At 45.4% G+C, this 270432-nt stretch overlaps 3 protein-coding genes and 1 long non-coding RNA gene across 16 annotated transcripts; 3 read left to right on the plus strand and 1 right to left on the minus strand.

The window, feature by feature from the left end:
• Positions 1-48501: 48501 nt before the first annotated feature.
• Positions 48502-164206, plus strand: FLI1 (Fli-1 proto-oncogene, ETS transcription factor). 6 transcript variants are annotated; one of them, XM_048827406.2, is made up of 10 exons: positions 48502-48790; positions 50861-50969; positions 109596-109807; positions 120112-120266; positions 123575-123778; positions 134177-134245; positions 157058-157123; positions 158413-158475; positions 160117-160164; positions 161565-164206. In XM_048827406.2, exons 2-10 carry the CDS (start codon positions 50904-50906, stop codon positions 162092-162094), a joined length of 1413 nt encoding a protein of 470 aa, XP_048683363.1. In that variant the 5' UTR covers positions 48502-48790; positions 50861-50903; the 3' UTR covers positions 162095-164206. The 6 variants fall into 6 exon arrangements, with proteins under 6 accessions (XP_048683363.1, XP_048683365.1, XP_048683364.1 ...); XM_048827408.2 differs by having other exon boundaries at positions 50861-50942; XM_048827407.2 differs by lacking the exon at positions 48502-48790 and adding an exon at positions 49635-50118.
• KCNJ1 (potassium inwardly rectifying channel subfamily J member 1) lies at positions 140081-202084 on the minus strand. Of its 8 annotated transcripts, none has more exons than XR_012665795.1 (3): positions 201641-202084; positions 148020-148386; positions 140081-144309 (listed from the first exon to the last, which is right to left on the minus strand). XR_012665795.1 is itself a non-coding variant. In XM_048827412.2 (3 exons), the coding sequence occupies exons 2-3, from the start codon at positions 186187-186189 to the stop codon at positions 178052-178054; spliced, it is 1263 nt and encodes a 420-aa protein (XP_048683369.1). In that variant the 5' UTR covers positions 186190-186980; positions 201641-202066; the 3' UTR covers positions 175542-178051. The 8 variants fall into 8 exon arrangements, 6 of the variants coding, with proteins under 6 accessions (XP_048683369.1, XP_048683370.1, XP_074978381.1 ...); XR_012665796.1 differs by lacking the exon at positions 201641-202084 and adding an exon at positions 195760-196587; XM_048827412.2 differs by lacking the exons at positions 140081-144309; positions 148020-148386 and adding exons at positions 175542-179191; positions 186067-186980 and having other exon boundaries at positions 201641-202066.
• On the plus strand, positions 168076-226137 carry LOC142069815 (uncharacterized). Its single transcript, XR_012665797.1, has 3 exons — positions 168076-168240; positions 190503-190634; positions 225957-226137. It is a non-coding gene; the product is annotated as an uncharacterized LOC142069815 (long non-coding RNA).
• Positions 226138-230186: 4049 nt separating this feature from the next.
• Positions 230187-262017, plus strand: KCNJ5 (potassium inwardly rectifying channel subfamily J member 5). The gene is made up of 3 exons (XM_048827575.2): positions 230187-230628; positions 240358-241304; positions 261038-262017. The coding sequence occupies exons 2-3, from the start codon at positions 240365-240367 to the stop codon at positions 261382-261384; spliced, it is 1287 nt and encodes a 428-aa protein (XP_048683532.1). The 5' UTR covers positions 230187-230628; positions 240358-240364; the 3' UTR covers positions 261385-262017.
• Positions 262018-270432: the final 8415 nt, after the last annotated feature.

Raw genomic sequence — 270432 nt, forward strand, 5'->3', positions numbered from 1 at the left:
AAACCTCTGCCTCATCTATGCCAACACAAACCCTGAATCTGAGGAAGCATTAAGCTAAATATAGATCCACCAGAAAAACCCAAGTGTGTTCCTTTTTTTTTTTTTTTTTTGCGTTTCATACTGTAAAACATCTGCTGAACAGTTTCCTATAACTGTTTTTGGCCCTTAAATCAAAGAAAAGAGAAACAATGTCCCATTTTTGTAGTGAGAGGGGAGAGGGAAATAATAGACCTTCCTCTCAAAGCAGGATGACAATAAGGATGGAAATAGAAAGGGGAATGTGTTGAAACATCTTGAGACCAGACTAGAAGTAGGGGTGGAGGCAGGGCCAGGTATTTCAGCTTTGCCTGGCCATTTCCCATTGTAAGAGAGAATGGCAAGTCCATCAGGAATGGGAGGGAGCAATGCAAAGCACCACGGGAGCTTTTGCCATGCAAATCAGTTTTGAATTCATCTGATTGGGCTGAATGGATTGCTGGTGGGTGGAGGGTAGTGTATGGGTAGGTTTGAAAGTGTTAGATTTTTATCAGTACATGTTGGTAAGTGTTGATTTCACCAGACACACACAAACCTATGAAAAAACTACAGTCGAAATGTACAGCTAGGTAAAGCAAGAAAATACGGCTTGAGAACTTATTAGAATTGGATTTGACTTTGTATATTTTGACATGTGATGTTGACAATTTGTGCGTGAACAGTTATGAACCTTTAATTTCTTCAAAGTCAGCATCTACTGTCATTAAATAATTATTGTCTGACACACACACCCTAATTTCCTGCAACTGTGACAATGTAAATTGATAAAAATCAGGGGAAAATGCTTAAAAAACATTGATATTATCTGTCAAAACGATTACAAAAATAAAAACCAAATTCTTCCAAGCCTCTGTCTGGAGAAGGTGTGTAAGGAGAGGCGGAGCCAGGGGTTTGGGGAAGTGGGGAATGGCAGAGGTAGAAAGCCAATGCTTTGCTTTTTCCCTGAGGGGAAAAGTCAAACTTGTTGCGGTGATTAACAAAATAATAATAATCATAATATGAAGGAAAATAAATGGGGGTGGTGCAAATGTAATGACCTTCTAACATGGATTCCATCCAAGACCTTCACAACCAAAGCACAGACCTCTGCCATTTGCACTAAAGGAGCAACTCCATTAGCTGGTAGTAGCAGTAGGCTCTTTTCCTGTAGCTGAGGGATCACCGTCACAGAACCTCAAGCTTGGCCCCAGCACATCTGGACTGGTGAATATCTATGCAGTGGCCTGCCACCTATATATGCAAGGCATGCACTGGATGCCCAACCAATTGTATACTGTCCAACTGGCAGCCCACAGGCCAGATCCAGCCCACGGGATGATTCAGTCTGGCCCCCATGGAGGACGCCATTTTGAAGAACAAACATCTACAAAATGGCATCCTCCACACAGCATAGCCTCGTACACCCTGTACATGCGAGTCCACGTTGCATGGAGCACACCATTTTGGACTGCCTGAGGAAGGCAAGTCAGTGGTTTCATGCCTTAGTAAAACTGTCCCGGCATGCCACTGCATCTGTGAGACCCCAGGGCTGGCCCCAACACACGTGGATTTGCCAGTGTTCCAAGAATGGCCCCAGCACCTCTGGTATTGTCCCTTGACTAATTTAAAGGTACCCACACTCAAGAGCAGCCGCACTTGTCTGGCTTCAAATGCTTTGGTCATTAGGCTCCTGCTCTCCCCACAGCCGGTGCCGTCACACCTCTTTGGCTTCTTGGCCACAGTGCCTCCCCAAAGTCTTTCCTGCCAAGACACAGGATGCGATGACGGCGTGGCTGGGAAAACTTCAGAACAGCAAAAACAATCAAAGATTGTCTGTGGAGCATGCTCTAAAAATGGCTCTTTGGATTAGCACCAGGTTCATCCCTGGGGCCTTCGTCAGAAGAGCTCAGCTTGGAACGTATGACGGAGAATGATCTAATCTTGCTTCCTATCTGTAACAGGGATTAAATTTTTCCCAACCTTCATGACCTTTCGCAGCCCAGTGGCAGAGTCTCTGCTGTTCAGTGCCAAACCAAGTCCCACGGAGCTGTGGGTCCTAAGGGCCAAGTCCTAAGGAGTCTTAGTCTAAGTGAAAGTCAATGAGACTGCGGCTGCTCAACACCTAATAATGGGATTTTCAAAAGCTCTTAACTCCACAGGAGTAATAAATAATAATAGATGCCCAGGTCCATAGGTGTTAGGCACCTAGTAACTTTTGACATTCCTGCTACAAGTGCCTAATGCCAAGATTTTCTAAGATCTGGGCCTAAGTGACTTTTGAAAATAGAACATAAGCTCCCAAATCCCTTAGGCATTTTTGAAAATGTTTCCCCAGAACAGTAATCCCACCCCTAAATAGTCAACCCAGAAGTGTCATCAAGCTCTTTTTGGCCGAACAAACTCTGGGAGTTTAATGCAGGGTGGAAATGAAAGTGTTGCTAACTTTCAGAATTTCATCGTGATTTGTGATATTTGGTCTTTTTTTTGTAAAGCACCAGCTCCCAGAGTCAGGTGATTATGTGAGACTCTCAGCTTTTATTGTTGTTTTAAGTATGTGTCTAACCATTATGGTTGCAGAGAAAAGCTTGAAAATGTGACGTGAGTGAGCTCTGATGGCTCAGAAACCAGAAGGGAAAAAAGAAGGACCCAACATTTGTTCTTCTTTATAAAATCTTATAATGTTTAATCCAGTCTTATTATTTTTGAGGGCCTGACTCATGATTTTTGAACACAGGTGTTGGCAATACTAGAATTGGCAGAGCCAGATCAAGACATACGCACTAGGGGCCCATGTCTCGGGCACTAGCTCCTAGAGCCTCATGATGATATCCGAATTGCAGCTTTTATTTATAATAAAAGGAAGCTTCTAGTCCTTGTGGTTATGAACAAAAGCTTGAAAATGTGACCTGACCACAACTGGCATGGTGACATCTGCCTGAGTCTACAGATGCCAGCCATCAGCGCTACTCCATGAATCTCAATGGGGAGTCAACTCCACGATCCACTGGCCCAGCAGAGGACTCTGTGTATAGCAGAAGGAGAAAAGTACAGTGGGTCTGGCCAGCCTACCCACCCACACAGGTACATCCCAGTGTAGGGGTAAGTACTGCAGAATCCCACCTACTGTCTCTGCCCCTTTGAGGGGGAGAGGGGCATTTGTTTTCCTCTGGTAGGAAGAAGGGGGCCCTCGATGCTACTGCGCCTACCTCTTTGGGAGGAGTGAGACACCTCTCCCCAATGCTGGCATTCCAAATAGAGGATGAGGCCACAGCATGGGAGGGGCCACAACACAAAGAGGCTATGGGGATGAGGCCATGGGGTTCCCCATGGCATGGTGTATCTTGGGCCCTGATTTGCCTCATTGGGCTTTTCTCGAGTTCTCATCCCTGTGTGACACAGAGGCACTTCTCCGGCCCCATCAGCAGCAAGGGGATAATGATTGCCTGCTCTCTAGGGGCAGATTGTGAGGCTCACAGAGTTGATCCCAGTCCAGTGCTTTGAGATCCTTGGCTTGAAGCCGCTCTAGAAGGGCGTGGAACCTGGGCTGACATGGTCACTGGGAACCTACGACCCCCACAGCCCCTCCCTGGGGACCATGCTGCACTCAGCCATGTCGTGCAGCAGAGATTAATCCACTGCCCCTTTGCCCTCTCTGAAAGGGGAAAAATCAACCAGCCCTACCTCCTCAGTGGGAGTTTGACAGGACAAAGAAGAGCAGAACGAAAGCCAGGAGGGCGGAAGTGGCAGGCGTGGGGCTGTATCGAATCAGCCTGATCCGTGGCAAAGAGGCAATAATTAAAACAAGCTTTGAGCACGTGCCAGGGGAAGGGATGAGCCTGGGGAGAGCCAGCTCCCAGCCTCCCCACCCCACCCCTCTTTGAACAGGAGGGATTAATCAGCTGCCCATCTCCCTGAGCTGGGTCGGGGGACAGAGAGAGAAGCAGGAGAATCAGAGGGGTGGAGGGGTCTGGAGAGAGAGGAGGTGACATAGGGGTCCCAGGAAGGGGTCAGTGCAGCTTCTACTTATTATTTAGTATTTGTATTGCTGGAGCATTCAGAAGCAGGACCCCACTGTTCTAGGCACTGTACAAACCCAGAACCACAAGACCCAAAGAGCTCACAGTCTAAGTGAGGACCAGATGAGCCTTCACCCGCACAACATAACATCCCACCAGGACCCCCTGGGAGGAAGTGCGCACTGTCCTTTAAAACCAGCAGCTGGAAGCCGGCCAAGAGGCACCCGGGGAAGGTTTGAGGTAGAATCTCTCCAGTGAGGCAGAGAAAGATGGGCCCTGGTTCCCTGTTCCCCTGCGGGGCAGAGTGGGTGTAAACCACGACCGTTCTGACTCTCTAGCATCATGTCCCCTCTTTGTGTTTGCTTCGGAAGTGGCCAGAGGTGCAGGGCAGCAGGCCCGCAGAGACACTTACTGGGGGGCAGTTCCTGGAGTGGGATGGAACGGGGTTGTGTTGGAAAATGGGGGTTTTGACAACATGAAATTTGGGGGGGGGGGCGGGGAGTGTCTGCTTTCTTTGCAGCTTGGGAGTTTGCATCAAAAAAATAAACCCCAGAAACCAAAGAGTTATGGATTTGGGTGAAAACCCACGTTTTTAGGCTGAAAACCAATAACTTCTGCCCCTCATCCAAAAAATATCTGATTTTTCAATTAAAAGTTGATTTTTTTCCATGTTGGGGTGTGGGGGGAAGGCATTTTCCAACTAGCTCTAGTCAGAACAATGGTCCCTTATTCGAACATAGCCCCTTCTTCGGTGTTAGAAGAAAACAAGGCTCTCTGGAATTCGTCCCCATTGTCACACACAAGAGAAAGAAGGGGTGAGGCAGGGGGAGAAATAGAAGGAGAGAGGGAGATGGAGGAAGGAAAGATAACAAGAGCGAGAGCAAGGTGAGGCAGGAGGAAACAGAGGGGCTGGGATTTGACACAGCTGATTAACGACCCCACGTCTCTCACTCCCAGTCACGACTCTCTTGACGAAACAGAAAGCTTGACTTAAACTAGGTTTGGTTTTGATTCTTCCTTGCAGTGATTTCTCTTCCCCCTGGCCTGCCCTGCTCACCCCATGCCCCCAACCTCGGAGACTTTTATCTCCTCACCCGTCTCCCTCATGGGGTTACAGCGACGTGCGGGAGAATGCACTAGAATCATAGAAGATTAGGGTTGGAAGAGACCTCAGGAGTTCATCTAGTCCAATCCCCTGCTCAAAGCAGGACCAACACCCACTAAATCATCCCAGCCAGGGCTTTGTCAAGCCGGGCCTTAAAAACCTCTGAGGATGGAGATTCCACCACCTCCCTCGGTAACCCATTCCAGTGCTTCACCACCCTCCTAGTGAAATAGTGTTTCCTAATATCCAACCTAGACTTCCCCCACTGCAACTTGAGTCCATTGCTCCTTGTTCTGTCATCTGCCAGCACTGAGAACAGCCGAGCTCCATCCTCTTTGGAACCCCTTTCAGGTAGTTGAAGGCTGCTATCAAATCTCCCCTAACTCTTTTCTTCTGCAGACTAAATAACCCCAGTTCCCTCAGCCTCTCCTCATAAGTCTTGTGCCCCAGCCCCCTAATCATTTTCGTTGCCCTCTGCTGGACTCTCTCCAATTTGTCCACATCCCTTCTGTAGTGGGGGGACCAAAACAATACTCCAGGTGTGGCCTCACCAGTGCCGAATCACTTCCCTCAATCTGCTGGCAATGCTCCTACTAATACAGCCCAATATCCCATTGGTCTTCTTCACAACAAGGGCACACTGTTGACTCATATCCAGCTTCTTGTCCACTGTAATCTCCAAGTCCTTTATTGCAGAACTGCTGCTCAACCAGTCAGTCCTCAGCCTGTAGCGGTGCATGGGATTCTTCCTTCCTAAGGAGGAAGTTACAGCTAGGAGTGAGAACTTTGTCCCCCTCCCCTCCTTCGCTCTTTCTGCTCCTAAGGTCCTGCTCATTCACTTCTGCAAGCACACAGCCGACATGACAACCGTTATGTTCACAGCATCCACCCAGAGAAGTTTGATGAAAACATCCAGACTGTGGCTGGAAGGCTGCAATGTAACACTGTTTATTTTGTAGAATTCAGAACAACAACACATGGAGAGAGACAAAGCAGGCTGCACCCTAAGAGAGGGAGGTACAACTCACCCTACTGTACTCTAATTGGTCTCTTTGCAGATTGACGCTTGAAGTCCCAGATTGCACACTTCCCTACAGAGCCCCCTCGCCTGCAAGCAGGGCCAGGAACACCTCCTCGCCTTTTCCCCCCACACATACACTTCTAAAGTTATAGCTTGCAAATCCAGCACAATCCTCAATACGCCCTGGGAACCTTCTGGGCCACTGTCCTCCCCAATGGGAGCCAGGAAAGAAATAGCCCCAGAGACAAAGCTTTAAGGGCTGCTCTAACCACAGCCCCTGCTTCCTTGTAAGCAGTTTAAGTACTGTGCACCCTTTGGACTGATCCTCTGAGACCAGGGTGGGGGGACAAACTACCTGTCAGCAAATGCCCTGTCTGCACCCACTTCTTAATAAACCAGAGGAGATCCACGGGGTACTGCCTCAGTGCCACATGGAGAGAGAAGGGCAGGTCTCAGAGTCAATGCCCAAGCATTAAGAGTCAATTCCTATACCCCAATTCAGCAACTCACTTCCCCCTTGGGACTGACGAGCCACGAGACATGCTGCAAGGCCCCTCTCTGGCTATGCAGGGAGTGAGTGGGATCCAAAGTGGTCAGCTGAGGGGTCACATAGGTGGTAAGTGCTTTCGGATAGGGACTATCTTTTTATTCTGTGTTTGTAAAGTCCGTAGCACAACGGGGGCCTGGTCCATAACTTGGACTCCTAGGCTCTACCCAATCAAATAATGAATAATAATTATATGGTGAGTCTTTAAGTGTCCAAGTGTCCTTTAGAGATAGGAACAGGCTATATCAGGAGGCGTCCTAGTGTGGTGAAGTCTTTTGTCTGTCAGGGAATGTATTCTTGTGTGTGTGCGTGTTTGAGATCTGTGCAGGTGCCTGGGGCTTACAGAGGGGAAAGGCAATAACAAACATGTACATTGTTTTTGAGAAGAATGAATAAAGAATGATCGAGGAACAACAATTCCGCTTGGCGTGTTTTCCCAAGGCTGCTCTGCAGGTGTGATGGCTACCGTCTCGGCCAACCGTGGGGATTGAACTAGGACCCTCTAGAACATAAACTTGAATTGCAACAACTTGAGCTAAAAAAACAGCTTCTGTAGGGATGCACTGTAAAAAATTCACATCATTTGTGGCTTGGCCCCAGAAGGGGATGTATAACATATGGCTCAGTGGGTCCAATTGTGCATGCATGTGCGTGTGTGCATGAGCATGTATGCTACCTGTACACAAGTATGCATGCTGGCTTGGTGTGTGTGGGGGGGGGGATGCACATTTGTAAGCATATACGTGTGTGTTGTCATTTCCCTCCCCTCTGTGGTTCATCATTTACTGCAGACTAGGTGGGGTCAGTGACTCTGCATAGCTCAAAGGGAGCAGATCCTGCCAGACCCACAATTATCCGGGGCCAGATTCTAATATGTACACAACCACAAAAGCGGTCGTGCCTGCACCATGGGTATTTGCACATACACAACAGGGAATCAAATGAACAAGGAAGAATTTATACAGCAGAGTTATCTGCAATGGCAGAGGATGGACTTGACCCACAAGGCCCTTTCTAGTCCTATATGCCTATGATTTGTGCTTGCACAATTATGTATTTGCAAGGGTATCATTTGCAGGCAAAAGTTTAGTGCCTGAAAATTTTAAAAATTATATCCAGGCTCCCTCTCTCATGTTTTCATTCATGCTTCCTCTCTCTTCTCCCTAGTGCATTTCTTGCTCACACACTCATTCATGCTCGCTCTCATTCTCATTTTCCTGGCTGTATTTTTAGCTCCCTTGCTGTTCTGAGGATGTGAACATTATCCCTGAGTCATGACTTTGTGAGGAAACAGGCAGACAGAGCTCTCATTACAACTAGTAAGGGCTCTTATCAGCTGCAAGGCAGGCCTGCTGGTGGGGTGGGGTGGGGGCAGCTTTATCTCCAAGTTCCTCTTCTCTTCCTTTTTCTCCAGCTGCTGTGTCCACAGAACCTTCGCTGGGGCCATCATTTTTCTGCCTTTCCTTGCAGCACCCGATGAGTTATTTTGAAATTGATGGCAGGGGGTAGAAGCCAAGGCCTGGGGCGTGGGAAAACCATGCTGAGTAGAACCCCAGTATTGGGGTAATTATTGTGAGTCGCTAGCCTAACAGAGAATAAAAAGGGAATTATGTGGTGTTCAACGCTGAATTTTACTGAGGTAATTCACAACCCACACCAAGCAAATGTGATGGAATGGGATCTGGAGGCTTAGTCTCGGACCTTGCTCCAGATTCTGATGGCCCAAAGCCTACAAACATTTGGACTGGGATTTCAGTTCAGCACTATGTCTGCTGGGAAAAAGGGCTTTTCACCACAGTGGATCTGTTCCTACGAATGGACGAACTGGTGCCTCTAAAATAAGAACCATCCCAAACTGGTAGAGCTGATCTGATTTTTTGTTTTTTTAATTTGGGTTAAATTTTGAACTTTTGGGGGAGGGGAGATCAGCAAAATGTCCGCTTTGATGTCAACCAATTATAAAACTGGTCTCATTTTTTTCAAAATTATTATTAATAATGGGAGAAATGCCAAAATTTTTCCCCTTGTTTTTTTCTGACCAGATCTAGCATCAATTCTTGACCTGCTGTCTCCAAATACTTTACAGGATTATATGATCTAGATCTAGTGTTTAAAGCAAAAGGGAGAAAGAAAGGGACCAGCCTGGCCAAGGAGAAAAGATGTTTTGAAAAGACTTGGAGAGTTTCAGGGAAGCTATTCCAGGTGTCAGAAGCTGCTGAGGAGAAGGCTCTCTCGTTAGCAGGGTCAGACTGAGGGGAAGGAACAGAAAGTAGCCAAGTGTTAGATGAACAGAGTCAGCACAGAGGAGGGACAAGAGAGGCAAAGTTTGGGAGATTATGTAATGCCAACAGCATGCTACGTGACAGCGTGAAGAACTGCAAAATGTCTGTGGAAGGATTTAGATTCAATTTTTGACCTGGCTCCTAAAATGAAAGGACAGCCACTGTGATAACTGCCCAACAGATTGCTTTAGGCCCAGGGCCGGATTTCCAGTTAGGCACAGTAGGCATGTGCCTAGGGGCGCCAGCGTTCTGGGCCTGGGCACTAAAAGTTAAAAGTGGGTTAAAAGTTTCATTTTTTATGGAAAGCATGAAGGTCAGCTGTAGGCGAGAAAGGGCGGGGGGGGGGGACTGAAGATGCTGTGCCTAAGAGCAGGTAAGGTGTAAATCTGGTCCTGTTTGGGGCAAGGGTGTCTATTACAAAATGTTTGTGAGCTACTTCCAGTAGGCTCCTGGTAAGTCTAAATGGCACAAGCAAAAGCCCTGACACTACAGAGGATTTTAAAAACGGATCCTGAGAAATAAGTTTGAAATCGGCAACAAATGCACGTTTCAAATATGTTTGAATTTGAGGACAAAACCATTCTCTGGATTGGATGGTCAGTCTAACTAGGCACTTTATATGATCCTCATCACCAAGGTACAGTGTGTGAACATCACTTTCTGCCTTCCTAGTTGCTAATGGGTCCCGTATATATTTATTTTGCCCATGTGTCCTGTATTAATCTTGAGGTTCAGATCACAGTAGATTCACCTTTTCATGACTTTCAAGCTGCTTTCGGCTCATTTCCTGAGATTTTCCTCTCTAACCTTTATGTTATCTGTTTAATATTCTTTCCCTTTTCCACCCAACTGCTTATTTTAGCTTCTTCCTGCCTCTTTCATGGCTTCTGTATACGTCTCCCCTTCCCCCACCGCCCCATACTCCATACATCCATCCCCTCTTCTACCCACTAATTACACTCCTCTCTCCTCATCAGTAGGTAATCTTGCAGTCAGCCCTTCAGTGCCCTTTCAGTTCAGATAGCACCTATTCTGCTTAAACCTAAGTATTCTGGCTCCACCACACTTCCTAAAATTCACAGTTTTTGTTTTCTAGCAAGTCCTCTCTTTATTTCCGGCATGGTGGAGATACTGCTGTGCCGTGATTGAAAGACACAAACATTATGCCATCCCAGCATTGAGACAGGGTTATTTATTGTATCCTGCAGAACAAGCAGAAATAGCTGCTCTTACAAACTGCCCTACAAGTCCTGATTTACAACCTGACAGACACACTTTATGCACGTCACTGCAAGCACTAACTTTGTTGGCTTTCATGGGAGGCTAATCTCTCTCCCCCTGGTCCCACTGACCTTGCATTAGAGAGTTGATGTGACTCAAAGGTTCATTTGACAGGCCCTTGGTAACTTCTTCATCTTAATGTGGCATTTTCATTTGTTAACGTGAGTCTCTGCTTGTGTTAGTAGGGTTGGGAGGGTGCAGAAGTTGAGAGACACCAGTAACAGTCACTCATCACTGATATGCTGAGAACTGGACAGCTCAGGACATTGGTAACAGGACTCAGGACAGAAACAACATCTGTATGGTGGCACCATTTGAAATGGGTCTGTGGCCATTCTCTTGTGTCCGGCTCATTGTAAACATTATACCCATTGGCACTAATTAGCAAACAGATCCCAGTATGATAGGTACCAGAGATACATAACCAGCCAGCTTATTGGCCATCTCAGCAGAGAGACCAAGGACTGAGTAGCTGATCTAGTGTCTTCCCATGGGGAACATCTCCTTAGCAGGGGACAGTGTATGGGGGAAAACTTGCTCTGCTCCTGGCTGATGTGTGCCTATTACATGGGGCAAGAGAGGCCCCTGGTTCCCAAGGCTGCCACTCCAGCTTCTCTCACCAGCATTAGATTTGCTATCAAATAAAATTAGCCCGGTCCATTTTGGGGGAGAGGGGTGGGGGAAACACAGGCTCCTAATTATTGTGTTTGTCCAAGAAATCAGTCAGTTTACAATTCCAGAGTCAAAATACTCGAGGAGTGGAAGCCAGGGTTTCCTGGGCTGAACCCAGTTGCTAAATAAAAGACAAAGGAAAGAGTAATTAGATGTCATTAATTGTTGTTAAGAGCATTTTTGTTGGCTGCCAATGCTTCTCTCCAGGGGATGCAGCACCGGCATGGCTGCAATAACACTCATGTGTGGATTGTGTTTATTTTAAGCAGAGCCCCCCCTCATTCTCACAGCCCAGCTCCTGCCAACCCTCTGGGCTCCTTTGTCTTCCCTGATTGCCTTAGCTCTCCTATTCATGATGAGGCCACTCAGCACTCTAGTTTGCCCTGGTAGAGCAGGGCCAGCATTTAGGGTGGGTGCGGGATGGAATCTCAGCTCACCCTAACTGGCCTGATACCCAAACCTTGTGAGTTCTGTGGGCACCTCTCAAACATTCACAGCTGAATCTTGTATTGTCACCACATGCCATCGAGGTGCCCACGCCAGCTGGCCCAGAAGAGCCCTGCGGCCATCCCTACAGGGTGGCAACTGTTGCGGCTCTGGCTCTGTGAAACTACAGGCAAGAGCAGACCATAAATCGGAATCCGAATTTCTCCTGCTGCTCCCAGCCTGGATGCAGAGTCTTCACTTTGTAACGCGAGTGAGATCCAGCAGCAGCCTTGAGACATTTCCAAACCAGTGAAACGAGCACAAGAACAACCTGGGGGGACTGGAAGGTGCAGGTGTGCTATGGGTACCCGCATGGCCCCACAATATGCCAACATGTTTATGGCGGACTTGGAACAACGCTTCCTCAGCTCTCGTCCCCTAACGCCCCTACTCTACTTGCGCTATATTGATGACATCTTCATCATCTGGACCCATGGAAAAGAAGCCCTTGAGGAATTCCACCATGATTTCAACAATTTCCATCCCACCACCAACCTCAGCCTGGTCCAGTCCACACAAGAGATCCGCTTCGTGGACACTACAGTGCTAATAAACGATGGTCACATAAACACCACCCTATACCGGAAACGTACTGACCGCTATTCCTACCTACATGCTTCCAGCTTTCACCCTGACCACACCACATGATCCATCGTCTACAGCCAAGCTCTGCGATACAACCGCATTTGCTCCAACCCCTCAGACAGAAACAAACACCTACAAGATCTCTATCAAGCATTCCTACAACTACAATACCCACCTGTGGAAGTGAAGAAACAGATTGATAGAGCCAGAAGAGTTCCCAGAAGTTACCTACTACAGGACAGGCCTAACAAAGAAAATAACAGAATGCCACTAGCCGTCACCTTCAGCCCCCAACTAAAACCCCTCCAACGCATTATCAAGGATCTACAACCTATCCTGAAGGATGACCCAACACTCTCACAAATCTTGGAAGACAGGCCAGTCCTTGCCTACAAACAGCCCCCCAACCTGAAGCGAATATTCACCAGCAATCACATACCACACAACAGAACCACTAACCCAGGAACCTATCCTTGCAACAAAGCCCGTTGCCAACTGTGCCCACATATCTATTCCGGGGACACCATCACAGGGCCTAATAACATCAGCCACACGATCAGAGGCTCGTTCACCTGCACATCAACCAGTGTGATAACCCTAACCCTGCCAGTACATTGGTCAAACTGGACAGTCTCTACGTAAAAGAATAAATGGACACAAATCAGATGTCAAGAATTACAACATTCATAAACCAATCAAAGACCACTTCAATTTCTTTGGTCACGCGATTACAGACATGAAAGTTGAGATATTACAACAGAAAAACTTCAAATCCAGACTCCAGCGAGAGACTGCTGAATTGGAATTCATTTGCAAATTGGATACAATTAATTTAGGCTTGAATAGAGACTGGGAGTGGCTAAGTCATTATACAAGGTAACCTATTTCCCCTTGTTTTTTCCTACCCTCCCCTAGAAGTTCTTGTTAAACCCTGGATTTGTTCTGGAAATGGCCCACCTTGATTATCATACACATTGTAAGGAGAAAAGGAGTACTTGTGGCACCTTAGAGACTAACCAATTTATTTGAGCATAAGCTTTCGTGAGCTACAGCTCACTTCATCAGATGCATACCGTGGAAACTGCAAACAGGGAAAGATTAAAAATGAGCTCTCAAAACCTGTCATTATGCAAGGCACTGCATTTAGCCGTATGGAGTGGAAATCTATCAACTGCATGAAAAAACTTGTACAGATACAGACAGACATCATCTTCCTTTCCAAATGCAAACAGATGGACATCATACCAAAAGGACTGAAGGTAAAAAATCCATTACAATCTACATACCACACAGACTATGCTGACAGCTTGTGCCACACGCTCTCAAAGAAACTGCGGAATCACCTGATCAAGATCCTCTACAGCAAACAGGGAAAGATTAAAAATGAGCTCTCAAGGCAGTTTCCACGGTATGCATCTGATGAAGTGAGCTGTAGCTCACGAAAGCTCATGCTCAAATAAATTGGTTAGTCTCTAAGGTGCCACAAGTACTCCTTTTCTTTTTGCGAATACAGACTAACACGGCTGTTACTCTGAAACCTGTCATTGTAAGGAGAGTCATCACTTTAGATAAGCTATTACCAACAGGAGAGTGGGTTTGTGTGTGTGTTTGGGGGGGCGGGGGGGGAAAACCTGGATTTGTGCTGGAATTGGCCCACCTTGATTATCATACCCATTGTAAGGAGAGGTTTCAGAGGAACAGCCGTGTTAGTCTGTATTCGCAAAAAGAAAAGGAGTACTTGTGGCACCTTAGAGACTAACCATGAGCTCATGCTCAAATAAATTGGTTAGTCTCTAAGGTGCCACAAGAACTCCTTTTCTTATTGTAAGGAGAGTGATCACTTTACATAAGCTATTACCAGCAGGAGAGTGGGGTGGGGGGAGAGAAAACCTTTTGTAGTGATAATCACCCATTTTTTCATGGTTTGTGTTTATAAAAACGTCTTCGGTACTTTCCACAGTATGCATCCAATGAAGTGAACTGTAGCTCACGAAAGCTCATGCTCAAATAAATTGTTTAGTCTCTAGGGTGCCACAAGTACTCCTTTTCTTTTTGCAAATACAGACTAACATGGCTGTTACTCTGAAACCTGTCAAAGGTTACCATAGTGATTTCAGGGGGCCTGACCAGAGACTCTTTTAATAGTATGTCTACACTGCAGTGGGGAGCAACCTCCCAGCCTGGGCAGACAGACTCACCCCAGCTGGCCTTGACCGAGCAGGCTGAAAGTAGCTGTGTAGATGTTGCAGCCGTCCCTCAGCTTCAAAGCCCAAGCCCCAGCCCCCGCCGCGAGGTCTACACCTCTAGTTTTTAGTGCTGTATCAGGAGCCCCACCAGCCTGCCAAGCCAGACTCGTGGGCTGCCGCTCACTGTGTAGACTCACCTTCTACAGTGTCCCAAATTAGGCACCCAAAAATCACAAGCCACATTTGAAAATTCCAGCCCCCATATTTGCTACTCACCCTTTCCAGCACTCGTAAATTAGGCAAAACTTCCATACCCTCTCCATGCAGGATAGGGCCCCAAATGACTATACACGAGACAATGAGAAATAGATTCTTGAAGGGAAAGAGCAAAGTGTGTAGATGACTGGAAAAATCGGTTCAGACACAACGATCAATGGGATGTCTGTGAAACACATGTGGGTTATTTTGTCCTTTAAAATAACTGAAAGATGCTCTAGCTTCTTCAGTCACTGTACCGAGGCTTTGAGTTCTTATTTCCCCATTAGAGGTGAATTATTATAGCTATTGTTTTATTGTATGGTAATTAATATAGCACTTTCCACCAACTTTGTAGCACAGTCTAGAAATTATAACCAATTTAATAACCACGTGCCAAACACTTGAGTCCTTAATTTCATTTTTACTCAGTCTTTGCTGGCTCAAAACTCCATTAGCTTAAATCAAGAGTATCGCCAAGGAAGCAGTGAGTTAAAGCAGAGTAAGAGAGCTCAGGATTTATCCCTTATTATTGTGGCTATCAACCAGACGTAGAAATGTTGAACAAGAGCGCTGGGCAACAATTTTCTGCCAAAACTTTGACTTTTTGATTCAAAATTTTCAGTTTTGGTGACCCCAAATGATTTCTTTTTTACTTTTCAACATTGCCAATGAACCAAACAAAAATCCACTGTTCGCCCAGCTCTAACAGTCTTGTGAAGGAAGGAAGTATTATTATACCCATCTTATAGCTGGGGAACGCGGACGCACAAAGGGAAAGTGACTTGACAAGCTCCCGACAGAGGCTGTATCAGATCCAGATTTAGAACTCAGGAATTCCTAGTTCCCACTACCTCAGTTCAGTTTACAATGATTCACTCCCTGAAGTGGTCACTGTACCCATTAAGGAAATGCAGCCATCTCTGGAGTAGAATGTAGCAGCAGGGTTTAACAATGTCCAGCCCTACAGTTTGCGAGAGAAAATGAGGAAGACTGCTGTGTCCATTGGAAACTGAAGGAGAGATTTATGTAGGTGGTCAGCTCAAACCGCGCAGAGAATGTTCCTCTTTTGCGGTTTGTAATGTCATGAGTTCTGGCAGGTGAAGCAAATTCTAGAGCTTTGGCCTGGACTGTGGAGCACATACCTAATCTGAGGCCTCAACCAAAACCAGACCCCCACTGTGCCGAGCCCTGTACAGACGCCTAGTGAGAGACAGTGTCTGTCCAGAAGAGTTTATAATCTAAATAGACAAAACCAACAAATGCCTGATCTACACTTAAACTCTTTACTGGTATAGCAATGGCAGTTAGGAGTGTAGAGAAAGAGTCACACCCCTAACCAACAATGCTGCACCAGCAAAAGCCCTAGTGTACACACAGTTAAACTAGCACCAAAAAAAAAAAAAAAAAAAAAAAGTCCATTTGCTGGCATAGCTTATTGTGTTCAGGGAATTGACGTGTGCTAGACCAACACAAGCGCTCTTTTGCTGGCATAAGCTGCGTCTCCGTGAGGAGGGTTTGCCGATATAGCGGTATAGCTACTCTGAAAAACCTTCGTGGGGTAGATAATGTGGGAAGTAGGGAGGTGAAATAGAGGCACCCGGAGGGAAACTGGCTTGCCCACGGTCATAGCAAGACACTGGCAGATCCAACAGTAGAATCCAATTCTTCTTGAACACCCTGTCCATTGGAGCACACTGCCTTTTAGGGTGGAAATTCCCCTGCTTAATGTTAAGCGCGTGCTTAAGTACCTTACTGAATCAAGGCCACTGTGCATCAATCCACTTTAGCCTGGCTGCAGATCAGACCTCTGCACTGAGGAAAGAATAGAGCCGTTGGGTCTTTGTTATGTTTAAGTCAACAGCTATAGTCTGCTCCTGACCTGGGAGTCTAGAAGTTGTTTTTGTGTTTTCAAAAATGCCAAACCTTTGTAGTTCACCTTTAAAGCATTTTTTTTTCACAGTTGTGGCAAGCAGCGATTTCCCAGAAAGCTCCATCTCCTGCAGCGAAGCCTCTGTGTTTTCAAGAGACGTTTTGCTACAAACAGGAGGGATTTCTTCTCTAGTTTGAATTTCATTGTTAGAGGCTGGCGGTGGTTTCTTTTCACATCTCGTTCCTTCTAGGGACGCTGGCTGCTAATAAAGCTCAACGGTGCCCCCTAAAGGTGGGTTTATGCCACAATGCCCTGTCAGATCAAGTGGCATGGCATGCTGCAGCTGAGGTGAAGGGTTCAATGGCCAGGCTGGGAGCCAGCAGAAGAGGTTTAATCAGCCTGTGCTGTGATAACAAAAACTGCAGCAAGGGCAATGGGCCTTGTCCTCTGTTCACAAGAAGCCCTGGCCATGAATCCAGATCTGGCAGAGAAAAGCTGGACTGTTTCCCAGATTAGCTTGGGAGGCTTTTCTTTCTGTTACCCCTTTCCAGCGTGGGCTGCTCCAGAAACACTGCAGACCCCGGAGTGTTGGCAATGTGGCTCCAGCTGAGCAATTGCCTATGGACCGGAGCCACGTCAGCCAATCGGAATCTACTTCCAAGGTGTGTTAAGTGAGGAGCAAGTGGTGACTCAGGGCAGTTGGGGGAATCCCTATTTTCACTGCTGGAAACAAAAAAAATCACAGTGCTACGGATTAGTGGAAAAGGAAACCACTTGAGCCCTTAAGAACGTGACTGGAGGCTCCCACAGATAGGGAAACAGTCACTTAATAATGGGAAAAGAAGGCCCATTTTTCCCTGAAAGTGAAGGGCGGCCATTCTGTAACCCAGCACATTGTTTCATTGGTCAATGAGTCTATTCTGCAAAGGATCAGATCACTCCTTTCTTGACCCAAACTAGCTCACTCCTCTCCAGCTGTTCAGATAGGCAGGTGCTTGCTGGGAAAGTGCCTCTCAGGACTCTGCCTGTTATTGATGCAAACTGGAATTCTTGTTCTTTATAGTGCAGCAGTGCCTAGAAAGCTAGGCCTCATCCTGGCGCAGGTCCTCAAAGGCATTCAGGTGCCCAACGCCCATTGATCCCAATGAGAGTTAGGTGCCTAACTACCTTTGGAGGATCTGCGCCTATACAAACATGTAGTAAATGACAGCCCCTGCTGCAAAGAGCTTAAAATCAAAAAGACCAAGGGTAGAGAGATGTTCTAAAAGGAAAGAGGATTTTTACTTTAGCATTGCTATGGAGAAGAGAGGAAAGCCACCCCCCACCTATCTATTTAAGGTAATGGCACAGCCCCCAATCACCGTGGGATCTAAGCACCTCCCAATGTTAAGGTGTTTATCCTCCCAGCACACTTGTGAGGTAAGGAAGTATTAGGATCCCATTTTTTTAAAAAAAAGATGGGAAACTGTGGCCCAGAGAGAGGCTCAGTAACTTGCCTAGACAGCATCTGGTGGAGCAAGAATTTGAAGCTAGGTCTCCCAGAACCCAGGCTAACACCCTGGCCACTGACCCATGATATCCCCACTGATATAACAGCTGAACACACCTCCAGTATGTCTATGTTAAACCTCAGCCCACTCCTGAGAGACAAAAAATTAGTATTATCCCTATTGCACAGAGAGATTCAGTGACCTGACAAAGATTGCATGGGACATTCATGACAGAGCTGGGAACTCAACCCTGATCTTCTGTGTTCCAGGGGGCAGTGCCCTACCCACAATAGTGATACAGGTTTTCATGGGTTGATCACAAAGCACTTTATAAAGGAGGCAAATTCCATTATTCTCATTTCACAGATGGGGAAACCAAGGTACAGAAAGGTGAAGTGACTTGTCCTAGGTCACCCAGCAGGTTAATGGCAGAACTGAGAACAACACCCAGGTCTCCTGAGTCACAGTCATTATCCACTAGGCCACAAGAGCAAACTTCCTCCTCCAACCAGGTTAATACACTTCTAGCATATTCCAGTCAACCAAGAAATGCACTTTTTCCCCCATGTGGATATTTTTTTATTTACTTTCTTATTTTAACTGAGTTAAAAGTACAATGTCAAATTCAAAGTACTAAATTAAAAATCCTCACCCGTGTTACAAATAATACCTTAGATCAGGGGTGGCCAACCTGAGCCTGAGAAGGAGCCAGAATTTACCAATGTACATTGCCAGAGCCACATTAATAGGTCAGCAGCCCCCCATCAGCTCCCACCCCCTGCTCCCAGCACCTCCCACCCACCAGCAGCACTGCCAGTCAGTGCCTCTCCCTTCCTCCTGCACCTCCCAATCAGCTGTTTCGTGGCATGCAGGAGGCTCTGGGGCCGGGGAGGCAGAGGAGCGAGGGCACGGCAGGCTCAGAGGAGGGGGCGGGAAGGGATGGAGTGGGGGCAGGGCTTGTTGCAGAAGCCAGGGGTTGAGCAGTGAGCACCCCCTGGCACATTGGAAAGTTGGCACCTGTAGCTCCAGCCCCAGAGTCGGTGCCTAGACAAGAAGCCGCGTATTAACTTCTGAAGAGCCAGCCACATGTGGCTCCGGAGCCCCAGGTTGGCCACCCCTGCCTTAGATGATTAGAACTGAAAGAATTCTTAAAAGCTAATTTACTTTGTTTATGTTAGATTTTTTTTTTTTAATTTTCTCTCCGCTTGGTCAATGAAAGAAAATATTCTAATCAGTTTCATTTCCCTTTAGAGTCAGTTTCGAATCCATTTCACTCTCAGGTTCTCATGCATTAGCACAAGGCTGCAGGGTTTGGACTGCAAACATTGTGGGAGAATGTTAGGGGTTTTTGGGGGGTTTTAATATTTCTACTGGAATTAAAAATGCATGCAAATCATAGAAACATGTCTATAGGTGTTAGGTTTCCCAGAAGCTTTTTTTTTTTTAACAATATATATATATATATTCACAAAACTGAAATTTTGAGCCAGATTTGACTAACCAGATTCCCTTTAAGAGCATTTCTAAACCCTCAACTGGACCATTCTATTGGAAGATGCAGCTCACTACTGGATAAATTTATAAAGCAATGTCTGAGTGGATTGATAAAAAAAACACAGCATTAGCATTTTGCATTGAAGGGCGAGCAGCTGTCACAGCTGAGCACCTGCATGCATTCAGAGTTACTCCCATTGTGTTTCTGTGTCTGTAGCACGAAGCATATATGCACGCACACACACGAAATTTTGCTTTTCTATTAACTGATCTGGTTGACTTACGAGTTTCTTCTGCAAGGAGGCGGTTTGCTTCAATTCCCTGTGCGCGGTGCTGCATCATAGGGAGACCCCTGCTGTCCAGACTCTGCAACTGCAACCCCTTGGCTGTGGGGAAAAGAGCTAAATTAGAGCTGAAGAGAGCTCAGCTAAAGTTGAGCGATTCTCAGCGAAGTGTAGTAAAAATATTCCCTCCTCTTCGTTACAGATCACGAGATCTGGCAGGTGCAGACAGACTTCTAGCTGAAGAAAGGGTCTCCTATTATCTTCACCCCTTTCTTTTCAGTCTCCTCCCCTTGAGTGATTTGACGGTAGCTTCATTTTAAAGACTCAGAGGGGTCGCCGGGTTAGTCTGGATCTGTAAAAGCGGCAAAGAGTCCTGTGGCACCTTACAGACTAACAGGCAGATTGGAGCATGAGCTTTTGTGGGTGAATCCCCACTTCATATAAGGTGCCACTGGACTCTTTGCCTCATTTTAAAGAGGGGCTTTCACATTGGAGCAAGTCATGTACATATATGTATTCACGACAGTGTTTTAGCTACACTGCACTGCCCTGCCCTGCATTTCTTGACATTATTTGATCTAGAAGCCAGACACCTCACTGGCTTTTTTAACAGAGGGTTGACTCGGAGAAGTCTTTTCATTGTGACGTTTTGTCCCCCTGTCTGAGGGACCTGATTTTCTGGCCTGCTTTCTACAGCCGCCTCCCCAGGACAGGAAAGAAGAGCAGGGAATGCAATGTCTCGAATTCACCGACTTTGGCAAGACGGCTCACGGGGCTAGGAAATCGGCACTGTCCTGTCCTGCATCTAGAATGATCTGGGGGCGGGGGAGGGGAGTTAGACTTGAGCCAGTGGACCTTTCTAGCGAGATGACTGCAGACACCTGGGCACCTAAGGCAAGTGGCTTAGAAGGTGAATAACGAGACGTGGCCCTTTTCACCTCTCGGCCGCTGCCTTGAATCTGCCTCCAAGCAAACGACACGACCCTCTGTGGGCCTGGTGAGATGAATGTGGTGAGTTCTCAGTCCATTTCCTAGCAGGCATCTCAGGCTGCACCCCCAGGCTGGCCGCCTTAGCAAAGGTCTGACAGGGCCATAGAGACTGAACTCCCCTCTTACCACAGAGATAATCTCTCCAGTTCAGCAGGGCGAGGGAGCATGCACTTCTGCCTCTGCCACTCATCCTTCAAGGGGCCCAGAGAGAGGAATGAGGCAGGAAAAGCAGCTAACAGAGAGACATAGGGATGTGTGAGGCAAACCAGGCCACTCCCTTCCTATAACTTACAGGTGTGAAAGTGACAACAGCTTATGGTCCCTTGCCCACCTGTAGGTGGGCCTGTAGAAGTCTAGCTTACACTAGCTCACTCCTGAACTTCGAACCTGTGTGTCAAGCCTGGCTCTTTGATTGGTGAGGCCTTCGTTTACTTTATTCCTATAGTCTCCCATTTCTCCTCAGAGGGAGAAAATAACACCCCAGATTGGGGGGAGGGGGAGGAGGGAGGTCTCCTTCTCAGCGAGACACAGAGCGCAAGAGAAGTCAAGTCTGACGTGCGTCGGTGCTCATGTCTTAGACACACAAGGCTTTCCTGTCTCCCCCTCCCAAGATTATTTACCTCTGAAGGCAGCAAATCTGAACACTTCTCAAAGGGACAGCTAACCTTAGCTCTCTAGAGCAACTGTGCCCAAGTTACTGACTGCTCCTTATTTGCTCAGTACCAGCACACAGACAAATTCAAGCCAGCCCTGACGCTGAAGGGAGTTGCACTTGCTTGTGCCAGGGCTGAAGTCAGTTCTTAGCGCTCATGCTAAATATCCTGTACGTAGCACCTTTCCTCCCAATGCATCCCAACGCTCATCACTTTGACAACTGAGGCTATATTGGGTATATAGCATAGTCATTTTGTCCGTCACTGAAAGGCAGCCACTTCTGAAATAAACCAGACACCTCGTTCTCCTTTGTCCTTCTGACTCACAATGCCAGCAATGGTAGAAATGTTTGCCCCAGGTGAGCCAGGCCCCAGCTGTTCAATGCTGCAGAGGACTTTACACAACAGCTTAGTGCAGGAGTGAGTATTATTATATCCCTATTTGAAACCACAGGTGGAGTTTAGAGGCAGAATGTACTTACCCGAGTTGGAATTTGGACACAACATGCAATACCTGGCAGGCTTCTGCAGAAAACACCATGGAATCTTCAATGACCACAAAAGATCAAGGCCCTGGTTCTCTGTTCATCTAAAAGACAAGCCCTCCAGCAGACCCTAACTCAACAGGTAAGAGCACAACATGCCGGATCACCAGCATTGCTTCCTGCAGTATGCACCAAGTTTCCCCTAGAGACCTCCCGTTGATCCTTTCTTCACAGACCAGTTCTAGCGGAGAATGGGTTCAGCTGGAAATGTCATAGTTCCGGGTACCGAAGAAAACACCCACAAACCAGCATCATTGCAATCTCTCTCGATGCCTGATTCACACCCCAGGGGGACTTTGTTTTAAGATGGGCAAACACAAAATACATGAGATGCATCTCACACGTAGTTCAAACCGAGCTGTGGAACCATTCATAGAAATAAAGATTTTAAGGCCGGAAGGAATGGTTTAGATCATCTAGTCTCGCCTCCTGCACATCACAGATCGTAGCATTTCATCCACTTACTCCTGTATTGAGACCAACAACCTGTGTTTTACTAAAGTATGTCTTCCAGAAAGGCCAGACTTTTCTGACTGGATCTGAAGCCATCAAGAGATGGAGAATCCACCACACCCCTGGAAATCTGTTCTAATGGTTAATCACTCTCGCTGTTAAAATACTGAGCCCTATTTCTAAAATGGAGGATATTGAGAGCCAGGATTACAGGTCAGGACCATTTCTATGTAAAGAAACACTCAGAGTGTCTCTCCAACTAGAGGAAAAACGAAAAAAAGCTACAGGGAAAGTGTAAACAGCACAACAAGCCAACACATTCCTTATCAACTGGTTGTACTTCCATAAGCAACTCAGGATATTTCACAAGACACTCCCTGTAAGCAGCTTGCCCCAAGATTATTAGCAGTCACTGGTTGATCCCAACCAGCTCCTTTACCTCTGACTTGCTACCAGAGTCAGTTTACTCATCATGCTGGGGAAGATGAGGGAGAATCAAATCAAAGGCATGTCAGGGAGGTGGGGGAATAACAAACCAATGTATTTTGGGTTCTCACCTCTTGTTTCTATTGGCTCTGGAAAGATGAGAGTCCAAGGCAGGCAGAGGTGGAAAGGACAATGTGAAACTCAAGAAGGGGGATGATCACTTGACAAGAGATAAGAACTTTAGTTTTTGGGACTATGGCTGCACATTGAGCAAACAGAATGTTAGGAACCATTAGGAAAGGGATAAATAATAAGACCAAAAATATCATAATGCCACTACATAAATCCATGCTACTCCCACACCTTGAATACTGCATACAGTTCTGGTCACCCCATCTCAAAAAAGATATTAGAATTGGACGAGGTACAGAAAAGGGCAACAAAAATGATGAGGGGTATGGAACAGCTCCCATCTGAGGAGAGATGAAAAAGACTGACTTGTGCAGCTTGGAAAAGAGACAACTAAGGGGGGGAATAGAATAGAGATCCATAAAATCATGAATGGTGTAGAGAAAGTGAATAGGAAACTATTATTGACCCCTTCACATTACACAAGAACCAGGGGGTCACCCAATGAAATTAATAGGCAGCGGGTTTCCTACAACATAAGGATGTACTTGTTCACACAACACACAGTCAATCGTGGAACTCATTGCCAGGGGATGTTAGGAAAGGCCAAAAGTATAACTGGGTTCAAAAAAATAATTAGAAAAGTTCATGAAGGATAGGTCCATCAAGGGCTATTGCCAAGATGGTCAGGAACACAACCCCATGCTCTGGGTGTCCCTTAGCCTCTGACTACCAAATGCTGGGACTGGACCAAGGGGACAGATAGCTCAATAACTGCCCTGTTCTGTTCATTCCTCTAAAGTATGTGGCACTAGCCGCTGTCAGAAGACAGGGTACTGGGCTAGATGAACCATTGGTTTGCCCCAGTCTGGCTGCTCTTATGTTCTTAAGTCTGCGTCTCTTCTGCTTACTCCAAGGCTCTTTGCTTTCCCAGTGTCTGGCTGAGATAGGGTCCTGGCTGAATGCCAGCTGGCTGACGCTCAACCCAGACAGGACACAGTCAATGTTGGTAGGCAGAAGGAAGCATTTGGAGGAGCTGATGACAAGTCTGACTCCTGCATAGATTGGGGGCATATGCCCACCCATGCCACTAGCCTTGGAGTCGTCCCCGCTCCTGGATTGCCCAGGGACAGCAAAGGCCCAAAGTGCCTTTGATCGCTGACTAGCCTGGAGGCTGTGACCTGGTGGATCTTGCCACATTTTTACTCACCTTGGTCACCTCCAGGTCAGGCCGCCGCAATACTCTCTGACTCTGTTGGAATCTTCCAGATGGCAGGGGGTGGGCATGGAGTTTTTGCAGTTTCCATCTTTTCCCCAGGCCATTGGGCAAACGAGGTCTGAGAGCTCAAGCCATAGGTGCCGACTCCATAGGTGCTCAGCACCCACCAGCCACAGCGGTTTGGGGGGAGAGGGGGGAAGGCACCGATCAGCTGTTTGGAGGCTGGCAGGAGGTGCTTGGGGGAGGGCGGAGAGCAGCAAGCAGGGGGTTTTGGGGGGAGGGGCGGAATGGGGGACAGGAAGAGGTGGGGCGAGGATGGGGCCTCAGGGAAGGGGCAGAGTGGGGGTGTGGCCTTGGGGCAGAGCAGGGGTGGAGCAGCCATCTGGAAAAATAAAAGGCAGCCCCTGTGGCTCACACCACAGTGGAAAGGCAGGAAGTAATGCCGCCACTTGCAGCAGCCTAGAACCAAACAAACAAGACTCAGGCCAAAAAGCACCTACAAATCCCCGGACACCTTCCCTGTGAGCCTGGAAGCTCTCTGGGGCAGAGAGCCGCAGGTGGTGGGGTGGAGCAGCAGTCCCTGACAGTTGGAGCATAGGGATGTACTTTCAGCTTTCTGACACACCCCCTTTGGGCCACGCTTTCCTCTGAAGATCTCCAGGAGCGAGGAGCTGAGGGTGGAAGAGGAAGTCCTTTTTGGAACCTCAGAGTCCCTTCTCGTCCTACATAGAGATTGGATGTCTTGACAGCATCGTTCTCCTAACACTCCAGCAGCGTGTAGAACTGTGTGAAACCAGATGTCCCTTGTAGCCAACTTTTACTGAGTTATTTATATCCATATAATATTTGACATTTTCTATTAAAGGGCTCCAGGTCCCTGACACATTTTAAAAGGATTCAGATACTACAGGATGGGGTCCATATAAGTACCTGGGTAGAGAGGAAAGTGCCTGTGTTTTATGAGTCAACTTTGCCTCCTGGGAACATGGATCTCAAAGCACCAGAGTAGGGAAGGAAGTCAGTCTGGTAAATGGATGCACTGAGAAGACAATATTTTGCATTTCTATAGCACTCTTCATGCAAGACTGTCAAACTAGTACTGAATACCCAGGGACCCTGGTGAAGGGGTGTGGATTCATCTTTGTGCTTATTTGCACCAACCTTTAACTCTGCACCTTTGGCTTAAGGAACCCAAAGTCCACTAGATCACAATTCACAGTGTTGTGATTGGGTTCAGCAGACTCCATTTTGGGCATTAATAAAATGGATGGAAGTAGGTGTAAGGCAGGCTAGTTCGTGTTAGTATCTGTACTTCCCACGCAGCACTGCTGGCTATTGGAGATGGAACCCCAGCCAAGCCCTGAATCTGAACACTCCCAAACTTCAGGGATCCAAACTTAAATATGCCTCCGAATTTCTGAGTTGCTCCCTGTTTCTATAAGTGGTTGAACCAAAATCCCAGCTCAGATACCACAGTGATAGGCTAAGTAGCAAAACTTTAAGGGGCAAAATGTGATGGAGTGGGAGATTGTTCGAAATCCAGAATGGAACTTTGTAACTAGAGATGGCACACATTTCCCAATGGCGTTTGCAGGACAGACATTAAGAGTTAAGACTGATGACACTTATTATTCAGAACATGGTATCCCCTCTAGTTTCCTACAATCTAATGCCCAGAAATCAGAAAATATCCCTGATCGATCTCTGTTTAGCAAAATTTCTTCCACTTTGGAGCATATTGCAAATAATAATTTTAAAAAATAGAAGTTGACTAGAATTGTCTTAAATTAAACAATGTTATGTTTCTGAACTGCCACAAGGTGGAAGTATTTCAGAACATTACTGTTCCACTTAACCAGCAGCTGGTAGATCTAAACTTGGGTGGAGGATCTGCAATGTTTGTGAACCCATCTTTCTTTTTCCCCCATTCCAGTTAGCTCCAGTCCATCCTGAAACCCTGGAGGTACCACTGAACACCTCCACCTCACTATAGAGTAGTCTTGTTTACGGGTGTAGTGAGGAGGGGAGAAGGAAGTGTAATTGGAGGCTACAGTTTGTTGAGCTAAGAACACGCAGGGACCAATTTGCTTAGGGTCTACATGAGCCACATTGCAGAATTCGGTTAATCGTGAACCCACTTGTGAACCAAACCCCCTAGAGTTAAACAGCAGATTTTTTGACTCCACCTGGACAGAGAAAGGGATGTGGTTCGGCAAAAAGAGGTGTGGCTAAGGAGCATTGCCAACTCCTACAATTTTATCATGTGTTTCATAGTATCTGAGATTTTTTGTGTGAAGTTCGAGCAGCTGGAGTCAAGCGATTACAAGAGCATCTCAGTTTTTATTTAAAAATAAAGTAAATTTTTAGCCCTCCCGGTTGCAGAGCAAAGTTTGAAAACATGATCCCTAATGGCTTACCAGAGGGCTATTAATTTATTATATATTTTAATTCATTCACAATTTGCTTAAATCCATGAGGTAATTTAATTCAGCATTCATTGTCTATTTTAAAACCTCATGATATTAAGCTGCTCTTGTGGTTTTTGGGGGGCCTGTCTCAAGATTTTTGTTTGGGATTGGGCATGTGGCTTGGTAAGAGGGGCTAGGAGCTGTTGTTTGTGCATGTTCAAGAAGTGCCTGGCCTGCCTCCACTTCTGGCTGCATCCAGAGGTCTAACACCAGAGACAAAGTTTATACACATTCAAAGCCTGGATCGCCTGAAATTGGACCTCTGGACATCAGCGCCACCATGCATTGCAGAGATTGCCCATTGTCTCTGACTGAAGAGGACTGTGGGGGAGGGGGAGGTGCTGGGTTCAATTTCTTATGAGCATCACCTGGCTTAATTGAAACATACCATTTGTAACCGAACCCACTCATCGCAAGGCACCTCCTCATAGCCTGCCATGCATAGCGGCTCCCTCACCGGGCTAGCGCCCCCTGCCACTGATTGCTCTTCCCATGACTCAGCACGGGGCTGGCCTTAGGGAAAATGGCGCCCTGGGCCGCTGCTGCCTTCCCGCACTCCCCCCTTCACCCTCAGGCCCCGCTGCCTCCCTCCCCCCATTTCCTCAAGCTCCCTTCTGCGGCCTCACAGCCCAGGCCCAGCCCACTCCTGGCTTCTTGACCCCGTCACCCACCTGTAAGGACGGCCCTGACTCACCCCTCCAGCCGGGTCATCCTCTTAACTCCACCCCTTCTAGGGTCACAATTATCCAAACTAAAAGTCCCAAAGCCACAAACAAAATCTTTCCTCCTCTGGGGGGCTCCTTCTCAGCCTGTAAACCCCCCTCCTCCCCCAAGGCTTGGTAACCCTTGGTGGGGGGCTTGGGGTCAGTAGGGAAACCCAGTCCCCCCCTATACTCTGGGTTCCGCCCCAGCTAGGTACCTGTGCTACAGTTTTGCCTAGGCCACTTCCTATCCAGCCTCTTAAGCTCTCGTTTGGGTCTCTGTCACACGGCTGCTTAATCAGGGTCTCCCTCCGGCCTCCCTGTCTGAAGAACTGTCCTTACTCTCAGAGCTTTCTGGGTGGCTCTCTCCCTAGCCTTGTCCCCAGCTAGGCTTTATCTTAAGCCTGGCTGTTATTCCCAGTACTGCAGCCTCCTTCTGCTCTTGATGGGGAATGTGCCTGATTCCCCTCAGGTGCGGCTTGTTCTGTTATCAGGGGGCTTAGCCCCAAACTCTCCAACACCCCCACCACCACCACCCTCAGCAAGCCACACTGTTACATTAACAGACGGCATGGTTGGATGCTCACACATCCCTGGCTCTGCCATGGACCCGCTGTGTGATTGGGTACACCACGTCCCCTCTTTTTACCTCAGTTTCCCCTGTGGGAAATCAGTAACCTACCTCGCAGAATGGTTGTGAGGATTGACTTTGTTCATGTTTATGGATCCTCGACTGCAAGGTGCTATGATAGAGCTTAATTTGAAGGATCAGAGAAGCAGTTCAGATAAAATGAGAACCTACCTGAATCATCTCTGAAATCCCAAATGGAACCAAATGTGCAGTTTTATTGCCGTCCAAAGAAGCTTGGTTAACGTGTGTCTGTGCACCTCTGGATTGGATCAGACCTAGGAATGGAAATACCACAAGAAAGGTGAGTGATCAAGCATTTGTGACCCAGCTGAAACAAAAAGGGCTAGAGACCTTCTGAAATGGATTCATTCTTCTCATGACCTTTCCAGTGTGGCTCCCAGCTCAGAATGCTTCAGAGAAACCTTCAAAGGGCAGTTGTTGACTTTCTTCCAACTAGTTAATTCTCTTCCTCTCCTGAAGGAAGGTACAAGAGTACAATTACCCTACCAGGCTGATATCCATCTGACCCCCTGCTGGCTCTTTGCCTGCCCCACTTAGGAAGAACAAGCCCTTCATAATTCCTCTAAGTGTTGTTACATCCCTGATCTTCAGATAGGAACTAAAAGAGTCCATCCACTCAGCAAGGAGCTGAGTCAGTGGGAGTGCCACCTGGGGTGTAGCAATTTGCAACTGCAGCTTAAACCCTTGATCATTCCAGATCTCCCCCTTAACCCTTTAAAGGCTTAGCCACAGTAGCAGGTGAGTTCCAAGGTATCTTGTTAACTGGGTCCCAGCTGGGAGCAAGACAGCTTGTGATCAGTGCAGCATGGCTGTTGTAATGCTACCTTGCATTCAGAAGCTTCTTTCCCTCTGTGGATCTCAACTTGGTTACAGGTTTCAGAGTAACAGCCGTGTTAGTCTGTATTCGCAAAAAGAAAAGGAGTACTTGTGGCACCTTAGAGACTAACCAATTTATTTGAGCATGAGCTTTCGTGAGCTACAGCTCACTTCATCGGATGCATCCGATGAAGTGAGCTGTAGCTCACGAAAGCTCATGCTCAAATAAATTAGTTAGTCTCTAAGGTGCCACAAGTACTCCTTTTCAACTTGCTTACAAACTCTCTATCCCCATTTTATGGATGAGAAAACTGAGGCACAGAGGGGTCAAATGACATTCCTGCCGGTTCTAGAATAAGACCCAGGAGTCATGAATCTCCACCCCTTTCTGTAATCGCTTGACTAGCCTACCTCCCCTGCAGCCATAGAGATGTGATGTTCATCCCATGATGAGTGGACACGCCTGAGTCAAATCTGCAGGGGATTTGTTGAGATAGGTATAGAACCCAAATTTCACCATTCTCGTATCGGTGCCTGACCCTCCTCTCTTTGTGACTTAGTGCAGATAAATGGTGAATCCTACTGGGTCAGAGTTAGGTGCACCCATACTAAGACTATGGAGATGTAGTATATTATGAAATCCTGTGGATAACTAGCTGAGTGATCTGATTATCTGGAGATGTCTGTTGCAATGGAACTTCAATCCAATGGACCGTTCCATTCTCAGTGCTGGAGGTAGGTTTTCAGCTCAATAACATCATTTCAATAGAATGGCATCTGTTTCCTTCACGATCCTTCTGGTCTCACCCAAACAGGTTTGATTCACATATGAAGAAAGATACTGTTTGAACCAGATTGATCTTCATGTTCCTGGAAATATTTCTGACCACAGGTAAGATGGAGCCGTTTGCCAGTTTGGACTGACAGAGGTACGGTCCAGTTGCCATTATAGACTGCATTTACTATCATTTACTCTCTCATACAGTAAGAGAGTATAATTTATCCTAGGCTCTCGAGCCCTTTGCAAATATTGAGCCAGATGCTGAGCTCGTGTATATTGGCACACCAGCTGAGGATCAAGTCAATTATTTCCATATTTCTGAATATTATTTTCTACATCACACAGTTTTTCAGTTAGTCTGCTTTTGCACAATGCCCCAGTAAGGTAGGGGATATATTATTCCCACTTGACAAGTGGGTGAAACTGAGGCACAGACTCGCCCGTGGTCACACAGTGAGTCAGCAGCGGGCCTGGGAATAAAACTTTGTTGCCCTGTCTCCTAGCCCCTGGTCTAGGCAACATTGCTTCCTCACTAAAAGAAGAGTTGTGAAGATTGTCCTGGGGAGTCTTTCCACTCCTGGCTCACCACCGGCCTTGCAGCTCAGTACAATGTCTGGGGATCTGACAAAGTGCTGAAGGTTTCTTTTCAAGCAGATTGGTGATGCTCACATATACAGCTGGGGAATAATGGAGTATTTTCCACTGATAATTTAGACTTTTTTCATTGGGGGGGAAAAAAACTTGAACATTTTTGGCTAAAATCCAAAACTTTTTGGTCAAAAACTGCCAACAATTGGAAGGAAAAAAAATGTTGACGAAAAGCTCCCAAACCCTCAACATATTGGGATTTGGGGACTCTGGGTTTCTGGTGCAATACTGAAAGGTTTTGAGGAAAGCAGACACTTTGTGTGAAGTTGTCCATTTAGTCAAAACCCCAGTTTTCCATCAAAACTCTTTTTCAGCAGAAAATTTTCAACCAGCGTTACTCCCATCTGTACCTCGCACTAAGATGGAGCAGCACTTTCCATCCGAGGATCTCAAAGTGCTTTGTAATGACAGGCAGGTATTTAACAGAGAGAGAAACTGGCTCGCCCAGGGTTGCAAATGAGAGTAGGGTCAAAGCCAAACCTGTGCCACAATCTACTGTCCTATGTATTGGACCAAACTGCCGTACTTTGGGGGTTGCCTAGGTTTACCAACATGGGAAGAAAGCCAGTGGGTTTGTACTCTGCTGTTAGCTGCCAACAAGCTGCAGGGTGGCACTCGGCACTAGCTGACTAACAGAAAAGACCCTGGAACATATGGATACTGTGGTAAAAGATGCGACACCACTGCCATGCTGCTAACACAACACAGCAGAGCTTAAAAAACAAACATGCCGTCACCAGATGTTTATAACATCTGGTGAGACCAGTAAAACAAAAACAACCAAAAAAAAAAAAAACCTGTTTGAAAAAAAGAAAAGAGAGCCTGCAGGTTAAATCTTTTAGCTGAGATGGAACGTTCCACCAAAGCACGACAACATCTGCATTACCAGTGTGCAACCAACATACCTGCTCCCAGAGACAAGTTACCTTTAACTTACTAATATACCAGGCTCATGAATTTCAATGGACACCTGATGTCCTTAAGTCTGTAGTGTTATTGTTGCATGGGTATCTACCTAAGGTACTTATATGTGCCCCTATCCACACACACCTCACAACCTTAAACATATTCACCCCTGCGAGGTAGGGAAATACTGTCATCATCGTTGTACAGCATGGACTTGAGAGAATAAGTGAGTAGCATAAGGTCATACAGCAAGTCTGTGGTGGAGCAGGGAATTAAACCCACATCGCCAGCTAGCACTCTAACCACTGGACCATCCTGCCTCCAGCCATCATTGCTATGTGAACTAAATGTAAGCCAACGCAGTGATGTCTCCTTGAGTCGGCAGACCGCCTGAAACCAAAGCTGAGCGAGAGAGAACAACGCTCCGCTTCAGTGAACTCAGGAGTGTGCTCAGTGAAATAGCAGCATAGGGAACTACAGTGAGGCTGCTCAAAGCGTGCAAGGAAGAAGAGGGACCATCAGTATTGCCATCCTTAAGAGATCAGAAACTATGAGTCAGACCCCCAAAACCATGAGATGGGACCCAAAAACCATGACGTTCTTTTTAAAATAATAATAATGATATTGTAGTTTTGGTGTGTCACTTGATTGTTGACTCCCCCAGCCCATCCCCAGTGCGTGGGTGATGGGCAGGGTTGTCCATTCTCCCAAATGTATTGGGTAAGAGGATTTTTGGCTCCAGCTGCAGGAGCTTGTCTCACCCCCACCTCTGCCTGTCCCCAGCCCAGCAATATTAATACTGCCCCCACCCCAACCTCCAAATCAATCCTGTCCCTGCGTCAGTTCTTCCAATCCCACCTGTGCATCTGCCCAGCCCTCACCCTCCCATCATTACAGCCCCTTCCCCCAGTCTCTCCTCTGCTCCTTCTGGGGTTCTGCACACCCCTCTCAGACTTGAGGGGCTCACCTCTGCTCTTTCAAGGGATCCTCCCACCCCACTTCCCAGGCCAGGTGCTGCTGGGAGAGAGGAGGAGGAGGAAGGATCTGTCTGGACCCCTTGTTCATGGGAAGGGATGGGGAGTAGAGCTGCCCTGAGGCTCTGGGTCCTTTAGTTTCTTCTTCCCACATCCCCTCTTGCCAGCATGGCTTAGGGTTGCTGAGAGAGAGAGCACACGCTCTCCTGCAGCAGCTTTGAGCAGCTGCTCAACCCCAAGAGATGGGCTGGTGGGGCAGACAGTCCGTCAGAAGGGGACTTCCGCCTGGCAGGGCTCCAACTCGCAACAGGGCTGAGACAGGCTCCAGCTGTGGCTGAAAGTCTGCCCCTGCAAGAACACTGTGAGCATTAGCAACTCCAGGCCATGGGCTTGTGAATGGAATCTCATTCTGTAGTGGGTGGAGTTTGGATTGTGGGTGGAGCTTGGCAGAGAACCCCAGGATGACCTCTTCTCCTGTAAATGGGTGGCCTGGGCCCAGCTAGTCCTTACTAAGCAGCCACAGCTGAGCGGGGATCAGCCGATTCCCATATAAAGGGCAGCAGGAAGGTGCAGAGATGGAGTCCCCAGGCAGGCCAGCAAGGGGATGGAGAGAGATGGCACAAGCTGCAGGCAGTGAGTAGGCTCCAGCACAGGAACCTGGGACTTGGGGAGTGAGATGACAGGCAGGAAAGGCCTGGCAGCGACCTGATAGGAGGTGCAAATGGATGGATTTGAGAACTTCATCTTGAATATTCGTTAGTGTACTAAATCAAACCCCAAGAAGGGATCTGAATGGGCGTAAGGATTTGTCAGTTCCTGAAGAAGTCCCTTGCAGGGGGAAACTGAGGCAGGGAGGGTGCACGGGAGGCAGCCACCCAATGACATATACACACAAACTTTCACAGGGTTAGTTAAACCAACTTTGTTAAAATGTCCTTCCCCCCCAGCCAGTAGACATTCCGATTTCACTTGAAGAGCAGCTTCTTTCGGGTTACCTTAAATCTGTTTTGATCGAGGTAAGCTAAAATAAACAAGCCTGGTTTAAAATGAAATACAGGGGTCCACCCTGCACCAATTTAACCACTTTGGGGTAAAATCACACCTTCAGGTAAATAGGCATAACTCCAAATGTAGACAACCCTTACTTTTTTTCCCAGCCTGCATCAAGCTGACCCCACAAATCACTGACTGGCCAAATGGAAACAAGAGTCCCACGCTTTGCAATGCTCAGGGCTGCACCGGTAACTTGCTGGGAATGTGCCACTGTGCTTTTCACGTACATTTGCATAATTGCTTTAAAAAGTCCAATGCTCCCTTATTTGCTTGTGCTTGGATCACTCTGGGTGGATGAGTGCCAGTTGTTCAAATCGGCTCATCCTTGTGCTCATGGTGCTGTTACGGGAGAGGGCAGCTACTGCTGGATGTTGTGATTTGGAAGGCTATGTTTGGCCCTGCTGATGAGCACAGGACAGTGCTGTGAGAGTTTCTGTGTCAGCGTGGCTGTAATAATACCTGGCACTTGAATCCTGCTGAGCAGCTCAAAGAATTTTAGAAAGCTGAGCAAAATTGTATGGAAGGGCAATCTAAGGCAGAGGGAGGTTTCGGGCCTAAGTATCTGTAGTTCAAGAGGAGGTGCCAGAGCTCTGGTCCTCTGAAAAATCAGGTCCTTACTGACCTGTCCAACCCTTGCTTCAAAATAACAACAGAAGTGGGACTAAAACCCAGGTCTCCTGACGCCTGTGCCCCCGCTCAAACGACCAGACCATGCTACCTCCCACCAAGCACATGCTCCCTGCCAGTTTCTCCTGGCCAGAGTGGGAGGCTTGATTGGGAGCCCGGCCAGGGAACATTTTGCCACAAGAGGGCACTTTTGCCTCCCAGACGCCGCTGCGGTAGGTTATTTTTAATTGAAAGGCTGAGGCCAGGATGAATCAATCATCTGGGCAGAGCCGGGGCTCTCGTCTGGTGACATGCGCTGGCTTGTGAGCAGGTCTCCCGGTGAGACTGGGAACGGACGGCCCAAATAAAAGCAACCGTTAACGGGGGTGTATGGAGAGGATCAAACATGAGGCGGTTCAGGTGGTGCATTCCAGCAGCCGGGGAGCCAAGAGTATGACGGCCCTTCAGCAGGCCTGCAGGAATGACCTCAGTCGGCAACAGAAAGGCTTTACAAGTGGTGCTTTCCAAGTTAAATAAAGACAGATATTCCACTTGATGCTTTCCACCGCCTCTTCTCGCGCCTGTATAAACTCATTCCTCTTCAGCCATTTAAAGAGGAAGCAGAGCAGAAATGCGAGAGTTTTCTCCCTGCCAGCCAACCTAGCTCACCAGCTCTACCAATCACAACCCAACATGGCATTTAGTACCCCAGGAGCATGGGGGGAAGGTGTGTATAGATAGATATGGAAAAGAAAAGCTGTGAATCCCAGGGAGTGGAAACTGGCAGCATCTTGACTGGTTTCTTCCTATAAAAATGATTTTTGTCTCCTGGTTTCTCTGGGCAGTGCTGTTCTCTTTCCAGCCAGCAGGGACTGCTCTGGCATGACAAATTTGTCTCTCTCAGCCCCCGGGTGGTCAAGCCATGTGTGCATCGGACCTGGCACATCCTGCAGAGCCATTGGGTCAAATGGAAAAACATGATTCACATCTTTCCTTGGCAATTTTGAGACACATCTGCCAGAGAGTAGCCTGCGGCCTAGGATGCTGGGACAAGCAGGAATCTGACTGCATGCAGCGAAATGAGGAGAAAGACTAAAAAGAGGATTCTTCATAAAAATTAATTAATATCAGGATTTGTTTTTTTAATGAAGACACTTGCCCAGGTTTGGATCCCATCCATGTGCTATTGAGTTCATGGACTTGCCTGGCTGTCTGTGGGTGTGGAGGAAAATGTGAGTAACGTTAAAATATGACTAACTGATTGTATTTCCAATGGTTGGGCTGAAGACCTTCCAAGAGTTGACAGTATCATCAGGACCAATTCCCAAGACTTTGGGGACGATAACTGATTGCAAAGAAGAGGGAGGGGGAATTTGCAAAGGCTTTTGTGAAATGTTTTGACCCCAATTATATTTGGAAATTCAAAACAATTCAAGTGATTGTAGAGTTGGTCAAAAACAGGGAGAGGTTGGGGTGGTTTTTTTTCAAATTTTTAAATGGAGAACATTTCAGCCATCTCTATTGGACCTCAGTGGGAACCATTTGTATTCTGAAGAGGGAGTTCAAGGCACCAAGAAGGAAGATGAGTTGCTATAGGGCTGTGTAATAATAGCCCAGTTGATGCTGTGTGAATCAGCCAATAATGGTACATTTGGGCTAAAATTCGCTCTCTCATTTAATAAGTACTTTTACAACATCCAGCACAACTGGTTGAGTCCTCTAGGTGCTACTTAACATAAATATTGTTAATAATAATTATAATAATATAACAATAATTAATAAATTCACTCGGGGTGGGGGACAAATCTTATGCATCGTTTAAGTGGTGCATTGGCTTTCTGCTGACACTCTGACAAGGACAAGTCTCACCCTCGATGAGCAGATGTTTTAGAGCTGGTGCTCTACAGAGCAGGATCCATCTTTCCCCAGTGTTTGGAAAACTCCCAGCACAAAGCAGGCACTGTTAGTTAAGAAATAGATAAATCATCATCTTTGATTCCATTCAGGCAACACTGTATCATTTTCACCTGGAGGCATGGCTTTTGAGGGAGAATGAACCCAGGTCCACCCATTAGAGGCAAAGTCGTCACTGCATCACTCCCTTTTTTGAGGTTAATCAGCAGTTTTCCATTGGCAAAAATGGTTCAAAATAAGAGTCAAGAAGTTAATTCCCCTCCAGCCCCACCAACCCACATAAAAACAGGGTAGGGGGGAGGAAGGTTGCATTGTTTTAAAATCTGATGGTATGAACTTCATGCTGGTGAATGGAGTACTTCATCCCAAGTGACATCATGGTCCTTTCTTTAATTATGGATCAGATATAGCATGGCCAACAACAGTATAAAGTGACTCACATTATTCTAACAGTCTCATGTTAACAGCCAGCCTCACAATAGCTCAATCTCCAGGTGGAGTCAGTCTTTGGCCTGTGACTGCCAGCAAGGGCAACCATTATGCCAAATGGAATGGTATGTTTGGTGATACCTCCACTAGGAACAGGACTATCACTGGTAGCATGGGTGACTGGTCCAAGGTGCTCAAATGGATGAAGGCTCCAGTCCCTCAAGATCTGCTCTACTTCAAACAGGAATTAATTCTGGGAAGTCTTATGGCTTGTGTTATGCAGGAGGTTGGACTAGATAACCGCACAGGTCCCTTCTGGCCTTTATATCTATAAATCTGTGACTAAAACCTGCAAAACCACATCATTTATGGCACCGAAGAGCCATCAACAGCTTCCAGTCCCTGCAGGATGAAAGGATTCATATTGCCAAATCCCTGAAATATCTAGTCCTTGGGCCAAATCCTTGTCCCAATAGCAACACTCCTGCTTTCAGTAGGACAGGGAATTGATCCAGTAACAGCCAGAGGTAAGGGAGAAATTTCTCCCATGGACCTAATTCTCTATGATAGAGTTTCTTGAACCTTCCTCTGAAGTATGAGTGCTGGCCGTGGTCACAGACAGGATACTGGTCTGAGTGGGGCATTGATGTGAGCAGGTCTGGTAGTTCTCCTGTTCCACCCGTCGTGCTCTTTGTTCCTCTCACACGGCGGGGTACTCCTCTCTCTGCCCTGTGCTGGCTTACTAGCCTTCTGCTTCTGTTTATTTGTCTTCTGTTGTGCCTTTTCCTTAAGCAGAGACATGAAAAGCAAGCCCTCTTGTGTTGCTTCACCATCTGGCAGATGGCTAATTATTACAGTAGCAAACAAAACCCAAACATTGAAAATAGCGCCAATGAAGTTCCTTTTTATGAAAAGGCTTGGGGGGAATGGGGATGGAAAAACATGCCCAAATCCCTTTTTTCTCTCTAGCTGCTGAAGAACTTTAGTCACCTGATGCCTTCAGCTGAGGATCTCAAAGGGCTTTGCAAACAGTGAGGCATCATCAACGTGCTTTGCAGGTGGGGAAACTGAGGCATGAGGACACATGGCAAGTTAGTGGCAGAGCCAGGAATAGCCCCCAGGTCTCCTGATTCCAAGTTCCTTTGCTCTAACCGCTAGATGCCACCACCAGGTAGTCATATGAGACTGAAGTTCCTCCAGCTGCTGAGCTTATTTCCTTTTTGGTGACTGAAGAAGGATTTTTCTCCTTTTGTTTTCTTCATGGAAAATCTCATTCTGTGTAGATGAAGCTTGAATAGATGGTTGGAAGAGATACGCCTTTCCCGTGCTGGGAGAAATGTTCTGTTGTCTTGAGATTGTCATAATAAAGGCAACTCCAGGAAAAGTAGGTCCCTGGAAACAAGAGATTACTGTGTTTCCTCTAATATTTAATTGTATTTAATTGAGTGTATTACAATAATACCCAGAGGGCCCACTCACGATCAGGACACACATTGTGCCAGGCACTATATGGCCACATAGTAAGGAACAGTCCCTGTCCAAAAGTTCTTACAATCCCAATAGAGAAGGCAGACAAATGAAGGATTAACATCCCCACTCCAAAGAGGGGGCACTCAGGGACAGAAAATTTAAGTAACTTGCACAGGGTCATATGGGAAGCTCTCAGCAGAGCTAACAACTGACCCTACCTTTTCTGCGTTCTAAGCTAGTCCCTTTGCCATAAGACTGGCTTTTCTCACTTGTGCCTGGTCTCAGCCCCATGGCCCGTGTTTGCTTGTCAGCCGGAGCTACATGCATTAAAATGATCCGTGACTCTTTCTGTTCTGTTTTTGCTGGGAGTTGGATACAAGGCAGATACAGATACAGCCAGTAAAGGCTACAATGTAATTTAAGTAATTTCCAGGACTATGATCATTACAAGAAGAACCAATAAAGAGGATAATCAGAGGTAAACTCAACAGTCCATAGGAAATCTATTTGCTACAGTGAATATTACACCAGCTGGTTTCGCTGTTTGTGTTCAGCCTTTTTAAAATTAGGCAGCCAAATAGCAACATGCAATCTTATTCCTATATGCAATGTCTTGGATTTCTTGGTGGTGGGGAAATATGTGGCACTTGCTTGCCTGCAGTTTATCACCCTGTTTCTCTCTGGTGCACAGACCCTCCATAGCTCATCTTGCATCTGCAAAAAGGGATGAATAATTGATTTATTTGGATCAAGGGCTGAACCCAAAAAGCCAAAAAAAAAAGTATTTCTTTTCAAACGGAAACAGATATTTTTGTTTTTTTCACACTGAAATGAAAAACTGGGGGAAAACGGTTCAGGCGGAAGAACACCTGAAATTAAGAAAACAAAACAAACTAATTTTTATTTTCAGTTTTTCCTTCCTAAAATGAAAACTGGGCAAAATTAGTTTTGAATAGAAAAACACCTGCAACAAAACAAAACAAAATGAAATGTAACTAATTGTTTCAGTTTTTTGGTTTTTGTTCAGTTTGATTCTGGGTGTTTCTCACCTTTTTTTTTTTTTTTTTTTTAATAAATATAGCTACATTTCAAAACCAAATGGCTTTTCAAAATAAAAAGCCAAATTCTTCTCTTTTGGAATGGTCAAAAACAGTTTCAACTTTTCCAGGGGGAAAAAATCCAATCTCCCCCCCACACACACACACCCCAGCTGAAATGATTTGCCGAATTCAACCCAAATTCACAAATAGTTTTGGTGTCCCCCCAAAATGCATTTTTCTGCAAATTTATTATTCACTGGAAACCTGTTGCCAGCACTAATCAAAAGCCAGATTTCAGTGGGCATGCAATGCAGCTCCCTTGCACTTATGCTGCAGACAATACAAATGTAAAGCAGAGCGAATCAAAATCATTGCATATCACTTATTGAGCAAATCCCCCCTCCCTGCACCAACAAGGGGAGGAGAGGGAATTTGCACTGGCAGTCAGTATTTCAACTCCCTCAGGGGTTCATCTGTGGGGTTGGGGGCAGCTTTCCTTTCCACTTGGTGATCAGTAGGTGAATTTTATGGAAATACACTGGATTAGATCCACTACAGTCTCTTCACCCTCTGTATGAACGGAGGGTGAATTTAACCCATTGTGTCACAAAGCTCTGCCTTCTGGCAAAGCCACACGGACTCCTGTTGATAGCCTACATCTTCTTAAAAGGGAATCATATTTTCCTCTTGGGCCAGAGCAGTCCCAAAATTAAGTTAAATCAGACAGCGATGAGTGACTAGCCAAAGCTTCTGCAAACCCACATACCATAGGTTAACTAGTAGTCTCTGGAGTGAGAAAGAGGAGGCCATGGTGATGATGAGGAAGCTTGATCCTTAATCCTGCACTGATTTTTGCACTAAGATTGGGATCCTGGCCCCCCTCAAAGTCAATGGCCATTTTGCCCTTTACTCCAGTGGGCTCAGCGGAGTGAGAGTTGATCAGAAAGGACCGCAGTGAAAAATAGACCTTGGCTTAAATGAAGTGATCTTATCTTTGGTCCTCTTTCCTCCCCCTGAGGGGAGAGTGAATGAGTGTGGGTGCTTGGTTGGCCTCAATTTCCCTGGGTGGTCACGGGTGGCTGGGTCCTTCAAATCAAAGTGGGGTGGCAAGAGGCAGGAAATGGGGCTGGGGGGGGCTGAAATCACTCCACCATGGGGGCTGCAGAATAGGGGGCTTTCCAGAGCCTCACCTGGGCAGCTGGATGTGATGCTCCGGCAACTGAACCCTTCCATTTACTGCTCATTTCTCCAAGACAAAGCTTCCAGAATGAGAAAACAAGGGCCTACAGTTTCCCAAGTGACTAGTGATTTTAGGTGCCTCCATTTTTGGAACTTTAACTAGAGACACCTTAAAGGGGCCTAATTGTTGGCGGGAGGGCGGGGGGGGGGGGGCGTTGCTCAGCACGTTCAGAACATCACCAATTGCTCTTGACATCATAAGGACTCTTGGGGATTTTGCCTAAAGAGTCACCAGCTCCGATTCTCTGCTGCCTTGTCCTTACGTCACCTTTCTGAATCTGTGGCATTGTACAGATGTAAATGATGACAGAAAGGGGGAGAACTCGGCTCTAGGTCTTTATTTGGACTCCAGCTGAGGGAAGCCCTGTGGTATTTGTGTTTGGTCCTTAAAGGGGTACAATATTCTTTGTGTATATTCCCCTATTTTATAATAAAGCCCCTTCCACAAAGGGACAGATTTATAAAGTTAGCGAAGCGCCTAAAGAAGGGGAATTGAACCTAGCTCTGGAGAGTGCTTGGTTAGCAGCCCAACCATAAGTCCATCCTTCCTCTAACTTGTCGGCTAGAACCAGAGGTTTTTTTGATGTTGATGTATGAGGCAACACCTCCCAGAACAAGGCACTGCTTGTACATTATGATAAGAGAGGTGTTTCCCATTTTCAAGCTCCTCATTCCCACATATATGCATGCTGTTTCTCCTCCCATAGCTCCCCACCCCAATGACTCTTCTCTTCCTGGCTTCTGCCTCTAAGTTTCTCCCCATCTGTTATTTTTGATTGATTCACTCTCTAAAAGCACTGCTTGCAGCTTGCATGAAAGATGCTATACAAAATACGGACAATTCTGTACATTCCCATTGAAGCCAGTTGGAGTTTTGAGGGTATATGGAAAGAAGGATTTGACCCTAAAGTTTGACCATGTTACGTGGTTCCAACCTCCACCAAGGGACATGCTCCAGACATTGCATTTCTGTGATATCAACTTGATTGCACAAACTGGGAACTAGCTCTTTTTCACAAGGGGGTCAATAGCAAAAGTTCTGTTGACTTCAATAGCATCAGGAGGTTAATTGATAAAAATGCACAGTACTTTTCATCCACAGATCTCCAATTGCTTTAGACCACAGTTGCCTCAGGCCCTGGGTTGTTATCAGATCCATGGTAGTCTGTATATCTCCAAAATATCTTGGTTCATTAAAGATCAAAGGAAATTTGCAAGGTCCAGAGAGAAGCATTCTGGGGGTTGTTCTTGTATGTCTTTGCTTTGGGTGTGATCCTGCTCCTGTGGAAATCAATGGGAACTTTGCCATTGACTTCAGTGGGAGCAGAATTGTGGCCTTAGAGTTAGGCTTTGTCTACATTAAAAAGTTTTGCTGCTTTACATGTACCAGTATAGTTAAAGTGGCAACAACCTCCCACCACCTCCTATCCCTAGTGTGGACACAATTATACTGGTATAAAAGGTGTAGATACTCAAATGCATTTAGGTGCCTAACTCCCAGATCCACCAGGGTAGCTTATTCTTGTTCAGGAAGTGAAATCAGCTTTATACTGGTATAACTGCCTCCACTCTAAGGCTTATGCCAGTATAACTATATCAGTAAAAAAAATCACACTCACTGACTGGCATAGCATACTAGTAAAACTTTTCTAGTGTACACCAGGCCTGAGATCCTGCCTTGACTTACACCTCCTTGACTTCAGTGGGGTGCTATGGACTGTAATTCAGGGCAGAATTTGTCTCCTAATTTCTTAGAAAGATGTTCACACTGGGGTTCAGCTATGAAAAGGCCACCTCCTCTTTGAAACTGATCAACCGTGTAGGGACCTAACAGGATAACAGAAGCACATCGTTTACAAGGGCTTGTTGCAGCGGGACCTTCATCAAACTTCCTCCATCAATCTCCATTAATTCTTTTTTTCATATATCCCAGTTTGGTCTCTGAAACAACCTTCTTCCTCTTTTCTCCTCCCCTCTCCAGATCCCCCCAACACACGTTTCCTTTTCCTTGAGCAAACAATTTCAGCTTGAAAAGTGAATTCTCAGGACAGGCTGACAAAAGACAATGTGCCTCCTACTCCTTATCTCCTGCTATATGCTGCAGCCTGCATTCACAGCAAGCTGCCAGCCTAGATTGGGCTTACAGGAGATTTCAAGTGTTTATGGGTTGCAGGAGAGAGAGAGGATGGGAAATCTGCTAAGCAAGATAAGTCCAGGAAATAGAGCTAGCGACTGGAGCAGAGTCAACAAGTTGAGTTAGCAACCGGACCCCCCCTTGATACCCAAGGATGTGTGACTCAGTGTCACGACTTCAGTTCCCACCACACACAGGAGCACTTAATGGGGATTAACTTGTAATTCTGCAACAAGGTTTTGTGCATGTGGCGGGGAAGGGAGCTTGTCAGTTTACGTATTTCTATCTGTACAATTTAGGGCCAAGATTTTCAAAATTAGGAGCCCTGACTTAGTTGCCTAAATCCATATTTAGGCTCTTAAATGAGCAGCCTGATTTTCAAAAAGTGCTGAGCACTCACTGACTTCAGCGCAGGCTGCCGGGTCTGTCTACCGTCTGCGCTAGCATGTTATATTGTGTTGATTAAGATTGTAAGCACGTTTGGACTGGGGCAGTCTTCTACTCTCTCTTTGTGCAGCCCCAGGCCTGGTTAGGCCATCTAGGTGGTCCCAGGATGATGATAAAAAAATATGTTTACTAACACACTAAAAAGCCCACCTTTTATTCTGGTCTAAAGAAAGCCCCTCGTTCTAACTAGTAAGACCAGTACAAGCCCGAGGGTGGGTGCAGTTATAACAGTATAAAGATTTATACTAACATAGCTTTTTCTCCTTCTCATGTGGGAATAGCTATCCCAGCATAAATCACCTTTATACTGATGTAACTGCGGCCACATTAAAGGGATTTGTACCAGTTAAAGCCATTCAGCATTTGTGCATAGAGAAGGCCTGGGTTATAATAACTCTTAAAGGAAAAGCCCTACATTGGACTCTTTTACAATATTGCTCTGAATTTCCTTTTATTTCATGGCTCATTTAATTTGAAAAGAAACCTTCTCCATGGAGATGCAGGATGGGAAAGAAACGTCCATGTCAAACGTCTTGGAGGCAAAGCAGACTCCTGCCTTCTCCAGGTGTTCGGGTTGTTTGTTGTTGTTTTTTAATTCACCTCATTTCTCATTTTTCATCTATTTATGCTGCTCTTCAGTGGAGCTGGCTTAGTTCTATCCATTTTAGGATTTTTTACTGCCACGCATCACTGTAGTACCCTGAGCGCCTGCCATGCAAAATCAATAAAGAAAAAGCAATAGCCAGTGTTCCTAGTGGGCTTCATGGAGTCTCTGGCACTTCTCCCATCTCAGAGTAAAAACTCTGCTTGCAGGAGGGGTTTGATTTTTAGATTTTATTAATTTCCTCTGTCTTCATTGACTGTGGCTGGTTGGTGTTTATTGGGTAGAATGGGTGTCATTCTAATGATAGAAGGGCTTTTTTTTTTTTGAAGGTTTTGCAGCATTTCCTGAAGATGCTCATACTCTAGTTTCACCTTATGACTTCTAGAGGTTTGTTCCTCTGGACCGAGGATGCTTTACCCCAGCTCTAACACCCTTTGTCCTGGGCTTAGTGATCTGCCTTGTCCCAGAGGAGGACAGCTGTGATGGGGGTTCATAGATCCAAACTAGATCATTCAAGGAGCTGGGGCTCAAACCATGAATTGCTTTGAAAATTAAGACGCAAGCCTTAAACTGGCATTGGAAGCTGACCTAGAGCCAGTGAAGGGATTTGAACACAAACATGATGTGCTCACGGAGGCCCAAACCATAGAGAAGGTGGTTCACTGCATTCTATGCGAGCTGGAACCTGTGCATCAGCTTCACATTGAACTTCAGACACCAGGAATTACAAATAATCTAGCCTGGAGGTGACAAATGCATGGATCACATCCTCGTCCGAAAAGAAGGGATAAGCAAGTTGGAAGTGAAAGAAGATATTTTTGGATAGTGCTGCTACCTGGGTATCCAATAGAAATATTTATGTGTGTATTGATCTGTAATAAGTAGTAATTATGTTGGGCTTGTTTCATTATTCTTGAAGTCCTATTCGGGAGCACCAGGACACCCACTGTGTATTTGTGAAGATGATCATGAATCCCGAAAGTTTCCTAAATTTGTCTGCAAGTGATTATGGATCTGAAAAATAAATACCAGCAACTTTATTATCAGCTGTTTCTTAATTTTTCTACTCTAATTTTAAAAGATTCAGCTGTTCAATTGTTGGGGCTCATCCAAAAATAATTGTAAGTGTCTTAAGTATTAGGAAGCACTTACGGCTGGGGAACTGGGCAGTGAGCCATAAGATTGGGTTTTGCTCCTGCTTTTGCTGCTGACCTAGTGTCTGAGCTTGGTTAAGTCTGAGCAGTGTGACTTAGTTTCCCCATCTACAAATCAGGTGTGTTGACATTAACCTTCCATTGTAAATATTTCAAGGCCCATTGATTAAAATCACTGTAAATTAGCAAGCTCTGAAAATCAGAGGTAGTGTTGCTCAGCAGACCAGGCAATGAGTCCATTGTAGTCCATTGTACTGGAAGTCAAGTAACGTAGATTCTGTTCCCATCTCTGCCACTGACCTGCTACGTGACCTTGGGGAAAATCACTTGACCTTACTGTGCTTATGTTTTCCTTTCATCCACTTGTCTATTTAGATGATAAACTATTCAGGGCATTTATATGATGCCTAGCCCTCATCTTGACTGCGACCTCTAGGAGGTATTGTTATATACATAATTAATAATAATACAAAAGAACTAAATAGTATTATTTATTATTTATTTCTAAGTGACAAGTCCCACTCCAGGCTTGATGACTGGCCTTCATGAACAGAAAGACAATATTCTATCACCTGCAAATCATTCCCGCAAACTATTCTGCAAATAATGAAGACAAAGGAAGGAAATCAGGATGGTTTTATGAATGATTCATTAATAGATAAAAGAGACACTAGCTGCACAACAAATATTATTAATGAAGAATAATTTGAGAAGCTCTGCTCTTCAGTTAAATACCTTAAACCCAAGAAACAGGCAAGGATTCCTGTTTGCCTCCTTCTGTCCGTCCCCCCCCCCCCCCCAACAGATCCATTCTGCATCTGGAGGATGTATGACATTTCAACTGCATAACTAATTATTTTTTCTTAATAATAATATAAAATAAAAATAATGAATACTGTGAGAGAAATATTTTTTCAGCCACCTATCTTGGGAGACCAGTTGAAACAAAAAAAAAAACAAACTGAAATTTTCCACAGAATGGAAATTGTGAGTTTTGACCAGTTCTGCTTCTTGTTACTGTCATTTTATTATTTATTGCAGGTAGCACTTAGGAGCCGTAATTATGGACCAAGACTCCATTGTACTAAGTGCTGTGCAAATCCAGAACAAAAAGACAGTCTTTTCCCCAAAATCTCCCCATTATAGTCTCCAAGAATCTTCCAGAAGTGCACTGAGGAACCAGTCCAACATCTCTTCCCATGAGGTTCATTCTTTCTCCCTTGCTCCCCCTAGGGGAAAATTGTGTGAGAATTTTTTTTAATATAGCAGTGATAGTTACATTGTGCCCTGCTTCTAGTAGCAAAACAAGGTCGCAGGAGTATACTTTGCAGTGGAAGGTGGGATTGTGCTTCGTTCCTGGAGGAGTTCACTTTAGTCTTGGACTGGCCCCCAAGAAAACTCTCTCTCCTGCTCAGACAAACTTTACCCTTGTTTGGTGGACAATTCTATTTTGCCACAAAGGAGCTGTCAATTACCCTCCTCATTCTGGAGCTTTTGGATGATCTTTTAGGTACCCTGACCTTAGGCTGTTCTTTAAGTGCCTTGAAGATTAGGACTCAGACCTTGAAAATAATGAGAACTGGTTTTCTTCTTAGGTGTAGAAAGGATGATGTCCTGTTAACAGTGACCATGTTTTCCTCTTAGGGAAAAAACCCCGAAGAACTGAAGTGGGAGGGGGTTATTTGGCCAGTACTGGGCTCCTTTTCACTTTCCATATTCCTTTTATTTTTAATTAACATGTTGGGGAATTTTAAAACACAGTAAACGGTGACTTCTAAAATCCAGGACGCAGGGCTTGCTTATTTCAGGTTTGATGTAACCTTTTATAGCACCAGCTCCATCCTTAAACAGTTAATCTTATAGTGACCTATTAAAATAAAATGAATTGTGTTATAATTCATCCTAAAGCAACCCCAGGGTTGGTGTATCAGGTAACTCCTGCCTGTGCAGCCCTCGTGACGTTTTTAATCAAGTTCAGCTGTAATTGCTGGACTATACACATGCCTCCTTTAATACTCTTCCTACGTTTGGGACTAGCGAGTCTGTTTTCTCTTAACGTAGCTAATAAATAGAAAACATGAAAAGAGCCCATTTTGCAGGACTCTGGGCTTTTCCACCGTTCCGTTCGGTCTAGCAATTGTCCAGCAGGCTTATGAGACTCAAGCATTGGTCTGGAGGTGGTTTTTTGTTTTGTGGGTTTTTTTAATACAAATTATGTGTGGATTTTTGCTGCTTGTGTTGCTAGTACCTTGTTTAATCCGTTGGACACAGTCAGCAACAAGCTCCACAAAGGCGGTCTGTGTGTGTGATAGAGATGGAGATTTCATAGGCATCTTTAAGGGCTCACTGGCTGTGATGAATGTTGAAATGTTGTTTACGTACAAGTCACCAACAGTTGGCGGGTGAGCACTTGAAATGGCATGCTCGTGTTGAGCTATTTGTGTAAACAAAACTTCTGTAACTTTCTCTGCTTAGGGGTGAGTTTTCTTTTTGTTTCTGAGGAGCGGCCGTGTTAGGCTGTATCCGCAAAAAGAACAGGAGGACTTGTGGCACCCTAGAGACCCACAAATTTGTTCGTCTCCAGGGTGCCACAAGTCCTCCTTTTCTTTTTGTTTCTGAGGCTGCAGCTGTTTCCCATTTCCCAGCAATTTTCATCTGGACTAGTAAAGCTCCCAAGACGACTTCAGCTAGCCACATGGGTATCTGGACTCACTGCGGGGTTTGATTACAAGGACGAAAGAACAACTCTCTGTATTAGGGAATCTCTCCCCAACCAACGCCCCCCCCCCAACCCTTTGCAGCCTGACCCTTTGTTAGCTCTAGCCATTAAAATGATTTCACTGCTCCTTATTGGGTGTATGTTAGACAGGTTCGAGTCTGCATTCGGGTAGGGCTGAGGAGTTGGACACATTTGCTGAAAAGAAAAACATGGGAAAAGAAAATCGAAGCTTCAGCTACATTTAGATAATTTCTTAGCCAAATAATCATCATCATCATCATCATCATAGGAAGAGAAATATTAGCCCGTGGGTTTTCTCTTCAGTGTGTGTGTTTTATGTCAAACGTGTTGAAGACGCAGGAACAACAGTTGTGTAAAAATAATGGCTTTGAAATGGGGTCTGAGTTAATCACTGCTTTTCTTGTTTCTGTAATTATTTGTGTGTGTGAGAGAGAGAGAGAAAGAGAGATGTCTGCACACACAATCATCAGGACACTGACTAACATCCTCCCCTTAAATTCTGCTCCTTTGCATGGTTCTATAAATCCGTGTAACATAACTGAAGTACCGGTGCCTTTCTTTTTAAACCCGACCGAAAGAGTCGCTTTTCTTCTGAACAGTTTGGGAAGTAGCTTCTGTCACCTCTTTCGTATTCCTCCCAGCACCGTTATCTTTTGAGAGCTTCCTCTTGAAATCCATGGCGTTTACCTTGCATAGGAAACTGGCTCTTAATAACAAATCCAAAGAATTGCTATATTAAAAATTGACTCTTGGTAGGTGCCGTGGTAGAAGTCTGGAGGGTTGTTTTCCTTAGGAATTGTCAGGAATGCTAAACGCCTCGTCTGCCAGAGTAAATTGTACTCGCAGCTACGGGCACTGCTCCTTGGGCTGCCCTTTCACCCCGTTCACTTTATATGTTCCTCTTATTAAGGAGAAAAATGTTTCAATATGTTGGAATTTGGGGTAAAGCTGGGAAAGGGAGAAGCGGAGCCGAGTGGGGAAGGAGATTTTCCAAATACTTTTGCTAACCCCTGGAAGGGTTACATTAAAATGCGTGTCTGTCTCACTGAACTTCATATGTGTTCCTACCTCAGATCAGAGCAAATGATCTACTGATTTCATACCATTCCACCAGCAGATCCATTTGGCTCTGCAGAGTTCCTCGAAGATATGGTTTCCCTCCTTCTTTTGTTTTTGTTTTGCTGCTTGATAGACTGTTTGCAGTAAATAGCTAAGAAAATCGTGGAGATTTTGGTTGGCAAAGAGAATCAAAGTGTTCAAATTCTTGATCCTGTGCGTGGAACAGCTAGTTCAATTCCCCTTTGTGTGTGTGTGTGTGTGTGTGTGTGAATTTGGTTTGTCGTATTTTCAGATCCGTTTCAGTGGGAAATAGGGGACCTGTTTTGCAAGGTAGGCTCGGTTTGTTTATTTATTTATTTAAAACCAAGGCACGATGATTTAAAAACGGAGATTTGAAACTTCCTTGCTTAAAAAGGGGGCTTAAGGTAGTCCTTGAGCTCCACTCAGCGTTCCTTTCTGGCTTGACTCCTCAGCAATATTTTCCTTTTAAACTCGTGGAATTTTTTTTAAAAGTTCCTTAAAGTTGCTGGCAGGACAAGGGAGGGTCTTTTGCGGGGGCCGGCGCGGGGGAGGGGGGGGCTGTGACAGAAGCGAGGATGTCACATTCGGACGATTAACCAAAGACAGAGGCTGAAATATTGATAAGGGGAAAACGGAAATCAAATTTAAAGTCGCGGCGGGGAGGGGGCTGGGATAGGAGAGAAGAAGAAGAAAAGCTCTGGCTGGAGCTGAGCGCATTACAGAAGCCCCCTGAGGATATGCAGACTGTCTGGATGTACTAGGGAAATTTAACTTCAGTGCTGCTTTGGATCCAGCAGGTTTAATCTCTCTTTTGCCACACTGCTGCAGCAGGGTTACAGTACAGACCTGGTGGGGATTTTATTTTTGGTCTCAACCTGGATCTTTACAAACTGCTCTTCCACTGGTTGAGAGGAAAGGGTATAAAAGGTGAGTCCTTTGGAAACAATTAAACAAGAGCAGTTAACACAAAAGACCCTTTTAGGCTGTGGATGATGCTGGCAGGGCGAAGCTATTGGGAAATAATCCAGAGTTGCCTTTTAAGGTTGAATCTGAATATGCAGATGTGTTTATTGATTTGAAACATGCCTAATTATGCACGGGGAGCAAATGAGGGGGCTGATTCAGAGGGAGGGATAAAACGAGGGAGGGAAATTGAGTATGATGAATCCCTGACTCCAGCAAATTTAATGCCCAAGGAACATTCCCTTGTCCCCTCACCTCATGAGAGACTTGGAGGTTTCCCCCCCCCCCCTCCTTGTTGCAAGTTCAGAAGCAAAAGAAACTGGAGTGTATTAGGGAAGAAGGAGAGACAAATAAATTGTGCTTATCAGAAACACATTGTCGATTCTGTAATCAGTTGCCCTTCTCTGCCAGCTGGCCACGTAACAAATGCTTTAAAAATCAATAAAAAGGGGGTCACGTGCGGATACAGAACAATTTATTTGCCAGAGTGGGATTTTTTTTTTTCAATCAACAGATGTTTCCGAGCAGTGCAACCGCGAAGGCTGTGGGGGTTATAGGGGTGTTCTCCCGGCATTGCAAACGCGGACCGGTGAATGAAACGCTGGATGCTGCGTGATTAGCTCATTACCGTGGGGTGCTCACTGTGGGCTGGAGGTGCATGTAGCGGGGCCTTCCTTGGCGGATAGCATTGCCGCTCCACACAGCGTGGAGCAAAAACCCGGTTACGTGTCAGTCGGGTGGCATCATTTATTGTATGCGTTCTGTGTAAATACAACAGGGATCTACCCATCGCAGCTGGGCGTTCTATCCGCCGTTGTGCGTGTAAACACACCCACAATAAACGCCAGAGTTCTAGCCCGCCAGCCTTTCCTCAGCAGCCCCACCAAGGGATTTATTAGCCATTTGTAGCAAAACGACTCCTGCATACGTTGAATGTTGCCGTGTAACCTTGGTCTTGATGGGTTTTTAATCCGAATTCTGAGCAAAAATCTGCCTCTGATCAATGTTCCCTCAAGAAAACGCGAGCGTCATAATTAGCAACAGTGCGAGTGGGAAGTAAAGGGGGGCTTTTGCTTCTTTTAACGGTGGATTTATTACAGTTTCGTGGACATTTTATAGCACTGCTTGGAGGGAATAAAGAGTTTCCTCTAACCTAGGGAACGGGTGTTATGGATGTGCGGAGAGAGATTTTAATTTGATTGCAAATTTCATTTGATCACTGAAGTTTGTTGTTGTTGTCCTGAATGGAAACTCGACTTTCTCCAGCCATCACATTTCACGATCCTTCCATTGTGAGTCTCTGAATTGTGCAGTCCTGACCTTAGAAAACCTGTTCGTGATGCGATCATTATGTCACAAACCTGAGACTTCAGAGAGAGAGAGACATTCTGCTTTGGTGCAAGCTCTGAAGCTCAGCTACATTTGACAATGTTACAGCATCGTCCCAAATGGGAGAATTGCAACTGACAACCCCGTACAATTTTTGTTGCCAAAATATATTTTATTTTCGTTCTCTATTTTTAAAATTATCATTATTGTTTTGCAATACAACTTCTGGCAAACTATGATTCGTGGGAAAGGTTTCTTTCCATTGGCGCGTTAATGACCCACAGTGGTTCTAATGAGTATAGAAATACAACTGCATTTCATTCATTTAACCAAGAGAAACCCCTAGGTTCAAGTCAATAGGGTTAACTAGTCTCAACATGAAAACATGGATATTTCTGCTAGCTTTTAATTGCTGATTAAGAAATTCACTTAATCAAACGTCAAACTCTCCCTCCCCCCAGTCAAAAATGGAGAGGGTTCTTTTCTGTGAAGCCTATAGTTAAAAGATAGATATTGAGTCTTGGTTATTAGTTTACACTTCCTTGTTCTGGTAGAAGTTGTCCCATGCCCCTTCTTTTAAAAAAGGAAACATTCAAATGCTTGATCACAACATTTTAAATGTTTATTACTGGTTTTAATTTTCAAAACAAAGGTATTGTTTGTTTGCTGGTCTTCATTTTTACTTTTTTTTTTTCTTATTTTCAGGTCAATTTTAGGACCTTTTAAAATAGCTATTAAACACATAAGGATGTTTCAGACAGTACCAGACACTTCGTCTTACGTCAAGGTAAGACATGACAGCATCTTTAAACAGGTAATGTCAAAAATTACAATCCTCGAAAATTCAAGATAATTTATATCTGTTTAAGAGCCTGGTCCAGCGCTAATTGAAGTTAATGGAGAAACTACCATTGACTTCAGTGGGAGTTGGTTTACTCCTAAATGATCACACTTACACTTAGATTCATCTTTTGAGCTCTGTATATCTATCAGTGACCAATAGCATATTATGGTGGTCTCTTCTTTTATATTCTAATCAATATTATCCTGAGGTGTCCTGAATTACAGTATAGATGCTAGATGTTAACCAATATGATAGTGATGGTGTTCAAGCAATATTTTACCATAATGGTTTCTTATATTGGTTTCCAATTTTCTGCTTTCCTGGCTACTATCTAATCTTGAACCAAAACTAAATTTCATTTCAAAAAATGCCTTTACCTCTCTGCTGTGCAAACAACTGAACTCAATGTATAAAAAATGATTGTCTAGATATGGTAAGTGCTACATTTCATCAAAATGAGTTTAAAGACAAAGCAAAATGGAATTAACTGAATAATAAGCGTCTCTTTCAATTGTTGAGGTAAATAGATTGCTGGATCAGATAGTGGTGTGTAATATTGGAACTTGAGTCACATTGTTCCTGATGGTTTTCCTATACAACCTACCCAGATTATTTAGCAGGTACATAGATTCACCCGGTAACATCAGACAATGGCTAATACCACATATTGCAAATTCTTGCCCTCCAAATATGTGTCTGATTGTTAAACTGGAGAAAGCAAAGTGTGGGTCTTAGCTTGTATTGTGATGGGTTGTTATTGCCTTTTATTTCTTTTTCTACCAATCCCAAAGCAATTTCCAAGGAAAGGGTGGCAGATTCTTGTCCCTTTATAGTGCCATTGAGCGCTATATTATATTTGACATCATATAGGTTTTTTTTTTTCCACAACAGTTCCAAAGAATGTAAATAAACCGAGCCCAGGACATCTGGGTTACACGTTTAAGGCAAACCCTGCATGCCACAGCACTTAAGGAAAATCTAAAACACAAGACTCTTGTCTCCCAGACGCAAGGAATACAAGGTGGTGTTAACTAGAGCTGGGTGAATTGTTTGTAATGAAAAATTTTATTATATTAATTCTGCCTCTTTTTCTCTTTGTTAATGGTCCATGAGCAGGTTGTGATTTTCATGTGCATAAGCCATTATTTTAAACGATTCTCTGAATAATTTCTGCATGTAATCCCTAGCTTGTTGTTTGTTTTGCAAACACTTTGTTGGGAGTATTCAAAATGCCCATTTTGTGATGTGACATGTGGCATTGTTTCTGTTTCCTGGTGGGATGAGTGTAAATCGCAGGGTCAGGTTTTTAAGCAAAAACTTGCACTGGAAATATTCAGAATTCCATGTTCAGTGAATATTCTACAAAGCTCACTTAAAACTCAGTGTTTCCATGAGCACTGCTACCGGTAAATGTTGTTCATTATGTTCAGTGGGGTCTGGGCCCTAGAATGCTAGAAACTTAGTTGGAAGTGACCATAAAAGAGATGCAAATACCATCAGAGCAAAAACTCAGATGACTACTCCTGGAAATGTGTGTGCAGTCTATACCCAGCAGTAGAGTCAACTAACTTAATCTTTAGAGTTCCAGTAGGCAGGAAATAATCAGGCACATGTTCTGGTATCAATGAAGAGGTGAACCCACTTTGTTATCCCATAGAAAGGTATCCCAGCAGGTTTGCCTTTCATTGTAAGACGTGATCCTGCTGCCACTGAAATCAGCCTATGGAATAGCTAAAGCCTACTGAATTAGGTTTGAGGCCTAAATTGTTAACATTCATATGGAATGGAATTGGTCAACACAGAACTGCATCAAATTAGCTGTGATGGTGGGTATGCTTTACTCAGGCAATGCTCCCATTGACCTCAGAGGGTGCTTTTCCTGGGGGAGAGCTTTCCAACCGGGCCTATGTTCCTAGTTTCAATTGAACAGAGATAAATGATTCATAGGATGTTGAATTCACCCCGCAACATTTCATCATCATCTGCCATTTATTTTGGGGCAGGGACCCTGTCTCCTGGTATTTGTCTCCAAAACATCGTGCGCACTGATGTCATTGGGGAAATAACTTGTTTCCATACTCAAAAAATCAACAGGGTTTTGAGTGATGTCTCTTAAGAGCCTGATCCGAAGTCAGTGGGAAGATTTCTGATTGCTTTGGATCAGGCAATTAGACGTCAACGTTGCAATCACGTAAGCAGATGTTTAATTTTATTCACGAGTAGTTGCACTGAGGTCAGTGGGGCTGTTCACGTGATTAAAGTTCAGAACATGCTTACGTGTTTGCAAGCTCAGGGACTTAATCATTAAATGTAAAACAGAGAGGGTGAAATCCTGGCCCTGCTGAAGTCAATGGCAAAACTCTCATTGACTTCAATGGGGCCAGGATGACACCCATAGAATAGGTGCCTTGTAGAAAACATTCACCTGCAGTGCAGGCAGCATGACCTAGTGGCTAGAGCACTGGCCTGGGCTTTAGGAGACTTGGGCTTTGTTTCTGGCTCACTCACTGATCTCCTGGGTAGGTTTGAGCAAGTCACTTCACCTCTCTTTGCTTTGTTGTTCTTGGCTGTAAAATGGCATGGGGCACTTTGAGATCTACGGATGAAAAGTGCCATATAAGAGCCAGATATTATTATTATTAGATAGTGATCTATTGTATCCTGCTCCCTCAAACAGCCTTTTCAGGGTTGGTCTGGGGGTATGAGGAGGTTCTGAGTTTTAATTCCTTCTTCTGGGAAGCCGCGGGGCATTTTTTGCCTCTCGTTTCATCTCTCTAGAAAATGGAGATTATATTAATTTGCCTACCTCTCAGAAGAGGTTGGGAGATTTATTTTAAGAAATGGGCCAAACCCCAATTGCCCATTGGTCGCTGGGGCTACTTGCGTGCAGGAGAAAAGCAGGACTGGATTTTTTATAAAGTTCCTTGACTAACAGTGTCATATCTATAAGCATTATGTCAAGACTTTATCCCTTAACTCATGAAAGATAAATGTCCTGACTTTAACTGTCACAGCTGGAGCTCCACTGGTATGAATGAGAAGGGGCTGCTGGCAGGGTATTCTCTGAAAGGGTCCCATGGTGATGGAATTTGCTTTCCCCACCCAAATTAGCCTAAATATGATGAGCTTTCTTTGGGCTACATTGCAAAGCTCATCTTTTCCCTCAAATATTTGAAATGGGGATGGGGGAGTATTGTAAGGGTGGGGAATTGTTGGAGGGGGAAAGGCATCTCAGTTTTTAAATTGCCTGGTTCACTGATGGTGGGTTATATTGAATCATACTGCTGAATTTCGGATATTTCTGTGGTGTATTTTTAAGTTACACCTAGAGCACATGGATAGGTGCCTTTTTTCTGCATTTGCATAAATCTAGTACATAATTATAACAATTTTAGATAGTTATTTATGACTAACTATTTATATCTGAGCATGTGAACAAATCATCCTGATGAGCCATTATATGATAAAGTGGTAGGCAAACATAATTATTATAAACTAATTATAGGTCCCTATTGTTGTCTTCAACGTAATTATATGAATGTATATATATCCCTTATGCCATTACTGTACTTGCTGATCTACAAGGGCTGAATAATCTGCAGAGTACATCAGTGTGTGCTAATCTCATCTAAACATAAGTACTTGACTTTAGAGAATGAAACGTGTAATGTAAATTGGAAAATTAAATTTAAAAAGAGAGCACTGGAATGAGAACTGAGACTTAACTGTCTGGGTATGGAAAGTATTAAGGCCATAAGCAAAGCAATATGACATCTGAATACTGATTTTTCCCAGTTCTTACCATTGCACTCTGGCTTCGCTGAATCCTAGTAGCATTTACTCCCCTTCTGCAATGTCTGTGCTCGAGGCAGTGCACGAATGGTTTTTGATTGCCATATTCTGTCGTACCTCTCCTCCTCCCTCTCAATAAGGATCCAAGCCACAATTTCCCCTCTCTCTAAGGCAAGGCCTAAAGTTGGTCAGGCCACGCAGAATCACACAGGTGGCCAACAGACCCTGCAAAATTGGAGATAAGTGAGGTTGGGAGGAACAGTGACAGGGGCCTTGTTGGAAGTTCCCACTCACAGGTGCTGCCTAGATGGGCCTGATGCAGGAATCAGGAGGTGAAGTGCTGTGTTAGGAGGTCAGACCAGATGATCACAATGGTCCCTTCTGGGGTCCACTAATGTATAAGGCATTATGGGGGGGTGGGACGATAAGTACAGTTTTCCCCTTCTCCTCATCCTTCAAATTCTGATGTTTCAGAATGGCAGAAGAAATGCTGCATCTCCATGCTAGATCTCCTTCCAATATTTTGTAGGGGTTGTGTTCCCACATTTAAATGGTGAGCTCCACATTTTAGCATATTTTCTTGCTCTTTTCAGGACACAGAGGAGAAATCCACATTCCTATGATTAATAAAAATGCCTATTTCACATCTAGCACTTTTCCTCAGTAGATCTCAAAGCACTTCACAATCTTTTAATGTATTTATCCTCACAGTATCCATGGAAGGCAGGAAGCATTGTTATCCCCATTTTACAGATAGGAAACCGAGGCACAGAGAGAATAAGTGACTTGCCCAACGTCACACAGGAAGTCTGTGGCAGAGCAGGGCCTGAACCTAGGTCTCCCACAGCCTAAGTCAGTGCTCTAACCACATGCATTTCAAAGGTGGTTGTAAGCAAAACTCTTTGATCTTCTGATATTTGAACTCCTGGACGTGGTAATACTCTTGTGTTTCAGCTGGGCACAGCAAACTCTGCTCTGTTGCCCACCACTGATAGCACCTGATGAAGTCACATAGCACAGTCAAATTTCAGACCAGTCCACATCTGGCTGCCCAAGAAGTAGCTTCCACAATGTATTTGAAGGCTTTTTGTTACAAAACAATCAAGTTCCATTCTCAAACAATGATAGCTCTGGCACTTCCTTGGAGAGCACTTTAAACCTTCTCCAGCTTCGGACTGTGCAGCCACACACTGATGAAAGTTGAACAAAGCCACCATGCATATTCCACTGTAGTCATTTGCACACATAAAGGGTCTCGGATTTTAAGCAAGCCAGAAAAGGGAATTCACTCCAGTTTGAATGAGATGGAGAGGAAAGAACCATAGTTTAAGTGCAGGAGTTTGTGGGTTGTTGTTTTTTTTTTTTTTTGAATGATTTTCATACAGCCATAATGTTTGTGGTGTTATACAAAGAAGCATATTCATAGAAGCAAAATAGCCTGGGTGGATGGAAACAATATTTGGTTTGTTCTTGGTTTCACCCTGCCTGGAGGGTTTACAAGAAACCCAAAGAGAGAATTTTTGATGGCCAAAACACTGACATTTTAATTGGAGAGGAAAATATTAAGAGTATTGACAAACACTGACATTGACATGTTATCATTTCCTGCTCCACAGTAGAAGCCAAAGACTATTGCTGGAACAGGCTGCGAGACAAATAATCATTTAAAAACTTTTGCGAAGGGAAACTTTCTGGGGAAATCATGCCAAACTAACCTAGTGAGGGGACATATTGTAGTTAGTGAATTCATTGTTAAAAAAATAGAAAAGAAAAGAAAGGAAAAGAAAAATCTGGGAGGCTTGACTGACAATGGAATGTTTCCTACAGGTGTTCAGTGAGAAGAATGCTGGAACTATAATTGTGTAGAGCAAGGAGAAATTGTAGCATCTTAGGAACTGAGATAGAACCGTAGTAGCAGGGAGAGGAGAAATGCAAAGACTTTCGGAGACTGAAGTATTTCAATCCATGCAGCACTGTTCCCACTCAGTCCACTTTCTAGTCCTGAATCCATTGCTGCAGCGTTGTTGTTTTTTTTAAACTCCTGGTTTCCAACAGAAGTTGTCAATTTCCCCCAACTACACTCAGGAGGACTGGAGCAGGTATCCTCTAGGAAAGCTGGGAATTGCAAAAGATTTGTAGCCATGAATATGTTTGAACTTTGTTTAAAACATTCCAATCGGGTGCATGAACATGGGAGCTGGAAAGGAACTCCTATGTCATCCACATACTTACTATTGATTAATACAAGAGCATACCAAATCTTTCTTTTTTTTTTTCTTTCTTATGCTCATATCTTGAGCCAGCAACACGGCTAAGTGTTATACTCCAGCGGGGTCTTGATTAATGTGTTATGACAACTTAGTGCTGAAGGATTTAATTCTTGTTTGCACCTTTTATTTTATTTTAGAACATTTCGACTTTAAAAATAATCACCCCCTACCCCAGTCGTGTGAATCTTGACTTGTTCTTCAACCCTATAAAATGCAAACGATGGGTGAAAAAGATTTTACATTGTTTCTTTCGTGCTTTACCTTAAAGGTATCCTTTGAATTTAAACAGGGGAGGGGAGAAACATTGTTTATCCTGGAAGCGTAGCATACTAAGCCCCTTTTTAAAATAAAACAGGCTTTAGGGCACAGGGGACAAGCTTTTATATTCAAAGACTCCTGCTTTTCCAGACACCAGAATCCAAGTAACCAACCCCCCCGCTGTAAGTCACTACCTCGTCTGACCTTCTAAAGACTATATAAAAAAAAACCCAACCAAAAAATACCCCTTTCTCTTTCTCTGAATATGTATTTGGTATTCTAGCTCCCTCCGCATCCTCCCAACCACTGTGTCCAAAAGAAAAAAAAGTGGATGCTAAAAGGGGGGAAAATGCTTTAAATCTTTTCTTCAAATCTCCAAATATCTGAAGTCGGAGGAACAAATTCAAAGCAGGCACGGACGCCCGAAGAGAAGTTAGAAATATTCTGTTCCATTCAAGCGCATCAAGGGTCTAGCTGAAGTCTTGTTTGGCTAAGGTCAGACGAGACTGGGTTCTCCAATAAAAATAAATCTCAAATTAATTATGGCCTCAAGCGAGGGGCCAGACTCTTGGAGCTAGTGCGCTGCAGTCTGTGTTTTTGGCCTTCAGTATTTTTGTTCTTTTCGTGCTTAACTTTTCAATAATTGTGAGGTGGTTTGGTTGGCGGGGAGAGGAGGCAGGGAATGGGGACTGGATTATTGGGACATGGATCTCAAATAAAACTATCCAGGACAGTTTAACCCCCTTCCTGCACAATTGTGTGGTGGCTTCAAAGCTACCCTGTAACTTCTCCACACAATTGTCAAGACACTAGATTTTATTTAGAGGTTTATTAGCATCACACACCTTTTTTTTTTTTAGGACTTGGTTTCCAAAAAATCGTTCGTATTCAGCAAGAGCTATGGGTCCTGGGCCCCGATCCTGCACTCCACTGCTCTGTTAAGTGGGTGGAAATCTGAAGGGATTCCAAAGTAGTCAGGTTTTACCCTTGTAGCTGAGAGCAGAATTTGGCCCCTGGGTTCGAATGGGAGTCTTGCCTGGGGATCGGGCCCTAGGCTTGGCTTGCCTTCTTTGCTTTGTAAGAAAGTGGATTTTAAAACCACTTCGCCTTTTAATTCTGCAGCGAAGTTCGTGCCATATCGCGACCCAACCCTGAAATACCCATTGAAGTCGGTGGGACCTTTTTCTCTAGTTAGGACAAGCCCCACTCCCCCTTCTCCCTCCCGCCCCCTTCTGCTAATGCAGATCTATGACTTATTTTTAAGAGGAACTTTTAACACAATTTGTGGGAAATGGCCACTTTCTAGGTATAGAGTCAAAGAGGGTTGGCTGACCAGTTGCTGACCGATTTCCTTCATTTTCTACAAAATGACAAAGGAGCTCAAAATACTGCATTCCTAACCAGAACACGAGGTGATACTGGCTGATTACGACAGGCAACAAGATAGATTCATGCAAGCTAATGCCCTACACGCTTTTAAACCCGCCGCTCAGGCCCAAATATGCTGCAATCATTACTTCACCTTTGAAGAAAAAGTAGATGTAAAAGAAATATACAAAGTTTGAAGTTTGCGGCCAAAATATTTCTGCATGAATCAAAGACAAAAACACATGTCTGCGGGTATCTCCCCATGCGAAAGACTGGCATTGGACTACAACTTGCCGTTAGCTCCTTTGATGCTGGATATTTTAGGCTAAATATCATGGGCCAAATTCCAGCCTGGTGTACACCCCATTAATTTCAGTAGGGTTACACCCAGGGATGAGTATCCATCTTCTATGTGTGTGACGCCGAACTCTGTCTGATTCAATTAAAGAATAAAGAAAAAAAATGCCAGGAGATTATGAGCAACATTTAGCTCAATATTTTAGACTAGAATTTCGTTTCCTTCGTAAGTGTATTGAGAGAGAGAGAGAGTCGTTTAACCTACCTGAATGCAAACATTTGAAATCTGTTAAGGTAAAAGCTATGGTAGGTGCCAAGATCAGATAATTTCCAAGTTGTCAGTAACTTAATTAAATAAATCAGAATTGTTTTCTCTGTATAATTATGCACCAAAAAGTCGATTAAAGGTTACACACATTGACCAGAATTGTACACAAGTATTTCATTTTAAAATAACGTTTGCCTTTTTCTGGGCATTTAAAATATTAAACGTTAAGGATCTCACATCCTGTATTATTATGATTTTACTCATTATTTGGGATCTCTTTCCCCTTGCACCGATTCTATCAAACTGTTAAATCTGAGTCGGTGCACATCCATTGGGATGATCCAGAATTTGGCAAACCACATTTATGAATATTCCAGCCTTTTTCAAAAGTTTGAGATAACTTCAAGGGGGGTGTGGGTTAGAGGAAGTCAGGAAGCAAAACTTTTGTTGCATTATTATGGGAAAATAATCGTGTGTTCAACTTGTCTTGTTTAATGTTTTACAAGTTCACTTATTTTGTCTCTTGGGACTTTTCACCAAACTTTTTTTTTAAGACCAAACAGAAGGGTAATGGGGGGGGGGAGTGGATGACAAAACACTGTGTATAAATTATAGACCCACTCTATCAGGCAGCCCTAATATGCTTCAATTTGACTCATTTTCTTTAAGTCACTTCTAAGGAAATAGCTGTGATATCATATTTCAGGTTGGTTTTTTTTTTTTTTTTTTTTTTTTTTGCAGTTAAATGCTGAGGTATTGAGAACCAAAAAACATCTCCTAAGTGTGTGTGTGTGTGTGAGAGAGAGAGAGACCGATTACTGTCTATATTCTTACATTTGTGGAGAAATTGGGATCCAAAATGATTTTTAAAGTGTGCGTGCGTTTATTTGCTGCATCTTGGCATCTTGGAGATGGCGCTATGACCAGAAATCGGTATTTGTAAATTTCCGATTGTTTTTAATATATTTTGTACATTTCAGATGATTTTTTCACTGCAGTTCTTCAGAATCATCCTCTCTCTCCATTCTTTAGCCCATCCAAGAGAGGAGTCCATATTTCAGTTTAAAGACCAAAGCGCCCCTTTCTTGGTCATTGGGTGACATAGGCGCTTTTTATCGCCCTTTAGGGGGCATAAACCCTCTGTATGACCTTACCCCCACCGTTACTGTTCGAAGCTTGGCATTAATGTTGTCCAGAAAGGAAATAATTTGGGCTTTGGGAGGATGCGTTTCATTCTTCTCCTTAACCTCTTGCTTTTCTGAGGCTAGCGGCTCCCATGTGGTGATACTGAAAGGGAAGTGGAGGAAAGAGGTTTTGGTGTTTTATTTGAGGGCCTGTGGGGGGGGGGGGGGGGAGAGAAAAGAATCAAATGGGGGATGAGGGAAGCAAAGGGTTAACAGTGATTTCTTTTAATTGAACTCCAGTTCTTGTGGCCCTAGGCACAGGGGGACCTGACCTCGCTAGCTGTATCCAGATGTGCTGCTCTCAAGGGACACCACTGCAGACCCCTGGATTGTAAAGCAGACAGGAGTGGGGGTAGGAGGGGAGAGGGAAGGCGGTCGGTCGGTCCCCTCTCCAACCCCCCCCCCCCCTTTCCCCTCCTGGCTGGAGACGGCCACAGTCGCTAGCAAACAGCAAGCCAAAAAGCTCCAGGTCTGAGCACGTTCAGTCCCCCCTGCCTCTGCACTGAAAATTGTAGCTGAATTGATGAGGCTAGTTTCGCAGGGGGTTGGAGGGAGGGGCAAGAGGGATCTGCTGTGCTGCCCGCTTTGCTCTTGGAGAAATAAAGGATCAATAAGGAGCCTGGGCTGCAGCTGACTAGAAACACGAGGGTCATTTTGTTATTTTGGGGGGTGCACATTGATTTGGATAGAGGTGTGACTCCCCCCCCCCCCCCCCGGTGGTTGGATTAAAAATCAGGGGGGAAGCAAGACTGGACGCAACGGCACTGGATAAGGTAACCAACTCCATAAAGGGACGATGATGCTGAAGGGACTCACAGAAGTGTCCTATCTTGAAATGGATTTCTCGGCTCCATCTCCCTGGATTACTGTCTGTCTTTTGGCTTCTCCTTGGGCTGCAGCAACTTGCATTGCAGAAGCGGGGAATAAAAAGATGCCCACCATGTTGCATGATGTGCCCTGTTGCTAGATAGTTTTGTTTGAGGGTTGTTTTTTTTTTTTTTTTTTGGTGGGGAGGGGAGAAAGGAGCATTTGTCTCTTTTACCTTGATTGTTTTGAGAGCTTTTCAAAAGCTTGTTTTGTTGTGTTGTTGTTTGGATGGATGGACAATTTAGAAGAGGAAATAAATGGCCTTTTCTTTGGGATCAATGTTCTAGTTGGATGAAATGCTCCCTCTGTTGTCATCTACATTTTAGTCCCAGAAGAAGGACTGAGGAGAGTGTCCCCCCGGCCCCCTTTCTATGAGAGTAACACCAAATTTGCTCCAGCCGGGAGGTAGAGGGGGATTTGGGGTAGCTTGGACTTTTATTTGCTATTATTATTTCTGTCACTTTCCAGTTCGTGAACTAGTGATCCGTGGCTTTTTCGCCGGAGATAGCTGGGCAAATTGATTGGGGCCCTGATCCAAAGCCTATAGCAATGAAACGGGCACTCTCCCTTTGACTCCATGAGGCTTTGGACCAGACCCTGAGGTTCAATAAACATTTCAAATACTAAATACTGATGGGAAACAGTGAAATGGTTTTACATAGAAACATAGTCGAATAATGCAACCCAGCTTGCTGTAATGCACTATTTAAAATCTGTTCCCCCCCCCTCTTTTTTTTTTTTTTTTTTAAACACAGTGTACTTCGACGTAGTGGAAGCTTTCACAGGGCTTTTTCTTTTAAAGGGGTGAGAAAGCAACGCAAAAAAAAAGTTTTCTAAAAATAATGTTCCTTTCAAAACTTCTGCGAACTTCGAGTTCCCTTGCTTGGAAAGGCATCAAATATGGTATGTGAGTGAAAGAAGGCACTTGACATGCTTGCATTGAATGGGGTTGCCTGCCCTGAATTATACTCCCAGATATTTTCTGGTAATAGCTAGCGACTCATCTAGCCTTCCTCACTCAGGCCAAAGTCACGGGGATCCTTGCCTGAGTAAGGACTGCAGCAGGGGGGCAGGAGCGTGTTCTGAATAGACCATTTAAATCGGTAATCTTTTCCTGTGTGCTCCAGACTTTTGAATTATATTTACGGTTCTCTCCCCCCCCCCCCCCCCCCCAAAACCCCCCGCCTTAATTTTGCGTTCTACTGGAAAAAGCATTAATAAAAAAATCTGTGGGAAGAGATGGAAATTCAGACTCAGGCTACTTGGCTTCAGCCAGAAACAAAAAAACAAACAAAAAAACCCACCCCATGTTAAACTAAACTTTATGATGACACGCAGTGCGTGGTAAGGCAGCTGGGGCTGCGAAGCGGAGTGTCACTGGGCTCGCAAACAAGAGCTACCCCCAAAAGACACCACTATTGTTCTGCCCCGCTCTTATCTGAAGGGAGCAAATATCCTGGATGTAAACTACAGATCTGGTTTAATCGAGAGGGCAGGGACCAGTGGGGAGACAGAATGTTTCCTCCTCAAGTGACTTCACTTCCCAAAATTAGCAGAAAAAAAATTGTCATCCGGTTAACTGTCTCTTTTTCGCTCCGCTGCACCAACCAAAAGTAAAAAAGAGCGAGCGAGCCGAGGAAAGGAAAGTAAAAAATCATTGGAAGGAGGGGGGGGGGGGAAGAAAAGCCAGCGCGAGAGAAAGGAAGATAAGAACTTCAGGGGGCTTCGGTTCCAGGCTCAACCGGGTCAATGTGTGGAATATTGGTGGGATCGGCTGGAGATTATTCTCGATGGACGGAACTATTAAAGTAAGAGGAATATCTGGGGGTGGGGGGGATCAGAGGGGGCGGTTGTGGGGAGGAGACAGCCCCCACTCCAGGAGGCTGTGGGGGAGGGCTGCGTTTTGGAGCCGTGCGCGTTTGGGGGGAGGGACGGGGGAGTTGGAGCTTGTTCGAGCACTGATCCCGGGAAGAGTGGCCCGTTTCTCCTCCTTCAGCCAGCCTCCCCCTTTCACGCTTTCCTTGTCTTCCCCTTCCTGGGGCTGTGGGAGGTCGCGGTGGGGAGGGTATTGGCCGGCCAGCGCGCAGCGGGTGTCCCCCGGCCACATTGCGCACGGCTGGGGCGCGGCCCGGAGGCGGCGGGGTGTGTGTACGTGGGTGGGTGGGGGTGCATCTGACACGCCATCCGTCTATTTCGGGGCGTTTGCCCCAGCTGGGGAACGCGGCGACTCCCCCGGGGAGCGGAGGGGGGTGTCAGATGGCTGCAGGGAACAGCCCACGCACGCAGGAAGGGGCTGGGAGTGCGTGGACCCCGTCTAGCTGGCGATGTGGCTGGGCGCTGCGGAGCCAGCCCCGCGCTGTCGGGAGGAGGTCTCAGTCCCAGCTCGGCCTGCCCGCTCGCTGGTTGGAGAAGCCAGCCGCCCTTGCGCCGCCAGAAGCAACATGACAGTTTCTCCCCGGCTCCGCTTGCGCACGAATTGAGAAGACGCGCCCGGTCTTTGCGCGCGGTTGGATTCAGAAGCTGCTGGGAGGGGGCCAGAAAAGCGCGTCTTATTTTCAGCGCAAACTAAAAGCGCCGGGGGCTGGCGCAGGGCACCGGCTCCCAGGCTCGCCCCAGATGTTTGCCCGCCCCCCGCCATGGTTAGATCTCAGCAGGCTCCGATTTCCCCGCTTTTCGCCGGGTCTGGTTGAAACGCCGCGCCGCGAAGGTGGCCGCCTGTCTATTTCCCCAGCCGGTCTGTGCGAGGCTGGGTGGAACAGAAACTGTTCCCTCTCGGGGCAAAAAAAGCCCACCCCCAAAATCGCCGTGGGCTTTTCTAAGCCATGGCCATTGCGGTCTGCCGTGGAAGGTCCCCGGAGCGGAGCAGCTACGCTTGCGAGCAGACTTGCATCCTCTCCCCCTCAGCTCTGCTGCAAAGGGACGTGTGCGCATTTGTGATCCTCTCGCGGAGAGGGTTTTGTTGTTGGGTTTTTTTTAACTTCGCTCCGCAGCGCAGAGGCTGTTGCAGCAGACCCGACTTGAAGCGAGAGACGCTGTGGGTGTGTTTGGCTTGGAGGATTTCGAAAGATGCCTATCGCATGGGTGGGGCGTTGGTCTCTGAGGTCTGAATTTTTTGCTGACCTGGGGGGAAAAGAAGCTGCGAACTGTCAGGAACTGAAACTTCTCCATTAGGGCGCAGATTGGAACAAGTGCAAAGTTTGGAAGAGCCCCCCTGCAGCCGGGGCTCTCTGTCTTTTTCTTTCTCAGCCCCTCTCTTACCACATGCTATAAAAACTCCACCCCCGGCCTGTGACACAACAACTGTTTTCCTGCATATAGAAGCCAGGGCCGGCGTTGGGGGTAGCAAGCAGGGCAAGTACCCCGGACCCATGCCAGAGGGGGCCCCACAAAGCTAAGTTGCTCAGGCTTCGGCACCAGCCCCTGGGGGCCGGGCTCAGGGCCAGGGCTGATGCCAAAGCCGGAGCAACTAGTCATTCGCTCTCTCTGGAAGATATATATGTGGTTCCCATCGCCTCACTACCTGAGCATCTCATGGCATCCCTGTGGGGCGGAGCGGGTTATTTTTATTCCAGTTTACTGCTGTGGTAGGACACACAGTGGCTTGCTCAAGTCACCCTGGGAATCTGCATCAGAACAGGCACTTGGATGTAGGTCTCCTAAGTCCTGGGCTCTGCTCTAACCACTGGACTGGCCTCAGGGCCTTCCGTTATAACCAATGGCCTATTTCCTTCCAATCTGAAACCAGTTTAAAGAAGCCCTATTGTTTGAACAAAGATACCAGGATTCAAGAGTTCTGCCCCCAGTCATTGTCTGGCCTGCCTTCCTGTGCCTCACTTACCCAGTCTGCAAAGTGGGGATAACACTTATCCGCTTCAGCAAAGTGCCGTGAGATTTAGGGTTCAAAGTTGCTCCATTCGTACCCTGGGGGTACAGGTGAAGGGCAGCGGGAGAGGGTGTGGCTTGCTTAGGCTGCTCTAACATATTGTGCCCACAATGTCAGGCACAGAGCGACCCCAGGATCAGCTGAGTGCAAGAAGAGCTTTAAACACCACCTACTGCCCTGTCTTGTGTCTTATTATCCCAGCATCTGGCCCAATGGCTTTAATAATGCGTGTCTGGGGTGGGGGTGGGTCTTTATAAATGTTTGTCTCTTCAAAAACCCAATCCATTATTAGGGGGGGACAAACCCAAACATATGCCACATTCTCCAGGGAATCATATTAGTGTCTAACTCTGGAAAGGATTTTGGAGAGGCTGGTATGAAAGATGATATCCAGAATAACACTATGTCTTGTACTGAGTGGGCAGTCAAACATGCAAGAGGATGAAGCTGAAGTTGTGTAAATCTTTTATCTTAATTGACTTCAGTTGTGTTCGTGTTCTGTAAATGGCAATGGCAAAAGATGGCTGGGAGAAAATGAATCGGGTGTACTCTCTCCAACTTGTTCCAAATAAGTAAACCAGTTTTAAGGCACACCTTTAGTTGTTTCCACACAAATTTACATGCGCACAGTCTTATTTTGGATTAAGAGTGTCCTATTTTGATTTAACTGATGTTGATTTTTTTAATCACCTTACATTAAATGAAAATAGGAACATTTTTCTTCTGAAATGTGTCCCACACAAACTTCCAACAAAATAACTAAAGATGTGAATTAAAACCAAATGAGCTGTTTCACTTCTAGTTAGTGTGCAAACAAGACATGAGTGTGTGCTTCTGTCGTGCACAAGGGTGTACATGCACCTGGCAAAGGCCTGTTGTTACTAAAAAGCACGTTTGGGTGATTGTCGCTCCCCTGCTGCAAAAAACTCAGTTTACCACAATGTAGCAGACATAGGAAAGGCTTAGACCGTTTAAAGGGCATACAGTGAAAAGCCCACATCACTCAGATGGGCAACGACAACCATTTGCCTCTTTCTCTCGTGCGTTGGTGCTGCTGCAGCCAAGGGCGTGGTGGGGTTTCTATTGCAATCACTGTTTCTTGCCACTTGTAAACCGGAGGCGTTCATACTCTCTCTGAAACCTGGCCCACAGGGCCTCAGACCAGGAATGTGTTTCTTTTTGAGAAACTTGGTTTAAAAATCTGTCTGGCCATTTTAAAACTCCCTGGCTCTAAGCTTTTCTGGCAAGAAGACTTTTGACTCCAAGTGCAAAAGCGTTAATTTGCAGGTGGAGAAAATAGCTGACACACACACCCACATTCATCACTCAGGGTGTCTTTCTGCGTGATCATTAAAAAACAGCTTGGACTTCAAACACATGACATTTGCAAGACATATGTTCTTAGACCCCTGATCCTGCAGTCCTTATTCAGGTGAAACATCTGCTTGAACTGCATTGTGGACTTTTAATGGATGATCAAAAAAATCCCTGTTAAAAGTTATTACAGAATATTCTTAGTAGCCCCTTCCTACACAGGGATATTTTAACACTGTGACTTATTTTACTGAGTCATTTTCCCAGAGAGACCTGTACCCAGGTGCATGACTTGATCAATGGGATTTCTGCCTGACTAAGGACTGCAGGATCATGCCTCAAACCGGTGCGCTCTCCACTCCAGGTATTTAAACAAAGGGTTCGATTCTGCTCCCAAGAAAGCCAAAGGAAATTTTTGTCAATGACTTCAGTGGGTTGGGTGCAAGAGCAGATAATCAGCACCTAAAATATTCAGATTAGAAAAGTTGAGCATGTCCATTAATAAACCCTTGGGAGGGATGGTGAAGGCTACTGCAGTAAGGGTGATATTCCCCTTGGCACGCTGGCCACTCTGCATCCCCTGGGCACCAGGGAGGTGGGTCTCCATGATAACCACACTGCTCTGAAAAGGGGGCAGCGAGGAGGCTTGCAGGGGAAGGGTAGAACCAGGGTTGACAGACAGCCGGAGACTCAGGCCCCCTGCACTAGCAACTCTAGGAGTGTGCCCATGGCTGCAGCCTGTAGGCTGGCTTGCCGGGAGTGGGAGGCTGTACTGTGGCACGTTTCCCTTCCTCATTCCCAGCCTTTGACCGGTATGCAACCCAACCGCTTAGGCTTTGGGCCGGCGGGGTTTCACCCTGAGGTGCTGCACTGCTGTGGCGTTCACGCTAAGAGGAAGTGGCCACTTTGCTTGGTAACTGGCACTTTTTGAGGGTTTCATACTTTTATTTATTTATTTAAAATGTTCTGACACGCTTGCTAGGAAGAAGGAAGAGAGAGACAAGGGCTCAGAACCCTCCTGTGCAACATGCACGTTTAAGGAGCAACCCCAGAGGCGAGTCAGCAAATCATAGTAGAACTGATTCATTATAATGTTAAGGGGACCAAAAGCAAGAAGAGAAGAGCAAGGGGGAAGACTACTTTTCCTGGAGAGATTTGAAATGGCATGGCAAGCTGATGAGATACTGACCCTTGTGGCAATTAGACAGAAGGCATAATTTAATCCATTATCGTCTCCTCTTGCGATCCTTATGCAGGGCCTCCCCTGGATTTGAATTCACGTCTTCTCTGCAGGATCAGGCCCTGAGTGTGTACAATACAACTTTACGTCATGGAGCATCTTGATACAAATCTTCACTTATAATGTTAGTGGGTAAAGTAAAATACTTCTATAGCTCCGCAAGGTTGACTCGCAGTTGTAAAATAAATGTATGTCATTTTGCTCAGGCTTATGTGACCAGTTAATGAAAGACCCTATGTCCCATCTCATGTGTGCGTGAGCTGGAGAGTTAAAGGGCTCACCGGAGACTTATCCTTAGATGTCCAGACATTTGTGGTTTTGTTTGATACCTAACATTGCAGTAGCATGGTGCTAGTATTTGTGTGTGTGAGCTTGTGAATGTGAGTCTGTGGCTGCCTCTGTGAGATGGGCCTGATTTATAAATTTAGTTCCACAACCTAGATCTGAACCCAAATGTCCCACAAATGTGGAGGGCTGTTGTGATCCATAATTCTGGCTATACCTTGTGTCTGTGTGTGTACGTCTATATATGGTGGGTAAGGATAGGGATATATAACATTGGCATGAACAAAGACCTAATTTTGGGTGTGCATATTGAGTCACGATGTGCGTGCATGGGTGCTGTCTGAGGGAATTGGGTGGCAGGGGTTTCCTAGTGTGCAAAATAGTGACTGACCCAAAACTGTGGGTGCAAACGTACAGGCTGTTTTTTGAAAATATGGCTTAGAATAGCAACATGCAAATGAACCATTTCCAGAACCAGCAGAAAGTGACATTAGATTGCGGGCGTGGTTCTCTGCTACCCCGCACCTAGTGTCATTATTGACACCGGTGCAATGGGAGTGCAAAGTCCGTGTACATTTTTACCATTCTGATTGAACAGTGTTTCACACTCACTCGTGCACTAGTATAACTGACAACACGAGGTAGATGGCAATGCAGAGTCTGGCACGCAATGTTCAAAATATCAGTGCTTTTAAAATGGTGATGCAACGACAGTCTATTTTCTCTCTTCCCCTCTTTACCCGCGGCCACATAATTACTGATGTGCATCTGCCCAGCCAGTAACAGCAGTTGAAAAACCTGCCTTTTGCATGGAAGCAGCAAGGACTTAACCCCAAGAGGATTTTCCTTCAGCTCGGGCACAAGGGCTTAAACAGACAAGATATCCCTGGCGTAGGTTATTGGAGAGGCTTCCTGATTCTCTTCTTGTTTGTTAAGTGGCCACGAGCATTGTAATCAGTGGGGATGTTGATACAGTCATGAGATCAGGCCCATAAAATATCCAGTTAAATGAAACACAGTATTTGAATATACAGAGTTCAACTAGGCCAAAATGTTTAAATGCAAGGGTCTAAAGTTAGGCACCTAAGTGCACTTAAGTAAGCAGCCTGGTTTGCAAAGGTGCTGACTGAATGTCTAAGCTCCCACTGATCTCAGTGAATGCCCAGCTCCCCTGAAAATCAGGACCTTACTTAGGTGCCTGAATATGGTTTTACATGCCTAACTTCAGGCCCCCACATAGGAACAGTTTGGCTGGGATTTGCAAAGCCAGTTAGGAGACTTAGCTGCACAACTCCCAGTGAAATGAATAAGAGTGACATGGCTAAATCCACCTCATCCTCGTTTAAAATCGCAGCCTCGACCTTTCTCTCAGTAATGGTATTGAAAACACTTCAAATCACATGTCACATGGGAAGAGGGAAGGAGTTTTATTTACAGTGCAGTAAGGAAATAGCTTTTTGCCCCCCCATGGATACCAAGTTTTCTGTCCTTTCCTGCTTCATTCTTCCTAAATTTCAGTTCAGTAATCCAGCAGAACACACCGTTCTGTGGAAAACGTAATGCACAACATTAGGCCGACTGATTTACATACCCAGGCCTTGATCATGCACTGAGATCTCTCATGTGGGGAAGGGGGGCAAATTAGAGGGGGCTAAGAGGGAGGGTGTTCTTTGACCTTTGAGCAAGGTTTTCACACTTGCTCAAAGCTCAATAGGCCATGGAGCCAGGGAGGAAGCGGGGGCATGGCCCAAGCATTTTAAGTAGTAGTCCTGGGCTGCCAGAGCCATGTGGAGTATCACTCTGGCTGTGTGATCACGTTGCCTCTGAAATTTGACTTGGCTGTTCCCCCGTCCAGATGGAGGGGCAGCTGAGCCAAATGCAGTTGTGACATGGCACACGGGAAGTCTGTTCTTGTACAACAGAGCACAGAGGAGTGCATCAAAAACATGACTCTTGAAGGCACCGCTCATGCACTGAGTGGGTAAGAGAGAAGGGAGACCCCTCCTGGCTGAGGGAGACCTGGGGTCCCTGTGGGGGAGGGAGGACACAAGATGAGCAGGGCTGGAACGGGGTCTCTGCCACAGGAGCAGGACTGGAATTAGCCCCCCAAGAAATACCCAACTTGGTGCCAAGGATGTGGAGTCCAACTGACATCATGCTCAGGGCCGTAAAGAAGGGTTAGATCCCCGGTCAAATTTGAAGTTGCATCTCCAGGAATCTGATCTAAGTACAACCTGTCAATCGTGCAGTAAGAATAATGGAACAGGCAGGAGATCCTTTCGTTAGTCATTTGCTGATTTCTCATGCAGCAAAAACTGCCCTTCTTCGCCAACGCTGGTTTTGATTTGCAAAGGGAAGGAGGGAAATTAGCAAAAGTACAGTATTCTAAGCTAACTGATGAGCAAAAATAAGATACCCAAGTGGGGTATGTGGGTCTCAGTGTAAGGCGTGGTGAGAAGTGGAAACTGATTTCATTTCCATTGAAAAGAGGATTGATTCTTATTGAAGCCAGTTTCTAGTGGATTTTTTTATATATGTATAAAAAGAAGCAAAGCAAGGGGTTAACAAAAAGCGAAATGGTCAGCTTTTACAGCAAGAAACACAGTTTGGCTCTCTGGTTTCTTCTGAATAGCTCTTCTTGTTGTTCCAAGCTTGATTGACTTATAACTGCATCTGAACCTACTTCACATCAGTTCCTTTTATCAGCCCAAGTGAGACTTCCTGTGCTCCACAGTCTGGTTTCCTGATGTATTTCCTTTTTCCTTCTAACAGAACAAAGGAAACTATAACTCCTCAGCTGCTCCTGTTCCAAATCTCCTCGGGATTTCACATAACGTTAACACTGAACATTCATCTTTCTCTCTGCCTGCACTCTGAGACATCTTGCCCAGTGTGCTAGAGCCCTCTTCATATTTAATAGTGTTTTGCAACACTGACAAGAATCATTTTGCTATTGAAATGCAGCTACCTCTGGAGCGGTGGGCAGCAGCGAGGCAGACAAACCACTATAACATCAGGATGGGATATTTTGGCCAAGGACTCCTTATTTTATCAAATAGAGAGATGGGGTCTGTCCAGGAAAACCAGGCAGGCAATCAGTTGTGAAGGTGTCATAAAGAAACATGCACAAAGTAGATGATATGTAACTCAGTTTATCAATCTTGGAAGCATGAAGATATCTGTTGGTATTTTAACCTGTAGCTAGATATTTTAGCCAGGGTACCAGTTTCCAGCTGTTGGCAGAAAAGGCCCCTGAATGGCCATACACATGCTGTGTAAAGCAGCATTACTGTGTGCACATATTCTGACTGGCAATGCCTCTATTCCTAGCAGGAATGAGCTGATGTTAAAAAGTACTTTGCAAACTTAGATTTTCTCCCTTGCCTCTTATTTTGCATTCTCCTAACTTGCTGCTATTTAACTCTGTAATAATATTCCAATCCTGCAAAGCACTTAAGGATACAGTGTGTGTGTGACAGGTGTTATGCAAAGGCAAAGACATTTTGTTCTGCATGTGGCCTGCCCCTCTGTCGTCTATGGGTAAGAACTACTTTTCCCAAGATGCTGCAACTCCTTACTGCAATACGTATTGTTCTGCTGAGCTACGCTGGATATTTTGTGTTTGTGAACCTCACAAATGGGCTCTGGCATGCTGGTCCTTATAATAATCCTATCGTTCATGGCGATTTGAGCCGAACATGCCATTATAAAGAGAGACAACATGAGGCACTGCTCATCTGCAATTCTCACTGAGGTCAATATGATTTTGTGTATGCTCTGAGTCCAGTTGGATCAGGCCCTTTAGCATTCAGATACTTAGAAGAGACGTGAGAGGAAACCGTGCTGGAATGACAGCTTTCTGTTGCAGTATCAGAAAGCTCTGTGTGTGTAAGAAAGAGAAATAGAAGTAGTCAAGCAGAGACAGGCCTTTTCAAAAGCAAGGATAGTTGTGGTCAGGGCTCCATTTATTCCAACACACTAAAGTTCAGCAGGGCTTTGAAGAAAGGTCCCGCTTTCATCCTATCTCTGTCATAGAGCAAACTAGGGTGGTTTTGCTTTGGGTCTTGCGAAAGCAATCAAGCCTTCAGAAAGGGGTGGTTTAGATCCAGGGGTCATGTTATCCAAACCACCAACATTCAGAGGCCAGGAGAATGTGGAACTGGATAAAAAGGTCCTTGGTCTTGCCTCGTTTGTAATGTGCGGGTTTGTAATGTATGTGGTACACGTTTTTACATAGGAGCAATCGTAAAAATAGACTGAAACAGGAGGGAGTACTCTCACCACACCAGTTAAGGAGGAAGGAGTAGTGAGGGATAGGGTGATCAGACATCCCAATATTAGGGGCTTTGTCTTATATAGGCAACATCCCCCACCCAAAAAAAACAAGTGTCCCGATTTTTCTCACTTGCTACCTGGTGACCCTAGTGAGGGACCATTGTTCCCCCAGTCAGAGAGAGGAGGGGGAGCTGTGCTACTTTACCTGGGGAGGGGTGAATAACATTACCTGCCCTCACCCTGAACCCCAGATCAAACCTACTCAGCCCCTGCTCATTGCTAGAACCAAATATGAACCAAACCTGTTGCAGGTTCCAGAGTGTTTGGTTGAGTTTTTCTCCTATTATGTGTTATTTCATAGAAAATGATCGTTTTCTGTCTTTTTTAAAAAAAAATGTGGACCATCCAAGGTCATTTCATAAAGGTAGGTTAGCATTTCTATTACATCCTGCATATTTTTAATATAATCTCTGTAGAGCCGTATTTGCTTCTGTGAAACCCTATTGGTTGCGTTGCAGTTTAGCTTCTTGGATCTGCTTAGAACTGAAACCCAAAGTTATTAGTCTTATTAATTATTTGTATGACTATTATCGCCCCTAGAGGCCTCAACCAAGATCAGGGCCCCATTGTGCTACTCATTGTACACACAGCAAAAAAAGTCTTGGAGACTTAACGATTTAAATCGACAAGGAGGAGAAAGGGTGGGAGAGAAAACAGTCAGGAGGCAATTTGTCCCAGGTCACTGTCAAAGCTGGGAATAGAACCCAGGTGTCCTGAAACCCACACCAGTATCCCACTCATTAGAATATCACAGTAAGGTATCATCCTGTAGATTTTGAGCCAATCGTCCATTGTAGGATTAATGGTTGAAGGGCCCATGGGGGCTCCCCCAGTCCTGCAGCACCCCGTAGCACAGTTGTGAAAGGATGGCTTACCACTAGCCCACTGAAAAATCATTCGGTCAGAAATTAGAGTGAAATATGCACAGCACCGGAAAGCACCTTGATTTCTGTCTGTAAATTAGTCCTGAAAGACTGAGACTCCTCGTGAGTAGTAAAACTTTACACGGGTGCATGTGCCTTTGAGGCATGCTAAGAATCTAGCGTGAACTTTGTGTATTGTTGTGAGTCACGGTGCTACAGATTCAGAGCGCTGCAGTGAGAAGTGCTCAGATAAGTTGGGACGACATTGGGGGCTAGATCTTCTGCTCCCACTGAAGTCACTGTCAGAATTCATGCATGTGACCCTATCCTCACTGGGCTCCCTCAGGCTTAAAGTTAAGCAGGGGTTCAAGTGCTTTGCTGGATCAGGGCCAGAGTGCTCAGCATTTCATAGCAACGTGGCTCAACTACCACGGGGCAGGATCCACGAAGGTGTTAAGGCACCTAAGTCCTGTTTTTAGGAACCACTCTGGGTCACAAAATTCTCGCCGCTGAACCCTGTAGGGGCCTTAGCTCACTTGGCACATAAGTTTTTTCCTCACTGTATGTGCCCGGGTACCTGTCTCCTATCTGGGCCCATGTACTACTGCCTCATGATCAGCGTCTGGGCGTCTGTCTCCCACCTAAACCCCTGAGCGATTCACAAACAGGGAAAGACAGGTGTCTGGCTGCCTAGGTCGTGTACAGGGGCCCGATCCGGTAGGTGACCTCTGAACACGCTTACTAGATTGGGCCCCTCAGGCGAGTTCACACAAAACAGCCAGGGAGAATTTTCATTATACTATTTAGCCTTGTGGATAGGGTACTCACCCAGCAAGTGGGAGACCCTTCTGGTTTAAGTCTCCCCTCTGCCAGAGAGAGTAAAGGGATTAGAACAGGATCTGCAGCTCTGTGAGTGCTCAAACCACTAGGCTATAAAGCAGCGGTTCTCAAACTATGGGTCAGGACCCCAAAGTGGGTCGCAACCCCATTTTAATGGGGCCATCGGGGCTGGCATTAGACTTGCTCCGGCCCAGGGCTGAAGCCAAAGCCCGAGTCCCACTGCCTAAGACTGAAGCCAAAGCCTGAAGGCTTCAACCCTGGGTGGTGGGACTCAGGTTACAGTCCCCCCATTTGAGGACAAAGCCCTCAGACTTTAGTTTCAGCCTTCCACCCCTCATCCACCCCTGCTAGGTTGGCAGGACTTGGACTTGGGCTCAAGCTTTGGTCCCCCTTCTTGGGGTGGTGTAGTCATTTTTGTTGTCAGAAGGGGGTCACGATGCAATGAAGTTTGAGAACCCCTGCTACAGAATTCACATTTAAGTATCCCATTTTTTAACAGCAGAGACTGAGGGAGCCCCAGATTAGAACACCCCATAGCCTAACGGTTTAGCATGCAATGTGGATAGCCCAGCACTCATCTTCCCCTCGTTCATGGATCACTAGCAGTGCTAGGCGCCTCTCTGCAGCCTGGATTTAGGCACCTATTTCAGAGAAAGGGGCAGGGCTTAGCACACCCCTCTCTGGTCAGCATCTCCCATTGGCTATCTTAGGTGGTTCCCTGCCTAACATGCTGGCTTTGTGGATCTCAGCATAAGGTGCATATCTCTCCCCATCCATCATGTCGGGGGCCTTACTCAGGCTTTGTGGATTGAAGTGGTGTTCCTGGGATTTTTCTAGGCACCGTGGGTGCCCAGCATTGCAAGGCCTACGTCCCTTTCTGGATCCCAGCCCATATATCTGAGTGCCAGGCACATGACTGAATTTACCCTCATAACACCCCCCTGAGGAGAAGAACCATAATCCCTCTTTTACAGATGGGGAGCTGAGGCACAGAAAAATTAAGTGCCTTGTCAGTATCATACAAGAAATCTGTGTCAGAGCCAGAAATTGAACCCATGTCTCCTGAATCCCAGTATAAATCTCCCCACTGTATTTTCCACTGAATGCATCCGATGAAGTAGCTCACGAAAGCTTATGCTCAAATAAATTTGTTAGTCTCTAAGGTGCCACAAGTACTCCTTTTCTTTTAACTACCAGACAATCACGTGTGTGAATTTGTTCCCTATGTTTTAGCTCAGTGATTGTTAAACCCTCACGGTACCAAGATCATAGCTGAACTCTGAGACATCTATTGCAAATTACCTGCATTGGTATATGGCCCAAGCTTCAGCTCCCAACAGTCTAGCAGGAGATCAAGTCTGTGTGTTTGTTCTGAATTTCTATATTATATACACTATTTCGCCTGTGCCTTTGTGCTTCCCTGATCATTACATAGAGATAAATGAACATAGGGCAATATGGACAGAAATAAACTGGATGTTCTGAAGATCTGACTGATCTAACGGTTGCATCATAATCAAAACATTTTCTGCTGAGTGCAGATTCCTAGAAATGCTACATGGCTAGTTACCCACACTTGTTTTTTTCATTCCTTTGATACTTTTTATTTCTGCTAAACGACATGGTATAATTTAAAAACCAACACTGTAGCACGTTGAAATCACAATGGCTCGTGGTTCATCTTAAGCATCAAATATGGGATGAATGGAAGTCTTTCGGTTGACTTCAGTTGGCTTTGAAACAGGCCATAAATGTGGCAGTTGGAACTGAGGTCTGCATGCAGTGATGCTGCATGTTAGTTTCACAATAAGAACAGAATACCACGGGCTAATTTTATTAAAAACATGTGGCTACATCACAGGGTTTCCTTCAGAAACAATATAATTTCTAGATCATAAAATGGCCAAAATGAAGATGGCATAATAATGAAAATGAAATATTGAAAATGGATTTTTTTTAAACCAGATTTGTGTGTGTGTGTGTGCCTGTGACCTTCACCTGGTTCTGTTTGTGACTCAAAGTTGTGGTTGTCTAAGGTCTAGTTGGTGTCTGTGTTATATTTTATTTATTCTGTATTATTAATTATTATTATTATTTGTGATTATTTATTTATATATTACTGGATCAGGGCCTCATTGTGCTAGACACTTAGCAAAGGAGCAATAAAGAATTGGTGATCTTGGTTCCTAGGAGCCAGGTAATCTACCTTATAAACCCACCACCTCAGTTGTTACTAGATGCTGTCTCAGCCAAGGACTGGCCATCTGATCTTGCATGACTGAACTCAATGGGAACTTTTCCATTGGGTCCAATGAGCGCAAGGTCTGACTCTGCAAGTGCCATGGGGACTGAACTCTCCTCCCCAGAGATGAACCCCTTAAGACTGTACAGGGTTTCTCTGTTTAGGGTTTCTCTCTCTTGGGATAAAAAACATAACACCAACATAAAAATGGCAGCTCCAGGACTTTACTCCTCTGCTGGGAAGGAGCTAGCGAGTCCTCTGGATTCATTCTCGGGGGACAGGTAGTTTCTCTATGCTGAGCATCAGTATTAAAGAGGACGCTGGTCTCAGCCTGCTTTTTCAGAGCTCTGCAGGACACACTCAGTCCAGCCTAGATGTAATGGGAAATCTGTGTGTACATCCCTAGCATTTGTATAGGAATGGGGCAATATCATTAGTCACTGGGTGGAATTCTACCCTCTTATGGATACAGAGAAAATCCAGTGAAGTCCGTAAGCCTAGACTTGCTCCCACTGAAGCCAATGGAGTTGCTCTGGATTTATGCCCGGTTATCTGAGAGAAGAATTTACCTCTCTTCAATGAAGTGATGAGAGGTTACAAAACTGCTCTTCCAAGTGCTTGTGTGTGATCTTTACTTCAGGAAGGAGTTCTTGTGGTCATTTATTATTCTTGTTCTGTATTATTTGTGTTACTCTGGTATCTTGAGGCCTCAACCTAGGCCAGGGCCTGCCCGTGCTAGGCAGTGTACATACACATAGTAAAAGACAGTCCCTGCCCCAAATTGCTTACAGTCTAAATAGACAAGTTAAGGCACTAGACTGGGACTCAGGAGATCTGGCTCAATTTGTTGCTCTGTCCCATGTGGCAAATCAATTAATCTCTCTGTGCCGCAGTTCCTGTCTGAAAATTAGGATAACGCTCCCTTTTCATCTTTTGTCTTGCCTATTGCAATTGGATGTTCAGTGGGGCAGGGACTGTCTCTTGTTATGTGTATATACAGCACCTAGCACAATGGGGCCCTGCTCTCTACAAGTGTAGCTAGATTTTTCAGATTCATTGTCTTCAGCACCTTGTGCTGCCCTGCGCGGCGTGAGTCCTGCTGAGTGAGTGTATGTCAGCACCGCTGCTCAACAGATGCATCTGCAGAGTGCACCCACGGCTACAATTTCAGCTAAACCTAAATATCAGATGGGTTATTTTACACATTTTTTATACATGTAGTGGCTGCTGTTAGTTTAAAACAGTCTCTTTTCTTCAGTCAGACCCCTGCACCAATCCTCCTCTCTCTCTCCCACTGATTTCTTTACCTCTCCTCTCTTGCTTAGTTGTGAGTTATAGCTCTGTTCGTTCTTTCTTTCTTTCTTTCGTTTGTTTGTTTAATGAGCTGCTCCAGGGCTGGTAGTTTCAGAACTAGCAGCTGCAGACATACAAAAAAAGTAAAATAAACCCAAACCACAGAAACCCTGTCTTGTGCAACACACTTTGCTCCCCGAGCCCTGCTCTGTGCCAGTCTAAGAGTAACGGGCGGGGGAAAGAGGCTGGCTGACATGCCAAGCAAATATGCCCAGAGATTTGCGACTGAGGCTGGCTGTCTATGGTGGCAAAGCATTGTAACGCGTGTGTCAGAGGGATCACCGCAGCGAGACACAGAGGGAGTGGGAGGAGAGCAGGCGGGAAACCCCTCCACCTCCTACAGGGACAGGGTGGGTCCTGTGGGGAGCAGTTCATTGCACCAGCTGAGCTCTCTCCCAGCACCTCACACGCTGTCCAGACCATTCTCTACGAGCTTACTACCATGTGCTCTATCCAGGAACAGGTTAGATTTATCTTCTGCTTTCAAGCTCTGAGGCTAGCCCCCATCCTGCCTGCAACTCTCCCGGCACCTCATTTACAATTTCACTCTCCCTTCTCCCTCATTCACGCTCTGTCTCAGGGGCTTATATGACTCCCATCCCCACAGCAGCTAAGCACCGCCTAGTCTTTAAAGTATTTGTCCTCACAGCCCCCCGTGAGGCAGGGCAGCGCTATTATCCCCATTTTATAGATCGGCAACTGAACAGGGAGGCAAAGTGGCTTACTCAGAGGCACACGAGAAGTCTGCGGCCCAGCAGGAAATTCAGTTTGGGGTTCCCAGGCCCTGTGAGTGCCCTAATCAGGGCTCTTCACTCTAGCTCCCTCCTTCTCTCGTCCATCTTCCCCTTAACACCCTCCTCTATACCGCAGGCCAGAAATTCAGAGGGTGTAAATCAGCACCGCTTCATTCAAGGGCCACACCCTCAGCAACACCACTTTACACCAGCCGAGGATCTGGCCCTATCAGCTAATCCAAGAGACACGCACTCTGTAATGAAAGACCCACTCATACTCACACCCTGCTCCCCTTTGCCCCCTGTGGGTCCCCAGAGTACCACAACCCATTCCAATGCACACCTTGTGCCCCCCCATAAACACACACGTTCCTACTTCTAAACATGGACATTTCCAAACACTGTACCATCAACATCAAAGCACTACCAGCATAGCCAGCCGCATGCCCTTCTTCGCCTGACTAAGAGCCAGTGCAGCGCAGATGAACCTAACTGGTTCAAGTACACTCAGGGGACTCAGGTGGGTTATTTCCGCCTGCGGATCATCCCTGAACAGCAGGACGACCCAGCAGGGAGAGACAGCTGATTGGACCTATGATGCCCTCTCTGACAATAGATTACTTGTTTGAGGTGTCCCTCATGGAATGACATTGCTGGGAGGGGATACGCCCTGATTTAGTGAAGCACTTAACCACCTGCTTAAGCCCCATTGATTTGTGATGGGATTTACACACATGCATTAACACCTTGCTGAACTGGGATGGACTTAAGCAAGTGGTTACATTTGTGCCCCTGCTTAAGTGCTTTTCTGAATCAAGGCCATTCAGAGTACCCAAGGCTGCATGGAGTACTTGAGACAACATACAACATGGGGGTGCAGGGTATATAAAATACCTGAGGATTTATGTTCTAGCATATGGTTACAGGCAGCATCTGAGTGTTAGGGAGATCTTTGACTGTGTTATATACCCAAGGTAATACTGGACACAATACCTGGGAGTACATACCACACTTATCTATATAAAGATCAATGGATATATAACTTATGAGTAGATACAAAGTGTCTGTGAATGGACAAAGCTACTGGGGATTCCAGGAGCATGGTTCTTCAATCCTTTATTCCAGTGTAAATCAAGGGTTAAATCAATGGGGCCACACAGATGAAGGTGACAGGTAGATCAGTCCCAAGCGGTATTTGTAGGTAAAATGCCTTGTCTGACTTACACTTTTATTACGCCTCCTCTGTCACTCCATTGACTTCATCAGAGTTACTCCTGAGTCACACGTGTGTCAGAGCAGAATCAGCTCATGGCACGGCTAGACTGACGATTGCTGTTGATTTCTATAGTGCCACAGGTGTGGGTAGTGATTCAAAAGCCATTTTAGAAGCTGGGTCTTTCTTCCAAGTCACTTGCGTCCGAGTCCGCCTCCCTTAACAATAGCATTGCTATCCCAATGTGCAATATTCTGTGATTATAGGTAGAGCATGTGGCTATACAGATGATGCGTTTTAGGGTGCTTGCTTGCTGGCCAGCTCGCTCCTAGAATAGGGTCACTGTTCCAGAATAGGAATCCTGAGCCAGAGCTGCCATAAAGAAGGTGTCAGGGAGTTAGAGCCAACTGTTGGTTCTACTTTGGAGAAGACAACTCGTCTTGTGGTGAAGGCACTAAACTGGGACTTAGGAGATTCATAGAGTTTAAAGCTAGAAGGGACCATTAGATCATCTAGTCTGACCTCCTGTATAACACAGGCCCTTACATTTCACTCGGTTCCTCCTGTACTGAGCCCTGTAAGTTGTGTTTGACTAAAGTGTGCCAGTTTAGAAGACGATTGAGAGATCTGGCTTCGATTCTTGACTCGCTTCCTGCGTGACCTGGGTCAACACCCTTAATCTCTCTGTATCTCCATTCCCCATCTGTCAAATAGGGGTAATAATTCTTCTTTTGCCTTGTCTATTTAGATTGTAAGCTCTCTGGGAGTAGGGACTGTCTTTTACAGTGTGTTTTTACAGTGCCTAGCACAAAGGGAACTCTAGGCACCAGTGTAATATGAAAAGTAAAAGTAATAACTTTAGTAATAACAATGGGAGTTTTGCCTTTGACTTCAAGGGGTCCAGGAATTTGGCCCTGAATTCTGACATCTTGGCTGCTATTTTTGTGATTTGGCCAATTGTTTGGGGCTATCACAAGTAGAGCTGGTGTGTGTGTGTGTGAGAGAGAGAGAGAGAGAGAGAGAGAGAGAATTTCAGGATTTTAACATGAAACAGGATGAAATGTTCTGCCACATTTTCAGCAGAAAATATTTTTCATGCTTTTGAGCAGCTCAAATCATCAAATGGTATCATATAAATAAAGTTAAGATATAAAAGGGTGGGTAGTTTAGAAGATATTGAACCTGATATTGATACTGAATCAAGCTCACGTGTCCCTGCGTTTTGGTTGGTGGAATTTACAGCCACTGACTGTAGATTTGAAGGGAAGGGAATGTGGACTAGTGACCGGAACAGGACCCTGGGAGTAGCATCTACTGGGCTCTATTCCTGGCTCTGTCACTGACTTGCTGTGTGACCTTGGGCAAATCACTTCATCGCTCTGACCTACTTCACAGGGAGTGTTGTGAGAACTGACAAATGTTTGCAAATAGCTTGGATAAATATGCTATCCATGTTTAAAGTGTTAATATAGGAAAATCCCTCTGAATCTAAGATCAAACCAGATGGATGTAAGTGCAGGAGAATGTGGAAGGAAGTGTGAAAAGGAAGGAAATACATTTATTCTAACACCCAAAATTTGCCCGATGCTTTCAAATTACAGAGAACACGTTTCCTGCTGTGAAGAGTACATAATCTAAAATAAATTGTCTTAAGTTAGTGTCATTCTTATTTGTTTAGCACCAACCAATGTGCTCTGTGGCATGTAGCTGGGAACGGTTATGATTTCTGGAGCGCTGCTGGAGGGAAGTTGCCATTGTGTGTTCAGTGCTGTAGCCGTATGTTCTAGAAGAGACACACACTGCATGCTCTCTCATGGAGATTTGACTTTTGTTCTCTTTCTTTCTTTCTTTCTTTCTTTCTTTCTTTCTTTCTTTCTTTCTTTCTTTCTTTCCTGTTCTCTTAATGCACCATTGAGAGGTCATGCCAGCCAAGGGCTGCTGTATGGAAAAGAATAGCACTGTACAATGGTTTGTAAGGCACAACCAAGCCCCTGCTCTGATGATCTCATTGAAAGAACCTGATGTGTTTTCAATGCAGGATATGTGCAGTGCTTTGGTAGAGAGGTACCAAAGGCACATGCACCCATTCTGCCTGACTCTCACTGCTTGCTAACTGACTTGCCCTCTGAACACCATCATTGTATTATCCCAGCCTGCTGAGACAGGTGCAAATCTGCTCCCGGATCACATTTATGTACGTGGCAAGTGAATTTTCATTACAGGCTGGAAAGGCTCTTGTCTCTCAGCCCTCTATAGAACTGGGAGCCTCTTTGGCATGCACCTGACAGGCTCTGTAAGCAGGGGCAGAGAGCCCATTTTGCCAACAACAAGTAGTTTCCGGTGAGGGGGATTGCATCACCTGTTTGTCTCCTTAGACTGTCATTTAGCCACTGCCGTTTGCTGCAAACTCATTGTTAGCGCACATTTTGACTGGGTTTTCTCCCGCTCTTTGTTTTCTGTTTCCTGAGCAACCCTGGGGCCTTGCCCTGATTCACTGAACTCCAAACAGGTCGTGTCACTCACTGAAGCATGGACGCTGGAGGACCTGATCCGGCTAGGAAATGCAGGGCCCTGTCACTAGCACTAATGCTTTGCACTTCTACGGTTCCTTTTGCCCAAAGACGTCAGAGCTTTCCTGATGTTAATTCAGACGCACAGCACCCCTGGGAGCTAGGTGGGATGGGTAAATGGAGGCACTGAGAGGGAAAGGCCTGATCTTCAGACAGGTTGAGTACTCACAGCTCTTAACAAAGTCAATGGGGCACGGGTGCTCAGCACTTCTGTAAAACGGGCCTTTAAGTGACTTGGCCAAGGTCACACAGTAAGTTCGTGCTGGAGCTGAGAAATGAACCCAGGAGTCCTGAGTCCCATTTTCCTGCTCTCACCACATGGCAGGAAAGAGAAAGGTTCGAGCAGCGTGGGGGCGATTTGGAATGGGTTTTCAGAAGTGCTAAAAAATCCAAGGATTGCCATAGTGAAAGACTGAAAATAAGAGCTAGAACCTGAGCTGGTGTCATCTAACTTCAGTGCAGCGGGGCCAGTGGACCAACCTGGATTTACCCCAACAAAGGATCTGGCCCAAGGATTCTTCCTTGGGATCTTAGCTGGATAATTCTTTGTGCAGGCTGGCAGAGCAGCTGAGAGCGCTGGCCCAGTGTCAATAAGGAGGTATTGAAGCCAGCGGAAGTGCATAAAAGGCTGGGACTTGAGGAAGACTGAGCAGCAAACTGGATATTTCCAAGGAAGATAGAAGAGGAGGAAGAGGGAGGCTGAAGGCCCAGAAGGGTTATGTGCACCAAGTACAAGCTTGTGTCTTCTCTATAGGAAAAGGCACAATGGACATAAGTGGGGAAAAAACAAGCAGGTGAAATCTGCAAAAAGTGCTGGTGCAGTTTTGATCTACGTCTGCATTTATGCTCTGAGGCCAGAGGGCAGGGCTCAGAACAATCCCTCTACGTGGCTCTGATGTGAGGGCACATGGCAGATTGCATTCAGTTCCAGATACCACATGTTCAGAGAAGAGCAGCGAGCAGGACGAGGAGGGTTGGATAAATTGACTTCTGTGGAACGACTGAAAGTGGAAGAAGTGCTGAAGTGCTGCGATATTTGGTGTTTTTCTGAACCCCCTGGATTTAATTCTAACCACTAAAGAGTCTCAGGTTTCATTTTTAAAAAAGGAAGTTTCTAGTCCTCATGCTTGCTGAGGGAAGCTGGAAAACGTGCCCCCTAAAGGCCAAAAAGCCAGAAGTTAAATAAAATGAAATTTTAAATTAAAAGCATGTAAAGTACAAAGACCCCAAGATTATTATTATAAAAATCTCATGATTATTAAACTGTTCTCCTGCCATCTGGGGGTCTGATTAGTCATCTTTCAATGCTTTAGGCAGTCAGGACTGAATTAGTGACTACGGGGGCATATAAACATAGAAATATATTATAAGGGTATAAACACCAAGGATGGAGAGAAAGTGTTTCCAGTGGTAGAACTAGACCTGAGAGGCTAAAAGGAAATGAAGGGTATCCTGACATTTAGGAAGTGCAATAGTCTCCTAAAGGTAGCGGAGGGTGTCCCATCACTTAAAAACTAAACCTGACAAAGCCCAAGAAAGATTCTTGTAGAGGACAATCCTGCATTGCCTGGGGAGATGCAGTCAAATTGGTCTTTCTTCTATCTCTAAATTTCTATTCTTACTTCCCCCACACAAATGATAATTAGTGGAGGTTGGACTGCTTTATTAATTCATGCTTCAGAACGACAATAGGACACCTGGACTAGCACCTGTCAGAATATGATGCAAATAAGCCTCGCAAATCTAGGCTTGATCAATGCTACCATAATGAAGCCCTAATAGAACTGCGAAGGATTTGAATGGCATTCATACAAATGGGCCATGCTCGGATATTGACTCAATTGCATTAATTAATGCAGCACACACAAAAAAGAAAGAAAGAAAGAAAGAAAGAAAGAAACATTGCTCACATTCACAAAGATTTCCTAATGCTTTGTTGTTGCTGTTTTGTTTTTTAAATGGACAAAAAGGGAACTTATTATATTTGCAAACAAAGAAATGATGGGATGCTCTGATTTATAGATAGAAGGGGAATTCAGGACCATTGTTGGAAGCTTAAGTTACAGCAGGATTTCCTTCTGTGTGTTCAGAGAAAAGGTTAAAATTTGTTAATAACAGTCACAAGCTGTAAGCAGCTCCAGCATCATGTGATTGATTTTCTGATTGCTTTTAAATTAGGTTTACAGAAACTGCATAGCGTACATAATGATATGAACTGTTGAACAGCTTTGTAAAGACAAGGCAGAGAGGACTGAAGATAACATAAACTGGTCTGACAATGAAGTAATATCTGCTTCTTTGCTTCCTGAGTCACAGTTCTTTTTAAAAAATTATTTTATCTTTACTTCTGTATCACTGGCTGAAATTGAACTTGCCTGCGTAGGTGAGGTTTATCTGCCAGCGAGTTGGGGTTTTTATGCTGCCTGGATATTAACTTGTCATATTATCTACTTCATCTCTCCTGTGTTGTTTCTGTAATACTTTTATGCCAAGTTGGGAGATGTGCGTGGATGAGCAAAATTCTATTTCACTTTCCCATTCAGCGTAGGGATGGCAAGGATAAGCCAGCAGTAGGTAGGCAGTTTGTATTAAACACCTCACCTTGTTAACGGATTCTGGTCTTGGTGAGAAAGGGTGTAAGTGTATTCTGCTGACTCACCAAAGCAGCCGATTCATTATCTCACCCAGATATAAGAGAGATGAGAGTGGCTCTGTGAGCAGAGAGGATCCAAGATGTGGGCTGAGCAGTCCAGAGGGAGGAACTCTAGAATTTGCTATACCTAGACAGATGCCTTGAGTTGAGCTTGATTATCTTACTGATTTCTTTGTTGGCAGTGCCAAAATCTAGGAAGTGGGTGAGTTTTTGACTCTGTGCAGTGTGTGGATTTTAGAGCAGACAGGGAATGACATAGAGACCCATTTGATTTTTTTTTTGAGTGACCATTTGTAACAGATATGGGGCAGACTCTCCTTTCTCACTCAGTTCCACACCCATAAATCTGGTGTTACTTCAGACTTACACTGGTAGGGCTGAAGGAAGAAATGGCTCATCACATCTGTCTTTGGAAATCGTAAGATAAATCCTTCTAAAAGGGGGAGGGGGAAGATGGACAGGAATGTACAAACCAGCTGGGAGTACCAGGGATAAAACACATGCAAATCTCCAGCTGACACAAGCTATGTCCTCTCCCATGAAAAAGTTCATAATAATCTGTGCAGAACATCACTTCAGGATAAACACAATAATGCTATAAATACTTGTACCCATTTCCTGTTGTTTGTATTGCAGCTTGCGCAGGGCTTTGAGTCTGGATGAGGGTGTGACCGTGAGCCACATAATGATACACATACTAACCATCCACTCTACTCCTCTTGCTATTTGCAGCATGGGCTGGAATAATGGCATTTTTTTAAAAAGTGGATTCTTTGCCATTTGGATTGAGGTTCATTTGAAAAAACAGGAAATAAATCTTTAATGAACGGAGAGGTATTTATTTACTTATTTCTAATGTAACGGGTTTAGGGCAGCAATCCTGCCGGAGCTTACACAGGTAAGTAGTACCATTGACTTCAGTGGGATGACTCATGTGAGTAAAGTCACTCCTCATAAGTTATTTAGCCTCCAAATTTAGTTTTACTTTGGCCTCTAATATATAATGAAGATTGAACAAAACTTAATAGTGGGAGGTTGATTAGTTTGTTTGTTCCATTTTTTAAAAATACTGCTCTGGGAGAAAAAAGGGACCCGTTTTCCTGAGCTGTTTGCAACTGAAATTCAATGGCATCGGACATTTTTGTTGAGTGGATTTCCTTCCTTTGAGCCAGAAGTGAAAGTGACCAGAAATAATAGTGATATTGAGCAATCTAGTTTTTATCATCCAAGTTCCAGTGGAATGCAAAGAAAACAGATAGCTCTATTGCCAGAATCACAAGATTATTTTAATAATCTCATGATTTTTAACACAGTCAGTTGGGAGTTATGGTTTTTTAAAATTTAGGGTGTACTTAGATCATGTCTTCAAGCTTTTTTTCCGCAACCATGAGGTCTGGAAATTTACCTTTATTATTATTTTTAAATGAAATCTACACTCACATTATCACATGATTCCAGGAACTGAGGCTTCATGAAAAACACCAAATACCACAAAATTAATGATAAAATCATGAGAGTTAGCAGCACTCAGGTTAATCTCAAACTCTTTGATGTTAAAGATCTAAGATGTTGTTAGTAACAAAGGTCGCTTTGCAAACATGTAAGATAGCACGGTCACAGTTGCAATTTAAGACTTGATCCTGCAAAGACTTACATTTTGACTTCAGTGCAGCTACTTGCATGCCTGAAGTTAAATACATGCATTAAGTATCTGCAGGATTGACCAAAAAAAGTGTTTTGTGCTAAACATGAGAAAATTTAAGGCTGGATAATGAATATTTGCCTACTTGAAGAAAGACAGAGATTTGTAGGTCCCAGTTCAGCAAAGCAGTGAAGGTTACTTTCAGTTTTAAATGTGGAACCAATCCCGTCTCTATTCAGCAAAACAATTAAGTACATGTTTACATGCTTTGCTGAATCAGGGCCGTGAAAATCAGCTACTTCACTCTATGGGGAAAACTCTTAAATAACAGAACATTGCCAAGATAGCATGAAGCAGCTGTGTTCTGTAATCTAATTCCTATCCTATCAGTAATTATTATTGCTTCCAAATTGTGTGTGAATAGAAACTGTTCCTTCTATGAAATTAACCAACTCCTTTTAGCCGATCCATTCACTGGTATAATCTGACTATGCGTAACAGGAGTGGGTTTGGTATGTTAGTTTTGTGTGAAACTAACAAGGAGGGAGATGAGATGAGAATAACAGGCACAGACAGAAAAAACCCTGATGGATGAAAAGGAAAAGCTTCAGCTAGGGATCTGTGTTTCTGTTCCTAAGTATTCAATGTTCAATAGCATGCAATATTTATACTAAACAAGTTAATCCAGAGAGGGATTTTCAAAGGCAGTTCAGGCAGGAGTGCCTAATTCCCATTTATGCCTCCTCCAAATGCAATGCATTTGCTACAGTGTGGTCCAGTAGTTAAGACCCTCAATTGGGATTGGAGAGACATGGGCTCTAACCCCTGCCTTGCTGAATGATATTAGGCAAGCCATGAGAATGCTGTGCACTTTACTTTCCTTATCTGTAAAAACTGGGATAATGAGACTGACCTCCTTTGTAAAGGGCTTTGAGAGCTATGAGTAGAGAGCCTTATATAAATGCTAAGTATTAATATATGAAATCAAGGAAGTGAAGACTTTTGACGTACCTAGTCCACAGCAACAGTCACAATTCCTTTAACTGCATCAGAATTGGTTTCTTGGCTATGAATTCTGATGTCCCAGGTAATACATGATGGCAGCTGTGAATGACTCACATGGAATGAGGGGGTGGGTATTGAGAGCAAAGAGTCTGATATCATTAAGATATCATGATATGCAACCATGATGGGAGTGGGTACTGCACAAATGCATAGGGGCTGATCCTGCTTCCATGGAAGCTAATAGGAGATCTGCCCCTTCTGTTGAGAGAGAGAGAGAGAGATTTAAAGGTTGCTGTCATGTGGCAGAGGAGCAAAGGGCTTAAAGGATATATTTATGGGCTCATTGCATTAGGACTGTGAGAATCCGTGGATCTTGTAGATTCAGATTTGGGCTTATTACTGTTTGTTTGTGTTGCAGCAGCTCCTAAACACTCCGGTCAAGGACTGGGGGCCCCTTGTGTTAGGTGCTGTACAAACACAGCACAAAAAGAGAGCCCCTGCCCCGAAGAGCTTACAGTCTAAGCCCAAGAGTAGAGACAAGAGGTGAATACAACAAATGCATACGAGTGGGGTTGGGCACAAGAAAACAGCGCGACGAGTATCTGAGGAATGCGACGAGCAGTGCACACATATTAAACAGCTCTCGAGTTCTACTCTCTTTATGAGTATTTCATAACATTTATGTAGAGAAAATAACCTAAGGCCCAGCTCATTTGTATAGAGTGTGTTGGGGCAGAGCGGAAGGAGGGAGGGTAAAACAGTAAATAGTGCACAATAACCTGTGACCATCCGATCATGTTACCACCTTGATTTCAGCTTCAAGGAATGAAAACTTTGCATCTTTACATGAGCAAGAGCCATTGGGCTCTGGGATAATTTTTTATCCTGAATTTTGTATGTTTTGAAAACTCCCAGAGTTATGAGGTATGTAATTTAGCACTTCCTTCCTCCACCCTTTGACTGTCTTGTCTAGGTAGGTTGGGGCAGGGTCTGTCTCTTAGGCCATGTCTACACTACAAAATTGTCAACCTAACTTACACCAGCATACACCCACCACAGTAGTTACGTTGCTGTGAGTGTCTATACCTTCCTTGTGTCGGTAGTGCGTGTCCTCACCAGGAGCACTTGTATTGATTGTACTGTCAGTTTGGGGCATTATGGGATGGCTTCTGAAAGCCAGGAACAGTCAACATAAGCAACACGATGTCTACACTGATACTGCGTCAACCTAACTACATCGACCTTCACTCTACACTGCTCGTGGAGATGGTGTTATTAAGTTGGCAGAGCAGGGCAGGTAGGTCGGTGGGAATGAAATTTAAGTGTAGACACTTCCACAGTTAGGTTGAAGTAAGCTGCCTTGCATCAACCTAACTCTGTAGTGTAGACAGGCCTTCCTATGTGTTTGCACAGGGCCTAACACAATGGGGCCCTGAACTCAGTAGAACCTCTAGGTGCTGCAGTAATATAGAATTAGCCTTCCCTGTCTTCTTGGGTGGATCGACAGTAGAGTTCATTTTCCAGTATCTTCTCTGACTCAGGGCTGTATTCTGGGAACTGCAGCGGCTGCTGCTATAACACCTGCTGTGAGTTCTTTGCGTCCTGTGCTGTCTTGAATAATAATAATCCCTAGCTCTTACCCAGCACTTTTCATGCATAGGTCTCAAAGCACTTTACAAAGGAGATCAGTACCATTGTCCCCATTTTACAGATGGGGAAACTGAGGCACTGGGCGATGCACATTGAAAAACATAATCCCAACTATACATATAAAATGATGGGGTCTAAATTAGCTGTTACCACTCAAGAAAGTGATCTTGGAGTCTTTGTGGAGAGTTCTCTGACAACAGCCGCTCAGTGTGCAGCGGCAGACAAAAAAGCGAACAGAATGTTGGGAACTATTAGGAAAGGGATAGATAATAAGACGGAAAATATTATAATGCCACTGTATAAATCCATGGTACGCCCACACCTTGAGTAATGCATGGAGTGCTGGTTATCCATCTTAAAAAAGATATATTAGAACTGGAAAAGATACAGAGAAGGGCAACAAAAAATAAATAAGTGTATGGAACAGCTTCCGTATAAGAAGAGATTAAAAAGACAGGGACTTTTCAGCTTGGAAAAGAGATGAGGGGATATAATAGGATCCTCTATAATATAATAGAGGTCTATAAAATTGTGACTGGTGGGGAGAAAGTGAATTAGGATGTATTGTTTATTCTTTCTCATAACACAAAAACTCAGGGTCACCCAATGAAATGAATAAGCAGCAGGCTTAAAACAAACAAAAGGAAGTACTTCTTCACACAGCGCATGGTCAACCTGTGGAACTCCTTGCCAGGGGATGTTGTGAAGGCCAAAACAATGACAGGGTTCAAAAAAGAACTAAATAATTCCATGGAGGATAGGTCCATCAGTGGCTATTAGCCTGGATGGGCAGGGATGCAAAACCATGCTATGGGTGTCCCTAGCCTCTCTTTGCCAGAAGCTGGGAATGGCCGACAGGGGATGGATCCCTTAATAATTGCCCTGTTCTGTTCATTCCCTCTGAAGCACCTGGCACTTGCCACTGTCAGCATACAGGATACTGGGCTAGATGGACCATTGGTGTGACCATTCTTATGTGCTTAGGAAGTGACTGACCCAAGGTCACCCAGCAGCAGACTGGGATTAGAACCCAGATCTCCTGAGTCCCAGCCCAGTGGTCTAGCCAGCCTCGATAGTAACAATAATAATTATTATAATACTCACATTCCTTACTCAGTCTCAGCAGCGTTCTTGATGCCTTGCAAACCCACAATAAACTTTCAGATGCAGACAAAACACTTGAGACACCCGGAGGCTGTTTTGAGCCAGTTCCAAAATACTGTGGGGTTGGCCACGGAAAGGTCCATTTCACGGGGATTTGGAGGACAAGGGTGGAGTGTAGGGGCTGCTGTTATTCAGGTTGGCAGGCAAATTGATGCAAGGCTGTATTGATGGCCAGCTGGCTAGACACTGATCAGCGGAATCATTTTCCTCTAATTCAGGCCAGTCTGTGACTGGTACCCAATGGAGCAGACTGCAGCCAGCTTTCTCCTCCAGGGGGTTCTCTTTGTTCTCTTGTGGGACCTGGGCAAATGCTTTGAGCAGCCCCTGAACTGCTGCTGTGTTTAAGAGCCGGTCTGCTGACTCTTCCCACTAATCAGGCAACCGAGCCGCTCAGGCAGCCTACTACAGACCAGCTGTGCTCGCTAGGTTGCCCAGAGACTGGCTCTGCTGTCGGCCTCGATTCCTGACACTCCGGTCTCTATCTGGGATTATAGCACTCTCCTACTCCCCTGGGGTGTTGAAAGCATAAATCCATTAAAGCTGGTGAGGCACTGCAACTAGGCAATGGGGGGCCCTATAAATACATAAAACAGGGAGATTATTACTAAGGAACTAATGCAGAGCACATGGCAGCCAAAAGAAAGCATCCCCTTGACTTTGATGGGCCTGGAATCAGCCTTAATTGCAACTAGTGCAAAATCGCAATTGGCCACCATGATAATGTTCACACACAAAACCAGATATTTTGGCAAAGAATTGGAACATGGGTAAAATGTCACCCTTTCCAGGAGCAACATGCGTAGTTATGCAGTGAAATTCCATCTGGCGGGAGAAAGGGGGGAGGAGTTCAGCCATTTTAAAAAAATGTGTATAATCTGGAAAGGAATCCAAGCATTTTCCCAGAAAAAACACTTCCTGGTGGCACAATTCTAGTTTTCTGATGATGACCAAACTGCCTTTTGTTATGCCCCGAAACTCTTGACAAGATGCTGTTGCTAGTTTGCGACCGTGAAAATGGTGACACTGTGTTTCCTAGAGGTGAAAGATGCTCCTAATCTCATTGGCAAATTAGAGCCCAATACTTGTAGTCCTTGCATGGGTGACGCTCCCACTTTTCTTCAAGATCCAGCTGAAACAAAAGTTCTCAGCTTAATGCAAAAATTATTGGGTGATGTTCTATGCCGGGGGTCAGACTAGATGATCACAATGGTCCCTTCTGGCCTTGGAATCTACAAATGGGAGTTGGGCAGGCACAAGGAATGCTGGATCAGAGCCATCTTCCTCTCTGATGGCCCGACCCTGCTACTGTTAAAGTCAATAGGTATTGACTGCTTAGGGAGTGGGATTGAGGCTATTTTCAAAGGTGCCTAAGAGAGTTAGGCACCCATATCAATGGGATTTAGGCACCTGATTCTTTTCTGCTGCTTTAAAATCCCAGTGAAACCAATACACATTTTCTCCAGCCTCATATGTGACTTAATAGTTACTTACAAGGAATTCCCACTTTAGCAGAGTAATGGTGAATATAGCTGCCTCTCTTTAAGGGTGGCTTGGCTCAGTCAGAATTAGGAGGGGGCCTGTTTTATTGGCCGGTAAAGCTGATTGATTTATTAGAGCAGAAATCTCTTGCTAGCTCCCAACACAGGTTATTCTCCAAGTGCAAACTCTATTTCACTGCACACACACACAACACGGCCACAGTGCCCATGTTATGAATAGGCCCCTTTGTTAGCCTGCGAATCGACAAGACAGACTGTTTAGTTCATGTCTGTGCATTAGTGAAGGAGGACGGGGGTCTGCGAGACAGATGTGCCTTTAATTGCATGGAAATATTAGAAGATCGTTAAGCCATTTTTGACAGGTTTCCCTCTTGCTGAGGGAGCAGAGCGCTGTTCCAGAAGAGGTGTGGGGAGCAGTCCTGTCCTGCCTGCCCCGTAAAAAGGACCCCATACTAGACTATCACCCTGCTATGGAATAAAACAAAGGGTTTAGCTAACAGCCTCCCTTTCCTACCAGAGCTGCAGCGCTGATGCTGCATCTGAGAAAGAAACCTCCTCAAATTGCATCTGAGAAAGGGCTTTTCAACACTGCTTGGGGGACTAGCCATGTCACAGATAACATGGAGCATAGCAGCTCTGCTGAGAACATGGAGCTGCACCGACTGGCCTGCTTCTTATTTCTATTAGCATGGTCTGAGTCCATGAACCTCCTCAGCAAATACTTGAGGAGAGGAAAACTGAGCTGCAATCACCCTCAGAAAACTTCACAAGCCACTGCTGTCAGAGACAGCCCTCCTTTCTAGAGGCAGAGCAGACATTGGTCTGAGCAGGATTCTTGGGTTCTATTTTCAGTTTTGCTACAGACCTACTGGGTGACCTTTGGGAAGACACTTTGCCAATGTGCCTCAATCCCTTCCCTCTCCCCGACCCGTGAAATAGGGATAACAATGCTTAGCCACATTTGTAAGGTGCTTTGAGATCCTCAGATGAAAGACACTATAAAAGAGCAAAGTACTGCTGACATATTTTCTTTGTTCCTCTGGATCTTAGAGACATCCTCATGAAAACAAGGATCCCGGCTGCTTACACCTTAGCAGTTATCAAGCAACAATTACCGATCCTCACCACATCCCTGGAGTTAAGTACTACACATGGGATCTTCAGCAGCTCTCAGTGTTGGCCACCTGAGTCAACAGGAGCTTTACTACTGACTTCACTGAGAGCAGCTAGGCCAACATTGAGCCCACCATCATCATCCTCATTTCATAGTTTTGTAGAGTTCAAGGGCACAAGGAACCATCTAGTTTGACCTCTATATCACAATCCATTAAACATTACCCAGATACCCCTGTATTGAGCCCAAAGGCTTTAGTTAGACCAAAGCATTTCACTCCTCCTCCTCTTCTTCTGCCTATCCTGAGACATGGAGGTTAAGTGCCTTACTGTAGGTCTTGACTGCAAGATGCAATTGTAGCAAGCTAGCTCTGCTAGCTCACATCTAGCTAGCATGGGTAGCGACACCCACAAAGACATTTCACCACATCCTAGCAACCCAAGTATCTATCCAGGATCCCTGGTAGACTTGTCCTCTGGTTGCTTGCCCAAGTACAAGTCTTTACGGCTGGGTTTTCACTACTGTCATTAGCTAGATTCAAGCTAGCACAGGTGTGCCCGTCTATCCTACGTTCACACCATCGTCTCATAGGCAAGACATACGTTAAAGCCATAAATATGAGTCAGTATCAGCAGGGGGATTTGAGCCCAAATGCTCCTGGCTCCTTGCCCTTGCCTGTGCTCGACTCTCTCATGCTTTGCCCGGAGTGAAAGGTTTGGAAGTGCTTGCCATGAGCTCATGTAAGATCCCTGATACTCAGGCCTGCATCACTGTGGATTGGAGAGCAGGGGCTGGGTTGGAAAAATCTATTGGCTATTGCTTGTGTGGAAAACAAGCCGTGAGAAAGGATTTTTTTTTTTTAATTTTTTTGAGAACGCAGCAATGAGATGCCATCTATCTGAGCCTCGAATCGGGGCTTTTCTCGGTACAGGGCCGATAAAGCCAACAGGCTCACACATATCACTGTCAACGGTCGCTGATAAGAGGGTTTTTGCAAGTCCGTTGCCCAGCACTCAACCAGAATCAAGTTTGGTTTTATCAAGCAGCCGTGCTTTGAGGATAACGCTTTGCATTTCTGTGACTGGTTTCTGCCAAGGATCTCAGAGTTCCTCACAATTGTTAAGGATCAGCACACCCTTGGGAGGAGTGCATAGCACGTACAGGGAAACTGACTCATGGAGACATTAAATGACTTGGCTAGGATGATGCAGTTCGAAATAGAACCCAGGTCTGCTGATTCCCAACCCCCCTGCTCCAACAATTGGACAGTGGGTGATAGTGGATAGCGGGGAAGAAACAGACGTGCTATATCTTGATTTTAGTGAGGCATTTAACAGTCCCACAAAACATTCTCATAGTTAAAGTAGGGAAATGTGGTCTAGATGTAATTACTAGCAGGCGGATGCAAAACTGGTTAAAAGATCATATTCAACAGTAGTTATCAATGGTTCGTTTTCAGACTGGGAGGTGGCCCATAGGGGTCAAGCTTTGGTCCAGTGCTATTCAATATTTTCCTTTATGCCTTGGCTAATGGAGTGGAGAGTACACTTAGAAAATTTGCAGATGACGCCAAGCTAGGAGGGGTTACAACCTGTTTGGAGAACAGGATTAGAATTCAAAACTACCTTGACAAATTGGAGAGTTGGTCTAAAATCAAGAAGATGAAAATTCAATAAAGACAAGTGCAAAGTACTTCACTTAGGAAGGAAAAATCAAATGCACAGCTACAAAATGGGGAATAACTGGCTAGGTGGTTGTACTGCTAAAAGGACCTGGAGGTTATAGTGGATCACAAACTGAATATGAGTCAACAGTGTGATGCAGCTGAGAAAAATGCTAATATTATTCTGGCGTGTATTAACGGCACTGTGGCATGTAAGACATAACAGGCAATTGTCCTGTTCTACTTGCCCTAGTGAGGCCTCAGCTGGAGTACTGTGTCCAGTTCTGGGTGCCACACTTTAAGGAAGATGTGGACAAATTGGAGAAAGTGCAGAGGAGAGCAAAAAAATGATAAATGGTTTAGCGAATCTGATCTATGAGGAAAGGTTAAAAAACTGGGCAAGTTTCGTCTTGAGAAAATTAGACTGAGGATGGACCTAATAGCAGTCTTTAAATATGTTAAGGGGTGTTAGAAAGAAGATGGTCGTCAGTTGTTCTCCATGTCCACTGAAGGTAGGACAAGAAGTAAGGGGCTTAATCTGCAGCGAGGAAGATTTAGGTTAGATATTAGGAAAAACTTTCAAACTAGAAGGGTAGTTAAGCTCTGGAATAGGCTTCCAAGGGAGGTTGTGGAATCCCCATCACTGGAGGTTCTTAAGAACAGTCTGAACAGACTTTTGTCAGGGATGGTCTAGGCTGACTTGATCTTGCCTCAGTGCAGGAGTCTGGACTAGATGACTTCTCGTGGTCCCTTCCAGCTCTACATTTCTAGCATATTCTTCAACTGACCTCAGAAGATTTACAGCAGAGGTGGATTTGGCCCTATATTCCCAGTCAAAGAGGTCTTGCCTATATGACAAATGTTTTGCCAGTATAACCTCCACTAGTCTATAGATAGTGCTTATGCCAACAGAAGGAGTTTTTCTGTCATCCCATTAACATCACCTCCCTGCATGACGCTATGGGCTTGTACACACCGGCGCTTACTTCAGTGTAACTTAAGTCATGCCGGGAGATGGAAAAGCCACGCCCTGAGCAACGTAAGTTACACTGGCCTAAGCGCCAGTGTGGACGGCGCTCTGTCAGTGAGAGATGCTCTCCCGCCAACACAGCTGCTGCTGCCGGGGGAGGAAGGAGAGCTCCCTCTCGTCGGCCTAGAGCATCTGCACTAGTCGTACTACAGCTGACATACCTCTTCTCTAGCACAGAGTGGCCCTCGTTCTGGCAACAGGAGCACTCTTCTGTCAGCATAGCTGCAGCTACACGGGAAGTTTTGACGCACCGCTAGAGTGTGTGTGTGTGTGTTTTCTTTTCACGCCGCTGGCTGACATAGCTTTGGAGTGTAAACCTGGCCACAGTTAAGGGCTCTAACAACACTTATGTATTATGAGCAGGTGCTCATAGATAGCGCTGGATGTTAGAAGCTGTTTTATTGACACAGTGTTTGTCAGGATATGAGGTTCTGTCCTTCCTGGAGGTGCCATGGGAATCTCTGGGCACTCACTAGGAAGTAAGTTAGTCACTTCTGTCAATCCCCTTTTGTATTGCAGTGTTGGCTTTGGGTCATAGCCCAAGACCTAGGGTGGGATTTGAACCCCTAACCTTCTGTCCTACAGAAACCATGCAGCACACTGAGCCATGCTAGTACCTGCTTGTTACTTGCAGATTAGAACAGTAATGGCTCTTTGTAGAGAAATTAGATCCATCAAAAATCCCTGGGAACGTTTAGTGGTTTAAGCCAGGTTTTCCTGTTCAAATCTCTCAATTGAGATTGACAAAGAAAATATCTTGGTATAATCCTGCCGAGCTGTTTTGCTTGGAATGCCCTGAGCAGGCTTGCTCACAAAATCGCTGCTTTTCCTATAGGCGTATGCGGAGACAAGCTCATCAGTGGAGCCACCGGGGCTGGGGCAGGCGTGCAAGGAAAACACAGATGAATGCCATCCCAGTTGGGCAGCCACTTTCAATTGCACTGCCAAGCTGGGGAGACCAGTTGAGAACTAGACAAGGAGCCAGCAGAGGCCGGGCATGCTGCAGAGGGCATCAATGCAAGGCTTTCATAAACTCCCCTGATGGGCAGCGCTGACATCAGCCCTTGCCTTCCCTCCTGGAGGAAGGAACGTCCAGCTTTGGCTGCCACGATCGTTGGGTGAGGGCTAGAAAGGGAGAGACTGGTGAAAATGCAGAGGATCCTGAAGTGTGGAAAACAGGCTCATAGGTTTTATTGTCTGTGTCACTGTCGCACCTAGAAAATGTTCAATTATCAACTGCACTGCTGGTGGAAGCGACCATTTTGGATCCTCTGTTGACTTCATGAATGGAGAGCACTGGTTCAAGTCAGAAAGGATCATTTGTCGATTGTTAAAGGCCATTAGAATTAGATACAGCAATGGAACCCTACAGCTGCTGAATAAGAGACAGCCCTGGCGCTGTGGAACTCACAGTCTAAACAGACAAGACCAACAAAGGGTGGAGGGGAGGAAGGAAAGATTGTTATCCCCATTTTACAGATGGGCAAGTGTGTCACAAAGAGATTGAGTAATTCACCCAAGGTCATACAGGAAGTCTTCGGCAGTGCTGGGAAGGGAATACAGAGCCCGGCCCAGTGCCATCAGCACAAGACCATCGTTTCTCTGAGTCTGTTCAGGAAGCCCACATTCACATTTGCAGATGGGCTATAGGGGGTGTGAAAACTAGTAATGGTGCATCTAAGTGCCCATTGGAACATCCAGTTTTAGACATCCACCTATCTATCTGAGTTACCTTAGGTACTTACCTGACCTCACCATCGTGATATCTGAGCACCTCACAGTACTTAACAGATTTATCCACACAACACCCCTGCAAGGCAGGGCCGTGCTATTGTCCCATTTTACAGACTGGGAACTGAGGCACAGAGAGGCTAAGTGATATGCTCAAGGTCACACAGGACGTCTGTGGAAGAGCAGAGACTTTTGTCAGTTATGGTCCATGTGTAAATATACATAGAGGAGCAAAAATGATAATGAACCAGAGACTACGCATGAAAGAGAAATGAGAGAAAAGAATGAAAGCAAGAATAAGAGCCAAAAAATGAGGGAGAATGAAGAAGAGCAGAGAAAAGGGCAACAAATAAAGAAGGGAGCAAGATCGTAATGAAAGCAGGGAATGCAGAATGATGGAGTGATTGAGGAAGAGCAAGTGAGAGACAGAGAAAGCAGGAGCAAAATGTTACACTAGCCAGAAAGCAGTATTTATTTAGGGGATCAATGTGACAGGCCATGGGGGTCAGGTGATGTTATCTGGGTCATGGATGAGTGAGCTCACCATTCACATGCTAGCATACACATTTGATATGTTGCTTTTGTGAGCCCTTTCCTGGCTGATCCAGTATCTTAGCTTTTTCTACACACACACTTGCACCTAGTTTAGTTAAACCGGATTAGTTTATCTGGTGCAAACCCCGGTGTGGACATCCCTAAATGGGTTTAGAAATGACTTACAGTGATTTAGCTCAAGTTGGGAGGGAGTTGTCCCACACACGTTTGTGTGTGGATAAACCCTTGCACAGGGTGCATGTGTGTGCTAACAGATATGGTGGTTGCTGCTCAGCCCTTCCCAGGCACTTCAGTTCGGCACGTCTCCAGCAGGAATAGGAAAGTAGGGCTGCCGAAGTCAGCAGATTGTGTTGCTAACTGAGCTCGTTGGCTGGCTGGTCCCTTTTCCAGCCAAGATACTTTGTCAAGGTTAAGGCTGGAACTTCAAAGTGATCCAAGAGAGTGAGGCACCCAATTCCCATCAAACATGAATGGGCACCTAACTCCCTTAAGCTCTGTTGAAAATCCCAGCCTTCGGTGTTTTCTATCCCATTGAGGAAGGGTTCCTGGACTGGTTAGAAGGCAGGTGAGGTCTGGGCAGCAAACATCATTTGAACACACACTTGCATGCATTAAGACTGCATTTCAGCTTACTGCAGCTAATGAATATATCAAGACGGATAATGTGCAGCATGGAACTAGGGGACAGCACATTCCCACAAGCCCTGAACCATCCCCACTTTCTCCTATTTCCATACTTTGCATTGCGTAGCTTGAGAATAAGCACCAGCAACCATTGTGCCAGCTTCTAGTGGTTCTTCCATTGCAGAGTCTAATGCTAACAACCGTTAACGATGGGCAGCTGATCCTTTCTGACTTAAACCACTGCTCTCCATGCGTGGAGTCAACAGATGATCCAAAATGACTGCTGTTACCAGCAATGCAGTAGATAATGGAACACTGGCAGGTGTAGCCTTTGCTGTTTGGTGCCCCTTCACTTCCCATCTCATCCAAAGAGAGACACTGGCTAGGGATGGGTCTGGATTGAAAGGCTGGATCCAAACACATGCTGAACATCACAGGTACTCAAAATCTGAACATTGATCTGCATCCAAATGTCACACATGGGCCATGCCATAACTTTAAAGGCAAAAAGCCCAAACCCTTGGATGTGTGAAATCCCAAACCAGTTCAGGCCTTGGAGCCATCTGTTGAACCTACCTTGATCTGAACAGGTCCTGGGTCTAATAGCTGTCTTCTCTAAGGCACCCTCTGCTTGCCATAAAGGGATAGGATCTGAAAATCTGATTAGTAACCTGTGCTGTATATGGCTGATTGCCATGCCTTTTCTTTCCTTTACATTTCTAAGCACTCCTCACGTAGGTAGAGGTCAGCAGTTCTCAGAGTTGCTGCCACCTGTTTCTGGAGGAGACACACACTGTGCTCTCTCCTGGAGACTTTACTTTGATTCTTTCATGCCGTTGTTTTTCCTTAGTCTGGAATAAGTCATCTGGGGCTGAACGTGCACATTTTGGTTTTTGTGGATGGAAACATAACAGCACCCGGAGAACATTTCCTGATGGGCTTCCTGCAATTGTGATGGGAACGGTGTCAGAGAACAAAACAGGATACAATCACAGTGTTTGTGAATGTAACTGGGACAATGGTATCACAGCGAAATGATGAATGGATGTGATGGGTCAGAGCTTCAGTTTGGAGAAGCCCCCTCATTTTAATGCGTCTCTGAGCTACACAAACTTCTTGGGTCTGAAAATCCCCAAGCTTGAAATCTTCTGAGAACAGACGTATTTGTCAGATCTCTGAAACTTTGACTCTTAGCAACCAAGGTGAGAGTTGTGATGTTCAGAGCTATCCAATGGCTATGATTTTGGTTTTTAACTATCGTGCCTTTAAACTTCTGCTAAGCTGGTCTGCTACAATCAGGTCTCTCCTGTCCTTTCTGATGCAGCATGTTATAGAGGGGACACACACACACATACACTGCCACTGTGCTCTCTCACGACAACTTTCCTTTCCCTCTGCTACCGTCTAAAAACACCAATTCAGACTGGAAGTATCACAGAAAACAAAATGAGAGCATGCTAGGGAATATGATAGATCGATCGATAGCCTCTGTTTCTTGTCTGGCTGAAAATATCACCAGAGATGCTTTATACTTCCAGTCCAGATAAAAATGTGGAAGCTGCCACAAAAGAATAAAATGATTAACTTGAAAGTTAACTGAATTTATATGAGCCAAAGTTTCAGTTTGCATTGAGAGGGGTAGTTTGAGGTACTTCTTAGCTTCTCCAGATGATGTTTTCCTTTCCTAGTCACTGGACAAACAGAAGTCTTAGGACTGGGAATTGATGATTATTCTGTGCTGAACGTTGGTTCATGCTGCAGGCTGCTGATCCGAATTTTGGAATGGAAAGCAAGCTCTGCTTCTAAAGAGGGCATACGGGTAGACAGGGGGTGTTTCAGGACAAAGCAGAGGTCACTTCAAGGTTTGTGTGGAGGAACATCTTACTTCAGGAGAGACCTTTAGGTTTTCTAGGAAACCATCTGGCAATCCTCTAAGAGTCTTCAGCAGAACAGCCCATAAAAATGCTAAAATAATATTTACCAAAGTGTGTGTGCGCATATTCATATCCATGAGCCTCTGTTGACTAATACAGATGCTTAAAGGAAATCATACAATTATTTCACAAGGGTAAGGAAAAAATAACCCAAAAGGAAGGTGAATGTACACCTCTAGGGTAGTGTGTGCGTGAGTTCCCAGGGACAGAGGGCCAATTCAGTGGTGATATAAGTAATGTAAATGAAATGTGTGTGTAGGTAGAGTAACTTGCAATAATTTGGCAGCATAGGTGAATCTGTCAGCACATGACAGTTCCATTTGGATTAGCCTTCAAGGGTGAATCCTGGCCCTGTTCCAGTCGATGGCAAAACTACTAATGACTTCAGTGGGGCTAGGGTTTCACCCCAAATATTCAGCATACAGTGTTTATCCCCACAACATTTTGCAGATGAATTTTACGCCAGAGCAACCCTGGATCATGGATTTAAAAGAGCCCAGGAGTATAGTAACAGCACAGACATATGGCTGTCAGTATAGCCCACTAGATGAGGTTTATGTGGGGATAGATGGATTCTATGTAGCAACTGATAATGGTTATTCAATGGTTAATAGCATATCTCGACAGATCAGAAGTTTAAGTTCTCTTAGAAGTTAGCACAGCTGTTGCAAAAGAGGCCAGTTTCCAAGTTATCAGTGTGCAGTATGGAGCCCCAATTTGAGAATTCAGGATAGTATTTAAGCATGTGCCTAACTTAAGTCCCCTAAGCATGTGTTTAAATTAAACATGTGCATAAGAGGTGTTCTGAACTGGGAGGAGCTAAGTGCATCTATGAGGGTTTGTTTGATTAAGGGCCTTAGGGGATGTGGAGCTATGATGAATCCAGACCTCCCTTCCAATGTGTCTCATCTTCGAGCTGGGGCAGGGAGGGGTGTGAAACGGTGAATTTCAAACACTGCCCGATCTAAAAAAGGAACACTTTTTTTTTTCCAAAACTGATTGTGAAAAAATGTCCCCATTATCTTACCAGCTCTAGTGTGAGCCCTAATTTCAGAATATTCTTGTTGTTAAGAATCCTCTGGACTTTGTATCAATCTTCTGTCCTCTTTGCTTTTCCTCCTTACACAAGTTACCAGGTTCACTTTTCTTTAAGCTGTAAAGAAATGAGTCTTATTTTGGGATTATCGCAGGGTAAGTACTGTCATTTCAAGAGTACCTCTCATAATGGAAACGAAAACTAAAGGCAGTGTGATCTAGTGGCTTGAGCATGAGCCTGGGTGCTGGGAATTCCTGAGCTGTATTCCTGGCTGTGTCATTGCCTAGCTATGTGACTTTGAGCAAGTCACTGAATCCCCCTGGGCCTGGTTTTCTCCATCTCTATAGTGGAGAATAATGGACCTGATCTTCAGAGGGGATCAACACCTACAAGTCTCACCTACAAGAAATCAGTGGCAGGTGGGAGCTTCAGGTGTCCTGCGCCTTTGAAAGTTGGGCCACAAAATATTTGCCTACCTCCCGAGCATTTTAAAAATATCTTATATTTTGGATGCCGTTTAATTTAAAATTACGATTGAGCTAATCTAATCTCAGTGGGCCAGGAAATCAGTTACTGCTTATATATTGTATAAGCATCTTAAACAGATCCCTCTACAAAGCCAAAGCAAACGAGCCAAGGGAAATGTCCATAAAAATAGAAACGTTCAGTTGTAGATCCCAAAGTGTTGTACAAAGGGGAGAAAGCATTATTAGCCCCCATGTGTAGATGGAGAAACTGATGCACAGAGCGCCTGAGACACTTGAGCCAGATTGCAAACTCCTCACTCTACCAGTGAGCAGTTCCTCACTGGAGAAGTGCCAGGCTTCATTGTGACTGCTCTAGTGAGTAACTTCTCCCCAGGGCAAGTATGGGGCTCGCAGTCAGGCATTTGGTAAATAGACAGTGGGCAGCAAGTCAATGGTAGAGCCAAGAATAGACCCTGTGTGCCTGATTCTCCATCGCCCTGCACTTTGTGTAGTGTGAGTGTAAAACGGGGCCAGATGGTGGCCTAGATACTATAGGGTAGGGCCTGAGCTCCTGAAGTTATGTAATAATAGCACAATGTCAGCTTTCATTTAAAAACAATGTTCCTAGCTGTCACGCGTGCAACGGAAAACTTGGAAGCATTAACCAAGCTGCCTGAGTCTGCAGAGAGCCTGAAACAATAGCTCCAAGAGGTGTGAACTGCCCCATTTGTCTCGCTTCTGAAACCTGCTGCTGTCCCCAAGGAGGCGTGGGACCAGACAATGCAGGGACAGAGCTTATGGCATGCGGGGTAGGGACTCAAATGTATCAAAAGATGTTCTTAGGGCTGTGGATTGCCTTAATTCTGCCCTCGTGTAAAGTGCTACCAAGCCAGACTGGCTTCACACCCACTTTACACGCACGGTGCAAAGCAACGGAGAATCAAACCTCCAACAACTCCCAGCTTGGGGCTCTCATTCCTGCATCACTATGGCTGCTTTCTTCTAACTGCAGTCAAGCAAAGTCTCAGCTAAATAGGCATGCCTTAAAGGGGGCTCTGAAGGCAAAAGTTAGGACTGTGGTTGTACCAATGAAACACCCATGATTGCCATTTTCCAGGAGGGCTTATGTGGGTTCCCTGCATAGCACACTCAGAGGTGGAGTAGTGTTGAGAAAGCTCAAGAAAGCCCAGTTCCAATAAGCTTCCAGCCCTTCAGTGAATCATCCAAACCTCCTGCTTCTGCCCACCTGGGCAGGAAATACTTTGTAACCTTAGGTTTGGTTTTAAAAATAGGTAAGGAGTTTTGGGGGCAGGGAAGGGGGAGGCTGGTATGATTTTGGACCCCACTAAGGCTCAGGTATTTGAGTTTTGGTTTGGTGCATTATAAAGATTGGGGCATTTGGGATCTGAAACTAAGCTTTGATCTGAGACACTGCCAATGTTCAGAGGTGTCCAGATCCTAGAGATTGCGATTTGTATTGAAGAGATCCCGTTGTGCTAGGTACATACATACACTGTGAGCGACAGCCTCTGCCCCAAAGATCTCATCATCTGAATAGACCAGACAGACAAACAGTGGGAAGGAAGACAGAGCATGGAGAGGAGGAGTGAGTGGCCAAAGGTCACACAGCAGGTCAATGGCAGAGTTGAGAATAGTATCCAGCTTTCCTGACTCCCAGCTCAGTGTCCTGTCCACTAGACCCCACTTACTCAAGTTTGACTATGGGCTCATCTCTACTGTATTTTAAACTGACCTCGGTCTCCATCCCTCATAAGCCTGATGCTATTTCACTTTCACTCGCATAAGTTATTGGCAGCAGAAATGCTGATTCATAGAACTGCAATTCCAGAAACTGTTGTTTATATTTAAGGAATAGATTTTTTTATGTTAATTACAAGTCATGTGCAAGGTCATTTGCTGTGGGCACCTCATTTTTGACTCCTTTGCATCCCACATTTGGGCCCTGGCAGGTGGAGGGGAATGGATCTGTAATATGCCCTTTGCAAAGAAGTTCAGGAGTGATCCCTAATACTGCAGAGGAAAAGAAAGCAAAACATTTGATTGCAATTTCCCTGCTCTGGAGAGCAAAGAAATCTTTCTGTGCATTGCACGGTGGTTTGTGTTCAGCATTTTTCTCTCTGATGAAGTCAGCCTTTGTGGCAGGAGGATGAACCTTTGATCATTCGCAACGCCTTTTAAATGTGGTTATGGTCAGAAAAGTGACTGTACAGAGCACAGAGTCAATATTCAGTGCAGGTGCATCACTGAGGCCTAGAGAGAGCCCTCATTGTAGACATATACAGGGGGTGAGACCACTGATTACTTTCACATCACAGTCTCTGGTTCTCATGGCAGTTGGAGCTCAGCCAAAGCCAGGAAACCCTGACCATCTTGTGAAATTTCCTTGCCATCGAGCTTTGGGTCACATTGGAAGACAAAGCTTCAGAATTTGGGGGTTTTGTCCAAGTCGAACCTCTTAAGGTTTGAGCTGATTCTGCCAAGAGCCTGTCTCAAGGTGAGCTCTTTCAGTGCAAATGGCTCATTGCGAGCCAGGCACCATCACTGCTTTGGGGGCCTCAAATACAAGGATGTGTAGTTGGATGGGTCGATCTTAGAACTTTCAGATGAGCGCCCAGTTGGGGCCTGTCTTCACTAAGAACTTAACTCACATCCTGCTTTTAGCCCCCCTCTTGTCTACACACACACAACTCTCTCTCTGAATCTGGTTTGCTTCAAACCAGGCTAGCTGGCCTGGCTGGGGGCTGACTTCAGGTGTCTCTTTCTGCTTTCACTCAGGCTGGAACCTGGCCACTTTGCAGTGAAGACACAGGCTAAATCATTTGAGTGCTGATAGCCCTCCAATGCCTTCCCCCAGTTCTCCCCATGTACCCCAAAGGACAGACAAGTTCTCCCACAATTCACTGGGAAAGAATAATACTAATTCTTGTAGCACAAAGAACTATGGGTGGTGCCCACCGAACAAAACACGTCTCCCTTTCAATGGGAGAAGCTCTCCTTTACTTCCTCTCTTACTTAGTGTCATGGGTGCACAATGTCTGCTGTGGTTCACCCCAGAAGCAGCTGCATTTCATCAGCTGAAGAATGGTTACTATTCACAACAATGCTCTGTATGAATCAGCCACCCAAGACACCAACATACATTTCTTGTCAAGGAGAGGTGGGTTGTCAAGGAGAGGTAAATTCAAGGTGGATAATATAGTATGGGTGAATTTGGGGGTATTTGAAAGAGATGGCTTAAAACAGATTGCTGCTCATTGGAGCCATCCTGTTCTCTCTGTAATCTATAAACCAGACATAGGCATGCAGCCAGATTTTCAAAAGTGGCCATTCCAAATTTTGGAAGCCCAACCGGAGACGATTTTCAGAGATGCTGAATACCAGCAGCTCCACGCACTGCAGCTGAAGTTCTGTGTGTGCCACAATTTGTAAAATCAAGCCCAGCATGTCTCCCACTGTAGACCCCCAAAATGGAAGCACCTATGTTTTTGAAAACCTTGGCCTTCATCCATAATGAACTGTTGGAGCCACAGGATCAAAGTCACAATAGGATCAAATCCTGATATTTTCACTCAGTCTCAAGCAAAACTCTCGTATAAAGTCACTAGACGTTTTGTCTGAGTAAGGACTGTGGATTTTGCCTCCTAAGAACACAAGGTAATAATCATCTGACATTTCTGCAACTCCATTCATTCTTCAGGATCCAATGGTGTTTTGCAAACTCCACACAGGACCACTTCAGGAGAAGGAGTAGCAATAGACTTTCCTCTGGGGCAGGCAGCTGTATGGCTCATGGGATGCCTTGAGAAGGCAGGGACTGGTTTTTGCAGGGAACTGAACGTGTCTGTGATGTACTCTGAGCTGCTGTAGACGGAACTGGCCGCATGATGCTGGGAATGTGATTTAAAAACTGGAAAAGCATAAGCCAGCGTATTCTCAGAGGCACTATAATGTAATGTATATGCCCAAGTAATAAACACAAGACCCCTGTCTCGGACTCAGTCTGGCCAGTCAAGGACAAAGCTCAGGAGGCGGGAGCTTGGGTCAGAATTCTAATCCGCTGCGGCTTGATTAGTTAGGTTGTGTTAGCACCCTTAACACTCCGCAGGGGTTTCCCAATTGCCCAGCTACCCCAGACTCCATGTAACTCTAGATTCCAATAGGATGCAGCATTTACTTGCTGGTGTCCATCTGAGCTGTGGATCTCTTCATTAACCAGAGCTGAAGCCAGACTCTTCTCAATCAGGTTAGGCTCCTAGGAATTGAATGTAGCCACATGTTTATAGCTAGGGAAGTCATTTAGGGACTGATCCAGAGGGAATGAGCTAAACATCAGCCTTCCTCGACCTTGGACTATAGGCTTAGATCCAGCTGGGCCAGCTGTATTCTTCCAAGGAAGTGGAATTGAGTTCCAGGTATTGGGTCTGTCAGATGAGACTTTTAAAAGATGAGTGACTGTAGTCTGTCCATGGAAGTTAAAGATCCCATGGCACTGGTCACCCCTCTGTATTTATGCTGAGTCTTAGATGCATGGAGATGCCACAGCAAGGCCTGGGGGGAGGAGGGAGACATGCCTCTTAGCTCTCCTCCTACACATCTAGCCATATTTGTTTGGTGTTTGCATGTGTAACCCAGTAGAAAACTTGTGTTACAAGTCCCCAGCTGTGTCTGAGCTACAGAGGATGGGTTTTACAGCTGCATCAAGGGAGGCTTGCATTAGCAGTTTGTGATTTTTGCTTTGGAGGTCCCTGGTTCAGTGCCCAGTCTGGCAGCCAAAATGGCAGCTGTCACATAAACCTTTGTTCTCCTCTGTGCCTTGCAACTGAGGGGAAAGTAGGGTCCTTAGGCTCCATGCATTTAATCAGTAAAGTGTCTAACATCTGGAGGAAGCTACTGTATGCATCCAAGAACATCGTTATGGATATCTGTGGTAATGAACTCTGGTTCATTACCAGCTCCCTGTACAGGAGAGTCATTTCTTCATTCACAGAATGTGCTCACTTAGGAAATAAATCTCCCCAGCTGGTATTATCTACGATGGCAGGAAATGTGGACTTGCCCCATTATTTAGTCCTATCCAAACCAACGTATCAGTCCATGCCCGAGCTGAGCTCAGCTGGACCTTTCCTTAGCCTGATGAATAGGCCTGGGCACAAATTTTCCATCAAAATGGTTTTTTCAACAGAAAATTGAGTTTCCGACCAAATGAAAATTTTCATGGGAAGTGTCTGCTTTCCTCGAATTTTCAATTTTTTTTTGCCAGAAAACTGAACCCCTCCTCCCAAACTGAACATTTTGGGGGTTTTGGCCAAAAAAAGAACCAGGTGTTTTGATGAAAAATCAAAATTTTCTGCTGAAAATTGCCAAAAAAAATTTCCCCATTTGTGTCCAAGAGGGGAAAATAATTCATTTTTCAACCAGCTCCATTGCCAAGTGTATTTGGTAACAGGGCACAGAATCCCACCAACCGAGATCCCCTTTGACTTTAGCAGCTCACATTATGGGGCTAAGCAGCTACAACCATCTTTACCCTGGGCCTTGGCACGCACGACTCTTGCCTGCAACTGAGCACTGGGTGTTCTCTTTAAGGTTCACCTCGGCCCTCCTGCTATAAAGGGAAACCCCCAGAGTTTTGTGTTGAGATGCGCCTAGGAGGCCAATGAAGGCTACTTCCTGCCTTTGTCATTTCAGAATCCCTGTCTGACACACCCTGGCTTCAGCAAAGCAGATACTAGACTAGTAACCACATCCTCGCTGCCGATGAAAAGGCCTACTCTTTGCTTTAAGAAAAAGACACTGGCAGTGTCACTGGTTTTATTAAGCCTTTGCAAGGTCTCGAGGGGACAGGAATGGGGATTTCCAGCATACGTAATGGACTAACAACGTCCACAGATGCATCTGCTTGAATCCCTAACACAAACCAGGGTTTGGGGTCGGCCAGGGCTGAATTCCCAAATCTTGCTGGGGAGATTTCTGACAAAAATCTGACCCGTCCTTGTGAAAGTATTTTGAAGGGGTATCTTCAATCCCCCAAGTGTTCTGAAATTAGTACAATCAATGAGCGAAGGGGCACCGTATGAAGATACAAACCTACCTGGTAAAGGCAGCTAGAAAATTAAGTGTGTATTTAATTTTACACAGATTCCTTTTAATTTCAGCTCAGAGAAAGCTGCCCAGTGATCATAGGTGTTGGTGCTGGGGGTGCTGCAACACCCCCTGGTTTAAAGTGGTTTCCATCATCTATAGGGTTTACAATTTGGTTCAATGACTCTCAGCACCCCCACTATACAAATTGTTCCAGCACCCCTGTCAGCGATGGCTGATCATGCTGGTGGTATTATCTCATTGTTTACTTGCACTCCCCCATTTATATATATAACCCTCTGTTGTCTCTTGTCTTATACTTAGATGGTAAGCCACTTGGGCCAGGGACTGTCTCTTTGTTCTGTGTTTGTACAGTGACTGGCCTAATGGATTTCTTGCCCAGGCTGGGGCTCTTAGGTGCTACAGAAACACAAATAATAAATAGTAATAATGGCAACAGTAGAAGCCACTTGCAAAACTATTAGGGCAAATACTTCTTGATTTCAAGGGGACTTAAAGCACATGCTTAAAGTAAAGCATGTGCTTAAGGGCCAAAAAGGCTTATCCATCTTTGCTAAGTGCTTTGAGATCTGCAGCTGGAAAAGCATTGGCTTTTAGCTTGTGCTATATAGCAGCTTATGCTTTTAGCTCTGAAGGTCCCCAGTTCAGCTGTCAGCCCAGCAAGCAGCCTTCGCACATGCACGGCTAACTTAGCTACATGAAGAGCAAGCAGACTTTGTCAGATGTGCTTTGGGTGAGGCAGGAATTTGCCACAGTCTCTCTTAGCTTGGCAGGCACCATTTATAAGGCATGTAAATGCAAGGAAATTGATGGTCAGAATCTTTTGGTCAAATTTTTGAATTTCAGCAGGGAAAAAAAGGAAAATAATTTCCTGGTTTTCAAGTGGCTCTAGAAGCGAATAGCTAGGTACATCATGAGTCCTATCTCTCCCACATAACAAACACATCATTCTCTTTGAATGTGAACTAACTTATGTTTCATCACACCACAATCACCTCCACTCTGACTCTTAATGAAAGCTACTCCTTCACCAGTGACCTCAAAATAGAAACACTGCACAAAACTTTTTAAAAAGATACATGAAAATTTATACAGACTTTCAAATGACACATTAGAGATGATCTATATTGTATGTGCTGTTCGGTTATTTCGGGAGTGAGAGCAGTTGGAGGCAGGCAGGCAGATAATTGGGAATCTGATTGAAAATGGGGTGGTAAAAGGTTCTCAAGGACAGTTTGCAGCAGGCAGTGAAGAGAGTACTGTACCCAGCTCCCTAAGTTAACTGTACCCAATTAACCTCAGCTCCTGCCCTGCTCAGACACAGAGTAACCAGAAAAAGAACCCACTGGTTTTGCATAAGGGTTCATGGACCCCAACGAATTGGATTCAATCTGCGATGCTGGCAGATGTCATTTTCAGGCAAGGCTTGGCAGCTGTGGGGCACTCGCAGCTGCCAGCCAACTCAAAGGGAGAATGTGATCGGAGTTGCTGGTTTAGTCATGACACCGGGCTCTTGTTTCTTCTCTTCAGGAGGCCCTTTCGGTGGTGAGTGACGACCAGTCCCTCTTCGATTCCACGTACGGTGCTGCCGCTCACCTCCCCAAGCCGGACATGACGGCCTCAGGGAACCCCGACTACGGCCAGCCACACAAAATCAACCCTTTACCTCCCCAGCAGGAGTGGATCAATCAGCCGGTCCGGGTCAATGTCAAGCGGGAATATGATCATATGAACGGATCCAGGTAAGGAAAGGCGTGCGTCTGCTCATCTGGTATGTTCCTATATCAGGGAAACCTTGCTCACAAAAGTGATCTCCTGTACATTACCCATATGCTTGTGTACATACAAACCCATCCCTTCACTTAGGGGCAGATCCGGTTCCCGCTGGAATCAAGGGGAGTTTTGTCATGGCCTTAAATGGGGACAGGATTGGAACCTTGCAGTTTTGCAACTTGCATCTCCATAGCTATTGTTAGGGCTGGGGTTAGAGGCCTCCAAGGACCGACCCGGTGTTGCAGGCACTGATGTAGGCGGCACACTCCAGTGCCCTCCCAGTAGGTCAGGACTGAATCCAGCACTGGTAGTGGATGCTGCACTGCCGGAGACAGCGTTGGCAATACAGTAGGAGGCGCTCTCCCCTCTGTCTCCACTCAATGTCTCAAGGGGCCATGCTGCGGCTGGAGGTGCCTCTTTCAGGTAAGATTTACTACTGAGGCTCTGGTCATATGTGACTTTCCCCCAGGTACAGTGATCAAAAGCCATAAATCCACTGTCTTGCGGAATATCACAACATTTAAGTCCCACCAGTGAAAAAGAGAGAGCCTGGGCAATAGTTGTGCCCCGTGATGATAATGATCAAGAAGTCACAGGAATGAAGTGCTGGCCGGGATGGCTATAGAACTGCATGGGCCAGCAACTCTAGGTGCCTCTGCATACTCTCCAGCCAGTCCAGTCAGAGGTGGGCGGAAAGTGGTTGTCCCGTCCCAGGAGAATTTTAAAGATATTTTGAAAAATTTTCCTGTCCCAAATTGGGATAAAACATTGAAATCTCGCAAAATGTTTACAAACTGAAAATCAGGGGGAACAATCAAATTGTGTCAATCAAAATGTTTCCTTTTGCTCATTTCGATTTAAAACCTTGGTTTCTAAGAAGAGCCTTACAATGAACTACATTTGAAACAGGAAGCCCTGCTGCCTACCACTTTTAAATCTCTGGGGACAGGCAACTGTAGCTAAAGATCTGGTACTGCCGTGTATGTGGGGTTTGCCCTGTAAGTGCAGAGTAGAGATATGTTTGCAGTGTTGTTGTAGCCATGTTGGTCTCAGGATATGAGAGAGACAAAGTAGGTGAAATAATACCTTGTATTGGACCAACTTCTGTTGGTGGAAAGGACAAGGTTTCAAGATTCAGAGAGTTTTTCTCCAGACCTGAGGAAGAGCTCTGTGAAGCTCAAAAGCTTGTCCCTTCCTGCCGATGGCGGGGTGGGGTGGGGAGAGGGTCGTCCGACCAGTTTTGCACCAATGTTTATGAATACAGAATGGGAGTCCCAAGTGCAGAGTAAAAATAGAATAGCAGGTGTGTCTGGGGAATCTCATCCTTCCAGAGGAATGGAAGCAATAGAATGGATCCGGCAAATGCAAGCAGGTTAGCATTATCTTACCACTGTAGCCTAAAATATAATTTATAATATACTGTTCCTCCTTTTGACCCAAGTGACTAGCCAAAAAATTTGAGGTCTAGTAGGTTGTTCCAGTTAGGAGGAGGAATTGGTAATAGTCAGGTATTTCTTTGATGCAGTTTTGTTTATTTACAAAGAATGTACAAAGTCCTGTTTCTCTGACTGCAGAAGGAATCATATAGCAGGAAAGAGCTTCTTTAACTTACAGCACCAAGAACATTCTTGTCAGCTTGCATACCCAACCCAAAAACCTCTCCTCAGGTTTCTTCCAGGGTCAGAAACCATGCGTTCAGCACTCTTTCAGGCTGTCTCTCTCGCTCAGTCTGTCCCAGGTTTTTGTCTGTTCTGCCTTTCCTTACACATACACCCTTGCCCAAACCAATACTCAGCAAAAGCTCCTGGGTGGGTTCACGTGCTTCTTTTGTCTTAGGTAGGGGTCATCATTACAGTGAATTGAAGCGTGAGTGTACACCCTCAATCTCAATGAGGTTTTATCTCAACCCGAAACAAGGTTCACATAGCCCATAACAAAACAGTGGCAGTATGGAGCATGCAGCTGGCATAAAAACATGTCTTCGTGTGGGATGAAGATTTGTGCACTATGCTGGACAGAAGGTTTGACTGTTTTGTCTTATGATTAGTTCACTGATAGGTTCTGAGATGGCTGAGTTGGCTTAGATGGTGACTTGGACTACATGACCCACAGGGGCATAAGGAGGGGTAGGAACCCCTTTATACCTCTCCATGGGGTACCCAAATCTTGGGCAGGGTGTGTTAAGCTGAGAGCTTACAACCACTGAGGAGATTGGAGGCCCAGTCCACTACTAGACAGAAGACCCACCTACTCACGACTGAGAGATTTGCCCTGTCCCCCAGTCTCCATCACAGCTCATTGTCATGGCTTGGGCCATTCCAGTCACCCCGCTGCTCCGCCCATCAGCTGCCTGCCAAAACTGACACACCATCTGAACAGCGAACGCCAGCCTCAATACAGATGAACTCGAACTGTGGACTGAATAATAAACCTTCCTCCCACCCCTCTGTCACTGCCTTTTTCTCTCTTGTTTTTCAAGTGCGCCCTCTTACCAGGCTCCAGCTGCCTTGTTAGAGAGAGCAGCCTTTATTCTGCGCTTCACCTGTGCTTGACGCAATAGCATTTGCTGCTTGACGGGAGAATGGCTTGTATTCTCTAGGGAGTTATTAAGCTATATGATTCCTGACAGTGGAGGGAGCTGGATGGGGGTAAGTGACCATGTCCAGCTTTCCCTTTTATTTCTTTTCTTAGCAACTAGAGACAGGCCCGACTGGTGCGGTTTAAGGAGATGAGTTGCAGGTGGGATGGGAGCAGGGGTCTCGGAAGATCAGGGATCTATGGGAAGGATCTCTGCATGTCCATCCTCCCATCAGATAGAATACAACCTCAGTGGTCCTTTTAGCCTGCAAAGACCATTGCAAGATGAACAAGCTTTTCAATGCAAGTCATATCTGCCCAGTTCATTCTGAAACAGGGGCTGGAAATGCTTCCCATACATTTGGCATCTATGTAATCGCATATATTGCACTTTCAATCAGTGGCAGCTCAAGACCTATATTCTTGGCGAGACACCGGGCTCAAAATACCACTGCAGGATTTGGGAAATGGATCCTTTGGGAAAGTTTCAAGCTAAATTTTCAAATCTGGGTGCAATTTATGCAGCCACAAAATATGTGCTTGCCGTCACACATAGCTGGCAAGTCTCCGCTGGCATAGTCATATTCTGCAGTGGTTAATATGTCTGAATGTGGAGCAGTTAAAGGCCAATGTGGAAAATGTAACATTCTTCAGCCTCTTAGACCACCTTACACATCAGGGAGGGAGGATGGACTTGTGGTTAAAGCATTGACTTGTCACTCAAGAAATGGGGGTTCCATCTCTAGTTCTTCCACAGATTTAATGCGTAAATCATTTAATTAGAACTGGTCAAAATTTTTTTTGTGAAACTGAAATGTTTCTCAGGTCCAGGACAGAATCTCGTGGCAGCGGAGAGGAAGACAGAGACCCAACCCCAAATAGTCATTAGCTCAGTGTTTAGGGTACTGGCATGGGAGAGCCATGTTCAAGTGTCTTCTCTGCCTACTTCAGAGCTTGGATTTCAATGTGGGTCTCCCACATTACATGCAAGTGCCATACCCCTGGCTAGTCTGGAAAAAAATGTCTAAAGGTCTCTGTTTCATTCTGCTGCAGAATGAAAACATGTTTGAAACCTTGATATTATTTTGCAAAACAGAATTCTTGTTTTCCAGCCAGCCCTCCATTAAACCGCTCTGTGCATTGTTCTAACATGCCTTGTTCTAGCATCAGTTCCCCCCACCTGTAACTAGGGGAGACAATCTTTCTTTTCTCCTCCTCTTTGTCTCTTTGGTCTGTTTTGATTGTAAGCAAGTTGGGAAAGAGGTGATCTCTTCCTATGTATTTGTACAGCACAAAGGACCCCAATTTCAGCTGGGGCCTTTGGGCACTGCCAGAATACAAATACAGCTGGTTAATTTTTTCCAAAATTTGGGTGTTTTTTTTTTTAACAAAAGTGTTCATGGAAATGTTGAATTTCAATGAAGGAAAACCAGGATGAGTGTTTTGCAGAAATTTTGCATGAAACGTGCATCCTGCTTTTCAATCAGCTGCTCCAAATTTCAATGGAAAAGTTTGAAGTTCAGTGAGGGGGAAAAATGGAAGGATTTGGTCACCAAAATTATCACCAAAAAAGCCCAGTTTTTCAAACTAGCTCTAAATACAAATAATAACCCATAACACAAAAATCCCAAACCTCTTGCTGTCTTTAGTGATTTATCATGAATTACATCACTGTAACCGAGAGCAGAGGGTGGCCTTTCCGACATGCGAGTTCTGAATTTCATGACAATAGTATCAATTTAATCACATAAATAAAGTGGGGTAAAATGTCCAAGTGCTTGGTATGTGCATGTGTGTGGAGGAATTTAGCTGTGTAATTCCCACTGATGTTAATGAGTTTTGCTTGGCTAATGATCAAATCAATGCTTTGAAAACATCCCCTGAAATATTAAAATATCATTAAGGTTCAGGCAGCTCATTTTATGGCATAATAAATGTTGCCACAAAATTGTCTCTAAGTAAAACAAAAGGACTCCCTGAACTTATTACACTTTTCCTGTTTTCTCTTCGCTGAAGTGTATATGAATAGCAGTTTCCCTTTAACTAGTATGTGAGCCCTCTAGGGGCGCTCACTGTGTTCTGTTTTAGAAGCCTTGCAGAGCCTTGGGTGTATATGTAACTAGTCCTTGAATGTTGGGTATGGTCAGTAAACACTGTTATCGGGACCCCGCTGTGCCCATGGGGTTTCTTCATACTACTTTGTTGTTGTTGTGTTAAAGAGCAAAAGACTTTTATATACTATTATCAGGTCCCCTTCCTCATCTGCTTGCTAAGTTAAACAATCCCAGTCTTTTCCATCTCTCTTCATATGAGCGCTTTTCCAGGCCCTTGATCATTATTGTCACCCGTTTTTGAACCCCCTTTAGTTCTGCAAATATTGCTTAAGTAGCACACCACAAGGGAACAGTCTTAGGTTCTGAGCCCGCACTACTGAAGTCAATGGGTGTTTTGTCATTGACTTTGATGCACCGTTTCTTTTCTATCGCCCATTTTCCATCTATCCTGATGCACCTTTTCCTCTGTCCCTCACACAGTGTAGGCCATTTTCCAAAAGTGAATCTCTTCTTAGGGTGTTTCAGTCCATCATATAAACCAGAGATTGGCCTGAATTCTACCACTAGATCCAAATCACAAGGAACTTTGGATCTGAACTTGATAGGTTTGACCCATCAACCATCTGATCTTGTGATATTGCTGGTATCTGCTCCCGCTTCCCTTCTTCAACTATAGGGAAATTCAAATCTAATTCTAGCTGTAAACTTTAGAGCTCAGACCAGCTCTAGTTCAAATGAGGATTTAAACACACAAGCTGCCTGTTTACATAGTGTGTTTAGGATTCTGGGGCTTTAGAGATTTGGGTTTGGTTCTCACCTGTGCCACAGACTCATTGTGTGACTTTGGCCAAGTCACTTAATCACGGTGTGACTCAGTTTCTGATCCTAGAATGAGGATAATTCTTCTGTCCTGCACAGGAGTGTTATGAGATCAAATATTCTTGAGGCTCTTGGATTCGGAGATGATATAACGAGATGTGCTCATTTGACTCACTACATTCAGGATTAGTACAATCTAAGTGAGGAACCTGTGTTTGAGAATTGGTTTGTGTTTTTCCTATCATTCTGTTTCTCTGTAAGAATGGGGGGTTTGTCAACATTCATGCACTTGTGTCTAACATCACTCTTCTTTCATCTCTGCAGTCTCCCTCTCTCTCTGGTGCCTTCTTGTTCATCCTTTGCCCTTTTTCTATACACCTTCGTATTCTGATTATTTTATTTGCATTATCGCAGTGGCCAGATACACCAATTATGATCCAGGCTCTGCTGTACAAACATAAAGAGGGTATACAAGTCCAAGAGAGAATGAGAAGGGGGCAAGGAGAGTGTAATGTAGTGGGAAGATCCCCTTCAGATTCCAGACAGAACTTTTGAACGTTGGGGAAGAGACCATAATCCCAAACATTTCCTCCAGGAGGGGAAGGAGAAGGAAAGATGAATAACAGGGAGGAGAGGGGAGAAGAGACAAAAGGACATAATGTGGGGAGAGGAATAAAAAAAAAGATGAAAGAAGTAGGAACAGGAGAGAAGGGAGAAGAGTTAAGAGGGGAGAGGAAAAGGAGAGAAAAAAGTGGAAATCTTCCAGTGAGTTTCTGAAATCACTGGAATCCCTTATGTTGCTCAAGCTCAGGGTGATTCCTAGACAGAGGCCCTGGTACAGTGGTTGCTTTGTTTCCACATATCTGAAGCTCTGGGTGAGGTTGCACAGAGTAGCTCTTTGTCAATGCCAGGGTAGCTGCTTGTCTGCTTTGGCGAGGCCAGCCTAACACTTCCCCAAACACTGAGCTCCCGATGTCCTCTTGGAAGGAGCAGAAATCGAACGTTGCTGTCGGGACGAAGGGTGTTGGGATCCGCACAGCCCCGTGCTCTTTGGGCTCCCTCCTTCCATAGTGAGTGCCCACAAAAGGACTCCTACAAATGGGCCTACCTCCACTGAACTCAGCAGACTGGTGCTGATCTACACCTGCTCAGGGCGTAGCCCAGACCGTTCATTCTGGATTGTGTAGCCACTGGAAAGCTTGAAGCCCCAGACTCCCGGTACAACCAAGGAGCAACCCAATGCCTGAAATAGAATCACATAAACAATTCTCAATTACGAACAAATTGATAAAAAATCTAAGTCTGCTCATGGGTAGTTAGTGAACGAAGGATGGGGCTGTGATCAGTGAATAAACTATTAACTGGGAATGGCTCTCCTGCTTCTCTACTGCATTCCTCTTTGTGTAGCTTGCAGCTACACCACCTTCTGCTGGGATCATGTCAAATTCCCTGTCTTAGAAAAGGCCAGGCTGGGACAATACTTGGAGGGAGACCTTCACGGGAAATCCAGGTGTTGCAAATGTGATTTGGTTGGGGAACACTGGGTTGGTCACTGAGCTAATGTCCAGCATGGTGTTCAGGGGTGCTGTGCAGCGAGTGGTGATTAAAGTAAGGTCCTGCCCACTTATAATCATTAATGAATTCATGGCATTTTTCTCAAAAGATGGGTTGTTTATGTTCTCCTGCCAAATACCAGCTTGGGTAAATGCATAGCTTCTACCAACAATGCCCCCCCAGTGCTGGACTTTTGGCTGGGGAAGAGGTCTGTGCTTGCCAGGTGCAAAATCATAATGAAAATGCTTTGGAGACATCTTACAACATTGTCATCATTATTAATGATACACTGGTATACAGCATCATTGCCATGCATGGCATGTTGCAAAGAGAATAAAGAAACCCTCCCTTCTCTATGGAGCTGATAGCATAAGTAGGAGTGTTGGTTTACTCTATTAAAAAGCACCTGGATGTGTTTATATCTAATGCAGATTAGATTCTAAGAGAGATATTCACAGGCGCAAATCTGGGAGAGAGAGATATGAACACACACACGTATATATTATTGCTCTATTATCTGCAAGAGAAAAGCTCAAGTCAGAGCTCCGCTTTGGGGGGAGGGATAGCTCAGTGGTTTGAGCATTGGCCTGCTAAACCCAGGGTTGTGAGTTCAATCCTTGAGGGGGCCATTTAGGGATCTGGGGCAAAAATTGGGGCTTGGTCCTGCTTTGAGCAGGGGGGTGGACTAGATGACCTCCTGAAGTCCCTTCCAACCCTGATATTCTATGATTCTATGAGAGGAGTGTTTTCCAAGGGAAATGCAATACAGTACTGTGGGGTTTGGGTCAGTCCATTATATGGATACTGGCCAACCAGACAGCACTGTGACAGAGGCTGTGTAAGAAGTATGGTAGATCCCAGGGGTGAAATCCTGACTCTGCTGAGATCAGTGAGAGCGAGGATTTCACCTGAAATTGAAATTTCCTCAAATCTGGGAGTGTGAGGATCTGGGGGTTTGGATGAGGCCCATCAAATGGGCCATTAAAGTCTGAGCTGAAAGGTCCAGTTGCTGAAAGATGTGGAACCCCCTCAACAACCATTGAAGCCGATGAGAGTGGAGGATGCCAGGCCCTCCTAGAGCCCATCAGCACTGTACTGGATTGGGTCCTAAAGCTCAAGCCTGGATGCTCCTCTAGTCTCCTTCAAACAGGACCGTTCTTGCTCCCAGTACATGCAACATTTAACACCCAACACCGAGTATTTCTGCAGCGAGTGGGAAGTGCTCAGACTCTCTGAAAAGCCTGACATCCCAGCATTTGCTCAGACCTTGCTCTGGCTGCCATGGGACATTAAACCTTCAGCAGTTTGCCTCTCCGAAGGTGGATTTTGGTTCTCTGCCTGGAAAAACAGTAGGCGAAATAGTAAAACCTTAAACTCAAACATGTGTAAGTTATACATCTTATTTCCATTTTCAAGCCACATTCCCCGAGCAAGACATGAGGAAAAAATTACCATCTGCCTTAGAATCTCTCAGTGGAGTATTTATCTCCCAGTCATGATCACTGAACTTCAGTAATTCCCCCACCCTCCGTTAGATTCAGAAACAAACTCATTTACTGTTCTATATTGGAAAACCCTCCCAACTGGCTCCCAGGACGAGATGAATGCACTGGCATGTTCTTTACCCTGCAGTAAGTAGCTTCCTCCCAAAGCACTTCTTTGCGTGTTTCTTTGCACTATTGGTAAAGAGGAAGGATGGTCATGTGGATAAGTCACTGGACGGGGATCCGGGTTCAATCACACACTTAAGCCCTGATTAAGCCACACTTAAGCCACACACTTAAGCCCTGATTTCTAAAGGTATTTAAGCATTTTTGTGCTCAGCATTTCAAAGCCTCGCTGATTTAGGAGCCTCTGTCTTATTTTCAATAGTGATTTTGGCACCTCCAACCCTAAAAGTCATTGATTGTTAATGAGATTTTGGCTCCGAAGTGCCTAAATCCTTTTTGAAAATGAGACTTAGGTTCATAAATCAGTTATGCACTGCAACCCTGAGAGCCACAGGGCCTAAATACCTTTAAAAATCTGGGCCTTAATCTCACTGTGCCTCAGTTCCCATCTGTAAACTAATGGCAACTCCCTCTTCTCTATTTACCTCGTGAACTCGTCGGCCAGGGACTGCCTCTGACTGCAGGTATGTGGTGGCTGCCATCCCTGACACACCAAGAATTAAACTGGGGAATCTCTACAGCATGAGCTACTGCAGTGCAGGCTTCTTAGCTAGCGGCTGTAATGGACAGATATCCTCTGCAGATCAGCACAGGAGGGGACCTGCAGCACGCATTTGCCAGTGGGTTACATGGACAGCACCCAGCGCGATGAGACCCGAATCTCTAGGCACTGCAATAATATAAATTATCATTAGCACGTTTTTATTATCTTCCTGGAGTATTCTGTAGCTCCGTGTTTCCAGTGTGAACATTCTGTGGCCTTAAATAACAAAATGGGGAGGGAGTGCTGTATTTCTTATTATTTAGCGCTTACAGGTACTAGTCAAAGATTAAAGCCTTGTGCTAGGTGCTGGAGCGACACACAGTAAAAAAAACAGCCCCCAACCAACCAAACCAACAACAGACAGTTCTTGTCTCCCACGAGCTGACCATCAAGGTTATGACACCACACAACTGGTGGGTGAGACAAACCAACTGGGGGCTTCTAACACCAAGTTGTATCTGCTTTACTGCAGACATTAACGTGATATCAAGCAATGAAGGATGTTTCCAGTAAGGGTAACGCAATGTGACATTGGCTGGAGCTCACTGCTTCATGTGAAGGGAGGAGGGGAAGACTTTCATAGGGAGGTAGCATGGCCAGTGGCTAGAGGACTTGGAATCTGGGCTATTGGGATCCCAGCTTTGCCATTGACTTACTATACGATCTCAAGCAAGGCACTTGGAGCTTGATTTTTCAGAGGTGCTAAGCACCTGCAGCTGCCATTGATGCCAGCTGGAATTTGGGGTGCTCAGCACACCTGAATACCAGGATGCTACATGCCTGAGTTTATCCTTTGGTTGAATAGATTAATAATTAACACGCTCCTGCTGTGAGGTTTCTGGTGTGTAGATTACCTGGGATTGTCACGTGACAGGTGATACAGAAGTGCAAGGTACCCTCTAGACGCTCCCCCTGTTTCTGACCTACAACTTGCTCCCCCTCCACTGCCATTTCTGTGACACCCCCACACACCCCTCCTGTCGTTTTGCTTCAGCAGGGAGGAAGGGTCAGCAACGACAATGTTGACGAGATGTCTGCTTCCTTTCCCATTTCAGGGAGTCGCCGGTAGACTGCAGCATTAACAAATGCAGCAAACTGGTGGGCACGGGGACAGAGTCCAACCCGATGAGTTACAGCACCTACATGGATGAAAAGAATGGCCCTCCCCCAAACATGACCACCAATGAGAGGAGAGTCATCGTCCCAGCAGGTACCGTCGGCATCACAATATTCGTGTTCTAATCTCTTTCCGCCACTGTCCATCTTTGATTTAACAGGGAGGGTGGGGGAGAGTTATCGGTTCTCTGCTGAGTTCTCTGTATTAATAACCGTATAAAGCTAAGCAAAAATTGGGCTTTCCATCCTGTGGGGAACTCCAGTATTTTGTTTCAGTGTCTTGAACCAATGTGATTCTCATGATGCACCACGCAGCTTGGTCAGAGGGGAAATTGTGGTGCACCATGGGTGATGTAGTCTGGCCAGGATGCCCAGCTCATAGAATTGAATGGGAACCTGAAACACTGATCTACATCTCCCATGAGGCTCAAAGCACCTTAGGCAGATGCACTTTATTGTAGAACTGACTAAAAATGAAATAGTTTGCTTTGATATTTCCAATGAAAAATCAGAAAATTTCAAAATATTTTCTATCAAAAAACAATTCTGTTGGAAAATTCCCAAGCAGCGGTGTGGCCTTATACAATATCTAACTGTACCTATCCAAATGTAACAGGGAATATGAAATCCATTCAGATGATCAGGGGTTTGGGAATCACTGCTGTGGGGAACCTGCAGAATTTATGCTTGGAAGGGGAGGGCATCTTTCCCCTGTATAGTTTGGAAACTCTCTGTGTATAAGCACTTTAGCATAGGAACTTCCCTATGAAGGAAACTGTATTAGTGAAGTTCTCACCCCATTGACGTCACTGGCAAAACTTCCATTGATTTCAGTGGGACCAGGATTCCCCCTGTGTTCTGAAGGATGCAGCTAATGAACTGTTCATAGATTCATAGATTCCAAGGCCAAAAAGGACCATTGTGATCGTCTAGACTGACCTCCTGTGTAACACAGGCCACAGGACTTTTCTGAGTTATTTCCTGTTTGAACCAGAGAAAATCCAATCTTAATTTTAAAATGGCCCGTGATGGAGAATCCACCACAATCTTTAGTAAATTGTTCAAAAGGTTAATTGTCCTCAGTGTTAAAAAAATTGCATCTTGTTTCTAATCTGAATGTGTCTCACTTCAATTTCCAGCCTCTGGATTTGTTAGACCTTTTTCTGCCAGTCTGTTCCCCATGCACGTACTGATAAACTATGATCAAGTCACCCCTTAACCTTCTCTTTGTTAAGCTAAACAGATTGAGCTGCTGGAGTCTATCATTGTAAGGCATGTTCCCCAATCCTTTAAGCATTCTCGTGGCTCTTCTCTGAATTCTTTCCAATTTATCGGCAGAAAGAGGTGTATTTGTCAAATTTAGCTCTGGTTTCGGTTCATGAACTGACCATGAACAGATGACAATTCCAGTGCATTTGTTTACCGTTTGGAATAAGGACAAGATGCTTGAACTGAATGCAGTAAGAGAGGGAAAGCCAATAAAAGATTGACCCCTGTGCTCAAGGTCCCATTTAAGCCCAGTTAAGCCTCTGTATGGGGTGAATTTTACCCTCAGAAAGGCAAATGACCTAAGCAGAATGACGGGAAAGGACATGTTTTCAGCATCAACATAGACAAACGACCCAAAGGAACTCTCTAGAATCTTCTCCCGACATTGCTAATGAACATGCCTGAGATTTAGAAAAATGTTTCCTGAATTCTGTCAGGTCACCCTGGGCCCTAAATGTAGGGATCTTACAAAACTAACTAAATAAACATTCTCCTTCAATATTTACAACCGAAAGGCCAACTTTCTCCAGAACTTGAAAGTGAAATGGCAAGAAAGTGGATGGAAACAGAAGTGCAGCTGATCAGGGTATTTTCATTGCCTAAACTCAGAGGAAATGCAGAAAGTAAATTAACAGTGAAGGATAGTAACTTACGTAGTTAATATTCAGTTTTACAGAGCTCAGGTGCTATTAAGAAGTAGGTAAGTAAATCTCACTATTTATTTTTAGTATTTTCTGGAGTGATTTTCCATTGCCATTTCACTCTGGTACGAAGCAGCCCTGAAACCCAGCAGATGCAGCTGCTAGATGATGCCCTCTGTATAAGGGGATGCTTGGGTGGCATGGGATGCCAGCCAATCCCATCCCCCAAACTGTGCTAAACACCCAGCCATGATTTGTGCCCCACATCTCTGGATATTCTAGGGCTGGAGGGACCAGAAATGGAAGTGGCAGGAAACTGTGATGCTGGATACTTCCAGTCTCATCAAAAGCAGGAATTGCCAGGCGAGGCGTGGTCATGCAATCAAGTTCTAGTCTATAGCCAAACTCCGCCAAAGTTCTTGAGCGTTTGAATAGAGTCCCTCATAGAGAGAGGTGCCAGATGTAAAGGACAGGCCCAGATCCAAAATTCCAGGGTGATAGGACCCAGAGTCTGGGCAAAGACCACTCCCTAAATTCAAGTAATTTTGCAAGAGAACCTAATTCGCGGCTCAAATTTCCAGATGAGGGAACATGAGAAAAATAGCACAGGAAGAATCTGACAGTCTCTGAAAATGATTCTGTATAAACGGTATCAAGGCTTGGCATGGTTAATTCTCTCTGGGACTTTTTGATCCAACCCATCATCTTAAAACTCAAAGGATGATTTCCTTTTGTAACTGCCGGTGCAGCAAACTCTCAACATAGTTGCTGACACGTCCAGCTGAATTCCATCCGCCTCTTCCATCTTTGCCACTAATAACAATTCCGCAACTGGACCTTAATTGACAATTGACAACGATGCACGAGACAGTATAGAATCCAGCTCACCCTCCAATAGCTATGTTGGTTTTGCAAAGCTAATGGGGTTGAAAACTTGTGTTTGTCAGCTGAGTCAGCAAACGTGACTCAGATACATGGTTAACAGAGCTGTTTAGGCAAGAATTTTTCAGCCTCCCTTTGCTGACCATAATAACCACCCTTCTCAAAGTTTAAAAGGCCATCTATTAGGAATTTGTAATGCACTCAGGACAGGCTGAGTGACTTCCATATCCCTGCTATAGCTGTGCAGCTTAAAAGGACCTGACGGTGTGATGAGTGCATCTCTTCAAAGGGATGAGCTTTTTATTCAAAGAGGTGAGTCATAAATCAGCTACTACAAAGATGGCCCGGGAGATAGTGCATCTGAGTGCAAACCTAGTGAGTTGGATGCTACTCCTGGCTCTGCTATTAATTCATTATCTCACCAGGGATGAGTCCCTTGCTGCTCTGTGCAAGAGCAGAATTAATTATACTTTCCCACCTTTGAGATGTGTAGATGAAATCTGCTCTATTGCTAACATTATTACTGGGCTAACTGACTGATAGCATGACACTCCTATGACAGGCTGTCCCTTTGGGCATGATATTTACCAGCTGTCTCTTCTTCTGCCAGATCCCACCTTGTGGACCCAGGAACACGTGCGCCAGTGGCTGGAGTGGGCTATAAAGGAGTATGGATTAATGGAGATTGACACATCCCTCTTCCAGAACATGGACGGCAAGGAACTGTGCAAAATGAACAAAGAAGGTTTCCTCCGAGCCACCTCCCTTTACAACACAGAAGTTCTGTTGTCTCACCTCAGTTACCTCAGGGAAAGTAAGTGCCCCTCTGATGCTGGTGCAATGTTTTCTTGCGGGGTGGGGGGAGGAGGGAAACAGGCAGTGGTGAGTTTTGAACATCTCACGATGCACTTGGGTGATAAATGGAGGGGAAGAGGAAGAGAGAGGAAAAAGGGAAAGAGTGGAGAAAAGAGAGATAGAGGAAGAGGAGGAACAAAAGGGAGTGAAAGATAAATCAAAACTAAACTAATGAAATATTGTTTTACACCAACCAAAATTAGCCTGTGGAACCCTCTGCCTCAAGATATCACTTAGGGGAAGAACTTAGCAGCAGTCAACAAAGATCTGCATATTTATATAGATAATAGGAACATCCATGGCTATATGATTAAAAAGAAATACAGACTCTCTTCAGTGACTAAGCCAACTACTAAGTGATGGGGTTATGGGGAGATTACTCCATAATTTTCCATTTTAGAGTACTTGCACCTTCCTCCAAAGAACTGGTGTGCACCATCATCAGAGACAGGATATTGACCTGGCTGTGAGCCAGGCTGGCAAGTCCTGTGTTCTTCTGGATCCGGCTGGGAATTTTGTTGAAGGAGGAGAAAGTACGAAAGAGACATTCACTGACTATGGCTGCTCAAAAGCCGGCATGGTGTGAATAACCCTGTGTTCAAAGGTAGCAGGATTTTGTTAAACCTCTTTGGTCCTGTCCCCTGCAGCACGGCCCTACCCCAGCAGGACCTGGGAGGGCCTGCTCTTCTTTTAATAGCCCATTTTGCTTTAGTAAGGTCCTGCAGTGGGCTACCAAACAGGGATGGGCTACTCTTTTAAAAGAGCTATAGCATTACCCAGAGAGAAAGGGTGATCCAGTGTTTAGCCCAGTAGTCTGGGACTTGGGAGACCTTGGTTCAAGTCCTTCCTCTGCCACAGATTTCCTATAGGACCCTAGGCAAATCCCTTAGCATTCTCTGCTTATAAAACAGGGATAATAACACTTCCGTATGTAAGGCTGATAGACCCCAGTTATTGGCAGGCAGGATCAAACCTGGGACCTCTGAAGCTAAATGCATGAGCTAAAAGCCATGTGGCTGTTAGCTAAGGCTGTACAGCAGACTCATTAATCTCTTTCTAAGTGGCTTTAGGGCCACTTGATGGGACACAGCACCACACCCAGGAGATGTGTGGGTTACACCTACATCCTGGAAGTGTCCTGAGGATAAATACATTATGAGGAGCTCAGATGTGATGATGAGAGGCCTGATAAGTAGATAGATCCTACATGATCCCAGCTCATCAATTTTCTTTTCTATCCACTGCATTTGCATTCCTTTCTTCCTCCCCTGATTTCAACCTTCCAGAGCTCAGAGGGTTATGACTTCGATTGGAACAGCTTTCATGGGGATGTAAAAACTGAGAAATGAAAGGTAGAAAACTGATCAGGAACAATGTGCTGCACAGCAAGGTGTGGGAGACCGACAAATGTGTATTTTCTTACAAATTGACGGTGCATAACTCGTATAATCTCCAGAGAGCTGGAGATGTCTCCTGTCTGGCCAGTGCAGCAACACAGTTAGGCAATGCAGTCAGATATTTAGGATGGAATTTTCAAAAGCATTCAGCATTAGTATAACTCTGCTCCCACTGAAAACAATGGGAATTTTACCACTGATGGGAGAGGGAGCACAGTTAGATCAGTGCAAACCTCACCCATATTTTGTAAGATGAGCTAAGATGAGCTGAATGAACTGATGGATTTGAACTCCCACCACCACCCCCACCACCACCTCCACATAGCTGGATGATCACAAAATAATCAGATTTATCCAAAGTCATTTGCAATTTTCTTCAGCAAATGGTTGTTGGTCCACATAACATTCCAAGGGTGAATGTCACAAATGAATATACAAATCACTCTGACACTTACATAAAAAATGTGCACCTATTTAACTAAAGGAAGTGATTTTTCCATATGCTCCCCCATCTGTCTGTATCCATCTGTTGTTTCATGTTTTATACTTAGATTGTAATCTCCTGAGGGCAGGGACTGTCTTTTTGTTCTGTGTTTGTACAGCGTCTAGCACAATGGTGTGCTGGTCCATGGTTAGGGCTCCTTGCCACTAGGAAAATAGAAAAATGATTATTTAAAACTGATTTACTGAAATTGGCACCATTTCTGTGTATAGACAAGGTCTGACTCAAGGGAGCAGTGTGAATTTTGCAAGCAGATAAATTATTTTCAATTCTGGTAAGGTGAATATTTGCATGAAACATTCACTTTTCTTGAGCATTGGGAAAGGTTGAGCATTCACAGAAAGTGACTGTGAAAGAGTCATGGATGCTTCTAAATCACCATTTGTTGCTGAGTTTGAGCAGATAAATAGCAAAATGTATTTCCTTTATTGCCCCAGCTCCAATCAGGAACCTTCTCCCACCTCTATCCATAGGTAAAGAGCACACATAGTAGATGGGCGAATGGAAAGCTGTAGGAATCTTTTCCATGCTCTTTTCCTGTTTACAGGCTATGCTGGGCCAAGTTAAGCCCTGTGTAAATAGGTGCAACTCTCAATTATTTTAGCAGGAGTTGCAGTCTTTTTACACCAAAGCTATATTGTAAAACAATAGTTGTGTGTATAGGGGTGCAGTACCATAAGTGTGTGCATCTAACCGCAATCCAGGTAGACTTTGCTTATTCTGGGGTTTAAACCCAAAATTTGAGCCAGATTCTAAGAGGTTTCCAAGCTTTCTGAAGAGACTGGCTGAATCAGGGCTTTTGGGTTGAAAGCAGATGTTTCATGACTGCCACCTGCTCTGTGGATAAATAGAAGGTTCCATTCCCCAGAGATAGCAGCCTGGTACCTTGCAAGGGCATGAAATTAACTTTATAATAAATATACTTGTCCCATCCTTGGTACATAGCGGGTCTTTGGGTCTAAGAAGATTGCAGGTGATAGATAGATAACTTAGATTAGATAGAAGGTATGCGTGCCCTATAATATATATATGTATGTATATGCAATCTCCTCAGACCCAAACAGTCACTGTGCAGAAAGGATGGGACAGGTATTAGACTGCAGAACAGTGTCTTTGACATTCTGTCAAAGTGTCTTGCTGTCTCATTACAACCCAAAGAGAAAACACTTTTATCAAAAAGAGAAGATGCTTCAATCAGTACTAAGAAGCAGCTGCCTTTAATGATTTTGAAAATAAAATAAAAATAATAGGGTATTCTAACTATTCTGTTATGACATGACAGCAGTAGTGATTATAGAACCATAGAATATCAGGGTTGGAAGGGACCTCAGGGGGTCATCTAGTCCAACCCCCTGCTCAAAGCAGGACCAATCCCCAACTAAATCATCCCAGCCAGGGCTTTGACAAGCCTGACCTTAAAAATATCTAAGGAAGGAGATTCCACCACCTTCCTAGGTAACGCATTCCAGTGTTTCACCACCCTCCTAGTGAAAAAGTTTTTCCTAATATCCAATCTAAACCTCCCCCACTGCAACTTGAGACCATTACTCCTCGTTCTGTCATCTGCTACCACTGAGAACAGTCTAGAGCCATCCTCTTTGGAACCCCCCTTCAGGTAGTTGAAGGCTGCTATCAAATCCCCCCTCACTCTTCTCTTCTGTGATGTGTATTACAAAACCCCCAGATATCTAACCCCAGACCCAAACACCCCAAACTAGGGAAGAGTTGGATCCATCTCTGAGCTGCACAATTAGCACCCATTTCTGTAATGGACTGAGCCATGTGATGCCCTCCTATTACAGGCACGCTATGCAAGAGTGTGAAAATAATATAAAAGTGAAAAAAAACCCCACATAAACTAAAATTCCAGACAACATTTCGGAATTCTAAACCAAACATTTTCTGAGACTGACATTTTTAGGAAATCCTGCTTCAAAGGCCATTTAAAAATATTTGTTTTCATTCCAGTTCGGGACAAAATCAAATGTTCAATTCATACCTCTACCACTAAATTTCCCATTTAGCACTGGGCAAATCAATTCATCGCTCTCGGCCTCAGTTTCCCCAACTGTAAAATGAAAATAAGATCTTTCTGCCTCCTTTGGTCTGTCTTGTCTATTTCAATTGCAGTCACTTTGGGCTAACTGTCTCTCATTAGGTGTTTTTACAGTGCCTACCACAATGGGGCTATGACCTCAGCTGCAGCCTTTAAGGTGCTAACATAATACAAATGGATAACAATCATAAAAGATAATGTCCCAGCAGAAGAATAGACTAGATGAGCTCATCCCAATTAAGCCAGTGCAAACCTGAGTGACTCTGTTGGATTCAGAGTAGTCAATAACTCCAGATTTACACTGGTGTAACTGAGAGCAGACTCTAGCCCCAAGACTCCAGTCCATCTCTGGCTTTTGCACTCATACATTTTACCCAGTTCAGACCCATTGGCTTCTTTAGCCTTAGTTGGGCAGCTCTGCCAAAGCCATACAAGCATTGACCTTAAAGCAAGCTCCTGTGTGAGCGTAGGTCAGGCAGCCTTCTGAAGAGAATTCCTTTCCATGCAGCTGTTCCCATGTCCGCCTAATGACAGTCTGGTTTCTGGATTGCTGGGTAACTCCCTGGTGGAGTAACGCCTTCGAAGGGAGTTTATTGTTTTTCCAGACTGATTTCCAGCGGATGTTTAGTGCCGAGCCTCTGAGCTCAGTGCCATGGGGAGATGGTCTTTTATTTTCCTTTTGTGGCCTTGTTTGTTTCGGAGACATCCGGTTGCATTACTGCGGGGGAGGGGCGGAGGACACATGGTGGCAACAAAGTACAGAAGGAGTTGGAAGGAGGAGGAGTTGGAAGTCTATTGGCTAAAATATATCCCCCATTTATGGGTGAAGGGGGTTATCTATCTATCACATTTATGTGGCTCCCATCACCATAGTATCTGACCCCTCACAATCTTTACTGTATTTATCCTCAAAACATGCTTGTGAGGCAGAGCAGTTCTATTATCCCCATTTTACAGATAGGACACTGAGGCATAGAGAAACTAAGTGACTTGCCCAAGGTCACACAGGAAGTCTGTGGTGAAGCAGGAAATTGAACCCAGGCCTAGGTTGTGCCCTAACCACTGGACCATCCTGCCTCTCTACAGCATTTCAGATTTTCTCCCCACCCCACAGTGACCCCGGCAGAAACGAGCCACTGCTAAGCCAAGTCCAATGGGCAAGTCCTGTCCAATCTGTCTCATCTATGGTGTCCCTCCTCGGAGGGTCCTGAAGTTGGTTTGTAGTGATGGGGGACCCCAATGTTTAGGTGTTCTGTTCAGAGAGGCAGTCAAAGCTAATCCGAAATCTCTAAACCTCTTTGGCAGAAATGGGCTGAGAGCCCTTTGTCATAAGCTTTCTGGCAAGGTTTCCTTTGGTTCCTGTTACCCTCTGGCTTGATGTGTAATGAGAGCAGCCCATGAAGCGTGGTATGTTGGCACTGCTGCTCCTAGTCCTGGACCGAACCAGAAAGCACCAAGGGGAGCAAAAAATGGAAGGAAAAATCAATCGGTAGCATTCATCAGACTTCAATGAAGGCTCCATTTGGGCCAAGCATGAAGGTTCCAATCAACTCTTAAGACAAGCTGTTCTGAACTAACCCAGATCCCAACACCTGCAAAGTAAGGGAGAGTTTGGATCCTAAAATGGATGGAATCAAACCCTTGGATCTGAACACCCCCAGATCTCTAGGAACTAACAGAGCCAGATCCCAGCTTTGCAGCGTAGGCCCATCTCCAGTTATTATAGTGGAACTGGCTCATCTATCCCTGTTTGTCTGAGCCTACCCAAACCTTCACTGCTTTTCCCAGTACATACGCCATTCGTTCCCCCGTAGAAATACTCTTTCCTTAAGCTTGCCTTGCAGCCTTTTGACTGGAAAGATAAAGATTAGGCCAAACCTATCACCATCCCCAACCCTTTTCCACTCCCCATTCTCCCCCCTTCAGTCTCCAGCCTGGACTGACCACTGTGCTGGTATCTTTCTCAAACACTGTCTGCCTGGTGAAGCCTCGGTACTCAGCCAGCCAGCTGTGGGAAGCAAGATTTGGATGTCTTTGTGCTATGTTTGGGATGAACTTCAAATGAACGGTCGCCTCCCATCCTTTCCTTCTGCAGTCACTGGGGGCAGGTTGTGTGGTGTGTGCAAAAGAAAAGAGGCTGGAAAAAACAACAACAATCAGACTGTATTTAGGGGTAGTAGCAGAGGAGAAGTTTGTGGTTTTGACCCCATATTGAAGCCAAACAAAACTCTGGCTCCAAAGACAGTAGAACCTTGATCCTCCCAAGTGATCTGGAGACACCCAGAACCTTTGTAAAATCAGGGGGTTCCATCGTTGGGGAAATGGGTACAACCCCTCTTGAATGGAGGGATGCAAAGGCATTTCAGGTTCAATTGTGTTTGAGCCAGGCTCAAGGAATGGATTTGTGGATAAAAATCTCTCTGTGTCACATTCTCTCCATCTCCCCTTATTAAAAGAATACAGCTGTAAACCCACACACACCAAATACTATGCAGTTCCTCCTGCATGATGGAGCATTTGAGGACAACCACTGTAATATCCTATGCCTTCATTGCTAAGGCTCTGTCTTGGGGGCAAACCCTGATGTCTTTACACAGTAGCAATTCTGCCCAAACTCCCGTTGACTTGGGTAGGTGTTGACAAGGGCGAAAACGGAGCTCTCGGTCACAGTGTGAGTTTTGCTCCAGGATGAATGAACCCAGGGCTGCGGGGGCTGGCCCTTTCTCTCTCCATCTGCCTGTCTCTGTCCAGATCTCTGTGTCGCTGGCTCTCTCTCTCTTTCTTCCTCCTTTATTTAAACCCCTAATAGGAACCACATTTCCTTTTCTGTGGCGTTCCCACCAGAAACCTCAGACCATTGGGCAAAGGTGAGAACTTTCAGCAATTAAACTGAGGGAGGCTCCTTCCCTTCCAGCAGTTCAGCCTGCATTTTTGAGCATCAAGTAACTGTAGGTTGCTCTTACAAGCTCACTCAGTCTCTTCCCTCCCCGCCCACCTCCTTTGCTCCGCCAGTCTGCTTGACCAGGCATTTGCAGCCTGTTTAGTCATAGGAAGCTGTGTTTCTGAATCAGCCAACACTTCCCTGTCTGGCTGAGGCAAGCTGTGTGGTGCTTTGCAGTCAGGATCCAGTTCAAATAAGCCTGCAAATGAAAGGGGTGGAGATGTCAGGCCAGTCCCTCCTGAGCGTTATGAAACAAATACTTGAACCACAAACCCACTCATATGAATATGAACAAAGTGGCCAAAGCAATTGCATGCCTTCGACAGCAGCAAGAGGCCATCGGTCTAATTTCTCTTGGTATATATACTACACCCTTCTTTATGGCATCTGGGCACCACATCGGAGGCATCTTGTTCCAAGCTGCTTCCTTCCCCTTTCCCCCACTCGTCCCAACTTGCCAAATTGTCCATCCACCGCTCTTAAAAGTTCCACTGTACTATGCTTCATCCGGCAGCACCAAGCATCAGCTCAGGATGGAGGGGACTACGTTTTACAGCTACCCCAAGGCTGCCTTTCAACACCTCCAAACTGTTTTCAGATGCTGGCTTGCACAAGGCTACAGTTTGGTCTGTGTTTGAGGTGCTGGGAATGCAGTGCTCATCTGGGCCAGCATTACTAGCGCTGCTGATGTTTGGAGCCTACATCCTACCTAGCAGGACGGCAAGACTCACGACAAATGCCAGTGGAGTAACGCTGGCAAGGGTCTGGCCAGTGTGGCTAGGAGGGAGGTAGACGCTGCTTGTGCAGAGCTTAGTATTTAGACCCTGCTCAGTCAGTGCGAGAGAGGTGCACACCAATCCCAGACCCCTGCCAGAGCGTTTGCCACACTCCAGGTACAGTCACGTTCTAAATACATAGGACCAGGTCTCCAGAGTAAGGGGGTTCAAATCATTCATGAGCAGTGGAGAGCTGGTCCATCCACAGCAGGGCAGGATTGCTCCCTGCACTAGGTCACATCATCAGCCCTCAGTGAGAGAGGTCCCACTCCCATTAAGAATGTCGCCCACACACAGACATGCATACCCTCCTGAGTAGAGGCTCCTTCAGAGAGTTGGATTGAAAAGTGACCCCAGAAGCACATGCAGGGTAAATATAATGAGATGACTGTGAAATGCACATTACACGCCCGCCTTCAAGCACTCCCACTGCGTCCATAGGAGTTCATGGGGGATGGGATCAGTGCTTAATTTGTGCCAGGTCTAGCCAGAGCTGAGCCCTGGCACCTTTGGGCTTGGCAGTTCACAGCCCTGTCACCTCCGGGCTTGCCACATCACTTATGAAAGTAAAAAAATTCCTTGATCCTCGGCACCTTTTTCATTACAAATTAAGTACTGGATGGGAAAGAGGGACATTCCCTCTGGGGATCCCACACATCTACCCAACTTGAAGCATAAATCCTTCCCTCTGTGACTTGTTCTTTACCGTGGTACTTAATGCACTTCTGTCTCAAATACATTTGCTTAGAGAAGGGACTGAGCAAAAGACCTGGGATCTGCACCAAAAACCCAGCCGCCTTGGAACACTGGGACTCAGACCTGATGGTTGTAACTGCCGATCCAAAAACCGGGATGTGAATCCTGGAAACGTTCAGATCCCACCTTCACAGTTCATGCCCATCTCCAATCTCTATGTGTGAAACAGGAAATGTTTCACAGCCAGAGACGGGGACAATCTGGTTTGGATAAAATAAGCAAAAAGAAAAGGAGGACTTGTGGCACCTTAGAGACTAACCAATTTATTTGAGCATGAGCTTTCGTGAGCTACAGCTCACTTCATCGGAAAGCTCATGCTCAAATAAATTGGTTAGTCTCTAAGGTGCCACAAGTCCTCCTTTTCTTTTTGCGAATACAGACTAACATGGCTGTTACTCTGAAACCGGATAAAATAAGAGCTCCCTTCTTCTCCTTTATGACTATTCGTGTTACAGTATCTTCTAGAAGCGCTGTTGGCCTAGGTGCTGTACAACCACATCTATAATAATATCTAACTCTTAGATGGCAGTTTTTAATCGGTGGATGGGGAAACGGAGGCATAGAGCAATGAAGCAAAGTGATTTAGCCAAGCTCATCCTGCATGCCCCTGGCAGAGCTGGGGCTAGAACCCCAGTATTTTGAGTCCCAGTTCAGTGTTCTAGCTACTAAGCAACACCACGTCTCACACTGTAAGCCAATGTGACATTTGCAGGGGCATCAGTTTCAGGGCTGTGTTTCTCCTGGAAGGAAGTGGGAGTCAAGAGCAGGGCATGGAACAGGCATTCAGGACACCACTTGACACTGACTTGCTTTGTGACCTTGAGCAGATCACTTAGACTCTCCATGCCTTCGTTTTGCCATCCACAGAACGCCTAGAATACCATTGCCGTGCACAGCAGCACTGAGAGGGTTAACTGACTGATGCATGCAAAATACTTAGCCATCCCAGCACAGCAGGTGCTGTAGGAAGTGCAAAGCAGGGATGGGTGGAACAGTCTGGAGAAAATAAAGAAGTGGCTGAACCCTCAGCTGAGACGGAGGGGACTGAAATCCTGACCCATTAGTGAGGTTACCAAACTGCCCATTCACTTTTCCACCCGTTACTCTTGCCTACCAGCTCCAGCCAGGTCCGGTAACAGCAACACCAGAGAGATGCTGCTACTGAGCCATCCCTAGACACTATCTCTAGTTTACAGAGTGGGGCGACTTACCCCAGGTCACACATTAAGGCCTGGTCTACACTTCAGGTTAGGTTGACATAGCCACATTGGTCAGGACTGTAAAAAAAACCACCTCCAGGAGAGCCAGAGCTACGTGGAGGGAAGAATGCTTCTGTCTGCGTAGCTCCCTTCGCTCGGGGAGGTGGGATTCTTACACCCATGGAACCTACCCCCTCTGTCTACACGAAGGGGTCAGGCCAACAGAACTACAGCAAAGTCCAAGGTGGAGACATACCCTGAGTCCGTAGCACTGGCAGGAAGCCCAGCCTAGCAGCCTACCATTCCACCCACTAGATACAAGTCCCAAACCAGAGCTGATAAGGGACCAGACTGTTCACTGTGGACGGTGATTCAGGCTCTTTCTTAGGAATAGATTTTGTACAAGCATTCAGGGCCAGATTTTCAAGTCTCAGTGCCCGCAGCCCAGGCCAGATTTCCCAGAGAACTCACCTCCCATTGAGACACCTCACTCACGGGTCAGATCCTCAGCCTAGCTCAGCATGCAGCAGCCCTTACTGGGATGTTTATGGCCAGGTGTTCAAGGGAGCTCAGCGCCCCACGTGCAACCAACATACTGAGCTCTTTGAAAATCTGGCCCCTAGTTCCGGGTGATGACATCTTCCCATCCCTCCCACCCCCTGGCTCTCCTCTGCGCTCCCTAAAATACACTGAATTCACATCACTGTAACCCCCTTTATTTGCCTTCCAGGTAGCTCATTGCTGGTCTACAACACTCCAACCCACACAGAACCCTCCTCACGACTTGCGGCCAAAGAAGGTCAGTCTGCTTTTTTCTCTCCCACCCCCTTTCTTTTCTCTCTCTCCCACACTCTCCCCCTTCCTCTTTCTCCATCTCACCATCTCTTCGCTCCTCTCCCTCTTTTAAATCCAAAAGGGGATTCAGCTCAGAGCAGAGAGAATCTAAACAAACTGGTTGCTTATGTGCATTTTCCTGCATGGGGACTGAGATGCTCCGGGAATTGATTCCCGTAAGAATCCTTCCAGGGCACCGAGGTTTCCCTCCTTGCAGTTAGACAGTTCAGGCTTTCGCCTTCATGACTCACAGATGTCCCGAGATGCACCCTCAGGAGATATATTGCCACACAGTCTCCCACAGTGGCTGCATGTTAACCCTGTATGGAGGCATGCAGCCACCCGGGGGATATTGCTGCTGGTTGAATAACTGTCTAGACCTATGGGAAGCCTGGAGCAGGGGACAGCTGCGTTTGCAGTTCTGATCCCAGATCCTGTGTTGGGTTCGCTATAGCTGGAGGGGAAACTTACCAGCTGCTTTTCCCACAGCATGGCTTAGTCTGACTTTGCCTTATTCTACTCTCTATACTGCAGTGGTTCAGTGTAAGATTCACATTCTGCTGTAAATCCACTCCACAGAGGTGTGACACCCTCCCCACAACTCACAATCCCACATACAGGATCCCCCATCCTACATTACGCCATTCTATTTCCCCTAGAAAACACTCAATCTAAATCCCAGCTTCACCCAGCGTTTACAGGCCTAACCTCCTCCACCTACACAAAAACAAGCACAACGTGTTTCAGAACCCTGGAGCATACACCAAGAACGGCGAGTTTGGCTTCAGAAGAATCCCGTGGTTTGAGCTAATAAATAATCTGTCTTCCTCTGTTCCTGGAATATTTCTTATTGTGTTAAAAACAGAGTCTACTTTTTTATGCCCCTTGCATGAAAAGATGAGTTTCCATGCACACAGATTACTGGCAACACCTCCATTTGTAGACACACCCATGCTGAAATGCAAACTACCGCTTCGCCAGCCAGCCCCATTGCATAAAACTGTGCGATGGCTATTTTCACGTGTGTTTGTTAGTGAGTCAGTGAACTGATTACACTGTTGCTGTTCTTTACATGAACAGGTTTTAAACCTTGCTTTTTGCACGTTGCAGGCACTAGGTCAGTAGCTCTCACTCTGCCCGCTGGTGAGCTGAACTCTGGTCCCAGTGTGATGCCCAAGGTCCTGTGTTGCAATAAGCCCTAGAACCAGGATCCTAACCACCTATGATCACAGTGTTTTTCACATGAACCCTGATCAAACGTCAGTTCTGGGGTCATGAAGAAACTCGTTTGCACCTTTCTCTGAAGCAGCCGATCTTGGCTACTAGCAGGATACTGGGCTAGACAGGCCTCGAGTCTGATACATGAATTCCCTGTGCAGTATTTCAGTTACATACTGTAGCTGGGACTTAGCCAGCCTAGTTATCACACCCATCCTTTGCCTCAGTTTCTCCTTCTTGGGTTCCCTATTAACTTCACATAGGTTTTCACATGTCAAGTGATGCCTTCTTGGGGCCTGGTTTATTAACCTAAATTTCGATAGAATACACAAAATCTTCCACACAGCCTTTCTAGCTGGCTCACAACCCCAGGCGCCGTGTTCTAAGTCCTGTCCCGGCTCAGGCTTTTGTCCAGCAACCTTGCTCCCCACACAACCTTCCTGACTGCCCATTTGCACTTCTCTGCCTGAAGCTAAAGAGAATGTCTTACCAACTGATCTCAGACTGCTGTTATATTCCCCTGTCAGCCTGGGTTTCAGTCACATGCTCCCATCATATGACTCCTGGACTCCTTCTCTTCAATGAAGAAACAGGAAAGTTTGAAGCCCAACCCTCTTCGGGCTCTCATTTAAATGCCTAAATGGGAGTTGAGCTTTTCTGAAAATCTGGCCCCAACTGTGGGTGCTGAGACCTTCTGAAAATTCAGGTCTGACTGTATATCTTCCATACAAGTGACCAGGTATTAGTTAAATCTTGGTATTTAACCAAAGGATTGGAATCTGCTTATCATTTCTTTCCGTAACAGTCTTATTTCTCTGCATTGTATGTAGGGCCCTCTTTGAAACATGCAAGTAATGTTTGTCCCTTAAAGATTTCGGCCTGTTCTCACACACACAGATGCACAGTTTTCCGCAAAGCCAAAGGAATATTTTGGTTTAACAGTGTTGTACCTCCCATCCTATCAGAAGTCATTTGTATTTGTAGACATGAGCCTGGCATGCAGGTTAGCCAATGAACCAGAAAGGGGTGCTCACAGCATGGGACTCTGTTATTTACAAGCCCTCTTCTGTGGATGCATTGATGCAGAAAAGAAAAAGAGGGGGGAAAAATCCACCTCACTAGTTAGAAACTGGAGAACCCAGGTGATTAGAGTTCGGAGAGGATTTACATTTCAGGCCCGGAAACGTCTACATTGCATCTCGAGAAGTAACATTTTCAAAGACTGAAAAATGTTTGCAGTGTGTAAATAGACATGTTTGGATAAAAGAGCATCTGGGGGAGACTGGAGGACTCAGGGTAGTAGCGTTATTAATTATTTGTGCTATGGTAGCTCATAGAGGCCCCAGCCAGGTTTGGGGCCTCGTTGTGCTAGGTGCTGTACAGACATATCGTCCCTGCCTCAAGGAGCTTACGATTAAAATAGACAGGAGAAAGGGGGAAAGTCCAAGCTCACACAGCAGGGACAGGATTAGAATCCAGGGCAACTAAGTGTCCTTCTATGTAAGGTACTTATCTGTCCCCTATTACTGGGGTATCCACACACCTCTCTGTCTTCAATGTATTTATAGCCTCATGCCCCTGTGAGCTAGGGCAGGAGGTGAAGCTCAGGCTAATTGATTTGCTCCTGAGCATAGTAGGAGACAGGACCAAGCACAGAACTGAACCAGGGTTTCCTCTCTCCCAATCAAATGGCCTGATTACTGGTCCATCCTACTTCTCTAGCTAGTACCCCTGCTGCGAGACCATGCTGCAGACTATTGTAGTATTGCCAAGCCTAAGCATGCAGAAATCTTGAGATGGGGCTTAAAAACCATGAGAGTTAACAAATAATATATTTGGGGGTCTTTTTATTTGCCATCTGGTTTTTGAGCCTTTAGGATACAACCCAATCATGTTTTCAAGCTGTTCTCTGGAACTCTAAGGGCTAGAAATGTAGGTTTTTTTTAAAAAATGAAAGCAGAGTCTCATTGTGTCACTTGACTCCAAGAGCTGGGGCTTGAATAAAAATAAACAAATATTGGACAACTCAAAAAAGTTGACAACACTGGTTTTGGCAATCCATGTTTAATGATGTATATTACCCGTATCCACATGGGGGAACTGAGGCACAGAGAGGTCAAGTGACTTTCTCAAGGTCTCACAATGAGCTACTGTCTGAACTGGAAGCAGAACCCAGGAATCTTAGCTCCCTGTCCCATACTTGGTAACCATGTCACACTTCTTCCCAGGGCCCAAAAATAGAACCCAGGAGTCCTGTCTCCTTTCCTCCTACTGTAAGCGCTAGTAAGGGTGTCCTGTCTCCCAGTTCTCTGCCCTGACCACTAGGGATGTGCTGCTACCCTGGCTGCATGGCTATTGCAGTTGCATGAACTCGCTGAGAGCTAGCACATGTGTACGCAAGCAGGGGAATCACACTCCTAGCTCATCAGGCAGACGTAGCCCGAGATCACAAATTTAAAGAGCAGCAGCATGCGATGTCTGGAGATGCTCCATTTGACTAGATACGCTCTCTGAGCCAGCACTTTAGCACAGGCCTCTTTCCATGTGCACCACCATGCTGGTTTAACCTCAAACATCTGCCCTGGTCCCTAGTTTTAGAGAGAGATGGATTAATGTTGCTGATTACAGGTGCTGCTTTTGTCCCATATATAGCCATCCACTTGAGCTGCCTATTCCCTGGTGCCCCCTCCTCTTTGCTGTCTCTGTATGAGCCAGTCATCAGTTAATAAAACATGGCACATTACAGAGACAAAGCCAACCAGGCCTTTCTCCCACTCTCTTTCTACTCTAAGAGTCATCTATTTAAAAATAATAAAAGCTTGGCTCGGTCCTGTTTGAATAAGAAAACACATAAGCACCCACTTGCCCACTATCCCCCCATAAACACAAACAGACACACACACATCCAGGGTGGTGCTCTTTCTGTCTGAGGCCAGGTGGTGTTGCTAAAAATAAAAGCAAGAGAGCTTGGATTTGGTCATGTTTGTTAAAGGGAGACCCTCCATGCAAAAATCACACTTCTTTCTGACTTCTTTTTTTGCCTACTATCATTGCAAGTCACACTTAAGATCACAGAAAAGGAAGGAGATTAGAGGGGAAAATGAAGTGTGGGGTTTTCCATTTCCTCCCACCCACAATTTGAGTGCATTTGATGGAGCTACTAGTATTGTCAGTTTCACTATAGTCAGTTTCCCCTGTTATTTGTGTGGCTCTTTCAGGGAGTACCAAGGACGATAAAAACATTCTTGTTTAGTAGGAAAACGTGGCAGCAAAGCCATAGATATTAGCAGTGTTAGTACCTGACACTACTTTTATTATTGCATTACAGCTGCACCAAGAGGCCTCAGCTGAGCTTTGGGCCCCATTGCATTGGTGCTGTGCTATCTCATAATATGAAGCAGTCCCAGTCCAAACAGTGCAATCTAAACAGAGAAGTCAAGACTCTGGGAATTATTATATCTGCATTTTACAGATGGGGACCTGAGGCACTGTGAGGTTAAGTAATTGGCCCAAGGTTACACAAGAAATCTGTGGCAGAAATGAGAATTGAACCCAGTTGCCTATGCCTCAGGATGGTTCTCAAATACGAGACCTTTCTTGCTTCCTTTTAGCTCACTTTTTAAAATATACTAGATTTCAAGTTGACACTTCCTTTGACTAGGAAATGCTCAGGTTAAAAATCATCCATTTTTTTCATGAAAATGTATTTTTCCTTCTCTGTTTAACATCTCAAATGATTAAACATGAAAGGATTTTTTTAAAATCTAATTTATGCTCTACCATTTAAGCCGTTCATTTATTTTCTGTCTTTCTCTTCTCTTTGAAAATGCAACAGACTTAGTCAGTTTCTTCTAGTCACTTTCACTTTGCAGCACAAGATCACAATGAGTTGGATAGAAACCTTGCAGGGGCTTGATTATTTGGCTTTGTTCCTACTGAATTTAAGTAATAAATAATCATCATCACAGAAGAATTTTGATTGGCCTTAGTTCTTTGTAAAACTTGTTTTTACAAAATCTGAACCGGGGGCCAGTTGTGGGCTTTAATGTTGTTTCTTTGTGATTATTAAATTAAGAATGTATTTATTTGTTCAAAAGCTAGGCTGGAATGATAAATCCTGAAGGCTGCGTTGGTTTTCATTGGGTAACATCCTCATGTTGTCGAATGCGCAATCAGTGGACACATCTGCCTCCACTTTGTCTGTCTGTCCTTACTTCCTTTCTTTCAATCATTATTATAGCTGTTTGTATTCCAGTAGTGCCTAGAGACCCACACCTGCTAGGTGCAGTACAGACACATAATAAGAGACCCCAACAGACAAGACAGACAAAGGGCGGTAGCTAGAAGGGGAAACAGAAGTACAGAGAGAGATGAAGCAACACACACACAACAGGATGGTGCAGAGAACTTGGTACAGAACCAAGATTACCTGTATCCCAGCCCATTACTCGCTTCACTGGGCCACACTGCTTTTGTGTCTGTCATAGCATCATAGAAGAGTCAGAAACAGAAAAGACCCTGTTAGCTTCTCGGGTCAACCCTACTGTATTTTCCTTGTGTGCTTTCTAGGAACCCACATGGATAATGCAAAGGATCTATTTATTCAAGGTCAAATGCAAAACACATATCTGATGCATATTCTTACACAACATTATACAAAGCATATTCAATTCTTGTATCATGTGTCTGTGACCATTGCCCTGTTGACAGTTTGGGCATCCCTTTTAAGGGCTACCTATAACTAAAGCAACCCCTTTGAAGAAGAGCTTTAGCCATTAACTAGCAAACAAGAATAGTCAGTTTTCCATCAGGCTAAATGGACTGGTTGCAGGTGTCCTCTGCCTTAGATCCCTCTCCTAGAAACCACTAAAGTGTCTGTTTAAGCACAGGCTTAAAGTTAAGCGCCTTTCAGAATCAGAGTTTCACATAGCTCAACTTTATACTGTATTGTACTGTAAACTTGGAAGGCAGGTGCTCATGGCATATTCATTTTCTCCTCTGATTATTTTGGCTGTTTTTGCACGCAGCTGCAGGTAGACAGACACTGCTAGCTCTGCTCAGGCTAGCATGCTAAAAATAACAGTGTGGCCACAGTGGCATGGGCAGCAACCTGGGCTAGCCACCTGGGTACAAACCTGCCTAACCGCCTGGGTACACACTTGTGTGGCTAGCCTGAGCCTCGGCTATTTATAGCTCACTAGCTCAAGCAGAATTAACACGTGTCTGTCTGCCCAGCTGCTGCGTAGACATACCCTTAGGGTGTAAAGGACTCTGAACATTGCGTTTCTTTGCTCCTGAACCTCGTAAACTCTCAAATGTGCAGTATTTAGCATCATCGGTACAAATTGTCTTCAGCTGCCTTTGAGAAAGAAATTGCTTTAATGAGACTCATCAGGCGTTTTTGGCTGCAGAGCAATTTTCTGGTAAAGGAAATGAGGTTACTCTCCTTGCTAAATAGAAAGGTTTGGGCCCACCGAGTGCTTTTCAATGGAGGGAAAGTCTGTTTCTTTTTCCATGACTTGACTGTCTGGAGTGCTGGGTAGGATAGTGTAGATATCTGAGACACAAGAGAAGAATCTGGGAGCACATTAACTGTAAACATCCATGGAGACTCTAAACGACTTGGTAGCTCAGTAACTCACTCCTTACAATACTGTACCATTCAAATAGGGTTCTGCAGGGAAATGCAAAGTTTATGCATATATAAGTATGATTTAATCCCCAAGGGCTCAGCCCTACAAAGTGCCCAGCACTCTGGCCCCAATCCAGCAAAGCACTTTAAATGGGTGCTTAATTTTAAGCATATACATATTCCCCCTGAGACCAACGGGACTGTGCTTAAATATATGTGTGAGCCTAAGAGCTGTGCTGCACTGGGACAGAGTGCTCAGCCCCTGGCAGGACTGAGCCCTTTGTTACCACACGTGCAGAAGCACTTTGTGTGGACGTGCGAGATTCCGTGTGTGTGTGCGTGAGTAGTGTTGTCTCGTGCGCACGGGCACACATGTGTGTTAAGGTTTGCTTGTAGGAAGTAGGGTGGGTGTTTGTTGAGTACAGAGGTGATGCATGGGGGGACGTGGGGGCATGTGGCCCCCAGATTTCTGCCAGGGTTTATATGTCCTACACTGAACCCCACTGCATATCACCAGAACCTTTAAATTGTGCCCCCTTCTCCATCAACAGTTACGCATTGGTTTGCTTGTAGAGAGCTGTGGATGTGAAGGTTTGGGTGGGAGGGGCCTGTTTGTGTGTTTGCAGGGTGTGGCAGATTGTGAAACGTCTTGTGTGTGTGTTTTAAAAATCTGGAGGTCTTTCCCCTTCTCCGTCACTGTCTGTCCCATGCCAGCTTCATTCTCCCTTCCTTCCACGCTTATCCCCAACGTACAGCAAATCTGGGTGCCTAAAGTAAGGCTCCTAAATCCATCCATCCAAGTAACCATTACCCTTCATTTTCTCCGAGCAAAAAGAGCTATTATTTTTTGCACAGTGTGCAATCTTATCATCCAGATGCCACTGGAGAAGGTTAGAGGGAAAGCAGATAAGACATGAACTGAAATTTCAAAGGAGCCCTAAATAGCTTCTAGTTAGGTGCCTGAATATGGATTTAGGAACCAGCACCCAGCCTAGAAAATTAGGGCTGATGTGTCTGCTTGAGTTATGTACATCTTTGTGTTTCTATGCAGAGTAGGATTGTGCATTCGTGTGAGCATGCGTGTGCTTGCACGGCGTGCATGGTTGCATGGATGGAGTTATGAATAGGTGAGGTGGGCATGGCTGCACATGTGCAGCAAAAGGCCATTTCACTCTATCAGGTAAGAGCTAGGGCTGGATGGAAATCGGGAGACTGAAAATCCCCCAAATGTAGACATTTTGAAAACATCTTCATTTTTCAATTTTCTAAAAGAACTTGATTTCGAAAAATGTAGGGACTTCATTAACTGAGGATGTTTGGTGTCAAATTTTTCAAAATTTCAGGTTTTTTTCAGATTTGCAGCTAGAAAGTGGGGTGGAGAGGAATAAAAGAAAAAAACGGGACACTGGAAAAATAGCTTTTTTATTTTCAGTTTTCATCAAAAATTTTTTAAAAAGAAATTGAAAATTCTCTGCTGAATTTTTGTGTTCATAAACAAAGCCATTTTTGACAAAGAAAAGCTTTTCATGTGAAAAATATTAGCCAGCTCAAGCGACCAGAGGTTCTTTACTTTTTTTATTATTATTTATTTTTTGTATGTTGGTAACACTCCTTCTTTGTGTGGAAGGTTTTTGGACCACTTTGACTTTTATCCATGTCAGAGAATGTGCAGTGGTAGCTCTGTGCCCTTTTAATTGTCTCTGAGTGTGATGGTTTTTGTTGATGCTGTTTGTTCTCCTGCTGATGAAATACTCCTACTCCATTTTTAGTTCCATTGCACAGGAAAAGAGCAGGGTTAGTGGTTGGGTTTTGTTTTGGGGTTGTTGTTGTTTGCTTTTGTTGTTGTTAGAGAGAGAGAGAGAGAGAGAGAGAGTGTGTGTGTATGCGCGTGCTTATTATGATGATTCTGTGGCCAAATGGGGATTTAGGATTCCAGGAGAGACGGTAGCTAGCGCTCTTGGTTTCTTTTCTTTTTTAAAAAATTGTTTTCCTTTGAAATTCCAGAGTTAGTGTTTTGTCTCCGTTCTCCCTGACCCTCTTCGGAGGCAGCCGTGTGTTTTTTCACCAAAAATACTTGAAACAAAGAATCGTTGTCTGTAAACCGTAGCAGGCAGGAAACCCAACTCACAGGGGATCGCTCTGAGCCAGCGCTGTCCCAGAGCTAGACTCCAGTTCTCTGAATTCAACCTGACAGCTTGTCTGGAGCACTTTCTAAGTAACCATTATCCTTCCTTTTCTCCCAGCAAAAAGAGCTATTATTATTTTTGCCTTGGGTGCGCTGTGTGCAACGTTATCGCACATATGTGTGCGGGTTACACATTTGCTGGGATGCGGTCACAAAAGTGCTTGGAATCGCTCAGGCTGTTTCCCAAGACAAGAGTAAATTTGTTTCTTGATAATGAGGCGAATGGGCAAATGCTGTAAAAGCAGCAGCAGCGTGTGTGTGTGTGTGTGAGTATGTGTGTGTGTGTGTCTGTCTGTCTGTCCCCGCCTTCCTTTTCTCTTCCGTGAGTGTCTGTCTGCTTTCTCTGTGGAGGTGTTTGTGCGTGTCTTTGCAGAATACATATTTGTGGGTGTCTCTATTTCTGTGTGTGTTTCTTTGCATTTTTGATTGTGTATGTTTGGGGCAGTGTGTCTGTATCTGTGCATACACCTGTACGAGTGCGTGCATGTGAGCGCTGGTCTGTGTGTCTGTGGTAGATGTGTATATGGGGGTGTGGGGGTGTTTGTGTGCACACACACATCTATATGTCTTGTGTGTACATACAAACTTACAAAGGCAGTTTTTCTTACAAACCTGAGTTTGGGAGAGATTGTGTTGATAGATATTTTTGCTTCCACTCTGCTCTGTGCACTGGGGGTTCTTTGGCTGATGTCCAAGCAACAAGCAAAACATTTCTCTGTGCTTGCTCCTTTTCTTTGTAATGTGTCATCCTACGCTGTGTGTAGGGTGGCGGCAAATCCAGACAGGAATCAAGAAGTTCCACTGCTCTAAGGCTCTGGGATGTTTTTCTAGGCAAGCTCTCACAACAGGGGGCTGTCGCCAATGGCCCCCAAAAAACCCAGAGCAATTCCGATTCCTGCAGGCAGGGCCATTGCTCTGAGGAAGGGAGCGAAACCCAGGCTCTAGGTTTCCTAGCTCAGAGAGGTTTTAGTTACACGCCCAGTGGAATCAGGTCCTGCAAGGGAAGAGATCAGAGATGAATACAAAGGAGCGACCCACTTCAGAAGAAATCAGAACTGCCCCCAAGCATTTGCCCATTGCTAGAACCTAAACAGAACCTTGCTGAAGGTGTTGAACTGTGTTTTCATTCCAGGCACCTCCTGCTTCCTGGTTCTGGTTGGTTCCAGAAACTGGAAATGGGCTTCAGCTACAATGTTCGAATCCAGAACTAGATCTGGATTAGGATCCAGACTGTGAACACCCAAAGTTTTGGTCTGGGTCACCACCGACACAATGCTGGCTCTTACCTACAGATCCATATGTACCTCTCTGCTAGCCTCATCCACTCATAGAATCATAGAAGATTAGAGTTGGAAGAGACCTCAGGAGGTCATCTAGTCCAACCCCCTGCTCAAAGCAGGACCAACCCCAACTAAATCATCCCAGCCAGGGCTTTGTCAAGCTGGGCCTTAAAAACCTCTAAGGATGGAGATTCCACCACCGCTCTAAGTAACCCATTCTAGTGCTTCACTACCCTCTTGGTGAAATAGTTTTCCCTAATATCTAACCTAGACCTCCCCCACTGCAACTTGAGATCATTGCTTCTTGTTCTGTCATCTGCCACCACTGAGAACAGCCAAGCTCTATCCTCTTTGGAACCCCTTTCAGGTAGTTGAAGGCTGCTATCAAATCCCCCTTCACTCTTCTCTTCTGCAGATTAAATAAGTCCAGTTCCCTCAGCCTCTCCTCATAAGTCATATGCCCCAGCCCCCTAATCATTTTCGTGGCCCTTCGCTGGACTCTCTCCAATTTGTCCACATCCCTTCTGTAGTGGGGGGACCAAAACTGGATGCAATACTCCAGGTGTGGCCTCACCAGTGCCAAATAGAGGGAAATAATCACTTCCCTCGACCTGCTGGCAATGCTCCTACTAATGCAGCCCCATATGCCGTTATCCTTCTTGACAACAGCAGCACACTGTTGACTCATATCCAACTTCTCGTCCACTGGAAACCCCAGGTCCTTTTCTGCAGACCTGCTACTTACCCAGTTGGTCCCCAGCCTGTAGCGGTGCATGGGATTCTTCTGTCCTAAGTGCAGACTTTGCACTTGTCCATGTTGAACCCCCTCAGATTTCTTTTGGCCCAATCCTCCAATTTGTCTAGGTCACTCCAGACCCTATCCCTACTCTCCAGCATATCTACCTCTCCCCTCAGCTTTGTGTCATCTGTGAACTTGCTGAGGGTGCAATGCATCCCATCATCCAGATCATTAATGAAGATGTTGAACAAAACCAGCCCCAGGACCAATCCCTTGAGCACTCCACGTGATACTGGCTGCCAGCTAGACATGGAGCCGTTGATCACTACCCATTGAGCCCAATGATCTACACAGCTTTCTATCCACCTTCTAGTCCATTCATCCAATCCATACTTCTTTAACTTGCTGGCAAGAATACTGTGGGAGACCATATCAAACGCTTTGCTAAAGTCAAGGTATATCATGTCCATTGCTTTCCTCGCATCCACAGAGCCAGTTATCTCATCATAGAAGGCAATCAGGTTGATCAGGCATGACTTGCCCTTGATGAATCCATGTTGACTATTCCTGATCAGCTTCCTCTCTTCCAAGTGCTTCAAAATGAATTCCTTGAGGACCTGCTCCATGATTTTTCCACGGACTGAGGGGAGGCTGGCGGGTCTGTAGTTGCCCGGATTTTCCTTCTTCCCTTTTTAAAAGATGGGCACTATATTTGCCTTTTTCCAATCATCTGGGATCTCCCCCGATTGCTATGAGTTTTCAAAGATAATGGCCAATGGCTCTGCAAGCACATCAACCAACTCTCTCAGCACCCTTGGAGGCATTAGATCTGGACCCAGGGACTTGTGCATGTCCAGCTTTTCTAAATAGTCCTTAACCTGTTCTTTCACCACTGAGGGCTTCTAACCTCCTCCCCATACAGTGCAGTCTGGGAGCTGCATTAGATCCGGACCCAGGGACTTGTGCATGTCCAGCTTTTCTAAATAGTCCTTAACCTGTTCTTTCACCACTGAGGGCTTCTAACCTCCTCCCCATACAGTGCAGTCTGGGAGCTGCATTAGATCCGGACCCAGGGACTTGTGCATGTCCAGCTTTTCTAAATAGTCCTTAACCTGTTCTTTCACCACTGAGGGCTTCTAACCTCCTCCCCATACAGTGCAGTCTGGGAGCTGACCTTGTCTGTAAAGACTGAGGCAAAAAAAGCATTGAATACTTCAGCTTTTTCCACATCGTCTGTCACTAGGTTGCCTCCCCCATTCAGTAAGGGTCCCACACTTTCCCTGACCACCTTCTTGTTGCTAACATACCTGTAGAAACCGTTCTTGTTACCTTTCACATCTCTTGCTAGCTGCAACTCCAAATTGTGCTTTGGCCTTGCTGATTACACCTCTGAATGCTTGAGCAATATCTTTATACTCCTCCCTAGTCATGTGTTCAAGTTTCCACTTCTTGTAAGCTTCCTTTTTGTGTTTAAGCTCACTGAAGATTTCTCTGTTAAGCCAAGCTGGTCGCCTTTCATATTTGCTATTCTTTCTGCACATCAGGATGGTTTATTCCTGTGCCCTCAATAAAACTTCTTTAAAATACAGCCAGCTCTCCTGGACTCCTTTCCCCCTCATATTAGCCTTCCAGGGGATCCTGCCCATTAGTTCCCTGAGGGAGCCAAAGTCTGCTTTTCTGAAGTTCAGGGTCAGTATTCTGCTGCTCTCCTTTCTTCCTTTTGTCAGGATCCTGAACTCGACCATCACATGGTCACTGCTGCCCAGGTTGCCACCCACTTCTACTTCCCCTACCAATTCTTCCCTGTTTGTGAGCAGCGGGTCAAGAGGAGCACAGCCCCAAGTTGGTTGTTCCAGCACTTGCACCAAGAAGTTGTCACCAACACTCTCCAAAATCTTCCTGGATTGTCTGGGCACTGCTGTATTGCTCTCCCAGCAGATGTCAGGATGTTTGAAGTCCCCCATGAGAACCACAGCCTGTGATCTGGAAACTTCTGTTAGTTGTCTGAAGAAAGCCTCATCCACCACATCCTCCTGGTCTAGTGGTCTATAGAAAATGTCCACCACAACACCACTCTTGTTGCTCTCACGGCTAAACTTAATCCAAAGACTTTCAACAGGCTTTTCTCCAGTTTCATGCCGGAGCTCTGAGCAATCATACCTCTCTCTTACATACAGTGCAACTCCTCCACCTTTTCTGCCCTGCCTCTCCTTCCTAAACAGTTTATATCCATCCATGACAGTGCTCCAGTCATGTGAGTTACCCCACGAAGTCTCTGTTATTGCAATCACATCATAGTTCCTTGACTGTGTCAGGACTTCCAGTTCTCCCTGCTTGTTTCCCAGGCATCTTCCGTTCGTGTACAGGCACCTAAGATAACTAGCCGACTGTCCTACTTTCTCAGTATGAATCAGGAGGCCCCCCCCCCGTTACACCCTCCTCCTTGTGTTTCCTCCTGGGATCCCACTTCCCCACTTACCACTGGGCTTAGGTCACCATCCCCCGGCGAACCTAATTGAAAGCCCTCCTCACTAGGTTAACAAGCCTGCCTGCGAAGATGCTCTTTCCTCTCTTCATTAGGTGCATCCCATCTCTTCCTAGCAATCCTTCTTCCTGGAACAACGTCCCATGGTCGAAGAATCCAAAGCCCTCTCTCCAACCCCACCTGCGCAACCACGCATTTACCTCCACAATTCGATGGTCCCGACCTGGGCCTTTTCCTTCAACAGGGAGGATGGACGAGAACATGACTTGCGCCTCAAACTCCTTTATCCTTCTTCCCAAAGCCACATAGTCTGCAGTGACCCGCTCAAGGTCATTCTTGGCAGTATCTTCGGCGCCCAGGTGGAGAAGTAGGAAGGGGTAGCAGTCTGAAAGCTTGATCAGTCTCCCCTAGTTGTACTGAGATGCTAAGCAGAGAGGCAGGATGGCCCAGTGGTTAGCGTGGTAGCCTTGGACTCAGTAGATTGGCATCCTGTGTGTTCTTGGGCAATCTGCTCTGTGCCTCAGTTCCTCATCTGTACAATGGGGATACTAGCACTTACGGTGTTCTCTGAGGATAAATATGTTAAAAGATAGTCAGTGGCTCAGAAACTATTATAACAGGGCCACACAAGTACCTAAAATAGACAGGTTATAGAATTATTTTTAGTGAACTAGCTGCTGCCCCTACTGGATAGAATCAGAATTACTCAACTGTGTGCCTGAGCCCCTATACTGCTCAGTGATTCTCCTTTAGAACAAGTGGTAAGGGGCTGTGCTTTTGAAGCAGGGAGCTCTGCGTTCTGTCCCGGTTGCCACAGTGAAGAGTTCTGTGTGGCCTGGATGGGATAGTGACAGAGGATGTGGGTTGGATACAGCATAAGAGCTAGGTATTTATTATTACTGTTGTTGATGATGATGATGATAATGCCATTATAAGGTGCTGTTAATTTAAATGTAAAGCATGCAGGTGTTTAGGGACAGGCATTACTATAAACAAAATGTTTAACAGAAAGTCATAGTGCAGTGATTAGTTATTGAAAATATAACACCATTAAATAATACATAATAATACAGCTAGAAAATTATAAGGGTTACAGACATTAAGTGCCAGATTTCTAAAGTTTTAGCACCCATGATTGGGACGCCCATGTGGCTCCCATCTAGGCACCTAAATAAAGGCCGGATTTGCAAATGAGTCCACCAGTCAATGTGCGCTCAGCATGCTGAACTCTTTTGAATACAGAGCTCTCTTTAATTCAGCGGCAGAGTAGAAAAGGAGAGAAATAAAGGGGAGTAGGTGGGGCCCAACAGCATGTTTTCAGCAGAGATTGCAAATGAGCTGGAGCGACACGAGGAGAGTGTTCAAGATACCGGGCACTGCGGAGGAGAAGGCTCTTGCACCAGTACTGGGGTGGTAAGGAAGTGAGGAGGCAGAAATGCCTAACTCTCTGCTAAGGGATTGCTCCCAAGTATTGGCAGAGTGGATCAAAGAGAATGTTGGGATTCCATGGGGAGAACCTCACCTGTAGACTAGAAGCTCTCCACGCCCTCCCCTACAAGCATGATCTAAGCATGTGAGTCGAAGGGGAGCTCAGCATGGTGCTACTTTAACCCCTGGAGATGGCAGCATAGGTTTTGTGTGGCATGGGTTGAGAGCCTGTGGCACGCAGCCTTACGGACATGCAGTGCTTGGGCAGAGTCCACAACCAGTTACATTTACTGCCATCGTTTAACATGGTGCATCTAACATTTCAGGGTGGGGGTTGAGGTGCTTTTGGTTTCCCCTGCCGCTCCAGAAACCTACTGTCTACGATTCCTCATGCAAAAGGGTTGCAAAAATACACACACATGCCCTGGGTGTAAACACCAGGGTATTACATGCCACAGAGTGTCAGGGCTGGGAACTCCAGGGCTTGGCCTGCAGTTCCCTGCAACTCTAGATTTTCCTTGCTCCCATGTGCATCCTCTGCTCCAAGGTACCAGAATCATGCCAGCTCCAGACGCCCCTCTTTCATTAGGAGGGAAGCAGTGAGGTCTTGTGCTCTCTGCTCTCTCTTTCAGCTTCTTTTCAGTGGTCATTCAGATGAATCACAAGCCTGCATCCTGCAAAGGATGCCTGGCCCAGCTTTTCCATTTAGAGCCAATAATCTAAATTCCAGCTACCCAGCCAGGATCTGTCTTCCTACTGAGGCCAAAGGACCCACTGCAAAAACCAGTGTGTGTTCCACACGAAGAATCCCACAGGCTGTTTCAGGTTCTCAGCCCTCTTCTCCTTCCGTTGATTTGCATCAGAGGGGTTTGTAAGGCTGGATACGGGCCAGGCTTGGGTTCTCCAGGACCCAGTTGAAAGTCAGATGTACAAGGTCCACCCCATTGTGGCCTGCTCTGAGGGCAGGTTGGGTGAGAGTGTAGGGGGAATGCTGGATTCCTAGTGCCTTAGATGCCTCAGTTTCCCCCTCTGTAAAATGGAGATAATTTCACTGACCTGCTTTGTAAAGCTCCACAGATAAAAAGATCTGTGTAAGAGTGAGGTGTTGCTATGCTGTAGCTGTATAAATAGGATAGACTAAGCCAAAGGCCACCAATAGACAGGGCTGGTAATGGAGGCAGTGTCATCTAGTGGCTAGGACAATGGGCTAGGACTCAGGAGACATGCGCTCTAGCCCTGGCTCTGACCCTGCCCAAGTGGCTTTACCTCTGTTTCTGCTTCTAGCCTTTGTCTGTCTGGTTTGTTTAAATTGTGAGTTCTTTGGGGCTGGGATTGTCTGTTACTGGGTGTTTGTACAGAACCTGGTACATAGGGGCCCTTCAGTGCTACTGTAATTACATGCTGAGCGGGTGTTCCTTGGGAACACGCTGAGTGGGAAGGAGCCCTGTCTCAGAAGCTAGCGGCTGCCAGTGATAAATGGGGTGTGGTTCTGCTGTTTAACGGGGCTCATGCAAGTGCCATGACTCCAGGGACTCAGCCTGGCGATGCTAACCCACCAAGAAGCAGATTGCAAGGTTGTGCAAAGTGGCTTGATCCTGCAAGGTGCTGCGTACCTCCTGGGAGGTTCTGAGCACCCTCAACACTCACGGAAAGGCCCACAACTGCAGGATGGTGGGAGACATTCTGGTGCCTCCTGGGGCTGTTCCTTTAATCTCCTCCAAATGCTCCATGCACAGCGAGGGAAGGTTAGCAAAAGAGGCATGTTGGGAATGGGATTAGCTGTTTGGACACCGCAGCATTAAACAATACTTTGAAATCCCAGGACCCTGAACCACTTGGGCACCCAGGGCAGAGCCCCACTGATCCGTACATTAATCCAGTCCTGATACTGCCAACTCATTTGGCATCAGAAGGCCATGGTTCAGACCCATTATTTCACAATCGAGGCTTCTTGCCTAGCATCCCCAATCCAGAATGTAAAGCAGTTGGGCTGTGCTTGGCTGGGAGACCTCCGGCCCTGCCGCAGGTGGGGTCATGGACTGGTAGGTGGCGCTCTCCTCTGCTGAGTCAGTACTGCCCCAGAAGACACACAGACAGATATTTTCTGGAGTGTCTTGGCACCTCTCTCCTGTGGATTTCACTGGGAGTTAGGCACCTAGGTGCCCTGTAAACAAAACCCTGGCACCTATCTGCATCTTTAGGCACCTAAATCCCTTTAAAAACCTGACCTCAAGTCCCCTGGGATCCAGCTGGAGGGAAGGTGCCCTAGAAAGATGAGATTGTTATCACAAGCCACTGCAAATGTGACCCAGCCAGCGCCGTGTCCAGCGAAATCAAAAGGCCTTGCCGAAAGAGGCCCACTGCCCGTGCTTCCCCCCGAGTGTTTGTGAGGGCGACGCTGACTAACAAGTCTGCTCCCCTGACTCTGGTTTGATGGAGTAAGCTTCTAAGGAGGCAGCGGGATACAGGAGCTGTCAGCACTCACTGAGCAGCTGGGGAAGCCAAGGGACTGTGAGCTCCATTGTTCAGTGGGAACACCGGCCCCCAACGGCACCCTCAGCCTTTCAGATTCGAAAAACATCGCTTTTTCCTTTTTAAAGCTTTCTTTTTTTTTTTCTGGGGGATTTATTATCCAATCTTTAATATCCTGAACAGGGCCTTCCTGATACCACGTTCTCTCAGCTGGCGTGCAGACTTCAGAGGCTGGTGGGAGTACAGGAAGGGATCCCGAGCTGTGCACATTTGATCAGGGATTTTTTTACTCAGGGGAGGGAAAGGAGCATCTGTGAACCCCACCCCTGTGCCAGAAGCCCCGCACAGGATAACTCTGCTGAGCACTAAGGGCATGACCTTGCACCAGTGAAGCCGGTTGGAAGTTTGTTGTTGACTTCGGCGTGTGCAGGATCTGAAGCTCTGAGATCTGGGTGGGGAGAAGGGTCAGAGGAGGTGGGCACAAGGTCCTGCTTCAACTGTGCTCTCATCCTAGAAACCACTACCAGAGCTCACCTCCCTGGCACAGCAGGGCAGTAGACTTAGGGCCTCCTTGACTTCAACGAGAGGATGAGCCAGGCCTTCCCACTGCTTATTGCAAGCCTTAAGGGCTTGATTCGCCACCGCGTTATTTCAGTTTTACATCAGTGTAGCTCCATGGAAATTGCTGGTCTTCAGCCTGAAGTAACCCAGCAGGGAATCAGGAATTCCATCAGGGGCCCTATCCTACCAAGTCCTACGTGCTATTGGCTTTCACTACAGTCAGGAGGAGGTCGATGGGGAGGGATTTAGGGTGAAAGGTTGTAGCAGAGGGCTCAGAACCACTTTCAGGATTCTGATTCTACCACTGTGTGACTTTGGGTAAGTCAGGTCACCCCATGCCTCAGTTTACCCCACCCATATAATAGCACCTGGAGAGGTGCATTTATAAATGTGAATAAATAAAATGACACTAATGATTCCTCACCTCCTTCCAAAGCATGTCGCAAGCATGAACGTTTGCAAAGCTGTTAGATCCTCAGTTGAAAGGTACTATGAAAGTGCAAAGTGTTATTAATATCCCATACCTTGCCTCTAATAGAGTCTGCATTCATTCTGGGGAATTTCTGGATATAAACCAGACAGCTGCAGAATGACATTTCTTGAAAACATCTATGATTTATTTTGTGCTCTTTAATTCCATTTTGTATTGAATACACGTTTGTCACAGGGCCGCTGTTCAAATGGGCCTTTTAAGTCTAAAACAGACCTAGGGCAGGCGTAATTTACTTCAGCTGGCGTAAACCTGCCTTGCTTAGTTGAAGTCAGTTGCTGATTTACACCAGAAGGGGACCTGGCCTCATATTTTTAAATTGAAACTCTGTAACTTGGAGCGTTTGAGTGTGAAAATTGAGCCACTTTACGACAGATAACGACTCTCTGCATAACTAACCGTCTGGCCAGAGTTCTGTAGAATCTCTTTGAGCCACTGGGCGTCAGATCCTGGGAACAATATTGTTTTTGCAGAAACCCGAGTCTCTGGATGGATTCCCTGGCTCTGCCTTTTCCATTTTGTTTTGAACACGTTCAGCTTTAGAGTCTGGGACTAGAAGCTGGCCGGGCTGCTGTGGTTCGTTCACGTTGCACAACTTTTTGTGAAGAAGAAAAAAAAAAAAAAAAACGTTGGCAGATTTGATTGTTTTGTTTTTTGAGAGAGGTGGAAACTTGCACTGCTTGAGAGAGAGCACGAGTGAGCTGTTTTCCACAGCAAAACGTGCATGACTGGCTGCTGTTCTTAATCCTTCTCACCCGTTGTGCCATACAATGGAGGAACTATTTATTAACCTTATTCAGCCCCCTTCCCAAAAGTACTGAAGGGGCTTATGAAGTATTAATCCTCACAACCCACCTCAAGAGGTAGAGAAGTATCTTATACCCATCTTGTAGATGGGGAACTGAGACAAAGGGAAACTAAGTAACTTACCCAAAGTCACACAGGAGGAGAGGGGGGGAATTGAACTGGGTTTTCTGACTGCTACTGTAAACATAATACTGCTCTTGCACTCCCAAGTCAGCTGCCTTGAAAGAAGGGTGCAAAGAAACCAGCGCAGGGAGCTTTAAAATGATTAATGACTTTAATGTCATTTTGGGCAATCTCCACCCAAGGGCAGATCCTCAGCAGGTGTAAATCAGCCGCATTCGGTTGAAGTCAATGCAGCTATGCCGATTTACACCTGCTGAGAATCTGGCCCTCTGTGTCTTGATCCAGTATTTTTGATCACAAGAGTGAGCACTGATTTGCAGTTAAAGCACCGGAATGGCAAGCAGGAGATGTGGGCTACACTCTGGCTCTACATGACCCTGGGTAAGTCACATTGCTGCTCCATGCCTCAGTTTCCCCCTCTGTAAAATGTGGCTAATTATTCAGACCACCGCTATGGAATGCCTGCGATCTTTAGATGCAAAATGTTCTACTGTTATCTTTTCTTTTTTGTTGTGTTGATTCATTGTGGGTCAGCCAGTCATGTCATGTGCATTGGCAAGGTTCTGCTTTCTGCCCCTAACCCAATCTAGAAATGATGCCATCGCTCACGGGATCTGAAGGTGGCAAGTTGTGAGTTGAATCAGAAAAATTGAAAGAAACTTAAAACTTCTCTGGTCGCATCTCAGAAACAACCCCCTTCCTTCTTTAACCGGAGCTGGGTCCACCCACTGCAGTGCCACTCTGCCGTCTTCCTGTCGCAGTTTTAGTGGGGCTCCCGGGCCTTAGCTTGTTGGCAAATGATGCCAAAAGCGTAGAATTAATATGCAGTTTTATGTACCTGCCAAGGATTATCAAAGGGGAGGAATGAAAGTGACTGGCTGGCTGCCAAGGATGGGGAAGAAGAAGCCATTTGGTTACAAGGGGAATGGGCTACAATTTAAGCCTTGTCTATTGTGCTCTGATTTCAACCACTACCATAGTGACACTGGTGCAAGCCCCAAGTGTAGACAGCACAAGACGCAATTTCCACCAATGGTTTCAAGCAGGGGAAAACTCCACTGGTGCATATATAGCAGCCTTGCTTCTTTACACCAACGGCTCTTAGCCGGGCAGAAAGGTTCACTTAGCAAAACGAGTCCCCAGCCCTGCCGCTGGACGAGCAAGAAACCCAGACTGGCCTCTGCCATTGAGAGATGTCTTGTCGGATTCTTAATACACAGTGGGTTGTTTTTAAGTCTGACCTATTTGCAGCAGGGATTGTGGTTTCTATTACAAACAACAGTAAAATAAAAATAAAAACGGACAAGTTAAATGAGCTCCTTTCCCCCCTTTTCTCTCTCTTCCCTTCCTCTCCCACACCCCCCCCCACGCTCCCTCTTTCTTTTTTTCGTTTCATGCCAATAACTAATTTAAAAAACTGAAGAGGCTTTTGCAGAGCCAGATGGACTGGGCGAGTGCACATGGATTTTTCCACAAGGAGATTCGCTCTAGTCTCCTTGCTCGTCTCCAGCCCCAAACCATGAGAATGGACAAGGGCATCAGCAGCGCCATCTCCTGGCTCTTATTTTCTCCAGGGGTCATGGAAGGAGTTTGGGGGCAGCAGTTCGTTTGCTGAGGTGCTTTCTGATGAGGGTGGTTGTTATTTTGAACGTTGGGTGTTAGCCTGGTTTTTATGGTTTCTTTGCGATCCACGAGGAGACTTTGGAATCCTTTTTGGTTTAAAGCCCTGGCTTGGTTCATGTTGAATAACCTACTGGCTCATCCCTTCACTACCTCTCAGTCTGGTCCTTGCGTGGTTTTTCTGTCCAGCCTCTCCAGGATGAGAGTGAGAAGACGGGCTGGGGAAAACGTGGATTGTGAACTGTTCAGCAATAAACAATAAAAAAACTAGGGATTTAAAATGCAGGATTCTGATGACACATCTTTGCCCAAAGCCAATCCTCACTCACCATTGTTGCTTTCTGGGAAATCAGAGCCCATTGTTTCCCCCACTTTCTCTAACACAGTGCTTTTCTGCATCCCTCCAGGGCCCCTTCAATGTCCTTGGAAGGTTTCCTGCAGCTTCCAAATCAATCATGGGCCAGCTCCTCACTTGATGTCAATCGGCATGGAGCTTCGCTGATTGACACCTGCTGGGGATCTGGACCCATAACTCAAGGCTGCCCATGATCCGCAGAGGTCAGAGACAGAAGAGACTTGCTGTGGTCACCAGTCAGTGTTTAGCAAGGTTCTTTCTTCTAAGTGTGAGGAAATCACTGTGGCATCGCAGATACTCCATGCAGTAATAAGTGCTGGGAAATGTTGACTCTTTAATGGCAGTGACTCTACCAAGTCATCTAGTACATCTCCCTGCAGAGACCTAGATTTTCCGAAGCTTTACCCAGGCCAGCTGTTAAAGTGCATGGGCTTCCACCCTTCCCCTTAGGAGCCCAGTACATCTCCCCATCAGGATGTTTTTCATGATCTCCATTGTGAACTTTCCTTTCTATCCAGTCTCTCCTAGACCATGAACAGTTCCTCTGTTTCCTGGATATTTACCAGCTCTTAAGGCAGGCTCCTTGGGATCCATACCCCACAATCACAGGGGGGCCAGAAGAAGCAGCGAGGCAGAGAAGCAGGTGGTTGTGCAAGGCACACCTGATTGCTGCCTCGCAATGGGCCAGGAGGATGAGCAAGGGCTCTGAAGTGGAAAGAAGGCACAGATATTTGGGAGGGTGGGGGGCAGCTGAGAGGCAGATTTTGACTAGATGGGAACTCAAATTTTGTTGGGTTCAGTTTACATTTAGCCTCAGTCCACCCCATCTATTCCCATGGGACCAGATGGTGCCTGACAGTAGATGGGTGTACAAAACAGGGTGGAGGGCACTAAGCGTTCTTGTTTTCCTCCCTGCCTTCCATCACCAACTTGTGCCCCATGCAGGAGTCAAGCACAGGCCCAGTCTATGCTACCACCACCTGTGCAGGGAGGAGATGGAGGCCCAAGCCTTACCCCTGCTCCCACCCTCTGCCAGCCACTCCCTGAACAAAGTCTCCCAAAGCTCCACTTGTCCCATGCCATGTCTTATTTTTTAACATTCATATTTTGGCAGTGCCTACAGATCAGACAGGTCAGAGTCCCATTGTGCCAGGCACTGTACAGACAGATCAAAAAATGACAGGCCCTGCCCCAAGGCCCTTGCACTATAATGTACAATACATAACAGATGGCTGAAACGCATATATAACTCAGGGCATGGAGACAAAGTAACTATAGCGTGTGTGAAATTTCTTAAGCAATAATCACAACTAGCCACCTCTCTAGCCTTCCTTGGACAGTCTGGACTCACCTCCTCCTTCCCTCTTGTCGTTTGTCATTAGATCCCTCCTACGATGCGGTCAGGAGAGCCGGATGGGGCAATAACATGAACTCCAGCCTCACCAAAAGTAAGTAGCCATGTTGGGGGTGGCAAATTCTGAGGCAGAGGATCAAAACATGGTCATGAGTTGGGCTAGGTTTGGTTTGCTTGTTGTGCAGGCATCAGAATGACTGAGGATCCAGGCCTTATTAACTTCCAGTCTCTTGTGAGACTTAATTCATTAGAGCCATCCTTACCTTGGGCCAGATTCTGATACCATTAATCATGATGAATAACGCCGTACTCCAATCCCTTACTACTGTTCAAAGGAGAAAGGTGCCACTCAGCATGAGAAAGCATAGCAGATTCTGGCCCTTAATATTTGTAAAGCACATTGAAGTCATCATATTGAAAATCCTATAGATATGCAAATTATTCTAGTTGTTAATTATTTTCATAATGCAGATAATTTTGCAATACTATGGGGTGGGGCCAGATTTCCTGCTGCCCCCAAATGGTAGGTTTATGCCCTGAAGGAGGAGGATTGCTAGCTCATGGAATTTTTATCTCAGCTAGTATAACTGGCTGTCACTGGGGCATATTCTGTTCTTCTTTCACTGGTGTCACATGTCCTGGGGTCACAAGTTGTCCGTGAGCAAGATACGACTCAGCTGGGGTAAGGCTGGCAGCATTTGGCTCTAAATCAGTACTTTCTGTTTAGGAGCTTTATGGAAAATGCTCAGTCCGAATGGGAAGGCCATCCTTTGGTTTATAGCATTCTCTCTGTTATCAGTGATAATCTGAATGGATGGAGCAGATGCTAGGGCTAAGGTTGAACTGATTTGTAGTGCTGGCCGGGAATTTTTTGACCAAAACCATTTTTTTAAATCAGAAAATGTTGATTTGCCAAAACCAAAATTGTTGATGGGAAAGACTCATCTAGCAAATTTCCTGTTTCAAAAAACATTCCAGAAAAAAGTTGAGAAATTGTTGACATCCTGTTTTGCCCTTTTCGAAACAAAAAATTCCATTTTTCAATTTGAAGCAAATGTTTGTTTCGAAATTTAGGTTAACTGAGAGTAAAAAAGAATTTCAAAAAGTCAAAATGATCAAAATGAAGCATTTAGTTTGACCTGATTCAAAATTCTTTAAAATTTTTCCATTGATGAAAATTGTGATTTTGACTTTTCATTCCTGTTCAGGGTAATAAATATGTAGGAAAACTCAGTAATTCCCATATGACCACAAAACTGTTTCCTGCCCATCTCCACTCGCTTGGCCATGTTAATGTATACATTGCATCCATCTTGTTCCCTAAATTGTTCCCTCTCGTCTGCTTGCAGTACATCTACGATCTCACTTTTCCTGTTATTACAGGTCCCCCGGTTGCAGGGACTCAAACTGTGAATAAGAATACAGAACAGCAACGGCCGCAACCAGGTAAATGTGTCCAGTGTGTGCTCGGCTGCATCCCATAAATAACTGAATTTCCCAACCTGTTATTGTAACGTTTCAGGCTGGGACAGTCTTAGGCTCAAGTTAAGTGGGCTCAAACACTTATAATACTTGGTCAGCTCTGTTCATCCAACAAGGCTTATCCAAAACTACTTTCTTCTGGCTGCTTATGGATCCTCCTACCCCCATTTAAAAGAGATATCCCTGTATCAGCTTTGTCATGTGCAGGGTCCAAAATCCTTAGTGTCAGCTGCTTTGGTGTCTCCTTTGACATCCCACAGCAGGCAGTGTAAAGGATTCTGAAGCAACTAGTCAATGGAGCTGCTTCTGCCAAAATGGTGAAGGGTCTATGGGCTGGATTCTAACCTCCCTTACACCCAGTGGTGAGCTGGAGCCGGTTCGCACTGGTTCGCGCAAACCAGTTGTTAAATTTTGAAGCCAGTTTAGAGCTGGTTGTTAAAGGGGTGGGCAAACTGTGGCCCATGGGACTGTCCTTTCCATCCCACCTGAGCTCTGAGCTGGGGAAGTTCCCCTGAGAATTTTTACTCACCCAGCGGTACTCCGGGCCTTCGGCGGTACTTCGGCAGCAGGTCCTTCAGTGCCACCGAAGACCCGGGAGCGACTGAAGGACGTGCTGCCAAAGCGCCGCCGAAGACCCGGAGCGACTGCAGGAACCGGTTCTTCAGCTTCTGGCAGCTCATCACTGCTTACACCAATATAAAATGGGAGCATCTCCAACAAAGTTGACAGAGGTACACCACTATCAAAGCACCATAAATAAGAGAATCAAGTCCTGTCAGGCTCCAAGCAGTGATACTTCTTGCTTGGGTTTCCCAATGGGTTGGGTTTCCCAACTAAATGATGCCTTCTCAGTGTTCTGCACAAATGCTTTGTAGCTTTCTTTGTTAAGGTATAAATTCAGCCATGAGCCAACACCAAAATCCAAGGGACAATGAAAGGAAGTAGAGAGATTACAACAGTGGGGCCCCTGGAAAAGGGAGGAGATTCATTCCTAATAAATGCATGATGGAATTTCTAAAAAGCATTCAGCATGAGCCTCATTCTGCTTCCGTTAGCATCAGCAGTAAAACACCCATTGACTTTAGTCAGAGCTGAGTTGGACCAATCTTCCATTGACTTCATTGGGAGCAGATCTGAGCCAACAGGGAGTGTTTTTGAAAAATCCCACCTGCACACAAGAGGAAATAATCAGCCCGACTAGAAAATGAGGCAGACTTAAGCAAGTGGCCCAACTGCTCACATTAAAGCAAATGTATTTGCTCAGATCCCATCGTGTTGTGCTGGCCTGACGTTATGTTTTCAAGCAGCCAACTGCTGTGGCTGGTGCTGTGGCACGTGTCCAGTGGGGATTTTGATCTTAAAAAGTGGGACACTCTATGAAAAGAGTGCAGCAGCCCCTACGTTATTTAATCCTCCCTAAATAATGTGCGTCTGTTCATTAAACAACATAAGAGGCCAATGGGACTGATTTGTAGGAGGGGAGTGGCAATGTAAAAAAGGAAGGAAAATGGACATCTGGATCATTCTGGTTAAGAAAAATAGAGAAGTACTTTGTTTCTTTTTGTGCAGTAGAGTAAAAAATAGATTTCTTGTCTCTTTGTTTAGATCCCTATCAAATTCTGGGACCCACCAGCAGCCGCCTAGCCAACCCAGGTGAGTTCAGTTGGGGACACCAGACCACGATCTTAAAGGCAAATTCCAGCTCCTGTTTAAAGGGCCAACTCTCTCATGAGCCACTGCTCCAGACTGGGCTGGAATCGTAGCTTTTGTCCCTCTGCTGCTTGTGTAGAGTATATGGGCCATTGGACTGCATAGGAGTGGATCCCACATCTGCCCTTACCACTTCCCTCTGTGCTGGTCATGGCAGCTGGTGTGGAGAATTTCTTCCTGATCCTCCACATGGCTGTTCTATTGGTAGCTTCCATGTGCAGCCCCCATCATGGGTCTTAAATAGTAAGAAGGCTCTTGAGCTGACTGTCTTCCCCAGGAGTGACGTTTCACTATTATAAGGCAAGGGTGGGCAAATGATATAGTACAAGGACTATGCAAGAGTAAAACTAGGTGGATAGCTCCAAATAGTCTTTGTTTGAATACAAACAATGAAGTCACTTCTTCGGTATTGGTCACCGCATGAACTTGCTCACCACAAGCATTTTACCCCTCCCCCTCAAAGCAGCTAACCAGATTTGAACCCATAAACTTTACTACTACACCACAGAGTAGAAGACCTAAATCGCTTAAAGCTCTTAGCTAGCCTCTGGTGACACCCTTTGCAGGCTTGCTATGTTTACACAATGACCCCCTGATCAAGTCATCTACAGACCTCTGGTAATAAGAGCAAGAGCATGAGCATCTCTTGCTTGAGCTAACGGACAAGGTCGATTAGCATCGAGGCTGTTGCAATCTTGTAACCTCTTTACATGGCCCAGCCACAAGAGGGGGACAAAGACCCACCTTGGCATTAATGTGGGTTACATTTGCACAAGCACGTGTTCTGTTCGCAGAGGGATAAGGTGTTGAATGCTCATGCAAAAATGGATTCTCATGAGCCTCCTTACAGGAAGTGTTAGTACGGCCATCTTGAAAGAGTCTAGGAGTTCTCCAGTTTGAGAGAAGAAATCATATTGTGATTTAGGTGATCAGCCACAAGGCCGCACATGGCAAATTATGAACTGCAGGTATTTTCAGCAATAGTTATGAAAATAGTTAGTGAGCAAAGCGAGGTTGAAATATGTTTATGTCAGCCATTCAGTGAATAATTCTGAATAATGACCATGTTCATAAAAAGCCCATTTATGAATGCTTTGTAGATTTGTCGATTTTAATGCCAGAGGGGACCACTCTGATCAGCTATTCTGACCTCAAACGGAAGAAGAGACTGAGTGACTTGCTTTCTGGGAATAGGTGGGCCAGCCCTCCACAAGAGTTTGTAAGGCTTGAAGGAAACTTTCCCATCAAAGATTGAGATAGTCCCTCTGTTTCCTGGCTTTGTCTTTTCATTTAAGCAGGAAATGGAATGTCATTTCCTTTTCTCTTTGGCTCACTTCATGCAGGGAGCGGGCAGATCCAGCTGTGGCAGTTCCTCCTTGAATTGCTCTCGGACAGTTCCAATGCCAACTGCATCACGTGGGAGGGGACCAATGGGGAGTTCAAGATGACAGACCCCGACGAGGTGGCCAGGCGCTGGGGAGAGCGCAAGAGCAAGCCCAACATGAATTATGACAAGCTGAGCCGAGCCCTCCGATACTACTATGATAAGAACATTATGACCAAAGTGCATGGCAAAAGGTATGCCTACAAATTTGACTTTCATGGCATTGCCCAGGCTCTCCAGCCTCATCCAACTGAGTCTTCAATGTACAAGTATCCATCAGATCTTTCCTATATGCCTTCTTACCATGCCCACCAACAGAAGGTGAACTTTGTGCCCCCCCATGCTTCCTCCATGCCTGTCACATCATCCAGTTTCTTCGGAGCAGCAGCATCCTATTGGACCTCCCCTACGGGCAGCATCTACCCAAACCCCAATGTCCCACGTCATCCCAACACTCATGTACCATCGCACTTGGGCAGCTACTACTAGATGTTTTGTACCTTCAGTGGCCTTTATCAATCTGGTTGGATGCTCTCTTTACTTCTGGGATTTTCTGGACCATTTTTGGGTATTTTGTGGCCATTGTTGGGTGGGGGGAATTAAAAACTGGATATTAGTTATTCTTGGATCAAACCTTCTCTTTTTTTTTTTTTTTGTAATTTTGCCTCTTCTATCTTGAACTCAGAGATGGATACCTCTGCAGGCCAGTACTCTGTGTTTTTATTTTGGTTCTAAGACTTATGTCCTCTGTAGAAATTGTCCGTGAAGATTGCTCACCACAACCTGGAATGATTATCAGCATTTGAATTTTTACAAGACAAGAGAAAAAAATTTTTAGCAGTCCGAAGACTCTTAACAAGACATAGATCCAGCCGTGGGTCTTAGAAGAATGCTATGTTTGTTTAACGGGGACTTAGGATGACATGTGTGTTTTTGGTGGGAGGGTTTCCGGTTTCGGGGAGGGGATGGAAGAGTCAGATATTATGTTGTGAGGACCTGGGGCTGCAGAGGATGGCAACTGGAATTTTAGCTTTAATTAAGGCCAATGAGGTTTTTCACCCAACTGGAAATTTTATATATATAAAGAAGTAAAGGGCATTGAAGGAACCTTTCTAGAGTGTGCAACTTGTGTTGGACTGTATATTAACTCCAGAAACATCTGAGACCAGAACAAAAGAAAGTAACCTAACATCAAGCACAGACATTCCTTGAGAGCAAAGATGAAATAAACGACAGCAGATCCTGGAGAGCTCTGCCAAAGCTTTCGGGATCGCTAAGCGCTACCGATTCACGAACGCTGTGCGTTTGTCAGACCGTCATTCTAAGGGTCAGCTAATCAGAAGGCTACTTACTGTATAAGTTATGCAGAGTTATTTTTCCCTATATCTCACAATATTAAAAGAAAGATGAAATAAAACGAGTTGACCTCAGTCACAAATGCAGGTTATTTTTACTATCAGATCAGTTGTTCGTGGGTTTTTATGTTGTTGTTTGTCTTGTTTTTTTGTTTGGTTTTTTTTAAATGTAATTTGTACATCTTTTCAATCTGTACATTTGGGCTGTAGCTTTGTACTTTTTGCTAAAAAAATTAAAATGAAAAAAAGATACATGTAACGTATCTGGTGGGAATAGAGCCCTGATCCCACAACTGGATCCTGGCAGATTTCTTTCCTATACTAGTGTGGAACACATCGGAGCTCACTGGGAGTGTCTAAAGCACAGGGTTTGTGCTCCTGTTTTCGCTTGAATTCGTTGATTCCTAATTAACTCAAAAGTCAGCCAACATGTTTGTATTCAAGCTAGTTGAAAAAATGCATCAACGTTTTCCAAATTTTTCACAACAATTTTCCATCAAAATGGAGTTTTTCAAACATTTTTATAATTCTATCAAGCTGGATGGAAATCAGCAAACATTCCTCCCCCACACAAAAAAATGTGTGAAAAGCTTTTGCAGAACATTTTCATCACCATTTCAAACATTTCAAAATTTTCATCTACCTCTAATTTGCGAAGCTAGACTTGATGATCCAGGAATGTTCATTTAAGGACAGAAACATGAAGGTCTTGGAACAAATGTTTATAGAGGTCTTAGACTGGTATTTGCAAGCTTATTAGCTAATTTGGAATTAACTGGCAATCATTTAACAGGAGCAAAAATATCTAGTGTAGACATAACCTCTGAATGTCTGTGTCAGTGCAAGGTTTAGTCCACGTGTATTTGCTTGCAGAATTGGGACCTTAAAACAGAACATTATAGTTTGGTCGTAACTTTAAACAGAAGCACTGATGCCATTATTTAACAAAAGGGGAAAAAGAGATCAAGCTAACCAGTTTAGGTATTAGTGCTTTTGGAATGTTATAGGTAACATTACTGCAATAATCGCAAAAAAATTAAAAATTATTAAAAAAATTTCCCCATGGAAATGGGCTTTTGCTACTATATATATGCAATGTATTTTGGATATTAAAATATATATAATTTTGCAAGTAATCTTTGTGTGTTTTTTAAAAAATTTGTATTAAATGTTATGCTGACAACTGTTGTATGAGGATTATGATGTAAAAAAATTTGAGAAAATAAATGGGTGTTTTCTTCTCTAAGACATTATATTGTTACACTTTTTTCCCCAAGCTCACAGCAAAACCATAAACTTTCAGTCTAAACTATATTTATTTTCAATTCAGAGAAAGAAACTAAGAGCAAACTAAATAATACTTACACTTTGTATACCACTATTCATCAATAGATTTCAAAGTGCTTGACAAAAGAGGCAAGTATCATTCATTATCACCATCTTACAAATAGGGAGACTGAGGTACAGGAAAGTGCAGTGACTTGCCCAATGTTACCCAGCAGGCCAGCAGAAGAACTCAGGTGTCCTGAGTTCAAGTCCAGTGCTTCCATCACTAGAACACACTTCTCTAATGGCTTCCCTATTGGTTTAGTCTATGCTGGTTCCCTGCGTTACAGTCGTAATTGAGGGTATAGACTTACCTCTGATTATCCAACCTTTGGGGGGTTTTAACAAATTATTAATGGAGAATCTCAATGTATTTCCCCCCTCCACACACAACCCGTCGCAAGCAAGTCTCCTGTCCAATAATCTTAACGTGCTTGATTAATGAAGCTTCACTCTGAACAGTGACTCTAAAAATGGCACCTTCTTACCCAACAGATCTGTTCCCTGGGTGTATTCCACTGGACCTGCTGATTTTAGTTACAAACGTAAGTGTTTCCTTGTTTAACTGTTTGTTAAACACAGCTATGGTAGAGCGAGCTATGGTCTATTCTGGCTGTGCCCCACCAATGAATTGCTAAGTTGTTTCCAGAGGCATTCGTGTGCTTTCACAGGTGTCAGTGTTGGCAAAATGTGAAGACCACGAGTTTGCACACATGTAATTTGGGGCATAATCGCAGAGCAGTAAGGGTATACAGGTGCCACCGAGAGCAAAATTTGCCCTGCAGAATCCTTGGCCAAGATGTTCAAAAGTGAGTCGTGACTTGGGGAACGTCAGTTTTCATCTTAAACCTTCTGAAATGGAGGTGTCTCAAGTTGGCCACTGCAAAATGGAACCACTTCAGATCATTGGTCAGGTTCCAAAATCTTGGAATTGATAACTAGAGATGCCGTACAAGTCACTAGCGGCTCACCTTGACCCCCAGGCTGAGTTTGCAGGATTGAAGTTCTGAGGGAAACCCATTTTTTTAATGGGTAAACAGAGCACATTTGCACTAGGAGGGATTGAGAGAATATAAACATGGAGTCTAATGGCACTAATTCTACACAGTTGCTTTTCTGAGGAGAAAAGAGCAGATGGGAGCTGAGGTATAACAGGCTTATGTCAGAAAGTTTTATAAAAAGGATGGTTTACAACTCGTGAATGAGAGTTTTTTGTGTGGACAGGGCAGCAGGGAAATGATTTGCTCTGCATTAATGTTCAGAATTCAAAGCTAATTGGTGAAATCCCGTCTACACTGAGGCCCATGGGAGTTTTGCCATTGACTGAAACAGAGCCAAGATTTTTACCCACTGGGTCTATACCAAAAATAGCTAGGCTCAAATAGTGTTAAGAGTCTGACTTCAGTGGACGTATGAAGCCCTGTACCCTGAAGCCACAGGGAAAAAAGTGCTCACTAGTGACACTTGTTGGTGACTACAGAAAAGAGCAGCCCTGAGCTGCTTGAGAATACCAGAGGGGCAGAGGGTCCCTTGGGGATGGAGCTCTCTGCTGACAGCTGTTGGTGAGCAAGGGATTGAGTGGGCCAGGCCTCATTTGCATTTCAGTTATGTGACAATTTGGGACCTTTTGGCATGTAGAGTTTGGAGTCAATAAAATACTCTTGTCCCAGTTGGGAAATGAAGGAGAAAAGATCTGCACCATATAGGCCGGGGGCGAAGGGTCACCTAGTAATGAGGCACAGTTGAGTAAGGAAGCTTAGGCAGCCCTGGGGAGAGATGGATGACCTTCCAGTTTTTGTGAGGAGTGTATTTCTGCTGGGAAGGACTTTGTCCAGGGTCCCATATCCTGCTGATGACTCATTAAACGGCTGCATTATGAGAGTTTCAAGGCAGTGGGCTGATGCAATTTTGTGGCAGGCTGAGGTGGGTGGGGCGGAACTCCCAGAGAGCTCCCTTTACCTCAGGTCTCCGCTGGGGGCCTCCCTACTCAGCAATCAGAGCCCAAATCACTTCAGCTGGGTCAGAAGGCGGAGTCCCTGGAACAGCCCGGAGCACCAAACTGCCAGGGTCCTTGGACCCCAGCAACCCCGGACAGCAGACGGTGAGTGGGGAGGTGGGGCCAAAGGCAGTGGCCGGAGCGCGGTAGCCACTCACAATGGCAAGAGGAGGGCTAGGTTGGGATTATCGCTAAGACACCCTAGAGGAGAGGGAGTTTTACCTCATAGAAAGTGTCAATTGATTAATTGCTGGCTTTCCCAAGTGCATTCTGTCATCCCTTCTAATAAGTTCTCTTTGTTGTAAACCCCAGGACTCAGTGCTTACGAGCGGGGAAGTATTGCCGATCAAGGGTGCCCAGGGTGGTACACATAGTGACCCAGCTTTCTGGGCCGGGGATCGAGCTGCTATTGTTTACACTTTCCGAAGGAACCCCTTGAAAATTGAACCTGGCCTCTTTTGCTGCTGACAGCCCCTGGCAGAAGGGTTACATACAAGACCTGGAAAGTGACTTTTTACCTCCCCCTTTTTGCCTAGGATTAAGACATGTAAGACAGTGGTTCACAACCAGGGGTACGTTGCAGGGGTCTTCCAGGGCGTACATCAACATTTCTAGATATTTGCCTAGTCTTACAGCAGGCTACATAAAAAGCACTAGTGAAGTCAGTACAAACTAAAATTTCCTACAGACAATGACTTGTTTATATGCTCTATATACTATACCCTGAAATGTAAGTACAATATTTATATTCCAATTGATTTATTTTATAATTATGTGGTAAAAATGAGAAAGGAAGCAATTTGTCAGTAATAGTGTGCTGGGACACTTTTGTATTTTTATGTCTGATTTTGTAAGCAAGTAGATTTTAAGTGAGGTGAAACGTGGGGGTACGCAAGACAAATCAGACTCCTGAAAGGGGTACAGTAGTCTGGAAAGGTTGAAAACCATTGATATAAGAGATGCAGGATCAGCCATTATTACATGGGGCTGGGGTCATTACGAGGGCTGCCTTAATTTTCATTTGAGATGTACCTGAGTATTTTGGAGCCAAATCTTGAGGTGAAAGACACCACATTTCAGGTGTCTAGGTGTACACCTATCTCTGATCCTCAGGCTTCAAAACATAAACAGATTAGCAGATGTGGAAAGGAAGAAACCTGCTTTGGTAGCGTGTTCTCTGTGTAGGTCTGTGAATGGCACACAATCCTCTGGAGTCTACAACATTGACCACCACTGGAGATTGGATGCTAGACCTAGTGTCAAATCTTTATGGGCTTAAGAGATCCATTTCAGCCATGACATTGAATTTTCTGACAGCTGTGACAGACTTTTAATCTTATTTAAATGCAGAGGAATTTTCCTGTCTTAACACCTTTTTGTTTTTACATTAATAAGGACTAGAAGGGAAAGGAAATAATAAATGTCTATCATACTCTTGACTAGCAAAGGGCTCTGAGACTCCTTCAGGCTTGATGCCATCTCAGTGGAACACTAACTACTGGAAATATGCAATTCTGAGTTCCTTTTTTGCAAACTTTTACCCTGAAGCTGGACCATTATCTGATTAAACTTCCCATAAATTTTTATATTCAAGTGGGGCTGTTGCTGTGGCCATATCATGGTTTGCACCAAAACCACGGATGCAGCCTTCTGCTGTTGACCAGAAGAGCAGAGTCGTCAGTCTAGGAAGATCACCTAAAGGAGCTGGGGTATTATTTGTGGCATTATTATCGTAGGGTTGCTTGTGAGCCGTGGGCTGTGCGTGCCGATTTGTTGCAATGAAATAGCATTTTTAATAGTGCTGGTTGGGAATTTTTCAACCAAACATTTTTCTGTTTGAAAATGTTTCGTCGAAGCAGAAACTTTTTGTGAAAACAAATCTGCTTTGAATACACAGGATGCACTTTCCAGTCAAAAGTGGAGTAAGACCTGGCCTAGTGGTTTGGATCATTCATCTGGTAAGTGCCCTGGCCACTGGCCTCTTTCTCTGCTTTTTCACAATTTTTTTGGAAAGGTCTCTGTTTTGAAACCTTGTCATAATTTTTCCCAAAATGGAATTCTGGTTTCTAGCCAGCCCTAATTGTGAATGGCCTACATGGAATGAATTTGGTAGGCCTCAACCCAGTTCCTAGCACAGAGGTGGGCAAACTACAGCCTGCGGGCCACATCCAGCCCGCAGGACCATCCTGCCTGGCCCCTGAGCTCCCGGCCGGGGAGGCTGCCCCCAGCCCCTCCCCTGCTGTCCCCTTCTCCCCTCTCCTCCTCCTCCTGTGGGGCAGGGCGGGCGGCATGGCTGGCTCTGGCATGGTAAGGGGGTGGGGAGTGGAGGGTTCCAAGGGGCAGACGGGGAGCAGGGGGCAGTTGGATGGGGCAGAGGTATGGGGGGGCCGTCAGGGGAGGGGGAATGGGGGTGGAGGGTTGGATAGGTGTGGGAGTCCCGGGGGGCCTGTCAGGGATCAGGGGTGTGGATAGGGGTCGGGGCAGTCAGGGGACAGGGAGAAGGGGAGGTTGGATGGGGGGGTGGGGTCCTGGGGGGACAGTAAGGGGCAGGAAGTGGGAGGGGTCAGATAGAGGGCAGGGGCCAGGCTGTTTGGGGAGGCACAGTCTTCCCTACCTGGCCCTCCAGACAGTTTTGCAACCCCAATCTGGCCCTTGGGCCAAAAAGTTTGCCCACCCCTGTCCTAGCAGGTGAGCACCTACATCACATGAGGCATTACCACATTTGACATTAATTGGAACCATAACGGCTGTTCGGATAAATCCAGGGCTGTCAAGCTGGCACCTTTAACTAGCACTAAACCCACTAGAGAAAAATCAAATAGAAATGACCTTCTCTTCACTGATTTCCCCTTGTTACTTCACCTCCCACTCTCTGTTCATGCTGTGCCCTTCCATGCCTTCCTACCCGCTGTTTGTCTCCGCCTCAAGCCTAGTGACCTGGCTGCATTTAAACATCCTTGACAAGGCGCTACATGGCTGGCCTGCAGAACAGTAGATTATAGGTGGTGTTGATGCCGACCAGGTGTGTTTGAGACAGGGCGTCCGCTTGAAAGCAATGTAAATATTTGCCAGCACAAAGGAGGAGCCGAGTCTCTTATTGGATGGGGTTGGTGGGAGTGAAGGGAGGTTTCTAAGCCCTGCTTTATGCCTCTGCACATTATCTGCATGGGAAGAAGACAGGAGGTTAGGAGACAGGCATAACAGAGACCGCTAAGCTGACGGGGAGGCAGAGCACAATGGATGGAGCCCTGTGTTTCTTAAATTAAAATGCAGACGCTGGGAGAGGAGGAACACGCTCAGGCAGTTGAGGTGCAAAGCCATATTGCCCCAGGGGGCTGCGGCTGCTTCCCCAGGAGCTGCTGCAGATTTGTTATTTTCTTTGGCTTTTTTATTAACTTTCTACCCCTACCATTCCCCCCAGAACTGCAGAATCCCGTGCTGGCCCCCCTTTCAGTCTTCCTGCTGCTGCAGAGAACTGCATGCAGGACAGCAGAGCCTCTTCTGCTGCAGTAAGTGTCTAGCCTTTCTGGTTGTGGAGCAAAAATTAGAAAAGGCAAACCCTAAAGGCTCAAACCCCAGCAGGCAAATAGACAGACGCATCCTCTCACCCCTACCCCACACACATTTGTTATTTGATAGAATATCATGACTTTGGCGGGGGCTGAACGTGATGTTTAAATGTTTGAGGTTGGCAATACTAGAGCTGGCTGTGTGCACGGGGCCACATTCTGATCTGAGCAGTGTTGGTGTAAAGCTGGAATAATGCTCTCAAAGCCAGCCGTGCAACACCAGAGGAAATGGCACTGCCTTTGGCCCTAAGAGTCTGCCCTGCATCCACAATGGGTTTACAGCTACCTGTCGACTTATTTGGTCCCCATCACTCTGGTATCTAAAGTGGCTACAGCAGAGATCGTCATAACAACCTCTGGTGAGCTTTAAATGTCATATCTAGATTAACCATCCTCTACTGGGGTAGGGCGTCGTACTTCACAGGGCCGGGGGGGGTCAGCAGCCTCTCCCCAGCTAGCATGCCAGGTAAATGCAGGACTTAGTTTCCTGGTGCCCTATGTACGAGCCCAGCCATGCTTCCAGTTGCCTGGCACCTCAAGTGGCACGCGTGTGTTCAGTCACTCCCTGGTACCCATGCCCACTTCTCGCCTGGGCTGCGGGGCTGAGCCTGGAGCTGCTCCTCTCTCCTCTCAGCCATGGGGGGATGATGCAAGTACCTTTTGTGCCAGACACCAGGTAGCTTGCCCGCTACGCTGGATCCTGGCTGGGGAAGAGCAGGGGCAGCAGCAGCGCTGGGAATAAAAACGAGAGAGGCCCAATGTGAGCCTCACAAGCCCCCCCCCCCTCACTGGCTGGGCATCCCCACCCACAGAAATACCCCAGCTGGCAGCTCCTGGCCAGACACCCCCAGCTGCTTCCTACCCTCAGCTCCCCCTTACACAGCTCCCCAGTGAGCTACCTCCCAATGAGCACCCTGTAGCACCCACCCACCCCTCATATCCCAGCACCCTCTAGCACCCACCCCAGATATCCCAGCACCCTCCCATCTCCCCTGGATACCCCAGCACCCTCTAGCATCCACCCGTCTACCCCAGATATCCCAGATACCCTAGCACTCTCTAGCACTCACTTACTCACTTCTGTGCTGACCATCAGCTGAAGTATATGGTTACATGCAAATTCTCTGCAAACAAGCTCCTTAACTAATGCACATAGCATGTCACACATGGCACTGCACTTCTGGGCAGCTGCAATGCCGAGCAGCGCGGGGTCAGTTTGCAATGCCGGGTTATCTACTATATTCTCTTTCTTCTGTAGAAATGTGGGGAACCTGTGGGCCTGAGTCTGCTCTCACTTGCACTGGTGTAATTCAGGAGTAAACCCAGGTCGGGGGATGAGATTATAATGGCTCACAAATGTTGTGTATTTTTGTGTCAGCTTCCGCAGCTACTCCGCACACCAGATACAGGCTGGACTGTGCATCAAATCCATGCTAGTACTATGGGGGCCTCAATTTGTCTGAAGCGTCTGGGCACTACTGCAATATCAATACATGGCAATAATAACACCTAGTTGTTGTTTGGCGCTTTTCTTCAATCTATCTCTGAGTGCTTTACAAAGGCAGTCAGTATCAGCTGGGGAAACTGAGGTACCGAGTGGCATATAGTGTTTTTCATCCATAGATATCAATGCTCTTTACAAGGTGAGTAAGCAGCTTTATTGCTCTTCTACAGCTGGGGAAACTGAGGCATGGATGGTATCATCTAGTATCAGCTGGGGAAACTGAGGCACAGGTTTGGGACTTGCCCAAGGCCACAAAACAATTCATCAGAGGAGCTGGGAACAGATCAGAGGCTTCCCCACACCCAGTGCAGTGCTCTAGGCACTAAACTGCCCTGCCAGTTTGAAACTCCCTGAAGGCTGCTTAGAGGCAGTTGCAGATATGTGGTTAGCAGCGCCCCACTTACACGGCACCTCTGCATTCATCTCAATGATTTAAGCCGCAATGCCTCTGTGAAGGAGCGAAATATATCCAGCCTGCCTGGCTTGTGTCAGAAAAGAGTCACTAAATGCATTCAACTTTATGTAATAAAATAAGGAGCAGTCCCAATAAATTCTTGCTTGACGCTTTACGCACTGCTGTGTCCATGCTGCTAGGTTTTTCTGAGTTTAGGGCTACTATCCACTTAGCAACTGGCTTTGTTATGTGGAGGTGACGGGTGCCACCTCCTGGCCGCTGGGAATACAACACAATTGAACAGATCCCTTCATTCCATTAGCATCGCTGTGCCTCACAGGCCCCCTGCCTGTCTCATGCAGTAGGATGTAACAACAGAATAATGCAGTCGATTTGCCTGTGAAATGCAGAGCATGTGTGGGATGCATGGACCCAGAAAAGCAGGAGCTTGAGTGGGCTGTTGAACTTTGTGAGGGGAGGTTTGAGACAGGAAGTCAAAATGTTTCATTTCCAGCCTCTCCTGATTTGCCCTGCTTGGCTCCATTGAAAGGGGAGGGTTCTCTGCTCTCTCCCGTGCTGCAGAGAACTTATTCCAAATGTAAACTTCCCTGGGGAAGATGCCTCCACCTCAGCAGTGATAGCTTGGCCCCTAAGAGTCTTGCTACAACATTCTCACTCTTGGCACAGCATTGTCCAGTGAAATCTCCACATTGTTAGGAGCAACTCAGTGCCAGCGGCTGTCCTGGCATTGAGGGTCCCTAGAGGGAAGTAGCAGGAGGCATAAAGTGGAGACTTGTCACCTCAGGACTGAGGAGGAACATTTGCAGAGGAGGCGAGGGGTGTATAGAAGAGGGAAACCGTCAGGGCACCTGGTCAGAAGTAGCCAGCCAAGGCCTGCTAGTGCGAGGAGGTGGAGGAAGGAGGAGATGGCAAATGGTCAGAGACCATCACAGCCAAACAGTGGAGCTAAAGCTCTGCTAGCAACGGCAAGAAAATGTTGGCAAAGTAGTAAGTCCAATAGCCTCACTGTGCTTCAGTTTTCTCCTCTGTGGAATGGGAATAATGCTTTTTCCCTGTCTCACTGGTGGGGAGAAGGGGTGTTGTGAAGATCCATTTATGTCTGTAAAGGGTTTTAGAGGAGCGTATGGACCACAGCAACAAAAGCACTGACTGAAAAGAGACAGAGCTTTGTTTTCCAGCATTGGGTCAGGGGGCTCCATCTGGCTCTGCGAGATTACATTTATTTTTGTCCTCCAAACTGAACTTTCTTTTAATGGCAATGGAGTGACAGGCCCTGAAATAGATTTCCTATGGACTCCCTCCCAAGTGGCATTGTACCCAGCGTGTCTCCCGATAACCTTTCTTCCCTGCCCTGGGACTTTATCTGCCGCGTGACAAACACCCTCACTGGACAGAAAGAGGAAATTCCACTCATTGTTCTGCCGCTACTGGGGTCTGACTAACACACTCTATCTTCTGCCTGCTGCACCACTGTCAGGCTGGGATTGGCAGGCGTTTCCTGCGGTGACAGTCAGCAGGGGCTTTGTGGGAGGAATATGTTTCATTCCAAGACTCCCAGTTAGGTCCCAGCATAAGCCAACTTAAAGGAACAGGTTTGCCATTCCATTTTGGCCATGTTGTCATTGACCCAAGGATTATCCCCCTCCGATTCTCTTCTCTGTTGTCCCAGCTCATGGGCTCTAGGGTTCATGTGGTGGAGAGGTATGGTTCAAGAGACCCTTTCCCATGTTGTCAAGTGGGAGAGGAATCCTCACTAGATGAGCAGGGCTCCTGGTGATGGAAAAGGTTGAGAACTATTGTCCTAGCTATTTAATGTATACTAGCATTATTACTTCCCATGGTATAGCAGGGCCATCTTGGAGCCATATAGGTAAGAGCTAATGAGCTAATAAAAATAATCTTATGGACACCCATACCACCCAAATAGTGAGGTGTAGGGAATCAGGCACCAGACTGGCAGTCAGAAAACCTGGGTACTGTTCTTGGCTCTGGCCATGACCCTGGCCAAGTGGCTTTGCCCCAGTTTCCCCATCTGTAAAATGGTGGTTGAGCCTCCTTTCATGAAGTACTTTGAGATCTGCAGCTGCAAGGTGCTGGGTAGCATTTCTTCCGTCTGAGGCTCTTGAAGCACTCTGCAAATTGGCCAGCCTCATGTGCCGTATGAGTTAGGGCATGTGAGCCCCATTGTTCAGAGGAGAAAAGTGAGGCACAGGAAGGTGAAGTGTCTCGCCCTATGTCAAGGCCAGGAACGAGCCCAGATCTCTTGCCTGCCAATCCAGTGCTCTAACCACTGCAGAAGGCTTCCTCTCATGCATCTCTAAGCAGGTTAAGGATGATTAAGTAGGAAAGTGGTAAAAAGAAAAGGTAAAATGCCTCACAATGGGCTAAATTCTGGTTTATCCTTGGTGAGTGCTCTGGCGGATTGGGAGGGGCAGGGACATGTTCTCACACCCAGCGCATCTGCGCAGAACTTAGGAAGAGCTCCGTGAACCCAAGAGGAGGTGGCTAGTGGGCCTTTAACTTGTCTTCTCTTGTCCACTTCGTTCCCTTTTTCTGTCGGTTTCTTTTCTCTCTACTCGGTTGGGTTTTTTTTCAAGACAACTTTTATTTCCTTCCTTTGGCTGACCAACAACTATAGGGAATCATCAAAACCACGCACAGATAGCTGAAGGGTGCCACGGCCAAGGATGGTCCTTTCTCCTGGTACAGAACGGGTCAGGGCCCGACTGGCAGTGCAGGGAGGAAACTAGTAGAAAAGAAAATATAGCCTAAAAACCAAGAGGGAAACCATCCTGACACTGAGATCTGCTCCCGTTTTACAATTACGATGATTCAGAGGAGCCCCAGTCATGGCCAGGACCCCATTGTGCAAGGTGCTGTACAAACACAGAGCAAAAAGACAGCCCCTGCCCCCAAAGAGATTGTGGTATTCCTTGTGCCTTGTGGGATAGACTTCTAAGGGCAGTGAAGGGAGCCCCCTCCCGCTGAGATCTTTCAAAGGGATCTGAAGAACATGCAGTAGGGAGCCAGCCAGCCTTGGTATTGGAGAGGAACTAGATGGAACCTACTGGACTGTTTCCAGTCCTAAGGCCCCAAACCAGCAATGGGATTCTTTCCATTTACTTTATTGGGAGTTGACTCAGGCTCTGGAGTTTCAGTGGCTCTGTCAGCCTTTGTAGAATTCTTCCCTTTGTTCAAGGGGAAACAGAATCTTCTTAGTTTTAATTCTGAAGGCAGCCTGGTGTTTGTTGGGACAGCGTGGTATAGCTCCTCCCTCCGTGGGCCTGGGCTGTATTCCTCTCAGGGGATGCCATGCAAGTGGTAGCAGTATGGGAAGCTTGTAAATGCTAGACTAGGCTACATCTAGGGAAAGGACATGAGTGACAGGATGGCCCAGTGTTTAGGGGTTGAGAGACCTGGGTTCAAGTTCTTGCTCTGCCAAAGATTTCCTGTGTGATCTTGAGCATAGCCTCTCTGGGCCTCAGTTCCTCATGTGTAAAATGGGGATAACAAGGCTTTCCTATCTCCCAGAGGTGTGGAGAGAATGAAAATTGTGAGGTACTCAGATACATGGTGGTGGCTGTCATATAAGTACCTTAGACAGACTGAGGAAGTTTTACCATCACGACACTGACATGAAGCAAGACCATTTTAACATTTATGAGGTTGCAAAACTGAACCACCACCAAGGTATCGGGCAATTAGTACCATGCAGGTGCTAAAGGAGGTTCACTCAGGAAGCAGGCTAGATAGAGACCCAGACAGTGGACAAACTCAGCATGCTGTCTTCTATGACATTTATTTTAATAACTTACAGTGTGCTCATCACTGTTGCATCTGGACACACAACATTAAAACAAACATCTCTTTGTATCCACCTGCACTGAGTAGCAATGCTAACCCTTCTGCGCACAAGAAAAGAATTAGTGGGTGGGTGGGTGAAGGAGTGGAGACAATATACAATGAAGGGTTGGTCACTCTTCATACTTAGGGCTGACTAATCTTCAAATGCTTTACAGGCATTAACTAATTGTTCCTCACAACACCCCTGGGAGGTAGGTGAGTACTGTCATCCCATATTACAGGTGGAGACCCCGAAGTATGTGTTAAAGTGATTTGCCCAAAGCCAAAGAAAGAGTTGCTATGAGAAATGAGATTGGGACATGAGAGTTCCTGGCTCCCTGTCCTATGCCCAGATCTCTACACTACGCTCCATCCCACTCATTCTCAAAATAACTCTCAGTATGATTCTTGTAATTTTGCCTGCTTAATTCTCCTTTTCCGTTCAAACTGTTCAGATCTGTTAGCATTTAGAAGGGGATGAAGTAATATCTTTCATTGGACCAACTTCTGTTGGTGAAAGAGACAAGAAGTTGGTACAGTAAAAAATATTAACTCACCCACCTTGTCTCTCTAATATCTTGGGACCAATGCGGCTACATCAACACTGCAAACAGCATTTAGCATGTCAGTTGCATCATAACCATGTTCAACATGGACTTGTGTTGATTAAACTGATGGGGAAAAGCCCCAGGATCACCCATGCCTCTTTGGTCCATCATTTGGACACTCAACAGTAGAACTCAGTTGAAAAAACAAGGAGGGCATGGTGAAAAATTCACAAAATGTTGGCTGAAACTTCTCACTGGTGTTTCAAACTTCACTGAAAAATCAAAATTAGAAAAATGTTGACCAGCTATGCTCAATATACTTTGCATACCTGATTGTTACTGATTGAAAGCTCAGTGTCTCATGCCTGTGAATGTTTTGCTTGCATAAATGGGATGTATGATTTATGGCTTAATCCAAAGCTCATTGAAGTCAATGGGAATCTTTCAGTTGACTTATTTATTTATTATTCAGTTGGTTTCAGCCTTTAGAAAATTCAATTTTGAGTGTCTCTGCATCCTCATTGCTAGTGTTGTAGGCAAAGACCTATCATGCTTCAGAGAATAATATATTTTATTTTTGTTTTGCATATAAAGTATCTTTTTTCTTAAAAGGATACATCTAAAGCTGATCAAAAAAATGTACAATGGAACAATTTTTCATCAGAAAAAGCAGATTCCAAGGAATCAACACGTTCTCCATGAATATTTCAATTCCATCAAACCATTTTTACTGCCAGCCCTGTCTTTCCTCAGCTCCCAGATTGCCTGGACAACTGCCTCATGGGGCCACCTGACCTGCCACGCAGTCAGCTTTCTGGGAAGTCCTATGAGAGTGAGTCAGTCAGCTGGGAGCAAGGCAAACAATTCTGGTTTGGTTCTCCTAAAATGGAATTTTTCAGACTTTTTCCTCCTGCAAAAAAATTTAAATTTTTGACATTTTGTTCTGATTTGGAACAAAAAATATTCTTCCACAAAATCAGAATATTTCATGGGAAGGAAATTCAATTTTCTCGCCAGCTCTAAATACATCATCATGACCCAAACTTTTCCTTTGCTTCTAGCTTTCCAAGAAACTAGAACGTACTAAGGCTTCACTACAATAGATTAAGAAGAGTCAAACAGAGAAAGATAGAAGAGATCCTGGGGTCAAATTTTCTAAGGAACCTATGTCCCATTTTCAAAAGTGACTTAGGCTACTAGGAGAAAATCAGTGGGACATAGGCTCTATGGCCCAGTTCCTCAAAAGTATTTAGGCACCTAACTCTCATTGATTTCAATTATGAAAATGGGGTTTAGGCTCCTATGCCACTTAGGATATGTCTACACAGTAGTTGGGAGGTGTAATTACCAGCTTGGGTAGATGTACATGCATTAGTTCTGCTCAAATAATCCCAACTGCCCTAGTACGTAACTAGGGAGCCACGTAGGATTGTAGATGTACATTTAGGCACTTTTGACGATTTTTTACCTATCTCTTCTTTTCACATTTCATCCCAAGAACCCGCTCCTCTTCAGCACATCTGAAGCCCTCCCTGTGTCTCTTCTTTTAAGGCATGTTGTCAGACTTGCTTATGGCTCAAATGCCTTTGGGAACTTAATTGAGTGAGTTGGACATTCCAATTTAGCAGCTTAAATGAACATCCCGTAGGTATAAAAAATATATATTCTATGAAAATATATTTATATATATATATATAATGCAGTTAAATAGCCTCTCGAAGATCACTGGTGTGGTGGTCTGCTTTGATTTAATTCTTTTGAGAAATCAGGAGCTATTTTCATGTCAAAACAGCCCTGTTCATTTTTCTTCTGTGCTACTAGGTTATTGGGCACCTCCGTATTGAGTTTGTGTTACGATGAAAAATGCCCCAGTCCCATGTGCATACAGAGCTACATTTTTGTGTCGCTGGTTTCACTGACTTCTGATAGAATGAAGCCAGGGTTGTCGTAACCTCTCTTTGCCTTCGCTTTAGCATCCTTCTCATTGTAGAGGCAAAAGGCACAGTGAGGAGTCTCTACTTCCACGGTCTTGCTGAAGTTGTGGAAGTCTACTCTATACTTCCCTTCCTTGGTCTTGGACACGATGGGAGCAAAACGGTAGCCCCAGAGTACCTCCTCTGGGATATAGGATGTCCTGACCTGACAGGTAGCACTAGTGGCTTCCACTGTACCATCTAAAAATACCACTAGCTCAAAATCCTGCTGGAGGATGGTTTCCACTGACATGTGGAAGAACGGGCTGGTCTTATCAATGATGTGGTAAATAGTCAAGGGGGAGATGAAGAAGAGGTTCTCATTGCCAGCATCCACCACAAAGTCTATGTTGACCTGGTCCAAGATGATAGTCTCTCCTTCTGGAGTGATGGTGGTCTTCAGAAGCTTCCCATAGATGTGGCTCCCAATCAGTAGACTCTTCCTAAGGTTGGCCACCCGGATAAGGAGGCACAGCTTGCCGCCTCGTTTGCTAATGACCGCATTCTTGCTGAAGGTGATGGTCTTGGCCCGTTTCTTGGACCTAGAAATCTTAGCCAAGATAGCGCCACACATGAAAGAGTTGATGATGACCCCAAGGATAGACTGGAAGATCAGCAGGAAAATGGCAGTAGCACACTGCTCTGTGACATACCTGAAGCCATAGCCAATGGTAACCTGGGTTTCCAGGGAGAACAGGAAAGCAGAGGTCAAGCCATTTATGTTCTCCACACATGGGGTGTGGTTTATGGAAGGACTGAATTCAGGAAGATCTTTATGTATATATGCCACAACGTACCAAAGGAGACCAAATAGGAACCAACTGCCTAAGAATGCTGAGATGAAGATGGTCATCTTGTATCTCCATCTTAGGTCCAGGATGGTGGTCCATATATCAATCAAGAAGACAAACCGTGACTGTTCTTCCACGTTCCCAAACTCTATGTTACACCTTCCATCTTTAGATACCAGCCTTGCTCTTCGGCGACAGCGTTCCGTCAGATGGCTGGCAAAGCGCTTCCGGAAGTATTTGAACATTCCCTCTATCGACAAAGTAGTCTGGACAAAGAACAACATTTTATAAACATTATGGCAGGTGATAGTTTTATTTACAATTGGAGAGAGAGGAATGAATCCTGTACAAGACTTAAGATGTTGACTTGCTTATGAAAAGTTATGACATTAGCACACTGGCCTTTGGCCATTTGGGAAGGATTCCAATTCATATATAAGGAACCAAATGTGTTCTTACCCCAAGGAGCATTCCAGTGAAAAACAATAATAGCAGTTTGCTCAATAAGCTTTGCAAACGTGAATGAATTAAATCTCACAACCCCCTGTGAAGCAGCTAAGTATTGGTATTCCCAACCCATATGAAAAAACTTGAGGCACAGAAAAGTTAGATGATTTTTCCAAGGTCATACAATGGCCATAATTTTCAAAAGTGACTAGTGAGTTTAGGTGCACAATTCAAGACCCCTTAAAGGGGCCTGGTTTTCAGAAACTGCAAAGTCTGGATATGGGGATTTTCAGTCAGCTGCTGAAAAGATAGAGGGGCCAGTCTCAGCAATTTTGTATCTTTATGTATCAGCATTAGAAGAGGAGGGAATGTGAAATGGATAATGAACCTTGGGAGGGTAGGGGGAAAGATGGAGAAGGACCTATACTAGCAATGTGAGATGTGAATGTCCGTATAGTTATTGTTAATATGCCTATTGCTCTACCTGAGTGCAAATCTCAGATCCAGCTTCAGGTTTCAAACTCTCCCACAGTCCAAGATTGGCTGGAATTTGTGTTTTGGTTCAGGTCCATCATTAATAAGAAATGACAAAAATGGAAGGGAAGGGGAGTTTTCTGCCTTCCCAAGAGATACTGCTAAAACTAAAAAGCCAGATTCTGGCCTCCTTCCTCTGTCTCCTTGTTCATTTGGTCCCCTGTGACTGGCAAACACTAATAAGAGGGACACGAAATATGAGAGTCACTGATGGGAAAATAGTAGAGATGGGTTCAAACGGCAAAATTTGGGTCTGGGTTTGGAACCCCTCCAGAACTAGATGTGGAGTTTTGATTCAGCCCATTATAGAGCTAGGGACTAGCTGCAAAATCCAAATGCAGATCTGGGTTCAGATTTTGAATTGCCCCAAAATTCAAGGATGTTCTGATTCCCGGGCTTGCTTTGGCTTGTTACAAAAAGACTTATTTGATCCAGTAGCCAGTCCTCCTGCAAATGTAAGATATAGTTCCCCAGAGAGAGGACATATTAGACTAACAGGCACACTAACCCATCATAGGAGTGTACAGTATGTACATGTACTCAGCCTTTGTTGGACCACATTCTTCTCACACAGCCAAGTTTCATTTCATTCTCTAATCATATTTCCTGGGGCCAAAGAGTTTCAGCTTAAAAACAACTGAAATAAATTAAAATAAAAAGTGAGGCCCTGTGGGAAATGCTCTCACTGGTGATTCACTGGCTGTTCCGAGCTTAACATTACTGCGTCTTTTGAGGACATTGGGTCCCCAACTGCGCAGAGATGTGTGTATTTCAGAGGGCTGGAGCCTGCATGACTGACCATCTGTTTTAGAGATACCCAGCCCTGGAATAGTAGGAATGGTGCAGGTCAGACTCCAGACTGAGGGGCATTTGGCAGATCCCAGGGCTGGAACCTCTGCATGGTGAAGCAAGCCAGGATGGGTGTGCTTAGGTAGAGCTTTGTGTTCCACATTGTTCTAGATCCCTCACCATCACTGGCATCAAATCAGACACCCAACAGAAAATGACATTAAACTTTCCCCCGAAAAAACTACTGGAGTCTGAGATGTTGTGATGGGGGGAGATCCCCACGCTAGCCCTGCAAGAGCCGAATTGAGCCAGGTGGGCCCAATCAGCTAATTAGGCTGCAAATGGGAGCTTTTGTCTGGAGGCAGCTAATTAGAGAACAGGCTCACCTGTGCCTGTAAAGTGGGCTACAGACTAGACTGCTGCTGCTGAGAGAGGGCAGTTCCTTCCTGGGAAGAGGGAGAAGTGTTTGGGGCTGCTAGGGAAGGCAGGAAGAAGTCAGTCCCTGGAAAAAGGGTTCTTGGAGCAGGGACACCCAGAGAGAGAAGGGGAGCCGGGTGTGGTAGGCAGCAGTCCGGGGAAGGAGCAGTGAGGGCTGGGAGAGGAAAGCCCAGAACTGCTGAGTTGAGTGTCCCTGGACTGGAACCTGGAGCAGAGGGCAGGCCCAGGTTCCCCTACCAGCCACTGAGGGCAGTGAATGGACCCACTGCCTAGAACTGATGCTGGACTGAACCTTGGAAAGGGGAGTGCTGGAGGGCTGTGTCTCAAAGGAGACACTGAAGGTCCTGGAGTGAGAGTAGCTGCAGACCCGAGTTGGAGTAATGGCGTCCAAATTGCGGACGGGGGCGTTGACCTCAAGAACTAATCCCCAGAGTGACCAGGAGGAGGCACCAGACTGGAGGTGAGTGGATCACTCCGTGACAGATGTCTGCACCTCTGATCTCTGTTGGGGGACAAAACAGCTAAGGTCGTGTTTCAGCTCCTTAGCACTCAGTCTTGTTCTCTCTGAACTCAGAGGGAATTTCATCATTGCCTTCAAGAGGCGCAGGAGCAGCTCTTTAATGAAGGCGGTTGACTGATGGTTAAGGAGGGAGAGGCGCCTCAGGCTATTGTATTAGGTCTTTCACCTCTCGTGTGCTGTGGTTTGGAAAGGAGATGAACTGGGTCTCTTAATGATCCTTAGATATAACATTATTTTAGTGCCTAATCTGTGGCTCTCTTTCCCTGGCCCAAATTCTGGCTGGTGGTACAGAATCCCATCATGACAGGTTTCAGAGTAGCAGCCATGTTAGTCTGTATTCTCAAAAAGAAAGGAGGACTTGTGGCACCTTAGAGACTAACCAATTTATTTGAGCATGAGCTTTCGTGAGCTACAGCATCCGGTGAAGTGAGCTGTGGCTCACGAAAGCTTAATCTCAAATAAATTTGTTAGTCTCTAAGGTGCCACAAGTCCTCCTGTTCTTTTTGAGAATCCTATCAGCAATTCTAGCCTCTTGCCTACTGACATGGCCACCACACAGGCTCTCTGCTGTACGAGCCACGCAGGGGATTAGAGAGCATAGCACAGAGGATGGATTGTGGTCTGCAAGTCTGGCTCTGTAACGTCACCTACGTGTACACGCACCTACATGCACGTTATTTATGCTCCTAGTAGGAATAATCAGGGTGGGGTCCCGCAAGCCCACCAACAGGGGAGGCACAGGGGGCAATTGCTCAGGGGCCTGGGCGATTTAAACAGGCCCGGGGCTGCCACCACTGGCAGCGCAGAGGGGCTAAGGCAGGCTTCCTGCCCACTCTTGCTCCACACCACTCCCAGAAGAGGCCAGCCAGTCCCTGTGGACCCTGGGGAGGGGGTTTCCATGCACTGCCCCTGCCCCAAGTGCCAACTCCGCAGCTCCTATTGGCTGGGAACTGCGGCCAATGGGAGCTGCAGGGGTGGTGCCCGGGCCTCCCGCTGAGGAGCCACTGCCAGAGGGGTATGCCAGTCACTTTCGAGAGCAGCCCGAGGTAAGCGCCGACCCCCCTGACTCCCTCCTGCACCCCTGCCCCAGCCTAGAGCCTGCATCCCGCACCCAAACTCCCTCCCAGAGCCCACACCCCGCACCCAAACTCCCTGACCTCTCACCTCCTCCCGCACCCCAACCCTCTGCCCCAGCCTAGAGCCCGCACACCCTCCCACACCCAAACTCCCTCCCAGAGCCTGCACCCCCTCCTGCACTCAAACTCACTCCCAGAGCCTGCACCCCGCACTCCCCCCTGCACACCAACCCCTGCTGCAGCCTGGTGAAAGTGAGTGAGGGTGGAGGAGAGCGAGCAATGGAGTGAGCAGGGGGCAGGGCCCCGGAAAGAGGCATGACGGAGGCATGGTCTCAGGGAAGGAGCAGGGCAAGGGCGGGGCAAGGTTTGCACAAGTAGACAGTTGGCAACCCTACCGGCATGTGGAAGCCCTGGCAATGCCACAAGAGCTCACCCAGCAGCGCAGCCGGCAGCTTGCTGGGCACCAGCCAGCACAGGTGCAGCACTGCCCAAATGTCAGGCGGACCGCGTCCGTTGGTGCGTGGCTTGTGCGTGCGTGGGGGCCCATTGCCTGCCCTGCCCTGGGGCCCAGAATTGCTGTGGGGCAGACCTGGGGTCATGGATGCCTTTTCCTGGGTCTTCTGCCAGCTAGAATATGGGTGCACTTAACACTGCTTTGGCAGCATATTTTGGGGGTATTTCCTCCAGGAGCCATAATTTGGCCCTTGTATATATACCTGGGTTTGCAAACTCCCATAGAATGGGCTACATGTTAATACATTGTCTGATGGACACTGCCCCTCCCATTCCACATCATCACTCAACAACCCTGTGACAACTAAAGCAATTGATTCTGTAGGAAAGAAAGTTGTTAATGTATTTTTAGTTTATTTTAATGAGAGCGGGCAGTTGGAAACACCATAAATTATGGCTCTTGGAGGAAATACCCCCCAAATATGCTGCCAAAGCTGATGAATTAGTATTCTGTGACCTATCACTGGCTGCCTCTACCAATGTATAGTGATAAAGAGAGGCTGCAGAAAGAAGAAGGTGGCCCGGTGGTTAGGGAAGTAGCCTGGAACCAAGCAGACCCAGGATCAATTCACTGTTCTGCCATAGACTTCCTATGTGGCCTTAGGCAAGTCACTTAGTGTATGTCTACAGTGCAATCACAGAGTATGACGAGAGTTAAGGGAGATGTATCCAAACTAGCTTTAATCTAGCTAGCTCAGGAACTGGAGCACTGTGCCCATCAGCATGGGTTAGACAAGCCCACATGGAATCCTGGGTAATTACTCAAATTAAAGCTAATTGGGGCATGTCTACTTGAGATGCAATAACCGGCCCTTCCCACCCCCTGATTGCAAGGTAGCAAAACCCTTAGTCGCTTTGTGCCTCAGTTCCCCATCTGTGAAATTGGTATGGTAGCACTTTCCTACCTCACAGAAGTGTGAGGGAGGTTAAATACATCAGCATGTGAGGTGCTCAGATAATACAGCGAGGAGGGCAATGGAAGTGCCTTAGACTAAACAACAATAAATGGAAAAACACATGAAAGAAAATCAAAGATGAAAGAATACAAATCAATTCCATCTTGCAAAGCTGGCAGCAAAAGGCACCCTCTGCAGCCCTAGTTCATAGCGCCAGCCCCTGATGGGATGGACGTGCCGCTGTGTCTCACATGGCTGCATTCTTACTCTGGATGTCCCCCTATTCCTGTTAAAACAGGAACAGAACTAAAGTAGCTTTTTACTGTTTGAAACTTCTGCTGCTGAATTAATTGGCTAGGGAAGGTACCAAAGCAGGTTAAATTTTAAACAGACTTCAACTGGGGAAGAGGGAACAAGGTCACTTTCCAAGCTCTCCTCCAGTTTTATTTCCCTTGGATGCTTTTAATGCGTTCCTGTTAAAATACAGCTTGGACAAAAAGAAAAGGTTCCCGTGCAACAGACCATTCCTTGTAGTTTCCCAATAAATACGTCTTTTTTCCTGCTCTTCTTCTGCCCAGAAACATGTGCCTTGAAATCTCATTATTATCCCCCATCTCTGGCTCTTGTTTGTGACAACACTGTGCTGTGGCATTGTGATTGCAGATGTCCACTAGTCAGCACTTACTGGGTTTGCAAAATGGCCTGATATTACTCATTGTTCAAGGTCTGTTTTACACACACCACACTTTATATAGCGGATCCATAGCAGATACCCACCTGCTACCACTCCTAGCTAAAGGATGTAGTCCTTTAACTCGGGTGGTAGAAGTCTGTAATGAAGGTCCTGGTTTGAGATCCTACAGTCAGCCCACACTGCGGGATGTTACATAAATAGCCACCAAAGAACATATAGAGGGCAGGATCCTGCTTCTATTGAAATCAGCGGGAATTTAACGAGCGAACAGGATTGGGCCCTCAATTCAACAGAATAGGCACGTAGGAAGTAATGAGTAACCGCATCAGACTATATTCCATGTTTTAGACTCAAAGCCTGGAAAATAAATCCCAAAATTCCTTTGCCTGATTCCGTGTAAGACTTTAGGACTGTTTTATGAGTCTAGCTCAAGCAATCCCAAGTAGATCAAACTGCCTGAAGAATTACACCCTTGTCTAGGAAAGGTGACAAAGGAATTCACCCTTCAACAAACTTTTTCACTCCCACACACCACTTGCGTGCACTGATTTGCTTCAGCGAGAGCTAATGTTCCCTTCTCTATAAGTACACTGCAAGTATACGTCATAGTTCATCTAGAGAAGCTTATGTAAAGCATGTTGTATAATATACAGGGTTCTCAAGGTCCCTTTGGTTTAAATCAGCAAATAGTAACCCAAGTCTGTCTTAGGTAATATTTAGCATGGCATATTTACTGCTTGGGCAGATCATGTGGAAATATTGCTGTCTTTCTATTCATACAAGTCCTTGTTGCTCTAATCAGTGACGTTTCTCTCTGTTCCCAGAACATAAAATGCCTATAGAAGGTGCACTGCAACACCCGGACTCTTAAACAATGGGGCATTTAAAAAATACAAACCCCATCACCCTAGGTAGGCACCCCTGGTAGTTCGCTCCCAAGGAACCAGAAAGCTCCACGGCTGTGCTCCAGTTTCATGTTTCACTTGATCAGTGTAATAAGCAGAAACCTTTATATTTCTATGAATTAAGGTTCCTGATCTCTGGATTAATTGCCGACCTCTCCCCCATCCTCACTCCCTCCCTCCCTCCATCTAGGATCTCTGACAAATGCCCAGAATGGTATGGCTTTCTTCCAACCCTCTGTTGCTATTACAGATACGTCTCCCACCTCCCTTCTTTTCCCTGAAGTCCTGCCCACTCACAAGCAGGTAACAATAGTCTAATATCTACATACCAGCTGGAGTTCTTCAGTGCACCCAGAAATGTAACTGAATGTTCCTCCCCTTGTTTGTTTGTTTGTTAATTGTTGTTGTTGTTGTTGATTTGGGTGTTTTCTGGTAAATCCTTTGTACAGCATTGTGTGCAGAGCATGCTAATCCAAGGAAACAGTTTTAATCTGACCCACGTGCAGCAATTTAGCAGAATCATGAGTGAAGACAAGGGAAAAGATTTGGGGGTTGGTAAGTTTGGTTCAGATCTTAGCAGGAAAACATGTAGCCCTTTAAACCCCTTTGGATGGGTCCTACCACCCAGTCTTGCATTGGATAGTACCTTACCCCATGGTTTCAACTTCATCCAGAGAAATGTACTATTCCATGTGAGAAAGGGTGGCAAAATCTAGCCACTGTGGGGAGAGATCAACAAAACTCACTGAACCTGAGGTTCTTGGCAAAACACACGGTTGTGAGGGGCTCCAATGAAGTTCTAGGAAGCTTAGGGAGAATAAGGGGAATACAGAGTTAAGGGATTATTCTTTACAGCCTTGGTCTTATCTTTCCAAAAACATTTCTTTTTTTTCCACCCCCTTCTGTCTATTATTTTCCTTTGCTGAACATGCTCTGGAGAAACTATGCCAAATACCCGTGTCCTAATTCCTTCCAAAATCCTTTTTATTAAAAAATGCTCGTGAAATTCAGAAGCAGAGCAGGCTGCGCATTGTCCACCAGTTGCCGTTGCCAGGGAGTAAATGCTAGGCGGCTGTGAGACCCTCGGAAGGTACGGCACGTTTTCTCTTGGCTCGCTGTCCAGGGAAGCCTAGGAATTTGCTTGTTGCAGCAGCTTAACTGTTACATCTTCCCCACTCCACCTGCTGCTTAGATCACAAGATCTACAAGCATGTCAGGGCTGCCAGAGAGAGGTGGCCCTGTGCTGAAACAAACACAAGTACAGTAAGAATATAAATCATGACTAAAATAGCCTGTTCGGCTACATCCATAGTGGTAACTTCAAACAAAAACCTGCGACCTGGACATGCTACGCCCTCAACCTCAAACTTTGTAGGGGTGTAATACCACCCCAGCTCTGGATATGAATTCTCCAACTGACCCTTAGCTCTGTGCTGGATTTAAATCCCAGATTCAAAGTCCTCTGCTGTACTTTTGGGTGCATCTGAATTTCAGATCAGGATTTGAGTTTTCAGGCTTGGGAACCTAGTTAGCACTAGTGTTGCAGTTTAATCAAGGGTTGAAATTGAGCAGGAAGTGGGGAGATAATAGCTTAAAATACAGTATTATAGAGGGGCTTCTCTTGCTAAATCTTTCCTGTCTGACTTGTGTGCCCCGTGGTTGGCTGAGGTTGCACCAGTCAGGTCCCGGAGGTCCCATGGATAGCTGATGTCTGACCCCAGGAGGCCTCGAATAGACCTTGGGATGGTTTATGTGTGTGGCCCTGTGGTTGAATGGCACAGGCTGGACTCCAGTGCCGCTGTGGATGGAATAGGGATGCCCTTGGCAGTGTGGGCTGGAAAGTCCTGTGGATGGTATGTGTCCACCCAGAGGCACTTGAGTGACCCTCTGGATGGATGGTGTATGTGCAGAGGTACCCAAGAGGTTCCATGGATGAATGGTCTGGTCTGGAGGACCAGATGGCCTCTAGAAGGATAGTGCATGCCCACAGCATTGGGGCCCAACAGAGCCTGTGAAAGGAAGCTGAACACTCATGGCAGGGAGCTCATGTGGCACTCAGGAACTGGGGTGTGAGGAGCTCCCTGTCCATATGAGACCCAGTTGAGCCCTACATGGATAGATGGAGCATGTCTTGAAAACTTGCAAATTCTGGAAAAGCTGCTGTCTCCTGTTCTAGCCACGCTCCCTGCCAGGCCCGAGGGACCCAGCAGAAAGCTTGCTGGAGTGCGAGCTCAGCACCAGCATCACCATTAAGCATTTGTTCATGACCGTGACTCCCAACATCATCGGTGCAGTGGCATTACCTCCTTAGTGTTGAGAGACATGCGAGTTCTGCCTGGGCAATGTGATCCATCAGTTCGGCTCAGCCTGCTAATCCAGGAGTCCTGGCCCAATTCCCCTTTGGGTGATTACATCCTGCCAGCCTAAATTCCCCTGTGGTTTCAGATGGACAGAGCAATGCTCTTTATTCCCTGCCTTGCCCTCGCTCTGTCATGTAGTGTTGCCGTGAGCTGCTGAAGAGCTGCTCCTTTCCATTCCACTGATGCTGCACTTCAGTAGTGGGTGCAGTGATTCCTATACGTAGCTTTTATATTGGTTTGTAAAGCATCCTCCTGGATGAAACATCCACTAAAAATATAAACCATTATCTTTATAGGAGGCATCTTCCATTTCTAACAGAAACCCATGATCCCATCATCTGTGGGAGCTCAATGGTAAGAACAGAGGACTGGAAGCCAGGACACCTGGTTTCTAGGCTCGGTTCTGCCACTGACTTACTGCATGCCCTGAGGCAAGCCACTTAAACTATCTGTGCCTCAGATTCTTCTTCTGTAAAACAGGGATTAAAATACTTTCACAACACCCCATGTGACGTAGGAGGCTGGACTGACTTATATTTATAAAGTACTTTGAGATCCTGTGATGAAAGTCTATATTAAAGTACAATGTCTTCATCCTCATTCAAGCGGACATTACTGTAAATTCATGCATGTACCTTTTTGTGAAAGGGTTTTTAAAAAGCACAGTTTTTGAGGTTCCAAGGTTTCTTCTTACATTATTTTAATTACTACACTGACACCTAGATGCCTCATTGTACTTGGCCCTGAACATACACCTGATAAGAGACAGTCAGTGCCCCATGGATCTCACAATCTAAATAGGTGAGACAATGGATGGGAGAAATATATTATCTTTATTTTACGGATAGGGAACTGAAGCTCACAGAGGTTAAATGATTTGCCCAAGGTCATACAGGGAGTGTGTGCAAAGCTTGGAATGCAGGTGTCCTGCGTCCCAGCCTAGTACTTACTAGACCGTCATTCCTTGCTATTTACATACATAATAACTTTAAAAACATCATGCTGGTTTGCTTCCCTGATTTCTCTCCTGCTGAGCAACATGAGGATATGAGCAATGTGAGGTATGAGCTGAGCAATATGAGAATTTGCAATTCATAATATGCCCAGTGTGTATTGGTTGAGGAGGCAGGCTTTGGCAGGGGAAATTTGCAGCCTAACTAAAGGAATAATTCATTCACAAGAAAGCTGCCAAATGGATACATGCAAAAAAATGCCATAGTAATGGAGATCCCAGCAAATAATGCTCTCTGAAAGGCTAAGAATGCTTACACAGAGCCTCAGATTAAAATGCATAGATGCAGATGTATGTATAAATGGTCTACAGCAGTAAGACTATTACAGTTACTAGGAATGGATATTCTCACTGTGAATATGGCAACACAAAGGGGAATGCAATAACTGCATTCATTAGAAGTGGCAGCTTAATGCCTGGAACCAAATGGACAGAATTTGACACTTCTCATGGCTGCAGACAACTCCCGAGCTGGAGGCAGTTTATAGATGGTGGCATTCCTTTCTCCTCTGCGTCCCACGGGGGGAAGAAAGATCTGTGTGGGCTCCTAGAGATGGCTGATCCTTTATCATCTCCCTATGGCTCTGTCTAGACAGAATCATTTGCTAGTATTCTTCGGTAAGGATGGTGTCATTGCCGATAAAGGGGTTCCATTGTTTGTTATTACTTATGAGACTAAATTAATTCCCTAGCCACACTGGAGTCCATATGAGTTGCTGAGTCCTTTATCAGTTTAGAAGCATAAAGGAACCAGCAAAAGAGGATACACTGAAACAAACGTTCTCAAAGTGTGAGATAAAATGAACAGAGTGCTTCAGTTTAATTAAGTGACTAGATTTTTTTTCCTAGCAGTGCTGCAGCCTGAGGTGATCAATTATGCACTCACCTACTGTACTGAAGGGACTGGCTGAAAATTTTCCATCTAAACCTTTTTAACAGAAATTTTTGTAACTGAACACTTTTTTTCACGAAGTGCCTGCTTTCCATGGGAAATTTCAAATCTTCATTAAAAAAACAAATGCCTGAAAACAAAATATTTTAGCCAAAAAAATATTTTGATTCCACTATCTTACCATGATGCCTCCTTGGAGTTGTAGTTTGATTTCTTCATGTCCCCATTCTCCTCTATGATCTGGGCTTACCAGCCAGATTACACCTTCCATGATGCACCTGGCCAGAGACTCCCAGGGTGGGACACTGTGGCGCACCATGTGAGATGTAGTCCCCCAGGGAGCCTGGCTTATTGAGAATGGGAATACGAGGCACCTGAACGACAACTCCCAGGAGGCACCATGGCAGCATTTCCAAATCAAAATATTTCAGTTTTTGATTTTTCGCTGAAAAGTCCCTTTTTTTCATGGAAAACATCAATATTTTTTTTTTCTTTTCACAGACCTGTTCTGGGTGGGGGAGCACCTTTTCTAACCATCTCTGGTCTCCTCATCTTCATGTTACCAGGAGAAGGCACCTCAGCCAAGATGCGGAGGTGGGGGAAAGACACTGAAATTGGAGGACTCTCCCTTGTGTGAGTGAGAACAGAAGTCACAAATAACCCAAGAACTCAGTGAGAATTGGGGACAGAGGGGGATGGGCTGGCACAACTCACATAAAATGTTAATGATTCAAGTCAGGAGGGAAATGCACAAAGTGCAGGTCACAGAAGTCTGATGCTTCTCCCTTTTTATTTATTTATTTATTTATTTTTTACTTCTCTGAAGTATTAAGAGTGAATCATTAATCTGAAATTTGGTACTGCAGAACTGACCAAAGTCACGTCTCAGTGTCTGGCTCAGTGCACTGAGGGTATATCCACACAGCAATTAAACACCCTGGCTGGCCCATGTCAGCTGACTTGGGCTGGCGGGACTTGGGCTACAGAGCTGTAAAATTGTAGGGTAGACATTCGAGACCCCACGAGGCAGCAGGCTTCCAGAGCCCAGGCTCCAGCCCAAACTTCTACAGTGTAATTTTACAGCCCCACAGTCTAAGCCTGCCAAGTCTGAGTCAGCTGACGTGGACCAGCCGTGGATGTTTAATTGCTGCGTACACATACCCTGAGAGAGCTTCCTACAGAAACTGTTTCCAACAGAAACAGGGCTGAGAGGCAGTTGGCCTCACATAGCTAGAAGACAGCCACTGCCTGAGGCCATTGCTTCTTTGAGTACAGTGACACGGTTGAGGTTGCTTCAGCATCAAATCTCAAGGTACCCCAATGTTCAGGGCTACCATGCAAGAAGAGCTTAGAGTCGCATAGAACCTCTCATCCCAAAGTGTGTTATGAACCTAAACTGGTACAGTTACTCCATCCAATGCCGAAAAGCACCCAGCTCTGGGGCGGGGGTACAAAGCATTGGTTTAAAAGCTTGGTTCTGTTACCACTGCTCGGCAGGGGTGTGCAAGACAGTTCAGGAAGTCCCTAGCATACCATATACTCAAGGCAACCATAACATTGCTCTCTGCACTTCCAGGTTGCAAAGAGGATGGTAGTGGAGAGGCTACTGCTGCCACAGATAGGCAGAATTCTCCAGGAACCACCAGGACTGCTCTTGGAGTAGCCATTTCTACACCCAATCTAGCGGTGTAAGAAGTGTTGCTGCTCAGCACTCGCTTGCTAGTGCCTCATATAAGCACCATGCCTCCCTTCTCACCACTTTGGAACTGCAGGTATCTTCCCCCTCCCTCCCTGGCCACACAGCCATACACTGCATGCTGCAGCACATGATTTGTAAGTCACTGGCCATGACCAAGTCAGAGTAGGTTAAAGCTGGTATCCAAATGAGTGTGAATATCTGAGAATAGAGTTTATGGCCTCTAGTTATTTCTTGCTGTAAGTCTAAAGGTGATGAGGTCAATGGTTCAAGCATCAACTGCTCTTGTAAATAACTGTAACTTAATCCACCTCATTCTTGAAAGGTGGTTATACAAAGACATACAGATGCTCATATATATACACATGCACACTTTTAATTTGCAGATACTCTAGTTTCTTTCTCTTCTATACAAATTCTTCCTCCTTAGGTCTCACTTCAGCATGTGTCTGGGGCTTGAGAGATTATGTACTATCTCATACCCCTGTGGAATGTTCCCTGGTTTTGCTAAGGTCCCAAAGACAGTCCCTTTTGGCAAAGGAAGCTCAGGTTGTAACAGTGCAAAGCTTATTTCACCTTTAAATTCAGTAATTTTCCATCCCTCAAACATGCACATTTGTAAGCCCACAATATGCCATGCAAAGCTAAAGCCTGTCAGCTGTCTGTCAACAAATCTCTGTGCTTCTTTCCTCTGCTAAATTGGCCAGCAACCTCGCCTCTACATGACCTGCAGCTTAGGCTTCTATTTGTACAATTCCACCTTGACCACTTAGTCCATTGAGATGCAACTGTAAGAGCATCGCGGGCCAGGAGGTTGGAAGATTTCTTTTCATGCTCCAGCACCCCAACTGCAAGTGTATGTGGGGAGTCTCGGAGCAACCCACTCAACTGCTGGCGTTGCAATCCACAGCAGAGCAGTCTTTAGCCTTCTCCTGCTTCCAGGACCCCTGATTTCTGTCATACTTGGGTATTGCCTGTACTCTCTATACTTGTCTTCCCTTATTCTTTGTCTTCTGAACTCTGTTTCACAACCAGTTGTGGGAATCACTGTTTTTAATCCACATAATGACAAGGAGAATAGTGGCTGGCAGTGCTGTAGTACCTTTCATAAGAGGCAGGTAGCATGGTTAGCAGTCCTTACGAGGACTGCTAAGTCCAGGCCAGGACACGTGGAGACCCTGTGTTGTGACAGTAGAAACTGATTTCCAAAGTGTAGACTTCTGACTTCAACTGGGGTGATAAGTACTTGGCACTTCTGCAAACCCCATCATCCCCTTCTGCAGCCCAAGCTGGTATAGTCAGTCTGTGAGCCAAAGGATCCATCTATGTCCTGCAGCCTCATTAAAGAATCTCCTTGCTATTTATTACAACCAAATCCTGTTTCTTCTCTACCATAAAGGACAGGATGGGGCACTAAACTATTAATGAATTAAGCCTCACAATAGACCTGTGTCTGTCTAATCTGTCGTCCTGGCCTTTTATAATTTCATCCTTCCTCCAGGAAGCAAAAGTCTTTATTACAGGAAATCAATATTATTCACTGGAATTCACCCCTCTTGGAATCCAGGGTGTTCATGCTTATGTCTGGTGTGTGTTTGTTTGTTTGTTTGTTAAGGGCTTTCAGGTATACCTGCCCAACTCCCTTTGAAGATCAGTGGAGTGCTATGTGCAGATCTAAATGCAGAACTTGTCCCTACTGTTCTTGAAATGTGTGTTAAATTTTCACTGGCAGAGCCACTTCCATTCTAGTCCTTCAGATACCTTTTGTATTCCTAATTATTTATCTAAGTGTAATTGACTTGCAAGACATTCCTGGCTTTCAATTTGCTTTGAGTGAATTATTGACCCGTCACCTGGGTCATCGATGTGAAGAGGCGTATGAACAAGCTGAATGCAAAAAAGCTACTTTGCATTCCCCATAGCAGATATAACTATTAATAACGCTGCTGAACAATGCACTAAGTGCCTGCTCAATTTTAATTTAAAAATATATGGCCAAATTCATCCTTGGTGTAACCTTGCTGAAGTCCACAGAGTTTTGCCAGGCATGGATTTGCCCTCGTAGGCTGCTTTAAAATCTCTCCCATGCTAAGACCTGATATGCTCATTTCCAGAATTTTTACAGCTGACTTCTAATCAAACCCATTAGAAAATCAAACCCAAATAACTGGACCTATTTTCAAGGTGAGCAAGCAATATCCAGCTCAGCTTTTTTCTTTGCTATTCCATAACAAACAAACAAACAAACTTACTGAGCATGCTCTGTCTCAACCCATAAACAAAAACAACTTCCTCTAGCAAGAAGGCATCTCCCTGTAGGCCTCGGGAAACAGTCTAACAATAAAGTATTGCCTTGGGAGTCACGTGATCTAAGGTCAATTGCTGGCTCTGCCACAGACTTTGTGTGTGACCTTGAGCAAGTCACTTCTCTTTTCTGTGCCTCAGTCTTCCCATTTGTAATATGGCAATAATTACATTAGGGGAGTTAGGAGGATATGTTCATTACTGCTTATAAAAGGCTCAGAGATCCTCACATGGAAGGTTGCTGTGGAGAGGCAAAATAGTATTTGTCTGGGAACGGCCATAGTTCTACTGGCACTCAGATACTTTGAAAATACCTAGACAGAAAGACCCCTGTCTACTATCTCAAAGCAAACTTGTAAGTCCCCAGAGAGAAGAAAATCTGCTGTGTCCCTAACTAATATCTCAACACCCAGCAAAACAAATACAGAAGAAAATACACAATGGTTTGGGGAAAAGGGGATCGTAGAGCAGCACGAATAGTAAACTGAGTTGTAGATATTTTCACAAATAAAAGCGTTGAGTTAGATTCAGTATGATCACATTATATTTATCATTCATGTTACTGAGATCAGGACCTCATTTTGCTGGGTGCTGTACATAGCAAGAGACAGTTCCTGCTAGAAACGCTTACATTCTAAAGAGACAAGACCAACAAGGGTGAGAGAAAGGAAGCACGCTTATGAACATGACTCAGAGGGGGAATTGAGGCACGCTGAAAGGAAAGGGGGTCAGGCACCTTACCTGTACATGTACTCTTGAAAATCCCACCAGGTGCCTAGCTGCATATTTGGGCACCTAAATCCCTTTTAAAAAGTGGTCTATAGAGATCAAGCACCTAAGTCCCAGTTTCAAATGTAACTTCAGCATTTAAGAGTCTAAATTAGTGGGACTTAGGCATCTAAGTCTCTTACTTGCTTTTGAACATATTACCCTAAAAGACTTGTCCAAGTTCACACACAGTTCAAGTCTGTGGCAGAGCCAGGAAATGAATCCAGATTTTCTGGGTCCCAGTCAAATATCTTATGCACAAGATCCTCCATCTCCCATATTCTTTGCAAGTATTTGAATGACCACCCAATAGCTTTGAAAATGTCCATGAATCTCAAAAGTTGCACAAATGATGATTTGTCCAAAAATTCATATTTATTGTTCTTCTGTTTTGAGGGGGAAGCACCTTTCAGTCATCCGATCAGGGAGCGGAAACAATAGCATGTGAACAATCAGTTGTATAACATGCAAATAGCAAATCCAAGAGCCACTCAGGGTCTGTTTGTTCTGAATAACAAATCACTTTTGAAGCCCAGGATGGGCTCATGGGCAGCTTCGCTAACCAGAAAAGGGGCTATATTTTGAAATGAATAATATTTATACTGATGAGCACAGGCTGTTTTGTGGACAGCATGGAGCCACAATACAGAGAGCATTAGGGGCATCACAGCTTCCCTGCAACAGAGGGGTGGCACACACAGTGCTCTCTCATGGGGGGTTTTGCTTTGTTGTTCCTTTTCTTGTCACATAAGGAAACCTAAAACTAAGCACCTTCTGCAAGCTGCTGAGCTCCCTCCACTCCTATTGCTGAAGCTGCACACAGCATCCCGTAGGGGGCACTCAACCGCTTGCAGAATCAGGTGCATGGTGCTGTACAGTTAGGGAGTTCTTTCATGACCTCAAAAGGTGATCAGCTTTCAGACAAATCCATAGGCCCCATCATACTTAGTCTTATGGGCTGCCCTGTTGCCCCAGAATATCAGGACTTACCAGCGTATTTGTGGGAGTGACTACCTGGTTCACATAGAGGGCAGCTCCATCAGGCGTCTTGGCTGTCAATAAATATGAACATGAACTCCCAGGGCTATGGTAAGTTGCATCTCGCCCCAAACGGTCAAGGACAAACTACAGATCTGGATGGAGCTGGAAACTGGTAAGTAACTTAATCAGGTGAAATGAAGCATGAGAGCCTCTTTCCTCCCGCCTACCTCATTCTCCCTCCTCAGCGGGGTCCGAAGGCCAGGGATAGTCATCTGGTTAGTCCAGGCAAGTCAAAGCTCACTAAGCACCTTGGAAGTTTCTGAAAACAAGGTTAGCCTGTTGCTGGTAGGAATGTGGGATTTGCACTTAAATACTAGAGACTGGACTAAGTGAACTGATGCCAAGATAAATACTGCTGAGGTGTAAAACACCAGAGAGTGAGGGGGAGGAGGCAGTGGTCCAGATAAATTGTAGTATCTAGGGATGATTTCCATGGTAGTTAGATAAGTGCCTTGGGGCAGGGCTGTCTGTAAAGCTCTGTGCACTATCAATAACAATTCTAATGGGGCGGCAGCTGCATCTTTCTGCAAGTGCAGAAGGCCCCATTAGTAGTGTAAGAAGCATGGAAAAGGGCAGGATCTGGGAGCCCATGAACAAGGTCTGCGTCTGTGCAGAGATTTCAGACTCCTTGCATCCCTGCAGCAGCTGCATGTACACCACAGTGAGAGGATGCTTTGGGAGGTAGGAGCAGAACACCTGGTCAACCTCCTGCTTGGAGACGCTATCTGAGGAGTCCATCTCTCTCACCATCACAGAGCTCCTCTGCTTCTTGATGAGTTTGTTGGGCGTGCTGTGCATGAAGTGGCTGCAGACTTGATCACAATGGTAAAAACTCATAGATATTCACCTGAACTAGAACCCCCGCATCTGAGCCGGCATGAACATTTGTAATTCAGGTCTTGTCTAGGCTGGAAGACTCTATAGTGAATGAAGAACCAGTGAAATGATAACATTTAAAAAAAAATCCAAGAGAGTGAAAATTTGAGCCATTGAGAAGGGAAGTGATCTTTAGGCACGCACTGGGGCTGATTCACAACTGTTACCCCGATTTTAAGCAGTATAACTTTTGAAACCAGCAGAGTGAGCCCTGAATTAAACTGGGATAACGATGCAGTGAACCAGCTCTTTGCTGACACCTCATTAACTTTAATGACTAATTCATATTTTTGGAGAAGGGAAGCCTTTGTTGAACTCAGGCTCCAACCCATTCAATTAAGGTGTGGGAGCTCACAATAAACTTCCCTGATACCCCCAGAAAGTCCTCCAGAGAGACCAATCTTGATGTGCCTGATAATTCTAAGGTACAAACCAACCAGAAAAAAGAAACATTTAGGTAAATAAAAACATCTTTGGCTAGAAAAGGGCACACATTCAAAGTTTAAAAAATATATATCTTTTTGTAGCTCACCGTACAAGCTGTCATGTAATCAGTCAGACCTGTCCCTGACCCAATACATGTTAGTTACCTTGTCTGTTTCTTTTCTATGGATGTTTACATGCAGGATAACAATATTTGATAAACAGTCAGGTACTACAAGGATATTAATAAATCAAAGCTTGTGGATACTATCAACCACAAAACAGAAAAGCTTTGCTCTTGGGTGCCTATTTTTATTGTTTACATTTCATAAGCACATGGGATGCTTCTGTCAATGAGGAATTCTCCCCTCCCATCTGGACCCCTGCCACTCTTACCTCTATATCAGTGATAGTCTCTAAGGTGCCACGAGTACTCAGTCCTCAGTGGTTCAGGAGCCAAATTAGTGATTAACATTACGCAAAAGAGCCACCGTACTGTGAATTAATTGTTTCATTTACTATTTTATATATATGTATAGCTTTGTTCTTCCCTCTTTAAAGCCAACGTCATTATATAGATCCTGCAGAAGGAAGGCTTCTATCTCATCTGTGTTAGGGGATTCTATAGGAATCATTATCAACGTATTAAAAGAAGGGAGGTAAATTAGAGCTGCACAGATAGGCCCATCATGGACTTAATCAAGTTTCCAGCCTCCCTGGCTGCAAGAGATTCTTCTCTGAGCTATTTACTATGTTTCATATCTAAGACCCTTCAGCTGCAGTGGAAAATGCTTCATTTTAGGTTCATCTAAATCAGTGGTTCTCAACCTTTTCCATAGTGTGAGCCTCTTTCCCATACCTAGATCCCCTTCCCATCTAGCCAGGATCTAGTTCCTCCCAAAATAAATACAGTCAAAGCAGGGTGGTCATGTCCTTGATGCCTGTTCATTTTCATGACACCTCTAGAGGTCATGACTCCTAGGCTGAAAGCCCCTGATGTGATCTCCTCAATAGCACATTCAAAACCCCCTTAACTGCGATGCTTTGTCTTCTTCTCCATTCCCTTTTCTTGGGTTCTGATCACGGCATAGCCTAGGAGGAGAAATGCAGCCATCTTGATGGGTCATAGGTGGAGATGTGGTTGCTGATATAGCTAGGTCCTGACCCCTTGGCGGCTCTGAAGATCAGGATGAAGGCCTTGAATCGGCAAAGGAAGTAGGGTAGAATCCATTAGAGGATGCAATAAGCTACAGCAATACAGTCTGGAAGTGGCAAATATATGGTTTGCTGTAGCTAGATCTTTGTCCAGGAGCAAGGGGCAAAAACCTCACAGGCAGCTGCATGCTTTGCTCACTACTGTCACGCCCTGATCATCCAGGGTTAGTTATGGCTCTGGAAGGATCCTGACACTCTACCCTTGTTTGCCTAAAGTCTCGGCTAGTCCTTCAAAGCATTGCCAGAGTGAGGAATCAAACCTAGATCTTCTGCATTTCAATCCAACGCTTCATCACAAGGTTTGACTGCTCCATTTATCTCCTTTGCCCAGCCCCATCTCTGGGAATTCTTTCACATTTCTCCTTATGCTTGGAACAGACACTCATCAAACGTGCTCTGTCTCTTAGGGAAAAATATTCCTGAAGACTTACCTGTTCTCCAAAGAACATGAGCTCCAAAGACTACGCTGCACTCTGGGGCTGATCCTGTCAGCTGTTCTGTAATAATGTTGTGACAGGTGCAACAAACAAACTTCAGCCATTTAGATTTGCTGGGGACTCAGCTTAGGGTTGTTGCCCTCTGCTGTGGAGGTGGATAATTGATCCAATGGGATATGGAAGGTTCTTGCACAGCCTAGCAGCAAAATTCTTGGCTGTCCAGAGAAGGAAGAGAATCTTGGAAGTAGGCTGGAATCCAACACAAGTAAATCCTTGAAATGGGATTGTTGCCTGCTGGTATCTTACCTCAGTCTACACTAGTGGGGAAATATTTTATACTGTGAAGCTCTCTGTCCAGTACCTGGGACAGAAACTGGAAAAATGGGATCATCCGACCAGCAACAGGACAGATGGGTCTTTCTGGGAATTCAGGAGGGATGTTGCAGGGGCCAGATTTTCAGCTGATGTAAATCAGCATAGTTCTAATGTCTACACACACATACACCAGCTGGGCACCTGGATGTAGATCTTTACAAATCACTCAGCCATTCCAAAGCTGTGATCTGTCTGATCTTGCACAAGAGCAGGAAAAACACTTTGTTAAGTACAAGAGAGAGACATGCACGCCCAGTCCAAAGCAAACCCCTTCTGGCAGTTCCGAGCTTCTTATCAGAAATAAAAGACACCCACATGAGCAACGATTATGAAATCCATTCAAAGAGTATCCACTAGCCCCCATCCTCTCCCTTTTCTCATTCAAATTCTGAGCCAGGCTTAGGTTAAAAATGTATATTTGTTTTTACAAGGTAAAGTTCCAGGGACTTTCAAGATTCTTTTAAAGCATTTCAAAACAATATTTTTATCTGGCTACTATTGCTTTCTGGCTTCTTTTAATCAAAATTGGTTTTAGATACAATATTATCAGATGCAAAAGTAATAATTGGCTCTTGTACAGAGCATTTCATTCATCTGCCTCAATACAATGTACAAAGCAAAATCAGTGTCATCAGCCCCTTTTTAAAGTTGGGGAAACCAAGGCATGGAGCAGCAAAATGACTTACTCAGAGCCACATAGCAGGTCAGTGTCAGAGAAAGGAATGATATCCCAGTCCAATACTCTGTGAAGGCATCATTCTAATTTAAAACAAGGTTCCTTTGCATCACTCTAGACTAAATATAATTTACCTTCCCATCAAGAACCCCTTTACACTGCAGAGTGGTGTAAAGGGACCTTTGTGGAAATGAGAATCAGGCCCTAAGTGTGTGTTTGTTTTTTTTAAATATAAACTGAACCTTGTGTCTCTCTCTTTTATGGTTTTGTGATATTTAGGCACAACCAAACACTGTGTGATGACAACAAACTATATGTCACTTAGATTTCACAGGTCATTTTGCATTTGTTCAGGATAGAAATTAAAAAGAAAACAGTTGTGTTCATTAGCCAGTAAGTGCTCTGAGAGAAGGTTTGGTCACTGGGAATAGAAGAGGTGTTATAAGAGAGATGTGGTACAAAGGATAAACCAACATGGTATTAGCAAACACAAGCTTTCTGAAATGTTTTTCTGTAAGTCTGTATAAAAATACTCTGCAGGATCTTTAACAGGGCTAGAAATTGGTAGCTTGACAATTTGTCTCTTGGGATTCTGGTGATATTGCAAATTAGGAGTCCAGAGTTTCTAAGGACGCCTATTACCTTTGTTGAGAGTTCAAGTTGTCACTTGGTTATTTTCTGATTTAGAACTTTTAATAGAAGGGAAGTTTTATTCTTTCTCTGATGGAATGTCACCATGCAAAGAAAGATTCTTTGGTTTCTTTCCATCTTTAGTAAGAACTCTTTGCCCTTTTGTGTTGCCGTTCATCAAAGGACCTCAAGGAATGTTACAAATATTTCATTAAAGGGTCACCTTAAACTGGAATTTTTAAAAAATTAATAATTTTTTAAAATTACCAGCTTCTGACAAAGCACTCTTCAAACAGGATGTCCTGCTTTCTAAATTCATTTTTTACATGCATACATATTTTTCTGCCTCCCTGCTGATATTTAAAAGGCTCCTTGCAGCTGTGGAAAAGTAACTGACTCTATCCAGGGATCAAAGAAACTGACTATGCACAACAAGGTGCTGTCATAGGCACAAAATGGAACAAGTAGAGAATTAAAGGGTTTTCTGCAATTTCTTTCAGTTTTAGTAATTCATCTATATTACATACCCCATCACTCTAGTATCTGAGCACCTCAGTCTCTAATGTATTTATCCTCACAGCACCCTGTGAGGTAATGCAGTGTTATTATCCCCATTGTACAGATGGAGAACTGAGGCATGGAGAGCCTAAGTGACTTGCCCAAAATCACACTGGAAGTCTGTGGCAGAGCAGGAAATTGAAGCCAGGTCTCCCAAATCTCAGGCTAGTGCCCTGACGAGTTGATCATCCTGTCTCTCTAATCTTAGTAATTCTAGATGTTTACATGTAACTAAAATCGGTGCAAAATGTTTGTGTTGATAGCATCTTGTTAAGCCCTGCAGCACCTCTGTTTTATACCTATTTCACAGATGTGTAAACTGAGGCAGAGGGAGCTTTAGTGACTTGCTAAAGTCCCAGAGCAAGTCAATGAGCAAACCAAGACTAGAACCCAGATGTCCTGACTCCAGGTCTCCTGTTTCAATCATTAGGCTGCACTTTGACCCTAAGGAGGTGAGAGGACATAAGGCACAAAGGATGCAGTCCACAAGTTGCACTTAGGGTGCATCTGGATGGTACAGTATGGCTAATTGTACCTAATTGAGCCTAGAAATGGCTGGGCAAGCCCCTCTGGACCTGAGGTGGGTAAAGATTCATCTCCATCAGCTTTCAAGAAGACAACCTAAAATTTCACTCCTTACCTTGTTTGCTAAGCAGTAAGAATGGCCACAGAAGAGAGAAAAGGCTGCCCTGCTTCTTGCACAATGAGTAACTCGCAATATCCCTGGAGCTGTAGGTTTCTTCCGTGCTTTGGTCCTGCATCGGATGGAAGAGAGCTCAAGGTCCCCTTTGGTATTTATGTCACCGTGTTAGCTCAAACTGGTTGACAGCTCATCTATATGCAATGGCACATTAAAGCTGTGCTTTACTTTATAAACTCTGCTAGAAAGGCACAGCAGTGGCGGCTAAATGGTTTAGATATAGCAGAGGTGTCGAGCTGGCAAAGCTAACTAAGGGAACCTGTGCAGAAGGACCTCGGAGGGCCGAACGAAGCTGCAAGCCACCCCCTGCAAGCCTCCCTCCCCTGCACCCTCAGGGTAGTCACAGTGGAAATTGCTCAGCACTTGTTAGAATCAAGTGACCTATGTTACTTATGGGCTCAGCAGGTTAAGGAATAGCCAGGGATCTCCTGACACCTGCCTCTTTTCTGGGCAGGGCTGCTCACACTCTGCATGGTTCATATAATCTGATCTATGGAGTTATGGGGACATCTCTGCCCTCCCCTCCTGATCCCTGACTAGGACCTGGGGACAAACAAAGGAGACGCCATCCCCAGCACATCCTTACATTGAGCCCAGTGCATCCTGGGAGAGGACTCTGGGAGTTTGATTATTACTGGGCGGTTGCTGTCATTGCCATGCGGTGCAGACACAGTCACAGAAGCTCATAGTAATGTACATCTTCAGTGTTTCTCATTGCTTTGGTTTAAGGCGCTCCCAATCCCCTTGGTCCTAACATGGATTAAAGGAACTGAAACACTCTTGGGGGTTGGCAGCTGACCAAGCCTTGCAGACTCCGTTAGAATTTCTGGTTAGACAGCAATCTGATCTCCAAGAAGAAGCTCCCCATCTGAACACTCAGGTTACCCATCATTCGTGGGTCAATGGAACTCGGAGCTTCAAGCAAACAGAGACATCGTCAAGCCTTGCCTCCTGCAAGGTCTGGACAGTCATGCTGGAGAAGATCTTTCCCCTCCTGTTATGACTCTTTGATGGAGTGGTGGTGCGGCATCCATGCTTGGTGGCTATTTCCCAACAGCAGATGTACAGCAACATAATGGAACTGCAGATTTAAAGGGCCAGATCCTACTCCTGTTGAAGCCAATGGGAGTTTTGCCACTCGCTTTAGTGAAAGAAGCATCTGCCCCAAACTGTTCTGAAGAGGGGAAAAACACCAGTATAAAGGCTTAACCATTCTTATTGGTCATCCCCTTGTCTTACTGGCTCAGTCATTAATAATCGATCTAATAACACTTTTATGCAGCACTTTTCAACTTCAAAGCATGCCAATCCATTAGCTACTCCTCCCAACACCCCTCTGAGGCAGGTAAATAAATTCTCTGGCAGGGCTCCAAATAGCCCCCATTTCTCTCCTCCCCAGTTTCTTTAAATAGGTGGGTCTCCTTGAGTGCTCCTGCTCCAGAAAGGTGCTCCAGATGCCCTGGAGAGAGGCATCTGCCCTGTAATGACTGAAGGGGATGGATTTCTCGAAGAAAGCCCAGTCTTCCCAATGCAAAAGGAAAGCCAAATACTCTGGGGATATTATTCAGAGTGGTCTTTTCAGCAACCCTATCAACTACCAGCTGTCTCATGGTCCCATCTAGCTCACATGTATTTTCTCATGGGCCCATAAGCTTAATAGCCTAAGTCAATAGCCTGTTCTGTTGTCCCAGTTGTTTCTTCTGCCCCTTTGACTGGCATTCTAGCACCAGCAAGCAAGGTGGTGGAGTCATCTGCAGTTGTCCTGTGCTTTTTCACAGGCTAGACAGTCAATACGAGCACATGATACATTTCAAGCCATGTGCTTTCACTGCTGGGGCCACCTAATTAATCCTTAAAGGAAGGAAATTTCAAGTGAAGTGTAATACCAACAAAAGGTGCTCGATTGGCAGTCCCTGAGACCAGAACCCTCTGTTTCTCCATAGAACAGCATGGAAAGCCTCAGCTCCAGACTTGCTTCCTTTTAGCAAAGAATCTGAGGACTGACCATGTCTGGCCACTAAACTCTTCTCTCATCCCAAAATGCCTCGGTGCCTGACTCATCCCAATATCACTCTCCAAGTTGGCGGTTGAGGCATATTGGGATAATAGGACAGTGCAGCAGCCGTATCTGGTCAGTCCTTGGCCTCTCTTCAGATGAGGAGCCAATTAATGCCAGTTATGGTGGTGGTGACTTTTCAGTGTGGACCCCTGTCAACTGGGAACTAGATCGAGATCCACCAGCAGATTTCACATGTGCCACCAACTCAACCATAAGTAGCAGAGGCTGGAAGGAGAATTGATAGGGTGTTGGTGGCTCATCAGTCGGGGACAATCCCATGAAGGGGAATTTGGAAGTCCACAAAATGGGACTTCTCTAGTGTCTAGGTGTCTTTAGGATATGCATTTATGCAGTGCTCTGCAAATTCTTCCTGATACCTCTCAGGGCAGATACTTGCAGACAAGAAGAACATTGCTGTGTGGGGGAAGGTTTCCTGTAACCGGATAGCCCAATACTTCCCCCATAGCAAGCCCTCAGGGTAAGACACCTGCAGTGAAAATGCCACATTGAGAAGAAGTTGTCTGTTGTGTGACTTGGACGGCAGGGGAAACAAAGCCAAATTCTCACTGGAAGGAGTAAAGCTCATTACTTTCGTCGAGTTTAGCAGCTTTGGCCAGATCAGTGACCAAGGATTGTTACAAAATGAGAGGGGCAGGGAAGGTGACTGCCAGAGTATTACTTGGTTCACCAGAAAATGTAGGGCACTGATGGTCCGTGCCAAGAGCAGTTCCTCCTTCCACTCACTGTAAGCTGGGTGGATTAATGAATAACACTTGGCTCCAGGTGATCCAGCCCTAACAGGGTGATGGAGCAATAAGTCTGAATCAGAGCAGTGAGCAGCACAGCTGATTGCAACCTGTGGCAGGACCTGGTAGCAGAGGGGATTGGCAAAGAGTCCATGGCAGAACAGGGAAATGAAACCCAGGAGTCCTGAATCCCCTTCCCCTATTCTAATTATCAGACAGTACAGTCTTCATTCTGTGGGCTAAGATAAGCATACAGTAGGAGGCAAGAGGAAGGGGAAAGTACGATGCTTCTTCTGTAGCCTTTCATTGGCAGCGACTGGGATTTCCTTATATTGACAGGTGTGGACACATCAGCCGCACAGCCTTGCTACTTCCCCAGTTCAGTCCTAAGCAAAGCGATACAGACTCTGGGCCGCAGGTGTCCCATGTGTCCAAGGCTGTCACGCCTAGGGCTGATCTTACAAACCCACAGAGTTTAGATCTGACTCCAGCCTTCTCCAACATAGGTGTTTGGAGCTGTGATTTTTGGTTTGATAGCTGAAGAAATGAGCCAACCATGACATTTGGGGGTGTTTAGACTGTACAGTCCAGATCTCCCATTAGTGTAACTCGACACAGCTCCACTTTACACCAGCTGAAGTTCTGAGGTTAGGTTTTGATATGGGTTCATCTCTGGTCAGGGCCGGCTCCGGGCCCCAGCGTTCCAAGCAGGTGCGTGGGGCGCCAGTGAGAAAGGGACGGCAGTTCCTCTGGCCACGGCGGCAATTCGGCCGCAGCTTCTCCCCTTCGTCGGCCGCAGCAGCAAATCGGTGGCAGCTTCTTCCTTTTGCCGACCGTGGCAGTAGTTTTTTTTCACTGCTTGGGGTGGCAAAAACTGTAGAGCTGGCCCTGCCTCTGGTCAAGTCAGGCTTCTGTGAGAGACACAGGAGTTCACATCCTTCATTTCTTTTTGAAGGGCTTAAAGTCAGCAATGAGTTACAGCCCAGTGACCAGGCATCTTAATTATAATTTGATACAAGTACAAAGCATCTGTTCCTTACAGTACATACCATCCCATAACAAACCTCCTCAGATGAGACAGATTAAAGTGACACCAAGCCCCAAAGGAAGGGCTTGTTTCATCTCAGACGCTGCGTTTTTCTCCCTCCCCTCTCCTCCCCTCCATTGCCTTCTCATCTACCCACACACAGACAAAGAGGAATAGATTTAGATAACTAGCAGAAGTTTAAGTCATAGTAGATGGTATAAGAAGCATCTAATCTAAACTCAGTAGTATTCAGCAGTAAGAGTCAGTAAGTCCTATGGCCTGTGTTTATGCAGGAGGTCAGACCGGATCATCACAATGGTCCCCATATGGCTTTATAAATCTAAGGATGAATCTATTCCTGGCTCTGTCACTGAGCTTGATCAAGTCACGTTACTGCTCTGTGCCTCAGTTTCCCCATCTGTAAACTTGAGATCATAACCCACTTTTTCAAAGTGCTTGCAGAGCTGGGAATAAAAAGCTCTACCTAAGTTCAGTGCAAAGCATTATTTGTCTCGCTGCAGCCACCTGTCACTTTACAATTCTTTCAAAGCAGCTGACAATAGGCTGGATTGTCATGGTTGCTCATCTGGAAATTCTGAATGGATCAAATTCAGGGTGGCGCCTTTTGAATCAGGGGTTCACCTCCCTGCGGATGCCCCCAGGTGTGTCTGTTTTTGTCTTGAAAGCCTCTATTTTCAGCTCAGCCCACTGTTGACCATTTTGACCTTCCTTTTTCACCAGCTCTTACTTTGGGGAGTCATTCCATTCTCTGCCTGTTGTCCTGCTAGCTTTCGTAGAGTGGCTGCATCTTCTGTGCTGTTAGACCCAGAGTTTGGGGAGATGGGGCGTTATTAGCAGTATTATTATTATTTTTACTTTGGACAACATCCCAGTTGCCTAGAAACAGCATTAATAGAACAGGTTTCAGAGGAACAGCCGTTCTAGTCTGTATTCGCAAAAAGAAAAGGAGTACTTGTGGCACCTTAGAGACTAACCAATTTATTTGAGCATGAGCTTTCGTGAGCTACAGCTCACTTCATCGGATGCATACCGTGGAAACTGCAGCAGACTTTATATACACACAGAGAATATGAAACAATACCTCCTCCCACCCCACTGTCCTGCTGGTAATAGCTTATCTAAAGTGATCAACAGGTGGGCCATTTCCAGCACAAATCCAGGTTTTCTCACCCTCCACCCCCCCACACAAATTCACTCTCCTGCTGGTGCTAGCCCATCCAAAGTGACAACTCTTTACATAATCAAGTCGGGCTATTTCCTGCATAGATCCAGGTTTTCTCACATCCCCCCCACCCCCATACACACACAAACTCACTCTCCTGCTGGTAATAGCTCATCTAAACTGACCACTCTCCAAGTTTAAATCCAAGTTAAACCAGAACATCTGGGGGGGGGGTAGGAAAAAACAAGAGGAAACAGGCTACCTTGCATAATGACTTAGCCACTCCCAGTCTCTATTTAAGCCTAAATTAATAGTATCCAATTTGCAAATGAATTCCAATTCAGCAGTTTCTCGCTGGAGTCTGGATTTGAAGTTTTTTTGTTTTAAGATAGCGACCTTCATGTCTGTGATTGCGTGACCAGAGAGATTGAAGTGTTCTCCGACTGGTTTATGAATGTTATAATTCTTGACATCTGATTTGTGTCCATTTATTCTTTTACGTAGAGACTGTCCAGTTTGACCAATGTACATGGCAGAGGGGCATTGCTGGCACATGATGGCATATATCACATTGGTGGATGTGCAGGTGAACGAGCCTCTGATAGTGTGGCTGATGTTATTAGGCCCTGTGATGGTGTCCCCTGAATAGATATGTGGGCACAATTGGCAACGGGCTTTGTTGCAAGGATAAGTTCCTGGGTTAGTGGTTCTGTTGTGTGGTATGTGGTTGTTGGTGAGTATTTGCTTCAGGTTGCGGGGCTGTCTGTAGGCAAGGACTGGCCTGTCTCCCAAGACTTGTGAGAGTGTTGGGTCATCCTTTAGGATAGGTTGTAGATCCTTAATAATGCGTTGGAGGGGTTTTAGTTGGGGGCTGAAGGTGACCGCTAGTGGCGTTCTGTTATTTTCTTTGTTAGGCCTGTCCTGTAGTAGGTAATCCGTCCCCAGGGTGCATTGCTACATTATGCTTCTCACAGGGCCTTTCTTTTGAGGATCTCAAAGCACTTTCTCAGCATTAATAAATGAAACTCCTCCATGCCCCAAGGAGGTGGGGGAATGTCATTATTCTTGTTTTGCAGGGAGCCACAGAAGGCCAAAGAAAGATGAAAGGCTTGGGTTGAAATCCCGGCTCCACGAAGCCAATCCCACCCCTGCTCTCCCATGCAATTTGTGGGGGAGCTGAAAAGCATGTTATCAGTGTCTTACCCAGTATCACTTGGGACCCTATCCAACTCCCACTGAAGCCAATGGAAAGCTCCCCACCCCTTTGGCTTGTCATGGGCTGGATTGAGCCCACGGTGAGCAGCAGTTGAGCACAGAAGAGAGCAGCAGCCCTCAAGTTGTGCAAAGTGCAATCTAATTATTTCTCGGTGGTGGGAATGTGGTACCAGAGTAGGGTGACCAGGAAGCCAGTGTGAAAAATCAGGACGGGGGTGGGGGATAATAGGCGCCTATATAAGACACCGCTCCTGAATATCAGGACTGTCCCTATAAAATTGGGACATCTGGTCACCCTATACCAGAGGTAGCACGGCCAGCCTACAAATAGGCTAGGAATGGCTACTGCTACTGAATGGCTATGAATTCCATATCTCCTATTCTGTTACCTTCTCTACCCTGTTCCTCAGCCCGCCTGTGCGTGCCCACCTAGCTCTTCCGCTTTGCCTTTCAGATTGCAAGCTCTCTTGGGAAGCGGCTGTCATTGATTATACATTGGTATAGCACACAGAACCATGAGGCCCGACCTGCTTGTGACATTTAGGCAGTACTTTAATATAAATGTTAAATCATAATAGTACTACTAACAAGTAATTCATGGAATAATAGACTTTAGGTGGTAGCTTTGCCATAAATTCCAAGGGCAGCAGGACTCACTGAAAATTAGTCTTGTTAATTAATAAGTGTAATTAGTTACACTTTAAAAATACATCATATTTTTGTGTGATATTATTCGCATCAAATAAAGCCTTGATTTGAAATATCCCACTATTTTCTGAGCTGAAAGTTGCAGATATTTCTGATACATGCTGCATAGTAACTTGTGTGTTTAACAGAGGGTTCTGCAAAAATCATGGGAAGTGGCCAGTTTGGTATCTTTTGTATCAACCTTATTTCTGAAGGTCACAGACATTAGAAATGACCACTCAAAGAATGATTGTGTTACAGCTGAGTGAGCGTGTGAAAAAGCTCCGGTAGGGAAGGCAGTAAGAACAGGTTGGATGGCAGGTATGATCACATCTGGTAATAAACAATCAGGCAAAGAGAAATACCAGCTGTTCTGCAACAACCTTTCATCAGCACTGGAGAAAAGATGGAAGACTTGATGTGGCTTCATGGACATTAGACTCTGTAAATGTGTTGTAAAAAGAGAGTGGTTAATGAATAGAACTAGCTGGAAAAGGGAAATCCCTTTCGACCAAAACAAATCATGTTTTTGAGGAAAAAAAATGTCTCCCAAAACAGGATGAAAAGTCACAAGTGTGAACTTTTAGCAGGAAGGGGTTTCAGTGAAAACTCCATCTTGGGAGAACTGAAATGGAATTTTTCAGCTTCCTAGCTGCATGCTGGTAGATGGTGAACTTGACAAGAGCCTTCAAGCCCATTTGCCAGAGAGGCACTCAACCTCCTTGCCTCACCTCCAGCTCCAGAAACCAGAGAGGCAGAGCGGCTCCCTGTCTGGGAGGTGGATAAGCAGAAAGGTTCTCAGCCTCTCTTGCCCCGGAGCTGGGGGGAAGGTAGAGAGACTGGGCACATGGGATCTCTGTCTGTTTGTCACTGGAGCTGTAGGGGAGGCTGAGAGCCAGGGAGGGCAGAGGATCTGGGCACTTAGCCTGAGCAGAGGATCCGGGCACTTAGTCTTGGCAGCCCTCCTGGCAGGTTTTTGTCAATTTCCCTTTCTGCCTGAAGGACAAGTGCTTTCCAGCCAAGTCAGGAAGCCATCATTTCAATTTGCCTGATGGAAAGTCAACATTTTAAAACAAAATTTAAAATTTTCCCACAGCAAATTTTGATTTTTGTGAAAGGGCATTTTCCATTGGAAAATTATTCTGGCAGAAAATTCCTGACCATCTCTATTGTTGGAGTCAGTGTGGCCCAGGAGATAGAGCACCATCCTGGCAGTCAGAAAATCTGAGTCCTTTTACTCACCTGCTGGGTGACCTGGAATAAGTCTATATGCCTCTGTCACCCCTCTCACCCCTTGTCTACTTAGACCGTAATCTTTGGGACAGGAGCTGTCCCTTACTATATGTTTGTGCTGTGCCTAATACAAAGGGGGCCCAACTTCACTGGGACTTCAGCATGCATAAGTACCATGCTGAATTGGGGCTTGAGTGCTGACTGCCATGAGACAGATGGTCATTCTTATCTCTTGTGGCAGGGAGTTCCACAGTCTGCATCAGACTCCTGTGAAAGTTCTGTTTCTCACACTCACAGGTGTCTTTCCATGGCGCCTGCGGAATGGAGCTGCCACCATGAGGAAGGAGTGATCATCCTCAAAAAGAGATTGTCTCTACCTACCTGAGTGCCCATCTTGTGGACAATATATGCCAGAACGTATTTACTTAGTGCAGCAGTCCATGCTGCTGTAGAATGAGGTAAATGCACAGCATCAGATCCTTCATCGGATTTGTTTCTACATACATCCAAAGTCTGCTCCATGCACAAAACTATGTAAAATATCCATATGTGGTACATGGGTAAATATCCTTTTTCAATAAGGCTTCTAGCTAGTGCTTCACCCTTTTTTTTAAAGCCCCCCCTCTACAACACTGGAATAAGATGTGTGTGTTTGTTTTCAGGAGGTGTTCAGGATAGCATGAAATGAGCATGGCACGCAAGCCCCCTCTGCTGGTTAAAGCAGGGACCACTAGAGGTGATTGTTTGCCAGCACTATACGGGTGGAGGGAAGTTCAAAACAAAAAGTTGAAATCCTCAGCCTCAGAGGTTTGCATTTTTGCAAATTGTCCAGTCTGATGACAAAAAACACACCCAAACTTCATGGTTTTGGTTTGAAATTTGGAAGAGTTTCTCAAGTCAAAAATGTGATATTCAAAATTTCCTTTTGTGCCCAAATCCTTTACCCCTGCCAATATGCAGAGTTGGATAGGCTGAGTGCTTTTAATGGGAAAATGACCATTTTGCAAAAATGTTGGGAGAGAGGAAGGGAGGGAAAACATTTTGGGGTCATTAAATGGCCCAAAACAAAGAAATGCCAGAAAAAAAAGTGTCCGTTTTGCAATAGACTTTTGAATTTCATGCATAAGGTGGGAGGTGTTGAGAAGATAGTAAGACATTGCCAAAAGTTGAAGCACACATAATGAAAGCTTGTGTGACACTCATCATCTTTGGTTGACATGCTGGGGATTGAACCAGGGCTCTCCCCATCTGAAAGTGTAAACTGCAACAGCTTGACCTAAAGAGTCAGTTTCTATAGCTTTGTCAGACTTATTGGCTTTGGTTTGGGATCCATGTGGATCTTCTCCCACACACTTACCAGTAGTTACATTTGCTTCTTTGGCTCTGATTTAAAGCTTTAAGACTGGGAGGAGGATGCAGTTCAAACACTGATCTCTGTTACGCCAGTGTAAATCGGGGGTAACTCCACTGAGTTCAGGAGAGTAATCCCTGATTGAAAATGGTTTAAATGAGATGGGAATCTGGCCCAAGTATACAAAGGAATTTTCTTGGCACAGATGGGTAAGTCACTGATATATAATCATACATCAAATTCATAGCCATTCTGGAAGTACAGTAATTCAGTTTCAATAGCTGTCTTGGCATGACAAGGTATATGAGAGTTGCCAGAGTGAATGCATCAGTTTCCTTTGTGTAGGCCTACATTCATTCTACAAGGTTTCAGTGGTATTTTTAGTGTGGAAAGATCGTACCCTGGGGCAATTTAAGTGCTGAGATGACGACACAGCTCAACAATCCCTCGAGATCTTGTGACATACAGAATCTTGGGGGCTAGGGGGGACACATCAGCGAGGCCATGTTGTCTCGGCCAACTTTTTGTCCATTCTGCTTCTGTTAAACTTCCATGTTCAGAACAGGTGAGAGTTATGCTAGCCCCCAAAAGGAGAGAGGTGGGCTAAACCAAGAGCAGAGCAGCCTTGAACTAAGCAAGTGCTGGACAAGCTTCCCCAGTGACTCCTTGCCTACAACACCATGTAGGGGATTTATTGCTCCAAGCTCCGTGCTTCTTTGACGCTGCTGCACATCCAAATAAGTGCTTATTGGCACCATTGCATGGCACATCGCACATGCAAAGCTGGACTTCTGAACATAGCAAGTGCCTGCCCAAATTGTGCAGTGATCACTTAGGTGCTGGCCTATTTAAAAAATGTTCCCCAAAAGCAAATCTTTCTCCTGGCACTTCCCCACAACTGATTCCTCCTCAGCCCTTTTGAAAGCTTCAGGATTCCCTGGGGACGCTTGTACACTACCCAACTGGTATACTAATAGGATGTCACCATTAAGCATCTTCCAGGTTATTGGCTCCTGGAGACAGTCCCTCCAGCCAGCAGCCCACAATCCAAATGACCTCTGTTCAAACAGTTATGTTACAGGAATTGTCTGGACTGAGTTTCTGAGGCTGCAGAGTTCTCTACTGCACAGGGATGTTATGTAGTTAGATAAATTAAAGATTGTGCAGTGCTCTGATACTACAGTGATGGAGGCTGTATACAGAGCTGGATGCATTTGTGGAGGTAAATAGAAATTTAGCTGAAAAGTATTTTGGGGAGTTCCAAAACTGTTCATGAATTTGGGTCAAATGCGACAAATAGTTTTAAACAGAAAAACCTGAACAATCAAGACGTCTCAACGTTTCATTTTGGCTTTTCATTTCAAAACAGTATTTTGTTTTCAAATTTGGCCAATTTAAACACACTCACACCCCCGCAAAAGGGGGTGAAAAACACCTGAAAATTTTTCAAATGAAAATGAAATACTAGGGGGAAAAAAAACCATAGTGACTTGACTGAAACATTTTGGTTCACTAGAAACATATAGAAAACCCCCAAAATTTTTGTTTTGAGTTGACCTGAAACATTTCAGTTGATTCAAAGACCTTTTTTTTTCTTCTTCTTTTTTTTGATTCAATGAAAAATTTAGAAAAAAAATTGTTTGGGTTTGAATCAAAATGGATTTTTTTTCCAGATTTTTCGATTCAGCTGCTGAATTCAGAATCAGTTATTCACTCAGCTCTAGCCAGATAAATCACTTAGATACACTGAATGAACTTGAGATCTTTGATCCCAAAGCACAGAACTCTACCATTTGAGCAAAAAGGGTAATCCCCTAAGCAGGCAGTAACAGTAGGAGGCTGTCATCCTATGTGTACCAGTAGAGGCAGATGCAAAGCACGACTTTACAAACATATTACGCAAGCAATACACTATTGGCAGCTCAGCCCCATAGCAAATGCATGACTAATTCCATCCTGTGCAGCTAGGCAATGAAAAAAGTGATGGGGAAAGCCCCTTTGCTCCCAGAGTATTGGGAATGTGGAGGAGGTAGAAATGGGAAGGCTGGAACCCACAGGACGTTTTGTCCTTATTGCCTGAGCCAGACAATGACTGTAATTTTACACTTATAAATTCATATTGGGGGATTGCTGGATAGGTCTGTAATTGCCTTCAGGATTATTCTGTACGAGGGATAGAGAGAACATTCCCAGAGTTATTGGATGTCATCTCACTGCAGACTGAACAAAGGGAAAACATTCCAAGCGCAGCTATGACATATCTATGTGTGGGAGGAGAGGCTTTCAAGCTGCAGTCTTCCTCCGCCGAGACTGTTACAAGGTCAGCTGGCGCTGTAGATGCAAATATGCCGAGAACAAGATGTACAGATGTGCTGGGAGGCAGGGACCCAGGCATGCTGGCATCATCAACAGACCTGGATCCTGGCCAAGGTAGATGGCAATGAAGACGCAGCGAAGTTCATAAAAATGTGCTTTGCTGCACAGATCTATCAGAATTCACCTTCTCACTGCATTGCATCATTTGACATTTTGGAGTCCTGGCTTCAGCAGACTCTCTGAATTTTATTTGGAGGGAGAGAAGACTCTTCTTATTAAAGTGCTACATATTCCCACAGCAGTGATCAGAGGCTATTGTAGGCCTAGCAAATCGACTATTGGCCTATGCATCAGAAAACCTAAATTGTATTCCTGACTTTGCCACTGATCTGCTGTGTGACCTTGGGCAAATCATTTCATGTCTGTGTGCCTGTTTGCCACACACCCCCTTTGTCTGCCTAGAGCAATATGAATATGCTACTATTGATAAATAATACATCTTACAATGCTTATTTCCATCTATATGCCAGCATGAATGGGAGTGTTATATATAGTTAGATTAAGTTTAGAATTGGTTTTACTATTGTGCATTAGAAATACTTCTACAGAATATCATAGTATTTTTCTCCTTTTAATAAAGGCTAAATTCTGTTGGAGACATGAAAAGTCCTAATATTTCATTGCCTCTATTTCCCTCCATCACGCCTACATCAGCCCACTTAGCCTTCCAACAGATGAGTTTTGGATGCAGTTCTTTTCACATAGAAGGTGTCTGTATTAAATTTCTTTAGAATGAAATACCATCTCCAAGGGTTAGATCAAGGTATAGACACTAGAGACCTGTGATTAGGGGCCCAGCTCTTGGAGTCATGTGATGAAAGCAGGATCTCAGAAGTGAGTTTCACACATGTGGGTGCAAGAAAAAGCTTGAAAGTATAGTCCAAATCTGGGATATTTGCCAGAGTGTGAAGACCGCCTGAAACAGTAGTTCTTAGAGGTGTGCACTACCCCATGCAGCTCAGTGGGGTGTTAACTCCAAGTCTCACTGCTCTTGGGGGCCCTAGCAATCACCATCCCAGCAATGGACTCTGTGGGGCAAGAGAAGAGCATACAAGGCCTGGCCTATGCTTCCAAGCAGATACATTCCAGCTGCTGAGGTTAACCCTGGGATTTTCTATGCTACAACACCTGTCTCTCCAGCAGGGAGAAGAGACCCCTGCAGCTGGTCCTAGGGAGGAAAAAGAGATTCCCACACTTCTGTGGAAGGGGAGTGGGGATCCGTGCCAATCCAGGTGGGGGGACAGGGACACAGCACAGGGGTGGAGTCATGGAGGATCCAAGCTGCGTTGAACCTGGGCTGTCAGATTGCCTTAACCCGAACCGGCTGTCTCCATCTGAGGTCAGAGGCAGAAAGCACAGACACTTCCCCTCCTCAGCCCCTTTAAGCTTATGCAGATCCTAATATCCATCAAAAGAAAACTGAGTCAGCACAGAGAGCTGAATGACCCAGGCCTCGATCAAGCAAAGTCAGATACCTCCTCCGCTGAGCTCATCTCCCGCTGGGCTTCTCAGCCTCGAGCAGCTTCTTCCTGGCCAGCATGGCAGGGGCTGTCCTGACCTTGTGTCAGCTGAACATTTCTGGCCAGGCTAGGTCATCTGAACCCCACTCTAATGTCTCAGGGTGACACAATCAAATGAAACCTCTGCCTAGACTGGACTCAACATGGAGAGCTAGAATATAAAGGAAGTGGCCCCAATTCTGGGTTCCCATCTGTTTACTTGACACTGCAGTGGCTGTAGAAAAGACGGCTTAGCTGCCCACCTGGGAACGTGGCTGCAGCCATATAAAATTCCAGAGCAGCTACACCTGCTTTCTTCAGGGTGACACTGGGTCTGGAACAGGGTGGCTTGCCCCATGGACAGGAAAGCCTAGGTCTAAGCCAACCCTGATTCCAGAATGAGCCCCACCTGAGATGAATCAGGAGATTCCAATATAAAAAGAAAGCATGCCCCCCGCCCAGGAGATGTGGGGTGGGGTGGGAGAGATACTTCAGTAATGTTGGTAGGTGCTACAGGGAACAAGAAAGTGTTGGAATCAGCTGAAGGAAAGTGCCAGGAAGCAGGAGAGAGTGAGGAATACTCTCCCGGCAGGGAAACCAGGGGAGAGAACCTATCCAAACAGAGAGAGACTGGAAAGACCTGTGAAGAGAACAAATTCTGGTGAAGGAAATGCTAGGAAGGAGAGAGACAGTCCCTCAGGGAGGTGGGGCTGTGCCAAGAAGAAACTGGGTTGACCGCTGTGTGAGTTTGTATTCTATGTTTGAAAGATTTTGTGTTATTTTGGATTACTGGGAGAGAGACTAAACTAGGGTTGGAGTCTGGAGGGCCAGTATGTACCTGAGATGTAAATAAACGGGTCCCCTTTTGGGGCTGGTTTGAGTTACCTTTGAAGTGTGAGCTCTTAAAGGAGCCCTGAAAAGGGGGGAAATGAGGGAGGGTGCTATAGAGTGACCTCTGGCCATGAGGGGGTGCTCAGGAGCAGGCTGCCCATGGTACAGGGTCCTATGGTCTAGGGTTCGGCTTCTCCACAGAACGCTCTGCTCTTCTGATAGAGATGGGCAGTCTCCCTGGTGTAGCGTGTTCACTGCTGAGCACTCAAGAGGTTGACCTAGGTCTTCACCAGGGATGGGAACACTGATTTCAGGGGTAGAGGAGTAACTCCCTCCAGTTCCTTGAATGCCTGCTTATTTCTGGAGCTGAGCTTTTTCTATGTTTCTATACCGTTTGCTTTCCTTTCATTGTTACTTACACTTTCAGCAGCATCTGCCTCCAGCCAGGACCAGAAATGACTGTGCTGGAAAAGCCTATTCTCAAGTTGTCATAAATATAAAGGGAAGGGTAAACACCTTTAAAATCCTTCCTGGCCAGAGGAAAAACCCTTTTACCTGTAAAGGGTTAAGAAGCTAGGATAACCTCGCTGGCAAAATGACCAATGAGGAGACAAGATACTTTCAAAGCTGGAGGGGGGGAGAAACAGAGGCTCTCTCTGTCTGTGTGATGCTTTTGCAGGAACAGAAAAGGAATGGAGTCTTAGAACTTAGTAAGTAATCTAGTTAGATATGTTTCAGAGTAACAGCCGTGTTCGTCTGTATTTGCAAAAAGAAAAGGAGTACTTAGAATCATAGAATCATAGAATATAAGGGTTGGAAGGGACCCCAGAAGGTCATCTAGTCCAACCCCCTGCTCGAAGCAGGACCAATTCCCAGTTAAATCATCCCAGCCAGGGCTTTGTCAAGCCTGACCTTAAAAACCTCTAAGGAAGGAGATTCTACCACCTCCCTAGGTAACGCATTCCAGTGTTTCACCACCCTCTTAGTGAAAAAGTTTTTCCTAATATCCAATCTAAACCTCCCCCACTGCAGCTTGAGACCATTACTTGTGGCACCTTAGAGACTAACCAATTTATTTGAGCATAAGCTTTCATGAGCTACAGCTCACTTTGCTGTAGCTCACGAAAGCTCATGCTCAAATAAATTGGTTAGTCTCTAAGGTGCCACAAGTACTCCTTTTCTAGTTAGATATGCGTTAGATTCTGTGTTGTTTAAATGGCTGATAAAATAACATGTGCTGAATGGAATGTATATTCCTGTTTTTGTGTCTTTTTGCCTAAAGGGATTCTCTATGTTTTGAATCTGATTATCCTGTAAGGTATTTACCATCCTGATTTTACAGAGGTGATTCTTTTATTTTTTCTTCAATTAAAATTCTTCTTTTAAGAACCTGATTGCTTTTTCATTGTTCTTAAGATCCAAGGGTTTGGGTCTGTGTTCACCTATGCAAATTGAGGATTTTTATCAAGCCTTCCCCAGGAAAGGGGGTATAGGGTTTGGGAGGATTTTTGGGGGAAAGACGTTTCCAAGCAGGCTCTTTCCCTGTTATATATTTGTTAGACACTTGGTGGTGGCTGCAATAAAGTCCAAGGGCAAAAGGTAAAATAGTTGGTACCTTAGGGAAGTTTTAACCTAAGCTGGTAAAAATAAGCTTAGGGGGGGTTTTCATGCAGGTCCCCACATCTGTACCCTAGAGTTCAGAGTGGGGAAAGAACCTTGACATAGATGACAGGAACACGGTCTAAAACAGAGCTTGTAGGTGCAGAGAACAGGACACTTCAGCTGGGTCCATTCTGGGGGGCAGTGAGCCAGACAACCAGGTCTGCACTTCACTCCACGTCCCCAGCCAGCCTTATGACATAAGTCATTGCTGACCCACCCACAAGCAGTAACATAACCAAAATCTCAGACTAGAATCTGCTAACCTGGGAGGTTTGGAGAGAATAGAGTTGTGCTCCTTTTGAGGATGCTCTGGTACTCGATTATATTGAGGTGAGACTGCCCAGTGATGGGTACCTTTGAAATTCTTCCAGCCATCCTAACCTTTTGGGAACTGAGCAAACCCTAACTCAAACCTCTTGAGGTTCTCGGATCAGTAGTTCCAGCTGCCTGTCCTTTGGAGTCCCATGCTCTCTTCAGTCTACCATCCTGCAGTTAGGACAGTCAGTTCCCAGATCTTTTTGTGGGGTCTGAGAAGGAACCCCAACTCCACAAAGTCTTACTCTTTAGGAGATGGGAGCCCATGTTAGAAATCAGCTAGTGCTTCTAATTTCATAAATGAATGTGCTTAAGGTCCTCCCTAGTCCTCCCCATGCAGCTGATCTGATCTTTCAGATCCTTTGTCACTGTAGGATGTCTGTAGGGATGTGGTGTGGTTTGCGGGGGCGAATCTGAACTACACTGCTGCTGGTTAATAGCAGGAGACTGAACCATGATTGCAAAATGAAACCTGTCTTCTAGCTCTTGACAGCTAGCATTAGGCTGCCCAGTGATGAAGAATCCAAGCTAACATTTGAATGCTCTGCTGTCTTTATCTCCAGGGATGTATTAGGAGATGGATAAGTTCCACTTGCAAGCAATAGTTTCTGTGTCATAGCAGAGGCCATCATGTGCCAAAGGCCAGGCACATGGTAGTATTAATGTCTGTTGCATCTAGTAACCTCCCATCTATAAAGAACTGGCTTAGGGACAAATCTTTTCCTGAGGTGCATCCACAGCTCCTGTCAACTTGGGGATGGGGAGAGAGACAGACACACATGCTAAGGGCAGAAATCATCCTTGACTCTTCAGAAACCTCAAGTGCCCTAGGGGATCACCAGTTCCTGTAGTAAAAGCCAGAACTTCACCATGGGAATACATTGCATTTTGTTCCCTGGTAGCATTCCTCTTTTTTCCAGTTGTACTAGTGGCCGTCACTAAGGCAGAAATTTGTCCTATACCAGTACAAGGTGTATGCACCACATAAATCCCATGTAAGCCCTAAGAAAAGTGGATTGGTGCATAGGCTTGTGCTTGGGGTGGAAGTCACACAGACTGATTTAGCCCAGACAGTGTTCAAAATGGTGTCCTCTACCTCTTCGACTCACACTCTGTCTCTGGGACTCCAGAGAGCGACACGACATAGCATTCAATACACAGACCTATCAGCCAGCACTTCCAAGTCCCAATCCCAACCCTGCAATGGTCTTTCCTCTTTAGCCCTGGCCACATCACTTAGCCTGTCTGACTCTATTTCCCCATCTGCAGAAAGGGAAGGCTAAATGTAGAGCACCTAGCATAAATACTACAGTATTAATCAAAATTGTGTGGGTGTGGATTGTAGTTACACCACTACTCCACAAATGTTGTAAGAATTAATGCTTGTACGCTGGTAAGTATTGCTATTCTTCGAGGGTGAAATTCACGCATGTGCAGAGGACCATCACAAGGTCTATATGCCACTTGAACCCTCCTGTTAGGGAACTGGTGCCTTTCTGGAAAATATGCTTTAGTCAAACATATGTTATAGGGCTATTAGAAATAACTGGATGAAATTCTCTGGCCTGTATTGCACAGAAGGTCACACTAGATGATCTATTGGTGCCTTCTGGCCTTAAAACCAGTGACTTCAGGAGTGCTTAATCTTTGTGCTGGGTGAATTTTACCTCTAATCAACATATATTCAGTTGGCACTACTGCCTCATTGGTGAGGGAAACATGTTCCCTTCCCCCCCACTCTCACCCTCCCCCCCCAGGAATATAATTTCCTTTTGACAGTTATTTATTTGAACTATGTATGAATGAGTTAGCTGGAAACATTCATCAGTCTATGGTAGTTTTGAAATAGTCATGTATTTTTACTGTGTATTTTATGTCCTCTTTAGTCATTTATGTGCTGCTGCTGGGGCAGGGGATTCTTTCATGCATTTATAAATGTTAGATTTTGCTGCACGGCCTGGAAATAAATTCTTGAAACGGTTCCCTTAAGTCCCAAGTTGCTTGAAGAACTGCTGGGAATGTTCCCAGTGGTTGCTGAGGCTGTGGAAGGCCACAAGCTTGCATGCCACCTGGTGTAATAGGAGTGTAGCTGTTTAATGGAGGTAGACTTTTTAGGAACAGGAATGTGTCAGTTAAACAATTGTCCTGGTTCTTGCAGGCTCCCAAGAACACATTGTGCTGGGACACTCAGCTGAGAAATTGCACTGAAATTCAGCTACATGCAAGAGAAGCTGGAATCTGGCCACAACTGCCCAGCTGAGAATTCTCTGGGCAGAACTAGTTGCTGTCCCAAGATAGCAGAAGGAGAGGAGATAGGGAAGAAGTGCTCTACTGCTGCAATTCACAGCAGGCGTATGGTGCACTGCCCCTAGACTGATCTAACTGATGCTGGGGTGGGAGGACATAACTGGCTCTCTGATGACCCACCCCCGCAAACTTTTCCTATACCAAATGGTGCTGGCACGAGAGACAAACTGGCCTTTCTTAACAAGGAGATGGATGTCTTGGGAAGTGGCAACGGGACATGGAGCCTGCCCTCTCCGACAGATCTCTAGTTCAAATCAAGCCCAGGTTAGCTGTAAGTGACCCTTTCCATCTCTGGTCAATGTCTAATGACCTCAGTACAGATCTCAAAGGGCCAGGCTCCATGTTCCAAAAACCACCACCGCAAACTGGCACTAATAGGCAAGGATTTATTGGTCAGGCACTATAAGCTCATCCACCTACCTATGTACGCCACGCCCACCCCCGTAGTGTCTGGGCTCCTTACCGCTCTCTCCTGGCTCTAGACCTGGTCCTGTCCAGTCTCCTGGATAAGGTTGGGACTTACTGCCAGTGCAGTATGGAGGAAGCTCTGTCTCTGCTGGAGCTGTTTTTCTGAGGCCTTCAGCTCCACGGCTGCCAGTCTGGAGCACAGGGCTTACTACGGCACATCTTGAGTCCCCCAGAATTGCTGAAAGTAGATTGCAGACAGCACTGGGGGTGGGGGGGTGGTGGAATTAAATGAACTAGCTATGCCACGTTTAGGTCTGAAAAGCATTGCGTCTAGAGTCTATCCTCTGGAAATCATCTCTGTGCCAGCTATCAGGGTGCCAGTTAAACAGCTGCTAAATCTGTTGGTTACTTTTGTTTTATTTCCCCCCAAATCTGTGGAGTGCAAGGCTAATGAGCCATTTCATCAGTCATGTAAAATCCAGTTCTGCCTGGGAGCGTGCATTGCTGTCCTTTCCTCTCAATTGGAGGCATGCAGATGCCTGTGATGGGGGTGTACAAATCCCATGATTGTAGCCAAGGGGCTAATGGGAGCCTGAGAGCTCAATTAACCCACTCTGTTACCCCTGGAAGGGTGTTAGACTCAATACCATCTCAGACCCAGTGGGGGAAAAACCTGGGCAGCTACCACTCTGAAGGAAGAGTGGGGTTGAAGTAGAGCTTGGAGGGGCGGGGGCAGAGAGCATAGAACTGATGACTCATATTGCATTGGATGCTACTTGTTTGGGACACTGATACCACTTAAGAGGCAAGGCTGTTTATGACCTGATGGCAGGGCCGAGTCACTAAAAGAACCAGACCCACTGCAGGGTCTGAATTACTATAGAGAGACATCTGAGGGGGAAGGCCCTGCCATGCCATGCCATGCCCAGCCATGGGGTGGTATGCTGACTGGTGAGCCACTCTTCTCCAGTGCCCAAGAGCAGAAATTTGCAAGTCACCAAGCTATGTAAGGCTAAGTCTGCTAGGGTAGAATGTAGAGCTGGAGTCAACTCCATGTCCTGCTGGGTTTAGTGGTAGTAAAGTGAAAGAGCTATTGAACATGAGAACGGCCATACTGGGTCAGACCAAAGGTCCACCTAGCCCAGTATCCTGTCTTCTGACAGTGGCCAATGCCAGGTGCCCGAGAGGGAATGAACAGGTAATCATCAAGTGATCCATCCCATTGTCCATTCCCAGCTTCTGTCAAACAGAAGCTTCATCCCTGCCCATCTTGGCTAGTAGCCATTGATGGACCTATCCTCCATGAACTTATCTAGTTCTTTTTTGAACCCTGTTATAGTCTTGGCCTTCTCAACATCCTCTGGCAAAGAATTCCATAGGTTGACTGTGCGCTGTGTGAAGAAACACTTCCTTTTGTTTGTTTTAAAACTGATGCCTATTAATTTCATTGGGTGACCCCTAGCTCTTGTGTTATGAGAAGGAGTAAATAACACTTCCTTCTTTACTTTCTCCACACGTCATGATTTTATAAAATCTATCATATAGACCTATATTGACTCATCCTTCTGTCTGTTATGGGAGAAGGATGTCTGAGAAATGCCAACAGGGAAGAAGCAAGGTCCAGTCCCATCCCACCCCAGCCTTAACGAAACCCAAAATCCTGGATCCAAATATCCCTACACAGCAGGGGTGGCAAATCCAACCACAGCTCCAAATTTAGTATCTCTCTGATGCACCGGACAGCAACCTCAGAGCCCAAGAACCCTGGGGTGAAAACCCAGCTCCATTGAAATGAATGAGAGCTTTGCCTTTGACTAAGTCACTCATGCCAAGATTGCACCCCTGCATTCTGGGGTGTGCATATTCCCTTATCTGGATCAAGATGTTGTGTCATTTGAGCCTGTTTCTACTGGAAAACAGTGCTGCAGGATAATCCTACTTAGGGAAGGGGTAGGAAGACAATCGTTCTGTGATGAAAATCCTGCTATTCTTGAGAGGATGTAGCAAGGGGGGGGTGAATAAAATGCAAAAACCAAAGCCTATAGAGGGGCCTCAGTGCTGGAGGACATGCAGCTGCCTCCCACTCCATTTTCCCTTGGTCCTGATTTATGCCTCGAGAGCAGACATTTTCCACCTGCATCTTGTTAGTAGTGGCTTTCTTCCCCGGAGGTGTAGCTGAGCTGATAAACCTTTAACAGTGTAAAACGGGGCTTAAAAATTTAACCAATGTACATTGTATGTCGCACCTGATGGCCTAAGGAAAAGAGGAAGGATGGTCCCATGGCTGGGGCACTAACTGAGCTTTGGGACAGCGGGGTTCAGTTCCCCGCTCTGCTACAAACTCTGTGATCTTGGGTAGGCCCAGATCTTCAAAAGGATTTAGGTGCCCGACTCCCCGTGAAAGCATCTACATTCCTTTGATCCGGGCCTTCGCCCGTCTGTGCCAGAATTTTCCGTCTGTAAAATGGCGGTAATAGCACTGCCTGTCTCACGAGGGCGTTGTGAGGATAACTACATTACAGACTGGGAGGCACTCTCTGCTACAAGAATTAGATCCATATAAATACCTTCATATAGACAAGACACAGAGGTGGGGCCCATCTTATAGCAAGTGGCTAAAGAGCTGGAATTGGTCAGATCCGAGGAGCAGGTCAAGGAGGGGAACCCAGGGTGAGTTGGAAGGTGAAAGTTTATGTAAATAAAGTACCCAGATGAAAGAACCAACAAATTTGCTTTTGTCAGCAATTGCTTTGAATCCTGGCAACCTAGGGAGGAAATTCAATCTATTTTCATAAAATTGTTCACGTTATTGCACTGCTGCTAATGCGTTTTTGTCTTTGTGCTCATAAACATTGACAGCTAGACAGCGCTGGAGACCGAAGTCATGGCTTATCCGCAGAACGAGTTCTACATGAATAGTGCAAGCTTACACACCCACACAATGTGCTTCAGCCCTGGGCCATAGGGACACTGCTATGGCAGTGACGGGCGCTCACTCTCCAATCGCTTTTAGGCATCTCTGCTGAGTCAGCAAAACCAGGGTCCAATTGGTGTTAAGCATGAGGGGGGTTGAGTTAAGAATTGGACTGAAACTAACACACCCGTGAGTGACCAAACCATTAAAAAATATCAAGTAAGTTTAGATCACTGTTGTTTGGCCTGGATTCATACCAGACAACGGTCCTCTATATCTTTAAGAAGACTGTCTATTTCCTGAGGTTAACATTAGGTTCTCATTACCATATCAAAGGCAGCGCAGGCAGACTCCTCCACTTGTTCCTTAGCAGAGGTGGGTGGAACACTGGGAGTTCTGATTCACAGGGATTGCTACAGAAACTTTTTTCTTTTCTTTGTCTGCTCATGTTCCCGCCTTCCAAGTTTCACTTGGAGTTTGAGGATGGAAGGCGTCCCAAAGCACGGAGCAAACTTGAGCCAAAGAAGTTGACTGTCACTTAGTTTTCAGTCACTTAGCTGAGGTTCCTCTGAGCTTCACTTGAAACCTCAGTCTCATTCAAGTGCACTGGGGGAGATGGGAGTTGGAAATGATGATCTAAGAGTCCAGTGCTGATTCTTCTGATTCTCTTTTTTTTTTTTTTTTGTTCAATATGATGCCAGGTTAATGGCTGACAAATGGGAAGTGACATGCATAGTTCCTGGAGACCAAATTACATAATAAATTAAAATACCCTCTGAAGGCACCGGTACTCTCCTATCCCTGTGCTAGATGTGAAGCCCCAGACAGGTGCAGCTGACTCGGAGCAAACTATAGATCCTGTCATTGGTGCCCATGAAAGAGACAGATTTGAACAATATCCCTTATGGGTAATAAGAGAGTTTATCCTCATCAAGGGGGATGGCTGGTGTATGTGTGATCGAGCCTTGTGGGAGGGGGTGTATTGCCCGTCTCCATGAAGGCTCATAAAAATGTGACCACACCATTTGAATTCTACAGGAACCAGAATAAACCAAAACTGGGGTTTGTGATTGATTTTTTGAGACTTTTCTTTTTTATTTTTATTTCCTCAGAGCCATTTACTTTTACCAAAATGATGCTAAGGCTTGTTCTGTAATACTATTTTCACCTTCCAGCAACTAAAAGTTCCATGACCTCCCACAATTTCAGCCCCATAAATGGCTCCCTGCGGCGTTTATAAAATGAAACACACACATATTGGCATTGGGCTGCTCACCTAATCAGGGCTGCCCAGGGGGGCAAGTGGGGCAATTTTCCCCAGGCCCTGGGCCCCACAGGGGCCCCCACGAGAGTTTTCAGGGGCCCCCATGAGAGTTTTCAGCAGCACTTCAGCAGCGGGTCCTTCAGTGCCGCTGAACACACCCAGAATGAAGGACTCTCCGCAGAAGACCCCAGGCCCCCTGAATCCTCTGGGCGGCCCTGCGCCTAATAAAAATGAGAGATGAGATTGATCCAATATTTGGCACAACCCCATTGCTATCACTTATTTAATAGCATGTAGCCTCAGGCAGCCAAAATACCCAGCGAAAGGGTCAGATTCTGGTCTCTTGCTGGTGTAAATTGGGAGTGACTCCATTGAAATCAGTGGAAACCCCCCCCCAGCCCCCCGAGTTTACACCAATGTAAGCGGGTAGAAAATCAAGCCTAAAGAGTCCAAACTTTGTGACTGTGCTCCCACATCCAGTGGTTAAAGTAGAGAAATGGACTCTGAAAGGCCATTAATGTGGATTGAAACAGGTCCCTTAGCTCTGACTGTACAAGGCAATGGGGTGGGTGGAACTGTGGGGCAATGTGACTTTCCCAAGCCAGGGATAAGAGCCGGAGCTGTGCTAGTCCATGCTCCCATTCATTTTAACTCCTATCTCCCCACCCCCAGCATCACCGTTTGTGGGCAAAGATGAGTTTCAACACCACATAGCACCAGCAGATGGCACTGCCTGTTAATCACTAGAGCTTCAGTCTCTGGATAGGGAAAAGGTGGGAACCTGCTCGAAAGATGGAAGGTTTTTATTTTAACTGTCTGAAAAGCAGTCACATGTCGCTCATGCAAAACAGTGTGAATTAGGCTGGTCGGTCGGAGTCCAGTTGTAGGTGGGAAGGGGCCCACGTCCCAGAAAGAGCTCTATCATTGGTCCGCTTGTCAGCATTTTCCGCAGAGAGCCCGAGGACTGAATGGGCCATACAGCCTGCAGCCCACTCTCACCCTTAAAGGGGGTCCCTTCCATTCAGAGTTGGGTGTGTTGGTGGGGGATGTCATGGAGCAAGCATGTCTTCGTGCTGCACATGCCCTGTTGGCTCTGTGGACATGAAGGACCCGCGCTCCATAGCAGTCAGTCTGACAGCTTTCCCCAGCACAAAAAGTCATTTCACATTTTATTGAAAGGTTTTAGAAAGAAGCAGAGCTGATGCCTGGGTGAAGGTGACACCATCCTCAGTGCTGTGCTGGAAACAGCATCCGGAACCATGTCCTGGTCCCAAAAGAGACAGAGCCAACAGTCCATCCCCACTAGGAGCTTGCTCTCTGAGAACATAAACAACTGCCACCGAACAAAAGGGGAGGCGCTGCAAAGGTAAGTGATTTTATTTTACATAAATCTCATAGGATTAGGAATGTGAGGTCAGCTGGATACATACTTATCCTGTCTGTGAGATTTCTGGTGTGAGATCGTGCTTCATCTGTATCAAGACTTCAGGAGGCTCCCGCTCCTTTGATATGCTGTCTGTGACATTCCGCCTGCCTGCATAGGAGCTGCCTCTTTCTGCAGCATATCTAGCCACGGCGGGCTGGCCTCTAGCATCAAAAGTCAAGGATCACACATGCGTAATGCAAACTATTCAGTGTTAATACAAGGAATGTACAAAGTCTGTCTTTAATGAGCATTGATCCCTGCATCCTGCATATACAACACTTGCATTCTTACTGGTATGGGGGTGTGGGGGTGGGGGGGGGGTTGCTCTACTCAGGGCCTGTTGGTGGGAAAACTCTATCTTCTGCACCCATGGCTTTCTTACTTGCTGCCATGGGGACGGGGGGAGGTGATGATCATGTAGGGCAATGCTCAGGTACTGGAACTTGAACCAGTCTGATGGAGGGATTTTGAAGGTAAAGGTTGATACCCAAACCAAGGTTTGGGGCCTAAATTCAGGTTGAATTCAGCCATGTATTGAATGGTAAGTCAGTGCAGAGAGTGGAGCGCTGGGCGGATGGGCTCTCCATGGCCTATGTTGTTGCGTGGATGGATTACTGCGTTCTGCACTAATTATAATAAAAGTGGGCAGCATCTACAGAGTATTTCGGCTACAAGCCATGGCAATTTGCACACTTGCCACCTCCAGGCAGCAGTCTGAATCAGACAGGAGGGGGCAGTGTCCTCTTGCTAGCTGGAGATGAGAAAAAGACATTTCACAGCTGCAGCACTTTATATATCCAGAAGCTGTGGACCATGTAAAGGAGGCTGATGTTTATACATGTGAATGCCCAAAAGTATCTGCTCCAGCCTAACTCATCCAATTCCCATTTGCTTTAAACCAAAGCCTCTCCTAAACAGAACTGTGTGGTTAGGTCTCCCCAGGAATCATTTTCCAGTTGCTTCTCAAATACCTGGACCTACTTCTTTTTATCCAGTTTTTGATGTCCCCCAAACCTGTCAAATTAATAGGGGATCGGCATTTTCTCCAATAGGCTGGTTGACTCTAAATGCGGTAATCAGATAATTTAGGCCCCAAACCAAGGTTTCTGTAACCTACTAACCTAATACTTCATGTATCCCATTTCTGATGGCATCATCAGGAAAGACATGGACCTAGATGGTAAAATGAGGTCTTGATGTGAAGAACATGCCCAGCAGATGTTACATCTCAGAAGGGACAGCCGATCTCTTGTTTTCTAACAGGTGGAAGTTCTAACTTTTAACCTAATAATAACCAGAAGTTTTTCATTAACAGTGCTTTTAAAACCTCTCTGGAAACAGCTTTGCTATTGGTGGTGCATGGATTTAAAGAGTCCTCTGCAGTGTTTGCATCCCAGACAACATAGCGCTGGCCTAGTGCATGAAAACCAAGAGGTGCAACTGACTAGTCTCATTGTCTAAGCTGCCTGAAATGCAAAAAGTAACATTCTTTCATTTTTATTGGTCCTAAAACATTGGTAACGAGGCTGGTAAGGAAGTGAGTTTAAGTACATGATTTTGAAACCCAAGTGATCCTCTGATCCATGTTTACTGAGCTTTATTTAAAGCTGCAAGTATTTCCTATTAATTAGCGTGGCCAACACTTTTGAAGTTTAAAAACTTATACTAGTCCAGGCTGTCTGTGGGGTGAATAAGAAGGGGGTTATAGACTGCACACTAGAGCGGGATTTTCCATTTTGCAAGAAATTCCAAAACTTCCTCCCAAAAATGGGTCTGAAACAGATCACAAACGAATACTGAAATTTCCCACAAACTGAAATTCAGGGGCGAGGGGGTGTGTGAAATCATTTTGGATCAATCAAAGTGTTCCATTTTGGTAAAATGTTAAACAATTGAAACAAAAGGTTGTTTCAAAATAGAAAATGGGAACATTCCATTCTGGGTTTTTTTCCTGAATGAAATGTTGTCAAAATCAACACACTTCTGAAAAATGTTCTGCTTTCAGTAAATTGGCATTTTCCAAAGGAAAAATGTTTGTTGGAGAATTTCCGACCAGGGCCAAAATCAGGGTTGATTTATAAATAAAGACACCCCCGCTTCCACTGTTTGTTTCTCTTAGACCACTTACCAGCTGCTACCAATGTGTAAGGGAGTTTCAACTGGTATAACTTACATACAAGATATAAGAAGGTGTAAATGACAGTAGGGTGGAGCACCATCTTATGCATTCCCTGGGCCTTTAGCACGTGCCTCATGCCAGCGTAGACTCCTACACAACTCTCTTAGACTCACACCCACTTGCTAATGTGTAGCTTACCAAGTTGTCTGAACTTGGCCTACTGAGGCTGAGTGTCAGGGAAAGTCTATCTATTCCATCCTGAGATCCCTGTAGACTGACTTGTACTCACATGTGAATTTGGCCCTTAGTCCCTGCAGGTCTCACCTGCTAGAAAACAAGAGATCAGGATTTCCTTCCAGAGGTAATATCTCCTGGGCATGTTCTTCACATCAAGACCGTCTAGGTCCACGTCTTTCCTTATGATGCCGTGGAACCTGGGATTAATGCACGTGACATTTACACTTTGGATGAGGGAGAGCTTTTTCCTGGTGCTTGCTGATGTCTGACAGCAACAAAGAGGAGTTAAACAGCACCAGGGAAATGCATCCACATGGACTGGGAGACTGAGAGCCAGTTGCCCGGCAGCTAAGCTCCTGGCAAGCAGAGCAGTAGCACATGCCCACACAAAATTCTCACTGCTGGCAAAACCAACAAACCATGGCCAAAGTTTGGGAGGTTTGCCAACAGAGCAAAATGCTTTTCCATCCTGCCTCAACAATTTTTCAGGGAAAAAATGGGACCCTGGGGGTGGGGCAGAAGTGGGCGGCACAACTTTTATTCGTTGCTACAAACATGGTGACAGGATCTGACTTTCCACTGGAGAAAATTCCTGGTTTTGCTCAGGGGAGTTTGCAAGTTCGGTGTGAAAGCAGCAGGAGGGATGCTGCAGGGCATGGCAGAGGTGTGTCTGCAGGGCTACATGGGGATAGAATGACTGGAATAACAGTGAGTGCAGAAGCTCAGGTGAGACATGCATTGAGACAGAAGCATGTGAGCCCAGACCTAAAAAATGAAGTGGGGCTCTGGGGCCAGGATTGAGGAGCACAATGGAGAAGCTTGTGCTGGCGTGACTTGTTCTGTGGCTACCCTTCAGTCTCCAGGCCTAGCAGTCGGACACCTGCAATTGGCCTGACATTTGCTTGCCAAAAGATAAAATCTCCTATTAAACCTAGTGGGACTGCTCCTGTTATTCTCAAATGAAGGCTATGCAAATCAAAGCCAAGAAAGCAAGCAGGCCAGGGGGAGCATGGGGAATGTGCCTCTTGATCCAGCTGGACCAGAGGGAACCCCCACTGCAGGGCGAGTCCTCGTGCAACAGTCTGATAGTTGACATGCAAAAGACAAGCTCCAGAGAAATCACTCTCTCCCTCTGCCTCCTCCCCCTTTCCACTCCTTGATCCATCCCAGAAGAGAAACCCGCTATGCTTTTCACAGCGCTGATGAACACACATGAGTTCTCTGATAGCAGTGCAGGGCTCCAGCTACTGCATTTCCCCTGCCCTTCACTTTTAAGAGCTGCCTTTGTTTGCATGATTTTGAAAAAAATACCAATACAACAGAGGCAGGCACAGGGAGCAGGGAAGCTCAGAACCTTGCAGATGGAGAGGGGTGATGCATATGCATTGGGTTGCAGACACTCACAGAATTAGCAGGGAGAGCAAAGACCACGCAGTTGATAGAGGAGCACAATATCCTTTGCATTTTGCCAAGGAAATGAAGGAGCCTCCTATTTCCCCCAATCCCTCCCCAGACTGGCCTATTCTGTCCAAAGACGTGGCCCAAACCCCTCCCTCCCCCGGCTGCTTTCACTCTCAACCACCTTTCCCTTTCCTGTTCATTCAGAACAGATGATGCTCCTGATCACATGTGCACAGCTCTTCTCCCTCCTCCCTTTCACGGCCCTTTAAGTAGCTTTATTACGCAGAGAATTCATTTGTACTACACACAGCCAGAGAGAGGGAGCAGGCAAAGGGAGGGAGATTTAACCGGCAAAAGTAGCACCGTGGTGCTGGAGGGCAGGGGGTCTGGGGAACCATGGCATCTCTGTCAGAGCCAGCAAAGGCCTGGGATGGCTAGGGGCAGAGGACGTGTGCACTTAAATCCACAGCACAATATAAATGTTCTGTAATACCAGGCAGGAGGCGGTAGGGAGGGGAGAGGCTGGGATAAGAAGACCCCAATGCTCTGGTGATGGCATGGACCGGAAGCCCTTCCAGCAACTGTTTTTACCTTCCTCCCAGCTCTGTCTCCTCCGGGTCCCCCAAAAACATGAGGGAGCAAGACTGATGCAGAACCATTGTTAGCAAGTAAGTTACCCTATTGTTTGTTTGCTTCCTATCTCTCTCTCTCTCTCTCTCTTTCTCTCTCTCCTCTGGCTGCTGCCCAGAAGGCAGGAGGACTTCAGTGGACCGGTTCCTAGGGCAGCCAAGCACAAGGATGCACTACCCAGCCACGTGAGGGAAACAATGGGTAAATAGGTGCTGTCTAACTGCCAGGGAACTACTGGAGAAGACAGGAGCCAGATTCTGATTTTGGACATGCCATTGTCAGCTCTGACAAGGGTGTTGTGAGGGTAAATTGTGAGCACCCCCATACTACAGCAATGGGCATTGTATAAGGACCAGAGAGAGAGGAGCTACCCAGCCCTGGAGCCAATGGAGTGACTCTGGGTTTGCACCTGGGGTTAAAGGTTAAACTGTAAGTTTAGGGCATTTACTGTTTCATTTGGGGTTCAGAGAGCAACTGGAGTTTAGCCTCTTCTTCGTTGTTATTGTTAAAGCAAACCTTTGAAGTGCAAGGGGCTGCTTAGTGCCTGGGGAATCCCAGTTGGTTCTGTGGGCGTATGTTGCCATGTCACATATCAGGGTGGCCCGTTTGTGGGCTGTCTGAGGTGATTGCCCAGGGCGCTCTGACCCCCCTGGCTTGGCTGTTTTCCACCATGCTGGACTGACCTAACGCCCTGACTTTCATTTAATCTATTTTTCACTCCTTGGTGAACTGAGTGTCATGAACCGCGTGGGAATCACGTCTTAGGGCTAATCATAGGACTGACTGATCAGCATTCGGAGCCAGCTTGATTTGTTAGGGGTTGGCCCTGGGTGGGACGTCAGGGGCCAGGGTCTGAGCTGGCCTTTACTGGATTGGTTAATTAGCATTATTATTCAATATTTGTATTACTAGAGCTCCTAGGGGCCCTGGTCATAAACCAGGACCCCATTGTGCTAGGTGCTGTACATACACAGAACAAAAAGGTGGTCCTTCCCCTAAAGAGCTGACAGTCTGGCTTCCCAGCTCTGAACTCCTGCTAGCAAACAGAGCCTGTGCCCTAGATAAGGAAATAATTTTGTGCTAGGAATGTAGTGGACCAAGCTTGAGGGTGGGGAGAAGTGAAACTGGACCTTCCCACGAGCTCTCCGCCATGAGTTGGCAAGTCCAGACAGCTAGGGAGGATCTAAGTAAGTTTCGTGTCAGTTAGATAAGCATGTCTAGAAGCAGGCTGTCTAACTTCTGGGGCTCAATTCTCCTCCCCCTTGCCCTGAATTCCACCAGTCATCCCACTCTCAGAAGTCTTCCAGCCCAGTAGCGCAGCCCCAGGAGCTTTGAAGAGTCCAGAGAAGCAGTCAGGATTCTAAGTGCTGATCCAAGCCAAATCTCTGAACATTTTAACATTAGAGACAGCCCCTTCTTGTTGGTCTAAAGAGTCGCCTGGACGTTTGCAGTGAAACCTGGGTTCCAATCTGCACCTTGACACTTAACCAGCTGTGTAACCTTGGGTAGGTCACGTCACCTGTCTGTGCCTCAGTTTCCCCCTCTGTGAAATGGGGATAACAGTACCGTCCTATCTCATGGGGGCAGGGAGGATGGGGGGTTTGCTTAGCCAGTTCATCTTTGAAATCCTCGGAAGGAAGGTGCTGTAGAAGTGCTAAGCAGTGGTCGTATTATCGTCCATTTTCCAAGCAGGTGCAGGATTATATAGTGACTCTCGATTGCTATTGGGGATGGGAGAATTGAATAATATATGTGCTCAACCGCAGGAGTATTTTTGCCATTTGGCCTAGGTTTCCCCATAGTCTGGGTAGGGGAACTCCTTAACCCAGTTCTCTCTAGGGGCATCCAGAGAACATGAACTGCCAGTAACAGGATGATGATCAATAACTCGTGATCAGCTGGGAGATGGGGCAATGGCACTGCCAAAGCAGCCCCCCAAAAATATCAGAAGGGCAACAGGCATCTCCAGAAATAGACAGCGGGACAGGTGTATGGGAAGCAGCGCTGCTTCATAGAGAGCCCAGCCCTGGGGAGAGCCACTGCCTTGGAAAAGGGCTGGATCAAATAGGCTTATTTTCAGGTTTGGTTCGTTGGGGAACCAACTATCAACTGAATATTAGAGACTCAGTTAGGGATCTCTGAACATCAGCTTATGCATGCATCTCTCATCGTACTGTGTTTTATCCACACTTCCACTTACAGCTGCCCAGTTATTTTATATTAATTACATTTCCCCATCCACCCCTTGCAATATTTACACTCCCACTGAGCCAGTCATTATACCAGGCAATATATGCTCCCTGGTCTCTATATTATGGTAACTACATGCTCTCCAGTCATTATTTTATATAAAATAACACTTGTTCTGTTAATTCCCAGGCTGCTTGTGGGGTCATTAGAACAGCTCATAAAGCATTTCCCAGTCTCTATCTTTTGTGAAAAATACAATTGTTTTGTTTTTCATTAAAATGTTAGCTCCTCCACTGTATTTTTATTAGACTAACCTCAGTATATTTGTAGTACACCCACAAATTTGTATTTTACATATGATTTTTCATGCTTTAATTCCTGTTGGAAAAATGCATTCACAGCCCCCTCCTGCTCTCCGCAAAACTGGCATAAATAGAAATAAAATAACAGATTTTATTTTTTTAGCTTATTCCACTTTTCAAAAAGCTAGCAGTAAAAACAGAATTTTTAACCCCTAGCAATCAAAATAAGATGCAAATTCGTTCTGTCTCATAGAAGGACAAAGGTCAGATTCTCTGCTGGTGTGAATGGGTTTGACTCCATTAAAGCTGATGGAGCTGCAACTGTTTACACCAGCTGTGGATTTGGCCCCTGGTCTAATTAGGCAGAGGCCATTATTGGTTTAAAATTTTCTGAAGCAGGTCTGGTGAAAAAGCCCTATCTAATTTAGTGGGTATGAGATGCTGTAGAAAACTCTATAGAAATTACTCTTAAAAATCTATAGGATTTCATAGAGAATGATTACAAGTTTCATTGAGCAACTGAAGTTGTCTATAGTAGGAATATAACTCCATTAAATTCTATATAGGATAGTTCAGAAAACTCTCTGCCACTGAATCACCGTTTGGTCTTGGGCCAGACATTCTGTGCCTCCGTTTTAGCCATCTGGGACGTTGTGTTCAGTACTGACTTAAAAGTAAGTGTCACCTATTCAACAATCAACACCACTTTCCATGGCAACTTCCACGACCATGTGCACTTGGAATTTCCTTGCACTTCCCTACCAGTCAGTCCTGACCCTGCTTGCAAGTGAGAGCTAAGGGGCTCTTTGCAGAAGATGGTGTGAATACAGATCATTAGCTAGAGCAGTATTTGGACAACACTGAAATCCACTGGGCATTCTGTATGAAGATAATATATGGTCAGCTGAAGATATCTGATCAATTGTTCTTCATGTTCACTGAAGGTAGGACAAGGAGTAATGGGCTCAATCTGCAGCAAAGGGGACTTGGGTTAGATATTAGGGGAAATGTTCTAACTCTCAGGGTAGTTAAGCTCTGGAACAGGCTTCAAAGGGAGGTTGTGGAATCCCCATCATTGGAGGTTTTTAAGAACAGGTTGGACAAACACCTGCCAGGGCTGGTCTAGGTTTATGTGGTCCCGACTTAGCGCAGGAGGGAGGTCCCTTCTCCATGGGGTACAGGAGATGTTACCTTGATTTTTCAAAACAATTTTCAGCCATACAAGAAACCATGGGTCTTTTATTCAGTGGAAGGAAAGGAGAGAGGGCCAGTGTTCAAGGCACTACCCTCGCATTTGGGAGTCCTGGGTTCAAGTCCTTGCTCTGACACAGGCCTCCTGTGTGACCTTGGGCAAGTCATTTAGCCTCTCTGTGCCTCAGTTCCCCCTCTGTCAAATGAGATTTATAGCATTTCCTAGGCTCACAGGAGTATTGGGGGGATAAATGCATTGAAATGGCGAGGTGGTCACTATGGCAACCGGGGACCATATTGGAACCTGACTGAGGACAAAAGAGCTCTGGAATATTTGAATGCTGATCATCCAGCGTTGGGCGGAGGACTAGACAGACAGGAAGCATACCGACAAAGAAGTGTAACTATCCATAAACCTTGTCTCTCCCCATATTCTGCCAACTTTCTGCCCAGAGAAATTTTCTTACCACCCATTTTCTGAAAGACTGAACAGCTGGTGTTACAATATTTCTAAGCATAACAAACTCTGAGCAGACAAGCAGTCATCAACCTGGCTCTGTAACAAGCAGCAAAGCCATCTCACTTCCTTTGGTAGCTGCCTAACTAATCATCAATCAGCCCCCTTTTTGTTTCTGTGGGCAGGTATCTCCTGCAGCCTCAGAGGAATTTCATTGTAAGTCGGCACTCAGTTTTGTCAATGTGTGAGAAAAGTGATCCTGCCAAGCTAATGAAAACTCAGAGGAAATTAAAGGAATCTTGATACTTTGGTGCTGAGTGAGTTTACACTTTGAAAAGGAATTATTTGGGCGGGAGGGGAGAGAGAGACAAGGTAATTCAGCTTCTATGATTTGAACCGCACGTTTATCACTAAAGTGCTGTCAGTTTCCCTCCTGTACACTTTTTCTTTAACGTTTTGCCTTGTCTATTAATAACAGCAGAGTAGCTCTTACACAGTACTTTTCATCCATAGATCTCAAAGCACTTGACAAAGGAAGCAGGTCTCATTAGCTCCATTTTAGAGATGGGGAAACGGAAGCATAGGGAAAAGGATTGATTTGCCCAAGATCGGTCGGGTCGGTCTGTTTCTCCCGTGTACTTTCACTTAGGTGCCACGGACAGATTAACCCTTATGAAGTACAGGCAATAAATGAAATAGGTGAATGGAAAGCTACCTTCTTTCAGGGAAATAAAGATTCATTTGGCAATAAGCATCTCTCTAGCATGCATCCACTACTCAATAGATTTGCAAGGGCTGTAGCTCACGAAAGCTCATGCTCAAATAAATTGGTTAGTCTCTAAGGTGCCACAAGTACTCCTTTTCTTTTTGCGAATACAGACTAACACGGCTGTTCCTCTGAAACCCTCCCTAATGGTGTCCCTCCGTTCCACTCTGACTTCTGCTCAGTTTGCCTTCTTTGAACTTTCTGTTTCAATCCATTTGCCTGCAAATCTGTCTGTTATCTGCCCCTGGTGATAAGGATCTACCTCTATGGGCATCCTTCAGTCAGGGACTTTAATTCGATTGCTGTGCTGTAACAAGTAGGGACTCTGCTTCTCAGTGGAGTCTGTGGATTGAGGGTTGGGGCTGCATTTGATGTGGCATGGGCAGAGGGGATGCAAAAGAACCGCTCTTTCAGTAATAATCATTCTATCAGACTGTTTATCCAGCAGTCTATTAGTGTACCTGACTGACTGCTTGTCCCTCTGCCCTGGCCTCTCTCTCAGACCCCATTCCTGCATTGTTATTGGGCAGCCTGGCTTCTACAGCTTTGAAGTGATAGAATTTAGAGAGAGGCATAGTGCAAACAGGTGCAGCATCCACACAGCTCTGCTGGTGCACCACAATTCTGACCTGCAGCACCCCTTGATATTCCAGTCCTGGGCCCCACACTGCTCTGCTAATGCACGTAAATCCAAACTTGCAGAACCAGTCCTCAGCTCCCGTGCAATTACCAGTGCATCTCAGCCCTGATCTGCATCGCAGCTCCCCTGGCCCACTATTCCAAGCCCCTCTGGAACAGAGATTGGCAGTTCTGCTCTCTTAGGGGTGGTAGTTTTATAAATATAAATGTCTTATTGTTAATAGACAGGCGGTTCACATGGCTGTGGAAAGTTTTGAACCATGTGTTTCTGTTAAGGAAAAAACTATTTGACCAACCATTGTAATAAGGTGAGAAAAGGGATTTGTTTAGATTTTCCATCTGTTTTCATGATTCTCTGGATTCTCACACAATACATTGCCAGATTATTATTATTATATTATACAAATAATTCCCACAGTGCCTAGAGGCATCAGCCATGATTAAGATCCCACCGTGCTAGGCGCTGTACAAACACCTGGTAAGAAACAGTCCCAAAGGGTTATGATTCCAACTGCCAAGAGAGAAGAAAGGGTGGAAGAAAGGAAGAGATATAATCCTCACTTTATAAAAAGGGAACTGAGGCACAAAGAGATTAAGTGATTTAATCAAGGTCATGTAGGAAGTCTCTGGCAGAGGTAAACATTGAACCTAGCTCTCCTGAGTCCTGTGTCTTTATGCCTTAACCACAGGGCCATCCTTCCCCTCCAAGAAAAAGTCAAAACCTGTCCCTATTGAAGTTAATGGTTAAATCCCTATTGCCATCAGTGAAATCTGGATTTGACATAAATTCTTCACAAGAAAAAAAAAGTAACCCTGCTAAGAAAACAGAAGTCTGCTCTGACATTTTGGGGGTGTTTGTTTGGGGAGGTGCAAGAGGTACGTCAACCCTGTATGGAAGCAGCCATGGGAAAATGATGCCTTCTGAAGTTCAGCTAAAATCCATCTCTTTCTATTTCAGCATTTCTAAGTTCCTTTCGCTTAGTGCTCCCTCCTCTCCTCAAGTTTGGCATCTGGGCAAAAGCTGAGCGATACCGAGAAGCCTGATAAAAGGCCTCTTTGCAGAACTGATAATGCACCAACTCTCATCTCCTTTTGCAGCAGCTCCAGCAGCCTGTCTAAAAGGAGCATGAGGCTTTGTACAAAAGTAACATTTTTATTATCCTGGCCTTGTTTAACCAAGGACGGTAAATGTGGTACCTGTGACTGACCATCACAGGCAGTTCCAGTCTCTGAGTCCACTGCTAGAGAGAGAGCAGTGCTTCACAAACTGAAGGCTAATTCTCCCTTGCATGCTTGTACACAGTTACCATTAACCAGGGGGGATGTGTGTGCATGGTGAGGGTGGTTATGGATGTGGAATAAAGGAGGAATTCAAACTTATCTCTGCACTGTTCTCCCTTTTCGCTGTACGTTATGTTGACAAATGGGTGATTTCAAACCTCTAAGGTCAGGGGAGGTTCCCTACAAGACTTACAATTATATTTGCCTAGTTTTATAACTAGAAGTAGCGTTAATCCCCCATTTTACAGATGGGGAACTGAGGCTCTGAGAGGGGAAGCAATTCGCTCAAGGTTACAAGTCGGTCATTGACAGAGCCAGGAATAGAACCCAGGTTGGTCTCTTGACTCCTAACCCTGTGCTCTAACTGCTAGATCATGCTTCCTCCTTTACGAAGAAGAATTAATCTCCTACATGAAGAGGACTGTGATCAATTACTTGTATCACTCAGCTAGAAGAGACTTAAACTGCAACAGGGGAAATGATTAAATATTAGGACAAATTCTAATTACAGTGAAATGGGCAGTACAGTTCACCTGCAACAGGCAATACTTCTGCTTTGAGGGATCTCTTTTAAGGATCCCCAAGATTTGCCAAACAGTTTCAAACTTGACCTGTAGTTAAAGACCAGCTGTCCTAGCAACCAATTTTTGCCAGTCCCCTGTATGTTTTTCCTTATGGCAGGTTTCAGTGTCCTTTCATTAACAGCTAATCTCTCCAGGCTGTTTTTCATGAGTCAGGGTTGCAGGACACTTCTTTTTTTTTTCTTTCCACACTCCTGGAGCAACCAGAACCTGTGAATTTCAGTAATTAGGTTTTTAGATTAATAAAAAAAGGGCAAGCAAAGAAAGAATAAAGGGAAAATTTCTATCCAGTGTGTTTCTTCTGCACTTATCTCCACTGCACTGAACCTCTGTTTCTGTGCAGATTCTCCACTGACTTGCACCTGGCACTGGCATTTACAAAGGGAGGGTAAACGGGCCCTGCCATTCTGACACCCACACTGGGCACAGATGTCAGCGGACACGCATTATGCGAGGTGGCAGAAAATCAGGCCTGACATTCCAAGAGAGTTAAAGGGGGCAGTACACAGAAAACATTAGGCTAATAGCTACACAGCTCACTCTGCCACCTGCCACCAGCCATCACTACCCAGTCCCCCTCCCTCCAGAACAGAAAGCCAAAAAAATATTTCTCCCTCGTCCCTATCAGCTGCCAACTCCCTACTTCTCCCATCTTGCTCACACCACACTGCCCCCCACCAAAGGTCATAGCAACCTCCCCTGCACTCTGGGGCTGTCACCAGGCAGGCTCTGAATTGCTGGGTATTCTGATGCTTCAGTGCCGGGAGGGCAGGAGAGTTTGGTAAACGATGGCAGAGGAGAAGTTGGGTCCAGCTGCCCATAGCTGCAGTAACAGTATTTATCTTTTCCCCCTTTACAAAGGGGGACACCTGGTGGCAGTAACATTTCTCTTTCATGTGCCTCCTTCTCCTGTATAGGAAGAACTCTGCTGAGGGAGCCAACTTGCCAGCACTGGGACTAGAACCCAGATCTAGACTCTCACTCTCTTCCTCTAACTACAAAGGCAGGTTGCCATCTTGACTCAGGTGACTGGTCAATCACCGCCACCCATGCTATAGTGAAGCAGTAGACGTGGCTCCATCAACAAACTCTGGCTGCTTTTTTTGGAATACTGATTTTGGTTGATTTATGTAGCTTTGATACAAGGGATAAGAGAAATTCCCTGCTGGGAATTGCAGAACTGGCTGCCATACAGTGGAAGCAGAAATCCGCTGCCTCATTTATTTGTCTTTCTTCTTCCTTCCCACCCACCCTTAATACTTTTATATATTGAAAAACTGAAACCACTTTGCTCAGCCTTAAGCTTTGTCTTTCCCAGGACACTCTTAATTGTATCTCTGTACCTCTTCCCATTTGCAGATGCATAAGATTAAAGACAGAACTGTAGTAGATTTGGTTAGGTTTTAATAAGATTTGCTAAGGATACCGCAGAGAGCGCATATCATGGAGAATGTTGCTACTGTTTCTCTTTCATATACTGAAGGCAGCTCTCCACAGGAAACTCTTTCTCTTCCCTGAGTTTGAAGATGGAATTTTTGGTTTTCAATAGAAGAAATAGTTTCCATTAAAGAAAGCAATATCTACTTTATAATCTTAATGTTCGGTGAAGACGATGTTACATTGTAACCTGACAGGAGTGACTGGCGCTCATATCATCATCTGTTTATAATTAGTCAAGAAAAGATTTGGACAAAGACCATGGGCCTTTTAGAAGCGATCTAAGAAACTAGATTTTCAAAAGTGATGAGTGGTTTTGGGTTGCCTTCAGGGGCATCTGATTTGCCGTGGGTTGGTGTTTGACATTTTCTGTAAACCAGCCGCTTCAAAATCTCTTCAGTTGAGCCCCCAAAAATTGAGGCACCAGAAATCACTAGTCCCTTTTGAAAATGTCCAAATTGTCTTCACTGCTCATCCCTCTCTGCCTTGTATAAAAGGAGCCTAAAGAGCTTTTATTTAAAAAAAAAAAGTAATGACCCAAATCAGTAACAAGGTATGTGCAAACTTACTACCAAGGGAAAGGGGCCATTCAAAGCAAGTAGTTCACCACTCCTGCTTCACTCAGTTAGCATTCTCTACAAATGAGGTAATGATAAAGGTGTTAAATAATTACTTCTCATTATTTAACCTTAAAAGAGGCATCAAAAATACTACCAGAAGAAGGGAATGGCCGTACCAAAAAGCTTCTCTAATGCAGGATGCTCTTGTGCCCAGCATTCTATGACTAGAAGACAAAGCTTTTCAATATGGTGTCAATGTTGCATCGTGTGCTATCACTCCTTTGTGTAATCTGAAAGCAGCACTGGTTTGGCAAAGCTATTTTCCCCATGTCTTAAATGTTGTTTCCTTTTACCCTGCCCTAGCCCAACCATGGCTGGAGATTCTAGGATCTTCATGAACCAGGACATGGAAATTGGAGTCACACCTATGGATCCCAAGAAGATTCCCAGACAGCCACGGGACTATGTCCCTATCGCCACGGACCGAACCCGTCTCCTGGCAGCAGAAATGAAGAAGCCGCGCCAGCGTTACATGGAGAAGAGTGGCAAGTGCAATGTGCACCATGGAAATGTCCATGAAACCTACCGGTACCTTAGCGACCTCTTCACTACTCTGGTGGACCTCAAGTGGCGCTTTAACCTTCTTGTCTTTACCATGGTTTATACTGTCACATGGTTATTTTTTGGGTTCATTTGGTGGCTTATTGCCTACATCCGTGGAGATCTGGACCATCTTGAAGATGAGAACTGGATCCCCTGTGTTGAAAATCTCAGTGGATTTGTCTCCGCATTTCTGTTTTCCATCGAGACCGAGACCACAATTGGGTACGGCTACAGGGTTATCACTGAAAAATGCCCCGAGGGCATCATACTGCTCCTGGTTCAGGCTATTCTAGGCTCCATTGTCAATGCTTTCATGGTAGGGTGCATGTTTGTCAAAATCAGCCAACCAAAGAAGAGGGCCGAGACCCTCATGTTTTCCAACAATGCAGTGATTTCTATCAGGGATGAGAAGCTCTGTCTAATGTTCCGGGTCGGGGACCTCCGGAATTCCCACATTGTTGAGGCTTCCATTAGAGCCAAGCTGATCAAGTCCAAACAGACCAAAGAAGGGGAGTTTATCCCCTTGAACCAAACGGACATCAATGTGGGCTTTGATACAGGGGATGACAGGCTATTCCTGGTGTCACCACTCATCATCTCACACGAAATCAACGAGAAGAGCCCCTTCTGGGAGATGTCCCGTGCCCAGCTTGCGAAGGAGGAGTTTGAAATCGTGGTCATTTTGGAAGGAATGGTCGAAGCAACAGGTAAGGCTCTGCCAAAAATAACCAGCACAGAGCAAAATGACAATGCAGCTGGCATTAAAATGTCAACATTTGCCAATGACGCCTAAGCTAAGAATATGGGTCTTTGTCCCCCGCTCCTCCAAGGGGCTGGTCCATATAAATAAGATAAGTCTTATACAGCTTCTAAATACAAGAGGGGGTTCTGTGTGACATCACACTAAGCATGGGAAGGGGACCCAGTTTGGGGAGAAGTAAGAATGCCCATGTACTTTGTCCACAACTCAAAGCAAACCTGGACTTTCAATGTTCTGAAGTGTTTGGCTAAAGGGCCATCTCTGTTTCCCACCCAGAGGCAGCTGAAGGAGAGCTTCTGGGGCCCTCTACCCAACACTCCTTTCTTAACTGTGTGGTTGGCACCATGGCCTGGTGGTTAGGGTGATGGACTGGGTTTTAAGAGACCTGGGTTTGATTCCTGGCATTCTTCTGCTGGAGGCCATTAGCCAGAAGCTGGGAATCGGTGATAGGGGATGGAATACTTGATGATTACCTCTTCTGTTCATTCTCTCTGGGGCACCTGGCATTGGTCAGTGTTGGAAGAAAGGACAGTGCGCTGGATGGACCTTTGGTCTAACCAGTATGGCTGTTCTTATGTTTTAGCTCAAGTAGTTGTGGCTGAGGCATTTAGTTCTGTAAGTCCTGGGTTCAGCCCCAACTGTTGTCATAGTTCTGTCTTGTATTTAAAATAGGCTATGCTTGGGCTATTTTAGATATCTGTTGTTACTACTGTTCAGTGATGATCCCTGTACCTCCAGTCACCACTCTGATGAAGGATGAGAAGGGTAGATATTTGTTACACTTTACATTTTCACCAGCTGGGCTAAACTAAATGTGTCAGAAACATAGCAGCTTTCTTGTTTGTGTCAAGCATAATCATTAGGTGAGTTGGAACAATAGGTGCAGACCTGGAGTTAAATGGGGATTATTATGTTCTAGTCTGCAATAGCCTCCCAAGAGAACTGGTGGGAGCTTTGTTGCCTAGGTCATTTTAAGCCAGACTGAGCAAAGCACAGGGGGATATGCTGTAGGAAACAATCAACTCTGCACTAGCCAGAAGTGACCTAATTAGAGAGGGGGTCCAACAGCCACTAAGTCCTGATTTTGAACACTCCCATGTTCAGCCTGTTTTGGATCTGGGAGTTTGGTTGGGGACCTCATCTTTCAACTTTATGGGTCTTTTTCCATCTCTTGTGTCTTTTAAACTATTTAAAACCAAGAATTCTGGTAGAATCTCTGGTTGCGATATGGGACAGAACTGGCCAAAAACTGGATTGAGGGTCAGTAGTCTAAAATGGCACTCATAATGAATATGAATTTGTATTTACTTTATTTGCATGTATGTAGTATATTTCATGACACATTATAGGTACATGATAAAAGATACTTGACCTCTTCACAAACCTCTTTACAATTATGCAGAAAATACGTCTCACTGAGGATCAGAGAGAGAGAGAATATGTACAGATCATTTCCTCCCTACTACAGTACAACCACCTCTAGGTGGAATGTAGCAGCCATTAAACAGCACAGAACAGCACTATGTAACAGATAGGATGGGAGAGATATGGCTGGCTGAGCTTTCTTTCCACGCCAAAGCCTCATTGCACATGGATGTGTGGTGCCAAATCTGCAGCTAAAAGCAGTGCTGACTTTCTCAAGGGGAGTTTGAAGAGGGTGCAGGAAGACAGAGAACAGACAAGTGTTATGCAGTGTCATCGGGTGTCACCCGGTTTCAATCAATTGAGTCCCAGTGTCCTCCCATGGATAGGTGTTCCTGGCCAGTTCTTCCTAAAACTGGAATGCAAAAGTATTTGTAGCACAACATGAAATTATTCTGTTTCTTTCAATCCCTGTCTCACTTTCCAGCAAGTACGAGAAGGCAGATGCATAGGGGAGTCCTTTTAGATCAGGGGAGCTGGAAGCAGTCTCAACTCCCTGGAACACAGGAAGTGACTACTTATTGGCTACTGTAACATCTGTTCCTGATGATTCCCTTTGCAACACTAAATATGCATGCACCCATTTTCTAGGGCACATTGTTTGTGTAGTGCTCTGTGTAAGGTGGAAAGCGTGTCTCTCTCACCAGCAGAAGTGGGTCCAACAAAAGACGTCACCTCACCCACCTTGTCTCTCTAACATCCTGGCACCGACACAGCTACAATACTGCAGATAAGTTGTCTCTATGTCATTTTCTTCCTACCTCACCTTAACAGCTGTCATCACGCTAAGCATGGAAGGGGGACCCGGTTTGGGGAGAAGAACTCCCGCGAGCTTTGTCAAAGCAAACTTAGACTTTCAACATTCTGAAGTGTTTGGTTAAAGGCCCATCTTCGTCTCCCACCCAGAAGGAGCTGGAGAAGAGCATCGGGGGCCCTCTACCCAATGCTCCCTTCTGAACTGTGTGGTTGGCACCATGGCCTAGTAGTTCACGTGGTGAATTGGGTTTTAAGAGACCTGGGTTTGATTCTCGGCATTCTTCCACTAGAGGCCTCCAGGCCCAGGTCTCAATTTCTGGCTGTTCTGCTGACTCTCGGTGTAACCTTTGGTTCATAAAGTAACCTCTCTGGGACCCAGTATCAGATGGGGGAAATGCCTGCCTACCCCACCCCAGGGGTGCTCTGAGTATTAAAGTGCTGGATGAGTACTTGTGAAGGGCAGGGCAGTTCTTTCAATGCTCCCTGGAATAGGGTAGGGGTACCTGCAACCATGCTCTCCTCAGTGTAGCCTGTAAGGGGGGGCACTACCCAGCCAGCAGCACGGGGCATTAAGAATTAAGTCCCAGCTGGGGAATTCAGAGTTGGCTCAGTGAGGCTGGGAAGCAAAGATGCACCTGAGCCCCTTAGAGTGTGGTTGGGCTAATATCAGGAGAGAGGAAGGCACTGTTATCTAGAAGCCAGGACCAAGCATTCTGGAGGAAGAAGAGCCCCCGCTAGTATTGTGCGTTCATAGGAAGATCAGCCATTTTAAGTTTAAGGGGTTAAGCCGCAGGAGAGGACTGAGGCTGGTGACTGGGATGAGTTGGGGGGAGGGGTTAGCCCTGTACAGCTGGACTCTGAAATGCCAAAGAGGGCTTTTTAACTTAAGCTGAGCCCCCCTGCAAAGTTTCTCCCCCAGCCCCAATGTTATTATCATGTCTTACTGGTGGTGGTTGAATGGGATGCAGTTATTCAGGACTCTTAAAACAACCTTCAAGGGGACTAGGGGTGGAAAACCTAACTTTTATGAAATTTGCCCCCTCCCCCGGTGGCATTCAAGAGCCACTTCTGCTTCCCCCAGAGATGCCTGTTACCATAATTGTATCAGGAATACTCAAATGGACAAATAAGCAGGTTTTTAACCAATAAAACGCTAATTAAATATGACTGCATTGTGCCTTAGAATCATAGACTATCAGGGTTGGAAGGGACCGCAGGAGGTCATCTAGTCCAACCCCCTGCTCAAAGCAGGGCCAATCTCCAATTTTTGCCCCAGATCCCTAAATGGCCCCCTCAAGGATTGAACTCACAACCCTGGGTTTAGCAGGCCAATGCTCAAACCACTGAGCAAATCCCTCCTCCCCATGACACTGTCTTGACCCTGCCAAATCTCTGAGCACAGACAGTCCCAAAGATGGGAGAGCCCTGGCTGCCTATTTCAGAGTGTGCTTTAGCACAGATGCAAGCAACCCGTTGGTAAAAATTGGCAGAGCTACGTTCCAACCTTCCCACTCAATCCACTGCAAATGAGTTTGATTATTTTCCGTTTATGGTGATCATGCCGTTCACCACCAGGGGGCTCCATAATTCTCTAGAACAGGGGTTCTCAACCCATGGGTCGGGACCCAAAATTGGGTCACCAGAATGTTTCAAAGGGGCATGTGGCAGCTTCTGTCCCACGGGGCTGGCTGGGCTCACCTCCCTGCTCCAGGACCTGCAACCTCTTGGGTCCCAGCACCACTCAAGTTTGGCCCAGCCGTCATAATGATGGGAGCCTGGGTAGGCCAAATTTGAGTGAGTGGCTCTGCAACATCATCAACCAGGTCACAGCTCCACTCACACAAATTTGGTCCAGTCAGGGTGCCAGGGACCTGAGCAGCAGTGCAGCCCCAGAGATTGCACTGCCTGGATTGGAGAGCCAAGCCCAGTCAGCCCCACAGCACAGGAGCTGCAGGAGCCACCATTGTGGGGTGAGTGGCAGGCAGGATGCAAGCCCCCGATTTCCCCCCCACACACACACAGGTGACAGGACCTGACCAAAATCACACCAGGGCTTCCAATTCCAGACTATTTGCTAGGTCACGACAGGCCATAAACATTTACAAATAGGTTCTGAACCACCAAAAGGTTGAGAATCCCTGCCCTAGAAGGTTTTACTCCAAGAACTCACAGCAAGAGTTACCTACCGGGGCAGACTTTGCTGCAACAGGGCCTAGAGGAAGGTGATCCCTCAAACCGCTGGGTCCCAGACCATCCCCAGCTTTCAAAATTATCAGCCACACCTCAGAAGCAAACAGGATGCCAGGACAAAGACAAGCACTGGTGGTGCCCCCAGCTTCTTTCCTTGGTCTTCGGGTGGGTGGCGGCCCTCAGCAATCGCTGCAGCTTTCAAGCAGAGTTTGAGGGTAGTCCTGAACAGATTACATGGCAGCAGTGTAACCTATTTGCAATGCGTGCAAGGGCTAATGTAGCATTACTAGGGAGTATTCTTTTACCAGAGGTCTATTGTAGAGATGGGTCAATATGCAGATCTGGATGCGAACATTACCAAAGCTCATGAGAGTTGGAATGACAGATTCTGTTTAGGGACCATATCTAGTGTACTGGGCTGCTGTGTAGTGTGTTGGTTGTGTGTCTTGTTGGTATAAGAGTGCTGTAGAATAACACCATGTTATAGCTACTAGCAATCCATGCCCAATTTTCCATTCATTTACAGCAGTGTAAATCAGGAGTCACTCTATTGATGTCAATACAGTTACAGGAGTGTAAAACAAAAGGCAAATCAGGGCCTCGCCTAGACTGTGAGGCTCTTAATACACACTTGGGCATTATAAAAAATAACAGCATTTCAGGGAGTTATACAGGAGAGAGATTGATAATGGAATTTTATTTGGTAGCCCTGGGTTGGCTGATATCAAAAAGAGCCCTGCACTGAGGTTGGAGGTTAATACCTAGAAGTACCTTTGTGGCCCAAGGCCCATTTCACCATCACAAACTAGCACCATCAAGTCCTGCTTGAATAGATACTCTGTGGCTTTAGACTGTACTTCCTCTGACCAAAAGGCTCAGCCACTGCTAATGATGTGCAAAAGGAAGTCATCACCAGCAACAACCTCAAAATTAAAAGCATGGCAGAGGAATTGGATTGCTTTACAAATGGACTCCTCTCCCAGTGGAATTGCCCAGACCTGAGTGTAATGACATTAAGGAGCCTGGATCTATGGAAATTAATTACTCCAGTCTCAGAAGACAGTGTTGTATCTGCTGTTAAACCCAAAAGATGTAACTGGAAGAGCTCTTCCCATTGGCTCTAGGGCTGGGTGGACGTCAGACTGTACCAAGGTTTGACTAAAACATTCAGAATCCAGGTGGCTTTCCGTATGGCTCATGTGTAGAGTGGTGGGGAGACATCTCACCAGAACAGGGTGTCCTGCAATGCAGCATGTATCTCTAGTTTGGGGCCTTTACTAAAACTGCCCAGGAATGGTCATCCTTGTGATTTTTGTGAGATGAACTCCTGTTGTTAGGAACTGAATGAAGGTCCTCAATTTAGAATATTGCATAGACAAATGAACAATACTTGGTCCCTGTTAATGAAGCTGGATCCCTTTTTTTTTTTTTTTTTTTGCTGGATATGTGAATTATTTCCTGACACGCTGCTGACTGCTAGGTCCAATATTTATACAGGTGGCCTGATATTTGGAGATGAGGCTAGAACTTGTCAGTGGTAGATAGGATGGTGTTGGAGAGACCAGACCTAATGAAATGAACACTGCAGACAGGCATATTAATAATCATTTTACTTTTGGTTTACACGAAACTTATTCAGTACAAAATTGCTCCAGTTAGACTACATGGAAAGAGCTGCTAGTCCTCATTTCTACAGTCACATTTCAGAGAACTATAAAAATGGCACCATGGGGCTCGATGGTTATCTTTAGTCAATCACTGGAGAGCAATTCACTCCATTTCCAAGGAGCAAAAAATATTGGTTGGGATTTTTTAAAAAACTAAGGAATTTAGAGACACGGCTCCTACTGAAAGTCCATGGGAGCAGAGGACCAAATTTTAAAGGTATTTAGGTGCCTGAAGAAGCAGTTAAAGACCCAGTAGGATTTTCAAAAGCACATAGGCACCTAACTCCTATTGATTTCAGTGGGCAATAGGTGCCCAGTGGGATTTTCAAAAGTGCCTATCTGCATCTTAAGCACCCAAATACTTCTGAGGATCTGGGCCTGAGCATGTACCATCCTGAGCCTGCTTTTAAAATCCCACCCCATTATTTCTAACTGCCAGTGCTACCAACTCAATCTGGGATCCGAGAGCAATGCTGGGTTCTTTCCTTCTCACACATGGCTGTCAGCACGAGAATTGCAGCAGGCCAAATTGTGACCTCGTTATCACCTGTGTTATTCTGTTAGCCTGCAGGAGGGGGGGCACAGATGTAGCTAACTGGAACTAAACCGTTCTGTTGATAATGCAAAAGAAGGAATAGACTGCAGCTCACTCTCCCAGAACTGGGTTGGCTCTGCATTGGTTGTCATGGGTACAAATTAGTAGAAACTCACTTTAATCCCTGCAAGACAGACGGTAGTGGGTGAGATAATATATTTTATTGGACCAATGTCTCTTGGTGAAAGAGACAAGCTTTCTGGCTGCACCAAACTCTTCTTCAGGTCACTGCAGTCACCAACATATCTGAATATACACCTACCTGGAGAGGAAGAAGGTAATATTAGTTCCAGTCATTTTTTCAAAGCATTTCAGGACAGATTTTCAAAGATATTTAGGTGCCTAAAGATGCCCATGGGCACCTAGTGGGATTTTCAACCACCCCGAAGCAGGTTAGGTGCCTCCCTGCCATTGAAAGTCAATGAGACTTAGGTACCTAAGATGATTTTGTGAGATGATTTTGAAAATCCCAGTAGGTGCCTAGCTGAATTTTTAAGATCCTAAATACCTTTGACAATCAGGCCCTTCAAGCCTGACCACTGTACCGTATAAATGGCTAGAGGTATAAGCACATAACTAGAACTGGGCAAAAAATAGTGAATATTTTTTCATTAACATTTTTGAGGGAAATTGTTTATTGCAATTTCCAAAAGTTTCAACCAGCTGTAGGGGAAAAAATTAACCAGTAATTCCCGCTCACCCTCCAGTTTTCATCCCTGCCTGCCCCATTTCCATCAGACACACTCCCTTGTTGTAGCATTAGTCCTACCTAAAGCAGCATCCTGTAGAAGCTATAAATCAGTACGTATGCCTTGGCACTCTTGGCTCCGCAGCTTTGAAAACACCAGAGAAAGGCTCAGTTCCGGGCAGACCTGTGTTGATTATTCCCTGAGTGAAATTACTACAGCAGGGGCTAAATCAATAGAGGTGACAAACATCCCAGCAGCCAGTGCTGCTTTTATGGGCATCTTGAATCACTTACAGTGCCAGCTTAATGAATTGGGCACAGCAATGACTTTAGGGAATTAATTCTCCCTTGCCTTATCTTCAAGGGACACTCTTCAAGATTGGTTGCTCCAAATTTGACTTGCAAGAGAAGAAAATGGGAAGGAATCTGTTTGTAAAGTCCATACAATTTTGCTTTCAATGCTCTTTCTTTCTTTCTCTCTTCCCCACCCCAGGGCAACAAAAATCCAAAGCCGGTAGCCCCAGTCCACTGACAGAATTAGGCTGGCCTGTTGTGTGCAATAAACATGGATGTGCCACTAACCTCTTCATTGCTTAATAGAAGAGAGAGAGAGTATGAAGCAATGCTGCCAGAGACTAAAGAGTAGTTGAAAGCCAATCCCCCACGTGCACTCAGATTCATCGGGGTTGGGAGATGAACGACTTGGCTGATTCAATTAGCGAACATTAGAGAGCCTAGCTTTTTCCCCTGAAGCCATCATTCCCTATGATGAAGGAGTCTGCATATCTTATAAGTCTCTCTGGATGAGTCTTGCTTCCCTCACATCTTTTATCCTCCTCTCCGCCTTCGCTGACAATTAACCAAAGATTGATTTATCAATATAGCTACATGCAAACCTCATTCTGTGCTTACCAGTCTTCTTCTTCTTAGCATATGTGCAATGTGCCTCAGGTGGCTTGTGAGCAGGATTCATCTCCGAATTTGGTCCGCTGGTTGGATCATTAGCTTCTGCAGTCCAGGTATTGATGGGGAACGCAACATGAACGCTGATCCATGCCCCCTTGCCTACCAGTGCTGTTGCCTTAATAGGATGCTAGGTGATCACTGGGCATTCAGGAGGCATCAAGTCACCTTATTTCACCACTGGTGTTCACTGGTTTTCTTTGACTCCCCCCCACTTATATTAAATAGACAGTTGGAGATAATAGAGCTGACTTGTTAATCCAGTGACGCAGTACAGTATTAGCACACAGTTTCAAAAGGACAGAACTATACTTAGACATCGTTGGAAGGAAGATGGTCTAATAGTTAGAGCAACTGGCTGTGAGTCAGGACTCTTTGGTTCTATTCCTCATGTTGTCACTGTGTGACCTTGAGCAAATCACACCCTTTCTACACCCCAGTGTATCCATTTTTTAAAAGGATAGAATAATATTCCCCTCCTGCCAAGGTAGAACGATGTGAAATAATCACAATGAAGCTTGAAATTTGAGGGATTTGTATTTCAGTCTGATGTCCTGAAATTAATCAAACTTTGCATGCAAAACATAGTAAAATTAGTGCTAGCTTGTTGGTCGGTTGGTTTTGCTTATCCATAGGCTCATTTTCATTCTTAAAAATGTGCATCAGTAAAAAGGGCATTATAGTACGTTCCTCTCACAAAGGGAGTATTGTGATGTAAACTGATTCATATTTGTAAATGTCTTTGATATCCCTGGCTTCAAGGTGTGGGAATGAAGTAGTGAAACAGATTACCACTGACTTGCCCTGAAAAGAGTGGTCTTGCTGAACTATTTAAGGTGCTTGTTAAGGGCTTTCCCTACACCCTTCCCCTGGTCCTTGTAACACAGACAGAAAGCAGAAGACTGGAAGTCCTAAGTGCAGGCAATGCGATGTTTATTCAAGTTAGTTTCAAGCAAGCATATCCATAGTGCCCCAGAGCCTTTTTTCCCAGTGTTCCAGTTCCCGCCTCCTTAGCAGGCATAATTATACCTGTCGTGCCCACCCTGGATCCCGCCCCTTACAATTTATGGTCATGTTCCGTTTTGGAAGGTTGTGAGTCAGGGGGCTTCGGTACCACCTCTTTTGTATCCCATGGGAGGGGTAAGGAGTGATGTTGTGCTTCAGTCAGGCACAGGCCTTTCTTTGGCTTTTAGTGTTTCTTATACCTTCCCCCCGCATCCCCTCGCCCCTCCTGACCTTGGCTCAAGATAGGAGTCAAGGCAGTCGTATATTAAACTCCCACCAAAACCAGCAACACTTGAGTTCTGTCTCTTATCTTTTCTCATACTAACAAACCCATCTGGCTGGGCAGAAGCAACACACAGTGTCTTTGTTCTTTGTTCACACCTATTAATAAGAATATAAAAATATTAAAAATTAAATGGGCAAACAAGACCCAAAATTCTATCTCAGGCAAATATACAGGCCTGACTACTACATCCTCATCATCACTAACATGCCTAACAGTGCTTATAGGGCTCCCTTTACCATAGTATCTGAGCATCTCCCCATCTTTAAAATACATCCAATACCACTAGGAGGTAGGATAGTATCATGAACCCCCTTTTACAGATGGGGAACTGAGAGCCTAAGGCCCAGATCCGCAAAGGTATTTAGGCACCTAACTTCCATTGATTTCAATGGGAGTAAGGTACCTAAATAAATGTTGACAATCTGGGCCTATGTGATTTACAGGGTCATGGAAGTGACATCTGTGACAGAGCAGAGGATTAAACCCAGGTCTCTCACCTAACCCCTGGCCCATCCTCGCTCTCTCACAGAGCAACACATGTCAGTGCCATTGAAATTTCAGTTCATTTGTTCCTCTGACAAATCCAAGGGTCTGATCTTAGAGGAGATATGTCAACCTTGTGCAACCGCTTCCTGAAACATAACAAGGCAAGAAATTATAGATTAAATGACATAGTAGAGCAATTAAATAAAGTGGAGTCATAATATAAAGAAGTGAATGTGGTCTCTCTCTCTCTCTCTCTCTCTTTCTTTATAACCTGTTTAGTTTGCCAAGTTTGCTATCTCTTTAAACTTTTTTGCATATTCCATTTCATTGCCTACATTAGACCCTTACCTCTTTTGACTTTCCAACACCCAGGAGCATTCCCACGCCTGGAGAACATTCAGAAAAATTAAAATTTCAGTCTTCCCCTCTGGCATGAAAATCAAAGCGAATCAAGTATGGACGTGTCCTCCTCCTCCGAAGATGCGCAGAAATAATTGGGGGACCATGTTCCCACCTTCTAATATTCCTTTTGAAGTCAGAGGAACAATATTGGTTTTGTCATAGGCCAGGGTGTTCCTTGGACTAATTAGTGTAAATGGCCCAGCACTTTCCACAACCATTTGAGCGATACTTCAGCATCTTTGACGCTAATTTAAGGACGTGTATTTCTTAATTAGAATAATAGGATTTTAAATATTGATAACTATTCCCTGCCACCCTAGCTAGTCATCAGTGTCCATTTCAACACCATCTTCTTTCTCCATGCTTTGTAGGTGAAATTCACCTCTGAGGACTTAAGTGGCACATTGGCCTTGCGCTAGCCCTCTGATCAGGGGTGAGTTTCACTCTGCATATGTGGAAAAAGACTTTGTCATTAATTCACTGTACAGGAAAAAGAGAGGAATGGACATAGCTGGGAAATTCATTCAGCATGTGTGCGTGGGGGGGGGGGGGGCGGGAATTACCAGTAATGCCTGGGTCTTCATTGTAAAAAGAGCCCATCTAGTATTGCAAGAGTAGAATTAGCATCCATGTGACAGCAGATAACATTGTAGAGCTCAGTGTGATGCTCTGTACCTCGGGGGAACACCCAGCACCCCCATGTTCATCCTTGTAAAATGATTGTGTGGTATACAATGCAAAATTTTTCATGTCGGGTGTCTTTGGAAGGCTCGTGATGCACTGAGCATTGTTGTTACAGTTATGTTATAGTAAGTTATAGGTTATAATTTCATGTATGTAGTTATGAGGCTGAAAATGTGTCCTCATGGCTTAAAATAAGCCCAGGCAAAAACTCTCCAAGAGCTGAGACGCAATTCACACCTCATCAGGACATGTATGGGACAAACCCAGCCCAGCCTCATGGAAACAAAGGACGCTGGCCTAGGCAGCAACAAAAGAATCTGCTGGACTCTTGAGGGAGTCACCCCCACTTCCTTTGGTCAGTTTGGAACTGCAATGAGGTAATGCTCACTTGACTCTGAAGGGGGGGGGGAAGCCAAGAGGGAAGAAAGACCATAATAAAAGAAAGAGATGTTTGCCTTGCTCTTCCTCTTTCTTCCACCTACATCTAGAGACACCACAGCAAGCGACTGAAGCGCTGATCAAAGGGGAGAGCCTGGCTGAAGAGCAACCAGCCAGCCTGTGGTGAGAAGAATCTAAGTTTGTAAGGGCATTGAAAGTGTTAAGATCATCTTAGAATGTGTTTTGCTTTTATTTCATTTGACCAAACCTGACTTGTTATGCTTTGACTTATAATCACTTAAAATCTATCTTTATAATTAATAAATTTGTTTGTTTATTCTATCTGAAGCAATATGTTTGGTTTGAAGTGTGTCAGAGGCTCCCCTTGGCATAACAAGCTTGGTACATATCAATTTCTTTGTTAAATTGACGAATTTATATAAGCTTGCAGCTTCCAACAGGCATAACTGGACACTGCAAGATGGAGGTTCCTAGGGTTGTGTCTGGGACCGGAGATATTAGCTAGTGTCATTCAGTTGCACAATCCAAGGAGCAGCTTACATGCCAGAGGCTGTGCATGAACAGCCCAGGAGTGGGGGTTCTCATGACACAGCAGGGTAAGGCTGGCTCCCACAGTCAAGGAATGGAGTGACCTAGCAGATCACCGGTCCAGATAACACCAGAGGGGAACGTCACACTCAGCTCTATGGCATTTAAATAAAAAAAGTTAATTTTATGCTGGTGAAAAATGTTGGTTTGACAGCCCTAGAGGCTGGATGTTTATATCCACTGAACAGGTCTAGCCAGGTGGCAGTAGTGAAAGTTTTCCCTACTATCATCCTGCTGATGTGCTTTAAATTAAACTTCTTAATCTAGGGTACTGCTAGTTAATTCTCCATGATTCATTCAATATTTGTCCTCTGTAATGAAATTGCCTACAAGGTTGCTAGCTGTGATGGTATGTTTGATACAGGCATCTGTGTCCTCCAACAGCTAGACTAAGACCATCAACTAATCCGTAGCCAACCTAATGCCCATGAGATAGTAGCAACATAGGCTGTTGCTGAATGGGGCTAGATTTGAACTGTGACCTAATAATTATATAAAAGCCTGTCACTCATGTGCAATCTCCTGAAGAATTTTTCTTTTCTTAGCAATGTAACAGAGCCAGAGGCTTCTATTTTAGCTGCATAATCAGTGGCATTGCAATCAGTGAAAGGTTCTGAAGTCTGCAGCTCCCATTGAGTACCTAGTGGGAAAAAACAGACTTCTTTCTGAGGGGGACATCAAGATTCCCTTTCTTCTCTGCATATTAACATTCTCTCATCTTTGAAATAGTGTGATCAGCTTGATTCTGACTGATTTTGATGTCAAGAAAGTGTCTTCTTGGTACAGTTCCCTGACACCTATTTTACACACCAATTGCTTCTCTGTGACTTTCCCTGCTTCTGAATGTAATGAAAGAAACCTGTCTTCATTCATTTATTGGAAACCAGAAATCCAGCAGTTTATAAAACAAAGCATGTATGGCTGCCCCAAGCAGGAACATTCTCGACTCCTGACATTAATACTCTGAAGTCAGACTCCAGCCCAATAGACTAAAACTTCACCTCTGAGGATTGAATTGCAGTACAGTTCACTTAAAAATTTAAACCTCTGTGAAAGTTTTATTACAAAACTTGAAACTGAGGAATACTCTTCTGGCTTCTAGCTTTGCTACAAGCCTGAGACAGAGCACAGCCTCTTTGTAAAGGTGATGCATCTGGGCCCAGTTTTATGCAAAATTTATTCAGGTTTCAACTTACTTTCAATTTTATTTGCACTGAAACTCAAGCTGGTGACTGCAGAGAGGCAAAAGATCCAAAGCTTACATGTGAAAAATCTGAAAGTTGAGGTTTTTCCATTTCATTTCAAATTTTCTAAAATCGACTGACTTTCCAGTTAAAAATTAAGCATACTTTTCTTTCATTTTAAAATAGGACCATTTGTGAACCATTTCCATGGAAACTATGGTCATATGTTCCAGAAAAATAAATAAAATTAGAAAGTATTTTTTTCTGAAACTTATTCCAGATGAAAATGGATTTTCCCGCATTTTGAATCTTTCATGCATTTGATCAAAGCTTTTTTTTTCATTAAAGTTTTCTCATTGAAATGAAATTTCTGGGTCACAAAATGCTCAAAATCAAAATAAAAAAGGGCAAAAAAATTACTTTCTCAAAGCTTTACGAGAAACTTCTTAAATCCAAAAGTTCATAATTACCCTCCATTTTGAGAAAAGGGCTAAGAAACTATGTCAGCACCAATGGCCTTCTGGGATTTTTCCCCCGAGGAATTCTGGAAGTTTGACACCTCCCACAATTCCTCTGCATGCTCAAAAGGCCTTTTGAAATCTCCCAAGAGCAAGTGCTTCAAGTAACTGTACTGGGGGCTATGGCGTATCTACTTAGAAAGCAGTGACACTTTAGAGGTGATGTACAACAATGGCAAAACGGCTGTGGTCCTTGTCTTAGGTGAACACAGTGCATTGTGGGTAATCATGCCAGTGAAGGTTTAGGTCTTTTATTACAGATAAAGCCTGCTGATTTCTACTAATAACCACTGCAGAATTGGAAAGAGACTGGTCCAGTGAGCTATGCTGCCTATTGCAGAGTGCTGAACATTCAGAATCCTGTTGCGGATTCTGAATGTTCGGCACGCACAGGGACGAGGACACATTGTGTGAGAGCGGAAAGCAGCTGCACCCCATTCTGTTAATGAAAATAAGGCTTATTGTTTTCAGCACCTCCACTGTTATCTTCTTTCAGCTGGAGGCAATAATTAGCTAGGGCCATTAATTAGCCGGGTTGGAGAGCAGCACTTAAGGGAACTTGCAGTCGGGACAATGCTGTTGTTTGCTGTGCGGTGTAGCGGTTGCCAGGCAGTCGGTCCCCATGCAATTAAATTCCGATGCACATGTGCAAATAATAAAAAAAAAGAATATCTGAATGAGATTATGGAGTGATTGCAAGTTGTTTTATTGTGCTGGCTCTGTTCACACCGGGGGTTACAAAAAGCAGCTACTGCAGGAAGCCGGCCGTATGCAGTCCTTGGTCAATGACTGGTTTCCATTGTTCCTGTCTTAATTGAATACTTACAGCAGGACATAAATGTGATTGTTTCTGTGGAGCTCAGGATCAGGGTAAGGTATTCCCCCCAAGTAAAGGAGCTATTCCAAGACCTTGATTGCAAGTCAGGAGTTCCTTTTATATGTCTGAGGCTGACTCTCTCTGGTGGTAAGAGGGGAACTCCCTTCTGATCTGATCATAAGCAAACTAGGGAAATGTAGTCTAGATGACAGGTGGATGCACAACTGGTTAAAAGATCATACTCAAAGAGTAGTTATCCATGGTCAAACTAGGAAGACGTATCAAGGGGTGTCTCACAGAGGTCAGTCCTGGGTCTGGTACTATTCAATATTTTCATTAATGACTTGGATAATGGGAATGGAGAGTATGCTTATAAAACCAAGCTGGGAGGGGTTACAAGCACTTTGGAGGACAGGATTAGAATTTAAAACAATCTTGACAAATTGGAGAATTGGTCTGAATTCAACAAGACAAAATTCAGTAAAGACAAGTGCACAGTACTTCACTTAGGAAGGAAAAATCAAATGCACAACTACAAAATGGGGAATAACTGGCTAGGTGGTTGTACTGCTGAAAAGGATCTGGGGGTTATGGTGGATCACAATTTGAATATGAGTCAACAATGTGATGCAGTTGCAAAAAAGGCTAATATTCTGGGATCTATTAACATAGTGTTGTATGTAAGACATGGGAGGTAATTGTCCCGCTTTCCTCGGCATTGGTGAGGCCTCAGCTGGGACACTGTGTCCAATTCTGGGCACCATGCTTTAGGAAAGGTGTGGACAAATGGGAGAGAGTCCGTGGGAGAGCAACAAAAATGATCAAAGGTTTATAAAACCTGACTTATGAGGAAAGGTTAAAAAAACTGAGCATGATTTGCCTTGAGAGAAGAACGTTGTGGGGGACCTGAGAACAGTCTTTAAATACAGTGAGGGCTGCTATGGAGAAGAAGTTGAGCGTTGTCCTCCCTATGTCCATTGAAGGCAGGACAAGAAGCAATGGGAGTCATCTGCAGCACACGTGATTTAAGTTAGATATTAGCAAAATCCTTCTAACTATAAGGGTAGCTAAGGTCTGGAATAGGCTTCCAAGGAAGGCTATGGCATCCCCATCATTGGAAGATTTTAAGAACAGGCTGGACAAACACCTACCAGGGACGGTCTAGGCTTACTTTGTCCGAGCTCAGCACAGGGGGCTGGACTAGATGACCTCTTGAGGTCCTTTAAGCCCTACATTTCTATGATTCAAAGAGCGCTGAGATTTTATTATAGAATACTTGGCATCTAGTCAGCAGTGGGAAAGCCAGGCTGGGAGATGGCTTATCCACTGATAGGGCCTAATTCTGCGAGGGGGAAAAATGCCCCTTTCTCCCACTACCATTTCTGGGCATTTGGAGCACTAAGCAGCTCAGCAGCAGTATTTAGGTACCTTAGCGGATTCTAGTTATGTCCAAGGAGGAGCATTGCTCATTTTAGATCAAATTTCAGCCCTCTAAGGCCCAGATTGTCAAGGGTATTGAGGTACCTAACTCCCACTGAAATCAAAATCCAGCATGAGACGCTAGATATGTAAAAGGCATCTTTGAGCCAGTCCTGCATCCCAAATATGTCCCACCAGGTTTTAAAATGGCTTGCAACAAAACCTCTCACTAAGGGATAAGGAGGGTAGGTAGAAGCTAGTGTTATCTGGTGGTGGGTGGGGACGGGGGAGTGACCCACATCTCTTGGAGAAAAGCAGGTGGGTACTCAGCAGCATGATAGGACCTGAGAGCTACATAAGTCTTCTGCTCTTGTATGCCAACCTGGCATAAGGGAATGAATGTCAAGCACTGTCTATCCTGATGGTGCAGTGCCGTAGCATCTATGTCTGGGCACTCGTTGGCCTGCCCATAAGAAGCTTGTTACTAGAGATCTGCAGACTGTTCTGTATCCCCGCTCCTGAATGGTTGCCCAGATCTCAAACAGACCCTCTCCTCAAAGCTCAGAACAGTTGGGATAACTTTCCTCCTTCCTTATTTTATTTTTCACAGCAGCCTCTGCACTTCCTGGTTCCTGGCAGTTCAGGAAGCAGAAGTGCCAGAACGCTGTGACTAACACTGTACTTGTTGTTCCTGCCTGGAAGCAAGTAATTCTGGAAATCTCCTTGAAAAGAATTGTGTGAGAAATTTCCAGCCCTGTTTTGCAGCCCAAAGTGTTACATTTCTTCCCCCAAGCACAAAGAGCAGCCATACACCTACTGGCCTGAATGCCTTTTGTTTTAGGTTAAGGAAAGCAACAAGAAAGAACAAAAGTAAAGTCTCCAGGCAAGAGCTGTGTGTGTGACTGTCCAGGAGAGAGGGTGGAGGTGTGTGCATGCTCTCTAAAAGGTTACAGCAGCTGTGAAAACAAAATGCGCAGGCAGGCACCGTTACTACAAAGGAAGGCTATTCCAGTGGCTAGTACTAGCTCGGGAGACCCAGGTTCAGTTCTTGGCTCCACCACAGATTTCCTCTGTGGCCTCTGGCAAGTCAGTTAGCCTCTCTGTGCCACAGTTTCCCACTTATATGATAGTAACACTGCACCTCCTTCCCTCCAAGGAGGACTGTGAAGATAAATACATTAAAGACTGTGAGGTGCTCAGATAATATGGTAGTTAGGACCACATAAGTTCCTATGATACATTTCAAATGTAAAGGTGCAGTGTGCAGAAAATGAAGGCATCTTTGTCATAACTGTATCCACTGTGCAGATCAGGGTGCACCTCTGAAACCAGCCTCTACACTGATCCGCCAAGGTTTTCCCGCTGCTGGGTATTGCCAGCCACAGAGACAGTTTAAGATCGCTCTCTCTCTTTTTTTTTTTTTTAAACTGGCCAAATTTGTCCCTGATGTAACTAAGCTTTAACCTGACTGAATTCAGTGGAATTACACCAGCAATGAATTGGACCCTAAGAGTTTATACAGAAAAGGCAGGCCCTGTTGCAGTCAGAATTTCAGTTGTATAGGTCCATGACTGACCCCGTGGTTGCCATATGGTCTTTGAAGTATAGATCTGGAAACCAGGGAACGTAGTTTCATTTCCTGGCTCTGCCATTGACTTGCTGTCTGGCAAACTCACTTCACTTCTCCATGCCTCAGTTTCCACAAATCATAATGCTACTTGGGAGGGAAAGGGAATAGCTAATGTTTGCACAGCCCTTGAGAGGCCCAAATGGAAGTTACCAAGCATTACTGCTACTGTGGGGGGTGGGGGAGAGGTTGTCCCATTATAAAAGCCTAAGCCTGCATGGTAGGAGGTACTCACATCACTACTGCCATGGTGCTGCTCCCGTAGACTAGGGTATGGGGCATCCCCTGAGAAGACCCCCCCTGGAAATGCCTGTGTTAGTGGAGCAAGTTGAGTCTCCCTCTGCCTATATTATCTGCCTGGAGGTACAAATCTTTCTCCCTCACTGCTAACCCCTGTGGTTGTGGGTACCTCTCTAGCTCCCTCATTTGCAGTCAGTTCCACCCTTCAGCACAGGGACTTAGTGTATATTCTACCCAGTGACCGTGCTCCTCTCTGGCTGCATTCCAGCCCAGGGGCTGAAACCAATCCATGGATGAAGGAAAAGAAAACCAGCGGGGAATACCCACAAAGAAAACAGAACGGATGGGGTCCTGATGGACAGGCACAGCTCAGTCATGTTAATGTGAATTCCACAGGCGCCTCCAAAGGAGAAGGACCCTTGAGGCTGTGAGAGGAGAGAATGATAGGAATGATAGGCTGTTCTCAGCTGTGGGAGAAGAGGTACCTTATGTCTTCCCACACCTGAGCTTGACAGGATGGGGACATTTCCTAACCCAACTTGTTTGTCTCCTGTTGTGCCCAGGTGTTAGAGGACATATGGTATATTTCTCCCTGAACCATAAATGCCCCGACACTAACATTTCCCCCCACCACAGCCTTCGTCTTATGGTAATGTCGTTTGGGTTGTGAGAATGAGATCGGGGAGCGTCGGCTTGGAATTGAATTGAATAGATGTTTTGATCTCATTCCAGGCAGGCCTCTCTCTCATGCACCAGTGAGAGTGTCGGGAGGTCAAACTTTCCACATCTCCCTGGAATGAATTCCAGAAGTGTGACCCATGTAAACCAAACAAAAGGCAAATATTTGGGACAGAATTCAGCCTTGCAATAGGCAGGTGATTTCACTTATTCCAAGACTGAATTTTTGCCCTTGAAAGGGTTTTCCTCAAACTTCCCCAAAATATATGAATATGTAAAATAAGCACTCGGCCTTGGGCTGAGAACAAGCTGGACAAATTTCAGTCTCATTCAGTGGAGGTCCTCCCATTGCCTTAAGTGGGCTTCGGTTCAGGCTCCTATAGTTAGCTCCGGGCCCTCAGTGCCTAGCACATGCAGGTGCCTTAGTGGAATGGCAGAGCAGCTTTTGCTGCAGGTGAGCTGAGTTAGATCAGGGAGAACTTGGAATTGCAGGGGGCTGTGTAGGTCTGACCTGGGGGGCTTCAACAGAACAGTCGGGGGAACCGAAGTTAGATTAACAAGGTGCTATATAAGCCAGGCCTGATGTGTTTTGGCAGAGCCGGGGGGAGTTCAGGGCTGGAGTAGGGGGGACACGGCAGGTCAGGGATGAGGTGTATTGGCAGAGATGGTGTGATCCCAGCACTGGATTAGCCAGAAGGTCAAGACTGACCTGCATCAGCAGAGCAGTGAGGGGAGATGGGAATCTAGTATGGGGCCATGCCAGAACCACTCTGGCCTACAATTAGTGCCATCAAACCTCACCGCCCCCCATAAGTCCCAGGGTCATGACTGCAAACATTCCACCTGTCTGCAGAAGCTGCAGTGGGGCCGTTCAGTTCCCTGTGTTTGAAAACTCGGCTTTTTGTGCTACAGCCTCTTCTGAGGCTCGTTACGAGAAGACCTTTTCCATGTCCCAGAGCCAGCAGGTATGGAAATCCACCAAAGCACTTGTAAATAGTAGCAGGATAGCATGGGCATGCAACAGAGCTTTGCATTTAATATGTCTTTGTCTCCTCTCCTGACGCAGGGATGACTTGCCAGGCCCGGAGCTCCTACATGGACACGGAGGTGCTATGGGGACACCGCTTCACGCCCGTCCTCACCCTCGAGAAAGACTTTTACGAAGTCGACTACAACAGCTTTCACAGCACCTACGAAACCAACACCCCCACGTGCTGTGCCAAGGAGCTGGCCGAATCTTTCCAAGAGGGCCGGCTCCTCCGCCACCTCTCCAGCGCCACCCTCCTGAGCAGTGGCAGGGAAGCAGAGACAGCAAAAGAGGAACAGGAAGTGGAAGATGAAGGAAGGGAGGTGGCTGGGGTGAATGGAGCCAATGGAACAGCAGGAGAGGTGAAGGCAGATATGTCTGTATAACACATGGATCTGTACTGGACAATAGACAATACATGTGCCCCTACTGGGGAAACAGTGGGATCCAGTGGTTAGGGTACTAGCCTGGCAGTCAAGAGATATGGGTTCTATTCCCAGCTCTGCTACCCACCTTTGGGTGACCTTGGACAAGTCACTCCATAGCCCTGTGCCTCAGTTTCTCCCATCTGTAAAACTAGGGTAATGGTACTTTATCCACATTTTCAAAGCATTTTGAGGTCTATGGATAAGACATGCTAGATAAGAGATGTTATTACTGTTGACGTTCCCCCACAGATTGCTCTAGAAGAGACTCCTTGGTCGGTCAAAATTATTTCCCTTTCAGGGGATATTTAAAAAGAGAAAACATAAAACAAGCTAACAATCTCCCATCTCAGTAAGAAGAATGTAGTTTCGTACCTTCACTTAATTTACAAGTCAATGCACTGTAGACATTATTACTGCTACATTAAAAGAGAGGAAAGGAAAATCCCCTCCTGTATCCAGCTTCCTAGTGATTGCACATGGTGTTTTAGAGTTTTCCTCCTGAACTGTGTCCACCATGATTCATTTCCGACAGGCTGAAACATCTAACAGACGGGTCTCTCTTCTGAGATAAATCAGGCATTTCTCACCTTGGCTTTGTGTTGTGGCCTCTTTATCACGTGCATCCTACTGGTGAGGCTTTCTTCCCAAACTGGTACATTGGCATCTCTGGTATAATTGTTTTGGACAGCCATGCTGCTCAGTGTATGGCTTGTCGTCATGGGCTGTTTAGATCTTGCCCATGATAATGGTTTTTGGACCTGTATGTCCCAGGTTCAATCCACACTTTTGATCCATGGCAATGAGTTCCAGGTCCCTCTCTAAAGTCTGGTCCATTTAGAGGATAAAAGCATACTACTGCTACCAGTTAAGGTGTATTCCTTTTGCTTATCAATTTCAGTGGAGATATTCCAGATTTACACAACGGTAACAGAATAGAATCTGGCCACATGTTGCTTCTGTGAGCAATTGGGGTGGGGAGGAGGAGACTCGGGGCTGTCTACACAGCTCCATGGTTTAGACAAAGGGGGTGTGAATTGTAGCATACGCTCTCATGCTATGCTGTAACTCCCCTGTGTAGGTGCTGTGGGCACAGACTAACAGGTACCTCGTTTCCATTAACTTAGTCCTGTTTAAAGATGGCAACATTAAGGCAAACTAGGTATCTTTTAGTTCGCACCCACAGTGTCCACACAGGGGAGTTACAACATGCTAGTGCATACTGCAATTCACACCCCCGTAGTCTGAACTGCTCGGCCATGTAGACATAACCTTAATCTGTATTTCTGTGCCCACCTGGCATTGATTCTGGGTTTATATGTAATCACTAGGTGAAATTCAGCTCTTGAAGAAGCAGCTTCGATGTAACTGAAATCACTGGGATTGCATCCACTTACAACAGCTCTGAATTTGGTTCACGAGCAATGTTCCCTCTAATTTTTGACAGGCCGTGTGAGCAAAAAATTTCTTCTATGCAAATTTTGGACAGGCCGTGTGTGCAAAAAATTTCTTCTATGCAAATTTTTGTGTGCGCGGTGTTTTGCCGTGTGCGCGGGGTTTAGGATCTGTGTTCGCGCATACACGCGCACAACTTAGAGGGAACAGTGTTCACGAGGCTTTCGAAATTAAACACATACACAAATCTGTTTTAAATAATCTCTGGGGTGATGAGCAGAAAGCTGAACATCAAGTGTTTCCAGTTAGGGGTGGAGAGGTGCCAAAGGTGACCTTGTTATTCTGCTTCACTGTATGCAAAATTCTCTGCTTTTCTTTAAAACAAATGTTTCAGTGCTGTTTTTCCTTACGGTTTCTTTAGACAAAGGAAATTTGCTTTCACATAAGTACAGCATATAGTTAAGCCAGTGTAAACACATAAGCCCTGATTCTCAAAGGCTTACAATGGAAATTGGGAGCCTAAACACCTTTGAGGATCTGGGTCATGAGTTGAAATCCTGGCTCCACCAAAGTCAATGGCAAAACCCCTGTTGATGTCAGGGGGGTTAGAATGTCACCCTTAATGTAGACACACTGCACTGGTTCAGAATGGGGCTCACATGAGTGTGATTTACCCCAGTAAGCTGCATTGTTTATCACAGGTTCAATGTGTCCACATTAGGTGGCTTCATGAGTTTAACTACATCCAGGTATTTCCACTGATATGAAGAGGTATTTCCCTCATATAAAGAGCCCTAACAGGACTATCAGGGCCAGTGTCCTGACACTCTCAAACCATACCATCCCAGGGTGTTCATGGACTCTTCAGTAACATCTTGGTGAGCTCACCATTGACCTACCAGTTACATCTCCCAGTATATTGGGAATGCTTTGTCTTGGAGATCAGCTGTCCCCTAGCTAAAGGGCTCCTGAAGCCCCTGGGAGTTCTTGGACGTGACTACTATGGGAGCAGGGTTGGGCTCTAGTTCCACAAAGCAGGACAGAAAAACGACTAAACCCAGGAGGGGACAGGGGAAAGCTGCCTACATCTAAGAAATAATTATCTGTGAAAATTGTTTTCCAGGAGCCTTCAGTACATGGCTTAAGTACGCTCCTGATGTCAGGGAGAATAAGTGGAAAGTGAAACCAGAGCTGATCTTTGCAAGGCAGAGGTAATTTCAGACCTTCCAGAGGAGCAGTTAAGCTCTGCATAATGAACTGACCTGTCCAGTTTATTCAGCATTCAAGTCCTGGGAAGCTGGAGCTTCCTGTGTGATTATAGGGATGGGGAGCTGCAAAGATTGCACTGGGGTTTGATCCTGAGGCCTCTACTCAAGATGATTGCTGTTCTATACCCACCTGAGATAAACTGGCCAATTCATAAAGGGCCCGTCCAGGCAACATGGAGCTTATTATTCCACACTGGGATTAGGACCAACACCAAGTCCCCTGTGCCATAGGAGTGGGCACACTCCATGCGGTCCTACCAGACCTTGTGTTTCTCTTGGGCCCTGGCTTGGTTCTCCCTGGACAAACTCATGAGCTCAGTGAGCTTTTCCCAGATAGTACAATGGTCCACCACTGATTGTCCAGCAGGAGGGGTCGTCACCTCCCATTTGTCCCTCATCAAGTCCAGGGGTCCCCTCATTCTCCTCCCATACAGCAGCTCGAAAGGGGAGAACCCTGTGGATTCCTGGGGCTCAGTGCCCTGGAAAACTGCTTTTGAAAATAGTGTCAAACCTGCAAATCGTGCACCGTATGCTGTTAGGATTCTTCCTAAAATAAAGCACTCCACACCGTCGACCACTAAGGCCTAGTCTGCGCTTAAAATTTAGATTAACAAAGGTATGGCTGTGCAAGCCTAACCCCTAGTATAGAATAAGCTAGGGCAACAGAAGAATATTTCCATCAGCCTAGCTACTGTTACCTGGAGAGGTGGATTCCTACAGCGATGGGAAAATCCCTTTTGGCATTGTAGGAAGTGTCTACACTATGGCTCTACAGCAGCATAACTGTGGCATCATGGCCTTGCCCCATGGCATCAGTAGTGCAGACAAGCCCTGAGCTGGTTAAATGTAGCATTGTGCCCAATGACAGCATAACTCTACCTCAGAATGCATTGGCCTTTCGGCATGTGTGATGACACAAGCACCTTAATTTCCCCGCTATTCTGCAAGGTCCTTAGATGATTAATTTGTGTGGGCCTACTCATGGGTTTCAAATTAAGCACTTGCTGAAGTGGTCCCCCAAGCCTCATCAGTGTGATTTCTGCTATTAGAGAGCTTCATTTTTTCCTATACTGGAAAAAATACCATTCTGTGGTTTTCCATGTACTTTTAATATGTTCCGTTATAGCTGATGAGATATATAAGAACGACTGAGACAACAGATTTATAATAGACCTATCTAAAGCAGGCCAAACTTTCACACTTGAACACAATGGAAATAACTACATCTATCTATCTAACCCCATACACCCCATCTATCTATCTAATCTATCTATCTGTCTAGGAACGAAAGTAGCCCTTGTCAATGTAGTATCTGAGAACCACTCCCTTATGTCAATGTAATTCCATTGACTTGAAAGGAGTTATTCCAGAATTGCAGCCTTTGCAGAGAGAGCAGAATATGATCTATTGACATCACTGAGACTTTACACTGAACTCTTTGGGGTGGAAACTGTCTCTCACTATGTGTTTGTACAGCACTTAGCACAACAGGGTCCTGGTCTCATTTGAGACCTCTAGGTGCTGCCGTAATTCAAACAATGAATGCTGATAGTAATACTAATTTGAGCAAGAATTGTAAAATCAAGCCCTAACTGCAGTAGAAGAAATATTATCAACACTCTCTTGTTGGCCTCAAACCAGCTTTGTGTATATTTTGGCACGTTCAATAAGGTGTGCAAATGAAACCATCCTCTTCCGAATGCTATCCCATCCTTTGATATTTAAGGGTCAAGTTCTGCTCTGTTGCACCAGTACGAATCTGGAGTGACTCACTATGCTTCATTGGAGCCACTCCAGATTTAGCTGGGCCTAGCATAACCTAGAGCAGAACTCAGCCTTGAATTTATATAACAAAATACCAGTGGCCAATTCTCCTGTACCTTACATCAGTCTAAGTGTGCTGGAGTTACTCCTGATTTTGTCATCATGCATGAGATCAGACTCAGGGTCCTCTGTATTTGTCTTCCTTTCACTGGCCTTGAAATGGGAACTGCTACCACTTTTATAAATAGATTGAAAGCTCATCTAGTTTCTCTGTAACTTAATTAAGTATCCTCTCCATCATCTGCCAAACTGCTGCTTAATACATTCTGGCAACAATCCTCCCTCCCATGAATTGTAGCAGATATGGCTGGCAATGCAGGAGGCTTATCATGGGATATTAATTACTTGAGCATAAATAACATTCTCCCTTATCTCAGCTTCATGATTCAGTGTTTCTGATGGAAATAAATTCATAACAATAAATGAGAGATAACAGCAAGGGGGTAGATCTGGGTCTAAAAATGAATGACAGCTCTTCCAATGGCTGGAAGCTGCAGCTAGACAAATTCAAATTAGAAATTACAAGAATTACAAAGGGATATCACAAAACTGGGTGACTGGGCAACAAAATGGCAGATGAAATTCAATGTTGATAAATGCAAAGTAATGCACATTAGAAAACATAATTCCAGCTATACATATGATGGGGTCTAAATTAGCTGTTACCACTCAAGAAAGTGATCTTGGAGTCATTGTGGAGAGTTCTGTGAAAACATGCTCCGTGTGCAGCGGCAGTCAAAAAAGCTAACAGAATGTTGCAAATCATTAGGAAAGGGATAGATAATAAGGCAGAAAACATCATATTGCCTCTATATAAATCCATGGTACGCCCACATCTTGAATGCAGACTTGGTCTCCCCATCTCAAAAAAGATATATTGGAATTGGAAAAGGTACTACAAAAATGATTAGGGGTATGGAATGGTTTCCATATGAGAAGAGATTATTAAGATTGAGACTTTTCAGCTTGGAAAAGAGATTACTATAGATGTCTATAAAATCATGACTGGCTTGGAGAACATAAATAAGGAAGTGTTATTTATTCCTTCTCATAATTCAAGAAGTAGGAGTCACCAAATTAAATTAACAGCAGGGTGTTGTGAAGGCCAAGCCTATAAAAGGGTTCAATAAAGATCTAGATAAGTTCATGGATGATAGGTCCATCAATGGCTATTAGCTAGGATGGGCAGGGATGCAATGCCATGTTCTGAAGTATCCCTAACCTCTGTTTGCCAGAAGCTGGGAATGGGCGACAGGGGATGGATCACTTGATGATTTCCTGGTCTGTTTATTCCCTCTGAAGCGCATGGCATTGGCCACTGTTGGAAGACAAGATACTGGGCTAGATGGACCTTTGGTCTGACCCAGTATGGCCATTCTTATGTTAAATAAGGTATAAATTTTAACAGTGCGATTAACCACTGGACCAAACTACCAAAGGAAGTGATGGATTCTCCAACTCTTGAAGTCTTCAAATCAAGACTGGATGCCCTTCAAGGTGATATGCTTTAGTCAAACACAAGTAACTAGGCTCAATACGGGGGTAACTGGATGAAGTTCTCTGGCCTGTGTTATATAGGAGGACAGACTAGATGAGCTACTATCTCTTCTGGCAATACAATCTATGAGTCTATGAAAGGGGAACAGATGTGGGAGGGGAGCAACAGCCAGGTCTACTTCTTTCTAAGTATATTTTAGCAGCAGAGGCATTAGACAAAAATAGAAGGGTTTAAAAAAATCCTGCACTGGGGAAAAACAATGGACACAGGATTTTAAAGTGACTTTGCTTGAGAAAAACAAGAGAAACCCCCCTCCACAAACCAAACCAAGCTGAACAAGGAAGACTTCACAATAAGCAATTCTCTCTTTGTATCTCCTCTCACAGCTCATTAATTCCCCAGCATTAGGAAGGTGTTTCCTGAATAGCCTGCCACAATGAGAAAAATGCAGGCGGATTAAAAAACGAAGCAAAGGCACACAGTAAAAATGCCTTTGTTTGATCCAAAACTATTGTAATGATCACATAGTGGAAACAAATCACTGAAATTAAACCTGTGCTGGTGCATGCTGTGTGTGGGGGGGTGGGGGGGCTTGGGCTGTTTGCGTGAATGGCTCTTGAGTAAGTCTTTGTTTGTGGAGATTTGTGTATTGGGATGGGAATTGATATGTACCATGTGGGGTATTTAGGTGCATAGGTTTCCATGTTGGTATGGATGTGGTTGTGGATGCCTTGTGTTTGTGTGTGTAGCTACTGATGTGTGTTGGTGTGTGCATAGGGCTCATGTAAATAGTATATGTGGTTATTTTTGAGCAAGGAGTGTAAATGCAGCATGTTTGTGGGGGATATTCAGGATATGTGTGTGTTAGGTTGAGTGCATTCAGTTATGTAATTTTGTTTGTGTGTTGGTATGTTTCCAGGGTAGCAATAATCGCAGTGTTTGTTGTATATATTTTTGTGTGTGTTTGCAGCGTGCGTAGGGTGTACGTAATTAGGAGTGCATATGGGAGTGATGTGTTTGTGTTTGTTGTAGTGTGTTTTGAGTGTGTGAGGGGGGAGATTGGTGTGTGGTACGTGATGTGTGTGCATGTGTGTGTATAGATGGATCTGAGTTTGCAAGACAGAAGTAGATCCATATTTAAAAGCTCATTACAATAAAGCTTGGGTCCTTTATTCTTTGTTTCCATAATTTATTAACAAGTCTAATTTATTTGTTTATTTATTTATTCATTTTGAAGAACCAGGGAAATTGGTGGCATGTGCAGAAATCATGCTTCTGGGGAGGAGGTCTTCACTTATCTTCATAATCTTTTAAAATGTGCAATAAACCAAGTCTCTCCCTGGGGTGAACTACAGGGAAAGAAAAGAACAGAAGTAGCCAATGTCAGGGGCCCCTTTAAAGCCCTTTGGAATGGGATGTTTTACCCGATGCTATAAAAGAATTTAGTTTAGTGCATGCCTCTGTCTTCACTAGGTGAAATCAATCATCCAAAGTTTGGATCATACTCTGCAACCTTTCCTTCTGTGATCCCTGGGAGTAGATCCAAGCACATCTCCAGAGCAAGGGCTGTGAGATCAGTCCCTGTAGTTATACTTGGTAATCGATTGTCAGTTATCACATGGACGACTGTACATGGGAAGGGAAGGTCATGAAGGGGCTTGTCTTGCCCTCATGGCTGAGACTCACAGGAGCCTGTTGTTGCAGAAGTGGTATGGCTCTATCACTGCGCCCCAGTGGTGGGAACACAGGGTAGAATTTGGGGCTTCCTGCCTAGAACTGGGGGCAAAGGATGTCAGCTGCAGGGTCTTTGCACCTGTGGAGGAAGGGTAGTGGGCTCTCAGAGGCTAATCCAGCCTCTAAGATAGAGTAGTTTTCACAGAACATCATGGGGACTTGTCCCTAAATAACTTAATTCCTGCATTTTAAATAACACTGAAGATAATGCATTAAATTTTCACCTCTGGAAACCTGGATTCCAAAGTGGACTAAAGGCGTAAACAAAATCAGCTCCACAACCGCACCCCACAAAACCCAACCCCATTTGGCATCATTATTAGTTCCATGCCGACAATTCTTCTTTGGGAATGGGCAGGATTGGAACAGCAAGAGGATGCTAAAGAATGGGGGCTGAGTGGCAGAGCTGTGTGGGGAGAGCCCAGGACTGGAATAGCAGAGTCCTGCAGATCAAAACAGAGGTGTCTGGGCAAAAGAGTGGAGCAGGAGGAGATGCTGCAGAGCTGGGGAAAGGACCGCGGACAGAGCTCTGTGAGTATGAGTGTTATGAGGGTAGAAGACAAGAAGGACAGGAAGCTTGAGGGAGATTAATATTAAATATCTTAGATCAAATTTTAATATAAACCTATATTGAAAACAGGGACATGCACCTTAGATACTGCCCCAAAAGGCACCTATGCCCAAGAAATGTTTGCACACCCCAAAGCTCTGCATTGGCGTTTGCCAAGCAGCTAATTATTCATGGACATACCAAGCTACCCGCATTGTAGGTGCGACTACCCAGGTTTTGCACACCAGTTACTCAAAGTACAAAGTGTATTTATGTATGCCGGGGTGGTTTAGCTCTGTTGGTCCCAGAAGAGCTCTGTGTAAGCCTGAAAGCTTGTCTCTCTCACCAACAAAAATTGATCATCTCGCTGAAGTTTATTTAGATATTTCTATTGTACTCAAGTGTAAAAGTTTGGCCTGCTTTAGATAGGTCTATTATAAATCTGTTGTCTCAGTCGTTCTTATATACCTCATCAGCTTAATGGAACATATTAAAAGTACACAGAACAGTATTTTTTTACCATTTGATAGATTAGATAGAAATAGATGGTGTGTATGGGGATAGATTAGATTAGATAATGGTGGTAATCAGGGTGAATAAGGTTACTCCAAATAAATATATACTGGTGTAACTGAGTGCAGAATTTGGCACAATGGGACGACTCACATGAGTAAAAACTATGGACTAAATCCTGAGCTCCTTTACACCAGTATAAACCAGTAAGAATGCAGCCTTATTCA

Source organism: Caretta caretta, chromosome 22 (genome assembly GCF_965140235.1).
Source record: "Caretta caretta isolate rCarCar2 chromosome 22, rCarCar1.hap1, whole genome shotgun sequence".
Lineage (NCBI taxonomy): Eukaryota > Metazoa > Chordata > Testudines > Cheloniidae > Caretta > Caretta caretta.

Coding starts and splice junctions, on each gene's coding strand:
- FLI1 (XM_048827406.2), top strand. CDS start 50,904: ATGTTTCAGACAGTACCAGACACTTCGTCTTACGTCAAGGTAAGACAT. Junction 109,808..120,111: donor GATCATATGAACGGATCCAG/GTAAGGAAAGGC, acceptor TTCCCATTTCAG/GGAGTCGCCGGTAGACTGCA. Junction 160,165..161,564: donor CAGCCGCCTAGCCAACCCAG/GTGAGTTCAGTT, acceptor CACTTCATGCAG/GGAGCGGGCAGATCCAGCTG.
- KCNJ1 (XM_048827412.2), bottom strand. CDS start 186,189: ATGCTGTACAAAGGATTTACCAGAAAACACCCAAATCAACAACAACAA. Junction 179,192..186,066: donor GCACTGAAGAACTCCAGCTG/GTATGTAGATAT, acceptor TTCTTTGTCCAG/ACTACTTTGTCGATAGAGGG.
- KCNJ5 (XM_048827575.2), top strand. CDS start 240,365: ATGGCTGGAGATTCTAGGATCTTCATGAACCAGGACATGGAAATTGGA. Junction 241,305..261,037: donor AGGAATGGTCGAAGCAACAG/GTAAGGCTCTGC, acceptor CTCCTGACGCAG/GGATGACTTGCCAGGCCCGG.